The sequence below is a fragment of the Tenrec ecaudatus genome, chromosome 6 (genome assembly GCF_050624435.1).
Source record: "Tenrec ecaudatus isolate mTenEca1 chromosome 6, mTenEca1.hap1, whole genome shotgun sequence".
Taxonomy (NCBI): Eukaryota; Metazoa; Chordata; class Mammalia; order Afrosoricida; family Tenrecidae; genus Tenrec; species Tenrec ecaudatus.
In genome coordinates this window covers 105,767,050-106,049,724 of record NC_134535.1, presented here as the reverse complement: position 1 = coordinate 106,049,724, position 282,675 = coordinate 105,767,050, and the positions used below count along the sequence as shown (strand labels likewise).

The window sequence follows — 282,675 nt, the reverse complement described above, 5'->3', positions numbered from 1 at the left end:
AGGACTGGGACGTCCATTGACACATGCCCATGGGTCCGAGCTACGGAAACAAAGGAGTGGCACACTGCACATGCTCAGAGGTTTAGGTTTCCCGCTGGGTAGGCATGGGTGGGCGCTGCACCTGGATTGGCCCACCTAGGCCAGGTGAATTCAGTTCAGCCAGTGGGGTCGACCAGGGGTCATCCACCACGCCTCCCCATGGAATCCTTGAAAAGGCAGGAGCCCAGAGTCAACACCCAGGACTTTGCGAGACTCTGTGAGCAGCTTCCAGGCAGGCTGCACATTCGGGAGGAGCCCTGCGGGTGCCTATGTAAATCTGAAACTTCTAACGCTCATGAAGCTCACTTGGACCACAGACCAGGCTGTGGCATGAATTCTTTCTCGCGTGGAGCCAAGGACTGAGGTATATCCATCCCCAGGGAGATCTAACCCTTCCTGTGGAAGGGAGCGCCGGTGGCATGGTGGTTATGAGTTGGGTCACTAACCACAAGGTCAGCAGTTCCAAACCACCAGCCACTCGCTCTGTAGTTCACAGGTGAGGATGTCTGCTCTCATAAAGATTGACAGACTCAGAAACCCAGAGGGGCATTTCCACTCAGCCTGTAGGGTCACTATGAGTTGGAATTGACTGAGCATCAGTGGGATTGAGTGTGCTATATAGGGGGGAGGGCACAGAGGCTGAAGTGCTGGGCTGCTCAGCAAAATGGTCGGTGGTTTGGGCCCCTCCCCAGCATCTTTGGGGGAAATGTGACAGACTCCTTCTATAAAGATTCACAGCCTTGGAACCTCTATGAGCAGTTCTCCTATGGCCTCTGGGGTCATTATGAGTTGCAATAGATTCCACAGCAGTGCTATTTTTAGCTCTTTATAAGGAATCCCTGGCTGGCACAGAAGGTTAAAGCACTGGACTATTCGCCAAAGCGTTAGAGATTTGAATCTTCTCAGAGGTACCATAGGAGACCCAGGTCACCTGTCTGTTTCCGAAGGTCTCAGTGCTGGCAAATCTAGGGAGAGGTCCTCTGCACACAGGGTGACCGTGAGTTGGAATCCACCGGACACCAACTCTCCACTGCTTCTCTGTATGCAAGTACACATCCTGGGAGCCCTGGTGCTGCAGTGATTACAGTACAGTTTCCGTCTCGGAAACTCACTGGGGCAGTTCTATCCTGTCCTATCGAGTTGCTATGAATCGGCAATGAGCTTAGTTTTGAGTTTAGGGAGTATACATAAACATTGTACACACACACACACATATACACATGCACACATACACGCGCGCACACACACAATCACACACACACACACACACACACACACACACACACACACACACCACCACCACCCACCCCTCACTGCTATCGAGTCAGTTCCTCCTCATAGCGCCTCTACAGTACAGAGCAGAACCAGCCCCGTGGATTTACTAGACGGCAACCCTTCACACAGGATTAGAAAGCCCCGTCTTCCTCCCACACAGTGGCAGGCGGTTTCCAAAGAGGCATCGGTAAGGCCCCAGGGCTCCTGCAGATTGGTTCATTCCGTTGGCAGTATCTGTGCACACTAGAATCTATGTGCACTAGAACCTTTTTATTTGGTTTGAGGAACTCATCCTCACGGTCTCTGAGAAATCCCAGTTAGCTTTGTTTAAAACCCATTGCTGCGATACCCTCTAAACCTTAAACCGAAAACATCTCCCTAAGTCTTCTTCAAACCAAGTCATAGTTTAGATTCGTTCGTGAAAATAAAAACCCTTGCCTTGAGCATTGTACTCTTTAAGGATTAGTTTTATGGGAGCAAACGGACAGGAGCAACTGGATAAATTTGAAACCTCTGGAGAGAGTGGCTTTACGTTAATGGTGGAATAACAGCTCAGAAAGGGAGGTGAGAACAGTCACACAACTCAAGCAATGTCATCAGTGCCACTAATAGCTACATACATGTATGGGGGAAAACAATAACGTAAATCGGTTGCTGTGAAGTTAATGTTGACTCATCTGTGTCAGAGGAGAACTGTGCTCCATAGAATCTCTTTCTTTCTTCCTTTGTTTTTTATAAATCATTTTATTGGGGCTCTTACAGATCTTATAACAATCCATACATCAATTGTATCAGGTACATTTGTACATATGTTGCCATCATCATTTCCAAAACATTTTTTTCTACTTGGGCTCTTAGTATCAGCTCTTTTTTCCCCTCCCTCCCCAACCTTCCTACCCTATGACTCCTTGATAAATTATAAATTATTATTTTCATATCTTACAGTTTGCTCTCTCCATTCACCCACATTTCCAACGGCTAATTTTTCTTTCAGCAGATCACTAGGCCTTTCTTTTGAGGTGCTTCTGGGTAGATTCAAACGCATCACCTTTAGGTAATAGCCTTGTGTTGAACCCTAATTTCAGACTCCCGATTTTGTTTCGCTGAGTTCAAACTAGAGTGCGTCTCGGTGAATGGCGGTTTAAACTAACAACACAAAAGGTGCCGGAACCGATACTGCCAGAGCCATGCCTCATACGTTCAAGGACTGATCATCGAAAAATATTAATCGACAAATTGTTTTTGGCACAGACTTTAATCTTTAACAACTCATTCCTGAAATTCAGTTGTCGGTGTATATAATACTAGGCAGATGACAATAATATCTGAATTCGGTTTAATCTTGCTTTAAAAAGAGGAATGATGTCTTTTCTTTTCAACATGCCTTGCAGTGTGTTATAGGTTGTAAACACTCAATAAATATTTAATGTTTGACGGATGATGCAATTTCTCTAAGTCCCAATTGCAAGTCACAGGCTTGATTTTTGTTGCTAATAGGCAAGTGCAAAGGGACCGAACCACATGAGCACAAAAGACAAAGTCAAAGTGCTGTCAGCAACCTCTAGGCCTGTTCCTATTAAATAAATGCAAACAAACATTTATGGCATATGCATGCATAAAATCCATGGTAGGATTTTTTTGTTTTGTTTTGTTCACAAGTACAATAAACAAGCTTGGCGAGAACAAGGGCCACATTTTAGCCTGTGTTTTTCCTTCTCAGGAGCCTGAATCGTTTGATGCTTCATGTTTTCAAAAAGATGTTTTCATTTCCTCTGAGATTTTTATGAGTTCTCAGTGGGGAAACACTGCTGCCTCCCGTGACACACAGGGCTTCGAAGCTGCTTGTGGATTTTGGCCCCAGGGATGTAGGTGTCGATTGTGTATGTCTACGATGATTTTTCAGGGACATGTAACTTGCTTATAAAAATATGTCTGTGGGTTGAATCTTGGCAGTCAGCGTTTTAGTAATAGAATATATTTAGTAATATTTGAATATCTAAAAGAGAAACAAACAGGTGAGTTCTTTTAAAAATCTAGATGGGTGATAAAAGACACAGGCTGTCATTGTCACCTTTTGAATGGGTTTAGCTCTAACTGAATGCTTTAAAATTTATTTTTTTAATTTGGCCATTTGATTGAGGCAGAAGAGTCTCTTCAGTAGATGGTGCTGGGAAAATTGAATTTTCATATGCAGAGATCTTAGAGGATCCTTGCCTCACACAATACACCAAAACAACTTCAAAATGGGTTAAGGACCAACCTGAATGTTCAATCTAAAACCATACTATTCTTAGAAAACAACCATGACTAGGTTTCAATAATGTACCATCTAATGCACAAAATGTGACATAATAAATGGGCTTTCACAAAAATACAAACTTTGTCCAAAAGAGTCTACCAAAAAAGAGTGAAAGGATAAGCTAAGAACTGGGAAAATATGAGGGGCCTATACAAATGTGTAGGAAAATGGCAACCAAAAAAAGGCATGGGATTTTTCCATCAACGTATGAAGCTCCCTCATAGTTTTGAGAAGCATATATCTGAGAAGGATGTAATAACCAAAATATATTTTAAAAACTCTGATAACTTAGCAACAAAAAGACAAATAACACCATCATAAATTGAGCAAAGGACTTAAAACATGCATTTTACTAAGAATACATTCAAATGGCCATGCATGAAAAGATGCCCAGCATCATTAGCCACCAGAGATGCAAATCAAAACCACAATCAGATACCATCATACTTCTGCTAGTATGGCTAAAGGGAGCCCCGGTTACTCATTAGGCTGTTACTGGCAAAGTCAGCCATTCAAAACCACCAGCCACTCCTTGAGCTTTCTACTCCTATAAAGAGTTACAGCCTCAGAAACTCACAGGGCCAGTTCTACCCTGTCCTACAGGGTCGCTATGAGTTGGCATATAGCCATTTGGGGAAACACTGTCAGTTTCTAACAAGTCTAAACTTAGAAATTACATATGCCCCAGATATTTCACTCTTTGGTATTCCCCCCCCACCAAAGACTGGAAATCAGAGACTCAAAAAGAGTCTTGTTCACCAACAATCTTTGAGGACAATTCACAATAGCCAAAGGTGGACACAAACTAAATGCCTATAAATAGATAAGCAAAACGTATTACTGACACACAATACAATACTACTCAGACAGCAGAGCAAATGAAGCCTGATACCTGGTACAGTCTGGATGGAGCCTGAAGACATTATGCTGAGTGAAATAAGGACAAAGGACAAATATTATATAGCCTCACTCATATAAAAAAGACAGAAACCAGCAAAAGTATAGAGATCAAAGCTAATCGGTGGTTACCAGGAGTGGAAGGAAGGGAGACCAAAGGGAGGGCTGAGTGGGAGGGCAGAAGGGAAGCGAATCAATGCCGTAGTGAACACTTCTATTGACTCAGTGTATGTTCAGTTGAATGAATTATTTAATATGGCTTTTCTAGCCATAGCCTTTGTGACTCCCAACAAATGACCTGTTCTTGATGGGGAAGAGATTGATTTTATGATACGATTCAGCTGTGAGTGATTGTTAACAGGGTTAATTGTGATTGTCATCCTGCTGCGTATAAGATAAACCCTCTGAGACGTAGGTGGAGCGATCTCATTACCAGAAATTACCATGAGTGGAGTACATCCTCTGGACCCGAGATTCCTGCCCAGCGAAACTCTTGGATCCAAAAGGCAGCTGTGATGTTAGAGCAGCACCCGGGAAGCCAGGAGCCAGAGCCTGGAACAGACTGGTGGACTTCCCAACTCATGGAGCCAGTAAAGTTGAGTGCTTTTGTGCAGGAGGCAGGCTTGCTGAATGGGGTGCCCTCTGGCACTTAATTGGAGAAGTTGGGCTTGCTGACCCATGGAAATGGAGCTGAGTGCCTTTGGGCTTGAGGCTTACTGGACTGAGGTGCCTCTGGGCACTTAGCTCAGGAAGTTGGGCTGGCTGGCCCATGGAAGTGGAGCTGCGTGCCTTCAGGTTGAGGCTCACAGCAGGGTGGTATGCCCTTTCGGGTATTAATCAGCAGATAAGAAAGAATTTTGTAACATGTCCTGATGAATAGTTCAACTGTGAGCATTTCTCACTGGTACTACCACTTATTAATTTCCTTAATAAACTCTTTAGTTATGAATTTTGTCTGTGAGCTCTGTGTGGCCATTGCAATGGATATTAGAATCTTGAGAGGTAAAACAGAGAGCATTAACTAAAACAGCTCAATTATATTAGTGGCTAACTCTAGGGGAGTTAGTCAGGGCTACTAGGGGCTAGCAAGTCAGTAGAACTCCTGAGTAAGATTTGTCCCGTGGATAAGTCCAGGCAGCAAAGAAAGGCCTTATCTTTACACTTAGCTAAGACCTCAGTGAGCGGTTGGCTGTGGACAATTTAAGAGAGGAAATGGGGATAGTAATTTGTATGAGATGAAGCTTGGTTTTGAAAAGAGGGTGTTTTCTGACTTCTCTAAGGCCTCCTCCCCGCCCCCACCCCACCCCGGCCAGGACCTCACTGGCAGTATAGTGAGTTACGTGTTGAAGTGCTAATCCGAAGGGCAGCAGTTCAAAATCATCTGTCACTGGGTCGCAGTCTTTGCAATCCAGTAGAGAAGTTCTAGTCTGTTCTCTGGGATTTTATGCTTCAGAACTGCTCAGCAGGCAGTGAGAGGACCCCAAGGCCTCTGGACCGTAGTTCTCAACCTTCCTAATGCCGTGACCCTTTCATACAGTTCCTCATGTTGTGGTGACCCCCAACCATAAAATTATTTTTGTTGCTACTTCATCACTGTCATTTTGCTACTGTTATGAATTGGGTGACCCCTGTGAAAGGGTTGTTTGACCCCCCCAAGGGGTTGGGACCCACAGGTTAAGAACAGCTGCTCTAGATGCTAAAGCGGCACATGGTCCTCCAAGTCACATTCTAGGTGCTACCATTGTTGCAGTGTTTGATAAATTAGTTGGCTTGTTATTCAGTTAATAAGTATTGCCAAACATCTTCTATGTATAAACACCATAGCTACCTTGTAGGACAGAGTACAATTGCCCCTGTGGGTTTCTGAGACTGTAAAGTTGCAAGGAATAGAAAGTGGAATCTTCCTCCCACGCAGGGACTGATGGTTTCCACTATCAGTTGCAATGGACTCCATGACTGTCAATTTGGTTTTGGGGGTTGTTGTTTTATTTTTTTGCCTTTCTATGTTAATGCCATAAATGTAGATTCTAAATGAAAAGAGAGACAAAAATGAACAAACTGATTCCCAACTCATGGATTTTTCTAAATAACAAAAAAGACTTTTGCCTGACACTTAGGTCATTTTCTCCTAAAGATAATACCGTGACGCAATCCTTTTAGTTGAATTTCATATTTGCACATTAAGAAACATTTCCTTGGGATACATTTTCGGAAAGAAATTTGTAAGGTGACAATTTAATGATCTCAGAATTTATGATAAAATAAACAGATAAATATGAACCTATCCAGATTTTCTTTCTAAATGTGCTACAGTATGTGTAACAAAATTTTTGCCTTGCCGGTAACTTTTAAGGGCACCATTCAGTGGCGTTGCTAACGTTCAACATGCTGTGCAACCTTTAATCCGTTACCTGCTTTGAAACATGTTTCATTCCTCAAACTGACACCACCCTGTCAGCAATAACTTCATCCCCCCATCCACCCCAGCCCCCAGCACTGAGAAACGTTTGTCTACATGCAATTGCCTATTTTAAATTCTTCATATATGTGAGACCATTCACTGTGGCTTTATGTGTCTGACTTCACTCAGAATAGTGGTCTCAAGTCTCATTCATGTTGTAGTATATAACAGAACTTCATTCTCTTTTTAGTTAAGTCTTTTCCACCGTATATATAGACCATCTTTTGCGTAGCCATTCATCTATCGATAGACACATAGAGCGTTCCTCTTTTGTTTATTCTGAAGAATGCTCCTGTAGACATTTATGTACCGCCTATTAAAATCAACAGCAAACGCTCCATAGAATCAATTCTTAATCGATAGGACAGAATAGAGTTGGTTATACATTTTTACTGAAGCAGAGTAACTTCTTTTCGAGGTGGAATGGCTTGTAGACTTGAATTGCTGCATTTTTGGTTAGCAGCCACTACACCCGTCCCCTCTACCCCCGGGATACTGGATCCAGCCTTGTGGTTGTTGTTTGGTGCCATTGAGGTACTTGTGACTAGTGTACAGCAGAGCAAAGCACTGCCTGGCCCTGACCCTTCGTGACAATTGTTCTTATGTTTGAGCCCACTGTCGTAAGTCACCGTGTCAATCCATCTTGTTGCGAGTCTTCCTCTTTTTCACTGCCCTTTACCAAGCTTGATGTCCTTCTGCAGAGACTGGTCTCTGACCACATGCCCAAAGCACATGAGATAAAGTCTCACCATCCCTGCCTCTAGGAGAATTCTGGCTGTACTTCTTCCAGGACAGATTTGATTGTTCTTTTGGGAGCCTATGGGACTTTCCACACTCTTCTCCCACACCACAATTCACATGCATCAATTCTTCTTCAGGCTTCTTTCTTCACTGCCCCGTGGGTTGCGTTAATGAGGGGTCAATGACTGAGAAGGAAGGTGAAAACAGGCTTGAATAATTCAACCAGCGACACTCAGTCTCCTATAGAGACTGTGGCACAGGCTGTGCTCTAGGCCTTCTCAACAAAATAGAACTTCCAGGGAAAAAGGGTTTGTGATCGAGCCATCATAGGAAAGAGTTTTAAAGATCCAGAGTATGTGAAGTGGAGAAAACTGAGGAGAAATATCTGAACACACTGGTTTGACTAAATTTGGCCTAGAAATGCCAGAGTGCTTCCGATAAATTGCATCTTCTCCTTTAATGCAAATAAAGCTTTAAAATAAATTCTTCAGCTAGTTTATTAAATCTGAGGCTTTCTGATAGAGGAAATGAGAATCTGTGAATTATATGCTAAACAGACTCCTCCCCAGCCTCTACCCCACCCCCATCTTTGCCAATTAGAGTGCAGAAAAAGAATTAGTTTTAACTACAGCAAGATTATAGATATGCATTGGAAAAATATTTAGATATAAGATTCCATTATAGAAATAATATATTACTTTTCTGAAACGAAAAAAATCTAAAATACATGGAACGTGTTCCTTCTTGGTAGTAGAGCTGGTTTTAACAGGTGCTGATTAAACTCCTGGGTGAGAGCAGAGGGAAAGGAAGAGAAGGGAGGGTATGTGCTCTTGGGCTTCGTTGTATTCTAGGCAAAATTATAAAAGACCAAACGTTTCCAAATAGTTCTTCCCACTTCCCGTTCTCACATTGAGACCCCAGGGAACAAGCTCCTCAAGATTTTCACGTTTGTCGTTCTCCTGTGCGCCACGCTGGTTTTGTTGTGGGGCACTGGGGAGTTGGTTCTGCCTATGTGACGCTGTGCACAACAAAACGGAACACTGCCCGGGGCTATTATGCTTGAGTCCATTGCTGCAGCCACGGTGTCAATCCATCTTGTTAGGTCCTTTCTCCTTTCTGCTGCCCTCCACTTTACCAACCATGATGTCCTTCTCCAGGGACTGATCTCTCCTGACAACAGGTCCCAAGTACATAAGACTAACTTTCACCATGCTTACCTCTAAGGAACATTCTGGCTATCCGTTTTCCAAGACAGGTGTGTTGGTTTTTTGAAGCCCACAGTTCTTTCACTATTCTTTGCCAACACCATAATCCAAATGCATGGTACCTTCTGTCTTTCTTATTCAATGTCCAACTTTCACATGCCTATGAAATGATTGAAAATACCATAGCTTGAGTCAGACGAACCTTCGTTACCAAAGTAATGTCCTTGCCTTTCAAAATGTTCTTGTGCAGCGGATTTACCCAATGCAATGCTCATTTGCTCTCTTGAGTGCTGTTCCCATGAGCATCCATTATGGATCCAAGCAAGATGGAATCCTTGCTAATATGATAGTGGTGGTTGGCTCCCAGACATCTGCCAGCTTTCCTCCCTGCTTCAGGGCTTTGGTTTTCATCAGATAAAATCTGCTCATCAGGACAAGAGTACTTATTTTTATTCAAATGGATATCCCCAGGCTGATATTTCCCTTGGCCAAACATCATAGTTGCTTTGTAATCAGATTATCCTGAATGTCTACAACTTTACTTGAAGAAATAACTTTAAAAAAAATTTATTAGGGGCTCAAACAACTCTTATCACAATCCATACATACATAAATTGTGTAAAGCACATTTGTACATTCATTGCCCTCATCATTCTCAAAACATTTGCTCTCCACTTAAGCCCCTGATATCAGGTCCTCATTTTGACCCCTTCCTCCCTGCTCCCCACTCCCTCATGAGCCCTTGATAATTTATAAATTACTATTTTGTCATATCTTGCCCTGTCGAATGTTTCCCTTTACCCACTTTTCTGTTATCCGTCCCCCAGGGAGGAGGTCACATGTAGATCCTTGTAATTGGTTCCCTCTTTCCAAGCCACTCTCCCTCTACCTTCCCAGTATCGCTACTCACACCACTGGTCCTGAAGGGATCATCCGCCCTGGATCCAGTTCCTATCTGTACCAGTGTACATCCTCTGGTCTAGCCAGACTTGCAAGGTAGAATTCAGTTCATGATAGTGGGGGTGGGGTGGTAAAGCATTTAGGAACTAGAGGAAAGTTGTCTTTTTCATCGGTGCTACATCGCACTCTGACTGGCTCGTCTCCTGGCACCCTGACTGGCTAGACCCCTCTGCAAGGGGATCTCCAGGGGTCAACAAATGAGCTTTGGATCTCCACTCTGCACTCCCCCGCTCATGAAGAAATAACTTTAATAGATGTTTTTGGAACCTTGTTAGGTCAAGATTTGGAGGGAGCAATCTGAACACTCCACATTAGATTCATCCAACATTAGATTCATCCATTTGTTCTAGGCATTGTTCTAAGCATGCTGACAGAAAACAAGACATGCAATGACCTTTCAAATGAGAGTGCATTCTTTTAGGAGTTGTTGGGATACAGTACAGCATGATATAGTGATAGTACTACAGGAAAAGACAGCAGGGGATGGGATAAAGACTGCTGAAGCCAGGGTGGGACAAGGAAGAGGTGCTTCTTCTTCCTCTTCTTCTTTTTTTAAAAAAAATAGATTCAGAGGTCTTGGAGTCCTGTCTGAGAAGTTGACATTTTAACTGAGAAATAAATAATATTAATGGGAGCTTTCCCAGTAAATATTTGGTGGTAGAAAGTATCATAGGCAAAACTTCAAATAAGATGCATGCCTTTTTATGCATTCAACCAACGAGTATTGGTAGCCATTATGGAATCAATACTAGTCTCTCAGCTATCCTGAAGTTTCTAGCAAACCATAGGAAACTCAGACCAAATGTAGATTTGATCTTTGCTTCTGTAGACATAAATTATCTAAGACCATTAGAACAGATGTACTCTGTTCATACAAGGGTCTGTCACTCATTCTTTCACGAGTTCTTTAGCATTCATTTAGTAAATATTTATTATGTGTCTACAGCATGCCAGATGATAGAGCTAGGGAACAAACAGATACAAATCTGTATAGATATGGAGTGTGTATTCCAGTGTGAGCGAGACAATGAAGAAAATGCCTCATTTCATCAAGCCTCAGATACACATTTTTTATATATTTCATCATCTTTGAAATTACAGTGGGATTCATACTTGGACTTTGGCAAGGCTTCTTCCCTGTAGTGAATGTTCAATAAACATGTTTACTGAGTAAGTATAATGAAACCTGACTACTGCAAGGCCATGGCAGTGTCTACATAAACGTGTTAAGAAAATTTCATTCAGCAGTGCAGGTCAAATAAAAGTTTTAAGATCCAAAAAATTAATGCAAAATTCCATATCAGGTCAGACAAGATCAATTCCAATAAGGCTCCTCAATCAGAAATAACAGATCCAGACATACACCTCAAAAGGAAAAAAAAATAGATTTTTCCCATATTTTAACAACAATTAGAAATTTAGTGAACCAACCTCTGGCCTTTCAATCTGATCATCTTTCTAGTAGAAACTTGGGGCTTGAGTAATACAATAAAGTCTCCACTTAAACCAAACCCACTGCCATTGAGTCCCTTCCAACTCATAGCAGCCCTGTAGGACAGTCGAGCTGCCCCTGTGTCATTTCTTGAGACTGTAAACTCTTTATGGGAGTAGAAAGCCTTATCTTTCTCCCACTGAATCACTAGTGGTTTGAATTACTGACCTTATGGTTGATAGCCCAGAGCACGACCCACTACACCACTGGGGCTTCTTACAAGTTTCCACTGTACTCTAGAATTTTATCGATGCTTCTTCCCTACTCAAGACTGTCTATAAAAGTATAAAGTCCATATGATAGAAGTGATTTATATCTGGTTGATGTAGGATTATGTATAACCTTTGACTTTTAACATATGAAAAAATATACAAGTACTTAAAGGTTATTTCTCTTGACTTTATTGGAGGTTCTTAGAAGTATGAATGACAAGGAAGGAAAAGTCAGCAAATAGGTTAGGAAGTGCTATTCACATAATGCTGGTGGGAATGCGAACTTTTACATGAAAACTACTTGACTCACATGGGAGAATTTGGTAAAACAAAAAACAAAATATAGGGCGAAGGGAAGAAGAAACTGCCGTGTGACTTACACGACACCATCTTTCACTTGTAATTGCCAGCTGGCTTTCTTTCTTTGATAGCCAAAAGATAATGCATCTTTTCATCAAAACCTCCTTAGAAAAAAATAAAATATTACAAATAATTATAAAATAATTTAAATAATTATAAAAGATAAATAATAAAATATTGCAAATAATTCTAAAGTGTAAGTAATTATAGTTTTACAATACTATAGTGATAGTATTTATGAGTAATATAATCACATATTTAGAGAGTGATAAGTGAAAAATAGAAAATTAAGGCAAGGAGGGTGATGGAAAGTGTATGACCTCATTGGGGAGATGAATATTTGTGCCTAGACCTGAGGCTAGTAAGGGAGAAAGTCCTGTGGGTATCTAGGGAAGAGTATCCAACATAGAGAAGGGCAAGTTCAAAGAGCATGCGTTCGGAGCTGGTCAAGAGCTCTTGAAGAACGACGAGGAAGGCTATGTGGCTGCAGCAGAAAGGGAGTGGACTGCTGGAGCCCGTGTGGTCTTTTAGGTCATTATGGGAACGTGCCTTATTTCCAACGAGAGGGAATACTCCTGGATGATCGTGGACAGGGAAGTGAGGCACTCCCAGCAGCTGTTCACTGGAGCATTGACTGTTCTGTGAAGATGAGACCAGTTGGCAGCAAGCAGGGAGGAAAGGAGAGGCTGTCATAAAAGAATCAGGTACAAAGCAGGTGTGGGTTAGACGAAGGTGTTGAGAAGTTGTTGGCTATGTTATAAACTTACAGCCAGGAGAATTTGCTGATGGTGCGGACTTGGGTGAGAGCAGAAGAGAAGACTGCAGGAAGAGGCTATGGTTTGAGCTAGTGAACGAGGAAGGATGGAGCTGCCATTTGTCAAGAAGGATAGCGCCGTGGAAAGTGCTGATGTGTGGTGGAAATATCAAGAACTCAATGTGGCACATGTGGAAATGTCTAGAAGTTAGGTTGCATTTGAATCTGGAATTCCAGAGACATTTCCATCTGCCACTTGGGTTTCTGGTGGTGCTCTGGTTAAGCTTGTGTGCGACCTAAAGGGCCAGTGGTTAGTAACCATCAGCAATTCGGTGGGAGAAAAGACCTAGCGTTATGCTTCCATAGAGACCCGTCTAGGAAACACTGTGGGGCAGTTCCACTCTGTCCCAGACCTTTGAATTGGAATGGAACCCAAAGCCCAAACTGAATGAAGCAAACCCTTTTGGAGAGGGGATGGGGAGTATGGGGGTGGGGTGGGGGGGCAGAGTGAAACCGAAACCTAAACTGAATAAAGAAAATTAAGGGGGGAAAAGTTTTCTGAACACAAATTGAAACAAAATGAAGTGTATTTTTCTATTCCACCATTTCTGGTTCCACAGTAACATTTAAATTGTAAGCAAGATTATCGGACTATTTATGTTTGATTTACACCTGGCAGGTAAGGGCAGAGTTCATTGCTTTGGCACATGATGCTGCACAGCCGTAGCCATAGGTGATGACTGCTGTTACATAAGATGATCTGTAGACTAAGCAGCGTTTGCTCATTCTACTCTGAATTTGGTCTGTCTCACACTGATGTGAGCCACGCCTACCCAGACTATGAGAAATGCTCAGTGAATGAGAACACATAGAGTCAGAAACCAGAAAAACTAGTTAAATTATACCAGTTTCTGCATAGAGATTCATGTATAGATTCATATGTATAGAATTTTTCTAGGTGAGGGTAAAGATTTTAAATATACATGATACACATTTTTAAGTGTGATAAAGTTGGAGAAATAGTAGGTAGCATATATTGGTTGATGGTTCATTTCTTGTGTTTAATTTAGACTTACATGAGTGATCACACATTTTTTAACTTATTATTTAAATGCTATATTTACTTCACAAATATAAATGTTAACAAACTAGAAGGGAGAACACGAACACTGTAATTGCAGTGTTTTTTATTTCCCTGACAATAACTTAATAGCATCGCTATGAAATGAGAATTGTCTTCAAAAGTTATTGGATGATGTACAAGAATCCTGTAAAGTGGGACTTTGGATGAAATCAGCAAATGCTACAAATGTAAAATTCAAGTTATTCTGCTTTGTTTTGTTTATCCTGACATACTGATAACACAGGACTAGAAGCATTGCAATGCTACGGGCTCTAAGTCCTACCCACAGTGTACTGATGCATTCTAGTTCTTGATCTTTTCAAAGCCTAAGATTTATTTTAATGAACTACAGTCTTGTACTGCCATATCTGTTTTGACACATAGCAACCCTATTATAGGGCTTCAGAGGCTGTAAATCACTGTGGGAGTAGAGAACCTCAACTTTCTCCTGTGGAGCAACTGGTGTGTTTGAACTGTCAACTTTACTGTTGTGGATTTACTGTTATGTATTAAACAAATTTTAATACATAGTCAACAGTTCCATCAGGGCTCATTGAAATGTAATATAGTGACTATAATATTGGCCCTAAAACTCACTGTGTTAATCTGGGTTGGCTAGAGAAATAAATCCAGAGACACTCATATGTGTAAGAGAGAACGTCAAATCAGGGAGCAATTGTATATTGAGAAACAATCCAGGCCAGTCCAGATAAAGTCCATAAGTCCAACATTAGCCCATCTGTCCAGTCCGTAAATTTCTCTTTAGACTCACGCAGCCATGCAATAATTCCGAATGCAGGAAGATCACAGGCCGGTGGGCGGGAAGTCTTGTAGATCCAGTGGTGGTGGAAAGATCTCAGTACCGGCCTGGGTCTCCATGTGACTCCTCCTGCTCCAGGGCTCTGGCTCCATAAGTGTGCCTCCACATGGCTTGTCAATAGGAATGTCTCACAGGGAGTGTATCTTTGCGCTGCCTCTAGAACCTTTGCCTCTATTTATCCCTGCAGTACCTCCAAATTAGGTAATTAATTTGCGACCTGATTGACAAGCTAAACTCCATCCTTTCACTCTTAATAGTTTCAAATTGACACCAGATTATATTATTACCATACTCACTATATGAATAAATACAATGAAGTGCAATATAAGAAGACAAAGATGGAAGAAGTGTTGAATGCATTCAAAATAAACAACATGATGACATTAGAAGTGTTTGTTCCAGAATATCTTAGGCGAAATCACATAAATAACCAACAATTTGAACGTTGGATTTATTATTATTAATGATTGTGCAGTTAATTGAATATATTCATTTTTCCATAACATTTAAATCTAATGATTACTTCAATTGGTCAAAATTCTCTAGTAAACTCAGAGACTATCAGGGAAATGATACTTCATTTGCCCTTAAAATTTACCTTCAAAAATTAGCAGTAATCTGGACAACTGTTTATTCATTTTTAAAATAAATAGATTAAAAGGATTGATTCAGCCAGTTTTAGGAACTAATCCTTAGTTCTTGCAAGACACTAAGAGACAGCTGTTGATACTGGGAATGAAAGACTTACGGGGAAGACACCAGTCTGTACATAAAGCAAAGGGACTCCATCAAACTTTGGAGAACACAATTGATTTACAACAGATTTACTCTGCAACCACAGATGATGGCTCTAACAGGATTTGATTCACTGATTTTCTCAGAAATGGTAGTGAACTTGAGAGGCAAATGTCAGGGCAAAGGGACAATTCAGAAGACCGACTCTGTGCTCTCCAGTTTGCAGACATGAGCCATCACAAAGTGTGGTGAAAGTGAGTGTTTATTAGAAAATATATTTGGGATAAATTGTGCTTCACACATACTTTACATAGTTATTAACTGGAAGAATGTTGGGGAAATTGTTATGAACTCATTTGAATACTTCATATTCCAGTACTATCAACCAAGATTTTGGAAAATAAATTCAAAAATCTTATACTGGATAACATGGTATATGCACCAGTGGGAAATCTTACTAGGTTTGAAACATCACTGCAATGTGCTCACTGTGAATAATATGAAATCTTACTTCTGAGTCACAACTTGCTATAATATTGAACTTCGTCTTCTTGAACTGCCCTTTGAAATTCTCTGTTCAGCTCTTTTACTTTATCATTTCTTCCACTCACGTTAGCTTCTCTACAGTAAAGGGTAACTTTCAGTCTCATCTGACATCAGTTGTAGTGCGTTCTTCCTTTTCTGTCTTTTAAAAGACTTTGCTTTCTTGGTATGTGATGAAGGCTGGAACTCATCTGGTCTCCAGTTAGTGTTCAATGTGCCAAATCTGTTCCTGAGATGATCTGTAGATTCAGGTGGAATATACTCACAGCTGGATCTTGGCTCTCATGGACTGGATTTAATCTTCTTCAGCTTCCATCTCAAGTTGCATAGCAGCAGCTGATGGTTTTCCACCTTCAACTACTGGCCTTGTTGTGCCTGATGTCATTGAGTTTCTCTAGTATTATTTCTTTTCTGCAGATACGGTAGATTTGATACATGTGTATTTCATCTGGGCGGTCCACAAGTATAGTCGGCATTTATGTTGTTGAAAAGGAGTGTTTGCAATAAAGAAATAATTGGTCTTGCAAAACTATAGCATACGATCTCCAGTATCTTATCACCAAGGTCCTATTTTCTGACTACCGATCCTTTGTCTTTGTGAATCCTTTCACATTCCCGTCGCCAGTAATTACGAATGCATCTTGATTGCATTGAACCCTCTCCTATAACAGCTTTATGCTTCAAGACAGATCTTTGATGATGAGTACAACACAGCCCTCTTGAGTTTGTCATTCCCGTACAGAAAACCATATTCTATCTAATTCAAAATAGCCCATCATACTCCATTTCAGCTCACTAGGACCTATTTATCTGTAGGCATTTTGTTTTTGACAATTTTCAGTTTCGCTAGATTCATTCTTGGTACAGTTCATGTTCTAATTATTAAGTGATGCTTACAGCTGGTCATTACTTTGTATCGTGCCCCATCAACAAATTAAATGCCACAAGCTCTCTTCTGTCCACTTTATGAGGATTGATTCTACTTAGAGGAGGCAGCTCTGCCCCAGCCATGTTTTGAGAGTCATCAAATATTTTAGCTCATTTCCAGGCATGGGATCAGACAGTGTTCCACTGTTATTCATAGGGTTTTCTGTAGCTACTGTTTCAGAAGTAGTTCCTCCTTTCTAGTCTGTCCTAGTCTGCTAGTTTTATTGAAACCTGCCCACCATGAGTAGCCCTGCTGATATTTGAAATCCCAGTGGTTTAACTTGTAGCCTGACAGCAACACGAAAGCCACCAGAGTGTTCCCCAGTGCCTCAGGAGATCTCCTAGGAAACCACTGCTTTGATTGGACCTTTTCTCCCCCAAAAGCACTCTCATGAGACAAAGACAAATGTATTAATGAGAGAGCTTGTTTGCAGTCACCCACTAATCTCAGATACATGTTTGAACACCTTTTGTTTGGAATAAACCTGTGCCTGATTGAACTGAAGTCCTAATAGCAATCTATGTATGTGTATATATATATATATATATATATATATATATATAATGTGTGTAGGGAAGTCTAAGGAACTTAAACAACAACAATTTTTAAGGGAGTGGATGTTGTTGACGTTAGGTGCTGCCAAGTGCATTTAGATCCATATGTGACCGAGCAGCTCTGCTCCACAAGGTATTTGGGCTGTAATTTTTATGGAAGAAGATGACCAGGTTCTTCGTCCACAGAGCTGAATCTCTCGCCTTTCCGCTAGTGGCCAGGCACTTCCTCCTTAGCACCCTCCGGCTCTCAGTAGGGAGCTGGCCACCAGCAGGCTCCTGCTGCGAAAGGCATCAGCCATGGTGAGATGACGGTTAAGACTGAAGAGTACAGTGCACCGGAGCACTTTTGTTCAGTTGGATGAGGCTCAGTGTACTATGGGAAGACCGACTCTCAGGATTCCCCCCAAACTTGTCACTACTTAGGATGATTTAATTTCTTGAGGGTCAGTATGCATCTGAATCGTCTCAATGGCAGTGAGTTGGATTGTGGTTTAGAGATTCCAATGTGACAATTACAGCTGATGAATGCGGGTGATTTCAAATAGACCTTTGAAATAGAATGCTCTTTTAGTAATATCAAAGTTTCCCTTTTTTACTTTTCCACAACCAGAAATGTGAATATGAATATCCGATGCTAACCCAAGATTGGCCAGCCACAACAGAAACGGCTATTATAGCCATTGTGTAAGCCAAGCCCGAATTACAGTTTCAATGAGTAAATTATCTCTATTCAGGTCTTTTTGTAAAGGTGCAAAAATAGAAATGTCTTGGATGAAGAACATCAGTTCTATTTTCCTCAGGGACTAAAATCCCACACAATTTTTTTTTCACACAATTATTTTTATTGTCTCCTTGCAGTGTTTACATTCTGTGGCACCTGGAAGCAAAGTGTCCAATTGGATCCAGTTCCTATGTATGATAACTTCATACGCTGTCTCACAGCGATGTTTCTCTCCTGAGTTTTCAGGTAGAGCTCCAGGCTCCCTCAATGCTTACCGAATGCTTACTTATCTAAGTTCTTGGGGTGGAAGATTTGTTAAGATCACCTTATCTTTAGGATATTGTAAATTCTCTTTGCTCCATTTTCAGTCACGGGGTTCTCTGTGAGTTTTGCTCCCAGTAGTGGTTCTCAACCTTCCTAATGTAGCGACCCTTTAATATAGTTCCTCATGTTGTGGTGACCCCCCCCCCCGAACCACAAAATTTTTTTCATTGCTACTTCATAACTGTAATTTTGCTACTGCTATGAATTGGGCGATCCCTGTGAAAGTGTCGTGCGACCCCCAAAGGGGTGGCAACTCACAGGTTGAGAACTGCTGTCAGAGGGTCACCACTTGATGCTCAGTGAGACAAAAGAAAAGCCATAAGAACAAATCTAGCCATATCTTGAACATCTAGAAGTAGTCAGTACTGAGTGTTGCTGACATTCATGGGGTTTTCAGTATCTGACAACTTCCCACTGCTATTCATAAGGCTTTCTGGAGTTAATTCCTCAGGAGTGTCCCCCACTATCCCCTTACTCTCTCCTCGTAGACTGCTCCTAGTTCAGAGACCTGATCACTTTGGGTTACCCTCCTGGAAAATGAAAGACCAGTGAGAGAGCCGCGAGGGTCCCAGCAATATGCCAGCCTCTACAGTGTGACCAACTGGCAGAAAAGAGGTGGACGGAGAGGAGAGCACTCTTTGCAATGCCTAGATTATTCTCTCACAAGTAATGCCAGACAATAGTTGTGGAAAATACTGACAGTTTTTATTTCAAACAATAGTTAATTCAATAAGGTTGAATTAGGGTGAAATTTAAAAAATAGTTTTATTGGCATATATTTCACATATCAAACAATTCAATCATTCAGCCATATAAAGAATTGTGCAATCAGCACACTAATCAATACTTTTTATTTTTGTCCTCACTGTTACCTGCTCCCCATTTCGCTTAAGCTCACCTGCTGTGCCTCTAAATAATTATTAATACAGTTACAGTCTCCATAGACTTATTTATCCTGGATTTTTTTATACAGAAAATAATAGGAAGCTCAAACAGGAAGTGAACAACAACAAAAACCCAACAACAATGACTAGACAAAACAGAAAATGATGATCAAAATGTCTGAAAATACTAAAAATGGCAACAAATTTCAAAAGGGCCAACAGGAAGATCAAATGATAAAGTGTTACATTTTAACCTAACTACATCTGCCAGAATCAACTTTACAATGAACTCTGTCTGATTGTAAGGCAACTCGTATACCTCCACTATGGTCAGAGGGGCCTCACCAGGGACGTAATCCTATGGTCCGAGGGGCCTCACCAGGGACGTAATCCATGTGGGGACCTTGTAAATGGAGTGGGGCTTCTACTGTCATCCGTAGCTTTATGCCAGCTGGATGTTCTTAATTTAAACTCTGATAACCATTCCCTCCTTCAGATTTGGATTTTATCATTTATAATCCTTGGATCACATAGGCTGGTGTGCTTCTTCATCCATGTGGATTTAGTTGATGCTTCACTTAGATGACTGCTTGTTTTAAGACAAAGCCTTAAAAATGAAGGTGAGATTTTAAAGAAAAATGTTTACATTTTGATATCCTGACCTACTCACTAAGAAATATAATTTCCATTTCAATGGGAAAGAATTAATGGCAGTAGTTGCCTAAAATAAAGCAGCACCTATTTTCAAGCTAAGTTTGTAGTCATCTTTCATAGTTTCCACTGAAAAGTGGCAGTTTAATGTTCAAATTCCTATGTTTCCTGTTACTTCCTTGTAAACAGCACCTTCAGCACACATGCTGGTGTATGTGTGTGTGTGTGTGTTCTCACAAGTGTTTTCACAGATGTGCCTTTTCAAGTGAATTGAAGAGCTGAAGAGGACAGAGGCAATTACAATTTTGTTACTACACTTGTAGATAAGACATATGCTAAGTAGACGCGTGAAGGCCCTGGGGTTCTTGAACTAAATGAACAAGACGTTTTGTGTATATTTCTCTGCATCTTGATTGAATTAGATTGAGTGCGTAGAGATCAGGGACCTGATCGTACTTATCTTTATCAGCAACGCGTAAGTATACAGGGGTCTGACAAATAATTCTTGAAACTGGACATTCAAGCAGGCCCTAGAGACAGCTGGACTATGGCTAAGTAAGAATGTGAATGACATTAACTAATATCCGCATATTAATATTTCCCTAACATTAGATCACTATGTCCTGGGAGGTGGAAATTAATGCAATCCCACACAGCAATTGCATTTTTTGAGTAAACTAGTTTGGGAGTAGATTTTCCTTCTGGCTGTGATTTTTCTTGGTTGCTGTTATTTCTAGTGTCTACAATTAAGTGAACTGAGCTGCCACATCTAACGGTTTTCAGAGCTTATTGTCTATTTAAAGCCAAATATAGCAAGAATTTTCAGGGCTTCATTTCTCACTCCAAACAGCTGTGTCCATGTGAATCTGCCTTTCCACAGGATTCCTTATCTGCACAAAGGGGAACACTTGGAAAGGAATTCACAGGAGGTCTGGATTTAGCCCGTTTGACAAACTAAAAGTAGGAAAACAAAAATGAGCCCTCCCCCGCCCCCACCCCTTTTTTTTTTTTTTTTGATAAACCAGTCCTTACTTCGTTTTCCAAACACTGGATCTTTAATCGTTAACTTTTGAGAGTTGTCTTTCCCTGTAAATAAGTAGCATGCGGAGGAAGTAATAAAATCATCTACTTCATGCAAAGCTTGTTGGTCACACACAGGATGCATGTGTGCTGACGTCATTTAGCAGGTCTCACTTGAATCTGCTGGCCTCGCTCCACGCTGTGTGTCCAGAGGGCAAGCCGGGGTGTGAGGAAGCTAAGAGAAGGCACTTTTCAAAACAGCCCCTTTTTCTCTCCGTTAATCAAGCAAGGCTCTGACGATTTGCTGTGTGCTGAGTGCTAGCCCCTGCGTGATGATAGCTATGAACAGCTGCTGTGACCTTGGCCTCAACTCAAAGGGAGGCCAGGCAGAATGGGGGGAAACTGCCCGGATTGGGTGAAGATCCGCTCGTGTACCAGGTACTGCTCTCAGGGAACAGTGGAAGCATCACACGTTCCAGAAGCAATAGAAAGCTACTCTTTCTGCTCGGACAGAGTGGGCACGGCGTCAGAGGTGGCCACTGAGCTGGGTGACCGAGCTGCTGGGGTGGGGAAGTTGGAAAGAGAAGAATTGGAATAAGGCCCTCCGGTTCAGCCAGGGCGGAGCCACAGAAGTAGGCCTCCTCGTGCTCGGGAAGGGATGAGGACTTTTGAAGGGACATCGTAAATTGCACGGAGATTCTGGATCGCCTAAAGAAGAATAAAGTGAACTTGATTCTGTAGATGCCTGCCTCCAACCGCAGTGACCGTGCCCGCCCTGAGGGCATGCGAAGCTGCAGGAGAAATGGAGCACAGCTTCCTCGTCCTATGCCCCTGGGTCTCTTCTGGCCGAGTGACCCCATGCGTCAGTGTACAACGCTCCATAGGTTTTTCTAGGTTGGGGACTTGACAAAGGTCACCCACCGAGTCTTTCTCGCATGGAACCCCTGGCTGGGTTTGTCTTGCCAGTCTCCCAGTTCGCAGCCGAGTGCCAGCAGATTGCTGGAGCCCCGGTTTAATGTGAAACTTTGACATATCACTTTTATGCAAAAGTAAACATGTCTAGATTGCACACTAGAAAGCCAAAGTTTATGTTGGGCTAGATTCCGGGAGAGTCCCTCTCCTTCCATCTTTGCGAGAAAGTCACCTGGGGTCCCTGTGGGGTGCACACGGATCAGAGATGGGCTGTAGATGTTGATGTTCATGCGAGGTGCCAGCAAGCCAGTCTTGACCGTCAACCCTGTGCACATGCAATGATATGCCACGGGAATGGGAAGCCTCGTCTTTCCATTCTTCTCTCCTTTAAGACTTTTATTTATTTTTGAATAGGTGTGACAGCCTCCAGTGGGAGGCTTCCACTGTGGCACCATTACTGGGCTGCTGCATGACAAATACTTCATATGTACTGTGACCTGGGACTCCCTCTCCCATGCGAGTCATTATGCTTGTTTTACGTGTGAGACAGCTGACACCTCCAGTTGCAGAAGTTGGAAACGAAGCATGAGGTTTCTCTGACAGCAAAGCCCCTTTCGTAGGTGCTTTCCTTTCTACTGGCAAGCCCGGGTGGCGTGGTACTTCCACGCTGGGCTGCGATCGGCATGGTTGGCAGTTGGAAACCACCAGCAGCTCCGTGGAACAGAGCCTGGTCTTTCTGCTCCTGTCGAGTGACAGTCTAGGCAACCCACCGGGGTCACTGTGAGTCAGCACGACTCTATGGTGGTGAGGATTTTTGGTGGTGATGGTTTGGTTTTCCTTTCTGGGCGTTGGGATGGGGGGAATTGAACTCAGCCATTTCTGGGGTTAGATAAGGTTCTGGTCTCCAAGACACCTGACTTGTGCTTGATGTCCTCTAACTCCATGTAGACAAAGTCATGCCTTCAGTCAATCTAGTACACACCTGGCACTGTCAGAATCTCTATCCTGGCTGCCAGGCTTCTCTCAGAGTCACTGGACTTGTCCTATAAGTTCTCAGGACCTGGAATCCACTGGATGGCAGTGATGTTTTGATATGAAGTATAAATATAAAGGTTAAGAATGCTGCTGCCCACTGAAGCAAAAGTCACCATCATACATGAGAACGGGCAAAGATTCCATGTCATGTCTGCACGGTTCCCACTCTTCTCTGGTAACATGCTACATTTCCGGCTTTGGGTCGGGCCTGTGGCTCCCATGCTAAGAACTCATGCACAGGTCTGTTGAGAAAGTTTGGGGATATGTCTCATCAGAGAGGTATTTGCTGTCTTCCCACGATAAGATAAGAATCTCAGCCCTGAAAGGTGGTGTGACAGTTGTAGACTGCCCTGAAGAGTCCCACTTGCTCCACAGAAGTCACCAAATTTGTGCAGAGAGGAAGGAGGGACCATATTTGAAGAGCACTTTGAGTCCCAGGCAAGGAGCTATATTAGGCTTTTCACATATACAATCTCCTTGAATTTCATCCAAACCTAACAATTACTTTACATTTTAGGGATGGGGTAATTGGAACCCAGAGATGGTAAACAACCCCTCCTCTTCACCGTGTCACACAACTAGTAAGTAGTAAATCCAAGTTTCCTACAAAAGTCTTGTCTGACTTTAAAGTCTAGAATACTTTGAGTCTGTGAGAAAACTTCAGCAAGATTGCATAAGGCGTAAAAGAGAATCTTCAGATGTTACAACCTCCTTGGGGGTTCAATGAAGTACTGGAGGGGGCACCTGACAGCAGAGAAATGATGGGGAAATGTGTGTGCCAGGAAGGGTTTTAAGGTCTTGTACATGATAGAGGTGCTTTGAGTCAGAGTTCGCTCTATGGCACTGAGCCTTTGAGTTCTGAAGCATATAAGGCCCCTGGATGGGGAAGATGGTTTGTGCTTGCCCACTAACCCAAAGGTTGGCAGTTCAAGCCTACTTACTTAACAGCAGCCTAGAGATCTATTTCCATAACGTTTACCATGAGACAACTCTAGAGAGTAGTTCTACTCTGTAACACATGGCCTCCCCGTGTGTTGAGAGCAATAGTCATGGGCTGGCTTGCTTGTGTTTTAGGTGTATTTTTTTATTTTAAAAGACAACTTGCATCTGTACAGCAGAAGGAAGGAAGAAGTGTCTACGCAGCTGGCTTCTAAACAAAAGTCTACATTCAACATCAGCAGCTTAAATTAAAAATGGATGATGATAAAATGAGTGCTTTTTTAATGAAGAGCAATATTCTAGATCAACTTATATCTATCCAGTACTGTATTTAGAAAATACTATACAACTGTGATTGATAGAGAACTCAATAAAATAGGAAGAATTTTCCCAGGTGGTTTCAACTGAAATAATTCTTTAAAACATTATAGTAGATAAGAGAAGAGAAGACCCATTACATATGTGCAGTACCAAAAAGCATTACCAGACAGAATCAATTGGCATCTCTGGCTTTGTCAAATTGGCACCCCACCCCAACCTGTTTCCCCCCTTCAGAGCATGTGGTGGTATCTATAATTTCCTTAATTTATATGTCTGTTTGGTTTCTTATCTGTACCTGGACCACCCCTGTTGTAATGTAGTAGTAGTGTCTGAAGTCTTCTAACATCAGGAGAAGGAATGAGAGCATCACCATCAGCCCAGAGCTGGTCCCTATGAGGTGGGGCTCAGACAGACCTCCACTTTCCAGCCTTTCACTGGTTCTGACACCAGTTATCTTCTCCACACCAGTCTCTCTATTTCCCTGCTGGGTTTGATAATTTGTTACAGTGACCACCCTGAGCAGAGTCAGTGTTCTGGAGTTTATTATTAGGGAAGCAACAGGTTACAACTCAGGACTAGGGTTCATTTGGAAGTAGCAGGAACAATTCCAGAGACAAGATACACTTTGTCATTTAGGTTGGCTTTGCACCAAGACAATTCTCATCTGTCTCTGGTCTGGCCCCATGGGAGTGCTCTTCTGTCCAGCCTACTGCTGCCAGGCTCTGTCGCGGCTCAGCTACTTCTCACCACTTTGTAGTGCCTTGCAGGATTTCTTGCCAGTTTCAGTATCCCAGCCTCTTCTTTTTTCTGTCTCTTTCTTCAACGCTCCATTGGGCTGGCTGCTCATGTAAGTAAGTCAAGCAATCGATCGAGTGGTTTTATGCACCCTATTTGCATAGGAGAATGACCAATCTCTGCCAAGATTTATGTACCTTACTTGCATAATGAATTGTCCAACCCCTGGAAGGTAAATAAAACAGAGCAATCACAGAGCAGACTATGGCCTAAGTAATTACTTTTTGGCAGAACTACAAATTCAGGGCCACAACGGCCACATATAACGAGAAACATGGTACATGACACCTGGATACACAGTGCCTGCATCTGTGCCTGGCATGTTATGTTGTAGGAGTTTGTTGTAAATGTGTTGGAAATATGAATGAGTAAGAAAGTAAAGACAATTACATTGGCTTATAATTTAGATCTGGTAGGTAGAAGAAGAAGAGCTGCTTCTGCGGAAAATTATCTTACTATATGCATTTTCAATTTCCACCCTATCCTTTTTACACAAGTGTTTCAGGGGAAAAATGTATGAGGCCAGTACTTTTTAAAAATTATTAATTAATTAATTTAAGTACCTTGTTATAGATGAAACAGGAGGTGTAAGGTAATGTACCAATTTTTCCAGCAAGGATATGGGAGAAGTGAGATTCATACCTTTGCTGTCTGATCCCACAGTCTGTGTGATCTCAGTCACTGAAGTTCATTCACTCTCTCTTAATTATATAGTAATGTGACATATGGGCATGCTAGGATTTGCACAAATACCTTAGAGAAAAAAATAGGGTTATTTTTGTTCTGTTATGGTCCTTGCATTTGGTGTAAACATTGGCTTTAGTCACAAGGAGGAAAACAAGAATTTAACCAGGTAATTAGATTTAAGGAGATAATGAAAATATGTGTGGACTGCCTTATGGCGGGCTTATGTCATGAGAACTTGAATCTAATGATAGTGGAAAGATATTCCACAAAACAACCATGTAGAAAACAAAATGACTAGTGTCATGGATATCAATTATGGTTTAGATGAAAATAATGTAGCAGTATTGAATGTCCTCATTTTGATAGCTGTCTTGACCACCCTTGTTCTTAAAACTAACGCATAACTCTTTGAGGAGTAGGAACCCTGGTGGCATAGTGGTTACTTGTTGGGCTTCTAACCACAAGGTCAGCGGTTTGAATCCATCAGCCCCTGGAAGGGAGAAAGACAGGCTATCTACTCTAATAAAGAGTTACAGTCTCCACTGACCGAAAGGCCACTGTGAGTCAGAATTGACTCAATGGCAGTGATTGAGACTCTTTTCAAGAAAAGCAGTCACCATGATAAGGTCCTTGGCTCCCCTGCTCCTGTTCCTGACTCTCTGCTGTTCATTCTTGCCAAGGAACAAGTAGTTAAGGAAGCCACCCTGCCGCCATGACATTTAAGGCCATCGGAAAGATGCGGCGCCTGTGGAGCCAGAGGTGGCCATTCTCGGGTTTAGAATGGCTCCCACCAGCCTCAACGTCAAGTCCCTGGAAAAGGTGAGGAGGTGCTGACTTGTTCAGAGGCCGAAAGGAGCTCCTGAAAGTGAACAGACCGCTTAGGATGCCTGAGAATCACAACCGGGAAAACTCCTTGTGGTGAAGGCCCTGGGATTGTGTCCACAGGAGAGGGACTGTGATCATCTCATCGACTTGCACAGTTCCTCTGAGAGAGGTAAGTGGAGTGCTTCCGTGAGCATTGAGCCTGCAGTAGAGACTCAAGTCACCATGGCAGATGCTTAAATCAACTATTTCAAGCAACGCTAAAATGATTATCTCTTGGTAAAACACACATACATACACACATGTGTATTCTCAAGTGGCTCAAAAATAACACCAAATAACCCCCACTCACCCCAAACCAAATCAATGTTCTGAGACGGTTCTGACTCATCATGACCCTGTCATGACCCAGCTTTGAATTACTCCGCAGGGTTTCGGAGAGTAAATTGTTACCAAACCAAGCAGCCTCTTCTTTCTCTGGTAGATTGACTGGTGGGGTTGAAACCTCAGCCTTGCAATTATCAGTCCAATACTCCACACTCTGTGACATCGGGGCTTCTTTCAAAAAAGAGTAGAGAAACTGAAAAATCATGTTGTAAATATTTTAAAACAGCAGAGCTGCATAAATTGCATAAAGAAGTTCTTTATATTATTTTTCAACATTTCTCTAAATCTGAAAATATTTCAAAATAGAAATTTTAAACTCCTAAAAGGAAAAGTTACATATGCTTTTTTAAAGTATAGGTATTTTAAGGAAGCATTTTGCTTTATTGCTTGCCTTGGTTCAGTATCTTATCCAAACTAGGATATAGGTACAGTGATAGTACAAATTTGAGTTGTTGGGTTTCTATTTTTTTAATCATTTTATTGGACACTCATACAGCTCTTAACATAATACATACATGCATCCATTGTGTTGAGCACATTTGTAGATTTGTTGCCATGAGCATTTTATTTTTTTTTTAATTTTAATTTTTTAAAACAATTTATTGGGGCTCATATAACTCTTATCACAGTTCATACATATAAATACATCAATTGTATAAAGCACATCTGTACAGTCTTTGCCCTAATCATTTTTTTTCTCCTCTTTTCTTTTTTTACATTTTATTAGGGACTCATACAACTCTTATCACAATCCATACATATACATACATCAATTGTATAAAGCACATCCATACATTCCCTGCCCCAATCATTCTCAAAGCATTTGCTCTCCACTTAAGCCCCTTGCATCAGGTCCTCTTTTTTTTTCCCTCCCTCCCCGCTCCCCCCTCCTTCATGTGCCCTTGGTAATTTATACATCGTTATTTTGTCATATCTTGCCCTATCCGGAATCTCCCTTCCCCTCCTTCTCTGCTGTCCCTCTCCCAGGGAAGAGGTCACATGTGGATCCTTGTAATCAGTTCCCCCTTTCCAACCCACTCACCCTCCACTCTCCCAGCATCGCCCCTCACACCCTTGGTCCTAAAGGTATCATCCACCCTGGATTCCCTGTACCTCCAGCCCTCATATGTACCAGTGTACAGCCTCTGCCCTATCCAGCCCTGCAAGGTAGAATTCAGATCATGGTAGTTGGGGGGAGGAAACATCCAGGATCTGGGGGAAAGCTGTGTTCTTCATCGGTACTACCTCGCACCCTAATTAACCCATCTCCTCTCCTAAACCCCTCTATGAGGGGATCTCCATTGGCCGACACTTGGGCCTTGGGTCTCTACTCTGCACTTCCCCCTTCATTTAATATGGTGTATATATACATATATGTATACATATACATACACACACACATATATATATATACATACACACACTTATATCTTTTTTTGTGTGTGCATGATGCCTTATACTTGGTCCCTTGGCACCTCGTGATCACACTGGCCGGTGTGCTTCTTCCATGTGAGCTTATTTGCTTCTGAGCTAGATGGCCGCTTGTTCACCTTCAAGCCTTTAAGACCCCAGACACTATCTCTTTTGATAGCCGGGCACCATCAGCTTTCTTCACCACATTTGCTTATGCACCCATTTGTCTTCAGCGATCCTATCATGGAGGTGTGCAGTCAATGATATTATTTTTTGTTCTTTGATGCCTGGTAACTGATCCCTTCGGGACCACTCGATCACACAGGCTGGTGTGTTCTTCCATGTGGACTTTGTTGCTTCTGAGCTAGATGGCTGCTTGTTTATCTTCAAGCCTTTAAGACCCCAGTCACTATCTCTTTTGATAGCTGGGCACCATCAGCCCTCTTCACCACATTTACTTGTTCACCCCCTTTGGCTCCAGCAGTTGTGTCGGGAGAGTAAGCATCATAGAGTTCCAATTTAATAAAAGAAGGTATTCATGCAGCCATGATCATTTTCAAAACATTTTCTTTTTACTTGGTATCAGCTTCTCATGTTTTCCCCTCCTTCCCTCATGCACCCTTGATAATTTATAAATTATTATTTTTTCTTGTCTTATACTGACTGATGTCTCCCTTCACCCACTTTTCTGTTGTCTGTCCCCCTGAGAGATAGTTATATGTAGATCACGTGATAGGTTTCCCCTTTCTCCATCCACCTTGCCCTTCCCCTCCTGGTATTGCCACTACTCTCATTATTGGTGCTGAGGGGTTTATCTGTCCTGGATTCCCTGTGTTTCCAGCTCTGTTCTGTACCCATGTCCATGCTCTGGTCTCGCCGAGTTGTTGGGTTTCTAGTAGGCGTTCTTCCTCTTAGGACCAAGAGAAAACCTGAGTTTCCTAGGAAAACTGGAGGAAGAGCCACAGCCCTGGGTCTGGGGTTAAATTTCCAATCTGATTTTTGGCAGAGGACATCATTCAGAAAGAATGTTCCAAAGATATCCTTCAGATAAGATTCTGAGAGGATTTTCTCATGGCTGACAAATCCCTTCAGATTGGATTGGCTATGTAGCATGCCCTCGTGGAAGAGATAATTAAATTAATTGCCTAGAATTTAAAATTGTTATCCACTTTTGTCCGACTTCCATCATTCCACATAGATTTTTATATGTAAAAACTTTAAGTATCTGTCCTCATATAGCCCTTAGCCAGGAAGTCAGTTCTAACTCACACGTGTGCCTGCTGCATCAGGGTTCTATGGCTGTCGCTTCTTACAAAAGCAGACTCCCCCATCTTGCTCTGCTGAAGTGGCTAGTGGCTTCACACTTTCAAGGTTTGAAATGTTCAATGTTCAGCCTACTGTATCACCTAGGCATATGTACACATGCATACACGTAGAGGCTTTAAAGAGTTTATGGAAGAATTCTAGGATCTTCTGATTCCATCTGGATGAACTTTGAAAGCCCTCTCACGTGTACAGACAGGAATGAGCCCTGGTGACATAGTGAGTTAAGCATTGGACTGCTCACTGCCAGGTTGGTGGTCCAAGCTCACCAGCTACTCTGAGAAAGATGAGGCTGTCTGCTCTTTGAAAGATTGACAGCCTCTAAGACTCTATGGGGGCAATTCTGCTCTTTCCTACAGGGTCGCTATGAATTGAAATCTACCCACGAGAATGGAGTGTACACACACACACACACACACACTTAATGCTCTTAAGTTGATTCTGACTCATAGCGACCCTATGCACTCTTAGCGCAAAACACTGCGAGGTCCTGCACCATCTTCATAATTGTTCTTATGTTTGAGCCCATTGTTCCGACCACTGTGTCAGTCCATCTCATCGAGAGTCTTCCTCCTTTGTGCTCACTGTTTACCTGCCTAGGCATGCTGTCTCTCTCCAAAGATTGGTTTCGCCCTGATAACATGTTCAAAGTACGTAAGATGAAATCTCACGGTCCTCCTCTCCACGCAGCCCGCTGGCTATCCTTATTCCAACAGCACTGTGTTCTGAAGCGGCCGGTGGTCCTTTCCGTATCCTGCATTCTTCTCCAGGCTTCCTCATTCAGTGCTGTGCTTTCGCTTGCATATGAGGTGAGATGCCTCTGAAATACCATGGACAGGCACACCCTAGTCCTCAAAGTGACACCTTTGTACTTCACTTCAAGGTGATCTTTTGCAGCAGCTTTGTGCAATGCGGTACATCATTTGATGTCCTAATTTCTGTTTCAGTGAGCATTGCTTGTGGGTCTAAGCAATTAAATTAAATCCTTGACAACTTCAGTCTTTTCTGTGTTTATCATGATGCTATCTATTGGTCAAATTGTAAGGATTTTTTGTTTGTTTTTTTGTTTGCATTGAGTTGCCATCTATACTGAAGGCTTCAGTTGTTTATCTTCATCAGCGAGTACTTTAATTCCTCCTGGCTTTCAAGGAGCCAGGTTATGTCTTCTGCATAGTGAATGCCAAAATGAGTCTTCCTCTGACCCTGAGTCTCTCTTCTTCTTTAGGTAGTCTAGCTTCTCAGAGTACTAGTAGCTCAGTAGATGGATTGAATAAGCTGGGGAAAGGATACAACCCTTACACACAACTTTCCCAATGTAAACCATGATATGTCTCCTGGTTCTGTTTCAAAGTTCGCCTCTAGGTCTGTGTACAGATTCCACATGAGCACCATGAAGTGTTCTGAGACTCTCATTCTTCTCAATTTTATCTATAGTTTGTTAATATCAACACCATACGTTTCTAAACTTTTTTCCCTCTGCCCTGTTTCAGAAAAAAAAATTACTCAGCAAGCCCTGGCAATGAAAAACATTGCCCTATAGCCCATAATCCAGGCTAAAGTGTAGGCATTTCTTTGCAGCCCCCTTGGAGCATCCCAGAATGAACCAGAGCTGGTTTCACCCACTTAGGGAAACACTGATCCACTCATGCAAATATCTCTGCATTGTCACTGAATCATAGGTAAACATCTTCCACCCAGACCTACTCTGACAGAGACAGGCACACATGTTTTAAGATTCAAAATGAGATGAATATTTCAGTGTTTTGTCATGTTTTAAAATTACCTACAGGACTTCTTAATATAAAATTTCCAAAATGATACCTAGTGAGTCTTCTTATTTCATCTTCAAACCCTTGCATCCTTTTATTCTACACTGAACCAGTGAAGTAGACAGAGGTGATGGCTCATGACTTTGGGTCTGGTGCCTCATTGCCTTTGATTACTGACTTAAGGAGAATCCAGGTATCATAGCATGGATATTTAAGCAGCCGTAAACAGAGATCTATGTAGACAGCAATTGACCTCCTGTCAATAGCCATTGTCATCTTGCCAACCCCATGGTAGAGCCACTTTAGCTAAGTCCAGACTTTAAATAACAAACAAGCAAAGGAACAAACAGACCAACCCTTTTCTCTCCAGCAGATGCAGACCCATGTGGTTTCAACCTCACATGACATCCAACGAGGTCAGCTGAGAATTTGGAACCCAACATTCTCAACCAAGCCTCCCCCACATTTCTGATGCTGTAGATACTATGAGATATAATCCGTGTTTATGTTTGTTTTCAGCTACTAAAATTTGGTGTCATGTGTTGTTACACAGTAATGACTCACCAAGACATCAACTAATAAGAAAAATAAAATTTAACAAATATACTTGGCAAGCATTATAGTAACTTTTCCTTCTGAAATACCAAGTCAATTTTAAGATGCCAAAGTCTACCGCCTTACCACAATTAGAATATGTTTTTTGGTTCCTTCTTCCTGTTGAGTCTACTATTTTGGAAAGGACATCACTTTATGGCACTTTGTCTCTAATAATTAAATATTTGTTTTCAACAAATAAGATTTTCATTGCAAAGAGAACTAGGAATATTTTTTGGTTATTATTGCAATTTTTTTTAGCAATAGTGAAGGTTCAAGTAAGAATTGAGGTCACTGGCAATAGAATACAAAGCCATCTGCCCACCCTACACAACAAGTTTACCTCTAACGTCTGAACAGGCCTGAACCTTAAAAAGCTCATTTAACAAAAGCGCGGTTGTTCATGTATTTTAGAACTTTTGTTGTTTGCTTTCACTAAGTCACTGGGGGAGAAAATGCAAGCTACTGAATTATTTTTAGTCATGCAAACGCCCTGTTAATTGCTTAAGGAAGGGGCTTTGGAACCGCTCATGCTAATATTTGCTTTCCTGTGCACCAACTGTCCTTTCGCTCCAGGTTCTGAGGATGCAAAGGAAGACTTTCAAAAATTTCCATGGAGGAAGAAAAGGAAGGACCCATTTGGTAGACTTATTCTTAAAAAATCAAATTAATCTAGGCCTTCTAAGAAGGGTAACAATGAATTGCCCTAATTTAAAGACTAAAATTAGAGAACTCAATGTGAGTGAATATGAAAATGCAGTACTTTTATTTAAACAAAAATATTCCCCCTAACTTAAAAATCATTGTCCTTTAGAAAGCAGATGAGTAGTTTTCTTGGGCCAGGAGCAAAGGGGATAGAGAATGTGGCTGATGGGGCAAGAAGCTTCCTGTTGGGGTGAAAAAATGTTCCCAATTTGTGTCTAGTTGATGTTTTAAAAGGGAATGGATTGCACACTTTAAATGATTAAATTTATGGTTTGTAAATTATATCCCCAATGACGGTTGTACAATCACTGAAACTGATGACTCTGAAAATATTCAACAAACGGTTTTGCCAACATTGTTTTCCTTTCTCCTTCTAAGGAGTTCCATGGGCACAGCTAAAGCTGAAATCGAGCTGTAGCGTGCTCCAGTGGTACGTTTCATATGTTCTCTTGTCAGAAGCACAAGCACAGCGGCTTTTTCAAGTGGAAAGGTATGTTTCGCCCCATGCTCAGACAATAAATCGGATAGACATTGACAAATATCGATGTTATATATCTGGTAAATTTGAGACATTTGAGGGCAGACCTTTGAAATTGGAAAGCCTATCTTTTCATGCTTGTTTCTATTCCCACTATAATCTGAGTTACTTGAAGAAAGGGGAGATGGGATATGTGTCTATTAAATTTTAATATCTACTGTATCTATTGTAATATAGTACAGATAGCAAAAGCTCATATATTATTGTATGTGGACAAAATTCCTGCATTAATACTCCTTGTTAAAAGTTAGAAGCTTTTATAACTAAAACAAAATTTTATCCTAAAGAAAAATATTTCTGGGGGCACATTTGTATTAAAATTTATAAGACTCTTATCCCTAATCAAAAATACAATGAATTTGTAATTTATCACTGGAAGTGGAGATCGTTCTGTGTTTTAAAATGATAAATGCAAAAAATGATAAATGCAAAAATACTTCCACTTATCATGCAAGGTTCAGAGGCATAACTTGTTTAAATTCAAATGAATATAAGATTACGTTTGATTGTGCCGGTGATGGATTTTGTAGATTGGCGATCAGCATTCATTCTATCATTCTCCTAATGTGCCTGCCATAGCAGAGGCTGGAAAGCTCCCAGACTCCTTGCAGCTGTGTCTCAGAATTTACTCAGGACAAGTTGCTCAGATACACCTTGGTGAGAGCAAACCATCCTCTGTTGCCATTGCTAGCAAGCACAGCTGTGGTTAAGTGTTTGGCTTTCTGGGATAACCCATTGGGTAGTAACTAGCTTCTTGGATATCAGAGTCAGGGGGTGAGGGGTGGGAGAGGATCCAGTTTGCTGGTATGGATCATAATGAACATGAACTTGTTCTGAAGCAGTACTTCTGACAATAAATTTCTGATTATGAATGACCGTGTGGTTCTGAAACATGCAGCTTCCTGATTGTAAAAGGAAGTCTAACTCCTTCAATGGTCCAGTTCCCTGATATGGCTTTGAGTTGCCCTTAAAATTTCAGTCATTTCACCTGCTCCTAAGCCATTTAAGACCCCGTAAGAATTGTTTCTTGCTTAAACTAGCTTCAGTAGATTTTATTCTCCACAATAAATCCTGAAAATACAGAAATGAAATGTATTCTAGTCCTTTATGTATAAAAATTAAATGGACAGCAGCACAGTATTGTTGATCAATATAATGATCAGCATAATGCAGGAGCAAGGCTAAAAGGAATGGATTTTCATTCTTGGTGAAAGGAGTTACTTTATGTGACCTTTGGCTTATTTGCAAAGTTATCTGAGAGATTTCCCCCTAAATCCTGAGGAGTTACCTTTGCTATGGTTTTCTATCTCAGAGAGTTTGTTTCTTTTGTCCACATTAATGGATATTTCCTCTGTAAGCTAAAGTACGTTTTGTCTAGTCTGGCCTGCAGCTTGCCCTTGAAGGAATTGGTCAATAGACTATGCAAATGAAGTGTCTGTGGTTTGCAGAAAGGGGATTGGTCACTTCATGGCCCTGGTGGGAGGACCATGCCTTGCAATTGACAAGGAATTACCATATATACTCTTGTATAAGTCGAGTTTTTCAGCACAAAAAATGTGCTGAAAACTGGGGTTCGGCTTATACACGGGTCAGTGGTACCCCAGCGAAGTGTAACATCTCACAGGTGATTGCCTTTCGCGCCACTGTTCATTCAAAGCCCTGCTGACATTGCCGGGCTTTGAATGTTTGTTTACTCACTTCTAACCAATCAGAGCTGTCCTATGACGTGGACGGCTCCAATTCGCAGAAGCACCCGTAATGATTCACTTACGTTGGCAGCTGAACTGATAAGGATGTGTCTGTGGCTGTGCTCTGTCTCTCCCCTCTGGTCTCTGTGTTAATTCGCATCCTGCATTTTCCACCCTAGGCTTATACTCGAGTCAATCAGTTTTTCTGGTTTCCCAGGTAATAATTATGTTGGCTTATATTCGAGTATATACGGTATATATGTAAACCGTCAACTCCACAAAAAGTTTTGAGCCCAATAAAGGCAGGATGAGAAATAAGCAGGAAGGAGCAAAGTAAATAAAGAAAAGAGGAAAAAAGAGTGCCCCTAAAAGAGCTGCAACCCTTGTCAAGGCCACTAACCCTGAAGACGGTGCCAGGCTGGGCACAGCATCCGCGGAAGACCAGGGCAGCAGGTCTAAGCGAAGGCTGTCCTGGGAAACTGAGAGGAGACTCTCCCCAGGATGCTGAAAAGAAGCATGCATGGTTGACAGGGGCTGAGAGAGCATCTTTCACTAAAGAAAGGAGTCTTTATCCCTGAACTTCCTAATCCTGATTCTGAATTTTGCTTTGTCACTCCCTGGATAGACTACTTACCTGTGGGTGTGGTCTGGAGCTTCTGTGAGCCCATTTTAACAGATTATCAAACCTGAAAGAGAAGTAGAGAGTGTGTTGGGAAGGAGGGTTGGCATTAGAGTGTGTATATATGTAAGCTATATGGGTATGGACATATATCTAGTCTTCACCTAATGAGAGTCACTTTTGGGGTTTAGCCTGATTATGATTTCCTATAATACTATTCTTACCCCTACTTAGAGTTTATAACATTGTCTATTTTGATGAACACTCATTGTTCATTTTTAATTAATGAACTACAATGAAAAGGCTAAACATTGCCTGAAAATATTACCCTAAATAAGAACATATTGGTCAGTACTTATACATTTATAGTCGTCTTTTTTTTATGAAAGTAATCAAGTGTGCTATTAGACATGATTGTGTGGAACTGACTGGAAAAGATAGAGTGACTGCGAGTTAGGGAAAATTCTTTCTGTAGCGACGCTTTCTTTTCAGTTTTTAACAGCTTTATTAGCACGTCACCCACAGGGTATACAATTCAATAATTCAGTCACATCAAGAAGAGTTGAACAGTTGCCACCATGTTCAATTCTAGAACATTTTCTTGTTCCTCTTAGACATTTGTAATTCATGTAATTGTTATTATTTTCCAATTGTGGCACAAATATACACAACAGAACATTCACAACTCCTACTCGCATAATTCAGTGACATTGATTCTACTGTTCGTGTTGTAGAACTATTATTGATGCCTTTTCCCAATCATTCTGCCACCACGGACATAAATGGGACGCCCCCAGTGCAACGACTCTTTCCGCTTCACCCATGGTCACCATTGGTCAGGCTTGCTTGCTTGCTTTCTTGTTATTACCCCGTGGTTTTTCTTGATATAGCATTCATGTATCCTACACTTCCATGGTTAAATTGCTTTTACAATGAGTTGTGTATATATCATCACAATCTCTTAAGTGCTCCCTCCCTTCCCCCACATTCATTGTTTACTCCCCCAATGCCCTCACCCGCCCCATCTTCCCCCCACCCCGACCTCCCCTAGAGACCATGGCATCATTTATTATCTCTATGCATATACTCCTTCTGTGCTTCACAAACCGACAACCCAACAGAAACAATAAGAAACAAAATAAGGTGGTAAAGATAAAATCACAATAATGATCATATAAAGATAAATATACAAATAAGGAGTAAGAAGGAATCCAACAAAGAAAAAACACCCCAAACCAAAACCAAATACACAAAGGCAGAAAAATAAAAACCCAAGAAATGAAAAGGAAAAACATTGTCAGTCATCCCTCTGGGGCACAAGGAGCTGGCATTGAGACCATCAGCACTTTCCCACAGGACACAGAACTCCAGACACTGCCTGTACGAGAAGTCTACGCGAGTACAGTTCCACCGTGAGCCCTAACCCAGGAGTGGTTGCCCTGCACAGTTTGAGCTCCCAATGGATTGCGCTCTGTTTACCTTAAGCATGGGGATTGGTGCCAGGGGGAAACTTCTTCTGGTACCAATTCTTCCAAGTGCAGATCCCTGCCCAACAGATCAAAACCTGTCATACCAAGGCAAGGGGGGGGGCATTGAGGTACTAACTACATGGCGATTCTAAGTCCCTTTCCATTGGACACCCATCAAGCCAGGGTTTCCCCCCAAGGTCAAAAGACCACCACTTCCACAACCCCAGGGCAGCTACTTTCTGCCTTCTCTCCCATCAGATTACCCCAGTCCTTAGTCCAAAGGTACAGGCAGCTTCAAGGCAGGGCTCAGTTCATTCAGCCGGACTGTGTGTTGAGTCCTTCTGGTGTAGGCCCTCGAAGATGCCACGCTGCCTGCATTGCCAGTGTCCGAGGTCATCGCGGTGCTTAGTCATGGGACGGTTGGGGAGAAACATATTTGTAGTGCCCACCTACAAACATAAAATCTGGTCCATTGTCCCCTAGGTTCCCTACAAGCATTGTTTAGCATCCTTCCCGATGGGAGGTTGCTTTTCCCCCATCACCCACCACAGTGACAAATAGAAACACCAGCATTTCCTCCAACACGTAGAGGCTCCCCTCCCCTAGTCTTAACTTGATTTTCAGAAACTTTTCTAATAGATACTAATAATATGAGAATTAGCTGATTTCACTTAGTCACGAGGAGTCTTATTTCATAACTTTAGTGCTTGAAATCCTCCCAAAAAAGGGGTACTCCAGAGAACAAATGGGGAAAGTGGACGAAATGGGGAGTCCCTAACATGGTTTTCTTGGGTGTCTACAGTTATACACAGGAAGTATGCAAACATGTGCTCATCGAGACTATATAATTAAATGATTATTTAGCACTAGACCTCTTATTGCTAAGGATTTTGAACTTAGAAGGAAAAATAGAAACAGCCTTGACATTTAAAACATGGAGATAATAATCTGTTTGTGAAGGATGCTCTCTCTGAATGTAGTGAGATCCCAAACAACTTTCAAGATGTGTTCACTTAAAAGAGTTCACTGGAAGTTCTCACAATACCACCTCAGAGCTCCAGCCTAGGTCCCTGTGGACGTGCCTGTAACACCGAACTTTGTTTCTAAGCGAGATGACCGGATCCGGTGCATAGTGACTGAAACACACAATAAGTATCTCTAGGGTTGATTAGACCCATGGTAGAAACTCATATCCATTCTGTGGTCCCATATGTTTACAAGAATGTGAAGAAACGAGAAAGGGTACAAACCTTAGCACAAAGAATAACTAAAGAGTTAGAAAATAGGGCATAAACATAGCCAGGGAGCTAGTTTTATTTAGCCATAAGAAGGCTAAATGAATGGTCTTACTGTGTGACTAAATATCATTGGCTATAAAAATACATACAAATTATTTCTAGAAGTACACTACACAGAGAATATCAACACAGAATTAAATAAATAGGAACATAAAATTTACAATAACAGTCATTTAAGTGAGAACGCGTTCTACCTTTTTAATTCCTAAGTGGCGAGCCACTTTGGCTGAGAGAATGCAATCAATGTGAAAACACCATGAAGAATGGTACACGGGCTTGCCTGTAGAAGTTCTGTGGTGTCTGTGGACTGCTGAATTAATATTTAAATATCACTATAGAAAGACATACATCAACTATTATTTATAGTGTGGAAAACCATTAATAGGGAGACCAGAATGCTGTCCCAGTTGCAGGCATTTCAGTAGGCTCATTCATTCACACAGCCATCCAACTAGCTGTATTAGCAAGTTGCAGCAAGTTTTATGAATAATTGGATGGGACATACTTAACATGTGCTGACATATTTGAATCTCCAGTAGTAGCATGCATTATTTTTAGCCAGGCTGCATGCCAATGGGGAAAGAAAAGAAAGCTCCTGGCTCTTGTATCCATGTCACCTTTTGGTCAGGTATCTGCTACATTCTCAGTGTTTTAAAGGATAATTTTGGCCATCAGGAGATGGCCAAGGAGAAAACACACGAAACGGAAAAATAACAAAATGCCACACAATACTTATTTGAAAAATTCTTTAAAATACTTTGATGGTAAAACAAGGGCCTTCAGTTAGGGAGCAAAATAAACCATGACTGATTCTCAGAAGTACACCTTAGATATACTTTGACGATCATGTGATGACCACTTTGATGATCATGTGTTCTAAGAGACAGGCTCCGTGTTTTTCTTTAGATAAATGTTCTGGGTCATAACCTGTGGGCAAGAGAGCGGAAGCTATTAAAGTGTTGCTAGAGACATTCTGGATGCGTTTTTGAGTTAGATCTAACCCTGATTATATAATTCTACTGTTTAAAAGAACGTAGAATTCCCAGTAAAAGTTCTATAAAAAAAGAACCTCTAGGAAATGTCTTTTTAGTTCAAATGAAGAGTAAAATGCACACTTAACCCATGATCTTAAATTACTTCCAGGGTTCTGGGTGGATACACAGACAAAACGAGGATTTCATGTCTGTGACTTTTTTTGCTACCCTGTTAGCCTTCATTTGGGCAATTGCTTCCTTCCCCAACACCATGGTGTTCTCATTGTCTGCCAACCAGAAAGTTTTGCCTCCTCTGGTATAGGCCTGGGCAACCGCAGTCCCAGTAGATAGTCCAGGGGTGGCTATGTGTCCAGGTAGGTGTCTTAGTTACACAGTGCAGCTGTAACAGACAATGCCACAAATGGGTGCCTTTAACAAAGCACAGCAATACTAGAGGAAAGCGTTCATTCTCTGTTGGCTCTGGGAGGCAGGGCTTTGTCTCCTGCAGGGCCTGTGCTCCTTGGAGATTTCTTGGCATCAGTTTTCTCCTGGGTCTAGAAATCAATCAGATGATTGATTTATTTTTATTTTAAAACTTTGCTGACTTAGATCTCTGCTGTCTGCCACCAAAAGTGTTTTGACGAATACACTTTTGTTTGTCCAGACCGAAGACGAAAAGGACAAAGGTTGTTAAAATCTACAGAAAACTAGACATGAGAAAAATCCATCAAAAGTTCCCTGGCTCGTAAACAATTGGGTATTTGCAGATACAAGTATGCACTGAATCACGAGTTGGTTCGTTGAGACACAAATATTTGGAATTTGTGAAGGACATGGGCGTTTGTGTCAGACAGCCCAGGGCTTTCAGTCCGTGGACACTTATTGGCCGTGAGGTTAAAGTGCAAACACGAGGAAGGGCACTGACCTCTGTAGGTGTCAGTTTTCTTATCTGTAAAAAGAAACAATAGTCGTCCCTAGCTCATACATGTCTTGTAAGGATGAAATTCAATAGTGTATGGAATCTGCTGTTTGCCAACTCTACATAAATCGAGGAGTAGGTGGCTCATAATAGGGCTTCAATAGATTCACTCTGTTTTTCTGTAAAGAATAAACACGAACATTATAACAAAGACCCAAAGAAAAGAAAGGGGGAAGCTAAACAAAGCAAAAATTTTTTTTTGCACATTTCAAAGCATTCAGTTCCTTCCCCCTCTGTGTTAATAGCTACTTCGAAGTTACCAAGCAGTTCTAAATATTAAAAATGTTCTTTGAAAATAAAATCTATTAACCCCTAAATAGATACACAGAGTGATACCACAAGGAGGGGGTTTTCAGAAAGTCAATACTTCAGATGATTCTTATGCTTATTTTTTCTCCCCACTTCCCGATTTTCTAATCTCAGGTGGGACACTACCTTCCAGTCTCCAACCCAAGCAAAATATCAGGGAGGAGTTTTGACTTATTCATCTACCTGTTCATGCTTCACATCTGTCTTCTGACCTTCCCTACCCTGATCATCTTGTAGGGAGCTAGACGTGTCAAACCACATTCTGCAGGCACATGTGCCAACTGGGCCTGAGCTAGGGTCGGCTTATGGGAGAGAGACAGGGGCAAGAAAAAAGCGAGGGTCTTGCTTCCCCTTGGTTTGTTTCAGTGACGTCCTGAAGTGACTGCCTCTCTCCCAGGATCCAGCTCCTAGGCATCCCCCCCACCCTTGTCCTCCCCACTGTTGGGATAATAGGCCTGCCTTGCTCATCTCAGAGTTTCCTGCCCGCTTCTGATTTCCCCGTACCATTTCTCTCCCTTCTGTAGGATAATTCTCCATAATGACTTTCTTCTAGTACATTTGGTGGCATGAGTTCTACTTTCCTGCGGAGACACCGACACAGGTCTCTACCTCACTCAGTTATCAAACCATCATCCTCTTCATCCCATGATCGCTACCCTCTCGCAGACCATTATTTTGCAGATGGATTAATAAAATATTCCAATTTTTAAATTTCCTTGGCCTTCAATCTTCTTCTTAAAGACTTTTCCCTTGTCAGAGCCAAGAGAAAGCTTTTTAAAATGCAGTCACCTAATTGTGCCCTTCTCTCCTCTCCCCCCTTCCCTCCCCTCTGTGATTCGGTGACTCTTAGTTTGATGCCCTGGTGACATAGTTGTGCTGCTTACCCCAAGGTCAGCCATTCTAAACTTCCAGCTGCTCCGGCGGAGAAGATGAAGTTTTCTACTCCAGTAAAAGAGTTCCTCTCAGTTCGACCCTGTCCTACAGGCTCGCCATGAGTCAGCATCCAATCTATGGCAGTGTGTGTGAGCTTGGAAGCGCCTTAGCCTGGCAGACAGTGCTTCCACCGCCTCCCTCTTTACCCCTGCCAGCTGCACGTCTGCTTCTCCATGTTCTTGACAGCACATGCTTACTACTGTCACTCACATACTGTTCTCCAAGCCTGCCTTTTGTTACATTGTTTCGCTCCCCATCTATTTACTTCTGGCTAATGGTAACTGTCCTTCAAACCTCAGCCAAGGATGGCTGCTCTACATAGGGTCTGGAAACCCAGGATGCGCTTCTGGGCCTGCAGAGCATCTTGTACACCCTTCTCTGATTGCATTAATCAGATTTTATTAACATACCCTGTGTTTGAATCCCTTTCACCTGCATGGAAGACTCGAGAGCTCCAACTCGGTCTCCTCTTTCTCTCAGCAGTATCGCAATATCGCAAGAGATATTGGTTGACGTGTACTGAATGAACTCTTTCTGTATGTGCCCAGAAAGCCCAAATGAGGGGCCAGGGAAACAGCTTTAAGTTTCTTCTCCTTTGTCTATACATCAAATCAATCAACATCCTTCTTTTAGCATTGAATTTCTTGCTATTTTAATTATTTTCTCCTACCCCTTAGCCACTGCCCCTAATCTTGCGCATCGGTGGCTTTTGACCATGACCTGTGCAATATATTCTCCATAGTGAGCCAGGATAGTCTTTCTGTAGTTTAAAATTTTAATCAAGCCACTTCGTGGAAGATCAAATAATTTTCAAAATGCAACCAAGAGGGGGAATTCACTCAATACTTAAATGAAACCATTTCTTATTCTTTTTTCCCTTCCTCTTATTTTTTATGTCATAAGCTCTTAAGGCCTTCAGCATTCCCCCCCACCCCAGGTTATCTACAAGATGATGGTGCCTTCGGATGATGATCCTCCGGAGGATGACATCTCAGTGTGGTTAAATCAGATAATAGCCGTGGAGCAGTTGGAACAGAAGGTAGCAAGAACAATACGTTTGCATCCCCTTTCCCTTTCACCCATCTTAGTGCCTTACTACTTAACCTGGGAGGACTCAATACATGGGTGCTAACTTCCAATCTATACCTTAATACCCAGTATCTTATAGGTATATTTATATTGGATATTAATAATGCCCCTTGTCAATATCACAGTGACCCTAAAGGACAGGGTAGAACTGCCCTGTGAGTTTCCGAGACTGTAACTCTCTATAGGAGGAAAAGCCCCTTCTTTCTCTCCTGGAGGGACTGGTGTATTTGAACTTCTCACCTTATGGATAGCAGCCCAAGATGTAAATGGTTGGAATTGACTGGATGGCAGTGAGCACGTCAATCTAGTGCAGTTATACTTTACAAAGCATTTCTGAAGATACATCGATCCTGACAACATGCTCAGAGGTGGGACAGATTGGAGGGCCCAGAGGGGTTATGCCATTAAGTAAGGTCACACCAAAAACCAAAACCAAACTCACTGCCATTGGGTTCATTTTCACTCCTGGTGACCGTATATGACAGGGTAGAACTGGCCCTATGAGTTTCTAAGATGGGTGTAGAAAGCCTTCCCAAGCTCAAATCCAGATGTGTCTACAAATCAGCTGCCTCTTGTTTCTTGTGTGCAGGGCTCACCCTGACCACCAGCGTCTCGCAGCCATCCAACTGCCAGTGGAGCCTGGCCTGGGCTTAGAGGGTGCCATGGCCCATGTGAATTTCCAATTTACATTTCTGTGTCTGTAGTCTGCCTTCCTCTAGTTGAAGTCCCACCTCTTCAAAAACAATATGAAAAAGTTCCTTTCTGGCGATAGGGTCTCCCCTAAAAGTTCTAAGGATGCATATTTCACCCCAAAAAACAACAAACCAATCAGAGAATCAATAAACAGTTGACAAGAGAGTGTCAAACAAAACTCAAAAGCAGATCAAGGGTTTAGAAGCCCAGCCGTAGTGACGCAGCAGGGCTCAGGAACCACTTTCAGGCATTAGGTCAGGGCGGATCTGATTCCTTTCCTCGTGAACCCCCATCTAGTGTTGTAGTTCTCAAAATTTCCTTCTCTACAACGCAACTGAGAAATAAAGAACAGTATCATCAATAGCATGGGCTCTTTGTGGTTATAATTTCCAGTTCAAAAAGTACTGAGAGTAGAAGGGTTATTGAGCTGCCTACCTGAATGGGAGGCACAGTACAGTAAGTCAGAAGACACGGAGTGTGCAGTGTGTAGGCACTGTGATGGGGAAGCACAGGTCTTGGAGCAAGCTGGAGATGCTGGTGGAGGTCAAGGACAACTTTCTGGAGGGAATGACATTCAGTGAGAACTGAAAGGGCAGCAGGAGCTGTTAGTCACGAGATGGAGCACCACAGCACAAGGGTTCCTGAATAGCCTTTGTGGAATCCCGGAGATCAAGGGAAGTGCCTGGGCCACTCTTGAGCGACTGTGTCACCCAGGCCCTACCGCCATTAGGAGGGAAATGGGAAGTTGGGAGGGCAGTGACTGACAAGGCTTTAGGGACAGTGGACAGGACACTAAGGAGTCCTGGCAGTGCAGTGGTTCAGCCTTTGGCTGCTGCAGGAAAGGCGAGCAGCAGCTTTGCTGGAGAGAAGACCTGATCATGTGTTCCCATAAAGATGATCCCTCAGGAAACTCTATGAGGCGATTCTGCTCTGTCCTATGAGATCACTCTGAGTTGGCACTGATTCAACTGCACACAAGAACAGCCCCAAACCGACGGCTGTCAAGTGGATTCTAACGCACAGTGACCTTACAGGACAGAGTCGAAGTGCTCCACAGGGTTTTGGAGGCTGCAGAATTTAAGAAAGCACAGTCTCAACTCTCTCCTGTGGAGTGGCTGGTGGGTTTGAACTACCCACTTTTTGGTCAGCAGCCCAAAGCTTACTCACTGTATCATCAGGGCTCCTTCAGCCCCAGAAGGAGGGAACAAATGGCCTGAATCATGGAAGAAGTTGGCTATTAGTTACTCGAATATCCGCTGAGGCACCTAATTTTTCCATAAAAAGGTGCTGAAAAACTAAGCTTATACTGAAGTATATATGGTAGATAGATCGAGGACTGGTAGTGTGGAAATGGCATGGGGCCATGTCTGGTCTCCTTTGGTTTCATACAGAGGGAGGAGAAACCAACTTCCCCTAAGCCCACTGCTTCTTGAGCCTATCCTGATCCATCCCTCCCACAGTGCTCTACTTTGTTGCGTTTGATCATCCATTGCGATGGCCACATAGAACTCACGGACAATATTGATGATTATTGGCCTTATGAGGGGAGCAAACAGGTTACAAAATGTTAAGGATAGAGTGCTTTTGTCTGCAGAGCCTCATCTGAACCATGTTGGCAGGCTCATCTCTCTCAGGTCTTTGGCCTCTGTGTCACGGTGCCCTGGCCTCTGGCCTGCTTGGCCAAGTGCTGGTAAATGCTCAGTGGGAGCCCACACTGAAAGTCGGCCTTGGACCCAAAGTCTCTCAGCGTCACTCATTCGGTGGACTGGGAAGCCTGGGACTGTGTTTCATGGTTTCTGCTGCTACTGCTTCTCCACACAGGGATCCTGCACTCGCTCTGTATGTGACCTTTTCCCCTGCTGGTGTGGGATCCTCCCTTCCTGCTTCTGAGCTAGCTCACTCTCTTCCAGTAGAATGGCAAAGGTGTCCAAATCCTTGAGTTGGGTGGAGTCCTCTACCTCTTTGCAGGCTCCCGCCTAGTCGTGTGATGCGAATTGTAAAGATGATGGATAGAAGAGCCATACCAAGTGATTTCACTTTACCTCTGTGATGTACTTGATGGCCTCATAGGGCCCTTCTAGCACCTGCACTCTTGTAAATCCTAGCCTTTAGGCCTGTGTTTCTAATCCCATTTTGGAGGGAGTTTTTCAGTTCTAGGATTAAGATGGGATAGATTCTGAATCTCCACCTAACTAGAGGGTATTACTCAAGTCATATGTATTTGTTCTTCCTCGTGAGTGGGTCTGCTGAAAGACAAAAACAAACAACTTAGTGGAAAAGGAGCCAGCTCAGAAACAGGACCACACGGAGACACCCCAGGACCATCGGGAGAAGAACCACTAGTGGAGTACACGTGCAGTCTCTACCTGTCGTGCGAGATGCTGAAACCAAAGGCACTCCTAGAGGCTGCTGCAAGTAGATCGTGGGGCCGAACAAGGAATCCCAACAGAGGCTGAGTCAAGGAGACCCCGAGCCGAGCCGAGAGTATGAGCCTGTGAGGCAAAGCAAGGGGTGGGCTTCCTGGCCCACAAAAGTAGAAACCAAGGTGCCATCTAATTGAGAGGCTACGGGTGATATAGAGAGACTTGGCTGTTGCCTGGGGAGAGGTGCTGCTGTGCTCCAAATACTGCATCCTTAGGGTTTTATGATGCTTAACTTGGGGCACCCCTTACTTGGGGTAACTCCCCTAGTAAAACCCCATCTTTGTGAGTATTATCTGTGCATTCTGATTGATCATTGCAATGAATTACCGAACCCAAGAGAGAAGCAGAGTGTCACTGGAGAAACCAGTTGGTGTCAGAATAGGTAAAGAAGGAAGGAGGGTGGAGGGCATGCCTGACCTCTGCCTTATGGCTATCTGGCCTTAGGCTTTTGTGGATTCTTCCTCTCTCTTGGGTAGCCAGAGGAGGTCAGAGGTCAGAGGAGGTCAGATATGGCCTCCTCAATCACAGATAGCCACGCTGTGATCAGAAAATACAAAATTGGAGCAAACCTTTTTCTCAAAAAGTGTAAGAGTGTTAAGGAACAAGTAATTTGAATTTGAGGTGTCCAAGTGGGATCTCCTGCACACCATCAGATAATAGGTCTAGAGCTCAGAAAAGACACCTGGGTAAACAAAAGAAGCAGTGAGTGGTAACAAAGGCTACTGCATGAGTAAAACCACCCAAGGAGAGTGTGTTGAGTGAAGATACTAGGCCTAATGCGAAACTTTGAGAAACACGAGCATGTAAAGGACTATACCAGGAAACTGAGGAATATATATATATATATATATATATATATATATACACATATATGGCAGATAAACTTCTATTTTTCAGATAAGGAGACTGGGTCTTGGAAAGACTCCACAGCTTGCTGAAGGCCATCTCACAGGAATGGGACAGAGGTGAGCCTCAGCCTCTATCGGTCTGGTTTCCAAGTCACTCTTTCCTGTAAGACTCAACTGTGACTGTACAAATAGGTACAACTTCCTGTTAACCTTTTCCTGGTTTGAATTACCCTTCCCAGATGCTAGTCACAATCTTCCTTAACGATCAGTAGTTTTTCTTCCTTGTCTCTCTCCTTTAGATGTTAGTAATCAGAGGACATGGCGACCTAAGAAAAAAGCAAAGCAAAGATAGGACTCATCTGAATTTGATTTAGGTTATCTGTTGTTTTCATTTTGAACATCTTACCCCTAACTTACATGGTAAATCTCTCAGTTTATAAAGGGGTGCCTTTATGTTTAATGAGTTTATTAAGGGGCTCCTTTATGTTTAATGAAATCAAAGAATTGTTGGCGTTGAATTATGGTGCTGGTGAAGAATATAGAATAGACCACGGACTGTCAGAAGGTACACAACTGTGTTGGAGGAAGTGCAGCCTGCATGCTCTTTAGCACCAAAGAGGATGCTATTTCCTCATATTTTGATTTGTTATCAGGTAGCACCAGACCCTGGAAGGACATCATACTTGATGAAGGGTCAGTGAGAAGAAGATGGACTGTCACAAGGGCTGCAACATGGGTTTCAAACATGGCAACGGCTGATGATGGCACATGACCAGGTACTATTTTGTTTTATTGCGCAGGGGGTTTCTATGAGTACGGCCCTGCTCAATGACCCCTAACCGAAACAACACCATGCTTCACGGGACAGTGGGATCTACCATTCACCCATATGTTCTGAACTAGAACTGCAGTGTCTTAAGTGTCATTACTAAAGGGCTCTATAAGGGTAGAAATATTAGGCAATAAGAAAATTAGCTTGCATACTTTGGGTTTTCTCACCGGTCTCTATTATGAGGGTATTCTCACCATGTTTAAGCAGAACAAGATTTGCAGTAGCTGACAGGATGGCAGGAATAAATGAATCGATAATGTCCCAGAATTGTGGACACCAAGAATTTGGTACCTGAAGAAGCCATTGCCTTCCTGGTCTAATGTGAAGCGAACCTGGAAGGTTCCTTGACCAGTCAACGCACCTCCTTTATTGAGATAGTTTATAAGAGAGGTTCAAAGTGCAGGCTCTGGAGTCAAGACACACTGTATTCACGTTTGATTAGCTGCTAGGATACTTTCTCTGAACGTGTTTCCTTATCGGGTAAGTGGATTAAGTAGTACTCATTTCCTTCAACTATTGTGAAAATTAAATGAGAAAAATGTCTGAAAAGAGCATTCAGCATGTTGCCTAACACATTCAAAACCAAACCCGCTGCATGGCGTTGACCCCGCCTCATTGTGACCAGAGAGGGCAGGGTAGACCTGCCTCACAGGGTCTACAAGGTTCTTTCCTTGAGAGGAGCGCTGTATGTACCTTTCTCTGCACAGGACGGCGGAATGAACCGAGGACCCCAGGGTAGTGCTTAACTGCTGAGCCAGAAAGAAACCCAGCATATATCATTAGCCGTCAGAACCACCTTTTTGCGTGTTGTTTTGCCCAGTAGTAGGGTGGAGCAGGACCACTTGCGAAAGTTACAGTACCGAACCCATTGAAGTGGAATGGATTCCGATTTTTAGCAACCCTAAAGGGCAGAGTAGAACTGGAGCAAAGGGTTTCCAAAGTTCTCATCTGTGTGGAAGCAGATGGGCACATTTTCCTCTAGGTTCAAAGTGCCCACCTTTAGCGCTTGACCACTAAGCTACCACGGGTCCCTGGTAATGACCGTGAATCGGGACGCGGAAGCGCAGTGGCTATCTGAGTGTGTCCTCAACAGGTTCTAGGAGTTTCCTAATAGGCAGTGGCCTCTTCCTCACACTTGCCGGTAGATTTCTTTGGGGACAGTGGCAAGGCCTAACGGGCTGGGTTCTTGGCGAAGAGCAAGCTCGTTGTAACCACATCTAGAATCGGTATTGAGAAATGAGATCCCCGAAGGTGTTGAGAAATCATCCCGACCTCCAATGCTGGGATGTCGACCCGTTCACCACCTGTTTCCTTGGGGTTGACTGCGCTCGAATGAAATCCAGCACAGCGGCCGAGCACGGTGGGGCTCCCCACTCCCTTGTGGAATCTAGGAAATCCATCCAAGCATCCAAAGGAGCTATCTTCGAACGGAGTGAAGACCTCAGTATGTGGCTGCTTGTGGGTGGGGCTCAGGGCACCCAGTCCAGGAGTTCTCGGCGTTCCTCCGGGGCAGCCTCCGCCCCGCTGTGTGAAACTCCTCCACGCCGCTCCCTGGGTGCAGATCGCGGGACTGCACAGCGCCCAGGGTGCACAGCTCCAGGGAACCTGCGGTCGGGCCTGGGGGAGCCTTTGCCGGGAGGGTTGTTTGGGAGAAGAAACCCACCCGGTGGGGATTGGGTCTCTCCGGTGCTGTGACGTAATGCGCTTCCTGCTTTCACATTGCAGTGTGCATGTCTGTAGTTGGGGAGTCTGAAGATCAACCACTGCATGCCAAGATAATCACTGCTACTATCTAGCAATTTATTTTCCCTGAACCCACTGCCACGGGTCCAATCACCCCGCCCCCGGTTCCAGGGTTCCAGGCCTTCTGGCATTTCAGGCGGTATTGTTCTCCCCTCCCCCCAGGAAGGCCGCCTCTGCGCACCGCCAGCCCAGCTTCAGGAAACCGCAGCGGCTTGCGGCTCAAATTAGCGCTTGGGTGGTGTCGCTGCATACCTTCTGCTCCCCAGCTTGTTTGAATTTCCAACCCCCCGGCTTTGTGTGAAGCAAAAGCAATGTCCCAGCGGCAGCGCTTTCGCCCCTTCTCCAGCCATCGAGCTAGGAAGTGAGTGAAAATCGCCCTGAAACACGAATGCACGTCCTGCCCGTGCCCAATACCCCACCAAGCCCCCCACCCCAGGGTCATAACGAGCGAGCGGCGGCCACCGCGCCACACTAACTGCAGCTTCGCGGGCACCGCCGCACCGCCGCCGCCCAGCGGAGCCCGGGGAGACTCCCATGGGCTCTTTAAATACGATCTATAAATACTACGAGCGCTTGGCGCCTGCGTCACGCCAGCACAGGCCTCCGATTGGTTGTCGTAGCCCCGCTTATTTGCATAGCCGGATTGCACAACTGGGCAGCGACCTCCGCCCCTCGAGCTCGTGGCCTCGCGCCCCTCCCCCTCAGCGGGGCCGCGGGCGGGGCCAGACGGGTGCCGGGCTTGGAGCGGTCGCTGCGTCCAGAGTCCCTTGAACTGGGGGAACCTTGTTAGTGTGGAGCCGGGCGCCCGCCGCAACTGGGACAACCTCCCAGGAGGATGGAGTTTGGCAAGCTGGGAGCGCGCACATTTTCGACCGTGTGCTTGTGCTTTCGGCAAAAGGACAAGGCCGAAAGTTGGGAGGGCTCCTCCCAACAAACGCTTCTAGGTGGCTGGCCCAGGTTGACTGTGAACCACGTGAGGCCTGGACACGCACCTGGCCAATGACCTGCGACTTAGGGTGTTCAAAAAACAACAACAACACGTTTTCTGCAGGATCACGCAAGAAATACATACACGAGTAAACTCGCTGCTATCGAGTCTGTTCTGACCCAATCGATATCACTAGCTAGCTTGAAAACGAAACGAAATGGATGAGGGGAAATGCCACCGCAAGACTAGTTTGAAACGGAGTGGCACCCGGCAGCCCGTGTGCAGTGGTCGGCAAAAACTCCCTACTGCAGATTTGGGACAAAAATCCCCACTGCAATTGAAAATGAATAGCTACTCAACTCTGCTGGGAGTTGGTTAGACTGATCTGGATCCGTGTTGGAGATCAGAAAGTTTCAAGGGACGCCTGCCATTGATCGCGTGAGAGAAATACGCAGCTATTATACCATGGAGGCTTCACATTGTTCCTGGATAAACGGAATTTAAAGATCATGGGATTTCCCCCTCCCTCGTGCATTCATTTTAGGATGTTATGAAGCCATTGATGTCATTGACACGTACACAGAACAGGGCCTATTTCTGTCATATACTGAAAAAACTTTGTGGTTGCATCTATAGCCTAATGAACTCTTTACTTCTGAAGAGAGTAAGGATAACTTTTAATTCCTTCGTTTTGTTTAAAAATGTTTTTCTGGCTGCAATGTGCACAGCATATTCTCAGGTCTCAAGCCTTCCTGTAGCCATATCCTACGACGACTGCTCTGGGATGACTGCTAAGATGTATGTATTGGTGTCTTGTATATACTTGGCTCACAGTTCATATTAGGGGAACGAAATAGGTACCTTTATTGAGAAAAATGTAAGCATGTGCTGAAAAAAATCGTATTAAATTATATTTTATAAATATTCTGACATCCACCCGCAGTAATGCTCAAAGAGCAAATGGATTCGTTATTTGAAGAGAATTCTACAACTACCATGTAAAGTAATAAACAGTATATATATAGTATCTATACTTTTAACTCTACATATCGATATGTATAGCTATACACCCAAACTCACGGCCATCAAATCTATTTCAACTGACAGCGACCCCTACACACACTAAAGGGTAACAAGAAGAAAAGAAACCAAGGGATTTTAACATAAGAGCTCCCCCTGCTGTCCAATTGTTTGTGGGCAACGCTCCTGAAAACTTTAAATCATCTGAGGTACATTATGAGTGTGTACTTTAGGATAGCTTTCATTGAGAATATTCCTTAAGCTATTTTGTAATTGTAAGCTTTCTACTCATCGGTGCTCAGCAAGTGTGATCATTCTGATATATGACTGGCAGTGAAATATACCTCAAATAACTTTTTTATTTTCGTAGTAATATAGACCAGTTTAATCTTTTCATCCAGTCGCCATTATCTTATAAAAGATGTAACAGCCATTATTTATGCTTTAAAAGAGGCCAGTATAAGAAAACATTTAATTACAGAAATATATCTCCCAAGAAGTTTAATACTGTGGGCTATGAATCGTCAGTGAGCTGATTTGAACCCAGACTAATTGTAATGGTCTCACACCAGCTGCTTCCCGCTCAGAGGTCTGCCTTTGTCTTAGTCACTGCTTCTCATCCCCAAGCGATGAAAAAATGCACCATAACCTCTGTGTTCTAGGGAATCATTTCTCCCATATAAAGCCTGCCAGTTTTACTGTATGTTGATATTTCTTACATTTATCCATGGTTTTCATTTTCCCTTACAGCCCCCCCCCCCCCCAAGGGAAAGCGCGAACGCAGTCTCCACTACCACAAATCATACAGTCGAGTTTCCCACATTTGGGGAAATCGCAGGGGTTGGCACATCTGCAGAGCAATGGATAAGCCTCGCCCTGGGAAAACCACCTTCATGATCATGTCATCTCCCCTGCCAGGTAAGTATCCCCTTAAAGTTTAAAACAATTTTATTGTGGTGAAGTATACATGACAGACATTTTGATGTTGTAACCATTTTTATGTGTGCACTTCAGTGACATTAATGACATTTGCCATGTTGTATAACTACCACCTTTATCTATTTCCAAGGTTTTTATCACTCCAAACAAACTCTGTACCACTAATCCTCCCTCCCTGTATCCCCTGGTAGCCACCAGTAATACTTTGTCTATAAATATGCCTGTGCTAGATATTTCATATGTGGAATCAAAATATTTGTCCTTTATACCTGACACATTTTCAAGGTTAATCCATATTGTAGACTGCATTTGAACTGTGTGTCCCTCTAAGTCTGAATACTATCCCATTGTATGTATGGAAAAGCTTTAAAGAAAGCTAGAGCCTGGGTAAACAGAAATCTGTCAGAGAAGGAACACTCAAATTCTTTCTAGCAGAACAGGAGATGGGAAAGCGCTAAGACTGTGTTCTGCCAAAGATAATTGGTGAGATGTGGACAGTCGATGAAGTTCCGGCATTCACAGATTTCACTTGTATGTATCTATTTCTTGACGGGCACTTGGGTTGTTTCTGTCTTTTGACTGCAATGAATCATTCTGCAATAAACCATGTTGATCTCTTTGAATCCCTGCTCTCAAGTCTCATGGGTCTAGACCTAGGAGTAGAATTGCTGGGTCATATGATAATTCTGTGGTTAGCTTTTTGAGTCGGTAAAATGCTGGACCATATTCTATATCCTCCAGCAAAGCATGAGGTTCCCATTTCTCCACATCTTATTCGTGTGCATTCTGACAATATTCGTGGGAGTCTTGGTGGTGCCATGGTTCAGCACTGAGCAGCTAACGGAAAGGTCAGTGGCTGCATGAGCCCGAGATGTGACGGACAGTCTGCTTCTGAGAGGATTTACAGTTGTGGGAACCCTGTAGAGGCAGCCCTTCCCTGTCTTCTCAGGTCATTATGAGTCAGAACGGACTCGGCAGCACTGGGATGTGGAACATAGTTCAGTGTGCCCCCGTAAGGTTTGAAAACTTATTGCACTTCCTTTGCACATCCATTTCTTTATTGTCCTTATGAATATGCTTAGGTGAGGATAGATTTAAAAAAGACGTCTCAAGTAACTATACACAAATTCTACATCTCGGCTGTCACTTCCAAGGAGCCCGGCAGCACAGTGGGTGACCCTTGGGGTGCTAATCCCATTCTTCCAGCTGCTTTCTGGTGACGCACTGAAGGAACTCTGTTGCTTCTGCCATGGCTTTTTTTTTTTCTGACAGGGAGATTGCATGTGATGTGCTTAGGGGGTGTGTACATTCACTTTTGGCAAAAATACTGTATGAAGGGTGTGCAAGTGGTGTCTGACCTCCTCTACTTTCAGAAAAGGAAGGAGACCCAATCAAACCCAACAACAGCCCGAGGCTGAGTCCTGTCCAGTCAAACATGCCTCCTCCCTCCTCCCTTCTTGACTAATTCTGACACCAAAGCATGTGTCCTAGGGCACTCCCCTTCTCTGTAGAGTCCCATACTTCATTGCTGTGGCCCCATGGAAGTCACCGACTAGACTCACGATTAGGAGATTTATTTGGGGAGGTAACAGGCTACTTACAGTACAGGATCAGGTATGCTTAGTGGCTCCTGATCAGTTCTTCAGTCAGGAGAGCCGTCTCCCCGCCACAGTCCCAGGCATGCCTCTCTCTGACCCTAGGCTTCTCTGCCATGCCATAGCATTGGCCTCTGCCCTGCTCAGACAAGTGTTACAACACTCCCTTGTTATTATTAGGTGGGATCGAGTCAGCTCTGACCTATAGCAGCAACTCCATGCACAATAGAATGAAACCCTGCACAGTCCTGTGTTATTCTCCAATTTTCCCTATTCCTGAGCCTATTGATGCAGCCAATGTGTCGATCCATTTCGTTGAGGGCCATCCTCTTTTCAGCTGCCCCTCCACTTTCCCAATCATGTCCTTGCAGCCCCCCGACAATATGTGCCAAGTATGTAAGATGAAGTCTTGCTATCCTTCCTTCTAAGGAGCACTTTGGCTATACTTCTTCCAATACAGGTCACTTTGTTCTTTCAGTAGTCCATGGTACTTTCAATATTCTTGCGATAGTTTATTGTGCCAGCCTGGCCGATAAGCACAAGTAGGATTAATTGGAGGGCGGAGAGATAAATGGCTCAGTGAGCCTCGCCTTGCTCGTCTCTCACTCTTTAATCATCGGACCTGCGTGCAGCTGCCTTGCTTGTTCTGTGCCTCAGTTTAAAGGGGTACACTACCTGTGGGAGACCTAGCCTGTGGACTGTGTTGCTGTAAATTAAGGTCCTTTAAGCCCACACGATTGGAATGTTCATCTGTGGAGCTGGGGACCGACAGTTGGTGACCTGCCTTGCTGCTTGCTGCCTGGGTATATCTAACCCTGTTCGTGCTACAGAATGGGACTAGCGACTGGCGGCTCTCAAGGCTTGAAGGACTGCTAGTGTCTCACTGCTTTATAATTTAACTGTTAATTTCTTGTATTATCTATCTGTATATAATTTAATGGTTCCTTTCTTGTGTTATATATCTATCTTTATAAATATATTTATATATAATTACTAGCAATCTGGTTTTGTCTCTCTAGAGAACCCTGTCCAACACAATTCTACTCTAGAACCACAATTCAAATGCATTGATCCTTCTACAGCCTGCCTTATTCAATGTCCAACGATCACATGCCTTTGATGCAATGGAGAATACCATGGCTTGGGTCAGTGGCTCCTTAGTCCTCAAAGAAACATCCTTGTTCTTCAATTCTCTAAGGAGAATTCTGCATATTTACCCATTGCAATATGTCTTTTGATGTCATGATTGCTGCTTCCACGAGCATTGATTGTGGGGCCACGTAAAATATAATCCTTGACAACTTCAATCTTTTCTCTATTTACCATGATGTTAACGATTGGTCCAGTTGTGAGGATGTTGGTCTTCCTTACATTGAGCTGTAATCCATCCTGAAGGCTATGGTCCTTGATCTTCATCAGCTAGGGCTTCAATGCCTCTTAACTGCCATCAAGCAAGATTGTGTCAATCTGCACGCTGCAGGTTGTTAGGAAGATTTCCTGCAATCCTGATGTTTCACTCTTCCTCATAGAATCCAGCTTCTCTGATGATTTGCTCAACATGCAGATTGAGCTAGTATGATCCGAGTATAGAACCCTGATGTACACCTTTCCTGATTTTAAACTATTTGATATTCCCATGTTCTGTTCACATAACTGCCTCTTTAACCCTGTACAAGTTTTGAATGAGCACAATGAAGTGTTCCGGAATTCCCATTCTTCTCAAGGTCATCTACATGGTTATGGCTCACACAGACCAATGCCTTTGCATAGTCAGTGAAACACAAGAAAACATTTTTCTGGTATTGTCTGCTTCGAGCCAACATCCACCTGACATCAGTAATGATATTCCTTGTTCCACGTCCTCTTCTGAATCCACCCTGAACATCTGGCCACCCCCTGTCAATGTACTCCCTGCAGCCATTGTAGGATGATATTGTTCAAGATAGTTAAGCATTCTGTTGAATCATCTTTCTCTGGGATGGTTACAAATATGGATCTCTTCCAATCAGTTGGCCAAGTAGCTGTCTTCCAAATTTCCTGCCACAGACAAGTGAGGACTTAAGTGCGTCATCAGCTTGTTGAAACATTTCAATGGGAATTCCATCAATTCATGGAGCCTTTTTCCTTTTTGGGCTAATCCTTTCAGTGCAGCTTGAATTTCTTCTTCCTTTGGTTCTTGTATTGGGTCCTTGTTTTAGCTGAACCAATATGCTGTCTCCTGAAATGAAGCCATGTCAAAGGCTTCTTTTTGGTGTAGTGAGTCTGTGTATTCTTTCCATCTTCTTTTGATGCTTCGGCATCATTTAATATTTTGCCTATAGGGTTTTTCAAGATTGTAACTTGAGGCCTGGATTTTTTGTGTTTTTTCCATTTGAGATATGCTGAGCATATTGTTCCCTTTTGGTATTTTAAGTCTATGTTTTTTCACACTTTACTATAATGTTTAGCTTTGTCTTCCAGAGCTTCCCTGCAAAATTTAGTCTATTCAGCTCTTTGAGTTCTTCCTATCTTCAATTTGCTTTAGCTGCTCCACAATTTAAAGCACGTTTCAGAGTTTCTTCTAACATCCACTTTAATCTTTTCTTTCTTTCCCATCTTCTGTTTTCTTCATGAATGATGTTCTTGATGTCCTCCCACAAGCCATCAAGTCTTCTGGTATTAGTGTTCAATGCATCAAATCTGTTCTTGAGGAGTTTTTGAAATCCAGGCGGGGTAGACTCAAGGTCATATTTTAGCTCTTGTGGGCTTGTTTTCATTTTCTTCAGCTTTATCCTGAATTTACACATGAGCAATTGATGGTCTGCTCCACAGTCAGCCCTTGGCCTGGTTTTAGCAGCTGATACTGAGCGTCTCCATTGTGTCTTTTCACAGATGTAGTCAAGTTGATTCCTTTGTATTCCATCTTGGGAAGTTGAAGTATATAGTCACCGTTTGTGTTGTTGAAAAAAAGCATATGCTATGAACAAGTTGTTGGTTTTGCAAAATTCTATCATGTGATCTCCAACTTGGTTTCTAACACCAATTCATATTCTGCAGCTACTGTTGCTTCCTCTTTGTTTCCAACTTTTACATTTCAATTGTCAATAGTAATCAATGCATTGTGATTGCATGTTTTATTAATTTCAGACTGAAGTGGTAGGTAGAGTTCTTTAATTTCTTAATCACTAGCTTTCGTGGTTGGTGCATAAATTTGAATAACAATTCAATTGATTAGATTTCCTTTAAGGTAGATAGATATAATTCTATCCCAGACAGCACTGTGCTCCATAATTGATTTTGCAATGTTCTTTTTTGACAATGAATGTCATGTCATTCTTCATGAAAATGTTATTGCTGACATAGTAAATCATATGATTTTCTGATTCTAAATGGCGATTACCAGTTCATTTCAGCTCACTAATGCCTAGGATATCTATCTTTATGTGTTTCATTTCAATTTTCATCACGTCCAATCTTCCTTGATTCATACTTCACACATTCCAAGTTACAACCCTTAGCAGGTTTTTGCAGTGGTCCCTTGAGTCTCGCCCGATCATCAAAGAACGATCCTGGAGGCTCCACTCCCACGGGATTTACCCAACTCTGGTCAAAGTTGCCAGCTCCATTCCAGAAATCAGCTCCTCTCCAATCACGTTTGAGTGCCCTCTAGGGCCCATCTTCTGACGCCGCTCTGCCCCCTTCAGGAGGCGTTCAGTATCTGCCCTGTTTCCAATCTCTATATAAGGCTTTTCAGCAGCTCCTCCATTTTAAGAGGAAGCTCAGTTTTTCTTGGTTGTCTGTTCTTAGTCTGGACGCTCCACTGAAACCTGTCACTGTGGGTGACCCTGCTGACATCAGAATGACCAGTGACACAGCGTCCAGCATCACAGCAACCCGCAAACTATCACGGTGCAGCACACTGGCAGACCAGTGGTGGTCAGTGCGATAGTTGGGTTTTATGTCAAGTTGGCTGGCCAGGATTTTCCCATGATATGATCTCACATAATGGGGTCAAATCCAGGAAGGTGTCTTTTTGGAAATAGCTAATCAGTTGTGGGAGAATAGATCTTACATTGGTCAAAGCATTGATATACTGTATACACTCGAGTATAAGCGGAGGCACCTAATTTTACCACAAAACTGCATTAAATGTGTGCTGAAAAAGCTCAGTTTATATATGAGTATATACGGTAATTGAGGGACTTTCCTTTAAGGGTGTGGCCTACTCTTTGTAAACATTGATGGTGTGTGGAAGCTAGCTTACTCCCATTGCTGTATTTGGATCCTGCATCTGGTTCCTTGACCCCCTCTTGTGTCGCCTGCCCATCCCAGTCAGCACACTGCCAGCCTTGAATTCATTATGCCAATCTCTGATTCATTTCGTTTAGCATCCACCAGCCTGTGGTCTTCCTGCTTCATCTTACTGCATTCTGTTCTTTAGCCCCTGCAGTTACAGGAGACAAGACATTTTCAGTAGACATCTAACCCATGGACTTCAGTCAAACTGGACTTATCCAATTCTACAATGGATATCCATTTCTTGATATAAATCTATTTCTAAATACATACAAGTGTCAAACTGACATTGATTTTGCTTCTTTGGAGAACTCAACCTAATACATCTAGGAAACTATGGATATATGTCAGGGCTTTAAAATGTTTTTTGGGGAAAAAAAGAGTGTATGGAAAAATTCCACTGTTTTTCCATTCCATTTCCATGCCATTTTTGAAGCAACTTCATATATTGTACATTATTTTAAGTTTAAACTATAGTGAAAGGCAATTTGGCATATAAACCAAATGAAAACCCACCTCAAGTTGATTCTGACACATAGTGACTCTGTAGGATCAAATAGAGTCACCCCCATAGGCTTCCTAGACTTTAAATCTTCATGGGAGCAGAAAGCCTCATTTTTTTTCCATACAGAAAAGCTGGTAGTGTGAACTGCTGACTTTGTGGTTAGCAACCAACTTATAACCAAGTATTGCTTTTTTTCTTATAAAATAGGAAAAAGTTCGTTCCCTGATACTTCTGTCTGAATTTGTTATTTGCAAATAATTTTAGACTTACAGGAAATTTTCACAAATAATAGAGTTCCTGTATACCTTTCATTTGGGCTTCCCCTAATGCAATAATTTAATCATCATATGATAATCAAGAGCAGGAAACTGCCATTGTTCTAAGACTATGAGCTAAACTCACTCAAATTTCATTCCTGAGCTCCATCCCCCCTTTGTGGTCCTGGGATTCCATACTATATTTAGTTTGTACGTCTTCATAGTCTTTTCCAGTCAATGACCATACATTTTCCCAGGCCCTCCCCCGACTCCATTAATGACCTGACACTTCTCATGAGAGTTGGACAGTATTTTGTGGCATGTTTCTCAATTGGGGTTTGTATCCTATTTTCTCCTGATTAGATTGAGGTTTTGAAGTTTTACAAGAATACCCTTGCAATGACATTATGTCTTTTTCCTTTCATGGGGCATATGATGCCAATGTGTCTTAGTACTGGTGCTCTTACCCTGTATCACTTGGGAAAGTTGTACGTGCTGTCTCCACTATAAAACTACTATTTTCCCCACTGTAAGTAATTATCTTGACACAGATGGTCTCTGACTCTTGATTGACTTGCGCTGCTTTAAAATAGGTAGGGGAAGGAAGAAACTTCCAATTATGCAAATTTATGCATACTTTAATGTTTATAATGTACTCTTTGAGGCAACTGTATGTTGAAGAAGAGGCTAAGTCAATCTTTCTTCTTCTTCTTCTTTGTAGTTTAAATGATTTGGTCAAGGCTGCAGAACTAAACTTGTATTCTTTTTCTTTGAAGAAATGTTGGATTTTCTGTCACTTCAGAGGGATTTACAAATATCCTTGCTCCTCATTTTTTGACTTGGTTAAGCTCCAAAGACAAGGTCCTTATGCCAAAATAGAGGATGAGCACATCAGATCACAGAATGGAGGCTAGCTGCCTCATTATTTAGCTACCAATGAACATCATTACATAATTTCCAAACCACATCATTGCATACCTTCCAAATCCCATCATTAAATAATTGCCGAACCACTAGAATAATGGCCCAGGCAAGTAGATACATAACCTCAACCATCAAAGCCAGTGTTAATTCTTGCCTGTGTCTGTGTTTGTGACTGCCAGGCATATGTGGCCTGAAAACTATTGTCATAAATGTGAAATGTCAGATAATGGGAGAACCGAGAAACTGGGAGTAGGTGTATAACCATATCATTGTGACAATGGAATCCAAATTAAATTTTGTTTAATATTGACCATTTAACTTAGTTTTCAAGTGCCTGCAATGTGTTAGAATTTATACAGTTTTAAAAATTAAGCTCCCTCTGAAATGCTAATTGAAATTCATGGCCCATCTTCAAAACTCATTTAAGGAACCAAGTGGTTAATTAAACCTTATTTAGATTGAGTGCTCTTTTATAGATGTGGAATTGACTTGTTGGCTGTGTGTCTGAGTTTGGTTTGTAGAGGCAGTTTGGTTCTGACAAAAGTGATAGAGGAACACTCTTTGAAAATAGATTGCCATGCTTGAAGGTAAACAAGTAACCATTTAGCTCAGAAGCAACAAAGCCCACATGGAAGAAGCACACAAGCCTGCATGATCACGAGGTGCCAAGGGATCAATTATCAGGCATCAAAGAACAAAAAATCATTTCGTTGTGTGCTCACCTCCCTGATACGATCACTGAAGACAAATGGGTGCATAAGTAAATGTGACGAAGAAAGCTGATGGTACCTAGCTATCAAAAGATATAGAATCTGGGGTATTAAAGGCCTGAAGGTAAACAAGCAGCCATCTAGCCCAGAAGCAACAAACCCCACATGGAAGAAGCACACCAGCCTGTGTGATCACAAGGTGTCAAAGAGATCAAGTAACAGGCATCATCAGAACAACAACAAAAAAAATCTTATCATAGTGAATGAGGAGGGGATTGCAGAGTGGAGACCGAAATCCCATTTGTAGGCCATTGGACATCCCCTTACAGAAGGGTCTTGGAGAGGAGATGAGCCAGTCAGGGTGCGATGTAGCAATGATGAAACATACAACTTTCCTCTAGTTCCTAAATGCTTCCTCTTCCCCTGCTATCATGATCCCAATTCTACCTTACAAATCTGGCTAGACCAGGGGATGTACACTGGTAAAGATAGGAACTGGAAACACAGGGAATCCAGGGTGGATGATCCCTTCAGGACCAGTGGTGTGAATGGCGATACTGGGAAGGGAGAGGGAGGATGGGTTGGAAAGGGGGAACAGATTACAAGGATCTACATATAACCTCCTCCCTGGGGGACAGACAACAAAAAAGTGGGTGAAAGGAGACATTGGACAGGGCAAGATATAGCCAAATAATAATTTATAAATTATTGGGGGTTCATGAGGGATGGGGGAATGGGGAGGGAGGGGAAAATGAGGAGCTGATGCCAGGGGCTTAGGTGGAGAGCAAATGTTTTGAGAATGATGAAGCAATAAATGTACAAATATGTTTTCCACAATTGATATATGTATGGATTGTGATAAGAGTTGAATGAGCCCCTAATAAAACAAGTAAAAAAAAGTAAAACAGATACACACAAAATAAAATTAAATTAAATATTTTGCCATGATTCTCATGGTTAATGCAAAGATCATGTACTAAGCCACTCTGGCAGGGGCAAGAGAGGCACCACTTAATAACTCCCAGTTAATGGAGGAAATCCAGCTTCTCTGTGGACAATGAAGAGTAGAGTCTCCTAGTTACTTCTGGGCAGGGCTTGTTAGTTCTCGTCTCTACTGACTCGGTGGTGGTTTGACTTCATTACTGATGGATGATAGTGAAAATTCTCCCCCAAAATAAACCCAAATGAATAAAATGAATGACTATCATGATGGCAGCACTTTTTGAACTATTTAAGATACGACTCTGCCAATGAAGTCATTGTGAGTAGCTTCTAAATAGACAGTAATTTGAGTGAAGGTGGAAAATAGTGCACTATCTAAAATATATCATTATTGGCATAAGTAATTGTGTAATATTACCCTTAATGACTATGATTCAGAGGGTCAAATAGATTTAAGTATTATATATGTGAGTAATAATTATATATGTGAGTAATAATTACCTTCAATGACAAGGTATTTTTAATAAAATTTAAATTTTCTTAAAATGTACATAAAATTAAATTTTAAATTCTCTCTGCTGAGGTTCCTTGGATCTTTGCTGGTACTTCTATGTTTCACCTGGTTTTAAACACTTTCATAACAGCTCGTTTTCATCACGGTTGCTTTTAAACTCTTGTTCGCTAATTCCAACATTGTTGTCCTTTTGTTGTTGGGGCCGTTTGGTCATCTTCCTTCATTCCAGTTGAACTCATCTGGTGCTTGTTGTAACTAGTGGTTACAGTTGAGGCCTGAGCATGTTTTGGTGGTATGTTACGAGGCTCTGGACATTACTTAAGCCTTCTGTTTTACCTGTTTTCTCAGACACCACTTTGGCAGGAGAAAGGGAGACACCACTTCATTACTGCCAGGTGAAATTAAAATTCCAGGTTTTCTCTTGACTGCCAGGGGGAGGGTCTCTTGGTTCTTTCTGGGCAGGGGTTGGAGTCCTGGGTTCCAATGACACATAAGTATGGGTGACCTCATTTCTGATGACTGCTGATCCAAGACCTCCCCAAAGGAGAGACCTAAAGATGCCCCAAGACACTTCAGAATTAAAGTTTTGAAAGCGAAAGACAAGGGACAAACCTTGAACAGCAATGAGAGAAAAACACTTACTGTATGTACTCGAGTATAAGTGACCTGACTATCAGCCGAGGCACCTAATTTTACCACAAAAACTGAATTAAAAATGTGCTGAAAAACTCTGCTTATATACAGTACCCATAGGAGAAAAACAATTTGAATGACAGCTGATTTCTTGTTAGAACCATGGAGTCAAAAAGGAGATTATGGTATATATGGAGTACTGAAAGAAAAGCACGTCCAACCATGAATTCTATGACTAGCAAAAATATCTTTCAGAAGCGATGGAAAAAAGAAAATTGCAGGTGAGAAAAAGGTAAAAGAACTTGCCATGCACAGACTTGCCCTAAAAGAATGGACATAACAATCTCTCTGAAAAGAAAGGAAATGATCAAAGAAGACACTTTTAAATATCAAGGAAGGAGAAATATGATTTAAAAATTAGGTAAAATTCTACAGGCTTTTCTCAAACTTTCTAAATTGTGTTTGAATATTGAAGTAAAAGTCACAACTATCTAATATGATTTTAAATGTCTATAGAAATGTATTTATGACAATGATGGAAAGAGAATGTATATCAAGGAAATACATTTTCTTTAATCCTTTTATTGGGAGCGCTTACAACTCTTAACACAATCCATCCATCCATTGTGTAAAGCACATTTGTACATACATTGCCATCATCATTCTCAAAACATTTTCTTTCTACTTGAGTCCTTGGTATCAGCTCCTCATGTTTTTCCCTCCACACCCCACCCTCCTTCCCTCATGAACCCTTGGTGATTTGTAAATTATTTTTTTTCTCATATTAATCACTGTCTCCCTTCACCAACTTTTCTGTTGTTTGTCCACCTAGGGTTCAGGGAGTTATATGTAAATCATTGTGATCGGTTCCCTCCACTTTCCCCTTCCCCTCCTGGTATTGCTACTCTCATTCTTGGTCCTGAGGGGTTTATCTGTCCTGGATTCCCTATGTTGTGAGCTCTTATTTGTGCTCTTGTGTAGCTGGATATGTAAGGCAGAATTTGGGTCATGATAGTGGTGGGGAGGAACCATTAAAGAACTAGAGGAAAGTTGTACGTTTTATTGGTGCTATACTGCACGCTGACTCCTTGTGACCCTTCTGTGAGCGGCTGATCAATCGGGGAGATAAATTTTCTCACTTAACTGGAACTAAATTAACTAAAACATCTAGTTAAAGAGGTAAACTCAAAAGCACTATCACTATCTATGAATAAGAACTAAATTCTAAATAATACTCATAGGAAATAATACTCAAGTAATTCATAGGAAGTCAGTACAAGAAAATAAGGAAAAACCTGAAAACAAAAAATGGAGAATTTCAGTCTTAACATATTAATAATTATAGCAAATGTGAATGGGCTAAATTTACCAACTTACAGGCAGATATTAGAAGAGTGGATTAAAAACGATGACCAAATTATATGCTGTCTAGAAGAAACTCTCTTCAACTATAACAATATGGATTAGTCAAAAAAGTTTCATGTAAAATTAATCAACATAAATTATTTTTGTTGTTAGGTGGCATCATGTGGTTGTGACCCACAGTGACCTTATACACAACAGAAGGGAACACTGCCTGTCCTGGGCCAGCCTCACCATTGTTCCTAAGCTTGATCCCATTGCTGTAGCCTCTGTGTCAACCCTTCTTTTTGAGGACCCCCGCCTCCTTCACTGCCCCTCCACTTTACCAAGCATGCTGTCCTTCAGGGCCTAGTGTTTCCCCACAACATGTCCAAAGTATGTCAGACGAAGTCTCACCATGCTTGCCTCTAAGGAGCACTCTGGCCTTACTTCATCCAAGATGGATTTGTCTTGTTAGCAGTGCATGGTATGTTCAATGTTCTTCTCCAGCACCACAAATCACCAGAAATTAGGGGTAGCTATATGGCTATAGGGACATTATATAATGACCTAAAGTCCATCTAGCAAGAAGACATAGACATCTTACATATGTATACAGGTAGTCCCTGATCGGACACTCTGCGTTCTGTTGTCAGCTGGTTCTAGCATCGGTGTTTGTTTGTTTCAATCATTTTGTGGGGTTCTTACAGCTCTTATAACAATCCATATATCAATTGTATCAAGCACATTTGTACATACGTTTCCATCATCATTTTCTAAACATTCTCTTTCTTTTTGAGCTCCTGTTTTTCCCCTCCTTTCCCCAACCTCCACTCTCATGAACCCTTGATAAATGATAAATTATTGTTATTTTCATATCTTACACTGCCTACTGTCTCCTTTCACCCATGTTTCTGTTGTTCATCTCCTTTGGTGGGGTTATCCATCCCCCTTTTTTTCCTCCCCCCCTTTCTCCTCCTCTTGGTATCGCTACTCCCATTTCTGTACCTGAAGGGCTTATCTGTCCTGGATTCTGTGTGTTGAGAGCTCTTGTCTGTACCAGAATACATGCTCTGGTGTAGCTGGATTTGTAATGTAGAGCTGGGGCCATGATATTGGGGGTGAGGAAGCCTTGAGGAACCAGAGGAATATTGTGTGTTTCATAGGTGCTAAACTGCACCCTGGCTGACTTGTCCCATCCTTGAGACCCTTCTGTGAGAAGCTGTCCAGTTGCCTACAGATGGGTTTGGGTCTCCATTCTAACCTCCCTTATTCTCAACAATATGATTATTTGTTTGGGGTCTTCTAATGCCTTTTACCTGATCCTGTCGGCACCTCATGATCACACATGCTGGCTTGCTTCTTCCATGTGGGCTTGTTGCTTCTCTGCTAGATGGCTGCTTATTTAACTTCAAGCCTTTAAGATCCCAGACACAATATCTTTTGATAGCTGGACACCAGCAGTTTGGCATCAGCTTTTATAGCTTGCTAAGTAGCAGTGCTTTGAACAGGTAAATTATAACATTGAACAATTGTGAATGAGCATCTGTTCATCATAACTGGTCTATGTTGTGAGTCATGGACTACCTGGACCTCCAACAACAGAGCTGGGAAATACGTGAAGTAGTAACGGAAAGGAAATATAGGCAAATCCACAGGTATAGCCAAAGATTCCAACACTTGACAGAACGAGGCAGAAATTTAACAAGGTTAGAGAACTCAGTAACATCATCAACCAACATAATCTAATCAATATATGCAGAACACTTTATTCCACAACAGTACAATAAACATTCATTTTCAAGCACAAGTTCCAGAGAACATATACTAAGAATATGACTTCCTGGGTCATAAAACAAACCTCAACAAATTTAAAAGAATTGAAATCACCTAGGTTTTTGTTATTAGACCAAAATAGCATCAGACTAGAAAGGAATAGCAGCAGGAACATTTCCAAACACACTCGAAAACTCAGCAAAATGAAGGAAAAAGTCGTTAAAACAATTTATTTCAAAAGACTAAAATTGGATGAGGGAGGGAGGAGTGTATCAGTGTACCCAGTTCCCATATTCACATAGTTACATGAATCAACACGAGTAGTATTAATGGGGTGAGAGAACTGCAGACCAATACAACAGAAAACAGCCCCCCAAAGCAGACCCACACAAATAGGCCCAATTGATTTTTGACCAAGGTACAAAAATCCAATGGAGGGAAAATACCTCTATTGTCAGAGGAAAATAAATGATGTTTGAGCCATTAGGCATCCAGTAGACAAAATGTGAATTTTGACCAGTCTTGTAACTTATAAAAAATTAACTAAAAAACAACTCAAAGCAGATAATTGAGTTAAATAAAAGTATAAAGATATAAAACTTAAAAACAAAACAATGGATTGTCATAAGATTTGTAAGAGCATCCCAATGAAATGCTGAATTTCGAGTAAATAAATAAAAAAATTAAGTTTTTAAAAAGAAAGAAAACAAGTCTTTGGGACCTAAACCAAACCAAACTCATGGCCCATGAATCAATGCCGGCTCCTATCAAGCCAGTAGGACAGTCTGCAGAGGCAGACTGCCACAGCTCGCTCCTGAGTAGTGGCTGGGGGATTAGAAATGCAAACCTTTCCGTTAGCAGACTCTCATTTCAACTGCTGTACCACTAGCGTTCTGCTTTAAGACCTAAGGCTAAACAGGGAGTTCTTAGACGTGACACCCAAACCTCGATCCATAAAAGGAACATTGATAACATTGGCCTTTATCACAATTAAAATTTTGCTCTGCAAAATACCCTAAAGGGATTAAAAAGAAGAGGCAGGGTGGGACAACCTATCTGTACCCCATTCACCTCAAATGGGCCAGTCTCTGAAATATATAAGGAAAATTCCAGCTCACTAGGGAAAAACAATTGGAAAATGTGGAAAAGACAGGAAACAGTGTTTCACTGTCGAGGATACACCTCATCCCAAACCACAGCAAACCCACTGCCACGGGGTTGATTCCTTCAGGAGAGCGTAGAAACGCCTGCGAGGGTTTGCGCGGCGGCTATGGAAGCTGATGGAGTAGACTGCCGCCTTTTTCTTCAGTGCAGTGACTTGTGTGTTTGAACAGCGGACTCTCTCCATTAGCAGGGAAGCCTTTTAGCCACTGAACCCAGTGGCTCAGTGAAAAGGGTATAGAGCTGCCGAGAAAGACGTGGAAATAAAACCACACTGACCTAGAGCTACATGTCTTTCAGAATAAAATAAGAGCACTTTATTTCCATACTAAAAATAAGTGTGTTTTAACTTATAAAATCTACAGGTATGATTGCAAATAAAAAAAAGCCCTAAAAACGAGGGGAACACAGACTAGATAATGCATGTGTTGCTCGTGGGACTGTGAAATGCGATTGACAACTGGATGACTAACTCGTTGCTAGGGGGAATGGAAAATGGCCCACATCCTGGAAAACAAGTCTGGCAGGTTCTTTACAAATTAATATGCAGTGCTTAACTACTGCACCACCAGGGCTGATAGCCATTGTTGTTCTCTCGAGCCTTTATTTCAGATAAGTTCCCATGGCCTTTAGACCATGAGATCTATATTGGTCTGAAATGCTCTCCTTTCCCATTTAACACGTCCCAGACAACTTCCCGTGTCGCCATCTATCGCTCTCTTTCCCATGACGACTGCAGAGTAGTGCATGGGAGGGCTAGAGAAGTCCATTGCTCGATTGATGGATTTTTGTGTTCTAAAAGTTTGCAGTGAAAATCCTTCTACATGATCACACATCCTTTGCACCCACATGATTAGTTCTGCAAGTTTTATTCAATGCATGAATCATAGTGTATGTAAATTATATTTGTTAGTAGTAACTTCACAATTACCTTTGTTGGCATTGTTTTAATATGTGAAATGAGAAATTTGATCTTTTTAGGCTATTGGCAATGCATTGCTAGGAAGCAACTTTCCCACAGAGCAGTTATTGTGCAGCCTATATATTTTCACTTCAATTTAGCTTAAATGGGGTGTTACGGTTGTCTGTCATCACCGATATATGCTCACTATAGCTTTGTACGACTTTTTGGATTTAATAGCAAGGCAGAAAGCAGAGAACCTTCATGCTGACCCTGAGCCAGGGCTGGTCCTAATTTCAGTTAGAATGAGCAGACACCAGGAGTGTTTGGGGCAGCACAGGACCAGTACTGGTGCCCTGAAAGGTCAGGCGTCTCCTAGTCAAGGTTGGCTACCTTTGCTTAAGCACTTGACTATCAGCTTCCAAGTAGGCAGTTTGAGGACTTCAGAAGATAGGCCTTTGACTGGTTTCTAAAGGTCAGAGCCTTGAGGAACAAATGGAGTGGTTCTGGGTGCCTGCACGGGGCCTTGCTGAGTTGGAATGGACTCCACAAGGACTCTTCCCTCCCCTCACCTTTTGGTCTCTTCCCTCTCACAGCTGCCAAAATTTGTTCTCCGTCGACTCACAGTCATGGAGTCGATGCCGACTCAGACCGACCATCTAGGACAGGGTAAAACTGTCCCTGTGCATTTCTGTGACTGTCACCATTTCCAGGATTAAAAAGCACAGCCTGCCTCCCAAAGAGCGGCTGGTGGTTTCAACCCGCTGACCTTGCAGATTGACACGGAATCATTATGTCACCAGGGTGCCCTTGTCTTCTGAAAAGATTATCTTTGATGCTTAGTTTGATTGATTCATATCCCTCGGGGATCCGTGTTGTAAATCTTAACCTCCGTGTCTGTGGTTATAGTCATATTTAGGAACAGTTCTCTTTGCTATTTATGTTAATAAGGCAGGATTAGACTAGAATGCATTTTGATCCAATCTCCTTACAGAAAGGGAGTTGACGCAAGTGAGCATGGGAGAGATGGGTATGTAAAAATTAAGTAAGATAGATACCAAGGCGTGTGGAACCAGAAAGAAAAGGTTAAGAGCCCAAGCCCTTTCTTGTGCTGGCAGAGAGTAAAAGCACCCCTCAGCCAGCAGCCTGCAGCCTTCTAAACTGTGGGCGCTAGGTTAGAAGAGCAGCAGGAGAACGGAGATAGCCATCACCTCTCACCCTTTCATAGGGACTCAGCCAAGTGAGCTGTTCCTTCCGTGACATTTGCTATTTTGATTGTGCATGGCGGACATGAATGAGCAGACACCAGGAGTGTTTGGGGCAGCACAGGACCAGTACTGGTGCCCTGAAAGGTCAGGCGTCTCCTACACAAGGTTAGCTCAGCGTCTCCCTTTGCTTTAACTCTGTTCTTCCCATTCTCCCATTGTTTCCATCTTCCCATGAACTCCATGAACTCTTTCTGATCCGTTAGGCTGTGCACATGCATGATGTACTTGTGGGCATGATCTGGTCATTGGGGTCATGTGAACTCCCCACTCTCCCCAGAACAACTAGCCAGAAAAAGAAAGACGATACCAATTCAATAGAAGAACTGAGCAGGACACTCACATCTTAGAGAATGTTATGTCCATTCTGCTGCCTGTTTCCTTTAGAAACATACGAGACAACGCTCACAGCTTGTGTTGGGAGAACATTCTTGGAGGTTGTGTTATGAAAAGATGTTGAAGCCCAAACTTTTGGGGCTCCTTTGAGTCTCATCCCTTCTTCTTGCAAGCCTGTGGCATGCAGGGCTGCCTGCTGCAGACCACCTAAACTACCAACGTAGTGAGGGTCACGTTGAGCTTGAAGTGAAGCTAACGTCCAGCTGCTCCCCTGCTGTCATGCGTTCCCTTGTCGCCGTCATTTCCCCCTTTAAGTTTGGGTGTCTGCTATTAAAGCAATCATGAGCCCAGATACCTATGCTTTGCAAACAGAACTGTTCTTGGAAACCACGGTTCCCATGTCTCCGTATTAAAGAGTGGCACACGTGCGTGTTCCAGGCCCCGAGTACGCACTGCTCACCGTTCTGTTAGCTGTTTTGAAGGAAACTATGGAAGAAAAAGGATGGGCTGTTTTGAATGGGGGTGAACTGTGGTCGCTGCCTTTTCCTCCCCATTTGCCCTGCACGTACCTTGGGAAGGAAAATGCAGAAACCCTCTTTCGACTGCCCTCTTGAGGAGAAAGTGGCCCCTTAGGCTCAGAATGACTCCGGACAAGCAGGATCTCCGTGTGTAGCAGGAGTGGGTGTGGAGGAGAACAGGATGTTTAAAAAGACGCTGGGAACAAGGGCTGTCCTCAGAAAGCAAAGCTGGGCCTGTGCTTTGAGTGTCTCTAAAAGCAAGCTGTTGACCAAGGGAAAGGATAGTAGAAATGTACCCGGAACGGGCCTTGTTTGAATCTCTAAATCTGACTGCAGTTTCTAAGGTGAACAACTTATGTAAATAAAACCGAAAATACCTCTTAAGTTTCCATACGCCATATTTTTGCCTTCATTTTTTATTTTTTGCCCGTGGTTGACATTCTAGTTTAGGTAAAGCTTGTACCAAGTGTGTAGATGGTAAAGATTTGATGAGTGGACCTGGGCTTTTATGTCCCCAGTTTAAAATACCTTGTGAAAACTAGTCTTAATTAAAAAAACCAAATTGGACTGGGGGAACCGATCGCAATAATTAACATATTAACTCTCCCCATCCCACCTCACCCCTGGAGGGACGAGCAACAGTGGTTGAAGGGAGACAGCAGATGGTGCGAGAAAATATTAAAATAAAAATAATTTGTAAATTATCAAAGGTTCACGAGGGCAGGAGAGGGAGGGAGGGGAAACAAGAGGAGCTGATACAAAGAGCTCGAGTAGAAAGAAAAGGCTGCATATGTACAAAGCTGCTTGACACAATGGATGGATGGATTGTTCTGAGAGCTGGAAGAGCCCAAATAAAATGTTTAAATAAAAAAATAAAACAACAAATAGGAATTTTGATATTAAAAAAAAGAAACTGGTCCCATGAAACACTGGACTTTATTTGTCCTAATATTATTTTATATTATCCTAATATTATTTATCCATTTCTAACCCTTGTCATGACTTAGACTGATATAGTCTGTCTAAATCCAAATTTATTATGCCCCTTTTCCTTTGATAGCTCACCAAATTTGTTCATTTTCTGAAGAGAGACTAAGTTCTTTCTTTTTGTCAGGCACTGGGAGAAGTGCCAGGACTGCAGTGGTAAGTAAGAGAGATATAGTTCCAGTTCTTAAGGAGCTTACATTCTAACAGAAGGGACTATATATCATACAATAATTTACTTGGTGATTATGGACTTGTAATTGAGACAACTGCCATGAAGGAGAAGTGCTATGCATGGGCATAACTGAGCAAACTGATCTGATTTGAATAGTCAGGAAAACTTCGTTGGTGAAGTAGAATCTGAGATGAACTCTTATGGGATGTGTGGGGTCTGCCAAGGGGTGTCTATAGCCTGTAGAAAGGACCTGAATTGGATGATGTGGGAATGTTAAAGAAACCACTAAACACCTGGGGTGGCTGAACCCAAAGTGTCGTTTGGTGAAGTAGGTAAACTTAGAGTAGGCAGGCATATAGGGTCATTATGAGATGGAATCCACTCGATGGCAGTAAGTTTTGAGTCTGTAGCTGAGAATAACTACAAAATAAAGTGAAATACAGCTAAGAGATGGAGAGAAAGACGGATTCCTGAATAAATTAGGTAAACTCTTAGGTCTAATCAAGTCGAGTTCACTCCTTCTTGGCATGTACTCCAGTGAATATGACACACCCACCACCACCACCCCTGCCATCACCATTATTTTTGCAAATTTTGTTTGAATTGAATCTGTCATTTGTCACCAGAGCCAAGAACAATACTGGCCATACAAGTGGCTGCAAGGAGACGGATTTGGAAGGCTATTGTAATGATACGGGTGAGGGATGATATGGTGCTGCTCACACCTTCAGTTTCCTTGCTGGTTCACATTCTAGTTGTTCAATTCATATTAAACAGAGTATAGAAGTTTTCAAACGATGATTACTGAACTATCTTTTTCTTCCTTCAATTCTGTAAGAGTTTTTCTTTGGGTATTTTGGGGCATCCTTTTCAAGCAGATATATATTTACAATTGTTATATGTTTATGGGGGATTGATGCTTCATCATGATGACATCTTCATTTCTCTCTACTAGCAATTTTTTAAGATGCCTATAACTCAATTGGATTACTGTTTGCATGGTATATTCTCCTTTTTGGTTCTGAGGAGGCTGACTGAGATCATGAGGATTTGGAAATGATCCTATGAAAGTTATGAATATTTAGGTTGAAAATAAAAAAAAACATGGTAACCATAATTTAAAAGTTTAATTTTAAGTAACAGATGAGCATGTAATAAAATTATGTAGTAAGACAAAATCAGATAGTACGAAGTGAAAGGTTAGAGTTTGCCCCACCAAAAACTCTGCTCTCCTTCCTCAGAGCAGCCACTTTCAGTTGTTTATAAAATGTATGTTTGCACAATTATGATACTCATAGCTACATGTTTCCAGAACTACTCAGAACATATTCAATACATTTCATTAAAGACACATACACTTCTTTGGTTGTCCAAATAGAAATATTTAAATTCAATACGTTTTCGTCTTTTTAAAATATTTCCATATTGTTTTGTTTTTTTTAATCATTTTATTGGGAGCTTGTACAACTCATCACAATCCATCCATCCATCCATCCATCCATTGTGTCAAGCACATTTGTACATTCGTTGCCCTCATCATTCTCAAAACATTTGCTTTCTACTTGAGCCCTTGGTATCAGCTCCTCATTCTCCCCTCTCTCTCCCTGCTCTTTCCACGTTTTCATCTTAACAGTATTTTATGAATACTATTCCATGTTGGTAAAGATTGAACTTATTCTTTTGGGAGTAGTTGGATTTTTTTTTAACTTAGGTAGGCATTTCCATTTCAAATCCTTAACTTTGCATTCCACAGTCTAAACTACTAATCACTCCCTCCAACAGCTTACTCCTCCCCCACTCCTTGATTTTCCTTCTCCTGCCTGGGGATCACACCACCTTCACTTCACTCAAGTCAACACCCATCAGTGATATAGCCCAATGCTTTTTCTTCCTCCCTTGCTCTCCCCTTGTTAGAAATAATCCAATTAAAAAGTAGGCAGAGGACAGGGAACAGTTAATCAAAGATGACATGCAAATAACTAACAAACATGAAGAGATGCTTATTATAGCTAGTCAAATCAAAGAAAAGACTCCACCTTACCCAGATAATGACAGTAAAGTTAAAAAAAAACATAAAATAACAAATTCTGGAGAGACTTCCAAGTTTAATAATCTCATATGTCTAGTAGGGCTGTAGATATGTATTATCAATGTAGAAAAATGATATGGTGCTACCTCAACAACAGGGAATAGAAATTCCATAGGACTCAACAATTTCTGTTGGCTCTCTATCCTAAAAAATTAAGTCATAACATGAACAGATGTACCATGTTCATAGCAGCACTGTTCACAACAGCAAGAAGATGGAAACAACTTAAATGCCCATTAACAGAAGAATGGAGAAAGACACTTTGGTACATACCTACAATGGAATATTATGCATCACTGAAAAACAATGAAAAAAACGTGAAGCACCCCATAATGCAGAATATTATGTTGAGTTAAATTAGCCAATCACTAAAGGACAAATATTATGAGACCGGTGCTATAAGGGAAAAATATAAGATCAAAACTTTTATATTAAATACCAGACTTTGAAAGTATTCTTTTAAAATGCTTCGCTCATATTCCATTTGACTCAAACAGAATATGATAGGCTACATATTGCCATAAAATTACTTCTGATATTTAAATGCCTTACTCTTTAATTTCTTAAGAAGTGAAGCTGTCACCTTGAGGACTCAGGTGAATCTGATCCCAGCCATGGTATTTTCAATCACCTCACATGCATACAAATGCTGGGCACTGGAAAAGGACGAGTGAAGAAGAATTCACGTACTTGAATGAGATGTTGGCCAAGAATGTTGAGTCTACTAAGTCTAGCCAGAAGAACAAACAAATCTGTATGGGAAAAAGTACAGCCAGACTGCTTCTTAGACGTAAGGAGGGTAAGAATACCTCGCATGTTTTAGACAGGTTTGTCAGGGATCCCTGGAGAAGGATATCATGTTTGGGGAAGTGAGGGTTGGTAATCAACAGAAAGACCCTCAATGAGATGGACTGACATTGTACATTGTGAGGATGGTGCAGAAGTGGGCAGTGTTTTGCTCTGTTATACACAGGGATGACATGCACCAGAGCCAACTCGATAGCGCCTAACAACAACACTTCCTTCAGCTGGCTGTGGATCTGCTGACTCTCTGGACAACTGTCCATCTTGTGGTGGCTCCAAAAGGGTGAACCTATTGTTTCAGCACGTGACCATATGATTTCTGCTAAAGGACAGGCAAGCGTGCTGATGGAGGCTGATCAGCTTTTCCCTGTTGGGCTTAGAAGTGATACTAGTCATGTTCTATCACAGGCCACTGACAGTCACCTGGCCTACAGTCAATGCAAAAGAAGAGTATAAATGTAGAGAAGACATGGAGTATTTAGAGAACATCACCAGTCTCTAATATAAACACCATTTTACAGGTGAACAACAATTTATTTAATCATCTTTTTAGTTGATTACTATTTTAGTTATTTTCTAAATATTCTTACTATACATAATGGTGCAAAATACATTACTGTGTACTTGTAATAGATAACTGAAAGCCTACAGAATATTTTTTTCCAGTTTCTACATATAAATCTAGAGGGCGTAACTTGCACCCATGGGTGAATATACTTTAGGTGAATATATAGGAAAACAAGTCTTGACTCAATATGAGGGGAAAAAAACGTAATAAACTAGCTATTAGTAAATTAATGAAAAAACCCATAGCATTCTGTCAACTTAAATGTAATTTATAGAATACAAACATTTCCCCCAACCATTTTTCTCTTCCCTCTTCGAAGGACCAAATTTTAAAAGTTCTTCTGAGGGAGATTGTGGGGACTGACGTGTCTGAAATCTATAGCGCAGGCCAGCAAGCTATTTAAAATTATTTGAACTTCACCTCCCTCATTTGTAAATACTAATACTAATGCTAATAAGTTGCTCACAGAGTTGTTATTGTAATGAAACAAAAGAGCATCTGTAGAGAAAATGGTAGTTATTAAATTGCTACACAAGTCCTAGTTATTTTTCTCAACTAAAACAGTAACAGATACCATTATCCTCACCTTCAAAAATGTTGGAAATGAAAGTCCACAATGATTGAACGTCTTAGGCAGAGTTGTGGTAGCCACGTGTCAGTACTCAAATAAGAACACAGGTCTTTGAATTGCTGTTTCCACAGCATGGCATTGCAAGAGCTGTATACATTCTGTTTATAAAAGTAGCGTATAAGTTATTCTAGGGGACATATGAAAAGCCACACTGTGAAAAAACAAAAACGAAAATCTCTATTTCTCACTTATCCTGGAAGCTTGGAAAGAGCTTATTTTCTGGTCACGCTGGGAAACAAGCAATAGCTTTTGATTTTTATCCTCTAGACATTCTATGGGACACTTTGAAACATTGTTTTTTGGGGTTGGAAAAAACATTATATCATTTTTCAAACCCTTAGGTGGTTAGCAGTTTCGGATCTTATTTCCTGTTCTGCCCTCCAATTGTAGTTGTAATTTTTGATATATAGCATTTATAATTCATTCTACTGAAGAAGGGGTTTCATTTCACAGCAATAAATATGTATGGTGATTGGACCAGGTAAAAGAAAGTGGGTTGTAAACACTGTCAACAATCACAAAGGCTTTGAGAGTGATTAGGGCAAAGAATGTATGGATGTGCTTTATACAATTGATGTATGTATATGAATGGATTGTGACAAGAGTTGTATGAGCCCCTAATAAAATGTTTTTAAAAAAAGGGAAAATACATTTGTTGAATTCCTCTATATTTGCTTTTAGAATACTAAGGTCTGGGTCTCAGCTCACAGAATTTTCCCAGACCGTGAATAAAATATCTCACAACCTCTAAAAAAAAAAAAAGAGAGAATCACAGGGCAGAGAAAAGTAAAATAGAATATGGGGATTATACCATTCAGAACCTTTGTGTAAACTCAACGTGCACGATTGAGAAGGAAACGGGGATTATTTTCTGATTAAAGTCATGATGGAAACATCTCTAAAAGACTCTTTGAAATAGATAGGAAGATTTAAAGGACACAGTGTATTGTACTTGGAAGAACACTATCCCTTCGGGGAGAGCTGGGTAAACAGATTTGAGATTTTGGTCCCCGTTCAAGATACCCTGACTCACTAGGTGGTTTGAGCAGCGATTTGAAAGTACTATCTTTATAAAGTAGAAGAATGATAATTCGCAGCATCGTACTAGGCACGTAATCATATTAATGGCTAGTATTTATTGTATGCGTACTATGTGCCAGACACTATTACTGGCTATGACTAATTGATTCTCCTCCATAGTTTGGGAATTAAGCATTAGTTGTTTTTTATCTGTTTAATTCCTAAGGAAGTTGGTAGTAATCTTTCAGTGTTTTATAGTAATTTTTTTACATATTTTTCTGTTTTTCTCGACTTGAATTTTGGAAGGTTGGAGTTGAATTCTTATAGCATCAGTCTCATATGATATGCAGACACTCAAAAAATATGATCTAATCCGTGCTTCAGGAAGCCAGCCACTGGGCATAGAGAAAAAAACAATCAAAGGAGGTGAAGAAATAATTGAGATTCTTTTAAATTTCGGTGCAAGACTAACCAAGGGCTTAAATTTGGATGTGGAAAGTATGCAAGTAAATGGGGAGAAAAATAGAATTTAATCAGCAAGCTTAAATGAAAAACAGAATTGAAAGCTATCTCTAAAAGATATTGAGGATTCTGTTGATGGGTTAAAGAATATCCACATTAAGAAATATTTAATTTAGTTGTAGAAGTTTGAGAGGTGACTTGAAGAGGATTGACAACAGCAGTAGGGTGATATAAATTTCATTAGGAAATTCCTGGTGTGCCCAGAACTTGACGTCATCCTAATCTGCACCCATGACAGTCATCACTGTTCATGTCCACACTCTTCCTCTATGATTCTGGACTTCTTGGTCTCAGAATCCTTCTCAGCTCAGTGCCGAGCCCTGCAAACAGTAGATTGAAGTTGGCACACAAGTTGAAAGCCATCTGCTCTTCCAGGTTGATTGTATGGCTCTCCTCAGGCTCAAATATAAGAAAGAGATCATGGAGTGTGAGAAATAGCAAATATGTGGTCATATACTATGCCACACGATATTCTTTTAAGTATTTTATTTTTTGTTTTGTTTTTTTATTTTAATAAATAATTTTATTGGGGGATCTTACAGCATTTATAACAATCCTACATCAGTTGTATCAAGCACATTTGTACACATGTTGTCATCATCATTTCCAAAACATCGTTTCCAAATGTTTTCTTTCTATTTGAGCCCTTGGTGTCAGCTCCTCTTTCCCTCCTCCTTCCCCTACCCACCCACCCTTGTGAGCCCTTGATAATTTATAAATTATTTTTATTTTCATATTTCACACCATCCACTGTCTCCCTTCACCCACATTTCCATTGTGAACGATTGCCCCTTTCACCCCCTTCTCTCCCACCTTCCCCCTGCCTATCACTACTCTTATGATCGGTCCTGAGGGCATTATCTGTCCTGGATTCCGTGTGTCCAGAGCTCTTATTTGTACCACTGTACATACTCTGGTCTAGCCAGATTTGTAAAATAGAACTGGGTCATGATAGAAAAGGGGAGGAAGCATTAAAGAACTATTAAAGAAACACTGTGTGTTTCATCAGTGATATACTGCATCCTGACTGGCTCATCCCTTCCTTGTGACCCTTCTGTGAGGAGATATCCAATTATCTATTGCTGGGCTTTGGGTTTCCATTCCGACCCCCCAGTTCACATCAAAATTGTTGTTTGTTTGGGGTCTTCTGATGCCTGATCCCATCAACACCTTGTGATCACACAGGTTGGTGTACTATTTTCATGTGGGCTTTGTTGCTTCCCTGCTAGATTGACACTTGTTTAACTCAAAGCCTTGAAGACCCCAGACACTATATCTTGTAATAGCCAGGCACCATCAACTTTCTTCACCACATTAGCCTATGTACCCCTTTTGTCTTCAACAATTGTGTTGGGAAGGTGAGCATCACTGAATGCCAGGTTATTCGAGCAAAGTGTTCTTGCATTGAGGAAGGACTTGATTAGAGGCCCAATGCCCATCTGCTACCTTAATACTTAGCCTATAAATATATGTACCTAAAACCTATAACCCTATCATATATTAGTATATTTACAGATGTATATGCCTATGTTTGTGCCTCTATAAATATCTTTTGTCTACTAGTTCTTTTCTCTATTTTCTTTTACTTTCCTCCTGTCCCACGATCATATTCGATCTTTATTCAGCTCTCCGTGCTTGCTTTCAGCTACATTGCCCTTGAACAAACCCCACCAGGCATTCTACGCCCTCTTCGACATTGATTTTAGATTTCTTGTTGTTCCCTTGTCCCTGGGTTTGTTGACTCTCCACTCCCTTTCCCCCACCTCTTCCTCTCCCTTGTCACCATAGAAGCATTGGACCCATTGTTTTCTCCTCTGGATTGTTTATCCTGCTTATCTATATAGATGAACATGGGGGAGGTGGGAGGAGCAAAGAAGTAGCCTATGAATAGTTCCAGGTCTGTCTGCTGACCCTTATGAATATTTTCTGATTGGGTCTGATGCAGTGCCAAGCCCTGCCCTTGAGCCCAAAGTCTATTTTCAGAATTTGTCGGGGGCCTTTGTTGCTTTGCTCCCCTTGCTTCTCTGTTGTGCTCCTGAGTGTTATGCCTGGTGTGGGGTAGTCAGACCAGGTGTAATTCCCACACTGTGCCTCCAGTGCTGCCCACCATAGTGCCGTGGGTCAGTAAGGGTACATGATGTCTCGTCGTGGGACCTGTCCTACGGTCCTCTCTGTGCATTGGCTGCTGTGAGCGGGAATGGCATCCTCGAAGGTTGATGGTCCAGGATGCTGTTCTTTCTCTCTCTTTCTTAGTCTGTTCCTGTGTTGGTCTGGGCAGACCTGCCACTCTCCCCAGGCTGTATCTTCAGTGTTGTCCTCTGTAGTGCATTCTTCTGGGGAGGGGTCAATGTAGCTGAGATAGGGGCTGGCCCCGCAGACCTCTCTATTAGTTCACTGCTTCATGCCGGTATATTGCCCTCAAGACTTGGCACATCCAGTTGAGGTCTGGTCCCTCTCTTAGTTTCTTGTGGAGACATAAACAGTACCTTCTGGTGGTGGATTAGTGCCCCGTTCCCCCAATGCCTTTGTCTTTCCCCCTTTTTGTGACCCACCCCCACCCTTCTTTCCCCTTCTTTGTGTAGGTATGCTGTATGTTTCATTGGGCTTGGTCTGTCCCTGCCTGTGTGCCTTTCCGTCAAACCGTAAATTATGTATTAAATAGTTTTTCCTCCTGTTTCCACTGTGTTGATTGTACCTACCTCAATGGACTCATCTTGTACTTGTCCTTAGCATAATTTCCTCCAACTCTTCCCATGAGACAATTCACTTCATGTGTTCATGACTGTTTTTTTTGGGATGTGTAGTATGCCATTGTGTGTAGTGCCCGAGTTTTCTAATCCACTCATCTTTCGATGGAAATTTAGGTTGTTTCCAGATCTTTACAATGTGCTTCAATAAACATTGGGGTGCAGATAGTCTGGTCTTACTTCTTCTGGGTGTATGCCCAATAGGGGGTTGCTGGGTTGTGAGGTAGCTGAATTTCCATTTATTTTAGATATCGCCAGATCGCTTTCCACAGTGGCTGTACATCTCTACAAGACCACCAGCAGTGGATGAGAATTCCTACCTCTCCACATCCCCTCCAGTATTTGTTGCTCTCTGATTTTTTTGAACTGGGCTATCCTCGGGGGTATTAGGTGATATCTCATACTTGTTTTAATTTGCATTTGTCTTATGGCTAATGATCGTGAACATTTTCTCATATTTTTATCAGCTATTTATGTTTCCTCGCTGGTGAAATGTCTCTTCAGGTCCATTGCCACCTCGTCAGAGGGCACTCTGCTTTTTGTCTTGTTGCAGGCTATTAGGGAATCATATATTTTAGTAATAAGCCCTTTGTCTGATGTGTCATTGCTAAAGATTTTGTCCCAGTCTCTAGGTTCTCTTATTAAGCTCTTGGCGAAGTCTTTTGATACCCACCGGTGTTTTATCCTTAGTATATCCCATTTGTCAATCTCAGCTTCTCTGTATGTGTCCTTCCCTATTTCGGTTAGCCTATGTATTCCCTGTGCCAAGGTTCTCAGGTTTGTCCAGATTCCTTCATTGATGGCTCTAATAGTCTATGGTTTCACTTTGAGGTCTGTGATCCATCTTAAGTGTGTTCTTGTGCATGGGGGAGTAAAGATCTTGCTTCATCTTTCTGCATGTAGATATCCATTTTTTCCAGCATACTTGTTGAAGAAGGCATCTATTTCCCATTGTGATTTTTTTGGGGCCCTTATAGATGATCAGTTGTCTGTATGTTGCTGGTTTTATTTCCGTTCCCTTCCATTGGTCTGAGCATCTGTCATTATACCTGTACATGCTGCTTTGACCACTGTGGCTGTGTAGTATGTTTTAAAGTCTTGTAAAGCAAGCCCTCTGACTTTGTCTTTCTACTTGAGGAGTTCTCTGCCAATTCTGGGCTTCTTCATTCTCCATATGAAGTTGGTAGCCGATTTTTCCATTTCTTTGAAGAAGGTTGTTGGTATTTATATCTGTATAGTGTTAAACTTATATAGTGCCTTGGGTAGGATTGACATTTCTACCATACTGAGTCTTCCACTCCAAGATCATGGGATATTCTTCCATCTGTGAAGGTTTCTTTTGGTTTCTTATGTAGTATTCTGTAGTTTTCCTTGTACAAATCTTTTGGGGTTTTTTTTTGGTTAGGTATATCCCTAGGTATTTCAATTTTTGCTTGGCTATTGTGAAGGGCCCTGACTACTTCATCTCCTCTTCTGTAGTCTTGTCTGATGTATATAGCAATCCCATATATTTCTGTGTGTTGATCTTATTCTAGCCACATTTTCATATCCCCCTATTGCTGCCAGTACTCCTATTGTGGAGCTTTTGGGGTTTTCAGTATATAGAATCATGTCATCTGCAAATACTGATAATTTCACCCCTTCCTCCCCGAGATGAATGTCTCTAATACCCTTTCATTGCCTTATGTTGTGAGCTAGAATCTCCAGTATGATGTTCAATAGATGAGACAAGGGACATCCTTCTCTGGTCCCCTTTTTCAGTGGGATTGTTTTTGTCTTTTCTCCATTGACCATGACACTGGCTGTTGGTTTTCATAGAAAGCTTGTATTAACTTGAGGAATTTCCCCCTTCTCTGCCTATCTTCTTGAGTGTCTTAATTAGGAATGGGTGTTTGATGCTGTCAAATACATTTTCTGTGTTTATTGATATTAATATATGGTTCTTATCCATTTTCTTCTCAATGTGATGGATGATGTTGATGGAATTTTGGTTGTTGAACCATCCCTGCATCCCTGGAATTAATACCACCTGGTCTTGATGGATGATTTGTTTTAATACACTTTTTTTATTCTATTGGCCACTATTTTGTTAAGGATTTTTGCATCAATGCTCATTAGTGATATCGGTCTGTAGTTCTCGATTCTTATGGGATCCTTGCCTGGTTTGGGTATTAGTGTTATACTAGCTTCATAGAATGAGTTTGGGTGTTTACCGTCTTTTTCTATAGTTTGTGCAGGATTGGTGTCAGCTCTTCCCTAAATGCTTGGTAGAATTCTGTGAAGCTGTCTGGCACGAGAGTTTTTTTCATTGGTTGATTCTTGATAATCATATCTATTTCTTCTATTGCTATGAGTCTATTGAGGTTCTTAACTTCTATCCGGGATATTCTAGGGAGGGATTGTTTTTCCAAGTGTTTGTCCAGGTCTTTCGGGTTTTTAAATCCTTTAGAATACAGGAATACAGATTTTCATAGTTTATAATTATGCTTTTAATCTCATTAGGAGCTGTTGTGATTTCCCCTGATTCATCTCTCATCCTGGGTATTGATGTTTGCTCCTGCCTATCCTTGGTTAGGTTTCCCAGTGGTGTTTCAAATCTGTTAATCCTTTGAAAGATTTTTTTGCTGTGTTGATTTTTTGCATTATTCTTCTGTCTCCCCACTCTTTTATTTTGGCCCTGATTTTTATTATTTCTTTGGCTGTTGTAGGAATTGTTCTGCTGACTCTATTCTAGTTGCTGAAGATTTTGTGATAGCATAGCAACCACAAGTCTCTCTTCCTTTTTCATATGTGCCTTAAGTGCTATCAACCTCTGATAACTGCTTTTGCTGTGTCCCATACATTTTGGTATGTCGAGTTCTCATTCTCATTAGTTTCTAAAAACTTTCTAATTTCCTCTCTACTTTGGGTCAATACCCACTCATTCTGCAGAATATCTTAATTCATCCTCCAGTTGTTTGCCCTTGTTTTTCTGGTTGTCCTTTTGTTATCTCCAGGTTTGTGGTGTGGTGGCCCAAGAGGGACATCTGAGTGATCTCTATATGCTTGAATTTACTCAGGCTCAATATGTGCCCCAGCATGTGGTCTATTTTTGAATAAGAGCAATATGCACTTGAAAAGAAGGTGATTTTTTTTTTTTTTTTTGCATTTGGTTGGAGAGCTCTATAAATGTCTGTCAGGTCAAGTTGACTAATTGTGGTGGTTAGCTGGGTAGCTTCCTGCCTGAGTTTCTTTCCTGATGGCCTATCTTTCTCTGGTAGCAGTGTATTGAAGCCACTTACTATGATTGTTGAGTCTGTGATTTCTATTCATTTTTAAAAGAATTTGTTGGACAAATTTCACAAGTCTCTTGTTAGACACTTATATATTTATCATGCTCACTGGTTCTTGATCTACTGATCCTTTTAGCATTATATAGTGACCAGCCTTATCTTTTGTTGTGATTTGTACCTTGAGATTGATTTTGTCCGAGATTAAATTGCAACCCCTGCCTTTTGTTGTTGTTGCTGTTTGCTTGGTATATTTTTGGCCAGCATTTTATTCTTACCCTATTTTTGTCTTTTAGCTGAAGGTGGATCTCTTGCAGGTAACAGATTGTTCGGTTATGTTTTCTGAGCCAATCTGTAAGCCTTTGTCTTTTATTTTTTTATATGCCTACCCCCCCCCCCCAATCCACCTTTGTCTTTTAATGGGTGAATTCAGACTGTTGACATTCAGAGTTATTGCCACCAACTGTGGACACATGGTTGTCATCCCGTACATTTTGTGTTGGGTGCTTTCATATCTCTTTTCACCCTTGAGCCAATGTTATCATGGTGGTTGTTTTCGGCATATTGGCTTACAGGTGGAGTAGCACGATGTGGTGGTCTCCTATTTATACTTGGTGAATGTTGATCTTCTGACCACAGTGAGTCAGCAAGGATTTGTCACAAGATGGGGTGTCTTGTAATGTATTCTTTGAGTTTTTCCTTGTCTGGGATGACACTTACATCTCCATCTATCTTGATAGACAGTTTGGTGGGATAGAGGATTCTTGGATTGGCTTTGCTCTCTTTCAACTTTCAGAAGATATTACTCCACTCTCCTCCTCTTCATGGTATCTGCTGATTGAAGCATATTCTTACCTTTGTACCACTGTATGTGACGGCCTTTTTTTCTCTAGCTGTTCTCGTTCCTTTTCTTCAAAGTTGGATCATTTAACTATGATGTGTCTTGGTGATTTCTTCCTGGGGGTTAGTCTAATTGGTGTCCTGTCTGCTTGCCGTATGATTATATGATTCTCATTCTTTAAGTTGGGGAAGATTTCTTCCATTGTTGACTCCTTCACTGTGTCTCATTCGGTATTCCTATTATTTGAGTATTGTTCCTCTTCATAGCATCCCTCGTTGATTTTGGGTTTTCTTCTGCCTCTAATTGTCTTCGTGATCACTCGTATGATTCTCCACCTCATCTAGTCTGTTGGTGAGGACTCTTATCTTTTTTGTTTCTGTTACCTCGCTGTTTAACCTGTATTTACTTTTGGTGTGTGGACTTTATCCCATCTGTGAGAATTTTGTCTCCTCAATCATTGTATCATTATTCTGTATTACTCCCATTATATTCTGTCTGACTCCAAGAATTATTCTGAGGATTTATTTTTGTAGTAGATCCATGTCTGCTTCTTCTATGACAGTCATTATGTTTGAGGCTACCTCTGACATTGCATTTGGTTTCTCTTGTTTTCTTGTTGAGAGTGTTGAGGAAGGTTGCTCTTTGCATGTCATTTTTGTGGCGCTTGGCTCCATATTCCTGAAAGACATGGAGACCTTGAGCTTTCTCCTTGTGGGGCTGGTAAGAGTGATTTTAGGGCCTGCTGTAGCTTGCTGCATTTGGGTATCGGGCTACTCTGTAAGGAAGCTGCCTCAGCAGTGTGGTTGGCAGCAGTGGGGATGCCTGGAAGGGGGCCTGTGGCACATGTAGGTATGATTTCAGACCATCCAGGTATGCCTATGATGTTTCCCCAGGACTGGTCTGGGCTGGCCAGGATACTGCTGGGATGGGTGGTGCACAAATCTGGGCCAGAAGCCGTGGGTTTACAGAGATACCATGGGTAATCCCCAGGGTCAGTCGCTGCCTGGCAGAGTCCACAGTTCCATGGCACTACTGCAAGACTGCCCTGGTATTGGGGGTGGGCCAGCAGAGAAACTGCTCTGTTGTGGTATTACCATGTTTAGGCTCAGGGCTGGAAGAGACCCAGTGGAGAAGCTGTGGGACTACAGCTGCTGCGAGGGAATAATTCAGGACTGGAGATGGCCCATCAGGAAGCCACTAGTCTGGGAAAGACTCCCCAGAGGGCTGCAGTGTCCAGGATGGCCCTGTGGGACAATCTGCCGAGGACCCCGGATGGGTTCTGACTGCAGCTAAGAGCTGCAGTCACTCATTGTAGAGGGATCCTGCTGCAGGCTAATGGGTCACTGTTGGACACCATGTAGATATTGAAGTGTTCTGTTCATGGCTCTGGGAGCCCTGCACAGATGGCTGGTTGGCTCCTACTGCAGTTGGTATTACAAAAACTCAGCTGCAGGCACCTGAGCTACATGTGGGGGACAGCAGTAGGGGTGGGTTCCGATTGGGACGGGTATGGTCATGGACTGGCAGTGTGTGTAGGTTCGTTCACTGCAGGGCTTGCCTCAGGTGGACTGTGTACAGGGAACAGCCGCTGCTGCTGGAGCTGCGGACTGGGGCACCGTGTGCGGAGAAGAGGGCTGCTTGCAGTGGTGAGTGTCATGGGCAAACTTAGGGCAGAGCCTAGGGGATGTGGGGCATGGCTAACTTGGCAGGGGGATGGTCAGCTCCCTGGCCTAGGGCGTACTCTGGCTTGCTATAGGAGTTAATTCACTTAGCTGAATCCCCCACTCGGTCTCCTATTTGGTGAATTTACGGATCGCCGTGGAGCTCTTGATTCAAGCTGTTTACCTGGGTGCCATCTTGCTGGAAGTCCTCTTCTTTTCTCTTGGTATGATTTTAAACATTCAGAAAAATTGAAAAAATGCTATAAAATGTGTATGTATTTTGGTGAAATGAGACAGTGGTCAGTGTAAAACATGAAAAAATATATAAATTATTAAGGGGACATGGGGGATGGTGGGGAAGGGAGAGGGGAAAATTGAGTAGAAAGAAAATGATTTGAAAAAGATGATGACAACATGTGTACAGAAGTGTTTGACACAATGGATATAGGTATGTATTGTGATAAGAGCTGTAAGAGCCCCCACTAAAATAAAATAAAAATAAAATTCATCACAATAATGTTTATGGTAAAGAAAAAATTACTAGAATCTAATAATCTATGAAGGTCAATTGGTTACATAATTTTAGTGAATCCATACATGTACTTTTTATTTATATAGATTGATATTCATTAATGTGAAAAGTATTTTTGTTATAAGGAAAGCTTGAGAACAGTATACATTAGATGATAAGCTTCCATGATAAAAAAAACACATGTTTATGTATCTACAATGGAATACTAAACATCCCTCAAAAGCAGTGGTGAACGTACAAAGCACATTGTTGCATGGGAAGAGTTGGAGGAAATTATACTAAGTGAAGTAAGACAAGCACAAAAGGACAAATACAACATGAGTCCACCGAGGTAAGCTTAAAAAGCACAAGGGGCCGGGCCTAGAGGAATTGCTACTACCTACGCAAATTCCCAGGGTAATGTCCATGCACTCTGGCAGGAGTCAGACAACCCAGGGATACAGATGGGAGCTACCAAACTCTTTCTCTTTCAAAAAGCTATTCTTCTTATTAAATTTACCAACAGTATAATTGATCTTCCATAAATGTCTGTACAATTCAGTGACTTTAAGTACCTGTGTAAACCCATGAAAATCCTATGGAGTAGTTCTGCTTGCAGCACAAGAGATTGCCATGGATTGAAGTCAACGTCACATCCATGGATTATCAAGCCAGGCACCTTTTTCTGTGCAGTCCGGACGCTGGAAAGTTACATCTCACCCAAACTCCCTCATGCTAGACTTTTAGTTCAATCTCTTCACTATTTTGTCTATCGTTTATTTAAAGAAGAATGTCTACATTTCTAACTATAAATTGTGGATTTGTACATATCATTTCTTCTTTCAGTTATATTAGTCTTAGCTTCATATATTTTGAGATTGTTTTTAGATTGCTACATATTTAAGGTTGTTATGCCTTCTTAGTGCATTTTCCCCATTACCATTGTGTAATGGGTAATTTTTCTCACTTGAGTCTTTTTTGTCTTATATTGATTATGTTGCTTAAATTTGCTTTTAATTATTGCTTACATGTTTTATCTTTTCTCAACATTTTAATTTTGAGTTACCTATGCCATTATATTTCATTTTCTTTCTTATTTATTTATTTTTAATGCATTGAGTCAGTTCTTCTTTTTTATATATCCAGTCTTATAACTTGTCTTTTAATTGATGAGTTTAAGTCATTTACATTTAATATAATAATTGTCAGGTTTGGATTTATGTCTACTATTTTATTATTTGTTGTTTTGCTTATTTCCTCTTTTTATTCTTCTGTTTCCTATTGTATGATTTCTTTTGGAAGATTTTAATGTTTTTAGTATAATTTTAATGTATGTAAAAGATTTTCAGGGTGTCTTGTTTGAAGATTTAAAATTTTTTTTAATTTTTAGAGACTATAAATGATAAACTATTCATAGAGTTAATATTTCCTTTCTTCAAATGGAATGTAGAATCCTTACCTCACCTTCTTGTCCTCTCCTTTAGTACTTTGGTACCACTAGTGATTTTTTTCGTTTTTTAAAAAAATTATTATTAAAAGATTATTTTATTGGGGGCTCTTAACAACTCTTATAACAATTCATACATCAATGATATCAAGCATTTTTGTACATATGTTACCATCATTATTTTTTAGATATTTACTTTCTATTTTTAAAAATAATTTCATTTGGGGGTTTTACAGCTCTTATCACAATCTATCCATCCAGCCATTGTGTCAAGCACATTTATACAAATGTTGCCATCATCATTTTCAAAACATTTTCATTCTACTTGAGTCCTTGCTATCAGCTCCTCATTGTTTCCTCCCTCTCGCACCCTCCCTCCCTCATGAACCCTTGATAATTTATAAATATTTTTCATGTCTTTACACTGACTACTGTCTCCTTTTACCCACTTTTCTGTTGTTCATCCCCCTGGGGGGAGGGAGTTATATGTCAATTGTGATCAGTTCCCCCTTTCTCTCCCCACCGTCCCCAACCCTCCTGATATCACTATTCTCATTATTGTCCTTGAGGGGTTTATCTGTTCTGGATTCCCTGTGTTGTGAGCTCTTATCTGTACCAGGGTACATACTCTGGTATACCTGGATTTGTAAGATACAATTGGGGTCATGATAATGGGTGGAGGGAGGAAGCATTAAAGAACTAGAGGAAAGTTGTATGTTTTCTCGGTGCTATACTGCACCCTGACTGGCTTGTCTCTTTCTTGTGACCCTTCAGTGAGGGGATGTCCACTTGTCTATAGATGGATTTTGGGTCTCCACTCTGTTCTCCCCCTCATTCACATCGATATGTTTTTTGTTGTTGTTGTTCTGGGTCTTTGATGCTTGATACCTGATCCTATCAATATCTCGTGATTACACAGGCTGGTGTACTTCTTCCATGTGAACTTTGTTGTTTCTCAGATAGATGGCCACTTATCTATCTTCAAGTCTCTTTTTTCTTCTTTTTTTTCTATAACCTTGCTCTGTAGGTATTATAGAGCAAGGCCTCAAACCACTTCAAAGCTGCTCTTGCAAGCACTGAAGGAATGCACAGGGTTACTCCAAACCCAGGCACGCCGAAGGCTTGCAATCTATCTTCAAGTCTTTAAGACCCCAGATGCTATATCGTTTGATAGCTGGGTGCCATCAGCTTTCTTCATCACATTTGCTTATGCACACGTTTGTCTTCAACGATGGTGTCAGGAAGGTGAGCATCACAGGATGACGGAGTACCACTAGTTTTGCGGTTCCATGTATTAGTCCCTCATTTTATTAAGTTTTTCATTTCATGTAGGGGAAAAGTTGGGTAGAATCTGCCTTCTTATTTTAATTTGAACACAAAGAATGCTCATTTTCTCTTAAATACTAAATATACACAGTATCAATTTTTATGGTCATTTAGGTGGGGTTTACATTTCACATCATCAGCTTTGTCTTCAACAACTGAAATTTATCACCTCTGCCCAATACCTTACCCTTCACCTACTCCTTGATTTCTTTTCTCCCTCTTGTAGACTACTATCTTTCATTATCCCCACTGCATCTCTACATTGAAAACTGTCATTGACTATCATAAGTTTCACTTTCCACAGCCTTAAACATTGAAAGCACTGAAAGTAGAAAAAGTAGTCTTATTTTACTATTTCTCTTGATCTTCCTTTTTCTTGTGATTTCATCTTTCCCATTCTTATACTTTCCTTTTTGTCTGGCAAAAAACCCTCATTGTTTTTGTTGTATTTTTTAAGCAGGTTTGTTGGTTACATTTTTTCAGCTTTTCTTTATCTGAGAATGCTTTTATTTTGCCTACATTCCTGTAGGATATTTCACTGGATATAGAATTCTGAATTGAAATTTAATTTTTTGGCAATTGAAAAATGTTTCATGGGAGCCTTCTGCCTCTCATGGTTTCTGAGTAGTAATAGGACATTGTTTGAATTATTTTTCTTTGGTTATCTCTTTGCCTTTAGTTTCTAGCAGTTTGATTGTGATATTATCTTTACTTGTACTTCTTCAGGTTTATTCCCTGAATTTCTTTCATTTGCTGAGCTTCTTGAATCTGAGGGTGTACATCATTTGCAAAATTTGGAAATTTTAAGCCTTTATTTCTTGCTTCTGGGGGGAAAGATATATTTTCTGGTCTCTTTTTGAGATAGCAAGGGCATGAATATTAAATGTTTTGCTTTTTTCCCATAGATTTTTTTTAGACTCTCTTTGTTCATTAAAAAAAATCACTCTTCATATTGAGTAATTTCCATTGATCTGTTTTCAAATTAGGAGCCCTGGTGGTATAGTGGTTATGCATTGGGCTGCTAACCACAAAGTCAGTGGTTTGAAAATCACCAGATTTATTGGTTCTCTCCTTTATAATTTCTTTTTATTTAGTGAGCACATGTCATACATTTTTCATTTTGCTGTTGTATTCTTCAGTACTAAATTTTCCTTTTGATTCTGTTTTATAATCTCTCTTTTTTATTAATAAATCATTTTAGGGGGGCTCTTGCATATATTACAATAGCCCATACACCCATTATATTAAGCAGATATGTACAAATATTCCCATCACCAATTTAAAAACATTATCTTTTTCTTGAGCCCCTTGATATCAGTTTTTCTTTCTTCTTCTTTTCTTTTGCTGAGACTTTACTCTTTCTATTTGTTTCAAATGTTTTCACAGTTATTTATTGGACTGCAATTATGATAACTACTTTGAAGTCTTTGTTTTCATTTATTTTCTGTTTTGACCTATATTTAATTTCATTTAGTTTTTATTATTTTAAGCTTTTTTAATTGATATTTTATCTATCTTACTTTGTTATTATTGTTGATTTAAAAAATTATTTCCTTTATATGAAATCCAGGGCAGGTAAACCTCTACAGACAATAAGTAGATTGGTAATTTCTTAGGACTGTGGCAGGAGAGGTTGAGGGGAATGTGGAGCTAAAAATAATGAGTGCAAAGATGGGAAATGCTCTGAAATGCATTGTGATGATGGCTACACAGCTCTTGAATTGTAGGCTCCAACTATAGAAATGTTTAAATAAAAATTAAAAAGTCCTTGGTAATTCCCTTTATCTGTGAAATCAGCATTCATTCCCCCTAACTTTTAAAAAAATTAATCATTTAACTGGGGGTTCTTAGAAACCTTATAACAGTCCATGATTCAGGCGCATGAAGCACACAGCATTCATGGTTGTGACTATCACTGTCTTTGTGAGATATCAGTATTTTACTAGTTCTTTGTGATTTGGATTTATACTGGGCATTTTGAATATTGTGTTATGGAACATTCGACTTTATTTATATTCCTTGGAAAATGTTCCAGTTGTTTATTTCTGCAGACAATTGAGCTAGTTATGTTTAAATTGGACATTTCTATCTTCATTGGCTGTGGTTCCAATGTCAATGCAGTTTTTAAAGACTTTACAGTATCATTGGGATTTTTCCTTTGTGCAAGTCACCCACTACCTTTCTCAAAGCCAAACTTTCTTTTTTTACTCTTTGTTTATTATTATTATTATTATTGTTGTTTTTAAAAGATCATTTTATTGGGGCTCTTACAGTTCTCATAGTAATCCATACATTAATTGTACGAAGCATATTTGTGTATATGTTGTCATCATTGTTTTATAAATATTTACTTTCTATTTGAGTCCATGTTATCAGCTCTTCCTTTTTCCCTCCTTCCTACCCTTGTGATCCATTGGTAATTATAAAGTATTATTATTTTCATATCTTAACACTGACTGCTGTCTCCCTTTAGCCACAGTTTCTGTTGTTTGTCCCCCACCCCACTCCCCGGGGGCTGCAGGGGGAAGGTGTGGTTATGTGTGGCTTATTGTGACCAGTTCCCCCTTCCTTCCCTCCTCCCCCCACCTCCCTCTATCCACCTGGTATTGCTATTCCTATTTATGTTCCTGAGGGGTTTATCTGGCCTGGATTCCATGTGTGGAGTTTGAGAGCTCTTATCAGTTTACATACTCCAGTCTAGCCAGAACTGAAAGGTAGGACTGGGGTCATAATAGTGGGCAGGGAGGAAGCCTCAAAGCTCCATTAGCACTACACTGCACCCTGGTTGATTCATCCCTTCCCTGTGACCCTTTGTGAGGGGAAGTCCTATTGTGTACAGATGGGTTTGGGGTCTCTGCTTTGATCCCCCTTCATTTTCAGCAATATGTTTATTTGTTTGTTGGTTTTGGGTCTTCTGATGCCTGTTACTTGATCCCACTGACACCTCATGGTCTCACAGGTTGGTGAGCTTCTTCCATGTGGGCTTGTTGCTTCTCTGCTAGATGGCTGCTTGTTTAACTTCAAGCCTTTAAGACTCCACACACTATGTCTTTTGATAGTCAGACACCATCCACTTTCTTCATCACATTTGCTTGTGCACCTCTTTTTTCTTTAGCGATTGTGCTGGTAGGGTGAAAACTACAGAATGTCAGGCTGTTAGAACAGTCAGGCTGTTGAGGGAGGGCTTGAGCAGAGGCCCAAAGTCCACCCACTACCTCATTGTATTGCCATACAAATATATGTACATAAGCTAATACCTCTATTTTTATGAATTAATATATGTACATATGTATACACCTATGTTTACACCTCTATCCATAGCTTTGGTTCCTAGATCTTTCCTCTGTTTCCTTTTACCTTCTTCTTGCCCCACCTTCACATTTGCCCTTCTTCTGCCTCTTAGTAATTCCTCTCAGCTAGAGTGCTGTTGCTCCAGCACCACCAGGATCTCTATGTCCACCTCTTGAGAAATTCCCCCAGGGAAATGCTCCTGCTCTCAGGGACCTCTTTTCTGGTGTTGTGATTAGATAACAACAACTTTAGCTTCCCTGTTCTTTTGTGTACTTCCTGAAACTGTGTTGACCTACAGAACCAAGTGGTAGGATTACAAGGAGAGAAAAAGCCACAGGGATTCCCCGCACTCTTGCATCCATAGTGGTCAGAGGGAAGGGGTCCCCTCCTCCTAAATCTTAGATATCTGCACAGCTCTTGTTATCTCTGTTCCACTGTGGAATTGCTTGGGGTTGGGGCAAGGGAGAAGAATGAGGCCCAGGGAATTTTCCTCACTCCCTCTGACCAATCCTGGACCAGATGAGGGGCATTATCCTGGTGCTCTAGGGCAGCGCCTGTCATGCACTTCCAGGCTGTGAGTTCAGCTCTGGAAGGTAACAGATTGAAAAAGAAGAAAAGGAAATACATTCCTACTTGGTTTTTACAGCTCAGTATCCTTTCCCAATGTACATGCTGCCATTCACCCTTTAAAGTGCCCACTGCTCTGTACATTTCCCCCAAAACTCTTCAGTGCATTTAGGGAAAAACTGCTTTCTTCACTTTAAATTGGGACATAGAGTGCTCATTTGCTTTGAAATACTCAATACCCGCCCCCCCCATTTTTATTGTAAATTAGGTGGGGTTTTACATCTCCTGCCATCAGCATTGTATTCACCGTTCACACTGTTCATTAAACACTCGATAGTTTACCCTTCACCCGCTCCTTGCTTGCGCCTTCTCTCCTGTGGACGGTTACCTTCCATTTCCCTCAAGTTAACAGCCACCCATCCACTTCCGGCTCATTGCTTTAGCTTCTCTTCCTTACCCTCCCTAGTTGGCAGTTTCCAGAGCCTGCTTTCTTTGATGTAAAAGCCTTTATCTTGGTTTAAAAAATATTTATTCCTTATAACAGTGGTCTCATATACATATTTGTCCTTTGGTGATTGACTAATCCCACTCAGCGTGATGCTCTCCAGGTCTATCCATGTCACGGAGAGCTTTGTGGCTTTGCTCTTTCTCTTGCGTGGCGCATCGTACGCCATGGTGCGTCTGTGGCCGACTTTCTTTATCCATTCTCCCACTGAGGGCATCGAGGTCGCTTCCTTCTCCTCGCTAATGTGAGCAGGGCTGCTGGGAACATGGGGTCAGCCCATCAGTATTTAACTTTATGGGAACATGAAGTACTCATTTACTCTTAACTACTTAGTATTTTGTTTAAATAACTACTTAGTATTTCATAAAATGTTTGCAAAGATGAAGGATGGTCTTCTACATGGCCACAAATAATTATCAAAAAATAAAGCAACTTAGTATTCTTATCATTCCATTTTATAATTCACTGTTGATATTCAAATTTCATCAGTTGTACCAATAATTTCCTTTATATTATTATTTTGTTTTCCTGGTAAAAGATCTATTTCAGGATCACATATTAGATTCAATTGTAATTTCTCCTTTAATCTGATACAGCCCTTTGGCATTTCTTTGTCTCCCTTGACCTTTCTAATGAGTACAAGCTAATAACTTTGCAGACTATCCTTCAATCTGGGTTTGTCTGATGTTTCCTCATGATTCGATTCAGGTTGTTTCTTTGGCAGAACTACTGCACAGGGGATGCTGTGTTCTGTTCAGACGCTCACACCAGGGAGTACACGCCGTCCGTTTGCCCCACTACGGGGGATGTTAACTTTAACTGCTTAGTTTACATGTGGCCTGAGTTTTTTTCTACTGCTAAGTTACTATTTATGTGAGTCTTTTTTATGGAGTTTGGATATTATGAGGAGGTTATGGGAAAACTCTAGACTAATGTTCTCATGTGAAATGTATGATGTTAATGGGATGTTCTGTTCACTGCTGTCCAATATGGCAGACATAGCCACATGTGGTTTATGAGTTGAATTGTGACTAATGTCATGGAGGACATTTATTGGGCATTTGGAATCAACTCAGTGGCATTGAGAATACATCTTGAATTTGAAAACTTTCAGAGACCATCCTTCACTAACATTTCTTAATGTGTGTTTTTCACAATGCTGGTTCTGAGGGGAAAAACGTTTCCGTGGTCAAATAAGTTAGGAATCATAGTGGGAAACATACTTTAGGACACATCATACTTACTATGTGCTTTCCTTGTGAGATCTATATATATTTTTTACTTTCTTATTTGATCTAGTGCCAGGTATAGGTAAAATTGTCAACCATTTGCTTTGAGTCTCTGGACACTTCCCTAGCTGATTTGCCTAAATGATTTATTGAGCAATCCACCCAAGTCCTTGGGAATGTTGGGTTGACACACAGGCCAGTCATTTGACTCCCAAAGCGGAGGTATTTATGTTAAATCAGAACTAGTCATGGAAAAAATGATATCCAAATTCAGATAGCCTCATTAAACTGAGTCTACGCTGGGAAAACAACAGTTCTCCCAGCACAGAGTAGTGCGCATTTGGATTCCACGTTAGTAACACAGAGCCAGGAAATGTTGATCCTTCCTAGAGTGTGGCCGTCTCAGTCTTGTGCAAAGAGGATTAAGATGGATACTGATGGCCCATGTCAATTCTCAGCATACCTATTTAAAGACGTGCTTCTTTTTAGAAAATAGTTCTAGTGACATACAATTCGTGTACTATACTAATTAATGCTTTAAATATATTAAAAATAAATGTGCATTCATCACCACGGTAAATTTTAGAACATTTTCTTCATTCTTGTACTCATTATTAGCCTTCCATTATCCCCCAGCCTCCCCTGCCATAATGCGCCCCCCCCCAAAAAAAAACCCCAAACTAACTGCCATTGAGTCAATTTTGACTCATATTGCCTCTCTAGTGCAGGGCAGGTCTGCCCTGTGAGTCTCCTAGCTTGTCATTCTGTACAGGAGCAGAATGCCTGGTGCTTCTCCCTCAGAGCTTGCTGGTGGTTTTGAGCATCCGACCTTGCATTTAGCAGCCCAGTGTGTTACCACTGTACCACAGGACTGCTGTCATAACCCTAAGGAATGGTATTAATCTCATTACTGTATAGCTTCACCTATCCTAGATCAAATATAAAGAAAATCATACAAGAACCCTAACAGCATCAAGATAAAACAGAAAAACCTCAATCCAAGAGAAAGCAGAAGGATAATAGAAATTAGAACAAAAATTTAAAAATGGATTAAAAAGGAAAACAAATTGTAATAGGTTAAATTTTAACCTAACTACATGTACAGTATCCATTTTCCAAAACCACCCTGTCTGAAGGCAAGGCTGTTCATACTCCTGGCCAGTAGTCTGGGGATTCAATGGAGACTGAGTTTGTATGGGGACTCTACAGATGGACTTTGGGCTTTCATTGCCATACATAGGAGCTTTGGTCTTATACCAATTACATATTGGGCTGTTAACTGCAAGGTTGGCACTTCAAATCCACCAGTCACTCTGCAGGTGAACGATAAGACTTTCTACTCCCATAAAGACATATAGCCTTGGAAACTCACAGAGGCAGTTCTACCCTGTCCTATAGGGTTGCTATGAGCCAGTACCAACTTGATGCCAGAGAGTGTGAGTGACTGTCATCTATTGCCATCAGTAAACAGGGTGCTGAGAATGACAGTTCTAATCCAATTCCCTCCTCTGGTCTTGGATTTTATTATTTATAACCTTTGGGTCACATAGGCTGGTGTGCTCCTCCCATACGACCTTACCTAACATGTCCCTCAGATGATGTTTAAGACCAGCTTTTAAGATAGTAGGAACTATTCTTTCTGATCAGGAGGACATCATCTGATTTCTTCACCACCCTTTGATATAGCACCCATACTTCAGTGATCACTTCATGAGGGCAAGTATTGAGAAGGACCATGAAGATGAGTTTCTTTCCAGAGAGATGATATTCCTGGCACAGAATAGTAATACCCTTAATCAAAGGGATTCAGGTAAAAGGCTTTCATACAACTATAGTTGTGTTAGGCTTTGGGTGGACTAGAGAAGCAAATCCATGGACACACATGTGTATAAGAAAGAGATTTATATATATAAAAAGAGAGATTTATATACAAGAGCAATTGAACATTGAGAGAACATCCCAGCCCAGTCCAGATCAAGTCCATAAGTCCGATATTAGCTCATACGTCCGATACCAATCTATAAAGTCCTCCTCAGACTCACGAAACACATGCAATCATGCTGAATGTAGATCACAGGCCAGTGGGTAGAAAGTCTCTGGATCCAGTGGCATTGGAAATATCTCAGTGCTAGCAGGGGTCTCTGCAGGGCTTCTCCAGCACCCAGGGCTGCATCAGGGTGGGCCCAGGTGTCTTGTCAGCTGCTATGTCTCCCAGGGTGTGAGCAGAGAGTCTCCCACCTCCAAGGAGGAAATACCAGGTTTCCCAGAATTCTCAGGAGAAGGCCATGCCCACACAGAAGCCTCATTGGCTGTGATCTGATTGACAGGCTAGACTCCACCCACCCCTACACTCTTAATCCTTAAGAGAACAATTATATAACTGCCACACTAGTTTTGACAAGGAGGTCTAGGTGTCTCAGAATCACACAGATATTCATTTACTGAAGGGACTACAAGGTTGTTTGAATCTACGAGGAAGATGCTAGGAAAGGACAGAAAGGAAGAACAGTCTCCAGAGACAGCAATTGGTGGGTTTGAATGATCGGTGAGAGAGCTGTGAAAAGTGTCTTCTTGCTTTTTGTAACTTCAGCTATAGTTCCTTTGGGAAGCTCCTTGCTGGGCTGGGGTTAGAGAGACTTTATTCCTGTACCTGTAACGGTTGTTTTGATTGGCTTACACCAGCAGCTGAGAGCAGTGATTTGAAGAATTCTCAAGCCAAATGACTCTATCTGGTTGGTGAATTCACGATTCTGATAAGATCTTGAAAGTGATAACAAGAGTTATTATTGTCTGAAGTTATAATTTCTGCAGGTAGCTGGAGCTAGAAGCACAAGGATTTGAAACACTGATTTCGTCCTCAGGAACATAGATCTTATTTTCTTTTAAGGTACTAGTAGAAGTTGTGACCCAAAAATGCCCTCATAAGGCATGACAGATGGTTATTTTCCTGTGCTGTTTGGCATGTGTTCAGGAAAACCACAGGGAAAATTGGCGTTGGAATATTGTGCTTTAAGGTGTACGCTGTGATACTTTATAAAAGTTTAATTTCTTGCCAAACATAACATTAAGTTACCAATTGGAAGTGTAAAAGTTCATATTTTCATGAAAATCTTAGCAACGAGTTTAACAGACCTGGTTAATATTGAGTCATTTTTTCCATCGTTCCGTGCCTACTTCATTTGCCACTAGAGGGCGCTGTAGGCAGCGATATCAAGAGAGTGCAACTAAGTGTTGAGATTCGTTTTCTATTTTCATTTTAGCTAGTGAATCACAACATATATTCAAAGCTACGTTATCTCATATTTTTCTAAGAGATTTTTATGGTAACACATAACTTTTAGACTTTTTTTGGTGAATTAATTTAATACAAGATAAATCACTGTAAAATTTCACCCTGGTTTACCAACCAGTTTTTAATCTAGAATCTGCCAAAAATGTCTTGCCTCCTCCCTACCACTCCCTGTAGTGTTATGCACTTTTACACATTCAACTTTAAAATATTGTTGAAGACTTGGAGACTCATTCTTTTATTATTTTCCAGATACTGGAATAATCCTATTTTGCAAAGCACATCTTTCCTGATATTTGTCAGAGGACCTCTGGGTGGGCAGGGACTTTCTGGGTTATCTCAACTCAACCCACTGCCATTGAGTAGATGGAAACTCATAGCACCCCTACAGGGCAGGGTAGAACTGCCGCCGGTGGGTTTCTGAGATTGTAATTGTTTATGGGAGCAGAAAGAACCATCTGTCTTCTGGGGCGCCTGGTGGATTTGAACTGCTGACCTTTGGGTTAGCTGCAGGGTTCCTCTGGTAATCTAGTTAGACCATTTAAAATGAACAGAAACTTTTTTTATGCACTGCCGAGGGCTGTCTCAACCTGAAAATGATGAAAGAACTCTTTCTATTTTGAGACAACTCTATTATTTATTAGAAAGTTCTTCATGTGAAGACAAAACTTGGCCTCTTTGGAATTTATTATATTAGATAAGATTTGTTGGTTGCAGGCAATAGGAATCAAGGAAGGCCTGTCTAATCAGGGAGGGATGGACACTGTCAGGAAACAGAGGTCTCGGGGATGTGGCCCACGTGAGAAGGAGAAGCAGCATCTGTAAGGGTATTATGTTCTTGAGTCTTTCTCTAGTACACGTGTCATTTCTCTGTTACCACTTCATTCCCTTTTCTCCGGGTACCAAAGGTCTTTTTGCTCCCTACGAGCAGGCCATTTTGGAGTTCTGTGAGACTTGCTGCTTCCGGTTGGTACTATTTGTGATATACCAAGTGGTGGGGCCCACTCCCCTACCACCTGTCCTAGGCAGTAACATCTGAACTGCCCTGCCCTCGCTGGGCAGGGTCTCATGGAGCAATGCCACATCGTGGGAGTCTCCAGACCTAGAGATGAGACTTTCTCCTAGTCTTTGGGAATTCTGCTGACTAGGAAAACCCATAAAGCATGTATTTTGCAGAAATGTGTTAGAGTGTGTTAACGTATGATAAAACATTTCTCATGAATGAATAATGAGATTGGTCTCCTTGAGAACTTCTGAGAAATCTCCTGAGCAAGTGTACATGCATGTCCTTCTCCCAGACAGAAAGGTCCTTTGTGTGGTTTGAAGGCTGCATGACCATTATCTGTGGAGTGGGAAAGTACTGGGCTCAGAGGTGCTAGGCAACTGCTATGTTCTAGAGCAGTGGTTCTCAACCTGTGGTCATGACCCCTTTGGGGGTCAAACGACCCTTTCACAGGGGTCGCCCACTTAATCACAGTAGCAAAATGACAGTGATGAATAATTCTATGGTTGGGGTGGGTGGTCACCCCAACACGAGGAACTGTGCTAAGGGGTCGCGGCTTAGGAAGGTTGAGAACCACTGATTTAGAGCATGAGTGTATGCTCCCTAGTCCTATGAAGGCAAGTGGCCATTCTCAACATGCCAGACAAAAGCCCCACACTATTGCGTGTCTGGACCAAAGTTTATTTATAAATTTTTTCACTGATGGAACACACGGTTGTTTCCATCTTCTTGCTATTGTGAATAGTGCTACAATGAGCATGGTGAAACTCTTGTTTCTCTAGGGTGTGTACCAAGTCGATGGAATTCTAGGTCTGATGATATATTTCTACTTCCAACTTTTTGAGGAAACGCCATACCGCATTCTATAGAAGTGGCACCACGTTACAGTCCATTGGTAGTGCATGGCTGCTCCAGCTTCTTCACACCCTTGTCAATTTTTGTTGTAGTTTTGAGCTTTGCTCTCAATATTGGAGTGAAGTGATAGCTCCTTATTGTTTGGATTTGCATCTCTCTAATGGCTAATGATCATGAGCATTTCTTCATATATTTGTTGGCTGCCTGAATGTCTTCTTTGTTGAAGTGGCTGTTCCTGCCTCTACCCATTTTTAAATTGGATGGTCTTTTTCTTGTGGAGGTATTGAAGTTTTCTATACATCTTAGAGATTAGGCCTATGTCTAGGATATCATTGACAAAAATGTTTTCCCAGTTTGTAGGTTCACTTTTAATAAAATTGTTTAATGCAAACAAGTATCAAATTTTTAGTGGGCTTCATTCAGCCTTCTAGTTTATCTTTTTGCGGTTTGTGTTTTTTCAGTTGTTTGATAGTGTATTTATGTCGAGCATCAGTGACTCTGTTTTTCTCTATTTTCATTCATGTTTTTATAGTTCTAAGTTTTACATTTAGGTCTTTGATTCATCTTGAGTTTGTTTTTCTATATGGTGTGAGATATAGTACCTGTTTCATTCTTCTACAAATGGATATCCTGTGTATGGATTGTGATAAGAGTTGTACGAGCCCCCCATACAATGACTTATTTAAAAAGAATGGATATCCTGTTTTGCCAGTACTCTTTATTAAAGAGATTATTTCCTCCCCATTTAATTTGTTTCCTTCCTTTGTCAAAGATCAGTTGTCAGCAGTTAGATGGATTTATGTCTGGGTTCAAACTCCGTTGCAATGACTTGTGTGCCTGTCATTATACCAATGCCATGCTGTTTTGACAGTCATGACTGTAGTAGACTTTGAGATAGAGGAGGGACAGGTTCCTACTTAGTTCTTCTTTAGTAGTGCTCTGCTTTTCCTGGGTCACTTTCTTTTCTACATAAAGTAGATGATTATCTTCTCCATTTCTTTAAACCATTATGTAGGATTTGGATCAGTATTGCATTGTATTTGTAGACCTTTGAATAGCTCTAGCATTTTCATAATACTAACCCTTCCTGTCCATATTCCTCAATGGGCAAAATATCCAAAACCAAGATTCTAAGGATTAATGGAATATTAATTTAAATGTTCGAACAAGCTGATGAAGCATTAAAAGCATCTGGGAAATTTGGACCACAACTACTTGGCCAACTGACTGGAAAAAAATCCATATTTGTGCCTATCCCAAAGAAAGGTGACTCAACAGAATACTCAAACTATAGACAATATCATTGATAATGCACACAAATGACATTTTGCTGGCAATGATCCAACAATGATTGCAGCAGCACATTGACAGGGAGCTGCCAGATGTTCAGGCTGGATTAGGAAGAGGACTTGAAAAAGGGGATCTCATTGATGTCAGATGGCTCTTGGCTCTAAGCAGAGAATACCAGAAGAATTTTTACTTGTGTTTCATTGATCCTGCAAAGAAATCTGAATATGTGGACTACAATAAACCATGGACAACCTTGAGAACAAAGGGAATTCCAGAACACTTCATTATGACCGTATGAAACTTGTATATGGACCAGAGGCAGTTGTGGGAATAGAATAAGGAATACATGGCTTAAAATCAGGAGAGGATTAAACAAAAATCAGGAGAGGTATGAGTCAGGGTTATATCCTGTCACCATACTTGCTCAATCTATGTTTTGAGCAAATCATCAGAGAATTTGGATTATATGAAGAAGAATGTGGCATTCAGATGGGAGAAAGGCTTACTAACAACCTGCAATATGCAGATGACGCGCCCTTGCTTGCTGAAAGTTAAGAGGACTTGAAGTACTTGCAGATGAAGATTAAGGATGGCAGCCTTCAGTGTAGATTACAACTCCATGTAAGGAAGACCAAAATCCTCACAACTGGACCAAAAGGTAACATCATGATAAATGAAGAAAAGGTTGAATTGTCAAGCATTTCATTCCCGTTTGGGGCGTATTCCCCTTTAGCCTGAAGAACTTCAATTAGTATTTATTTATTTTGTAGTGAACTGTTCTTCTTCTTCTTTTTAAAATCACTTTATTGAGGGCTCTCACAGCTCTTATCACAATCTGTAAATCCATCCATCCATCCATCGTGTCAAGCACATTTGTACATATGCATTTGGTATTATATAGTACAGATACGCTGCTTAGACATCCTTCAAATTTCATATATTTGTTAATCCCTTTGTTTTATCTTCAAGACTGACAAGGTATTTTCAGTGGGTTAAAACTTCTAGGTTGTGGCATCTTGTGATGCTCACCCTCCGAACATGATCACTGAAGACAAAATGGGTGTGTAACCAAATGTGGTGAAGAAAGCTGATGGTGCCCGGCTATCAAAAGATACAGTGTCTGGGGTCTTAAAGGCTTGAAGGTAAACAAGTGGCCATGTAACAGAGAAGCAACAAGCCCACGTGGAAGAAGCACATCAGCCTTTGTGATCAGGAGGTGTTGACAATATCAGGTAACAGGCCTCAGAAGACCCTAAACAAACAAACAAACAAACAAACAAAATATTGTTGAGAATGAAGTGGATCAGAGCAGAGACCCAAAACCCATCTGTAGACAATAGAACATCTCACAGCAGTCACAGGGAAGGAATGAGTCAACCAGGGTGCAGTATAGCACTGATGAAACATACAATATTCCTCTGGTTCTTTGAGGCTTCCTCACCCCACACTATCTTGACTCCAGTTCTGCCTTTGGTTCTGGCTAGACTGAAGCGTGTACACTGGTACAGATAAGAGCTCATGACACACAGAATCCAGGTCAGGTAAACTCCTCAGGAACAGAAATAGGAGTAGCGATACCAGGAGGGTAGGGGAAGGGGGACGCGGGGAGGAAGATGAGACTGATTACAATGATCGACACATTAATGACCCTTCCCTCCAGAGGGATGAACAACAGAAACCGTGGGGGAAGGGAGATAGCAGTTGGTGTAAGCTATGACAATAATAATAAGGTGTCACGAGGGCGGGGGAGGGGGAGGGGAAAAAGAGGAGCTGATACCAAGGGCTCAATATACAGTAAATGTCTAGAAAAGAATGATCTCAACATATATAAAATTGTGCTTGATACAATTGATGAATGGATTGTTATAAGAATTGTAAGAGCCGCCAACAAAATGATCATTTAATAAAAAGTTAACCAATTAAAAAATAGAAAGCAAAACTTTAGAAAACGATGATGGCAGCATATATAGGAGTATGCTTGATACAATTGATGTGTGTATGGATTATTGTAAGAGCTGTAAAAGCCCCCAATAAAGTGATCGTTAAAAAACAGTTCTCGGTTGGCTATTATTTTTCTTTTCAGCTGCTTTAATCATGCCCTTTTTATCTTCCACCAGTCTCATCCTTGTTTTCCTAATGATGTAATTTTTGGCTCTGCTTTAACATTTTTTTCCTTAGCTGCGGGCAGTGCACTGTGATGCCTTTTTGTGTTGTTTTCTTTGTACTGATCCCATTTGGGCTTCACCGAGCTTCATAAGTTTATGGGGTGTTACCTTTCACCAATTTTGGAAAATGCACAGGCATCCACTCAAATATTATTTTTACCCTAAGTTTTCTTCCCTCTTCTTCAAGCCTTCCAATCACACATATGTGAAGCATTTGAAAATACTTTGTTTTTTCTCACAGCCCACCCTCCATTCCATTATATCTCCCTGCTTCATTCAAGTAATTTATTTACTGTTAATCTTGAATTCATGGATTTACTCCCTGGGCAAGATGTGACCAAATAAATTATCAAGGGCTCATGAGGGAGGGGGGAGCGGGGAGGGAGGGGAAAAAAGAGGACTTGATGCAAAGGACGTAAGTGGAGAGCAAATGCTTTGAAAATGATTAGGGCAAAGAATATACAGATGTGCTTTATGCAATTGATGTATGTATATGTATGGATTGTGATAAGAGTTGTATGAGTCCCTAATAAAATGGAAAAAAAAACAAAACAAAAGAATTTAAAAAAATTAATTTTATATGATACATTTTATCTAACTCTAGAAAGTTCATTGTTTATTTTTTATATATTAATTTTTTCTGCTTAATTTTCATACATTTTAGTACTCTTTAATGAGTATCTTAATGTGTGAGTTAATTCCAAGCGCTGAGCCTTCTACAGGTCTGTTCTTGGTTATGAGTTACAGAACAACCCCCCCCCCCATGTTTGAAATGAACTTGTGTGTAAGGAAAGACCCCAAGTCTACCTCAGTTCTACTTTTCCTTTTTTTTTTAAACTCAGACCAACATTTAGATCACAGGGGTAAGGGATCTAGAGGGTTTTATTTCAATTTTTTCATGGAACAATTTTTATTTATAGAAAATTGTTTCTCTGTTAAACCATATATCCCCACTCCACCCCATCCTGCCACTCTATATCTGTAGTCATGAAAATCTTGTCTATTGCTGTGTCAATCATATTTCTTCTTTATCTTTCCTTATAACAATGGTGACATTAAATATTTATCTTTGTGAGATTGACAGATTTGCTAAGCATAATGTTCTTTAGTTTTGTCTCTGTTTGAGGTGTTTATTTTTAAATCATTTTATTGGGGGCTCATACAATTCTTATCACAATCTGTACATACATCCATTGTGTCAAGCACATATGTACATTTGTTGCCATCATCATTCTCAAAACATTTGCTTTCTACTTGAAGCCTTAATATCGGCTGCTCATTTCCCCCCCCCTCCCCACTCCCATCTACCTCAGGAACCCTGTATGATGTCTCCCCTGCCCTCTTCTCTGCTGTCCAGCCCCCAGGAAGGAGGCTATATGTAGATTCTTGTAATCAGTTCACCCTTTCTACCCCATATTCCCTGCACCCTCCAGGCATCGCTACTCTCACCACTGGTCCTGAAGGAGTCATCTGTCTTGGATTCCCTGTGTTTCCATTTGCTATCTGTACCAATGTACATCCTCTGGTCTAGCCAGATTTATAAGATAGAATTGGGATCATGATAGTAGGGGTGAGGAAGCATTTAAGAACTAGAGGAAAGTTATATGTTTCATCGTTGCTACCCTGCACCCCGACTGCCTTATCTCCTCCCCCCACAACCCTTCAGTAAGGGGGTGTCTGATTGGTTACCAATGAACTTTGAGTCTCCACTTTGTACTCACCCACATTTTCAATGATAGGATTTTTTGTTCCTTGATGCTTGATACCTGATTCCTTCGACAGCTTGTGGTCACACAGGCTGATGTGCTTCTTCCTGTGGGCTTTGTTGCTTCTGAGCTAGATGGCCACTTGTTTATCTTCAAGCCTTTAAGACTCCAGGAGCTATATCTTTTGATAGCTGGGCACCATCAGCTTTCTTCACCACGTTTGCTTATGCACACGTTTGTCTTCAGTGATTGTATCAGGAAGGTGGGCACCCACTGACATGATTTTTAGTTATTTGATGTCTGATAACTGGTCCCTTCTGCACCTCGTGGTCAGACAGGCTGGTGTGCTTCTTCCATGTGGGCTTTGATGCTTCTCAGCTAGATGGCCTCTTGTTTATCTTCAAGCCTTAAAGACCCCAGACTCTGTATCTTTTGATAGCCGGGTGCCATCAGGTTTCTTCACCACATTTGCTTATGCACACATTTTTCTTCAGCAATTATGCCAATTTAATAGAACATGTTCTTGAATTGAGTAAGTGCTTGAGTGGAGGCCCAATGTCCATCTGCGACCTCTATAAATACCCTTTGTACCCTAGTTCTTTCCTCTATTTCCTTTTACTTTCCTTTTGTCCCACTATCATGCTCAGCTTTCATTTGGGTTTCACTAATTTCTCTTGGTTACCTTGCCCTTGCTGAATCCCTACCAGGCCTCTTACACCCTCCTTGCCACTGATTTTGGATCACTTGTTGTCCCCCTGTCCCTGGGTTGGTCAGCACCATCTCCTTACCCCTGCCACCCCCTCTCCATGTCCCCCCGGAACCATTGGTCCCGTTGTTTTCTCCTCCAGACTATTTATCCAGTCTATCTTATCTAAATAGATCTGTACAGATAATAATATGCATCGAGAATCAAGCCATAGCAAGATAGGCAATGAGTGAGTACACATTGATGATAACAAAAGGAAACCAATTACCCATAGAAGGATAAATTAATTAGAAGAAAATAATTTAAAAAGAAAGAAAAACCTGTAAATAAATCAAGGTCTGATTTTTGATATCTAGGCGTGTCCTTCTATCAGGTCCAATGGGGGACCATTCTCTGGCCCCAGAGACTGTCCTTTGCACTCCCTCAGGGGCGTTATTATTGTTTTTTGCTGTTGTATGCAGTTCCATAGTATAAATGCATCAGAGCTTGTTCATCCTTTCCTCTATAGTTGAAGTTTTTTGGTTGTTTCTGTTTTTGCTATTGTTGGAATTGCTGCAATAAATATAGGTGTATATATATCTGTGTTATATTCTTAATTTATTTAGGGTATATACCCAGTAGAGAGATTGCTAGATCACAAGGTGCTTGGATTTGCATTTGTTTAAAGATGCACCATACTGGTTGTACAATTCCACAGACCCACTTAGCCATGTAAAAGTGTTCCTATCTCTCCACATCCCCTCCAGTATTTATGTTTTGTTTCATTGAATTTTTCCAAAAGTGTCCATGTGAGGTGTTGTTGTTGTTTTAATTTGTAATTTTCTTTTTTAAGAAAATCATTTTTTGGGAGCTCTTACAACTCTTATCACAATCCATACATACATCTATTGTGTCAAGCACATTTGTACATTTGTTACTATCATTATTCTCAAAACATTTGATTTCTGCTTGAGCCCTTGTATCAGCTCCTCATTTTTTCCCTCCCTCCCCATTCCCCCCTCCTTCATGAACCCTTGATAATTTATAAATTATCATTATTTTGTCAAATTATTATTATTAATAATATTATAAACTATTATTAATTTGTATTTTTCTTATTGCTAATGAGCAGGAGTATTGCTTCATATGGTTGTTGGCCACCACTATGCCATCTTTGATAAATTGTCTATTCATGTGTTATGTCCATTTTTTATTGGATTATTTTTATTTTTTTTGTTAAGATGTTATAGTTTTCTGTAGATTGTGCAGATTAGCCCTTTTTCTGAAGTATTATTACTGCATTTTTCTCTATTATGTTCAATAGTTTGTTTATACCTTGAATTAGGGTCCTTAAGTTCATTCCTCGTTTTTCATTCATTAATAATTGTATGATTTATATTTAGGGCTTTGACCCATTTTGGTTTTTTTTGTACATAGTGTCAGGGATAGGTCTTGTTTCTTTCTTTTGCAGGTGAAGATTCAGTTTTTCCAGCACTATTTGTGGAAAAGGCTGTCTCTTGCCCATTTAATATGTGTTTATCAAAAATTCAGTGTCTATAGGTACTTGTTTCTATTTCTGAGTCTTCAGTTCTAATCCATTGATTTTCATATCTGTTGTTGTACTAGTACCAGGCTGTATTTATTATTCTAGCTTTATAATAGGTTTTAAGTCTGGAAGTGAAAAGTCTCTTTTTTTAAATAGTGTTTTATTAAACTAGGTTTCTTTTCTTTCCATGTAAAGTAGGTAATTAGTTTTTCATTTCTTTGAAAATTTGTGGTGGGATTTGGATTAGAATTGCATTGAATTTATAGAGTAATTTTGGTATTGTTGACATTTTTACAATATTTGATTTGCCTATCCAAGAACATGATAACTTGTTCCATTTGTGTAAATTCCTTTTGGTTTCTTAAAGGAGTATTTTGTGGTTTTCTTTGTATAAATCTTTTGCTTCTCCGATATTCATTGTAAATGTTATTATTCTTTTGATACCTTATTTTGGTATTATCCTTAATGTACACGGATCCAAGTGATTTTTGTAAGTTGATCTGATAGCCTGCTATACTGCCAAAATTTTCAGTTAATTATAGCAATTTAAAAATTAAATCTTTGGGGTTTTCTATATATGGGATTATGTTACCTGCAAACAAAGAGGTTTTTTTATTCTATGTGTATGGGGGTGATTTTAATTTCTTTTTGGTATTTTATGGTTCTAGTTATAACTTCCAAATTATATTTTAAAAAAGTAGTGAAATAGGCCAACTTTGCCTAGTTCCTGTTCAAAGAGGAAAAATTTCCATTTCTCTCCATTCTGTGAGATGCAGGTTATTTGTTTTGGATATATGGCTTTTGTTGTGTTGATAAATTTCCCTTGCAAACCTATTTTGTTGAGTGTTTTTTATCAGAAAGGAGGTCGAACTTTATCAGTGCCCTTTCTGCATGGTTTTCTATGATCTTTTATTGTGTTTATGTAATGAATTGCATTGATAGTTTTTCTAATATTAAACTATCCTTGTATATTTGGTATAAATAAATAAAACTGCTTCTTTGAATGTCTTGTCATTTTTTATGGTGCATATTGTGGGAATCTAATCGTTAAGAAGATTTCTTTCTGTCTTTTCAATCTAGTATTCCTACTGCAAATGTTTTCTAAAACTCATCAAACTATTGTGGGAGAAACTTGATGGGTTTTGAGGCTCAGCTATGCGTTTGTGGGGTCTTCTGCCAACAAAGATAGTTCTATTTCTTCTGTACATATGTGGATACTTTAAATTTCTTTTTGATGTCTTATGGCTCTAGTTAGAACTTCCAGACTATACATCTATACTATTATACATCTTTATACATAATACAACTATATTAGAATATATCACTTATGCTTATATTGGTATTGTAGGTTCTGTTGAATTCTGTTTTTTTTTCAGAAGAAGAATCTTTACCTTATGGTGAACCCAATCATTTATACATTCCCAAGTCTGTCTAGGACTTAGTGCCTTTAGATGTCTTTTTAGTTTATTTATTTAAAAAATCTAATTGTTACAGTGAAAGCCATGGCCTGATACATGGCAACTTAAGACAAAATGGAGTTTATTTCTAATTGTGGAATGAAGATGTTTGCATATTAAAATATTTATTTTACAGATGAAGGTGAAGCGTAGAGGGGTCCATTTATCTAAGATAGTCCCACCTGTATGCAACAGAATAAGAATTTCAATGCAGGGTAAACTTCATATGTCTCCAGAACATCTGTCCACTTTCCTGCCGCAACTTGCCCTATTCATTCTTACTGTATCTTGAACAGAATGAAATGGCGTAAGATGATTCTGAAAGAACAAAAAAGTTTTGTGGTCAAATCTAAGAAATACTGTAAGCTATTTCTATTTTCAGATTCTTAATATCTGTCCACATGTTAAAAGTCATACAGTAGAAACTTTTAAAATTATGTTTATTATAGTGTTTCCTAAAGTTGTTTAACCTCGGGAATTTTGTTCACCTCACCAACTAGTATCTAACCCTACACATAACTAGTGTTCTCTGGAGTACATTTTGCAAAAAGCGACAGGGCATTATTGCCCATATTCTGCTGGCTGTGCATCCTAGAAAGCCATCTCTGGATTTTTTTACAGCAAACCCCAAATGCACGTGACAAAGAGGTGACAGTGGGAACATGTAGTATTCCCAATAGAGGACGCCAATCTATTGCAAAAAGCCTTATTAAAGTGTTAAAAAACAAAGATGACTTTGAACATGAACGTTTACCTGGCCTATGCCATAGTACTTTGCCTTGCTTCCAAAGCTGGACAGTGAATAAGGAAGATGGAGGAAGAATTGATGCCTCTGGATGATGGTTCTAGTGAAGAATATTGACTATAGCAGATAAGCAGCAACTTTATCTTGCAATAAGTGCAGGCAGACAAGAATGGTGAGACTTCATTTCACATGCTTTGGACATGTTAGCTGGAGAAGGACATCCTGGTTGGAGGAGTAGAGGTTACACCAACAAGAGGAAGACCTTCAACAAGATGAACTGACACAGTGGCTGCAACAATAGGCTCACTCATAACAACGATCATGAAGATGGTTCAGAGCAGGGACGTGTCTCCCTCTGCTATAAGGAGAGTGACCAGATAGTGCCTAACAACAACACACAGAGAAAGCACACATTTAAGAATTTTAGCATCCATATTTGTATGAATCTACTTTAGGCCATGACTTTTTCCTTTTAAAAATAATGTAAATCTATATTAAATATAGTATAGATTTTACTAGACCATGTATAGCTTTATTTAAAACCTATCTTCTTACTTAAATTATGAAGCATTTATTTTCTCTATCCAGCATAGCACTGAGTTATTTTATACTATATAAAAATGTTACTTTACAAGCATGTTGTATCAAAAGGACAACGAGGCTCAATAAGTGTGAAACTTCTAGATGTCCTAAGGTGATAAAGAAGAAATGCATCCTTCACATAAGTATGTATGTATTTATATGTATGACACCAGTAAAAGTTAGGAAAACAAAAAAAAAAGCTTGTTGCCAACAAGCCATTTCTAACTCACAACAACCCACGCATTACAGGTGGAACTGCTTTGCAGGGTTTTCTTGGCTGTTATCCTTATAGAAGCAGATTTCTGATCCTTTCTTCCTCAGTGTTGTTGGGGGTGTGTGTGTTTGAACCACCAACTTTTATGTTAGTAGAAGGCATAGGTGCAAACCACTTTGTGCCACTTAAGGACAGTTCTTGAAGTAATGTTTCCATCTGGATTTGATTGCAAAGTTAAAGTAAAACCTACAGAATATTTATTTAGCTGGAATGTGTTAGCATGTGTTAACATGTGACATAAATTTTATGATAAATTAATATTCAAATTGGCCTCTCAAATTGAAATTCCACAGCAAATGAAAATCTATTGCCCTCATTTCAGAAACACTGAAGAGATGGGTGCTATAGTAAAATATGGTGAAGAAATTACATGGTGCCTAGCTATCAGAGGGAATAATGTCTGGGGTCAAGCTGATGGTGCCCGGCTCTCAACAGATATAGCATCTGGGGTCTTAAAGGCTTGAAGGTAAACAAGCGGCCTTCTAGCTCAGAAGCAACAAAGCCCATATGGAAAAAGCACACCAGCCTGTGTGACCACGAAGTGTCAAAGGGATCAGGTATCAGGCATCAAAGAACAAAAAAATCATATCATTGTGAATGAGGGGGAGTGTGGAGTGGAGACCCAAAGCCAATCTGTAGGCAATTGGACATCCCTTTAGGGAAGAGTTGCAGGGAAGAGACAAACCAGTGTGTAGTGTAGCAACAATGAAATGTACAACTTTCCTCTAGTTCCTAAATGCTTCCTCCACCCCCACCCCCCAAATATTGTGATCCCAATTCTACCTTACAAATCAGGCTGGACCAGAGGATGTACACTGGTATAGAAAGGAACTGGGAACACAGGGAATCCAGGACATATGATCCCTTCAGGACCAGCAGTGTGAGTGGTGATACTGGGCGGGTGGAAGGAGGGTAAGGTGGAAAGGGGGAACCGATTACAAGGATCTACATATAACCTCCTCCCTGGGGGATGAACAACAGAAAAGTGGGTGAAAGGAGATGTTGAACCGTGCAAGTTATGACAAAATAATAATTTATAAATTATCAAGGGTTCATGAGGGAGGGAGGGAGGGGGGAATGAGGAGCTGATGCCAGGGGTGTAAGTGGAGAGCAAATGTTTTGAGAATGATGAGGGCAATGAATGTACAAATGCGCTTTACACAATTGATGTATGTATGGATTGTGATGAGTTGTATGGGCCCCTAATCAAATGATTTAGAAAACATGATGAAACACCAAAAAAAAGGGAAAAAGAAAAGAAAGAAAGGAATGATGTCTGGAGTCTTAAACTTTTGTTTTCAAACCAGCAGTCATCTAAGTGAGATGTCAACTAAATCCACATGGAAGGAGCACACCAACATCCTTGACCCAAGGATTGTAAATGATATAATCCAAAGTCAGAGGATGAAACAGTAGCAGAACCTAACTGGTGAGACTCTGGTTCGTATGGATGACAGTGGAAGCCCGAGATATATTTATGATATCCAAGCAGGAAATACGCCTCTGGTGATTTCCCTCTGTCCATAATTGAGGGTTGGGAATAAACTGGTTTCCAAACAGAGCGTTTTGGAGAGATGACTATAGGGGACTTGAATGGTTAAAACCTTGTTTCAGTATATGAAACCCAGGAATGGTGAAACTATAGAGACATTAAGTAGAATAAGGGGCACAGTGATGGAGGTTGGTGGGGGTGGGGGTAAAGGGGAGCTGATAACAAGGAGTTCAAGAAGAAAGAAAATGTTTTGAAACTAATTGTGACAATAATTGTATAATACTGTGTCAAGTGATTGAGCTATGGAATGGTATGAGATCTGTATTAGCTCCCAGTAAAATGATTTTTCTTTTGTTTTAATAAAAAGAATATGAAAACCTCTCCCCTTCTTTGAGAAGGAAAAAGCCCCTTGTCTGGTTTGAAAGCAGCCTGGTCACTATCTGTTGAGGGAAAGCACTGGACCCAGTGCGCTAGGCCTTGGCTGTGTTCACTGTTACTGGGGTAGCTCTCTTCTAGGCTCTCTTAGCTGCATATGTAACCGTACATAGATATACTTGCATTAAGCTAACCATGAGTTCTAACTGATATCTCCAACTTTGAATCGTTCCCATATAAATATTTCTATTCCTTTCCTCTTGTTTGTCTGAAACTTCTGAATCCAGCAATTACAATCCTGGCTCCTGCCATCCACCACTCATTTACTTAACGATGTAATTCTAATTTACCCAGAGGTTCAAGCCAGATTCAGAAGAGGATGTGGAACAAGGGAAATCATTGTTGATGTCAGATGGATGTTGGCTCAAAGCAGAGAAGACAAGAAAGTTGTTTACTTGTGTTTTATTGACTGTACGAAGGCATTTGTCCTTCAGAAGAATGGGACTTCCAGAACACTTGATTGTGCTCATGTAGAACTTGTACGTGAACCAAGAGGCATTTGTGCAAATGGAACAAGGGAATACTGTGAGGTTGAAATCAGGAAAGGTGTGCATCAGGGTTGTATCCTGTCACCATACTTATTCAACCTGTATGCTTTCCAGATCCTCAGGGAAGCTATCTTATATGAAGAAGAGTGTAGCATCAGGATTGGAGGAAGGCTTACTAACCAACTGAGATTTGCAGATGACACAAGCTTGCTAGCTGAAAGCGAGGAAGCATTTTGTCTTGTTTATATCCACGTTCAATGCTCATGGAAACAACAGTCGAGCTGTCAACAGACAAGCTGCATGAGGTCAATCTGCTGCACAAGCTAGAGTACTGAAAAGCAAGATCATGACTTTGAGGACTAAGGTGTACCTGATCCAAGCCATGGTATTTTCAATGACCTCATATGTATGTTTAATTTGGACATTGAAGAATGAAGACCAAAACCAATCTATGCATTTGGATTACGGTACTGGGGAAGAAAACACCATGGACTGCTATAAGAGCAAACCAATCTGTCTTGTAAGAAATATGGCCAGATTACTCTTTAGAGGCAAGGCTAGCAAGTCTTCCTCTTGTCTACTACAGACATGTTGTTAGGAGAGACCAGTCCCCGAAGGATATCGTGTTTCGTCAAATAGAGGGGCAGCAAAAAAGAGGAGGGGCCTCAGCAAGATGGATTGAACCATGGCTGAACCACGGGATCCCAGAGAGGAGCACCTGTGAGGATGGACTGGACTGGGCAGGGTTTGTTCTGCTGTGCCCAGGGTCAACTGACTTGATGACCCCTGACAGCTACAGCAACAAGGTACTTGGATAATGGTTTCACAGTTCCTGCTGCATAGCGTCTTGTCGTTAGGTGCTGTTCAGTTGCCTCTGATTCATGGCAACCTTACGTCAAACGGAATGAAACCCTTCTTGATCCTGTGCCTTGCTCACCATGACTACAACGGGTCCCATGTTGCGGCCACTGTGTCAACCCCTCTCATTGAGAGTCTTTTTCTCTCTGGCCCTCTAGTTTTCCAAGAATATAATCCTTCTCAGGGATGGCTTCCACCTGATGATAACATGTCAAAAGCATCTGAGATGAAGTCTTGCCATTTGTGTTTCCTTAGGAATATTCTGGCTGTACTTCTTCTCAGATGGACTTGTTCATTCTTTACTCAACTCTTCATCCAAAGACACCAGTTCCTCTTCAGTCATCCATACGATTGCTCAGCCTTTGAAGCTCTTGAAACAATTGAAATGCCAGGGCGTGGGTCGGGCAAATTTCAGTCTTCCAGGTGACATCTGTGTTTTTAACACCGTAAAGAGGTTTTTAATTTTATTTTAAATTGGTAACTGGTATTTTATTGGTTGTTTTGAGGGTCAGTCGAGAGAAAATATAGATACTTTGTACATAATTCTCTCTGTTTCTCTCTTTTTGTCCAGAGTCACCTGGCTGTATTTCTGATGCTTGGGCTTGGAAGGGGATGTGAGGACGGGCAGTGTGGCCACGTTGCTGCCATCAGCTGAGGGTGTCCTCGGACACTGACTTATCTCAGTCTCCACAGACTCAAGAGACGACAGAGCTCTGCTCTGGGTCTTTGGCCTTCTCTGGATCTCCAGCCAGCAGCCACATTCTCATCAGGTTGGCAGGGTAATGGGGTTAGGGGAACAGCATCGCTGCAGGTAGCGATTCAGGGTCTTACAAGATAGTGTACTTTTCTTGCTAATTGGGTTGGCGGGCTTTGGGGACGTCTTGGAAGAGTCCAGGTCTTGTTTGGAGAGCCGGGAGAGGAAGCGTAGAAGGTGGGTGGGGGGCAATTCGGTGCCATCTTCCTGGAAGCCGTCCTCTATTCTTGCTGTGTGGTTGTCTATGTCACAGTCGTTTTGATTTCTTGAATGTTGCTTCTGTGTTGAGTATAGATCTAAATAAAATGAGATCTTCTGTAACTTCAATCTCTTCTCTGATTTATCAAGATGCTGTTCCTTGGTCCAGTTGTAAGAATTTTTAATTGCTGTATGTTGAGGTGTAATCCATTCTGAATGCTGTTGTCTTGACAAGGTTCTGTCAGCCCCACATCACAGGTTGTTGATGCGTCTTCCTTCAGTCCTGATGCTACATATGCTTTCATATAGTCCCGATTCTTAGATGATTTACTTAACATACAGATTGAATAAATGTGGTTAAAGGATCAATTCTGATGCATTGGAAGCAACTTTCGTCAGCTAGAATCTAGTGCTGGCGTACAAGTCCTTTTGCCTCTGGTCTGACAGATTTCACTCATTTCCAAAGTTTCTTAGGTCAGCATTTTATATTCTCACCCTTCTTAGATTTTTCAAAATCCTAGACAAAAGCAAATAATAGCAAACAAATGGAAACATCCACAATACTATTTCAACTCTCCCAATTAACAGAAGCATCCACCTTGTTTGGGGATCTACAAGGATATAGATCTCCTAAAAGAGAGAGGCAAGCCTACTTAATTAGCAGCCCCCCTATGCTCCAAAGGGAGGAGCCATGATCGCTGCCTTGGGAAGAAAAACGTTATTTTTCTGGCTGGAGTTTCTTGGATTCATTTGCACCAGATGAATGGCCAACGGACCACTTAATTTTTTTTTTAACTCTGACTCAGACAAAAATCTTGGCTGAAGAGAAAGAACTGCACATCTGACCTTTCCAAACCAAGAGTGTTCCAGATGTTGTCTCAGAGCACTGTACTTTCCCCCACCCCCACCCCCACCCTTTGGATGCCAGCCCCTGCACCTCAGGGGCTGGAAGCCTGTGAATTAGATTTCCCAACTTCCCTTGCCAGCAGAGTGCTGGACTCAATTTAAGTAATGCTAATGAGATGCATTCATGCAAAAGGTAGAAAAAGGTAAAGAAACCTTATCAGCAGCAGGTATATATGCTTTCGCTGACACAAGTTTTTCCAGTCTCCTACTACGCTGCCAGATACCTTTTTCTCCAGGGCTGCAGGACAGCTGCAACTTTCAGCAGGGGTGTCTTAGTTTCCTGACCAGTGGGCAGCACCAGGAACTTCCCGACTTTCTGAACAGGACTGCAATTGGCTGGGATTGACTCAGTCAATGGCTAGTGACCCTCCTTCACCGTGTCTGCCCGCCTCTCTATTATTTGCTCTGTGATCTTCCAAAGACTTTGAAAGCATGTAATTCTATGTGTTAGTCCTATTCAGCTTGAATTACACAGAGTGGGTCCTACCTTTCGGACTGAATACTGACTGATCAAAAAAAGTTGTAACCAAAGAGTGTTTGTGTCAGAAATATTAATGGTAGAATCAGTTTATTGCTCTGAGGGTAAGGAAAGTGGAAAGAGACAAAGGAAGTTGTAAAGCAGGAAAAAAAGCAAAGTCACTTAACTATTCATATTTTTTCATTTTGATTTGTCTCCTTTTTTCACCTGAAAGATAAAACCAAGTCCACTGTAGTCCTCACCCTCAAAACCATTCTGTGTTAGTCTAGGTAGACTAGAGAAACAAAATTCATAGACACTCATGTGTATAAGAGAGAGCTTTACATACAAGAGCAATTGAGTGTTGAGAAAACATCCCAGCCCTGTCCAGATCAAGTCCATAAGTCCAATATTAGCCCATGTGTCCAATACCAATCTATAAAGTCCTCTTCAGACTCACGAAACACATACAATGATGCCAAATGCAGTAGGTGGATAGTCTTGCGGATCCAGTGGTAGTGGAAGCTTCTCAGTGCTGGTGTGGGTCTCCACGTGGCTCCTCCACGTCCAGGGCTTTCTCTGCCATCAGCATAGCCCCATGTGTCTTGTCAGTGGAGAACCTCTCAGGGAGTGAGCATGTGTCCCATCTCTGGTGAGTTATTTATCTCCTTAGCGCCTCCAAATGAGGTCATCAAGCTGCGATCTGGTTGACAGATTAAACTCCACCCCATCACTCTTATACCTTAAATTGACACCAGATTATCTAATTACCACACATCCCCCATAACCGATCCTCTACTCTGAGCAACCACTCTATTTTGAGGTAATTGATATTCTTCCAGTCCTTAGTGTACACATTAGTACATGGTAATGTTTTGTGTGCTTTAAAATAGCATTGTATAAATATTCTCCATCTTGCTTTTCCCATTCAGCATTATATTTTTGAGGTCCACATACATAGCTCTAGTGCATGGATTCCCAAGGTAGGTATACTGCCCCCCTTGGGTGGGGCACTGGAATGAACCGGTGGGTTTTGAAAGCAGATGCCCACACTATACCTACCATATAGCTATCATGGATTATAAGCTATATACAAAAACTTATAATTGACAGGGTGGTATGGAGTAACTTTTTCTGAAAAGGAGGTGGTTTGCCAAATAAATTTTGGAATTTATAAATTCTAGCACAATTGTGCTAGTAAATTCTAGCACAATTTATTACTAACTACATTAGTAGTAAATGTAAAACTATAATATAATGAATTTCTGTTCCTTATAATGCTGCCTGAGTATTGACTCTTAAGGAAGTTGACATCTATATTTTAAAAAATACCCTTTGCTCTTTTTTTCCCAGAACACTCCCTTGAAAAGGACATGGCCCATGAACTCTAACACCTGAGAACCATCGTGATTGTCAATGATCAAGTGCCAGGGCTAATTTAGATGCAAAGACTTTTCTGGAATCGTCCATCCATTCTGGTATAGTTATAGAGACAAGAAGGGATCCTAACTAGGTTGAAAATTATTCACAGGGCTTTGCCTTTTACATAGTATCATTAAAGCATTTATTTCATGAGGCTTTCTTAAGTTATGAAGCTTAACCCCATGGATTTTTTGTGTAGGTTCAGTGTCACATTATTACTCCCTCACAAAGTTTTGGTGGACGGCAGTCAGTGTTGGAGCAAAGTATCTCACAAGAGTGACAATGAGTCTTGAAGACGGGCTTTACGCAGATGCCTCTGCTTTTGCAGAGATGCAGCTCTAGAAGGGCTGAAAATGAGTCAGCGCAGTCGATTAGGATATGGCGGTGATGAGTCACTGGAACCAAAACATTTTGCACAGTGCTTGGCCGATGGCCAAATGCTTTGACATGACGCCTAAGCTATGACATTTGGGGAAATGGGAAGAGAACTGTCAAAGCTTACTGTCTCCTCGTGGGAAATGTTTGTCAGAGGCTTAGAGGAATATTTTCATTTTGAACACCCACTCACTCAATCACCACCGCCCTCTGACTGGCAAATTTCTTTGACTCATTGTTCGAGACCCGTCACACCTCCACAGCTCTCCCTGAAACACAGTTACTCACGCCTCTCACTGAGCCCCGGATCTACTTACTGCTACTGCCTTAGGGCCATTTGCCATGCTGTGACGTTGTTTATATGTTCCCATGCAAGTATTTATCCGTGTCGTTTCTGGGGCTGTGTCTATGGCATGGGAACCCTGGTGGCGTCCTGGGTTATGCACGGTACTGCTAACCAGTGTCATCGGTTCAAAACTACTCCCTAAAGAGTGAGGGTCCTAGACCCGCCTCGGGGCAGTTCTACCTGGTCCTACAGGGTCGCTCTGCGTTGGCTTTGACTTCATGGCAGAGAGTGAGATCTAGTGAATGATGTTACCACCCCTTTCATTAAGGGGGTATACTTTCTTGCTGTTTTGCATGTGAAGCAATTGCTCTTTGATATTGAATATTCATTTAAGTATTCTTGATGTGTTTCCTCCAGGTTCATTAGGCACTTGGGCATAGTTGATTCTTTGGAGACTTTCTTTTAAGCTTGTCTAGGGGGAGTGAGTAGCCTTGTGAATCCTCGGGTGGTAACGATGTTGAAACTGCTCTGTTGCTAAAATTGAAAAGTTGCCCTTTTGGTCCACCCAGATGTACCTCAGAAGAGAAGCCTGGCAATCTCCTTCTAAAAATCCAACCATCTCTTTCTGAAAAATCGACCCCTAGAAAGCACAGTTGTGCTCTTACACACATCAGGCTGCCGTGATTTGGAGCAGACTCAATGGTAACTGGTCTTCCTGGCTTACTAAGAGAGTTCTGCTTTCTATTTTAGATCCATGGCTATGCCTATGATGAAGTCTTTCATCTCTGACTGATGGGAACACAAACCATTCTCAGTCCTATAGGAGTAACAGGGACCATAATTAAGGTTGTCATTTCATTGGTTTTCAATGGCTCCTTCACATGAATGCCTTGATTAGTATTCAGTGGAAAAAGGACCCCTGTCACCTGCAGAGTTTTTCCTGTGCTGTGTCCTCCTGGTTCCGGTAAGTACACCAACAGGGGTCCTCAAACTTTTAAAACAGGGGTCCAGTTCACTGTCCCTCAGACCTGTTGGAGGGCCGGACTATAGTTTTTTTTAAAAAGCTATGAACAAATTCCTATGCACACTGCACATATCTTATTTTGAAGTAAAAACAAAATGGGGCAAGAACACCGGATGGCCTGGATAAATATCCTCGGTGGGCTACATGTGGCCCGCGGGCTGAAGTTTGCGGACCCCTGCTAGGGGCCCAGGGGAAATGTAAGCTCTTGCGATTGCTTTGGGTGTGCTGAGGCGGCCACCTGACATCGATGGAGGGTGGGACTGTCCACGTGCTCTCTATAGATGCATCGTACATAATCCTAACAATACATTGACCCAGGCTTAATATAAAATCTTACAGCAAACGACGGCAGCAAGAACAAGAACCAAATCAGGCTAATGCTTATGCTTTGGAGATTAGGGAGCAGAGCGCTGCTTGCTCAGAGTGCACCTGTCTGCCCAATTCTGTTTATAACTTCAAAGGTGAACACCTGGGCGTTCGTGACAGACTTTGTCTCTCAGGTTTTTACCTGCTGGGTCTCGTCTAGTGGTGTATGCTGTTATTGTGCAGACTCCCCTTTGTACACACCTTCCACTGTGTCCCACCTGCAGCTGCCTCTCCCTACCTGTCAGTGCAAGGCCACATGCCTGCTTCACTCCACCCAGCAACAGATTCAAGGGGCCCAGGAGGAAGGTGTGGTCAGGAAGAAAGAAGGCAGGTACTTGAAAGTGTGCTTGCCAATCCTTTGAAAATTCTGGTTGTTTAAGGACACAGTGAGTTTAAGAAACTGATTCATGTAATAGCTGGAGGCTGGCAAATCCCTAATCAGTAGGTCATGTGATAGGAAGAGTCAAGGGTGAGGGAATTCTTGCAAAATGTCTCCTTGCAGTCTAGAGGCAGAACACACCCTAGCAACGCTCCCTTTGTGCTCTTGAGACATTCAGCTGATTGGTTAGGCCCCTCCGCACTGGGGAACAGTATCTGCCAACTGATGGGATCACTAGCAATTCTTTCACAGGGAAGTGTGGGTATGCAGTGGGTTAAGCGTTAGACCCATCACCATCCCTGCCCAGCTGCCCAAAGTATCCCATTCAGAGCAAGATGAGACAGTCTGTGCCCGGAAAGACTTACAGCCTCTGGACGCCTATGCAGCAGTTCTCCTCTGTCCTGTAGGGACACTGTGAACTGGAATTGCTTTGACAGCCATGGGTAACTACTTCAAGTTAGCAACAAGAGCAATGTGGGACCTGGTCTCAAGTGGCTGAAGCGTTGAGTTGTTAGCAGGAGGCTGCTAACCAACATACCCTCAATGGTGGCAGTCTTCAAAGCTGCCCTACTGGGCAGTTCTACTGTATCAAACTGGGTTTGTCCGAGTTCGAATTGACTCAGGGGCAGTGAGTTTGCTTTGGATCAAGAGTTCCATGTTGTTTTAGGTAGGTGCCCTCAAGTCAGTTGCGAACTGTAGCGACCTTATGTGCAAGAGAACAAAGCCCGGCCTGGTCCTGCGCCATCCTCACAATTGTTCCTGTGCTTGAGCACATTGTTGAAGCCGCTGTGTCAGTCCATCTTGCTGAGGGCCTTCCTCTTTTTCACTGCTCCTCTATCAAGCATGATGCCTGTTGCCATGTGTCTGTCACTTTGTCATCCTGTGGAGGCTGGTGTGTTGCTGGAAGTTAGGTATTTGGTGTTTAAAAAGCCAGCAGGACACCCAAAGGGAGAAGGTTTCACCAGAGCTTACAGACTAGGAAGAAGGACTTGGCTGCCCACTCGGGAGGAAGTCGTCACTGCAATTCGTGTGCGTAGCCTGGGAGCACTGGCCCTCTGTACAACAGAAGGAAACCGTGCTCTGTCCTGCGTCATCCTCACCGTGGTCCTTGTGTTTGGGCCCATCGATGCAGCCTCTGTGCCAATCCATCTTGTTGAAGGTCTTCTTCTTTTCTGCTGCCCTGCTACTTTACCAAGCATCTGTCTTCCCCAGGGACTGGTCTTGCCCTGATAACATGTACAAGGTACAAAAAATCCCATACTGGGGGTTAAAATTTTGAAATGAAGCAAAGAGCAGTGGTCTGGTTGAGTTGGAGAGGTAGAATTAGAAAGAAAGAACTAGAGCTTCTGGGGGTGGGAAGAGGGAATAAAGGAAGACGTCTTGGTAACGTTCAGGAGAAAGGCTGGGCTTTCTACCCCTCTAAAGAGTTACGGTCTCAGAAATGCACAGGGCAGATCTACCTTGTCCTATAAGGTCACTATGGGCTGACACTGATGGCAGTGAATTTGGTTTGTTGGTAAAATGTATGTCCTGATATATAGAGTGATAAAGATATAATATACTACAAACATGTAAATACCAGGAATGTGACTGAATGAACAAAAATTACTCCAGTGGGAGGAGGAAAGGGAGGGAAAAAAAGGAGCTGATACCAAGGGCTCAAATAGAAAGTGTTTAGAAAAAGATGATGGCAATTTATGTATGGAATGTTACAAGAGCTGTAAAGGCCTCCAATGAAATGATTTTTTAAATTGCTCAAATATAGTATGATTTCTGTCTATAGTTTATTCACCCAGAAAAATCCTAGTTTTAGACATATTAAATAGTCATTTGGCTGCACCAAAAGTTAATTTTTATTTCAAAGGAGGATTTTAGATGGATCTGAACCTTTCTATAGACGACTAAATATCACAGCTTCCTGCGAGTTGATAACCTTGGTTGTTTTGTTGGGTAAAGGTTGATCTCAGTTTGACTTTAGACTGATCAGAATGGGCTTTCTTAAGGGAATGAGGCAGAGTATCCCACTACCGACACCCATTGGGCAGTCTTGGAATAACACAAGCAGGACACCCAATTCTGTCCTTATCATTTGCACACCATTTCCACAATCACCGAAAGCAGGCATTTGCTTACATGTATTCTCTCGTTCAATCCCAATAACATTATAAGGGAGGTGTTAGTCAGCTCTGTGACTTCCGGCAAGTTATTTTACTCTGGTGAATCCTGTCTCTCAAATGGATGCAGTCTCAGAACCACCTCACAGAGAGTCTTGTGCAAAGTAAGTGACTTACTCAAGGTAAAATACTCAGCCCAATTGCTAGTACCGATTAGCTGCTAGCACAGAGCTTCTAAAAAGCTGCATTTTTATTCCTAGCTGTCTAAGGAATATTAAAACCAGGAAAATTTAATAGCACTCAAAACGTGGAGCATGTCCCCATTGTGCTTTCATTGGACTTAGGTCAGCGCAGGAGTCATGCCTGGTACGGCTGCCTCCAGCTCTCAGGCCACACACGTACATGCGGTTCTTCCAGGAGGTCCTCAGTAGGCAGAGACAGTAGTGCAGTGGCTGAGGGGGGACTGTTGAGCCAGACTGCCTGTATCCTAATCTCAATCCTGCCATTGAGTAACCTTGGGTAATTTGTTTAACTTCGCTAAATCTCAGTGACCTCCCCCGTAGAGGGGGCATTAGCAGCACCTAATTCAGAGGGAGGTATAGTAAATGGCATGTGGGGAATGTGGCATCTCATCTCCATTGGCTTCCCTATTGCCAGGAGGCCAGGGTCAGACATGCCTCCAGGTTCCATCTTTTACCCTCCTTTGATACCAACAGTTCCTCTCCCGGCACTCTACTTCTAGGCTGGGCTTGATAATTCATGGCAGTGGCCCCTTAGACTTCAGACAAAATTCATCATTAGGAGGGATTATTGTTTCTTGTTCAGTGCCGTTGAGTCGGTTCCAACCCATAGTGATCTTACCCACAAGAGAGCAAACCACTGCCCTGTCCTGTGCCACCCTCACAATGGTTCTTCTGCCCGAGCCCATTGTTGCAACCACGCTGCCCATCCATCTCCTCGAGGGCCTCCCTCTCCTTCATTGCCTCTCACCCGACCTAACTAGCATGATGTCCTTCCCAGGGACTGACTGCTCCTGACAATGTGTCCTCAGTATGTAAGGGAACATCTTGTCATCCTCCGTTCTAAGGACTACTTTAGCCATATTTCTTTCAAGACAGATTGGTTGGTCTTGAAGTGCCTTTTAATTTATTTATTAAATTTAATAAATCATTTTATTGGGGCTCATACAACTCTTATCACAATCCATACATACATCAATTTAGTAAAGCACCCTTATACATTCGTTGCCCTCTTCATTCTCAAAATTCACCTTCTGCTTGGGTTCCTGGAATCAGCTCATTTTCCTTTTTTTCCCTCCCCCTCGTCCTCCCTTCCCGCTCCCCGCTTCCCCCTCACCCCGCCCCATGAACCCTTAATAGTTTATAAATTATTATTTTATCTTATCTTACACTGCCCGGCATCTCTCCTCACCCACCTTCCCGTTGCCCATCCCCCAGAAAGGAGGTTACACATAGATCCCCGAGATCGGTTCTCCCTTTCTACACCCCCTTCCTTCCCGGTGTCTCCACTCTCACCGCTGGTCCTGAGGGGTTCATCCATCCTAGATTCCCTGTGTTTCCAGATCTCTACTGCACTGCTGTGCATCCTCTGGTCTAACCAGGTCCGCAAGGCAGAATTGGGATCATGATAATTGGGGGGTAGGAAGCATTCAAGAACTAGAGGAAGGTTTTGAGTTTCATTGTTGCTACACTGAACCCTGAGTGACTCATCTCCTCCCCACTACCCCTCTGCAAGGGATGTCCAGCTGTCTACAGATGGGCATTGGGTCCCCATCACGCACTCCCCTCATTCACGGTGATGTGATTTCCCCACTCCCACCCCCGCCTTTGTTGTTTGAAACCTGGTCCCCTCAGCCCTTTATGATCACACATGCTGGTGTGCTGCTTCCATGTGGGCTTTGTTGCTTCTGGGCTAGATGGCCACTTGTTTACTTTCAAGCCTTTAAGTCCCTGGACGCTATATCTCTCAATAGCCGGGAACCATCAGCCTTTTTCACACTTGCTTATGCACACTTTCGTCTTCAGCATTTATGTGAGGAAGGTGATCACACAATGATGTTTGTTGTTCCTTGGTTTCTGCTACCTGGTCCGTTCAACACCTTGTATTCACTTAGACTGTGTGCTTCTTCTCTGTGGGCTTTGTTGCTTCCGAGCTAGATGGCCGCTTGTTTGCCTTCAAGCCTTTAAGACCCCAGATGCTATATCTTTTTGATAGCCAGGCACCATCAGCTTTCTTGAAGTGCCTTTTAATCACATCATAATACTTTCAATATTCTCCTCCAGCACCCCAATGCAAAGACATCCATTTGTTTCCAGTCTTCCTTATTCAGTGTACAGCTTTCACATGCATATGAGGCGATGAAATACCCTGCTTTGGATCAGGTGCACCTTAGTGCTCAAAGTAATAGTCTAACACCAAGGAGGTCTGGTGCAGCAGATTTACCTAGTGCAATACGCTTTTGATCTCTCGATTGCTGCTTCCAAGAGCATTGACTGTAGATCCAAGCAAGACAAAACCTTTGACAACTTCAACCTTTTCTCCAGTTATCAGGGGGCTTATTAGGGAAGTGAATAGGTTATCACAAGTCAGGATCTGCAAACAGTAAGGAAGCAGTCATTGGTCTCTTCACCCAGCAGCCAAGTCCCTCTCTGTTCCCAGCCTCTTCGCTCTGTGGTCCGCTGGCCTCTGCCTCCATGGGTCAGGAAGCCAGCTGGTCACTCTTCCTCACAGCCCCCATGATCTCAGCACTGCCCTTCTTGCTCTGTCTCACAGTCTTCCTGCCACAGCCGCTGGTGCCTTTGGTCTCAGCCTCTGCCACAATTCTGAACCATGCTCTTCGAATGGTCCTGGACTTCTTTCTCTCTCTATCCAAGATGGCCCTTATACCAAGGCATGGCTTTGATGGAAGTGTGGGTTTTGTATTAGCTGACCATACCTGTAAAAATAATGAAGGTGTCTTAAGTCACACCTTCTAGTCAAGTCATCTTAAAGATACACCCCACCCTAATTTTGTAACAGAGAACGCCCTCCAGTATGAGATTATAGGTACAGAAAGGAAGTCCAGAATTATAATGCATCGCATCGGAATTATGACGAGAAGGACTCTATTAATTGACTACATCTCAGGTGGTCATGAAGATCGAAGGAGACAAAGCTTATATATAAGGTGTGCCTGGCGTATAGTGGGCTATCACCCCATAATGAATGGCATTTAAATAAAGGAGAATTTGAAAATAGCCCAAGTAAAAAAAATGCTAACAATGATTTAGACTGGGAATACCCACCACTATCATGTGGTGCAGTGAGTTACCAATTAGGCTGCTAATCACAAGACCAAGAGTTCAAAACCAGCAGCCACCACAGGAGAAAGATGAGGCTTTCTACTGCCATCAAGAGTTGCAGTCTCAGAAACCCACAGGAGTAATCCTACCCTCCTATGGGGTCACGATCAATGACGATGGACTTGATGGCAGTGAGTATGGTTTCTTTGTTTGTTTGTGGTTTCATTTCGTGTTTTAATTTTGAGATCATGTGGTGGATGAACTCTCTGCTAAGAGTGGGTTTTAAATTTGGAGTTTGGGTGCTTAAATAACTAACATGTATGGCGTGCTATGTGAAAGGCCCCGAGCAAAGTATTTTACTTTTTACATTTATTTTAATAAAAATTTTATTAAAAGATCATTTTATTGGGGGTTCTTACAGCTCTTATAGCGATCCATACATCAATTGTATCAAGCATATTTGTACATATGCTGCCATCATTATTTTCTAAATATTTACTTTCTATTTGAGCCCTTGGTATCAGCTCTTCTTTTTTTTGTCTCCCTCCCATCCTAGTGACCCCTTGATAAATGATAAATTATTATTATTTTCATATCTTACACCAACCGCTGTCACCCTTCCCCATAGTTTCTGTTGTTCATCCCCCTGGAGGAGGGGGCGGGGTGTGATTATGTGTTGATCATTGTGATAGGTTCCTCCTTCCTCCCCTCCTCTCCTTCCTTCACCTTACTCTCCTGGAATCGCTACACCCATTCCCCTTCCTAGATTCCGTGTGTGTAGTGAGCTGTTATCTCTATCTGTACCTGTGTACATGTAAGCAAAATATTTAACCTGTTTTCATTTGCTTAAGTAAGGAGTCCTGGTGGCATACTGGTTACTCATTGGCCTGTGGTCCACAAGGTAAGTGGTTTGAAACTACCAGCTACTCTGAGGGAGAAAGATGGGGCTTTTTACTCCTGTAAAGAGTAGAAAGAAACTCACAAAGGCAATCCCACCTGTCCTATAGGGTCACTTTGAGTTGGCATCAATTAGATGGCTGTGAGTTTGGTTTTGGCAGCCTTAGCAGAAAGACTTGGTAGTCTACTTCCAAAAATCACAGATGTTGGAAACCCCACGTAGCATGGTTCTACTGTGAAAGACATGTATCCCTATCAGTCAGAATGGACTTAATGACTTGATGGTAACTGTTTTTGTTTTTTAAATGTCTTTATAGACTGCCAGTGAGATAGACATTGTCCTTCCCATTTTATAGACATGGAAACTGAGACACAGCATCTATCACTCAGGACTTACTGTATTGAAAAGCCACTTGCATGGGGTGTGGATACAGAGCTCACCCAACCAGGGCATTTACGTGCCAAATGCTGGAGGCTCTGTCCTGGTCTGGGAGGGGATGGGCGCAGTGCGGGCCTGCAGGGCAGCCTCCTTAGGTCTTTCCTTTCTGTCTTCAGAAAGCTAGAGGCTACCTCTGTGAACCTGTTGGGAAAAGAGCCCCTGGAGGAAGGTTTTGCAAACGTTGGCTTCCTGCCATTAGAGAGACCTGGAGCAGAGCTGACCCAGGAAGTAGCAAGCAGACAACACTAGGGGCAGCCAGGATGGCTCCTGTCTACTCCTAATGAACCGTGCAGCTCTTGTCTGCAAAGATCTCTGCTCTCTGAACGCTCGTTCACAGAGGGAAGGGACAGGTTAAGCTGTCCTCAGGTGCACTGCGGACCCCGTAGTCCCATAAACAAGATGCTTCGTGAGTGTTTGCTAAAGAAGGTCATCTAGCTGAACTCCGGGAAGGGAAAGCAAACAGGAAGCGAAAGGGTGAGTGTGGTTGGCGAACAACTAAGTGGTCGGGGAGGGACACAAGTACTTATGCACCCAAGAATGTGAGCGGCAAGGCCATGGCGCTACCTGCTCCCGCCGTCTTGTACGCAGGCCTTGGGGACAACATTCTGGACCCTGGGGCATGTTTGTGGTGGAGTGCTGATCCTGGGAGAAAGCATACAGGAGGATTGTCTCTTTCGTCTTCGAAAACACTTTACTTTCGAGTCAGCAGCTGCCTCATTGCAATTGAAGTGCCCATCCGTCAACTAGACATTAAGTGGCTTCTTGTGTAAATACTTACAGAGTTGGACTTTTTCAGGGTCTCTGAAAAGCGTTCTAGTCCTTATAAGTTCTTTGAAGTCTTCTTCGGGCGCCAAGTATGTTCTGATGTATATCCAGATATAGCGATTGTCCCTTGCAAATTTATTAATTTCAACAGCCACCCATGTCATGATAAATAATAACGCTCAAGGTGCATTGACTGAGAAGTCCCATGAAGGGCCATTACCACGGAGTGTGATGTGAAATGTCTTTTGCTGTTAATTGTTGTCCTCACTTAGGGTAGAAAATTCACTCAATGTTTCTCTTGACTCTAAACTATTGATGACAGATAATTTGAAATATATGGATAAATGAATTGGAGAAATGAAAAAATCACTTGTAATTATAATGCTTAGAGAATAACTTCCATTAGCAGTTTTTCTTTAGAAGTTTCATGTCTCTTTGTTTTATTGTTTTATACCAGTCTGTTATGGCTACCATAATATCTTAAGATGTTAACCAAATTTCATGTTAAAATTTAAGTATAATATATAAATAGAAAAGTGTACAATTCAGAAGTATACTCAATCCCACCTCCCAATATATATTTTTATGAATGAACACACCTGTATGCCAACCACTGAGTTCAAGCCACAGATTACTACTATAACTCTTTCAGTTCCTTAGACCCCAGGCCTGTTCTCCACTCCACAGAGCTAGAAAACGCTTCATGCCTTGGAAAACAGAGGAAAATGAATTTACTTCTTGGCTGATATCCAGGGACAAGACATGAGAGTGAGGTGGTTTTTCTATAAGTCACAATCAACTCGATGGCTGTATTTTTTTGGTAGGGGAGAAGCCAATTTGTATATCTAGATAACGGACTAGTGAATGGAGGAAGGGAGAAGAAAGTGAGGTACTGTAGTAAAGACCGATGGGCCCTCAACCTCGTATGCCCTTGGTGTTGCAGGAGAAAGAGGATACATGGTTACACGAGGGTGTTGTCCACAGTGACGGGCCCGAGAAAGCCACAGAAGGCAGGGAACATACTGAAGTCATCACACCTGTGGAGACTGGCCGTGGTGCTGAAATCCATTTGGACCAAGCATGGGCTAGCTCCATGGCTGTCAGCAGGGACTCATAACGACCAGACTCCTCCCCAGTATCTGAGCCTTTTGCATGTTACTGTGAATTAGTTGACAGCTTCAGAGCAATTCATATGTTTTATATCTAACAATTAATATACATTTTGTTTCAACTCACCCGTTGCACTTACCTCTATGTAGCCCCGCTTAACGTACACCCTCCCTGTGTGACCTGTGTCCTCACCGCCTTTTGTAACTCTCTGAACTTTGTCCTTGAGTAAACGTTGCCATTTTGATCTCAAATGGTTGATTAACACGGGGAAGGGCGGGCGGTAGTTCAGTGCTAGACTAGAAGGGTGACTAAGGGCCATATCTTGGGGATCCTACCAGTCTCTGTATAAGCAGAAAGCCTCTTCTCCTTTATGATTTTCAGTTTGGGCCCATATTTTTCTCTCATTTTCTCCTAGACCTTAAAATGTGGTTCTTTTCAGGGCAGTTGGGAGGGCTGGTGTGTTAGTCTGGGTAGATTAGAGAAACAAATCCATGGAGACACACGTGTGTAAGAAAGAGATTTCTATACAAGAGCAATTGAACATTGAGAAAGCATCCCAGCCCAGTCCAGATCAAGTCCATAAGTCTGATATTCGCCCATGTGTCTGACAGGAATCCATAACGTCCTCTTCAGACTCATGAAACACAAGCAATGATGCCAAATGCAGGATGATCACAGGCCAGTGGGTAGAAAGTCTTTGGGTCCAGTGGCTTTGTAAGCATCTCAGTGCTGGCTGGGGTCTCTCTGTGGCTTCTCAAGCTTCAGAGGTCTGTTTGTGTCCATGTGCCTTGTCTTCTGCAATGTCTCCCAGGGAGTAACAGGGAGAGAGAGAGGTATCTTCCGCCTCTAAGAAGGAAGTACCAGATTCCCCAGAATTCTCAGGAGAAGGCCGGGCTCATTGGCTATCTCCAGATTGACAGCCTAGACTCCAGCCCTACACTCTTAATCCTTAAATTGACACCAGATGAGGTGACTGCTACAGCTGGTCAGGAACCATTAGTTCTGGTCTTGGGGTCATGGAGACTGATGTTTGCATGGGCTATTTGTCGCTGAGACTGGTTGTGTTCATATGTCTTTACATTTTTATCATTATCCTCTGCATGGGGAGGCACCAATAATTGAACCTTAGATGACTACTCGGGAGCTTTAAAGACCTCAGGGTTGAAACCCCTAGAACATTGTTTTTGTGAAACATGTTATAACATTTTATCTTGGTGTCCTCTGAGACAATGATTCGCAGCCCGCTAGTCGCATGTCTTTCACCTAGGCAGGTTACAGGGCACAAATCGCTTCCTGCCCTATACCTCTTTGTGATGAAACTGTGGTATTTCTCCCACCAAGAGTCGATTTCTCCACTTTCTGAATATGATGCAGCAGAGGCTTGAAAGGAATTTTTGCTTTATTGGGGTGCAAGCTACTGTGAAGAATCCAGTTGGATTCCCAGCTAACCAATTGGAAGTAGGAGACAAATGACCCAGTGGCCATCAAAGTATGGTCAGCACCAACCCCTGGACAGATGAGTGTAGATGTCTGAGGGCAACGAGGACAGCCTGCAGCTAACTACAACCACTGGTTTCCAGTGTCCATACATATCATTGTTTTAAGCCTTTTTGTTTTTCAAAGTAGAAAATCCCATTTTATCCATTTCCATAAAAAAAGACCGGTACTTTTCTCTCTATTTTGCTTTCTTACAATCTTGGGCTATCATATTTTTGTAGTTTTAGGATTATTTGTCTTCTAGAAGAAAATTGTTTTACAAATCATTATGACCATATCAGAGTTGTTTAATCAGCTGATTTATTGCTATTTTAATCAACTTTCTGTTTTGAGAAATTTAAAATGTACATAAATGATTTAAAAAGGCCAATGAGTTTTTGAACACTAATATGTTTGCTACACTATCCTCTTCCCTGCTCCTTCTCTCCTCTGCCCCTTCCAGCCTTCTCTCTCTCTCTTCATTCCCCCACCTCCCAAAACACTTACAGGAAATTGTAGTTATCATGAGACTTCGCCTCCGCGCTTCTAAGAATAAGAACGTTGGCTTACATCAGTGGTGTGTTTCTAGGGCTATTTTGCCCCCCCAGGGGACAATTGACAATGTTTGGAGACATTTTTGGTTGTCACAGTTGTACAGGGCAGAGAAGTGTGACTGGCTTCTAGTAGGTAGAGAGCAGGGATGATTCTAAGCATCATAAACACATAGGACTACCCCCTACAACAACAGATTATTTGGCCCAAAACATAAATCAAAACCCTAAGCCGAGCCCACTGTTATTGAGTGGATGCTGACGCATGGGCTCGCTATGTATATGTGGCTTCTGAGGCTGCAGATCTTCAGGGAAGCAGCTGCCTCATCTTTCTTGAAAGGAGTGCTGGTGGTTTTGAATCAACAGCTTTGCAGTTAGAAGTCGAGTGACCCCTTGCCGTGCCACCAGGGCTGCTTCTATGACCACAGCTAAGGACATTTGCAATGACTCTTCCAATATCATGATAGCCAATCCATATTCATATTCCATAAATATTCCTAAAATTAATGATTTTAAGCCAGGAACCAAGCATTGTTTATACATTGCATGTACCATATATACTCGTGTATAAGCCAAGTGTTTCAGCACAAAAAATGTGCTGGAAAACTGGGGTTCGGCTTATACATGGGTCAGTGGTACCCCAGCGAGGTGTAACATCTCGTGGGTGATTGCCGTTCCTGCGTTGCTCAAAGCCCCGCTGACACTGCAGGGCTTTGAATGTTTGTTTACTCACATCTAACCAATCAGAGCCGTCCTGTGATGTGGACGGCTTCAAGTCGCAGAAGCACCCATAGTGATTCACTTACGCCTGCAGCTGAACTGGTAAGGATGTGTCTGTGGCTGCGCTCCGTCTCTCCCCTCTAGTCTCTGTGTAATTCACATCCTGCATTTCTCACTCTAGGTTTATACTCAAGTCAATCAGTTTTTCTGGTTTCCCAGGTAATAATTAGGTGCCTCGGCTTATACTCGGGTCGGCTTATATTCAAGTATATACGGTATTTATCATTATGTTTTCTAGTTAATTTTACCCCATCTAACATAGCATGCTGCATCATCTTATTTTCTGTTTTAGAATTGTGCAGACCAGGCTACTTGCAGAATGTCCAGTTTTGCATTCATCTGCTTGTTCCTTCATGATGCCCTGCCCCTATATTTCATATAAACTGAAAATTAGGATAAAGTGTATGGTTTACGTTGGGTTACACTTAGGGGTTATGATCATTGTACTTTCCCAATATCTTTTCATTTTTGCTTGTCAAGTGTTCTTCAAACCAGGTTAAAATTAACTGACACCACAAGGTTAACACCTTCATTCAGATCTCTAATTCTTTAAGGAGAATTGTGTTTCCTCTTTTCTTCACCTCTCCTCTGAGACAGTCCTCGCCATCTGGTCTGGGTTAGCCATACCCATAACTATTGTCAATAGGTCAGTGCATTTGGGTTTGGAAATGAGTTGTATGAAGAACAAGACAAATAGGGAAAAGAGTTCTTAAATGTACAGCACCATACTAAAGCTATCTTCTTGTTGTTACTGTTAGGTGCCATCAAATTGGTTCCGCCCCATAGCGACCATATGTACAACAGAACAAACCACTGCCTCATCCTGCACCATCCTCACAATTGTTCCTATGCTCCAGTACATTGTTGCAGCCCCTGTGTTGGTCCATTATGTTAAGGGCCCTCCTCTTTTATACTCTGCCCCTCCACTTTGCCAAGCATGATGTCCTTCTCCAGTGACTCATCTCTCCCAATGACCTGTCCAAAGTATGTGAGACAAAGTCTCACCATACTTGTTCCTAAGGGACACTGTCCGTATTTCTTCCAAGACAGATACATTGACCTTTGGTTCTTTCAGGGATTATCTCACAATCGGCTATAATCTGCTTAAGTGTTCTGAGACAAAGAACTGAAGTTGAAACATTATGATTATGGATGCCAGTTCCAATGTGAAGAACAGCCTACAGTGGAAAGTGAGCGAGGGTGTATCTCTGCACTGTGTGTCTGGTGCAGAGCGGCAGCCACTGAAACTTTGCTGAGTAAATAAAACTGTCATGGTGCCACATCTAATTGACCAGAAGTGGCTATTTTGAGCCCTGTATCAACAAGACATCTGGGAGCAGGTGTGGGCCCAGCAGGACAGTGTCATGCATTCTGGAAGTGGAGTAGAATGAGGAAGGGGCATGTTGACTTTGCTGGTGTAGTCAATCACTTTGACTTAAGGTTTTCATCTTTCCCAGTGTAAATCCTCCATCTAAGAGCAGGAAAAACAAACAACCCCCCCCCCCGAAGAGTTGAGAAATATAAAAATTGTGCATATGGATTTTGACCCTCATAGAGACATTTCTAGATCCAATAGTGGCCTGGATTCAGTGCAGCAAATGCTCGTTCAGTTCTTCTTCCATGCTCCGTTGGGAGTGTCACCTTCCGTGCCCCTATGTGTACATCACAGACGTTCTGTCTGATGCAGATGGTCCTTAGCCTTCACTGGCATGGATAGAGGCTTTTGTCTGGCTTCTAAACTTAATTATGCATCAGAATTTCCTGGGGATCTTTAAAAATATACAGTCCAGGACCTGTTACTATTATTATTTATTAATAAGTCATTTTCTTGGGGGCTCTTACAGCTCTTATACCAGTCCATACATCAGTTGTATCAAACACATTTGCACATATGTTGCCATCATCATTTTAAAAACATTTTCTTTCTGCTTGAGTCCTTGGTATCAGCTCCTCTTTTTCCCTCCCTTCCCCACCCTCCACCCTCCTGAACCCCCAATAAGTTATAAATTATGATTATCTTCATATATTATACCGCAGGAACTGTTATTGAATTTAATTAGGCCCCATAATCAGAACATTAACACAGTCCTCAAATGAATGGCATCAAAACAACCTGGCATACATTGGAGGGTGAGAGGTGGAATGCCAGTCTTGAGGTTGCCTGTGAACCGCATCACTTTAGAGGACAAAGACTCAGTGTAGTGATTCACAGAGTTCGTGAGGGCTCAGGTGATAAAGTTCCTTTTATTCCATCTTTCAACCAGATGAATCCCTGTCTAGCTACATGTGTTTGAATAAAAGATTCCAAAGTCAACACATCTGCAAGCCACTCTACCAACCATATTGAATGCTGTTATTCATTGGACAACAGAGGGATGGATGTGAGGATAGAGTGTTCCAGGGAAGAGCCTATAAGCGGAAGTCCTCTCCCTATTTCCTGAGGAAGGACCAGTGAAGATGTGACATGGCTGGTCTGGCCCTTATAGCTCAGTGCCAAAGTCTGCTGGCCTCTTGAGACTCCTGAGAGATGTTGGCATGAATTAGATTATGGCCTTTAGATAAGAAGGTCCCTTGGGCTGGCTATGGAGGCTTTTAAAGCTCTATTCTCAATGATTAAAAGCATAGCAAAGATGAGAACATTTAAAAGTAAAAAAAAGGCATTTAAAAGCCATGTGCTACAACAGATTAATTTTTATTTTTAACCCATCTAGATGAGCTGATCTAAAGTGAGAGCTCAAAGTGCAATAACCCATTAGGATAATGTAGGAGCAATTGATCCACCACATCTAGAATATGTACTGCTATCACCAACAGCTGTCAACCATTAGTGACTGGGCAACCTTCATGCCAAGTGTTTCCTCTGACTTGGATGAAAGTGCAGTGAGGCTCTGTGGCTGTCAGTGGGGGCCAATGGGAAGAAGAAGAAGGAACAGGACCGAGATCACCCTCGAATTTGATGCGATACTGGCAAAGTTGCAGAGCATCAAAGGGAATGTGTGGGGTCCAGGCGATCTGCACCCCAAATAGGGGAATATATAAAATATCCAAACAAACATAAAGCGGAGAAGAGGTTGTCCTTCTTTTATTCCACATTCTCGTGTTGGCCACAGCGTAAGGTGTATTTGGGGAGGAATTGACAGGAAACTCACAATCAGGTGTTTTCTTGTTTTGTTTTAAAATTTGATTTGATCAAGGTCAGCTTTTTTATTAATGATATTATGTACATAAAGTACAAAATCAGAAGTAAGTGAAGAGCTAGGGCACTTTTTTTTAACAAGGTGAACATATTATTTGGACAGAGCGAGCTAAAGATGAAGGACTAGCAGTTCGTTAGAAGCCATATCTCACCCTCCTTACAACCATGGCTGTTCCCAAAGGAAATCCTTATCTTCTCTACTAGCACCAGGGATTCCCTGTACTTATCTTTGATCTTGACAGTTATGGACTCATGGAGGTATTCTTTTTGGATCTGACTTCTTTTACCCTATTGGATGTCTGTGGTGCTCATTTGGATGTTTCTATGTAGCGGGTTGTTTGTATTTGGTAACAGTGTTCTTGTGAACACCATCACTTTTCAGTCCTGTTTGAGTTATTTCCACATTGTCACCATTACTAACAGTGCTGCTATAGACTTGCTTGTGTGCTTTAAAAAATGACTTTATTAGTCTAAAACCCAACTATTTGTAAATTAAGAGAAAAAAATGAGTGGACTATATAGCAAAATATCTCCTTGGGATCGAAAATTATACTTAAATACTACCATTTTCTCTTTAAAGAACAACACGCTATTAGCATGCACATGATCAAGAATCTTCATCCCAGCCTCCTTTTCTACTTCCTGAACAGTGGGAGAAGACAACAGACCCAAGATGAGAGGATTGGGAAATTACTACGTATCATAAAAAGCACATTTATGGCTGTGACCAGAAATACAGAATGCTGTTTCCTTTGCATTTTTTAGTAGTCTGAAATTTGAGTGATATTCTACAACAAAAATCCTTTGACCAACTTATTATAGCTTATAACCTTATATTAAAGGTTTATTCAAAACTCTTGCATCCCTATAAAGACTTTATAATTCAGGTCTTGGTCTTGATCAAGCATCCTGGATGAGTATTTTTTAAAATATATTTTATCTACCACTCTACCTGTCTATTATCTTCTGGATTAATATTGATGCATTGCCATATGCAGGCTACCTCTGTCCATTAGGAAAAAGTTCAGTTCCACAATTCAAAATAATAATATGTGTGGAAGTTACATAATCTGTTGTCAATTTTGAGGCTGAAGTGTGAAGGGGTGGAGTTTAGCCTGTCCATCAGGTCGCAACTTGATGACCTCATTTGGAGACACTAAGGAGATAAATAGCTCACTGGAGACAGGAAGCAGGTTCACTACCTGTGAGACATACTTGCTGACAAGACACTTGCAGCTACGCTAGAGCCGTGAAGCTGAAGGAGCCACAGGGAGACCCCTGCCAGCACTGAGATGTCTCTACTGCCTCTGGATCCACAAGACTTTCCACCCACTGGCCTGTGGGCTTCCTGCATTTGGCATTATTGCCTGGCTGTGTGAGACTAAAGAGGAATTTATGGACTAGTATTGGACATATAGGCTAATATTGGACGTAGGGATTTGATCTGGACTGGGCTGGGATATTTTCTTAATGTACAATTACTCTTTATATAAAGTTCTTTCCTATACACATATGATTTATATATCATATAAATGAAGTGTCTATGAAGTTCTTTCTCTAGTTTACCCAGACTAACACAATATGAAACAAAACAACAGTGGTTTAAATAAGATGGAAATGGGCAGTCTCAGGATATGATTTATTTAAAGATGAAAAATGCAAAAGGAAGACAAAGAAGAAGTGATGCATTTGAATTGTAAGGTTGGCAAAGAATATTGGATATCCCATGAACTGCCAGAAAAAGAGATAAATCAGTCCTATAGCCAGAATGCTCCTTAGAATTGAGTTTGCTGAGACTTTGGCTCAAGCACTTTTTGCCTACCATCAGGAATGACCAGGAGTCACAAGAAAGGACATGGAGATTGGTCAAGTAGAGGGACAGTGAAGACTACAGAGACTCTCAGTGAGGTGGAGTAACACATGAGCCACAATGGACCCAAACATGAAGCTGGTACAGGACCAGACTATGAGTTGGGTGCTGCTTCTATAACCACTATCAACAACAAAAATTACATCTGTGGTCTAAGCTTTTATCTTTCATCCTTCATACAAGTCTTCTTATTATCACTCCATGGTCCAATATGGCAGCTAGTGTTCCACCTGACATTATATCCATGTCTTAGGTCACTCACATACACTTTTACTGACAAGAAAAAGCTTCTATTTATATCTTCCTGGTCAACATATCGAGGGGAATCATAGTCCTTTAACTGATCCTATTGCTGCCTCATATAAAGTGAGACTGTTAAGAACTCACTTCCCTTGAGTCAATTCGGACCTTCATAGTGACTCTATAGGACAAGGCAAAACTGCTCGTGAAACGAGTTGTAAACCTCATCTTTCTCCCTGGGGCTGACTGTGGTTTTTAAGTACTGATCTCCTGGTTAGTAGCCCAATAGATAACCACTATGCCATCCTGATGGCAGAATAAATATTGGAGTGGAAGTGAGTCACTACTACCTTTGCTGCACCCTTCACTCACCTAGACAAATCCAGGACTTTGCTAAGGGGCGGTGATCCAATGCTGCGTGACAATATGCTATATACCAGAGAAAGACGAAGAGACCTTTTTCAGCAATGTCAGCCATGGAATCTGGCAAAAGGAACTCCAGAGAAGTCTGAGAAACACCTTACTTATAGCACACTTTTTCAGAACATCAAAGTAAAGGGGAAAGAAATCCCTTAGCTGTAGCAAAAGCAGAAAAGAGAGCTGCCTTTTGTTTCTTGCGTAGGTTTGATTTACCAGTGAGGCAAAGGAAGCTAAAAGGCCCTCCTCTGGAGTGCCTTCATTTAAGAAGCAACAAAATGTCTGAAAAGCTGGTGAAGAGTGTGGTCTTGTGGCACTGCAGAAGAAAGGCCTGGTGATTGCTTCTGTAGAAAGATTGAAGCCAAGAAAATCCTCGGGAGCAGTTTTACTCTGGGCGTTGTTAGGAGTCGCTGTTGACTTGACGGCCACAGGTTTGCATTTTGTTTGCTTACAGGATGAACTAGACGCCACTGTAAAGGAAGTTTGAAACTGGTAGCTAGAAATAACTCAAAATGTAAACCCCTCCTTCTACATGCTATGTTGTATTTCTCATATTTTATATCATCATCATCCTAGCATTTTAAATACTGTTTTTGGTTTGTTCCACAGTTTAGATTTGTTCGGGATACATGTGTGTCCAGCAGCCTTTCTGAGTACACTTTCCAAAGGGACTTAGAGCCAGGACTGTGAGTGAGCTTTGTAACATTTGTAACAATGATAATAGTTACATTATGAGTTGGATTGACAAAATAACAAAAAAGGAAAAGGCAAAACATGTCCGTCTAATATGACCATTTCTATCAAATGGGCTTTCTAGGCCAGGAACTCTCAAAGATCATGAGACGGTGTTTTTCACTCTGGCTTGCGGTTAGGCAGGGATCCCATTGGGGAGTCAGCTGCCTGGGAGTACTTGATGCCATGTGGCATCGTTCTCAGGAAAGACAGTTACCAGGCAAATGTAATGTGGCTAACCAAGTGCACATGGGCTTCTTTTGTGAGAGTGCTACTCAAAATAATGTTATTTACTAAAAAATAAATCTAAGAAAATGATAATATTGTTTTCTATTCCACAATATGAACGGGCAGCCGGTTTTGCTCGGGCGTCTGGAACCCGAGTGACAGAGTGCTTCATTGCACCGAGCATCCCTCAGGCACCGGTTCTAGGCAGCAATGCACACTTTGGAAGCCCTCCAGAATAAAAGTTGTGATGTGGTATTCTGAGAAGGTTGCAAGAGTGGGGCCCTTGAACTGGAGTTCTTATTGTAGATGCTAGTAATTGGCGCATTGAGGGCTTACCGGATGAGTCATGTTTATAGGAAGCACCCCACGGAGCGCTATGTGCGCTTGTTTCTCAGTCAAAGTAATGTTTAGCATAACTCAGTGGGATGGCGGTGCTTGATGCTGTGTGCCATTGGATTATTTGTTTATTTTTGACTCACAGTGACCTCATGGGTCAGAGTAGGGTTTTCTTAGCTATAATCTTCACTGCCATTCAAATTCAGCAGCTTCTCTGTGGAGGGAAAAGATGAAACAGTCTCTGTCCATGAAGATTTACAGTCTCAGAAACCGATGGAGCATCTGTATTCTGTTTATGTGTCACAATCAAGTGTAGGACAGTGGCCTTATCTTTATGGGAGGTAAACCAGGTGTTTCTCCCAAGAAACCACTGGGTGGATTTTGATTGCCCATTTTTTGGTTTGCAGGCAAGTGTTAGCCATTATGATACCAGGGCTCATTAGGTATGTGTACTTGCTCTATTTACAGACAAACCAAGGAAGACAGAGGCTAAAAGCCAGCCCAGTGTTGCACGGATGCAATGGCGTGAACAGGTAGAATAAAGGGCCACGCTGTGGTTAGGTGCCATCGTGTTGGCTCCGATCCATTGCAGATCCTCTGCACAACAGAATGAAGCACTGCACAGTCCTGTGCCGTCCTCACAATTGTTCCTGTGCCTGAGCCCATTGATGCAGCCATGGTGTCAATCCATCTCAAGGGCCTTCCTCTTTTTTGCTGCCCTTCCACTTTAGCAAACACGATGACCTTATCAAGGGACTGCTCTCTCCTACATGTCCAAAGTAGGTCAGATGAAGTCTGGCCATCCTTGCATCTAAGGAACACTGTGAGCTTACTTCTTCCACCACAGATCAGTTTGTCCTCTTAGCAGTTCATGGATATTTGAATATTCTTCTCCAGCACCACAGTTCAAATCTATCAATTGTTCTACAGTCTTCCTTCTTCAGTGTCCAAATTCCACATGCACATGATGCAATAGACAATACCTTGGCTTGGGTGAGGTGCACCTTAGTCTTCACAGTAACACCTTTGCTCTTCAATACTCTAAAGAAGCACCTCATGTAAATAAAAGAGCTATATAAAGTATGATTTATAAGATTTCTTCCAGTTCTGGCCTCTTGGATTCTACATTTTGTTTAGGTGGATATTGAAATCTTTCTGGAAGTTAATTTCTGAGCCTCACAAACATGCCAGACAGCATTTCTAACTGACTAAAGACCCAAACACAAATCTCTGGATAACTGAGTAATGGAATATAGTGTTCCTGCTGCCGGACCGATTGATAGGAATGCTTTTCTGGAATCTCCAAGGATTTCCTTGGTCAACCAGTAAGCAGCAGTCAAGGTGAAGCTGCTACCTGGAGTCAGTGCTGTCCTCACAACACCAAGGTGAGGAGTCTCGAGTCCGTATAGCTTCTTTCCCCTGTGTTCCCCTCAGAAATGGTTCACATTGCCCTGAAGCCCACCCTATGCCAGTGTGGCAGCACGTGTGGGTGAGGGTCCACAGGTGGACAGGAATAATTTTCAGAGGGGGCATGCATAGCATCTGTCTGGAAAAGGACCACCTTACTTTGTTTCTAGACGTCTGGCAGCACAGGGAAAGTGATAAGGGAAAGATATCTTGAAGCAGACGTGGGACTGATGCATAGGAAGATTACGTTATTTTTTCCCCCAGGAACTTGGCAGTGAAGAAAAAGTGATATGGGAAAGGGAAGTGAGGCTAATGGGATGTTTATTTTAATGTATGTGGGAGCCTGGAGAAGCATTAACTTCCGAGGAAGGAGGTAAGAGGCCTGGGTGGGGGAATCTGAAAACAGAGAGGAAAATAGCCAACAGAGGGCTGTTAGTAGAGATTCAAACTCACCACCATCGAGCTGACGCTGACTCATAAGGAAGCCGTAAGACAGAGTAGAATTGACCCTTTGTGTTTCCAAGATGTTCAATCTTTACAGGAATAGCTGTATTCGTTTTTCTCCTGCCCAGCTACTAGTGAGTTTGAACTGCTGCCCTTGTGGTTAGCAGTTCAGTGTGTATCACACTGTGCCACATGGAGAGAATAAAACCAAGAAGGAGAGGAGGAGGAAAATACAGGATTATGAGTTGAAAAGAAAGAAGGTCAAAGGTCAGCTAATGGCTGAGAGGAAAAGGTCATGAGTGAGATCAGGGACAGGGTAGAGTAGATGAGGTTGAGAAAAGACGTCTGAGAGAATGTAATCAGCCCTGAGGCTCAGCTGGGATGGGAGCGCCTGGGTTTCTATGAATGCATTCACGAGATTTCCCCAGCTGTTTTAGAAAAGAATTCATGCCTGGCCTTATTCAGGCCTCCTCCTGCACGCACAGCTGCCACACCTGGCTGTGTGCAGCGCAGTGCACAGCTGGAAGGGTGCTGGCTCGTCGTGGACACAGTGCATTTGCATGTGATCAGATTTTCTGACAGATGCAGTCAAGCATCTTGTTATCACTGAATCCGTAGCTCCAATTTTACAAAAGATGGAAGAAAAGCATCTTAAAGAAAAGGAGTCTGTCTTGGATTGGCAGGAAAGTGCTAGAGCAGCCCTGGGTTTAGGGTTAGTGGGGGGAAAGAAGTGGGGGCGGGGGTAGGATGCATTCAGGAGCCACTGCTGCTACCTCAAAGGTCCCCTCTCTGTCTGCTGAGTAGACCTGGGCTTGGATTTCTGCCTTAGCTAATGTGGAAGTATGTTAATGCAGACCTGTGCCTCCCCTTTCCAAACACCAGGGATCACTGAAAACCTAGATTCATTCTCACGTCCTCCTCAAATTCTTTTCCAATGTATTCCTGTCTGATCAATACACACACACACACACACACACACACACACACACATGCGCGCATATACTGACTTGCTGAGAATACATACAACAGAATACACACCAATCCAACATTTTCTAGATGTATAATTCGGTGACATTGATGGTATTCCTCAAGTTGTATACCTGATTTTATCCTCTGCTGAAGTCTATTGACTTCACCTTTTTCACCGTCACCAACACTGCCCTGTTTTACTATATCATCACTTGTGTGTGTCTTTTATCCTCTAAGTGGTTTGAAATACACAGATAATAGTAGTTGCCTGCTCCACTAGGCTGCTATGGGTCCATGTCTATTGATCGTGAACTAAACAACCCATACCGTAGAGGTGGACCTGTCTACCTTGCAGACCCAGAGATCCATTGTGGTTGGAACACTCTTGAAAATCAAGAATCTTAGGCACCAGGGACTTTGTTCTAAAGTATCTATAAGGGAGGATTCACTCCTTTCTTCTCCCACTCTCCTCCCGCACTAACCAGTATTTTCCTTCTGTCTGTCCCTCAGACAGCAGGCATATCTCTGTATGCTGAATGCACATGACTTCCCACATCTTTTCTGTGTTAAGTATTAGATGAAATGTCACCTTCTGTATGATACCTTCCTTGTCTATCTTATTTAAAGATGCAAAATACCCACTCAAGCATGCCCTTGTCATTTCTCTCTGCTTTATTTTACAGTGTAACACTGTGTTGTCTTAATAAATGTTCCCTAGTTTACTTCTCTGGATTCTAATATACATTGCATTGGCTAAAGAAAACTCATGGACAAAATTCATGATTAGAGGGTTTGTTAAGGAAGTTAATAAGTTGTAATGGCAATGAGAGATACTCAGGAGATCATGCCCTACCAGACCTCTTACACCCTCCTTACCACTGATTTGGATCACTTGTTGTTCCCTTGTCCCTGACTTTATTAACACAACTTCCTTTCTCTCACCTCCCCTCTCCCATGTCCCCCTGGAACCGTCGGTCCGTTGATTTCTCCTCCAGAATGTAGCCAAGAGGAATTAATGAAACCCAAATGAAGGCTGAGCATGATAGCGGGACAAGAGGAAAGTAAAAGGTAATAGAGGAAAGAACTAGGAGTCAAAGGGCATTTATAGAGGTCTAAATACAGCCATGAACACATGTAAATCTATTTATATATGACAATGGGGAAGTATATCTATGTGCATGTATTTACTGGTTTAGTATTAAGGTAGCAAGTGGACATTGGGCCTCCACTCAAGTGCTCCCTAAATACAATAACACTTTGTTCTATTAAACTGGCATTCCATGATGCTCACCTTCCAGACATGATCATTGAAGACAAAGCGGGTACATAAGCAAATGTGGTGAAGAAAGCTGATCAAAAGATATAGCATCTGGGGTCTTAAAGGCTTGAAGGTAAACAAGCGGTCATCTAGCTGAGAAGCAAAAAAGCCCACACAGAAGAAGCAACCAACCTGTGTGATCACGAGGTGTTGATGGGATCAGGTATCAGGCATCAAAGAACAACAAAAAAATCATTATTGTGAATGAGGGGAAATGCAGAGTGGGGACCCAAAGCCCATCTGTAGGTAACTGAACATCCCCTTACAGAAGGGTCTTGAGGAGGAGATGAGCCAGTCAGGGTGCAGTGTAGCACCAATGAAACATACAACTTTCCTCTAGTTCTTTAATGCTTCCTCCCTGCCCCCACTATCTAAATCCCAGTTCTACCTTACAAATCCGGCTAGACCAGAGGATGTACACTGGTACATATAGGAACTAGAAAAACAGCGAATCCAGGACAGATGAGCCCCTCAGGACCAGTGGTAAGAGTGGCAATACCGGGAGGGTGGAGGAAAGGTGGGGTAGAAAGGGGAAACAGATTACAAGGATCTACATATAACCTCCTCCCTGGGGGACGGACAACAAAAAAGTGGGTGAAGGAAGATGTCGGACAGTGTAAGACCTGACAAAATAATTGATAAATTATCAAGGGTTAATGAGTTGGGGGCGGGGCGAGAGGGGAAAATGAGGAACTGATATCAGGGGCTCAAGTAGAAAGCAAATGTTTTGAGAATGAGGATGGTGACAAATGTACAAATGTGCTTGACACAATGGATGGATGGATTGTGATAAGACTTGTACGAGCTCTCAACAAAATAATTTAAAAAAATTAAAAAAGAAATTCTCAGGAGAATTGTTAATCAGGACATATTACAAAGTTCTTTCAGGTCTGCTAATAAATGTCCAAGGGACCATATCACTTCACTGAAAACCTCCACCTGAAGGCTTTTAGCTCAAGTTCTGTGGGTCAGCAACCCCGCTCCCTGAATGAAGCGCCAAGAGGATCTCCACTGTAGCAATCTTTAGCCTAAAGGCACTCAGCTCTGCTCCCAGGGGACAGCAAGCTCAGCTTCTCAGTGAAGTGCGCAGAGGCACGCTACTGCACCAGCCAGCCTCCTGCACAGGAGCACTCAGCTTTCCTTGCTCTGAGGATTGGCAAGTCCACCGCTCTGTCCTGTGCTCCAGCTCCTGGATCTATTGCTGCTGCTGCTGCTGCTGCTGTTATGGTTATCTTCTGGATCTGGAACCTTCACTGTGCAGTGATGATGAAGGCCCTCCATCATTCTTTGTTGAACATACTGTCTGCAATAGCTTTATGTCGTACACTTTTAGGTAATCTGTCCAATGACCAAAGTATTCCTTCCTAAATCAAACCATGTATCCCTGTGATAAATGACTATAGTTGAGTTTGGGGCCTTAGATCACAACTCTCTCACTGCCATCAAGGTGATGCTGACTCATAGCATAGTTCTATAGAAGTGAAATCATTTGGACAACAGGTCAGAATAAGTATGAGAATAAAACAGAAAAAGAGAAATTCCCTTTAGAGTCCAGGCTATGGATGGCTATTCCCAACATGTACATACATGACAATTATGCAGCAAACTGATTAATTGGCTGAGTTTGATTAGAATCAACAGATGACAACTTAACACCGCATATTGACCTCAGACCACATCAGTCGTCCTCATCTTCCTTATCTTTAATTTTACACTTTTTAATCATTATAATTTCTTAATTAATAATTAATAAATAATTAATCCTGAAGTGAATCTATTTTCAGGAAGTAAAATGTATTACATCTGAGATTTAGTACCAATATAAGTACCAGAATAAACAATGACTAATACCTAATTGTCAACCCAGTCTGCTTTTTCACAATTATGTTGAAGTGGTGCAGTGGTTAGACATTGGGCTGCTAATCACAAGGTCAGTAATTTGAAGCCACTAGCATCTCTGGGGAGAAATATAAGACTTTCTTTTCCCGTAGAGCTACAACCTCAGAAACTCACAGGGAAAGTTCTACCCTGTTCTGCAGGGTTGCTATGAGTTGGTATTGACTCCTTCACAGTGAGTTTGGTTTGATCTGCTGAAGAGTCCCTGAGAAGTTACCAAACAATGAAGTGCTCAGCTACTCAACAAAAGGCTGGCCATTGCAATCCACCTAGAAACAATTTGGAAGAAGGACCTCTTGATCTCCTTCCAAAAAGTCACAGCCATTGACAACTTTATGGAGCACAGTTCTCTGGCACACATAGGACCCCACGCACCAGAATCGAGTCAGTGGCAGCTGGGTTTCATTCATTTGTTCATTTCCCCTCTTAAATCAATTACACTTTGGATAGATTGGTGAACATTTTGGATGTGCCCATGTGAAAATCAGTATTAAATTTCAATTCATGGAGACAAGTGGCTTCTCCTAGAACCAAGAAATAGGAATTAAGATGTATCTATTTCATTCTCAACTTTTTCCAGGAGACACGCCTCATGGTCTCCAGGGCAAGCAGTGTGTCTGCCCAACTTGCATCTCTGATTGTGTGGATGGGGCACCGAGAGGGTGTGCAGCCTCACCCTTTAAGGGACACAGGCTTTGGAACCAGCTGTTTACAACCGAGTTTTGCTCATTTGTCCAAAGCATCTGAGACACAGGAACTCTGTGTGGACAGAAAAAAATATTTCAAAGCTAGAGAGCACTCAGGAATGGGTGTCCAGGTACAGTCCCCATGTAATTTAGTAAACTCTCTTTAAGATTAAGGTTCTCGGAAATCCAACTTTAGAACTTTACTCATTATTTGTTTAAGGTCCCCCACCCCAGCCCCACCCCCACTGCACCCTGCCCAGGTTTGGGGCACATTACTTATAAATGAAGGACAAACAGCAGAGAGAACACAAATGGCATCAGAAAAATTAGTGTGGTATTCTAAGAATGAATATTTAAGTCCTGCTGCTAAAGTTCCTTGGGGGATAATTACTAGTCTCTCCATTTAGTTTTCAACTAAATTTTTCTCAACTCCACCAAAAATATGAATTAGAATTCTTTTTTTAATCATTTTATTAGGGGCTCATACAACTCTTTATCACAATCCATACATACATCAATTGTGTAAAGCACATCTGTACATTTATTGCCCTCATCATTCTCAAAACATTTGCTCTCTACCTAAGCCCCTGGCATCAGTTATGAATTAGAAATCTAAACATTCAAATCCTTGTGTTAAAACACTGGTTGTGTGTGTGTGTGTGTGTGTGTGTTTTGTGTGTTTGGCCAGCACAAATAGTCTGAGAGCTACGTGGGACTTAGAGTTTTGAGAACTGTAACAGGTTTAAGGTTGTGTCTTTTTGTGCCAAGTTCAATCTCCTTCAAACTAGTCAGGTAATTGGGGAGGTGGCGGGTGAAGCAAAGTGTTTTAGTTACCTGGGAAGTTGCTTTGTGGGTTTTACTTCTGGAAATTTATCATTAATATTTTTAAATCATTTTATTAGGGGCTCATACAACTTTTATCACAATCCATACATACATCAATTGTGTCCAGCACATTCATACATATGTTGCCATAATCATTCTCAAAACACCTGCTTTCTACTTGAGCCCTTGGTATCAGCTCCTCATTTTCTTCATCCCTCCCCACTTCTCCCTCCCCCCCGAACCCTTGATAATTTATAAATTATTATTATTTTGTCATGTCTTACATAATTTGGTCTTCTTCACCCACTTCTCCATTGTCCATCCCCCAGGGAGGAGGTTATATGTAGACCTTGTAATCTGTTCCCCCCTTTCTCTCTTCCCTTCCCAATATTGCCACTCTCACCACTGGTCCTGAGGGGTTCCCCTGTCCTGGATTCCCTGTGTTTCCATTTCGTATCTGTGCCAGTGTACATCCTCCGGTCCAGCCAGATATATAAGGTAGAATTGGGATCATGATAGTAAGGGGCGGGGGGAGGAAGCATTCAAGAACTAGAGGAAAATTATATATTTCATTGTTGCTACACTGCAACCTGACTGTCTCATCTCTTCCCTGAAACTTCTGCAAGGGGATGTCCAATTTCCCACAGATGGGCCCTAGATCTCCACTCCTTACTCCCCCATTCACAATGCTATGATTTTTTTTTATCTTTGATGCCTGATACCTGATCCCTTCAATGCCTTATGATCTTACAGGCTGGTGTGCTTCTTCCATGTGGACTTTGTTGTTTCTCAGTTAGATGGCCCCTTGTTTATCTTCCAGCCTAGAGGAACCCAGATTCTATATATTTTGACAGCTGGGCACCGTCCACTTTCTTTGCTGCATTTGCTTATGTACCCACTTTGTCCTCAGCGATCGAGTCGGGACAGGCTGGTGTGCTTCTTCCATGTGGGTTTTGTTGTCTCTCAGCTAGATGGCTGCTTGTTTATCTTCAGGTCTTTAAGACTTCAGATGCTATATCTTTTGGTAGCTGGGCACCATCAGCTTTCTTCACTACATTTGCTTGTGCACCGATCATGCCAGGAAGGTGAGCATCTCACACTGCTGAATTGTTAGAAGAAAGTGTTCTTGTGTTGAGGTAGTACTTGTGCAGGGGCCCACTGTCCATCTATTTTCTTAATACTCAACCTATAAATATATGTACATAGATCTATTTCCCCCTCATCATATATAAATATATTCGCATATTTATATGCCTGTATTTAAATTTCTATGACTACCCTTTGCCTCCTACTTTCCCCCTCTATTTCTTTGTACCTTCCTCTTGTCCCACTATCATGTTCTGCCTTCATTTGGGTTTTAGGAATTCCATGCATATTTTTTAATTTAAAAAAATCTTCACCTTAAAAAGCAAGCCATCAGACTTAGAAAACATTGTGGGTTTGATAGCTGCTGTGAGTTGGCCTCTCTCAGGATGACCCAAACAAAGTTCAGTGGAACAGAAATGCTGCCTGTTCCTGCACCATCCCCAGGGTCAGTTATAGATCCCACGACTGTGACTCACAGGGTTTTCAGTGGCTGATTTTTGGAAATAGATCTCTAGGCCTTTCTTCCCAGTCTGTCTTTTTTGGGAAAATTCCACGGAAACTTGTTCAACGTCATAGTAACAGGTAAGCCTCTGCTGACAGGTCGTGGCTATGCATGAGAGGCCCTGGATGGGAATTAGATCTTGGCTTCCCACATGGGGGTGAGGATTTTACCACAGAGTAACGATGGCCCCAGAAAATACCGATACCTTCCACCTGGTGTTCAACTAAAACTCCTCTCTAAATTATTTGTGCTTTTCAAATGAAAATAGTGATTAGAATTTTAGACATCAAATAAAAAACCCTTACAGCAAAACAATATGCATGAATGTCTTTCTTGAAAAAATGTTTACAATAGGAAACATTTTCGAGGTAATTTGTTGTTCGATGAGTGAAAAAAATCATAGGTTTGACCTGGTATGGCACAAACATACTGTTTATTGCTCAGTGTTTTTTACAAAATATTAAAAGTTTTGTTGATATATAATCTACATATCATACAATTCAAAACTTCAATCACATCAGAAGGAGTTCTGCAATCATCACCACTTTGGGACTTTTCTTCTTTCTTGTCAACTGTCAATGTTTTTATACTTGCTGTTTTGACAAATCTTCTGTTTCAGCTACAACACGTGGCAATTAGTATTTTTATATCAATATCAGTAACTTTTTTGAGAATGAAGTAGTAATTAAAGGAAATAAAATTGAAAAGGCCTCTTCTTAGTTACCAATAATATGGTAATTCAATGTAGAAACCTTAAAAAAGCTTGATTTTATGAGGACTTGGGAGACGGGTAAAACCATGAAAATTATTTTTGGAGTTTTATTAATAACTTGAATTTAGAAGCAAAGCCCATCTTGTGGTTCATATTTATGTATGCTAAGAAATATTTCATTGAAACAATTTACAGCTGTAGTTTTCATGCTATTCTATGATTGAAATGAATAATAAACATTGCTAAATGAATAATAAACATTGCTAAGGTCCCTGGGGGAGGCTGTGGTAACACTGAATGATACCACAGGGTGACACCAACCCACTGACAACGCTGGTGGGTATCCAGTTCAGTCAAAGTACTATGTTAGAAAGATATTTGATACCAAAGAGATATTCTAAGAACTTAGCTGATAAAATACAAATGAATACAGAAAGTTTAATTTCTTCTTAACTACTTGAGTTTAAGCAGAATCTGGTTCAGCAAATATCCTTTTGAGCAATCTCGACTCACCAACTTCAGATCATTTGTTCAACATTTGAAGATTTGGAAACATAAAGACATGTCTAATTGTATTCGCCCATGTTCTTTTCAAATCCCCCCTTCAAAAGATACAAGTAAGCAAATATACAAGCCTAAAGGAAATAAAGAAATTTTATAGATTGAAGATAAACAAAGACTCCATTTTTCATGTTCAAAGAGAGTTTACTTAAATTCATAAAATTTTCTAGCACAAGTTAAACTTTTAGTACCTCCTTCAAGGGTGTAAGTTCTGAAACAGTTAACATTCACAAATATTAAGAAGGTATAAGTAAACGGAATGGTTTAAATAAAAGAAGTAATTATCTACATAGTCAGAATAAATCCATAACAATTAAAATTGGTCCTTTCTGAAAGCATTTCAGTTGTAGAAAAGGAAGCTTTATTTTATGGGGGCGTGGAAAATATGCAAAACCATACAAATCATCTTTAAAGTTTTATTAGTAGCTGAATTCAGAACCAAAGCCTATCATTTTATATACGACTGCTATTATATTACTGTGCATTTTCTTCCAGGGATATGGTGTCTTCAACATTCCCTTCTTCAGCTGAGCCAGCTGCACTAATTGATTACAGACCATAGTCAACACATATTTATAGACCTTCTCTGAATCTAGCAACATACCTAGTACCGAAGGCTACTGCTTCTCAAACATTAATGTGTACACCAACAGGGATTACATTACACTATGAATTCTAATTAAATAATTATTAATGGGCTTTAAGAGAATGCACTATGAAGTGGCGAGCAAATGCTTTGAGAATGATTGGCGCAGGGAATGTATGGATGTGCTTTATACAATTGATGTGTATATATGTATGGATTGTGATAAGAGTTGTATGAGCCCCTAATAAAACGTTTAAAAAAAAAAAGAAAAAAAAGAGAGAATGCACTATGTATTTCTAACAAATTCCCAGGTGATGTGATATAGCTACTATATGTGGACCAACTTTGAATAGCACTTTTGTCGCATGCCAAAAGGTAAAGTCGCATGCCTAAGGGTGAAATAGAGTAGGCTCACAGTGGACAATCTGCAGCAGAGATGACCACCGTGAACCTAGAACACTGCTGGTTGTACATGAAGCTGTTACTGTGGACTGTTGATGTTGCGGCTCATGGTGGCTTGAGAATGAAATGAGAACATAGTTTAATTGTTTCAAGGTCTCGGTAGCTGATTTTTATATATTCATTTCACTCTTTCTTTATAAAATACATACACATACACAACCACTTAGGGAACATAATCAAATAACATTTCAGCATCTTGACACTGATAAAATCACATACTGATATGAGAATAGGGAAATGAGATAATGCAGTGTGTAAAAGACATTACTTCAGAAATTTGGGATCAGTGTTCTGTTTTTGGAAGCAAAAGACAAAACCAAAAAAATGTAAACCCCTTGATATTATTAACTTTCTGTGCAAAAAGTAACAGGAGGGTCAACAGCCATGGTGGTAAGTGGAGAGTTAGAAGTAGAAGCAGCAGCTGGGGACATCAGACTAAAAGGGGGGACTTAACGGAGCAGCATGCCTTTAGTGGGTAGACGTCCTCGAGAAGTTTCCAGAGATGGGAGCGCACCAGACATTTAAGAGCAGAGATCTCAAACACTGGGGTCCATGGTATTAGCTGAGTTGTGGACTAAGTGACATCATCTTTTCTGTTGCCATTAAGACTATGTGCTGGGCATGTAGAAAGTGCTTTGGGGTGTGAGTGCTCTGGGTGGTGTCCCCTCTCTCGGTGATGAGGTGCTGGGAAAGGGCATCCCTTGTCAAAGGCAAGACACAGAATGGACCCTGGAGAATTCTGCTGGAGAAGGCTCCTGGACGCAGAAGAGGCCAGGAGAGTCGTAACTTGTGGAAGGATTAAGAATCCCCTGAGATACTGGGAGGGATGGTCCATTTTCCATTATGTAGAGAGTAGGGTTACAAGCCAACTTTTTGTTAGAATTTCATTAAGATAAGGTTACAATGTCTTAATTCTCTGGGAACATTACATTACAGAGCACTTAAATTACAGAAAACCAAGGGTCTAATTGATGTAGCAAGTGTGCAAATACGTGTCCAGGCAAGAGACTTCATGTGACCAGCAGTCAATAGCACATTTTAGAATTTACTTTAAATTTCCAACTAGAGCTGGAAAAGACTCCGTATGTGATCTTTAGTTGTAATGTTACAGACTCTGGAAGGTCAGAACTTTCAACCCACAGAAAAGTACCTTCCAAGAAAGACTTGGTAATTTACTTCCCCAAACAGTCGGCCATCGGAACCGGGTCTTTTTTTAAAACATTTTATTGGGAGCTCTTACAGCGACTACAGTTCGTAGTTCCATTCGATCAGGCTTAGTTGTGCAATTGTTGCCATTATCATTTACAACCCATTTTCTTTTTTCTTGAACTCCTTGATAACATCTCCCCTGTATCCCCCTCACCCCCTGAACCCTTAATAGTTTACATGTTATTTTTGCCATACCTTACATCATCCAGTGAATCCATTCACCCGAGAGCAATGATGACTGTTTCGGCGAATGGAAACCCCTGCCTTTTTAAGGACGCACTTCTTTCTTCATGTGTGATGGTCTGATGTCATCCCACGGTGCCATAGGTTGTCAATCATTAGTGTTCAAAGCATCAAATCTGTCCTTGAGATGTTCTGAGCATTTAGATGGGATGTTTTCAGGCTTTGGTTTTGGCTTTTGGGTTCGTGTTCATTTTCTTCAGCTTCAACTTGAACTTACGTAGGAGCAAAGGATGGTCTGTTCCACAGTCTGACCGTGAACTTTCCCTGTGGAACAGAGGGTGGGTTCATACTGCTGACTGTTCAGTTAGCAGTCCACTGCTTAGCCCGCTTTGGGAGACGGGGCAACATGGTTTATTGAACAGGGAACATGCGTTTGATTGCATAGATATGGTTTAACCCTGAACATTTAGGAAAGACAAATCTATCATACCAACTACAACCTTCTTGAGAATTTTATGTGTTCCTTGTGCAAACAATGAACGATAAAGGTGAGAAGACTTAGTAAGAGGCTTATGTTGATCGCAAATCAGACCTTTGCTTTGGAGCCAAGGCTAGCTGTAACCGAACACCGAACACATATTTTTAAAATAACTATGCACTTAGAGAAACGCTCTAATTTATATCTTTTTCTCATTGGGAAGTTTTTATTAAAACAAAATTTACAGGGAATAAATATAGACAAGTGGAGGTTTCTTAGGGAAATGACCATCATATTACCCTTGTAGTGGGACTAATTCTACCCCCAACTTTCTCTAGCCTCTGTATTGCCAAATTCCAAAGGAGATTCTGGAGTTACAGTCCCCTCTCTAATCTATGCGAGCAAGTTCAAAGGCCCAGTCTTGTAACATAACATTCAGGATTTGGCTCCCTCTATCTCTAGCAGCTTCTTCTTCCCTTGCTCCATATTTTAAGCACGCCAATATAAATGATGATTTCTCAAAACCATCCAGGGATATTACACTTCTGTGTTTATGTATGTGCTGAGCAGTCTCTCTTTTTCTCTACCATAACTGGATCGCTCTGATACAGCTCTTCAAACCAGCTCCGAAGTACTCCTTGTTACCCAAAGAACCCAAAGGATTTTGTATTTATTATAGTACGTCTATGGTTCTTTGAGCGATTTTTTGTTTACAAGTATTTATATCTGTAAAGACCTGACTTATGTTATTTTTCTATAGTCCAGTGTATCATGGATCATAGATGCTCAAATCTATTTGATGATTAAGAATATGTCAGGAAAAATAAGCTTGAAAAAATAAACTGTACAACTATTATGTATATCTTTAGCTCATCACGGTAGATTTTAGTGGAGTCAAAGGAAAGAAATTAAGAGTTAACTTGTAAAACCAACTGTGGACTTAGGACAATGCTTTCTTTAAACAAAACTTTTATTGCTTCAGTTCAGCTCACCATATGCCTCAAGTAATGGTAAAGAGGCTGGAGTTACTTTCTGTTCTGTTTTGTTTATTTCAAACATCAGTATTCAGTGGCCCGCCAAATAAACTATGGTTATACTTTATTTTGTAAGGTTGGAGAAAACATTCCCAGGTAGGTTAAAGAGGCAAGGTCCCTTTAAGAAGTAGAACCTGTTTTCTTGGGTTTAAACCGAGGTACTCAACTTCTTCAACACGCTTTCCATAGACAGGTGATGTCTATGTCCCCTCCCTTTGCATCTGGAAGATTCAGGACAAGTAGGACATGCAAGAAAAGACATTAGGTCAAACTGGCAGCTTCCACTTCCTGTTTCCCAAGACCCTTTGCTCTTGGAAGCTAGACGCCATGCTGCATGAAAATCCAAGTTGCCTAGGGAGAGGGCTGTGGAGATAGGAAGAGTCATTCCCAACTTGCTTGGCATGTGAACAAGCCAGCTGGAACATGGACTCTGCCACACATTGAACTTGTCGTTTCTCGCATGTGTTTTTGATGAGAAAGAAAACATGGAACATGAGTCTGGAGAAGAGTTCTTGTGGTACTGCTGCTCATGGTTTCCATGCTCTCCTTTCTAGACATGAACTCAAATTGACAGCTAGTTGAACTACTATAAAAGACCATGCACGAGGCCAGGACGAGGTGTGTCTGTGGGTGTCATGAAGGCAGGACACGGCTGCCTGGCACACACGTTGCCGTCTGTCTAGGACCACAGCATGGACCCTTACAACATCTAGTCTGAACAGATAATGTGGCATTGAAATCCCAGGTTGATACTGTCATAGCATTTATTCAATATACTGACACTGTCCTTAACCTAAAGAAAGGGAGTATCAGATAAATACAACTCTTCTGATTATAAAACCAAACTTTTACGTGTATTTGGTTTGGTCCTAAATTGCATTCCAGCAAATATGAACATACTATGAATAAATTTCTATAATATATTTTATGTCAGTACTTTTATAAACATAGATAATTGAATGGGAACCAGTTACATTAGCTAAACATGATATTGTTATTACAAATTTAAAATATAACTTAAATGATGAGGTTCTAATATTTCCTTTATTTGGACTTGGGAGAAAATGCCAGGAGTAGAAAGAGTTTACTCCCTGAAAAACTCTAGTCCTGATACTGATCTGAACATCTGGATTCTTCTTTAAAGCTCATTGGCGATTAACCAAAAACACTTCATCATCAGAACAGTGCTTACTCTTTTATGATTTCTTCCATCATTTCTTGCCAAAATCATCGTGTGTGTGAGGGGGGGGGAGAAAGAGGGAGAGAGAGAGAGAGAGAATGAGAGAATTAGTTTATATACTGGCAAGGGAAGGTAAAAACCGCACTTCTTTTAGGGCATATCAGTATCCAGTAAAAGTTGGATTTGCTTTTCATTGTAATTCAACTAGCTCATGAATCTGTAGTAATCTCCCCAAACAGTGACTATCATTTTCCAATGCTTAATGAAATAATTCTCATGAGATAATTATAAGCAGAGGTGCTGCTACTAATTTGCAGAGGGAAATAATGAATTGGCAACTTGCTGGAGCAGTAAGATTAAGCTCACCATTATCTAAAGCTGTTACCTAAAGGCCCATCTAAAAATCTTTCATTCACAGAAACATAAGAGAGCAAAATGCCCCACGGCCACATCTGCCTCTTTAACCCCCATCGTGCACAAAGTCTGTGGCGAGAAGGGCTGACGAGGGGCCTACTGGATCGTCGCCCTGAGCATTCTCTCCTCCCTGCAAGGACAAAGGAGGATGTATTTGTCAAGAAGAATGCTTCACAAAGTCAGAAATATACAAATGTGACACACTTGGAGCCACTCGGCGAGGGCAGTTATGTAGAAGAGCTCCGATGGGAGACTGTTTCATGGATGCACTGTGAACGAATCAAGTCTACATTTCCCTGAAACTACGCACGGCTCACGTGTTAGGAAGACACTTTGAGCTGAACTTGTCTGGGATCTAGGGAACCACTGCTCGTGTGAGGAAAGAACTGGATCTCACATAGCGCACACTTCATGCCTTTCTGTTGCACATCTTTGAGGGAATGGCCCGTCAAGGGCGAGAGGGCTCATTGGCCACAGTCCACAGAGCCCTTTGGGTTGTATGTTTATATTCCCAATGTGAATATGATAATCATCACAATGGAATGGAGACAGCTGGAAGAAATCATAAACCATGAAATAAGTTAACTTTTATTATAAACTCTTAAATGCCCTTGCGGTCTTCTCATGACTACGCAGCTTCTCTAACAGCTCTGAACGAGAGGGAAGAGCATGCACAATTTACCTCGCGTGAGTCCAACATCAAGCTTCATGGTGCAGCGTGGCATCAGCGCTGTGGAAGGCTGTCTGAAACCGTCTGTGTCTTTGCACGTGTTTGGCGTGTAAGGAAATCATGCGGTCCACGTGGCCTAGCCAGCAGCAAATATGTATGCATCACCATCCAGAGGAGGTTTCTGTGAACACTTTTTATATAAAATCATGAAGTCTATGACAGATGATTTTGGCAAGCAATGGATGTTTTCTCAGATGCTGCAGACTAGCACATGACTTACTATTTTTTAAAAATTTTAAATCATTTTATTGGGGGCTCATACAATTCTTATCACAATCCATACATACATCCATTGTGTCAAGCACATATGTACATTTGTTGTCATCATCATTCTCAAAGCATTTGCCTTCTACTTGAGCCCTTAATATTGGCTGCTCATTTTCCCCCTCCCTCCTCACTGCCCCCTACCTCATGAACCCTTCGTCATTCATAATTATTATTTTGTCATATGCTACTCTGTCTGATGTCTCTCCCTGCCCTCTTCTCTGCTGTCCCTCCCCCAGGGAGGAGGCTATACATAGATTCTTGCAATCAGTTCCCCCTTTCTACCCCACATTCCCTCCACCCTCCAGGCATCACAACTCTCACCAATGGTCCTGCAGGAGTCATCTGTCCTGGATTCCCTGTGTTCCCAGTTGCTATCTGTACCAATGTACATCCTCTGGTCTAGCCAGATTTGTAAGGTAGAATTGGGATCGTGACAGTAGGGGTGGGGGTGGGGGAGGAAGCATTTAAGAACTAGAGGAAAGTTATGTGTTTCATTGTTGCCACCCTCTTCCCCACAACCCTTCAGTAAGGGGGTGTCTGGTTGCTTACTGATGGGCTTTGAGTCCCCACTCTGCACTCACACATTTACAATGATATGATTTTTTGTTCTTTGATGCTTGATACCTGATCCCTTCGACAGCTCGTGGTCACACAGGCTGGTGTGCTTTTTCCATGTGGCCTTTGTTGCTTCTGAACTAGATGACCACTTGTTTATCTTCAAGCCTTTAACAACCCAGATGCTTTATCTTTTGCTAGCCAGGCTCCATCAGCTTTCTTTACCACATTTGCTTATGCACACATTTGTCTTCAGTGATTGTATCAGGAAGGTGGGCACCCACTGATAAGATTTTTAGTTATTTGATGTCTGATAACTGGTGCGCATGATTTTTAAAAGAAAAGCAATTTTATCTTTTTGTGCTTGGATGTAATAAACTAAAAGATTCACCATGTTTCTATTTGTGGGTACTACTGGGGAATTTTTAGGTTGCACCATTTGTCTTTATTTTGTGAAAAAGGCTATACTGGGAAGAAAATCCTTGTCGTTTGCACTACTCATCATGTGCCCAGGTGGTAAGGACCCCGTCTTCTGGCTGATGCTATATAAACTCATAGTGTTTTGAATTAGTAAGGCAAAAATGTATAGAAATGAATCTGAATCAGATTCCCAGAATTTTGAAGTGGTTACACTTCCTGACTGCTAACCAGCCAGACAGCAATGGAATTAGTCCATTACGTTCTCAGTATCGAATCTCGATAGATACAGAATGAGATAGCTATAAAATAAGGAGTGGCAATGGTTAGAAAACCAAACTCAAAACTCACATAAAAAGAAAGTACCTCCATCAGGTTATTTGCTGAGAACATTCATTCCCCTTGGTTATTTTCTATCTGTGGGATTTCCGACCTCGTGGCATAAACAGAGTGATGATGCTCTATATGCTCGTGATTAGCTGTTGAACAGGAACGTGGTTAGCAGTCAAAGGCTACCAGCAGTGAACTTTGATTGTCTTGTGTTTGTACCTGCTAAACTGGCAATGCTGGAAATAGGGTCTGAATGTCAGCAAACTCTTCCTTTTGTGATATTAAAACATCCTTTTCCAGTTCTGCTTGTGGTGTGTGTGTGTGTGTTTCCTCTCAGTCAAGTTGTGGAGGTGGGGAACAATGAAGACAAAGATGATTTTAGTGTTAAATTAGAAGGTTAATTTGACCTAAGTCTAAGCACTAAGTTCCTCTAAAGAACCGGCACAGTACTGCTAGTCATTAAGAAGCAGAATTCAGCCATACTGAAGGAGACAGATTTTGAAAGTAGACATCATAAGACTCAGAGTTTGGGGCACAAACTGTTTTGGGAATGCCCATCTGCATCAATAGCAGATGTAGACCTAACTGCCGGCCAGGGTTTAAAACAGAAGAAATTAGTGACTGAGGCACTTCATGTGCACAAAACATAGACGGCTGCTTTTGCTTTTGACCAATGCCTTTCCTCTCAATTGCTTAGAAAAACAATGACTTCAGCTTGTCCACAGGCATCATTTCTGTCTTGTTGCTGGCTGCGTCTCCTGTGTGTCGAATGCTGGCTGCCAGATGCTGGGCATTCATGTTCTCTACATATTGGTATTCTTGTCCGAAACCACAACACATAAAATGATCAAATGGAAATCAGATGGGACATATGCTTAAATTGTTATGGCACTATAAATATGTGCAGAGAATTTCCTTCCACATTAATCTTAAGACTAGGGAAAGGTACACTGGTGCTCATGGACTGAGGGTAGTAACAATAAGGAGGACATTATTTTTGAGATGGATAAACTTACTTTTCTGAAAACGTACTTTCCAGAAAAAGAACTATACTTCCCTTCCTCCTGCTTACTCATTGTTGTAACACATGTACTACATTAGGTCATATTTTTATGAGCTGTGATTTATGATATGCAGGACTTTTCCCTTCTTTTTTCCAAAACCATATTATTGGGCGTTATTACAAATGTCATATCATTCCATAGTTCAATCACATCAAGCAGTATTGTACATTTGCTACCACAATCAGTTTCAAACATTCTTTTCCTTGAACTCCTTCATTTCTAAATATCAGGCAGAAACTGTCCTTTGTGATTTCATTAGCAGGTCATAGGGAGCGCTTCCCTCTGGTCTTGAATATGAAGGTTAAAATGACTCTGAGCCAACCAAATCCACACTCATGTCTACGTGTCCACACTGTTCATTTCCTTGGATGTGCGTCTTGAATAATGTCTAGTTCTATGAAGGTAAGTGAAAAATTATTGCTAGCAGAGTTCAAGTTTGTTTGTTTTTCTCAAACAAAATGTTTGTTAGTGTGTCTGAGGGCAGTTGGTGGCTGCTGATCAGTGGAAGGTCAGCTAGCTTACAGAGTGGATCTTTCCATCAATCCTTGAAACAAGATGGGAGCAAATGAAAATTGTTTTATGGATATATATATATATATATATATATATATATATATATATATACACACACACACACACACACTTTTTTGCCAAAGGGAAACATTTTTAAGGTTTTGGCTAATTAAAATTTTTTTTAACAAATTCAGGTCCACATCATCCTAAATCATTGAAGTTTTATAAAAGTTATAGGAATTCTAACCCCACACAGAAGAACAGTTTTTAGATGGGTCAAGCATTTTAAGTTCAGAAGTATTTCCAAGATGAGCCTAGGATGGAAGACCATCAGTTCTGACAAATGAAGAAATCGGGACTGAAAGTAGAAGCTGGCAGAGGAAGATCATAGTATTTGCATTGATGTAATAGTTAAAGACGTTGGAATCTCCCACAGTTCTCAGCTTTCTTTCTATTTTTTATTGGAGTTGATTTATTAGAGAAGCTAACATGTTACAAAAATGGTGAGGATGAAATCATTTATCCACAGTGCCAGTTTGAAGCCATGTTGGTAGGCATGTCCTCTGGCCCTTAGCCTCTCAACAATGCCATTGGCTGTCCCCTGCCTCCATGGGCCAGAAAGCATACTCACTGCTCAGCCTCATGGTCTTGATGCATCCCCTCAGTCCCAGCTGATCTTTTTGGTTCTGAAATTTCAGTTGCCCTTGCCACTTTGGACAGGGATCTTACACACATTTGTGACTTTTCTTTCTGCACGTACTGAATTGACCTGGTCTCTGGACTGAAGCCAATGGCTTTTGCACAGCCTACTGACCCTGGGAGCCACCAGTCATCTGCCATTTCACATTTGCCTCTCTAGTCACCAGCCTGACCTGCTGAGTTTGCATTCATTCACTGCGACCTGGTATCAGCCTGCAGTCATCTTTGGATCTTGGGTTCATAACCCACGGAATTTAGATCGGACATGCCTGCTTCTTTCTGAAAATGCATGAGACATTTTGTTTTTAATCAAAGAAAGAAGTAAACCTATTGGCCTCAGCAAGCTTTGGCTTGATGAGTGCCCAAGGGGTTGTGGGAAGATCTGCTTGCTTAGAGAGCTGATCTTGCCATCAACGCTTTAATCAAAGTACAAGCTAATGAAGATGATTTTATGGAACTAATGGTAGTAGGTGTGAGGCTTGGCTATTCCAATACAGTCAGTCTCGAGAGCAAGATCTACTGAAAACATGGGTTTCTAAGAACGGCTGGGATGCCCAAGGCAAATAGGTCAGCTCAGAAGTAGTGATGAATTTTGAGGATTATAAAGAGGTAATCGTGATAAATTTTATCAAAGGAGAGGGTAATCATGAGGACTAATTAAGGAGAAGTTTTAAGATAGTTGAATAGCCTATAGCAATGCATCTGCTCATTCTTTGAGGGTAGCAAGATCTTTGCTACAAGAGTTTTGTTGGGGACCTTTATCCCATCCATCCTATAGCCTTCTTTTGCCCTTTCAGACTTTCCTGAGTTCCCCAAACTCAAAGGACATTTAAAAGGAAAAGGATTTGAGAGTCTGAGGCTGTTAACACTGCCATTTTGAGGTGGTATAAATAGAAGAGCAAAATGTGAAGCTATTGTTTCTTCATGTATCCTCCCTCTAGGTCTATGGTGTTTCAAGCTCTCAAACTGTTTCTCCAGAGAACTCTATTTATTTTGCAGCAACTTTTAAACTTACTGTACATATTTCCTTTAAATATTGAAAAATGTTGGTGGTTGGTGTAAGATATGAAAATAATAATAATTTATAATTTATCAAGGGGTCATGAGGATGGGAGATGGAGAAGGAGGGGAAAAAGAGGAGCTGATACCAAGGATTCAAATAGAAAGTAAATGTTTAGAAAATGAGGGTAACATATGTACAAATAAGCTTGATAAAATTGATGTATGGATTGTTATGAGTTGTAAGCACCCCCAATAAAATTATCTTTAAAAAATTAAAATAAAATAAAGATGTGCCCTGGACTTAGATCAGATTAAGCACATTAAAATGTAGCAGACTAGACATTTTCCTTTCTATATGTGCATCTGGCAAATGCTTTCCGTAGAACCCTTAGGCCTTGCAGGCATAGTTGGATTCGATACCCCCTGTATGGAAGTGAGACTGGTGACAGACAGACCCACACTTTTCTTTCAGGGTGCCATGCCATTGACCAGCATGCTGAGCATCTGGATTGCAGGTCTTTTTCCTCTTCCCAACCAGCCTGACTGTGACACTGTAAGGTGGACCTGGGAAGACAGTGTCTTGGGTGGCGAACAAAACAAAGGAAGTTATGGAACCAAATAGTCATGAGATTTCCCACTGACCGAAAAACTCTAGAAATCGATACTTCTTTGAAGGCTGAAGGGAGCGATTATTAGGATCTAGACTGAAGGGGGCCTACAGTGAAGGATGGATCGAGACCTCTGAAACGCACTGCCATCCATTCAGGGGCCACTCCTAGAGACGCGATGGGTCGGACAGGGTAGGACTGCCCCTGGGGGCTTGCGAGACTGTAGCTCTTCACAGAAGTAGAAAGCCGTGTTTTCCTCGCCGAACGTCTCGTGGTTTCAAACTGCCGACCATGTGGATTGCATCCTGGCTCATCCTCACTCTGCCCCCAGGGCTCCCTCGGAGAGCTGTGCCATCAGGAAATGTAACGAAAGGAGCTTGAAAAACTCTTTTATCCAAATATGAAGCAGTAGTCCCTCTTTCTGGACTACTGAATACTAACTCCTTACTCAAAAAACCAGGTCCCCGGAGACACTGGTACAGAAAGTTCTTGTCAGAGATCTAAGGAAGAGTCCTTAGGGGACTAGAGGGGCACCCCATGCTTGAGTTATCCAGCTTGGACTTTCAGAACAATAAGAGATGTGTGAACACAGATCAATTCATGGGCATGCTCCATCACCAATACTTTATTGCGTGCCCACTAGATATAAGAACCATTCCAGACTGACAATGTAAGGTACTGTGCATGATATGTTATAAGCCCTATCTCACCCTGAATTTTCTTCTCTGTCCATCTGCATTCCACTGTGTCTGCTAGCAAATTTGAGAGTTCAGATGGCAGGTGGCAGATGACTCGGCCTTTCCAGAATTCACGAAGTCTGTCTTGTGAATCGTTCAGTTTCCACCGGGTTCAGAGGCACCCCCACCTCCACTGCCCATTAGTCCTGCAAGAGAACGCCCACACACTCTGTACAGAGTTCTGAGCAGACAGCTTGGGAGCTGACTCTTGATACACTGCATGTTTTTAATCAGCTGTTGCATAGGAACGGGATTAGCCATCAAATTCCCCTGAGAAGGAAGGTTGATTTGCTTGTGCTTGTCCCAGTCAGCAAATTGGCCATCTGGAAGTACCTGTTTCTGTAGGGTTGATGCTGATTCAGAGCGGCCGTACAGAGCAGCGTAGACTGCATTGCCCCAGAGTAACTCTCTAAGGAATCAGCGTGCCGCAGCTTTCTCCTGCAGAGTGACTGTGGGTTCAAACCACCGACTCTCAGTTAGCAGGTAAGTGCTTGACCACCGCACGACCAGGGATCCTAATGTGGAAAGAGGACCTGAGTATCTTTTGCCACATGGAGCAGCATTAGGGTTCTCATGTTAACTCTACAGCCCAGCATTGCCTTTGCTGGTCACATACCCCAAAGAAATAAGAGGCAGAACACAAGCATGTATGATAGCCCGTGCTCAGTGCACAACAGTTCCAATAGCAGGAAGCTGGGAACAGTTGCCTATCAGCAGAAGCACAGATAAAGCCACGCTGGTACATTGATACAGTGGAATAGTCTGCGTCCCTAAACGCCAGTGATGAAACCAGGCCACACGTCTGATAGGAGGGTGATATGGAAACCATTAGTCTGAGTGAAGTTAAAAATCCTAAAAGGATGTATTTTGTACAAATCCACTGCTGTATGATAAACACCAAGATGAAGGCAGGCCATCGCTCCCAGGGTGCATATTCTTCAAATTTAGTCCCTAAGCAACCAGGCAGAGAGCCTTCTTAGCGTCCATGAAACAGACATCGCCACCCTCTATGTGTACATCTTAAAAGCCACGTTGACAGAGGGGACCACACCTCGGCTGGGGACAGTTTTCCAAGATGTGCAGAGAGGAAGATTATTCAGTTGCTGCGATACAAAATTGTGCTAAGGTCACCCCAATCTGACAGATGCTCTCACTAGGACGATAAGGAACTCTTACTAGAAAGTCAAGTGAAGATGGGGACAGGAGGGTCTGTCTTGGAGAAGGCAATTACCTACCTCTCTGTAGGTAGCAAATGGGAGGAGCCACCTCAGAGGGGGGGGCGGTGTGCTTAATGATACTTCTGTAGAACCCAAGGGGGGGGGGTATGCCTGGTACTAGCTTCTTAATTGGACACTTTTGACCCAGGTTCTATGCAACCCGTGGTAACCCAGTCCATGTGCTATAGACTACTGGAAGTTTAGATCTGTTCTTTCAAGGCACACAACATCCTTCGTAGGAGACATCAGGAGGACTCGGTTTTTGGCAACATCAGTACTCAACATTATCGGATTTCTATTGGAAATGTCGAGAAAATTGGAGCTCAAATTAAATATTGGAATCCGCCCCGACATGTGATTTTTGTAACAAAAGCAGGTCATGTTTTGGTCATTCAGCATTAGTTGGTGTGTTAGTTTGCATCGTTTAAACCTTTTCAGCTGTGTGCCAAGTGTTTTGCTCTACTTAAGTTTTTGTAGCTTTTGTAGTTTTCAGATGGAAAACATGGGTCCTAAGAGTTTTTGGAAAGAATCACCATGATAAGGACCTGGTTAACCGTGTTATGGATATTGTTGACGATAATTTAGTAAACCCTTTAAGGAAACACCAACAGCCGACCACTAGTTGTTTGTTTTTTTTTTTTTTTTTAAGAGAAAGCCAGCGAGGTCCTAGTGAAAAAAGGCAAAGAAGGAAAAACACCTGAAAAGCAGCTACCAGTTGATTTCATGGAAGGGGACTCCCTTTCCAAACAGTGACTCTCTCTGCATGCATCCTCTCCACATCCGTGTCCACAGATCCACATCCTCAGCCGTCTCAAGGTATGGGCCATATTGTAGTTGTTAAACACGTTTTAATGTTGTGTTTCTTATTTAAATTATATTATTTAACTCTGAACTCATTGACTTTGAAATTTCTGTGTAATGTTTTGTATAAAAAGACAAGGTTAGGGTAAAAACTTGGTGGTCAAGAATAGATTAATCAATTTTGTTTTTATGGGAAACATCGATTCAGAGCTTGACTGCATCGCATCTCCACACTCCTTCTAGAATGGATTAGCATCAAGGTTTTTTTTTTGGGGGGGGCGGGTTCTACTCTACCTCTGAAACTCCTTTGAGTGAGAAGAACGAGCCCAAGACCTTTGGTTCCAAACTCTTGCCTTAGGGCACCCAAGGAATGGTGGCTGGGAACGCCCATGGCCTACTATTTTAATACCCTTCTTGATTCATTAGGACATGCATTAATCTAATAGTTGTGGATATGTTGTTGTGGATGGATATTACTGGAAGACTTGTTTGTGTAAATAGTGTTCAGTCACTTAAAAGTAAAATATGTACAAGTCAACAATTAATATATTTCAGGTTCATAGATGGCTTGTACCTTTTGTAATTTCCATTTCTCAAGTGTTTTAAATTGTACACCCTTGGTTAAAGTAATGAGACGATCAGTGTGCAAAGGTTACACTTTGGGCTGCATATGCAAAGTCAGCAGTTCGAAACCAGAAGCCAGATCAACAAGGGAAAGATGAGGCTTTCTACTCCTGTGGAGTTTTGCAGGTTCTGAAATTCACAGGGGCAGTTCTACTCTGTCCTACAGGGTTGCTCTGAGTCAAAATTGAATTGGTGGTCGTGAAAGTGATGCCCCAAGAGGATGATTGAGATATTCTCTAACAAAATGACAATGCTGTCTCGAAAGTGAACCAGAGGCACATGTAAACCATAGATGCGTGAGTGGATTTGGGGCTTACACTTAATTCTAGCCCCAATCTAAGAATAATTAGTTCTTATGACATGACCCTGCTTGATGCTCACCCTTATGAAGAGAGATCACTGAAGATCTAGGTGCTATAGCAAAGTGTGGTAAAGAAAATAGATGGTGCCCAGCTATCAGAAGAATAGCATCTGGGATCTTGTATTCAGACAAGCATCCATCTAGGTGAGGTGTCAAGTAAGTTTACATGAAAGAAGCACACCTGCCTGTGTGATCCAAGAATGGTAAATAATCCATATCCAAAGGCGGGAATGGTAGCAGATCTTAAATTGTGAACACCTGGTTTGCAGAGGCTTTGGTTGACAGTGGAAGCCCAGAATCCATTCACAGGATCCACACATGGAGTAAGTCTCCAGGGAATTCCCTCTGACCATAGTTGAGAGATGTGAGAAGCCCTGTTATCAGACAGGTAGCACTGTCAACTTGATTATGGCAGACACAGGTCAAAATGCAATATCTTGTCATCAGATCGCCCTTTTGGCCTATTTTAAGGATATTTCAGTTATGTAAAAAGAAACAGAGGAAAGATCTAGGAAGCAAAGCTATGGATAGAGGTATAAGCACAGGTCTGTACATATGTAAATACATTAATTCATAAAAATAGAGGTATTGGCTTATGTGCATATATTTTTATGGCAATACACTGAGGTAGTAGATGGACTTCAGACCTGCCCTCAATGCAAGAACACTTTGTTCTAAGAAACTGGAAATCTGTGTTGCTCACCCGCCTGGCACAATTGCTGAAGACAAAATGGGTGCATAAGCAAATGTGGTGTAGAAAGCAGATGGTGCCCAGCTATTAAAAGACATAGCGTCTGGGGTTCTTAATGGCTTGAAGTTAAACAAGCAGCCAGGTAGCAGAGAAGCAACAAGCCCACATGGAAGACGCACACCAGCCTGTGTGATCATGAGGTGTTATCAGAACCGGGTAACAGGCATCAGAAGACCCAAAACAAACCAAAAAAAACATTGTTGAGAACAAGGGGTTCAGAGCAGAGACCCCAAACCCATTTGTAGACAATGCGACATCCCCTCACAGAAGGGTCACAAGGAAGGGATGAGTCAACTAGGGCGCAACTTAGCACCAATGAAACACACGATATTCCTCTGGTTCTTTCAGGTTTCCTCACCCCCCACTATCATGCCCCAGTGCTGCCTTTCATTGTGAGCTAGACCAGAGCATGTGCACAGGTACAGATAAGAGATATGAGACAAGAGATCACAACACACGAAATCCAGGAGTAGGAATGGGAGTAACGATATCAGAAGGGTAGGGGGAAGGTGGGGAGAGGAGGAGAGAAAGGAGGAACCAAATGCAATGATTGACACATAATCATCACACACACACACACACCCCAGGGGGATGAACAACAGAAACTGTGTATGAAGGGAGATACTGGTCGGTGTAAGATATCAAATAATAATAATTTATAATTTATCAAGGGGTCACAAGGGTGGGGGGAGCAAAGGAAAAGAGAGGAGCTGATACCTAGGGCTCACTAGATATTAAATGTCTAGAAAATGATGATGGCAACATATGCACAAATATACTTGATACAACTGATGTATGGTTGTTATAAGAGCTGTAAGAGCCTCCAATAAAATCTTTTGATAAATTAAAAAATTGTTCCAGTTAAAAAAAAAAAGTACAGGGTCAATACATGTGGACTAAGCCCCTGGCGAATCCCCTCTGACCATGGACCAGGGCCGTGAGTAGCTGTGCTTTCGTGCAGAGCGCACTGGAAAATGGGTTGCTGAAAATGCGGATGGGCACAGCGCCATATCATATCCATTTTAAGTGGTTATTGTTAGTTTTTCCAAAAAATGTTCTTCTGTATATGAAATCTAGGATAGGGAAGTCTATAGAGACAGAACTGTATTAATGGTCCTTAGGGGAATGAAAGGGGAGGTTGGGGCAAATCATAACTGAGTACATGGAAGAAAACTCCTGTACAACTCTTCTTGATGTGATAGAGCTATTGAGTTGTATTATATGTGAATCATATGCCAACAAACTGTTGGGGGGAAAATAAGCCATATTGCTGAGGTCCTGCGTTCATCACCATTGTGACTGCCTGCCTTCAGTCTTCTTCTTACATGAATTCACATAAAAGAAGGAAAGCAAAAAAGATTCTCATGGTCCTCAACTCCTCCATTTGTGAAACCCAACCACTGTTTTATAGTTCTGTGTGGTGTTTTTTCCTTTCATTTTCAGTTGTTAATGCTCAGGCGTCAGGATGGCAATTGAGGAAGAAGCTTAGGCAGGGAGTCTAGTCTTCACTCTGCCACTTTCTACGTGACTTTAAGGAAGCCAATCTCTCTGAGCTAAAATGCCTTCAGTCACAAAATGAAGATAATCCCAGACTTGCCTGCCACATAGGTTCAAAAATGATAGCAGGAAGCCTGTGAAATGCGAGAGAAGAGGCTATTGCATTCCATGCTGCTGGGGATGCCCGTGAATACCAGTGATAACTGGACGATGGCCCCTCTCTGAACAATTTCTTGATACCAGCTATGGCATGCGGGGTGGAGCGGACAGCCACAGAGAAGGCCTTCACTGACCGATGGATGGCTCATACCACGCTCAGTCCCTGTGAAGGCTTCCGTTGTATTCTGAGGGCAAACTGCTGGTTTGTCCTAAAGACACCACCAGATGGGGGTGGATGCACTGGAAACAACAGAAATAAGGTGTCTTACAAATCTAAGAACTTTTCAAAACTGAAAAAAACAAACAAACCCCCAAATCAAAAAACTAAGTTGCCAAAGATGCTCCCATGGAGGGGATCTATAGATAAGTTTGTGAGTATATAAGTTTAGCAATATTAGAATTAAGACAGACCAACAAAAACAAAAACCTTTCTCCAAATGGTTATTCAAAATCTAGTAAAAGGGTTCGGAATTTCCTCCCAATCAAAAGAAAACAAGCCCCTTGTTTTTGTACACATTAAAATGTTTTTGTACACATTAAAACAAGCCTCTTGTTTTTGTACACAAGCTCACGTCTTGTGTCCAGCCAGTGAGAGAGAAGCTGAATCCCTCGTGGCAAATGAATGATGGAAGTGCTGGTTGCTGATGCCGATGGCAGATTCCAGCTCTGATCCTTAGTGTTTCCACCTCGCCCTGTCCATAGCTAGATCAGTTGGGGTCAATGGTTCCAGAGTAAACAAAACACTGTGGCCAAGACTAATGGGAGCAGAAATTATATTAGTGGGGCCCGTGGCTGGGCTCTCTAGTTCCCTATATTTAAAAAGCTCTGGTCTTAGTTTTGGCTCTGCAATTCATCGCTCTAAGATGAGGAAACTAAATTAAATCTCTACATTGTCCTGATGTCCTATAATTCTTTACGAAGTGTCTGAGAAGGCAGTGGTAGAGAGACAGGTGTGGCCATCATATTTTTAAGAAGCTATAAAAATGGGGACAGAAGAGTGGCAAAAGATAAGATCTTCAGAAAAATAGATGATGATCAGGGACATTCTAGGCCAGGGAAAACCGAAAGAAATTGGACTGCTGAGTAATTTGAGAAAACCTGAATGTCTGAGAAATTTGACAAAGCAGACAAGGGCAGCTGGAGGCCCAGGGAAGACTAGTCGGCGGTACGGAGCAGGAAAATAAAGTAATTCTATCTGCAGAGTCCAATATATGAAGCAATTAGGGCTTAGATAGGTGTGGTTTGAAGACTAAGGAATGGACCTTATATCGAATCACAGAAAGAGACCCAGAAAACACATCCTTAGTGGATGCAGGAAGCAAATGATAGGAACTGGAGAAAGCCACGTTTGACCCCCAAATCACCTTCTCATCAACTCTTTCAGGAAGAGTTTAGACAACAACCACTTAAAAACAGAGACCTTCCCTTATTGACATCTCTCGCAATCACTTATAATGGATATCTTCATGAAAAAGGTGAGCCAGTCGACAAAGTGGTTAAATGGCACGATAAGCAACTTAATAGCAGAGACTAGAGTTCCAATGCTATTTCACTGTCTTGTCATCACCACTTAAGAATACTCACGTGGTACGCACAGCCCTTGAGGAGTCACAGGTCCACAGGGGTTTATGGTTTGGGCTGTTAACTCCTTCAACCGTTCGAACCCACCAGCCGCTCCTTGGGAGAATGAGGAGGTTGTATGCTTGTGGGAACTTGTACTGTCTCAGAAACTATCAGGGTCAGTAATGCTCCTACCGGGTCCCCCTGGGTTGGAACGGACTGGGGAGCATTTTGCTTTGGTGTGAGTGCAGTCCTGTAACTGGAAGAACTCTTGCTCACAGGAGTCAAAGTGCGGCTGCAGGGATTCGTCAGTGTTGTTTTGAGTGAAGGGCCTCTGCATTTCCCTGACATATTACGCGTCTCTGTACAATAAGGCCAGAATAAAGGGGACACAAAGATATGATACTTCCCTGTTTCCAATCATAGAAAACTCATCATCTAGTGGGAAATTAAAAAAATAAAAAAGGATGGTTCTAGAAGCAACGTAAGTCCCTAACAGACAGTGACTCAGGCATATATCAAAATGCTCCATGCTTGGCGGTGCCAAGAGGCAGTTCTGAACACAAGGTGAGCCTCATGACTCGCCCACGGGAAAAGCAAGTGTGCGCTGTTGGTCTGAACACGTGAAGGTTTGACAGGAGCTGTTCCGTTTTTCTCACTCAGGTAGTCTGCCTTTTAATGGTTTCTTTTTAGGATCGCAGAAAACAAGGAAAAGATGAAAGAGAGACACGGGCAGGACAGCTTAGCCCCAGTGCTCCAAGTGAGGAGTTTTGTTTTTTTTTCCACACGAAAATAAATCCTGGAATGAGGTAACGACAAAAGAGGCTTCTTTATTTGAAGAAGAAATCTAAGTTTTATATCCCATATTTCACTAGGACTGGAGCCAAGTGATTTAAAAATAACAAAGCAAAACAATCACAACATACTTTTGGATTACTTCTAAGTTTTCAGTGAATCCTTAAAAAAGAACATGTTTTCTGATACAGGCAATCAACCTTTTAGAGGGAAAAAATATCCATCTGGAAGATATATTTTTACAAATTGGGGTTTGCAGAGTAATTTTCCCAGCTTGTGAGATTCCTCCGATGCTTGCTTTCGGTGCTTGAAGCCGGAACAATAAAGCGCCTCGCAGGGAGGGTACAGAGGTCTGGCTGCATCTGAGAGAAGGCGCACGGGGATGTGGGGGCCCACAGAGTGCTTGCCCAGCTTGCCACCCTGCTGATGAATGGGGTGTCAAATAAGGCAGCTCCTTCACTTGCAAATAGGAAGGAACTTGAAGTCACTGTTTAGATGTACCAGCAGTTACGCTTTACAAAGCTGGCATATCATGCCGAAACAGTGGTGCATTGAATGGTCCCACGTGCAGAATATTTCTGGACCAGAGATGAGGTGTTATTTGATTCCTGTAAAACGAAAGATAAGCAAAGTGACAGAAATAGTTATACACCGTAGGTCACAATAATACCACATATAACATGTTATAATAAAAATGATGATGATGACAGAGATGTGCTCCTGGGGTGGCGGGCGGGGGCACCTGCAGAGAAAGCGGCTCAGTCATGGCTGTTGTTCTCTTTTCCCTGCAAGACCAGAAGGAAAATAACCAGGGTCGCCAGTATCAGACGGCGAAGAGCTAATGCTCCGAAGCGGACTGACAATGTCCTCTGCAGGGCAGATTAGCAAAGATCCGGGGTTCCCAGTGGGCACCGTGTTTGTGGGAGCCATGGGGAGGGTCCTGAATACAAGGAGCAGGGTGCCATTTGGTATCCCACAGAAACACCTTTCTGACTAGTGAATTAGTGACCTGAGATATTTGTAGTCCAATCAGATCTTCTCATTGCTGGAAGGGGTGACTTTGGTCTAGGAGGAGCTAACTCACCAGCTCGCATCTTCTGGAGGGGAGGGTGTCATTTGTTGGCATTAACCGTGTCTGACAAATATTTTAAGTGCCCCTCCCTGACCGAGTAGTTCAGATAGGACAGTTTTAAGTTGCGCCCTGAAAGTTTGTTCTTGGTTCAGAACTAGAGCCAGATAGGGAACGTTTCTGTCTATGATTTCTTGACATGGATTATCGGGGCTGTCAGCAGAGATGCTGTTTACCTTCCTTGGTGGGGATGACAGTTTTCTTGGCATATTTGAGGCTGAAATATTTAGTTCTAGAATCTATAACAGAATGCTCTATTTACCTAAACTAATATTTTCTACTTGTGATAAAGACTAGATCACTAATAAACTTCATTTAAATAAACGAGGTCACAACCTCTAATAATCAAAGGGAAGTTATAAGTTATAATAATCAAAGGGATATTAAAATGTCTTGAAGCAAAGATACATTCATGAAGTTACCCAGCCAATCAGCTATTAGGACTAATCCCTAGGACTTGATATTTGGCCTTTAAAGAAACTTTTATTTCAGCTGTGAGATAAAACATGTCAGTGGTTCTCACCTCTTCAATGGAAATGTTTATGCAGAAACACAGACACATTACCATTCAAATTTTCTTTAAGTAAGCAACAAAAGAAAAAGTTATTATCTATGAATTTGTGATGGCCTTTTTAACCGAGTCAGTGCACAAGTGATTAAGTTATGATTTTATTATACCTAGAAATTCTGCATCTTTTGCTCCTACTAGTTGATAACAGAAAAATGAATAGAAATCATCGGCATTTTGTGGGGTTTCTTCAAGTAATTATTTCCGTATTCAGTGTGATTGTAAGTGGTTCAAGTAATTGGCCTTTTCTTGTCCACAGGAGAAGGAGCCCATAGCTCTTGAGGCAGCATAGCGGGTGATTGGTTGAGATGCTAACTGCAAACTCAACACTTAGAATCCACCAGCAGATTCATGGGACAAAGAACACTGTCACAGCTTCAATTTTGAATGCTCAAATGCAGAAGGCTATGGATGACAGTGGAGGCTCAAATCCATTTGCAGGGTCCCCACATGGATTAAGCTTTCGGTGCATTCTCTTTTGACCAGAGTCCAGGGATGTGAATAGACTTGCTATCAGGTAGAAAGCGTTGTAAAATCAACTATGGCAGATGTAGTTAGGTCAAATGGTAACACCTGATCATTTGAGCTCCCTTTGGACTCATTTTAAATTATTTCCATTTTTAATATTTCCTGCTTTCCTTTGCATTGAGGCTTTTCTCTTTGGCTTTGGCGTTTTCTGTGTGTGTGTGTGTCTTGCTTTGTATGATTTTCTGCATATGCAGTCCAGGATAGCTGGATCTGTAGGTAACTGGACTAGTAATTACCTAGGGCATGGCAGGGGAGGTTGGGGGAAACAACGTTGAGTATGAGAAAGAACAAAGTGTCCTGAAATTAATGGTGGTAATGATTGCACAAGTCTTCTTAATATAATCAGACTATTAATTGTTTGAAATGTGAATTATATGGCATTAAAAATGATTCACAGCTTTAGAAACCCACAGAGGCAGTCCTACATTGTCATTTAGGGTCACTATGAATCAGAATAGACTTGATAGCAGTGAGCATTTTTGTTTATTCTTTTTTTTAAGTTATTCCACATGATACTTGGGTTTGTTTTAAAATGTTTGCATAGGTGTAACTCTTAAATCTTGAGGTTTGGTTTCAGACCACCACATTAAAGTGGATATCACACTAGAGGGAATTATAAAACTTTTTTGCCTTCTCATTGTAGATAAAAGGTATGTTTACACTGTTGGGTGTGAAATTGCATTATACAAAAGCTTGAAATATTGAGAGTTATCAAAAATTTACCCATTCCACAAAACAAAAGTAACCCCTTTACCATCAAGTTGATTCTGGCTCACATGAACCCTAACTAGAGTTTGTAAATCTTTGCGAGAACAGACAGCCTCATCTTTCTCTGAGGAGCAGCTGGTGGACTTGAAACACTGACTTTGCAATTAGTCATCCAATGCTAACCTGGCAGGGCCACCAGAGCACAACAAAATACGACACAAAGTGGACACATGCCATTAGATCTTATATACTGAGTTACACAATCTCTGGCTAACTTACTGATTATCCAAATAAATACTGTTTGAAGTCATCGAGATGTGACCTTAGACATTCCAAATTCCTAAACCAATTAATTTAAACAATGTAATCCAAGGAAACATCAATAAACAGACCATATAGTAATCTGAAACATACATAAATGAAATACTGCCTTTGAAACCTGTACTTTCCCCTTTGTTACCATTGTGGATTAGAAATACGTTCATGGTTCAAACCTGTACAAGCCACAGTGCTGAGCCCTCAGGAGCAATATAGTCCAGTCTGAACAAAGCAGATATCCATATACATGAACTCGATACAACGGATATTGAAAACGTAAATATTGCATTCCACTATAACAAAGGCTAATTATGTTCTATTTCTATTTCTATGTTAGCAGATTACTGTTTACAGTGTGTTTTTGCAACCCTCAGAAACAAGAAAACATCTTTATGGAAGGCAGGGGCAGTGGTTCTACTATTGCCTGGTGTTGTTGAGTGCATTTTGTCTCTTAGTGACACTGCGTGAAGCAGAATGAAACACTGCCTGTTTCTGTACCTCCCTTATAATCCTTATGCTTGAGCTCAGTGCTGCCAATACATCTCATTGAAGGTCTTCCTCTTTACCAATGGCTCTGTGCCTTACCAGGCATGATGTCGTTCTTCCAGGACTGGTCCCTTCTGAGGGTATGTCCAAAGTATACATGAAAAATTTTACCACCCTTGCTTCTAAAGAGCATTCTGGCTATACTTCTGACACAATTTTTTTCTTTCATTCTTTTGGCAATCCAATAGATACTCAATATTTGTTACCAGCATCATAATTCAAGTGCATCTATAGTTCTTGGATCTTTATTAATGATTCCACTTTCATACAAAAGGAGAGAAATTGAAAATACCATGGGTTGGGTCAAGTGGACCTGAGCCCTGAAAATAACACCTGGACTTTCTAACACTTTGAAGAGGCATTGTGCAGTAGGTTTTCCCATCAAAGAGGCCAGTTGACTTTTTGACTGCTGCTTCCTAAGGCAGTCATTGTGAAGCCAAGGAAAATGAAATCATTCACAATTTCACCCTTTCGTTATCATTATATTGTTTATGTACCAATTGTGAAGATTTTTGTTTTATGTTGAGGTGTGCTGTGAGTCTTTCTTATGTCCAGCAAGCAAGGTTGTGCCATCCGCACACCACAAGCTTTTAATGAGTCTTTCTTCCAATCCTGATGCGGTGTTTTTCTTCCTATAGTCTAACTTCTCGGAATTTTTTCCATCAGCTTACAAATTGAACAAAGATGATGAAAGAGTAGAATCTTTACACACACCTTTCTGGTTTCAAACGGCACAGTAAGTATTCCTTTGTTCTGTTAGAAAACTGTCTTTTGTTCTATATCCAGGTTTTATGAGCACAATTAAGTGCTCTGGAATTCTCATGCTTTACAATGTGGTTCATAATTTCTCATGATACATATAGTCAAATGTCTTTACACACTCAATAAAACACAGGCAAGCCTTGTTCTGACATTCCCTGCTTTCAGACAAAGATTCATGTGGCTTTACCAGTGATACTCCTCGTTCCATTTCCTGTTCTGAGCATAGTTTGAATTTCTGCAGTTCCCTGTGCATATACTGCTGCAACCATTTTTGAATTAACTTCATAAGAATTTTACTTGGGTATGATAGTAATGATATTATTGCTAATGATTTTCACATTCTGATGGATCATCTTTCTTTGGAATGGCCTCTAATGACACTAAATTTCCTACTTAAAAAACTTTTTATTGTGCATTAGGAGCAGATAATCAGTTTTACAGTTTTTTTGTACTCATTTTTTTCAACTCATCCATTGTGAAGCCCTCAATGTAGTATAGCTTACTCTGTTTCCTCTTCTGACCCTCGGCGTTTTGTCATTGGGTAAATGCTGCCCTCTTGCTCTCAGTTGGTTATTTTGCCACAGGGCTGGATAAGGACCTTAGTTTCAGGAGCACTTCCTGTCTCTTTACAACCAGCAAGCCTGGTCTCTTTTATGATTTTGAGTCCCCCACGTTTCTCCTATTCTATGCAGGATCTTCTTAGGGAGACATGGAATCTTTAGCAGTAACAATGTTTTGCGGGCCACATGGCTCAGATAGTATGATCAAGTCTCACAATGTCTTCAACAATATTATTTGTCTCACATTTAACAATCTAGAGATGTGCCATTACCTGAAAATAGGGTGGTTGGTACTGGTCAGCCCAAAATCTGAACATCAGGAAGGCATAAGGCAGATGCTGGGTCCAGAAAACAAGGCCCGCTCTTCTTGTCTCTTGCCAATGATGAGACCCCCCATTCTGCTTCTCTGAGGGCTTATTTTATGTGAAGCAGGATGGCTTTCTGGGAAATCTTGTTCACAATTACTCACTGGGGAATCCTATCAGTATCTTCCCCCACATTATTTTCTTTCTTTTTTATTAATTATAAATCAAGTTATTGGAGGCTCTTGCAGCTCTTAAAACAATCTATACATCAATTGTATCAAGCACATTTGTACACATGTTGCCATCATTATTTTAAAAATATTTTGTATCTGCTTGAGTTCTTGGTATCAGCTCAATTTTTTCCTCCCTCCACTACTCTCTCACCCTTGTGAACCCTTGATAAATTAGAAATTATTATGATTTTCATATCTTATACTATCTGTTGTCTCCTAGACCCACATTTTTGTTGTTCATCCTCCTCTATGGGGAGGGAGCAAGGGGGGTTATACATTGATCATTGTGACTGGTTACCCTTTTGCTCCCCCTTTTCCCTCACCTTCCCCCTACCCTCATGCTATCATTCATTCACATTAATATGGTTGTTTGTTTTGGGTTTTCTGATGCCTGATATGTGATCCTGTTGGTACCATGTGATCACACAGGATGGTGTTCTTCCAATATGGCTTTGTTGCTTCCTTGATAGATGGCTGCTTGTTTAACATCAAGCCAGACACAATATCTTCTAATAGCCTGGTACCAACAGCTTTCTTCACTACATTTACTTATGCACCCATTTTGTCTTCAGTGATTGTTTCAGGAATGTGAGCATCATGGGATGCCAGGTTATTAGAACAAAGTGTTCTTGCACTGAGGGAGGACTTGAGTAGAGACCCAATGTCCATCTGCTACCTTGATACTTAACATATAAATATATGTACATAGAACTATATCCTTATTGTTATATAAGAATACATTTACATAGGCCTTCTGGGAATATGGCAACTGAGTAACACATACCAAAGGGACTCTGCAGAAATCAGCACAGGAGAGTTACTAAGAGGGAAATTCCACACTGCTGGGTCACAAAGATAAGTAGGCACAGATCCACAAGGTTTTGAGGAGCTGGGGGCTTTTGACTTACCACAGTGGAGGCCGCCTAGGGTTTGACCTTAGCCCCGCCACTGTTTCTCCTGGAGCCAGGATAATTTGGTGATGCCTGTAGGAAGGGATGAAATCCCTCCAGCCCCACAGTAAGGGATCGGGGCTCAACTCTATTGTTACTTTTGTTTCCCTCTCTTTGCTGTATGCCCCCATAGTCTCAGTGGGCTTAGGTTTTGTTTTCCTCTTCCCTTTTCTCTCACATTCCACTGCTGACCTCCAGACCCCAAGCCTAGGGCATTTATGCCTGCCCTCCATCCAGCTGGGAGAGCCCACCCTCTGCAGCATAACCTGAGTCTGGGGAAATCCTGTGCATCCTCCACCAATGGCTATCTCACTCACTTTCTTCCTGGGAATATTCCACCCAACTGCCTTCTTCAGAGCTTGATGTGTGGCTGGGGAAATCCTGCCTGCATCCTCCACCAATGGCTAGCTCACCCACCTTCTTCCTGGGGATATTCCACCCAACTGCCTTCTTCAGAGCTTGATGTGTGGCTGGGGAAATCCTGCCTGCATGGCTGAGGGAGCTCTATCCATTCTTTGCGGTCCCACATGACTGAGGGAAGTTTCTCCAACCTGCTGTAGTGCCTCACATGGCCTAAGGCAGCTTGACCAGCACTTTCCAATTCCAAAAGACCAACACAATCCCACTGAAAATGGGGACCAGGCAAGGATGCCCCTTGTCCCCAATCTTATTCAATAGTGTATTAGTTAACAGCATAAGGCTAAAAAAAAAAAGGACATCAAAGGTATTTGCCTGGGGAAGGAAGAGGTGAAACTATTTTTATTTGCAGATGATATTATTTTATATATGGAAAATCCCAAAAGCTCCACAAGGGGAGTACTGGAAGCAATGGAGGAATATGGCAGTATGGCAGGATACAATATTAACAGACAGAAGTCTATAGGACTGCTATATACATTGGATAAGACCACACAAGGGGGAGATTTAAAAGGGAGTACCTTTCACCATAGCCAAGAACAAATTGAAATTCCTAAGGGTATACCTGACTAAAAGAACAAAAAAATCTTTATAAGGAAAACTACAGAACACTATTACAAGAAACCAAGAGTGACCTCAACAAATGGAAGAATATCCCATGCTTGTGGACTGGAAGACTCAATATAGTAAAGATGTCAGTCTGCACAAGGCACTGTATAAGTTTAATGCAATCCTGATACAATTACCCTCATCTTTCTTCAAAGCAATGGAAAAACTGATTACCAATTTCATATGCATAAGGACGAAGCCCCTAATTAGCATAGAACTCCTCAAGAAGAAGGACACGGTGGGAGGGCTTGTTTCACCTGACTTTAGTACATATTATACAGCCACAGTGGTCAAACCACATGGTATTGGTATACTGCCAGATACTCAAACCAATGGAAAAGAACTGAAAACCCAGAAATAAAATCATCAGCATACAGACAACTTATCTTTCATAAGGGCCTCAAAAGTATCAAATGGGAAGCAGATGCCCTCTTCAATAAGTAGTGCTACAAAAAATGGATATCTACCTACAGAAAAGTGAAGCAAGACCCTTATCTCACGCCATGCACAAGAATAAACTCAAGGTTCATCACAGACCTCAAGGTAAACCCCCGAACTATTAGGGCCATCAAAGAGGAAATGGGACCAACTTGAGAACTTTGGCACAGGGAATACATAGGCTATCAGAAATAGGGAAGGACACAAATACAGATGAGTCACAAATTGACAAGTGGGACATGCTGGTGATAAAACAGCTATGTAGATAAAAAGAATTCACCAAGAGAGTAATAAGGGAGCCCATGGACTGGGAAAACATCTTTAGCAATGACACATTAGACAAAGGCTATATTAGTAAAATCTACAAACTCTGCTAGCTTACAAAAAGAAAAAAAAACTTAATTGTCCACTGAAGAGGTGGGGAAAGAACCTGAACAGAAGTTTCACAGAGTCTGAAATCTGAATGGCCAATAAACATGTGAGAAAATGTTCCCAATTATTAGCCATAAGAGAAATGCAAATTAAAATAACTATGAGATACCACCTAACACCCTCAAAGATAGCCCAATTCAAAAATTCAGAAAGCAACCAGTGTTGGAAGGGTTGTAGTGAGATAGGAACTCTCATCCACTGCTGATGGACCTGTAGGTATGTACAGCCACTATGGATATCAATTTGGCAATATCTAAAACAGATGGAAATTGAGTTACCATATGACCCAGAAATCCCCCTACTGGGCATATACCCAGAAGAGGCAAGAAACAAACCAAGGCCAGACATTTGTGCTCCAATGTTCATTGTGGCACAATTCACAATTGAAAGGAGTTGGAAACAACCCAAATTTCCATCAACAGACTGGCATTCCTTGATGCTCACCTTCCCAACATGATTACTGAAGACAAAATGGTTACATAAGCAAATGTGGTGAAGAAAGCTGATAGTGCCTGGCTATCAAAAGATAAAGCATCTGGGGTTTTACAGGCTTGAAGGTTAAAAAGCGGCCATCTAGTTCAGAAGCAACAAAGCCCACATGGAAGAAGCACACCAGCCTGTGTGATCACGAGGTCTTGATGGGATCAGGTATTAGGCATCAAAGAACAAAAAATCATATCATTCTGAATGAGGGGGAGTGTGGAGTGGGGACCCCAAACCCATCTGTAAGCAAGGGGACATTCCCTTACAGAAGGGTCGTGGGGAGGAAACGAGCCAGTCAGTGCAGTGTAGCAACGATGAAACATACAACTTTCCTCTAGTTTGTGAATGTTCCCTTCCCCCCTTCTCCCCCCCAAGTATCATGATCCCAATTCTACCTTACAAATCCGGCTAGACCAGAGGATGTACACTTGTACAGATAGGAACTGGTAAACACAGGGAATCCAGGACAGATGAATCCCTCAGGACCAGTGGTGGGAGTGGCGATACTGCGAGGGTGAAGGGAAGGTGGGGTAGAAAAGGGGAATCAATTACAAGAATCTACATATAACCCCCTCCCTGGGGAATGGACAACAGAAAAGTGGGTGAAGGGAGATGTTGAACAGTTTAAGACATGATAATAATAATTTATAAATTATCAAGGGTTCATGAGGGGGGTGGGTGGGGAGGGAGGGGAAAAATGAGGAACTGATAGCAATGGCTCAAGTAGAAAGCAAATGTTTTGAGAATAAGGATGGCAACAAATGAACAAATGTACTTGATCCAATCGATGAATGTATGGATTGTGATGAGTTGTAATGGCCCCCAATAAAAATTTTAAAAAAGAATATATTTACATATATACATGCCTATATTATTATACCTCTGTAAATATCTTCTGCCTCTTAATTCTTTCCTCTACCTCCTTTTACTTTCCTCCTGTATCACTATAATGTTAAATCTTCATTCTGCTCTCAGTAATTCCTCTCGGCTACATTGCACTTGATCAACAGGCATTCTATATCCTCCTCACTATTAATTTTAGATCTCTTGTTGTGCCCTTGTCCCTGAGACACAGTGTGGGAATTGTGTGTGGTCTGATCCTCACACACTGGGGCGAAACATGAAGGGAGTGAAACAGAGCAGCAAGGGGAGCAAAGCAATGAAGTTCTCAAGGAATCCTGAAAATAGACTTCAGACTCAGAGGGCAGGGCTTAGCACCTCATCAGACTCAATCAGAAACATTCATAAGGGTCAGCAGACATACCTCAAACTATTTATAGGCCCTTTTCTGCTTCTTTTTTCATGTCTATGTAAATTAGTTAAGATAAACCATCTAGTGGAGACAACAATGGTACTGACCATAGTGAGGGGTCAGGGGGTAATGGGAGTTAGAGATATTTTCTAGAAGAGCCACATTAAATAATTTACTGTTCCTGCAGAACCCAGCAGACTCTCCATAGGAGAAAGGCGGGACAGTCTACTCCGTAAAGATAGCAGTTTTGGAAATGCTATGGGATAGGCCTGCCCTTTTTACAGTGTCACTCTGAGTGGGATGGACTCAATGGCATCAACTGTGGTTTGGTTAGGCAGCTCACGGTTATATTTGAGAAGCATAATTGAAAAAAAGGCAATTCTTAGATAAAAGTGTTACATATAATATGTCTCTTTATGAATATCCGAGTAATTCAGCAAACTAGTCTATGTATTTTAGGGAAAAGAATTAAAAACTGAAGACTATATGACAGTAATTAATAAGTTTTGTTTTCGCTCCCCTTTTCTCTGTCAATTCTTGGGTATATACTAATGATAGTGTCACTTGAAGAAAATGCTATGACCAGAAACCTACAGGACCCTAATCTTGTATTTCTTGTGCCAGCCATCGTTCAGTATTTGCTAACTTTCTATCTGAGGTCAGGTCATAGAACATAACTATTGTGAATAATGGGAATTAGTTACATAAATCATTCATTGACTATGGAACAGAACATTGAAAACGCTTTATAAATTCAAATTCAAACCTCTTACTTTACACATGAGCATACTCAGGCATTGAGCTATATGTAATTCTATGAAAATGGATACAGTGTCTGGGGTCCTACAGGCTTGAAGATAAACAAGCGGCCATCTAGGAGGGAAGCAACAAAGCCCACATGGAAGAAGCATGTAATCACACCAGCCTGTGTGATCACAAGGTGTTGACAGGATCAGGTATCAGGCATCAAAAGACCCAAAACAAACAACCCTAGAGATATAAATGAAGGGGGTCAGAGTGGAGACCCAAAGCACATCTATAGATCGTTGGATAGCCCCTCACAGAAGGGTCACAAGGAAAGGAGGAGTTAGCAAGTGTCCAGTGTATCACCAACAAAACACACAACTTTCCTCTTGTTCTTTAATGCCCCTCCCCACCCCACCCCCACTATCATGACCCCAGCTCTACCTTACAAATCTCTCTAGGCTGGAGCATGTGCAGATAAGAGTTCTCAGCACACAGTAGTGAGGACAGATAAAGCCCTCAGGAATAGTAATGTGAGTAGTGTTACCATGAGGGTAGGGAGAAGGTAGGGAGAGAAGGGGGAGAAAGGGGGAGTTGATTGTAATGATATATTCCATTTCCCTGGAGCAGGAGCAATAGAAATGTGGGTGAAGGGAGAGAGTGCACAGTGTAAGATATGAGAATAATAATACTTTAGAATTTACCCAGGGTTCATGAGGGTGGGAGGATGGGAAGGGAGGGGGAAAAAAGCTGATACCAAGGGTTCAAGCAGAAAGAAAATGTTTTGAAAATGATGATGGAAACATATGTACAAATGTGCTTGACACAATGGATGTATGGATTATTATAAGAGCTGTAAGAGCCCCCAATAAAATGATTTATTATAAAAATGAAATACTAAAAAAATAAAGATAGCAACAATAACTAAAAAATCCCTATGAAATGGGATATATTCAGTAATTTACAAAAATTCCCATAAGTCCATTTCTAGAGGGTATTAGCTGTAGGTGTTATTTCTCAATAACGTGCTATCACACCACTATAGTGGTTTTCAAACTCTTTCACATAGAACCCTGTGATCCCATCGAAGTGTGTCAAGGATCCCAGGGAAAGAGGGGGAAGAATAAAAAGACGGCAGTGAGCCCTGAGCTATGCCTTAGGCTGCTAACTACAAGGTCAGCGGTTAGAACCCACCAGCTGCTTCAAGGGAGCATGGTGAGACTTTCTGCTCCTGTAGAGATTCAGTCTCAGAAATCCCCAGGGGCTGTTGTTGTTTGTCCTCTACAGTGGCCCTGTGTCAGAACGGACCCAACGGCAGCGAGTGAGCAGGAGGATTGACTATCCTCTCTTCACATCGGACCTATCTACTTGCATACATTTCATATTTGGGGTTCTAGGAAGATTGCGTTTTCTTCTTTTCCGTTCTTCTTACCTGTTGGAGAGCACTCCTCTGCTAAGGAAGTGTTTGTAAGTCATTGTTTTAGAACGACAGCAAGAGAGAACGACAGTCTAAAGTAGACATTTCCCAGAGCACGAGATTGAGTTCCTCCTTAGCACAGCTCTTCTTAAACGTTATGGGAAGCATCTGATGAGCCTAATAGACTCTCTTCACACACACACACACACACACACACACACACACATATCATATAAACGCCCTTTTGGGGGGCACTACTTGTGGCAGGATTATGTGCTTACTGATATGCATTCACAGGTTGAGGGTTCATAACAGCAGATCTAAAACTTATTTAGAGAACTTTTAAAATAACATCAGTTGGGAAAATGAAAACTTGAGATTAATATTAGAATTTGTTTGAAAATGGTGTTTGTTGCTTTGCTTTTAGTATAGATTTATATGTATTTTCCTGTTTAATGAAAGGCAAAATCTAGTTCTGACTGAACTTCAAGGATTACTTAGAAAAGCCTTTGGGGCCACATTGCTGTCCCTCTTATTCATGGATTCCTTCAACTGATACAAAGAATTAGTTGTGGGAAATAGTGCTTGAGCGCATCTGTAAGTGAGATGGCTTACAGTACTCGCATTCTCAAATCCAGAACCCACTGCCGTCAAACCACTCTGACAATTTCTGAGGATTTGGAGAAATGTTAGTGCAAAGTAAATTTTGCTACACACACACACACACACACACACACACACACACACACACACACACACCGTCCCCACCCTCCCCGGCTCTCCTGTTTGTCTTACCTGGAAATATACCAGGCCAGGCTGAGTGATGTCTACACCCCGTGGCCATGCGGGTCCTAGCGTTGGGTGCTCTGTACAGTTTAGTCAGAGGATTGTAGGGGTGTCCAGGGTTATTAGGAGAGTGACACCAAGGGCTGCGAGTGGGAAAAAGGGTTGGTGGGATTTCTTTTTCCCTGTAAAAAAAACAGAAAAGAAAGAAAACCTAAATTGGATCCCAAAAAGCATTTTCTGCAATCGCATTGCATTACATATGGAAGTACAATTAAAGTGAAAGCATTTTGAGACCATAATATGGCTTTTTCAGACATGGAGGGACAGAATGTTAATTATAACATCACAAGCATTTGCCTCCAAATAAATAATGTAAATCGAGTCCCCCCATCTACAGTAGCTCCCCATCCAGATTCCGCAGAATATGAAGTTTCTAGATGAGAGACTGCACCTTCCACCTCAAACCAGAAAACCAAACTCATTGACATTGAGTTGATACCTGCTAAACACGTGCTAGTAACTTCTCCACAGCCTTATCTCTAATAGCAGTGGTGATGAGAAATTAAAATGGCAAAGGAAGTCACAAGATTATATAACGAATATTAGTAGCCTTTCTTCTACTGCTCTGTTTTTATGCTTCACATATAGGCCCTACTTTAAATCACAGTGCTTAAAAAAACCATTTCAATGGAAGCTCTTACAGATACCACAATCAAGATCTTTTGATATACAAAATTCAAGATAGATAATAAGCCCCTCACGAGTAATGACTCCCTGAGGATAAGGCAAGAGCAAGAGGGAAAGTGGGGAAGAGGGAACTGATAGCAACAATGACTGTATAACCCTACTAGAAGGGAACAAACATCAGAATTTTAGGTAAATGGATATATGGGATGGTGTAAGTTATGGCAAGAAAAACAATTATAATAATACATAATATATAAGTGTTCACGGGGGTGGAGGTAGGGGAGGGGGGGATAAATTGGAGCTGATAGATCAAGGGATTCAAGAGGAAAGAAAATATTGAAAATGATGATGGATTGTAAATCATAGTATCTGGACTTTTTTGATGATCTGTTTTGACTGCTTTTGATTTATCTGTTTATCAATGCCTACTTGCCATTGCCCACAGAACCTTTCAAATGATCCTATAGGTAAAATGTTGAGTGATACAGAAGCCATCAAGAGAAAATGGAAAGAACACAGGAGTCACTGTGCCAGAAAGAACCAGTTGACAGTTCACCATTTCAGGAGGTAGCACCTGAGCAAGAACCAATGGTGCAAAGGAAGTAGTTGAAGCTTCACTGAATGCACTAGTCCAAACGAAGGCTCCAGGAATTGATGGAGCACCCACTGAAATGTTTCACTCAGCTAATTAAGAACTCACCTGTCTATACCAAGAAATTTGGAAGACAGATACCCAGCCAACTGACTGGTAGGGATTTTATTTGTGCCTTTTCCAAAGAAAGAAGACCCAATAGAATGCTCAAATTATAGAACTCTATTACTGCTATCCCACAAAAGTAATATTTTGCTTTAAGACCATCCAATATGGTCGAAGTACTACATTGATAGGGAACTCCTAGAAGTTTAGGTGGGATTCAGAACAAGATGGAACAATGTGGAACAAGGCGATGTCATTGGTGATCTCAGAAAGATCTTAGTTCAAATCAGATAATACCAGTGTGATAGGTAGGTTTATTGTGCCAACCTGGCCAATAGAAACATGTGGGATTAATCAGGTCACAATTTGTTTGGAGGGCAAAGAGATAAATGGTTCAGCAAGGCCCACCCCCTCTCTCTTGCTCACTGCCGGAGCATGAGTGCTGCTGCTGTAGCTAGTTCTCTGCCTCAACCCGTGAGCTACACTACCTGTGGTCCAGGCAACCCCATGGATCATGTCACTAGAGCTTGAGGCTCCTTCAAGACCTGCTTCACTCTGGGGCTGGTGCATACATCACTTGAGCTTGAGGTGGTGGACTCCATCCCCTTGTATTGCTTGTATTCCATATCACATCCAGTCTGCGTTGCTAAGCTCCTGAAGTACTGACTATTGGTGACCCACCCTGCTGCTTGCTGTCTGTGGGCAGACTCTGCTTGCCTTGCCCCAAGAAGACTCTGCTGTCTGCTTCCTTGACATTGGACCTGGCAGCCCATGTGAGTTGAAGGACTTCCAGTACATTAACTCTTCCATGGAAGTAAGTTGAACTGAACCATCTGTACTGTGGTGTGGACTAATTAGCTGTTATATTCCTTCTTGTGATATAAACCTATCCATATATATATATATATTCATAAGTGTCCTGGTTTTATTTCTCCAGAGGAATCTGCCTAACACAACCAGAAAGATGTTTACTTGTGTTTCATGGACTATGCAAAGACATTTGACTGTGTGGACCATAAAAAACTGAAGAGATGGGAATTCCAGAACACTTTATTGTGCTCATGCAGAACTTGCACACGGACCAAGAGGCAGCTGTGTGAACAGAGCAAGATAATATTGCATGGTTGAAAATCAGGAAAGGTGTGCATTAGGGTTGAATCCCCTCACCATAGTTGTTAAACCTATATGGTGGAAAAATCATCAGAGATTCTGGATTATATTAAAAAGAGTGTAGCATCAGAACTGGAGGAAGGCTATTAACAGATGGCGCCATCTTGCTTGCCGAAAGTGAGGAAGAATCGAAACATTTGCTGATGAAGATATGGGATTGCAGCCTTCAGTAAGGATTATGACTCAATATAAAGAAGACCTATTTGTCACAATTGGACCAATAGGTAACATCATGAAAAAAATGGAGAAATGGTCGAAGTTGTCCTGGATTTTGTCTTCATTGGATCCGCAATCAGTGCTAATGGAAGCAGAAGCCAGGAGATCCAAAGATCAAATGTACCTATTGCATTAGGCAAATCTGCTGCATAATACTCTTTAGAGCATTAAAGAGCAAAGCTGCTTCTTTTAGGACTACGGTGCTCCTGAACCAACCCATGATATAGTTCATTGCCTCATGTGCATGTGAAAGTTGGACATTGAATACAAAAGATGAAAAAGAATGAATGCATTTGAATTGTGGTGCGGGTGAAGACTATTGGAAATACCATGAACTGCTAAGAGGACAAACCAATCAGAAGAAGTAAGGCCAGAGTGCTCATTATAGGCAAGGATGGCAAGACTTCATTTGACATATTTTGGGCATATTGTCAGGCAAGACCAGTCTCTGGAGAAGGACCTCATGTTTAGTAAAGTGGAGAGGCAGTGAGAAAGAGGATGGCCCTCTAAAAGATTATTGACCCAGTGGCTGCATCAATCGTGCAGGCGTCGGAACATTTCTGAAGATGGCGCAAGATGGTACAGTGTTCCATTCTGTTGTACATAGGGTTGCTATGGGCAGAGCTGACTCGATGGCCGCTAACTGACAACAATAACAATAAATTGCCATTGAGTAACTGATAACTCACTAACTCAGGGAAAGCCTCACTTAGAAAACAAACAAAAGCTTACCTCTGAAGGACTGGAATGTACTCCACCTGACACGACGAGGTAACTCTCTCGGGATGATCGTGTTTTCCTTTAGGTATTGTGCTTATGGATGTTGGACGGTGGATTGTGCTCCTTTGAGATGCAATTGAGCCTCTGTTAAATTCAATGTCGGTTTCTAATTTCTCCCATGCTTGCTTCCAGTGAATAGGTGTGTACCAGGCAATAGCCTAGGAAAAATGGTTCGCAAATAGTAAATTGTTCGTGTTAGATAGATTTTTGTAAAATGCCATAGGTGCATTGCAATAGCCTTTAAGAAAGCTGTATAAAGCCATTCACAGGGGTACAGTATGAAATCATGACCTTCATTTCCGGGTCTGTGGGACGTCAGGTAGTCACTTGTTGACCCAGACTGTGTCCTCACATATAAAGTTGTATGAGTGCTGATGGAGAATTGATTCAGTTAAGCCATTGAATTTAACTATAAAGAACCATGGGGGCAAAACAATATTCTACATCCTATTTCAGTTAGTAGTGACTGGGGTCTTACAAGCTCACGTGTGACCATCTAAGGTGCAACTATGTCCAGAGTACATGGGGACAATTCGTCCAATGGCTTAATGGACCACAAGAACATTAGTTTCTGTGACTCTCAGACCCAGATAACTAGATGGTGCCCAGTTGCCACTAACAACTGCTCTGAACAGGATAGTCTTAGAAAATTCTAGACGGTGTAGGAAAATGAGGAACAAACCTTAAAACCATAAAAAATACCAGTGTAAGAGTCTGAAAAGTAGGATGCCTGGTGGGGCTTGATCAAGGGAAATATAGCCAAGTGGAATTATTGAAACCTGAATGAAGACTGAACATGATAGTAGGACAAGAGGAAAGTAAAAGAAAATAGAGGAAAGAAATAGGTGGCAAAGGGCGTTTATACAAGTCTAAATATAGGCATGTACATGTCAATATATATATATATAAAACTATTGCAAAATAGAACCATGTACATATATTTATATGTTAGTATTAAGGAAGCAGATGGACATTGGGCCTCTACTCTAATACTCCCTCAACACAAGAACACTCTGTTCTAATAACCTGGCTTTTTGTTAGGCTCACCTTGCTGACACGATTGCTTAAGACAAAGTGGATGCATAAGCAAATGTGGTGAAGAAAGTTGATGGTGCCTGGTTATGAAAAGATATAGTGTTTGGGGTCTTAAAGGTTTGAAGATAAACAAGTAGCCATTTAGCTGAGAAACAACAAAGCCCACATGGAAGAATCACACCAGCATGTGTGATGATGATTTGTCAATGGTATCAGGTATCAGGCTTCAAAGACCCAGAACAAAAAATCATATCAATGTGAATGAAGAGGAGTATGGAGTGGAGACCCAGCCCAACTGTAGACAACTGGACATCCCCTTACAGAAGGGTTGAGGGGAGGAGATGAGCCAGTCAGGGTGAAGTATAGCACCAGTGAAACATACAACTTGCCTCTAGTTCTTTAATGCTTCCTTCCCCTGACTAGCATGACCCAGACCTTACAAATCTGGCTAGATCAGAGCATGTACACTGGTACAGATAAGAGCTGGAAACACAGGGAATCCAGGACAGATAAACCCCTCAGGACCAATAATGAGAGTAGCAATACCAGGAGGGGATAAGAGCTGTATGAGCCCCCAATAAAATGATTTAAAAAAAAGAGCTTGAAAAGGAACTGACCCCCTTGGCTCAGTTTTCAGCCAAACCATCTGACTTCAAATCTGAACCCAAATCTTAATTCAAATCCTAATGTCTTTTCTGACAGTTAATTCATTCTCCTCCTTTCTTGTCTTTTAATGAGCCTCTACTTTCTTCATGTATGATACTTTTGATGTCACACCACAATTCAGGAACAGGAAGGACATCACTTTGAGGACCTAAACCTACCCGTGTCATTTTCAAAGACTCCATATGCCCTGAAACCTCGACAATTTAATAAAGCAGACTGCAGAAAAATTGATGCATTTGGATTATTGTGTTGACAAAGACTATGGAAAGTAAGTGCACTGTCCAAATAACAAACAAATCTGTCTTGGCAGAAGGGCAGCCAGAATGCTCCTAAAAATAAGGTTGACCAAATTTTGTCTCGTATACTTTGCATCTGTTGCCAGGAGAGACCAATCGCTGGAAAAGAGCATAGTGGTTGGTAAAGGAAAGGGTCAATGAAAAAGAACAAATTTCTCAAGGGGATGAATTGTCATGGCGATTGCAACAAGGGGCTTTACCATGAGAAAAATGTAAGGAATAAGTTGTGTTTCATTCTGTTGTACACAGGGTTGCTATCAGTCAAAGCGGACTTGACAGCACCCAACAACAAAACCCGCCTGCAGGCACAGTCAATACAGCGTAAGTTATACAGCAAGCAAGAAAGACATGCAGAGACATCCTGATCAACATATTATAGTCTTAGTCATTCTGCGACAGTAAGCTAGGCTGGAGATAAAATTAAAAGGCAGATATTTAAGGAAATTTTAATGATGGTTTTAAAAAAGGAAAAACTTTTAGAAAGAGATAGCATAAAACCTTACTGATGTAGCTTTGGGTATATTTTTTACAGTAATACTATACACCAAGGTAGAGTTAAAATGTAAAATGTTGACTATGAATTTCTCAAAGTTATTAATGACGCATATTATTTTGTTACATGGAATCTAAAGTAAGATCATTACAAAATAGACCGCAGACTCCTACTAGATTATCAGTCCTTTGAGAAGAGCTGCTGGACCTTAATCTGTTACATTCTGACCAGGTAGCACAGCCCATAGGATAGAGAAAAATAACAAAAATATACTAGGAAATGAATAGAGAAGGCCAGTGTGCAGTGCTATCCTGACTTATGTTGATCTGCAGGCGACATGTCAGAGGTGGAACTAGGGCTCACGTCACCTAGTGCAGTAGATCATGACGTCACCACCCTGCCCCCCACAGATTTTTTCCCATACCACACAATACAGAATACGTAGACATGTTTATTATCAATTTTTCACAGAGAATAATATGCCTTAATATCACTATAAACTGCTTAAATGCAGGATTTCTTGGATTATGTGAGCACTAACAGCAATAATTGTTTGTTGGTCTGTTGGACAGAGAATCAACAGCAGCAGACATAAATAAACCTGAGATCAGCATTCACAACATGACCGCCCAGAAATCAATTCACTTAAAGCAGTATTCTAAATAAAACAAGCGGAGAAGACTGACAATCGGGAATCAGAGATAACAATTCACAATGAAGACAAATGCAAAGAAAATGGAGGGAAAGGGGTAGATCCCAAATATTTGAAGGGAATGGAAGAGAAATAATTTGAAAGGAAGAATAGAGTGTTTTCAATCTGGGAAGAAAGCAATGACAAATAGCAAGGCGCCCTGAGTCAAAACCGGTGCGGAGACTGAAGCCTTCATAAGGTTCTGGCGGGTCTGTAACAAGGTGTGACCAGTGTGGGGGGTAGCAGGCCCTCCCTGAAATAACTGGGAATAGAGGTTCCTTCTACCCCAGTGATCCCTCTGCTGGGTGTAAACCCCAAAGTAGGAAGACCCACAGCACTGAAAAACAAATGCACACTCATGTCCATCACAGCCCTGTTTACAATCGCAGGCAGAAGCAAACAGCCTACATCCCCTTCAGGAGAAGACTGGATTAAGAACCGTGGGTCCAGCAGAGAAAGGAAGTCCCCAGGGAATACAAAAACTAGATTTTGGGGCCAGGGTGTGGCACTCCATCAAGACTCCACTGGAAAACACTCCTAAAGGTCAACAAACAGACCTTGAACTATTTACAGGCTCTTCTTTCTTTGTGTCATTGTTTTTGTTATTGTTGTTGTTTTCTTTTGTTGCTTGGTTCTGCTCTGTCTTGGTTTTGTGTATATTATTATCTCTGCAGGTTTATCTAGATAAGATAGGTGAGATAGACATCTGGAGGAGAAAACGGTAGGACCCATGGTTACATGGAGACATGGGAGAGGGGAAGGTGGGGGAGAAGAAGTGGTGTTAACCAACCCAAGGAAAAAGGACCAAGTGATTCAAAATCAGTGGTGAGGAGGGTGTAAGAGGCCTAGTAGGACTTGATCCAGAACAATGTAACCAAGAGGAATTACTGAAACCCAAGTGAAGGCTGAGCATGATAGAGGGACAAGAGGAAAGTAAAAGGAAATAGATGGAGGAGCTAGGAGGCAAAGGGCATTTATAGAGGTCTAAAGACAGGCATGTAATATGTAAATATATTTCTATGTGATGATGGGGAAATAGATCTATGTGCATATATTTATAGGTTTAGTACTAAGGTAGTAGATGGACATTGGGCCTCTACTCAAGTGTTGTCTCAATGCAAGAACACTGTGTTCTATTAACCTGGCATTCCTTGATGCTCACCTTCCTGACATGATTACTGAAGACAAAGCAGGTGCATAAGATATAGTGTCTGGGTCTTACAGGCTTGAAGGTAAACAAGCGGCCATCTAGCACAGAAGCAACAAAGCCCACATGGAAGGAGCACACCAGCCCGCGTGATCATGAGGGCTTGATGGGATCAGGTATCAGGCATCAAAGAACAAAAAATCATATCATTGTGAATGAGGGGGAGTGTGGAGTGGGGACCCAAAGCCCATTTGCAGGCAACTGGACATCCCCTTACAGAAGGGTCGTGGGGAGGAGATGAGCCAGTCAGGGTGCAGTGTAGCAACAACAAAACATACAACTTTCCTCTAGTTTGTAAATGCTTCTCTCCCCCACTCCCACCACTATCATGATCCCAATTCTACCTTACAAATCTGACTAGACCAGAGGATGTACACTGGTACAGATAGGATCTGGAATCCAGGACAGATGATCCCTTCAGGATCAGTGGTGTTGCCCGGAGGGTGGAGGGAAGGGGGGGAGGAAAGGGGGAAACCTATTACACTGATTTCCATATAACCCCGTCCCTAGGAGATGGATAACAGAAAATTGGGTGAAGGGGTGGAGGGAAGGGGGGGGAGGAAAGGGGGAAACCTATTACACTGATTTCCATATAACCCCGTCCCTAGGAGATGGATAACAGAAAATTGGGTGAAGGGAGACGTCGGATAGTGAAGACATGACAAAATAATAATAATTTATAAATTATCAAGGGTTCATGAGGGAGGGGTGAGTGGGGAGGGAGGGGGAAATGAGGAACTGATAGCAAGGGCTCAAGTAGAAAGCAAATGTTTTGAGAATGATGGCAACAAATGTGCTTGACAGTGGATGTATGTATGGATTGTGATGAGTTTTGTGAGTGTCCAATAAAATAATTTAATTAAAAAAGAAAAAGAAAAGTTTGTCCATACACATAATACTATGCATTGCTAAAGAATTCAGATAAAATTCTGTGAAGCACCTCTTGGCTTGGATGGACCTAGAGAACATAATGCTGTGAAGCTAGTTAATCACAGAAGATTAAGATTTTGGTACCAAAGAAAACAGACTGATGTTCTAAGGTGGCGAGGGCACAGGAAGACAGATGAAGCAATGGGATAGAGAGTAGTGGTGGGCAAACTGTGGGTTTCTGAGTCTATAACTATTAACCAGAGTAGAAAGATCAGCCTTTCTCCTTCTGAAGCTACTGGTGGTTTTGAACTACCAACCATGCAGATTGCAGCTAAATGGTTAACCACTATACCACCAGCTCTCCATTGTTAGCTAGTGGGTAGAGAGGTGGTAACTTAGGTAGAGGGGAAGGTAGTAGTTATCTGCTGGAGGGAGAAGAGAAATCAAGGGAAAGGGGAGGACAGGCCATTGGTGGGTTTCATGTATAGTAACCCCCCATGTGATTCACAATAAAAATATTTTTACATTGTTCTGTAAAGTCTTTCTACATTGAATTACAACATTAGGTACAACATGATTACTATGTGAGGGGAAATCTTTTAAATTTTTTATCCTTTTCCTTTAATTCCAACTTCCTTCTCAAAATAGTTATTGGGGTAGGTTCACAATTAATAATTACTACAGCATTTTAGTTAAAAATCTGGAAAACGTCACAAGATCAGCACATATAAAAACACGAGCTTGTCTCGTGAACAGAGAAGAAAGCAAGTGATTTGAAGTGTGCTTGTCAGGGTAATAATTACAGCCCGCCTGTCTTGCATTAGGAGGTTACAAAAAATCGTTTAGCATAGAGTTTTTAGACCTGTGGATATATTGATACAAGTCATAGGTCTGGCTTACAATAAAGTGTTTTTGTTGATGTAGCGAACTAGAGGTATGTTTTTATAAAATAGCAAATTTGTTTGAATACTGCACAGAAATGTTCTAGAGAGTCATTTTGCTGTCAACCTCTCTGACAGTGTCACCTGGTAATAGTGTGCACCCCCTGCAGTCCCCTAGTGATGTCACTGTCACATATCAAATTAAATAGAAACTTGATTCTGAAATTTGAGCTAGTTTCTTAGGACTAGGGAACATCACAATAATTGTTTCTCCAATTGCACATAACTCTCTGGCACTTGTGACGCTGGAGAGATTGCTTTCGGCAGGTCTGATGTGTTGCTGTGTTTAGTGACAGCTTCATCTAAGCTTTGGTGGATGGAGCCTAACTGAGCGAGGAGATATAAACAGAGCCACTCATTATATTAAAAGCGAGACTTAAGAACCGGACACTGACTTCACCATTGGGCTTGCACAGGATTGTTGTACAATTCGGGCTTGTTATAAACTTGTTTTGCTTCTTCCAAAGAAAGTCTGAGGGAGGCCCATGCTTTGCTTCAGAAGCTGCAGCCCACACCTGTAAGAAAATAGACGATGCTGTTGGAGTTCAGAATAGATTTGTAAATGTCACAGCGTTATTGCAACATAGCATTTGGGGCAGACGAGGTTGTAAAATGTGACCATATCAAGCCATGCAAATCAAATAGCCCCTGGCAGCAGTGGAAAGGGAAGCGCCGAGAAGGCGCAGGAGGTAGGGATCCTTCAGCATCAAAACAAGCAGCTGTCTGCTAAGCACATCTCCATGCTCCTCTTGTAAGAACTGGGTGTGTTCACAATCGTTCATCTTCACAGTTCAGTCAGAAAAACACAGAGTATTGTAGACCCAATTGAAGAGCCCTTGGCAAATTAATTCAGGGTATTAACTGATACTTTGAAGGTGGCCAAAAGAATACAGTTAGCTAACTATACACACAGGAAAAGATCACATTTTCAGAAATGAAGAGTTTCTCCCTCCCTGTACAAGTCTAGTTCATGGTATTTGTATCTTTTACTCACGGTGACAGTGCACTTGGCCGGCATTATAAGATTGGGAGGGAACTGGTACGAAGCAACTTTGTGGTCGTTCAAGTTCTGCTGGAGATAATGATTTCCAATCTCCAATTCTTTGTCTTGGGAAGAGTTCATGAGCCTCACAAATAACCCCCCGTTATGCACATCGGTTATTTTCATATGTCCAAGAGCACTAGAGATTAAAACAAAGCCCCATATAGTTTGTCAGCCACTGTAAGCTCTTTCTTCTGTACTTTTTACGTCATGCTCAAACTACAACCATAAATATTTCTTGCAAGCCCTGTAAAATTAACGCTATTGTGTAATTCACTCGTTACCAACACATGTGATAGTCTTTCTTCTTGTTCATCAAATCCTTACCAAGACTTGAAACTTTCAGACATACCGGTAATTTTTTTCAGTTTGATGGGCATAAAATGATACCTTGCCCTTTCAGTATCCATTTATTTTAATTGTAGGGTTTCCCCTTTTGTGAACTTTCCTCTTTTAATTTGGTCGATTTAAAAAATACTGGTCATTTATATTTTCATAATTGATTGATATATTTTAATATAATATTTAAAGCATACACATATTTTTTCAGAATAAGTTTTTAAAACTTTCTATGACACCTATATGATATCAGAAGTTTATACTTTAAAAAATATGACTGCTGTGAAATGTATTTGTCTCGTTACTGCTTTTTGCGTATAAATTAGGCAACTTTTCCTAACTTTATATTTGTGTGTGGCAGGGGAATAGGGAGGGGTGGGAGGAGAAAGTCTATTGTCCATTGATGTTACATGAGACCAGTCCTCACCCTGGAAAAAAAGAAAAGGATGCTCTCTAATACAGTTAACAAGTAAATTTGTTTTCCACCACCACTAGGGTCTACCTCATGCTTAAACCATAATCATAAATAAATCCACTTTGTGGGTTCTTGTGAAAACTTTTGTGCAATGAATGCTGGTATAGAGGTGCACCTTTGCCTTCCTGCCTTTGCTTCTGGGAACATAGCAAGGCTTAGGTTGCTGGATTATGTGGCAACTTTCTGTTAAATTTTTGAGGACAGCCAAGCTGTTTTCCACCATGGCTGAACAGTTATGCACACCTATCAGCAACCTCAATGAGAGTTTTCGGTATTTTGCAACCTCTCCAACACCTGTTGCTTTCTGTTTTTATTTTTTTAATCACTAACATTCCGGTAAGGGAGAAACAGTATCTCATTGTAATTTTTATTTGTATCTCTCTAATAGCCTGTGACTTTGAACATCTTTTCATATGCTTATTAGCAATTTGAATATCCTCCTTGATGAATATATGTTCAATTTTTTTGTCCATCTTTTGATTTTTTGTTAAGTTGTAAATTAAAAATATATATATTTTTGGATATTAGATGCTTTTTGGATATATGGCCCCTCACATTTTCTTCTAACCTGGAAGTTGTCCTTTCACTTTTTTGATAATGTCCTTTGATGAGCAAGGATATGTAACTTTTATGAGTTCACTTTTGCTGTTTATACGTTTGTCGTCATGTCTGACACTGCATCGTGAAAACGAAGGGCGACCCCTTTGGTCTTTGTCTTAATCTCAGCATTCATTTAGGTCCTTGATCTGCTCTAGATTGGTTCTTGATCATCAATTGTTTCTAATTGCTCAGAACATGAAATGATTATGTATCAATGAATCACTCAGGGTTTTAGATCGAATTAAATGATCTATCAACACATTAGAACTTTATTTCTTACTTATTTATTGTTCCTATCCACAATGGAAGATATTCAATAGTTCAAATGGGATGTGTACCTGGATCTAGCTTGATTGTCTTCAAAAATCGTAGAAAAGTGCTTCCATCTTTTCTCCATGGGGTTTGATGAAGCACATTTGCTTGAGCCACAAAACAAGGATTGGAAATAATCCCTCCCGTCCCCAGTCACAGCTGTCTGAGGAACAAGGGATGAGACTTGTTTCTTTGGAACTCTGAAACTATTGGTTCCTTTCAGAGAAACTGGAGAGAGAAGCAACCAGGCGGGAAATAAGCAACAGGATATTAAAAGAACCCAAATCCATTCACTTTTCTCTCCCTGCATCTACAAAATTATATACATACACACACACACACACACACACACACACACATAAATGTAGATTCACTGTCAAACTTAATGAGATTAGAAGCTTTAAACACAAATCCATAAAACAACACCCAGAAAGTGAATGGTTTAGTGTTACCTAGAACTTAAATTCTGAGCACTAGGTTTGCAGGAAGGTAGGGTTTGCACTGGGAGGCTTACATACATGTTGAGTCTCCCTAGAGCTTCAGCCTCCACAGCGTTCTTTCTGGTCATTGACTGGCAATATGACAAGCTTTGGCTTTAGGCAAAGTAAATTTGCTTCAGTCTCACCCTCCAAGATTTGTCCTAACATATTGATCCCAATCATGGTCCCTCTCTCAATTCCCTAGCCCTCCCTGTGACTTCAGTGAAGTGATCTGCTGGCAATCGTGATTTTGTGACAGTCTCTTTCTAGGCCTGTTTACGTTGGCATGTGTCTGTGACTCCTTTAGGTAGCCTGGCCTCAGGCGGATGGTCTCCTTCATCCACATGACTCAGTTTTGTCTTTGCCTGTGCTTCGTCCTATGTAAGGCTTACTCAGGGTTCTTTATAATATATATTTGAACTTGGGTCCATATTTCTACCTACAACAAATAACATTGAATTCCTAGAGATCACATCAGTCATTGAAGTTTCATTTATATTATCCACAGAAGGACTGTGTGCTGTTGATTATTTAGTAGTACTAGTAGAATTAACATGAAGTGTTGAGTAGGTAAAACATTTGAGTCTCCCCAATTTGGCTATATTACATATACTTATGGCTTTGTTCTACTTTGTATTTGTTATTCTCCCTAAATTGCTGCATATGTAATACATATGTATTAATGCCTCAAATGAGCCTGTTCCTACTAAGATTTAGTGCTTTTTTTAAAGGCAAAGAAAGCATGGTTGTTAGTGGTTATTCATTGGTTGCTACATGCAAGAATCCATCAGCTGCTCCCCGAGAGAAAGACAAGGCTTTCTACGCCTGTAAAAAGTTATGTCTCAGAAACCTATAAATCTTAGAGGCTGCTGAGTCATAATTGACTCAAAGACAGAGAGAGTTTGGTGTTTAGAGTTTAACCAGCTAAAATACTACAGTGCTAAATTAACACTTAATCAAATTCTAATTTGTTTTGAACATTTGGTCTTGTGAGTATCTCATTAGTAACATTCAAATATTTAGTAGGCCTCCTGACTCTTCATAGGACTATGCTGGATAAGTCTAATGAGGTATTTGCAAAGAGAAACACTATGGAGAAGCATTGTGGTGATTGGAGACCAAAATGCCTACTGGATTTAGACAAACCTGATATTCTATGTCACTTCTGCCAATTATTAAGTCAAATTTTCCAAGTTTCAGTTTTCCTGAACTTAAAGCAAAAATAATATAACCTTATGAGAGGAACTGTGAGAAATTAAGATAAAGTACCTAGCACAAAGTCTGGTATTTAGCAAGTATTCAATAAATCATGTTATTGCAGAATAGGGTTTGGCCAATGTGACCGCAGGTCCAACATCATGAAAGATTAACTAAGAGTATTTAGAGGTTGCTTTAGATGCTTATATGTTAAAAAAAATTCACAGCAGGGTGGCCAATAAAAATTAATAAAATTGGAGCTCCTAAGGAAGAGTCCACAAATATTATGCATAGAAAAAATTGTATATAGTTCATCCCCATCTATCAAGTATTTACTTAATATTTAAACCCTTTGAGGAGCCCTGGCAGCATAGTGGTTATGAATTGAGCTGTGATTCACAAGGTCAGCGGTTTGAAACCACCAACCGGAGCTGCCCTGTACCGGAAAGAGCAAAACCATCAGTGGAGTTTCTGCTCCGTGGGAGCAAGATGGGGCTTTTTACTCCTGTACAAAGGGGCGACAGTTCTGGCCTGCCCTCTGAGGTAGCAATGAGTCAGCACTGACTGATGGCAGAGAGCAAACCCTTTGGGAAAGAATAAACAATAACTTTCGTAGGAACACAACCCGAGGGCTGAAAGCTCTTACATTTCGAAAGGGAAAAAGGCACATTAATCGTTGCCTCAGTTGTTTCATCGGAAGCAATAGATCGAATGCACAGAATGCTGCGAGTCTCGGTGCATCGGCCATCTATTTGTGAAAGCAGAATCTACAGCAATGGAAGAAGACTACACCTCAATCCGCCTTTCATCTTGGAAGGGGAAGCCACTGCATGCTGTCCCCCACTTCCCACCATACTAGGAGCCTTCACAGTTTAAGCCAAATACGGCATGTATGTCAAGATGCCAACGGATAAAAAATCTTCCCTCTCTCTGTCTAAGATTTGTGTTTGCAGTTTTAAGAACAAGTCATTGGTAAGAGGCTGATGCAACTTTGGGATGTTGTTTTGAAAATTTTCATAGACATACTGACACTGAAATATAGGACATAGGCCTTTTGTAGCCCTAGAACAGTGGTCTCTGCCTTCCTCATGGCACGACCCTTTAATAAAGTTCCTCATGTTGTAGCAACCCCCAAACATAAAATTATTTTTGTTGCTACTTCATAACTAATTTTGCTACTGTTATGAGTCATAATGTAAATATCTGATGTGCAGGATGTATTTTCATTGTTATAAATTGGACATAATGATAGCGGAGTGATTAATCACCAAAACAATATGTAATTTTATATTGTGAAATACTTATTTCTAATGACAAATGAAATTTTGTCTTGAAGCATGGTGTAGCATGGGTAACAATCTTCACGTCGGGTACTCATATGAGGACAAATTTGCATGTGGGCGGAGCGCCTGGAGACAGAGGAGCTGTGTCTCTGTTCTTAAGACCATTGGAAAGATGTGTTTTCCGATGGTCTTAGGTGACCCCTGTGGAAGAGTCGACCCGCAGGTTGAGAATGGCTGCCCTCGAACAAAACCGCATCTAATGTTTTGTCAGGTTCAGGGAAGTACAAGGGCAAAACGGAACACAGAGCGATGCGACCGGGTTGTAAACGTCCACAGAACGCGAGAGGAAAACGGAGGTACCAGATAGTTATGGGAAGGCTGTTTCTTCCCGTCTTTGCAAGTTGTTTGGTGGCAGGTGCTTGAAATACCCCAAATCCTCCCTTTTCTAAGAGACATCTGTCCTGATTCACAACTAACTTTAATTGAGTACTTACTATGTGCTAGGCTTTATGCTAAATATCCCCAAGGTCAGCGGTTATTTTTAAGAACCATGCGGGAACCTCCTCAAAGTTCTCCCCCCATGATGAGGATGCCCGATAGAGCGAGTGTGATCGTGCTGCTTCTACCACAGGACCCTTCTTATCTTCCCGCCTCTAACTTATCCAATGTCCCCGCCACCCTTTCCTCGTCATCAGTTCCTTACTTAGTTTATTTTTACTTTTTTGTTTTTTGTTGAGAAAAATGAACATTTCTCTGTCCCTTACTAAAGCAGTATGTGTCCCAAAGGCACAAATTATACAAGGCTATGCTGAATCATTCTGGTTGCATGCATAGGAAGAATGGGTATTAGTATCCATTAGAATTTTTAATTTTCTAGCAATTCTAGAATATATTATGAATCAATCCAAGAACTATCATAATAACTCAAGACACATATCCTTCTTTTTTAAGAGATCATCTTATGGGGGGGGGGTTTCTTATAGCTTAAAAAATCATTTTATTGGGGCTGTAAAACTCTTACCACCATCCATACATCAATCCATTGTGTCAAGCACATTTGTACATTTGTTGCCATCATCATTCTCAAACATTTTGTCTTTCTTTCAGCTCATTTCCCCTCCCTCCCTCACAAACCCTTGATAATTTATACATTATTATTTTTTTCATGTCCTATACTGACCACTGTCTCCCTTCACCCACTTTCTGTTGTCCATCCCCCAGGGAGAGGGTTATATGTAGATCATTGTGATTGATTCCCCCTTCTTCCCAACCTTCTCCTTCCCCTCCTGGTATCGCTACTCTCATTATTGATCCTGAGGGGATTATCTGTCCTGGATTCCCTGTGTTTCCAGCTCTGATCTGCACCAGTGTACATGCTCTGATCTAGCTGGATTTGTAAGGTAGAACTGGGATCATGATAGTGGAGGCGGGGAGCGGTAGGAGAGGAAGCATTAAAGAACTAGAAGCAAGTTGTATGTTTCACCGGGGCTGTACCACACCCTGGCTGGTTGTCTCCTCCCCATGACCCCTCTGTAAGGGGATTTCCTGTTGCCTATAGATGGGCTTTGGGTCTCCACTTCACACTCCTCCTCATTCACAATGACATGACTTTTCGGTTCTTTGATGCCTGATAACTCATCCCTTCTACGCCTCGTGATCACACAGGCTGGTATTCTTCTTCCATGAGGGCTTTTTGAGTTTGAGGAGGACTTTGTAGATCCTGTCAGACATATGGGCTAACGTTGGATTTGTGGGCTTGGACTGCACTGGTTGGGACGCTATCTAAATGTACACTTACCCTTTATATAAACTCTCTTATACATATATGAGTGTCTGTGGATTGGCTTTCTCTAGTCTACCCAGACAAACACCACCTATCTTATCTAGATAGACCTGCAAAAATAATAATATGCATAAAAAACAAGACAGAGCAAAACAAAGCAACAAAAGAAAACAACAGCAACAACCAAAAAAATGACACACAAAAAAGAAAAAAAAAGGCTATAACTAGTTGAGTTTGATCTTACAGCTCTTATAACAATCCATGCACCAGTTAGATCAAGGATACTTGTACTATGTTACCATCATCATTTTCTAAACATTTACTTTCTATTTGAGCCTTGTATCAGCTCCTCTTTCCCCCTCCCTCTTCATCCTCCTATCCTCTTGAGCCCTTGAAAAATTATAAACTATTTATATTTTCATATTTTACACTGACTGCTGTCTTTCCTCACCCACATTTTTGTTGTTCTTACCTGGGGGGGGGGGAGGGAGAAAGGGGGTGAGAGGATCATTGCAATCAGCTCCCTCTTCCCTCCAGGTATTGCTGCTCCCATTTCTCTTCCTGAGGGGTATATCTACCTGGATTCCATGTGTCCTGAATGCTTATCTGTACCAGTGCACATGCTCCGGTCTAGCCAGAACTGAAAGGTAGGACTGAGATCATGATAGTGGGGGGTGAGGAAGCCTCAAAGAACCAGAGGAGTATTGTGTGTTTCATTGGTGTTATACTGCACTCTGATTGACTCATTCCTTCCTTGTGACCCTTCTCTGAGGAACTCTTCTCTGATCCGCCTTATTCTCAACAATACACTTTTAAAATTTTGTTTTCTGATGCCTATTTCCTGATCCTGTCAACACATGATCACACAAGCTTGTGTGCTTTTTCCATATGGACTTGTTGCTTCTCAGCTAGATGACTGCTTGTTTTAACTTCCAGCCTTAAAGACCCCAGATACTCCAATTTTTGATAGCTGGGCACCATCAGCTTTCTTCACCACATTTACTTATGCATCCATAGAGACATATATCTTAATCAGAGAACTGATATTTGTAGGCACATGTATTCATGTGCACTAAATATAAGACCACAGGTCTAGGGTCAATGATGACCACAGTCAGGGTAATATATATTTATACACACACACACACACACACACATATATATATATATATAATATATGTACTAGGGGATACTAAAAAACCAATCCCCAAACAGATTTTTCCTCCAAAGCTATGTGTTTAGATCTTTTATTGAAACAAAATAACTGCTCCTCCTCCTTTTCCTTTTCCTCTTCCTCCTCCTCTTCCTCCTCCTCCTCTTCCTCCTCCTCCTGTTCCTCTTCCTCCTCTTCCTCCTCCTCCTGTTCCTCTTCCTCCTCTTTCTCCCCCTGTTCCTCTTCCTCCTCCTCCTCTTCCTCCTTCTCTTCTTCCTCCTCCTGTTCCTCCTCTTCCTCATCCTCCTCCTCCCTTCACCTCTGCCTTCTCCCTCCTCTTCCTCCCTCTTCTTCCTTCTCTCAGTGCACTGTTTAATAATTTTATTAAAAGCGACCCTGGCTTTAAAAAAATGAAACAAAATAACCTTATTACCTTCAAAGTAATTTCCATTAAATTTAATACATCTGTCAAATCTATGATTCTATTCTTGGAAACATTTTTCAAACTCTTCTGTTTGGATGGCTGAAAGAACCTCCCTCATTCTTTACCGTCTATGTCATCAAGTAGCTGTCCTTTCATATCCCTTTTTATTCACGGGCACAAAAAGAAATCACACAGAGTGAGCTCAGGTTACTGGTGCTATAATGCACTCTGATTGACTCATTCCTTCCTTGTAACCTTTCTCATATTTTACACTGACTGCTGTCTTTCCTCACCCACATTTTTGTTGTTCTTACCCGGGGCATACTGTTTTTTTTTTGCCAAAAACTGGCACACCGAGATGACTGCATGAACAGGTGTGTTGTCATGGTGGTAAAACTAGTCCCCTGTCTACTACAAATGAGGCCTTTTTTGGTTGTACACTATTACACAATCTTTTCAGAAACTCAAAATAGAAAGCTTGATTAACAGTCTGAACTGGTTAAATGAATTCCAAATGCACTATCCCTTTCACATTAAAAAAAAAGCATATGTTTTGGGGAGCAGATATCCCCTTGCATATATAACATTAGCAATTAGCATTATAGGTAATACTAAAAATAACCATTCTGGATTCTAGCCACATAACGAATTGATGAAAAGTTTGCTTTAAAAAGTTTTAAAATATTGAAGAGATATTTGCTTACCTGAGCTATTTTCCATTTTGGGGTGGCTCCTTACACTGCATTTAGAAGCTCTTGTTTCACTTGTTGATGCAGTGAGTCCACTTATCCAAGAGCCAGATGAATGGTAATCAAAAGGCAATTCATTGTCTAATGACTGCCGATATGTCAATGGTGTGGAATCAGATAAAAGCCTCCTTGGGGGAAATCGCTGTATTTCTGAGAAGGAAGCTTCTGGTCTCTCTTCTTTTCTGTGTACAAACATTGTTATAACAGGCAGAGTAAGACAGTCGAGCTGAACGGACTGCGAACACAAGAAATACTGACATCAGCATTTCTTTTCAAAGGTGTCATACTTGTAACAGGAGCCCTGCTGGCACTCTAAATTTAGGCATTGGGCTGCTAATCACATGGTTGGCAGTTCAAACCCACAAAACCCTTCAGGGGAGAAATATGAGGTTCTCTGCTCAAGTAAAATTTTACAGTCTTAAAAACCCAGATAGGGTCACTATGAGTTGGAACTGACTCATTGACAATGGGTGGATTTATGCATTTAACAGAAGTCATAGTGGTCTGGCAATTTCAGCATCCAGTGGCTAACTAAAAGATTGGCAGTTGAAACCCACAAACCACTCTTTGTGAGAAAGATATGGAAATCTACCTGGAAGCCCAATGGGGAAAAGTTATTCTGTCTTACAGATCTACTTTGAGTTGTGGACTATACATGCAACACAGGCTCCATGACATCTTGTATTTTTGATTTTAACAAATTAAATAAAAAGTTTGGTGTCATTGCAGTGCATTCTTTTTTTCTTTAAAAATTAATTTCTATTATAGATTTTTTGAAGATGTAAAACAGAAAGGAAAAGGGCAAAAGTACCATTCCACCTATCAGAGATGTCCACTGAATTCTCTGACTTTTCATGCATTTTCTGCTAACAATTGAAGCACTGTAAACTATTTTATATCCAACTTCTTCATTTGTAACTTACTTCCCTTTTCATTGATGTACAGATATAAATCTCACTCAGTACAACATGTTTAGTAATCTTTTTTTCCCTTCAATTCTGACTGCTTACCTAAGGCTTCTATGTTAATATTCTGCAGTTAACTCTGCTTTTATATGACATCTGTAAATTAATATCCATAAGCATAGCATAACTGTGTAGGTTGAAGGGAAAGGTAAGGAGGAACGAGAAGAAAGACCCTATTTCTAAGTTCTATTTTTCAAGTGAATCTTGCCATAGTGGAGGATTTTTCTTTTGAGTTTTTAATAAATATGAAAATGTTTGTTCACTAGTCTGTGATCTTTTGAATGTCCCTAAACTGCTGTGTGATGATTTTACAATTTAAATAAGGTGCACACAGCATAGTCCATGATAGGACTACGGTGATCCACTTTAGAATGAGTTACACAGAGGCTCGTCCAGTGATCGCCGAAACGTGTGTGTGACATACCTGCATACATGTATGCATGTTTTGATGTTTAAGTTATGTTCAGCTCTCAGAATAACTGGAAAAATGGTCAGCTCAACTACCCTCGTTATGGAGAATGTACCTTTTCAGTCTAAGTCAGGGACTAAGTATTTTGTCCAGATCAACCTCTTTCCTTGACAAAAAGTGTTCACAGCCATTTTGTTCTACAGTTTGGATGTTCTTTCATCAGAATTCTTTGATCTGGGGGGCTTTGTATTTTGAAGATAGAAGGCATATTTATCTTGAGGAATTTAAAAATATATATTAAGTGGTATGGGCGTTGAAAATTTCATTACTGTTAACCCAGAGTTTATTTCATGTGTTAATTTAAGCCCATTTGCCTGAAATACTCTGCCCCCCAAAGTGGCAGCATTTATTATTCTTGTCACACCCCAAGCATTGGGGATGTGTGTCAGAAAAGGCTTACTTTATGGGGAAACACTGTGAGTATGAACGTGATGGTAGTGGGAAGGAGACTGCAGAGGCAGATGGTCACATTACAAATACTTCAGCCCTGTCCCAACCAAGACAGGATCACGTGACCTGACTTCTCCCTGACTCTTGTTAGAGCAAGCAGAAAAAGTGCTTTTCTCTTTCAAAGTGCTTCACATCTGGGTTTCATTAAGAACAGATTCACTATATCATTTCAGCATGTTCCTTTTACAGCTCCATATTTTTTTCTACCTCCAGTAAAACAATAGGGTTTTCAAACAAGTTTCATTCCACAAGCGATTCCCTACCAGCTTTTGCACATGTTGCAAGCAAAGCAACCTGACCCACAGGTAGACAGGTTGCTTATTTTCTCAGTGGAGTAAGACTGCCTTCAGCTGCACACACCTTTGAAGAGCTGAAACAGCTCAGGGACCTGGTTTGGGACTTGCCTGATGCAGCCCAGCGTTGGAACCCTGCATTTGTTTGACTAAGACGCTCCTCTGGGAAAATGATATATATTTCCTACTACTTAACTAGCATTTCTGGCAGTGGATAAGATTTTCCAAATTTCTTCTTGGTAGTTTTCTCCCTTTATAACTGTCCAGCACTAGACTAGAGGCAGTTCCGAAAGTCAATTCCATCATTCAGTGTTGGTCTGCAGGATGCTGGAATGATAATACACTGATCTCCCTCCTCCCCGTCAGTTGATTACTAAGAGCAAACACTATAGAATGGACTGAAAAGTAACCACAAGATATCTACGTTCAAAGGTAACAATACATTTAAAATTATGTACATTCAATACTACAAGTCACTTTTTAAGAAAATACAAGAAAAACAAATGTTAATCCTTTAGTTGGCAGAATGATTTATATTAGTGTGAAAACAATGACTTAGAGTTTTGTTTTGTTTTGTTTTGATCATATCCCCACAGACAGTTTCAAGAACATAATTCTCTGGTAACTTTTGCTTCCAGGTTAGTAAAGTCGTTCCAAAGAAATTATCGCTAAGTTGCCATAGCAGGTTAGATTTGGAACATTTATCAGGTCTGATAGGATGGAGGTATGTCTTAGTATATTTTGTATTATATTGAGATTTAAACCTAGCGAAACAGTGGCTGATTATAGTTGACGATATAGTTGATTACGAAAGAGTACATATTATAGTTGGATACTTTTAGAAAACTTTGGAATTTTAATAACTCTATAGGACATTAAAGCTAAACAAGCCCAACTCTCTCAACCCAGATCCCCCTTTCCCACCCTCCATCCTTACTGCTCTTGATTCTCCATGTTTTTCTCCTGCTCAAGGGCTTCTCTTCCTTGGGTTGCTGAAGCTCTTTTGACGGATTGTCTTTTTTCCCATCGTGACTAGAGGAGAAGTATCCGTTCTTTCCTAGGAAAGCAAGTCAAGGCATAAGGAAGACAGTTAGCGTCCAAGCTCGATTTTATTTTTTCAAAGTGACTTCACCTGCTAATACTGGCACCCGTCCGATTTCACAGTTTCTTTACCAAGCCGGTGCCAGACCCAGGGTTCTAATGTGACTATGGGAGTGCCGATAGGCTTCTTGGTATTGGCTACGGATATTAGAACTAGGATGAAGTGTGTGACGTTCATTGGAGGGAACGCAAGCTGCCTTTGTGACCACAACTCTCGTATCTGGGCAATACTGACTCTCGGAATACGACAGGGTCCTGTCTCCATAGTTACAAACTTCCAGTCTCTGAACAACAATTATGTTGATGCTGCTGCACCTGGTTTACAGTTTCCTGAAGGGAGAATGTAACTTCCTTCCCATGCCTTCCACCAGACAGGCTTTGTCATAATTGGGCCATAGGAATAAGGAATCGTATGATCTCTCTGACATGAAAAAACGAGTGTCAAATTTTTACTTTGATAATCTTATTTTAGATTTCGGAAGGCGAAGGCCGGTATACTGATATTGGAGGGATTCAGAATTATGTTCTTTATTTCTCTTTTTCTTTTCTCCTTTCATGAATGCGCTCTGAATCCAGGAAAATAGTTTGGCAGCAGAAATCGTAAATTACATACATTTAAAATGAAAAGAAACCCGAAGTTTGCAATGGTGGCTTTAAAGCCAGGAGACCCACCTCATTCTCTTCGTTCTGCTAGCTGTGTGGGTTAGAAGAAATCACTTAGCATCTTCATAATTTAGGTTCTCTTTCCTAAACCTCTGAACCGGGATGCTGTATGATCGTAGTGGTATGAGAATAAAACTAACCAAATTGAAATTACATGATTCCACACAGCAATAAGACAATGAAGGTGATTACTGAACAGGTGAGCTCACTTAACGAATGTTTAAGAGTCATCTATTAGGTTCCAGGAATTATTAGTGCTACAAATCAACAATTCCTGCATTAAAGAATAACGATAAAATATCCTCTGATCTAGACTTGAACATGGCTTACATCTTGGAATAGAAAACATTATTTAAATTCAAAGGGCAATGAACAAACTGACTGTTTTAATACATCAAAAGAAAAGAGCAAATAGAATACACTTGGTGAGGCACTTAGAAAGGTAATAATTTGACAATAATTTTTTCATGTCAGAGAAGTAATACAATTCCTTATTACTATGGTCCAATTATGAAATACAGCAACAAAAGACTTATACTTTAACACTTATATTTAGACAATAATTAAAAGTGGATGTGTTATTACATACCAGTTTCCAAGTTTCCCTAATTCTTACTCGAATGGCTACTTAGCTGGTGAGAAATTCTGTTCTTCAGCTACATATCGACAGATAGTAATTATGATCTCATGTGTTCTGTCCGAGAGTTTATTCACGGTTTCCAATATTGCTGGAAGAAACAAAAATTTGGTCTGATGAAAACTTTGGGTTTTAAATTTGTGAATTTTCTGTATTAGTTTGTCCTACAGTATATATTTTTCTTTCTTTGCCCAAATTACAACAAATATACAACTAAAACCAATTTCCTCCTGTTTTTCACCACTTAAATGAAACCTCTAGTTTTCAACGGGGGACAAAGTAAATCATACTGCTGTATGGGATTTTGTAAACACAATGGCACATTAATAGTAGTCACAAAAATTGGGGTAAGGTGCTACTGGCGTTTAGTGGACAGGAGTCACAGTTGCTAGACTTTCTTTGATGTGATAGATATACCTACTTGGCTAACAATTTTAAATTGAATAAAGAGACCAAAGAAGGAGGGATGCTTGTGCATAGTGGTGCTGGAGAAGAATATTGAAAGTACACGGGCTGCTAAAAAAGGACAGACAAATCTGTCCTGGAAGATGTATGGCCGCAGTGCTCCTTAAAGGCAAGGATGGCAAGACTTCATCTTATGTATTTTGGACATGTTTTCGGGAGAGACCAGTCTGTGAAGAAGGCCACCATGCTTTATAAATTAGAGGGGTAGTGAGAGAGAGGAAGGCCCTCGTGGAGATGGATTGACAGTGGCTGAAACAATGGGCTCAGCTATAGACACATGTGAGACTGGTACATGACTGGGCAGTGTGTTGTTGTGTTATGCATAAGGTTGCTATGAGTCAGAATCAACTCGATGGCAACAACACACACACATTTTAGTCTTCTAGAGGTATACTCTGAAACATTTGTAGACAGAATAGTATGTCTGAATTTGCTTCAAAACAGTACAGAAGATGAGTAGATAAAGACCTGGATGAACAACTGGCTAGGCCTTGAAAACTGTTGAAGCTGGGTGAAGGGTACACTGGCTTCATTACATACTATGTCTTGTGCCAGAAGTAACTAGTCGACAGTCCACCGTTTCAGGAGGTAGTATATGAGCAAGAACCAATGGTGCTGAAGAAAGAAGTTTAAGCTGACCTGAAAGCATGAGCCAGAGTCAAGGCTCCAGGAATTGACGAAGTACCCATTGAAATGTTTCAGGAAGCTGAAAAGCACTGCACACACTCACTGGTTTATGCCAGGAAATTTGGAAGGCAGATAGATACCTGGCCAACGGACTGGCAGAGATCTTTTTTGTGCCCATCCCAAAGAAAGGTGCCCCAACTGAGTGCTCAAACTATAGAATGATATCATTAATATCATACCTAATTAAATTTTACTTCATTTCATCCAAAGATGGTTACATGCTGACATCAGATGGCTCTTGGGTCAAAGGTGAAAATACCAGAAAGATATTTACTTGTGTTTCACTGATTATGCAAAAGCATTCAGCTCTGTGGAGCATAATAAACTGTGGATCACCTTGAGAAGAATGGGAATTCCAGAACACTTCATTGTGCTCATGAGGAACACCTTCACTTGGATCAAGAGGCAGCTGTACAAACAGAACAAGAGAACACTGCATGTTTTAAAATTAGGAAAAGTGTGTGTTGGGTTGTATACTTTTACCATATTTGTCCCTTTTATATGCTCAGCAAGTCATCAGAGAAGCTGGATTGTAGGAAGAGTGCAGCATCAGGATTGGAGGAAGGCTTATTAACAATGTGCAGATGAGGTAACCTGCTTGCTGGAACTGAGGAGGACTTGAAGCACTTGGTGATGAAGAGCAAGATTTGTAACCTTCAATGGAGTAAACAGAATAATCCTACCAATAGCAAAAGAAAAATGAAAAATGAAGGTGAAGATAAACAAGTGGGAAAATAAGAAAACAATACAAAAATCAATGCAGTAAAAAGCTGGTTCTTGGAAAGGATCAGCAGAATCGACAGACCATTGGAAAACCTAACCAAAGACAGGAAGGAGCAAACATCTATTGCTCGGATGAGGGATGCAACAGGGAAATTATAACAGATCCTAATTAAATTAAAAGGCTAATCACACAGTACTATGAAGGTCTGTATGCCAATGAATTCAACAACTAGGAAAACATGGACAAATATTTGGGAAAGCAATCCCTCCATAGTTTATCCCAGATAGACATCAAGAACCTCAACAGACCCTTGCCGATAGAAGAAACAGACAAGGTTATCAAGGACTTACTAACTAAAAGAAACCCCGGACCAGACGGCTTCACAGGAGAATTCTATCAAATGTTCTGGGAAGAACTGACACCAATCCTTCACAGACTCTTCCAGAGCATAGAAAAGAATGGCAAACTCTCAAACTCTTTTTAGGAAGCTGGTATAATACTGACACTTAAAGTAAGCAAGGATCCAACAAGAATTAAGAACTGTAGACCAATATTGCTAATGAACAATGATTCAAAAATCCTGAACAAAAAATTGGTCAATAGAATACAAAAGTATATAAAATGAATAATTTATTATGTCCAAATGCGATTCATTCCAGAAATGCAGGGATGGTTCAACATCAAAAGTCCATCAGAATTATTCACCACATTGACAATAGGATAAGAACTACAGGATAATATCAACAGACACAGAAAAAGCATTCAACAATATCCAGCACCCATTCCTGTTTAAGACACTCAAGAAGATAGCAATGGAAGGAAAATTCCTCAATATAATAAAGGCTATTTATGAAAAACCAACAGCCAGGGATATAATCAATGGAGAAAAGACAAAAACAATCACACTAAAAAAGGGCACAAACAAGGATACCTCTTGTCCCCATTTGGATTCAACATCTTACTGGAGGTCCTAGTTAATGACATAGGCGAAAGGAAGACATTGAAGGCATTTGGGAGGGAAAAGAATAGGTGAAAGTATTGCTATTTGTAGGTGACAATTCTTTATATTGAAAACTCCAAAAGACCCACAGTAGTAGTGCTGGAAGTGATAGAAGAATATGGTAGAGTGACGGGATTCAACATCAGGATAAGAGCATGGAAGAGGAGATCAAAAAGGTAGTGCCCTTCCCAATAGCCAAACACAAACTGAAATCTCTATGGATATTCCTCACCAAAAAAACCCCAAAAGATTTGTAGGAGGAACACTATTACAAGAAAGCAAAATTGACCTACCAAATGGAAGAATATCCCATGTTTGTGAACTGGGAGACTCAATATAGTAAAGATGTCAATCCTACCCAAGGCACTATGTAAGTTTAATGCTATCCCAATATAAAGACCAACATTTTTCTTCAAAGAATTGGAAAAAGTGACCACCAACTTCATACGGAGAGGGAATTTCAGAATCAGCAGAGAACTCCTCAAGAAAAAGGACAAAGTTGGAGGGCTTGTTTTACCTGACTTTAACTCATATTATACAGCCACAGCTGTCCAAACAGTGTGGTACTGGTATAATGACATACTCAGACCAATGAAAAAACCAGAAAATCCAGAAATAAAATCATCATCATATAGACAACTGATCTCCCATGAGGGCTAAAAAATTAAATAAATAAAAATAAATAAATCCCATCAAATGGGAGTGGGCACCCACTTCAACAAGTAATGCTGGGGGGGAAAAAGGGATGTCTACATGCAGAAAAATGAAGCAAGAACCTTACCTTACGCCATGCACAAGAATAAATTCAAGGTGGATCACAGACCTCAGGGTAAAACCCCAAACCATTAGGGCAATCAACGTGGGAATTGGGAGAAAATTAAGAACCTCAGAACAGGGAATAATTAGCTATGGAAAATAGGGAAGGACACAAACAGAAAAAGGACAAATTGATAAGTGAGATATAAAGATAATAAAACCTGTGTACATCAAACGACTTCACAAAGAGTAATAATAGGAGAGCCCACAGACTGGGAAAACATCTTTACCAATGACTTATCAAAGACCTTATCACTAAAACCTACAATACCCTGCTAGTCTACAATAAGAAAAAACAATTAGCCCATTGAGGAGGTGGGCAAAAGACCTGAACAGAAGTTTCCCAAGGACGGACATCAGAATGGCCTACAAACACATGAGAACATGTTCCTGATCATTAGCCACAAGGAAAATGCAAATTAAAACAACTATGGGATACCACCTAACACCGTCAATGATAGCTCAATTCAAAAAATCAGGAATCAAGTGTTGGAGGGGATGTGCTGAGAAAGGAAGTCTCATTCCCTGCTGATGGTCCTGTAGGTATGTACAGCCACTATGGAAATCGATTTGGTGATATCTAAAACAATTGGAAATTGAGCTCCATATGACTCAGCAACCCCCCTCCTGGATATATACCCAGAAGTAAGAAGAAGTAAGAAACAGACCAACACCGGACATCTGGGCTCCAATGTACATCACAGTGCAGTCCACAATCGCAAAGAACTGGAAACAACCCAAATTTCCATCAATTGATGCCTGGGTTAAAAACCCCTCATATACACACAACGGAGTACTACACATCCTTAAAGAGCAGTGAGGGATATGGCAAGCTTATTATCTCATAGGAAGAGTTGGAGGAAATTAGGTTGTGAAGTTCGCCAAGCACAAAAGGACAAGTACAATATGAATCCCACTGAGGTAAGCCCAAAAAGCACATGGACATAAAGGAAAAGTTATTTAATGCATAATTTCTGGGTAGAGGCCCAGACACAGTGGCAGGGGTCAGCTGTAACCCAGGGATGCATGTGGCATCCAACTAAATGGAGTGAGTGTGTGTGTGTGTGTGTGTGTGTGTGTGTGTGTGTGTCAGAGATAAATAAATAAAATTTAAAAGATGATGGTAATGGGGTAACAGGGCACTGATCCACAGGAAAGGGAGAGAGAGATCAGACCTCATTCTGGTGCAACAACCTTAGGACAACATTCTGGCATGGAACAGTGCATTAACAGAGAGAACTGTGGGGCTGGCCCCAACCCGAGCTATGTTGACCCGTTCCCTGGAAGAATGTATTACAGAGGACAGCACTGAATCTATAGGCTGGGGAGAGCGGCTGTCCTGTCCTAACCACATGGGATCAAACTAAGAGATGTGGGGGATTTTATTTGGGAGGCGGGGAGAGAGATTTGGGGGTGGGAGAGAGAGAGAGTTCATCCTGGTCCACCTAGCCCTGAGGATGATATTCTTGCTAAGAGAAGCCAGTGCACAGAGAGGACCATAGGCCAGCCCCAACACCAGACATGACATCCCCTCACTGGCCCAATGCACTACGGGGGACAACACTGGAGACACAGTGCAGCAAGTGTGTCCGGTCCGACAGCCCCCCTGCCTCCACAACAGGGCAAAACAAGAAGGGAGTACAACAGAGTGTTGCAAAGTCATGAATTCCCTGAGTGATCTTGAAAATGGACTTCTGATTTGGGGGCAGTTCTTGGCACATCATCAGACCTAGTTGGAAGACATTCATAAAAGTCAGATAGACCTGGAACTACATATAGGTCTTTTAAATTTTTATTTTTAAAATATGTCTATCTATATAAGATTGGCAGGATAAACAACACAGAGGAGAAAACAACAGGACTGATGGTTCCAGGGAGACAGGGGCGAGGAGGAGCACGGGGAAAGGGAGTGGAGAGCCAACAAACTCAGTGACAAGGGACCAACAAGGGATCTAAAATCGACTGTGAGAGGGTGTAGAAAACCTAGTGGGGTTTGATCAATTGTAATGTAGCCTAAAGGAATTTCTTAGAGTTAAATGAAGGGTGAACCTGATAGTGGGATAGGAGGAATGTAAAAGGAAATAGAGTAGGAGGCAAAAGGAGGCAAGAGGTAGGAGGCACAATCTATATATAGATGTATAAATATAGGTATGCACATATGTAAATATATTAATATATAATGATAGGGATATTGGTCTATGTAGATATATTTATATGTTAAATATTAAGGTAGCAGACATTTGGGCCTCTACTCAAATCTTCCCTCAGCACAAGAACACTTTGTTCTAATCACCTTGTTTTGTGCAATACTCACCTTCCTGACACAATTGCTGAAGACAAAGCAGGTGCATAAGCAAATGTGGTAAAGAAAGCTGATGGTGTCCAGCTATTAAAAGATACAGTGTCTGGGCTCTTAAAGGCTTGAAGTTAAACAAGTGGCACCATATAGCAGGGAAGCAATAAAGCCCACATGGAAGAATCACACCAGCCTGTGTGATCATGAGGTGTCGAAGGGATCAGGTGTCAGAAAATAAAAAACAAACTATTACATTGATACACAGAATAGAGACCTAAATCCTATCTGTAGACAATTAGGCATTCCTTCACAGAAGGGTCACACGGAAGGGACGATTCACCCAGGGTGCAATATAGCACCAAGGAAACACACAACACTCCTCTAGTTCTTTGATGCTTTCTCCCCCACTATCATGACCCAAGTTCTCCCACACAAATCCAACTAGACCAGAGTATGTGTATTGGTACCGATAAGAGCTTTTGACACATGGAATCCAGGATAGATAAACTCCTCAGAAACAGTAAGAGGGTAGTGATACCATGAGGGTATTGGGAGGATGGGTGAAAAGGGAAGGAAGGAGGACTGTTAGCACAGATGGATTTACACCCCTCCCACACTGCAAGAGGGACAACAGAAAGGTGGGTGAAGGGACACAGTGGACGCTGTAAGATATGAAATAATCATAATAATATTAAATTTATTAAGGGTCCATGAGGGTGGGAGGGTGGGGAAAGGAGGGACAAAAGGGGAGTTGATATCTAAGGGTATAAGTAGAAAGATACTGTTTTGAAAATGAAGATGGCAACATATGTACACGTTTGCTTGATATACTCAATTTATGGATTGTTATAATATCTGTAAGAGCCCCCCAAACTGTGAAAAAGAAAAAGAAGAATTGTAGTATGGATTCAGTATGGATTATAACTCAATGTAAGGAACACAAAAATCCTCCAAAGCACTAGGTAACATAACGTTAAATGGAGAAAAGGAAAGAAGTTGGCAAGGATTTTGTCTTCCTTGGATCCGCACTCAGTGCTCACGGAAACATATGCATGAGTAAATCTGCTGCACAAAACCTCTTTAGAGTATTGTAGAGCAAAGGGTGTTTATTTGAGGACTAAGGTGCTCCTGACTCAAACCATGGTATTCTCCATCGCATCATATGCACATGAAGTTGGACATTGAAGAAAGAGGACCACAAACGAATTCATGCTGTATGTGTGCATGTACTTGAAAAACAAAACAAGAATTGATGCTTTCGAATGTATTGAATTGTGGTCATGGAGAAGAACGTTTTAAAGTACCAGGAACTGACAAGAGAACAAATTGATCTCTATTGGCAGAAATAAGACCAGCGTGCTTCTTAGAGGCAAGGATGGCAAAATGTTGTCTTAGACACTTTAGACACACTGTGCGCTCCACGGAGAGTGACATCACGCTTGGCCCAGTGGAAGGGTGGCGAAGGAAAGAAAGACTCTCAAGATGCCCGGACCCCGTGGCTGCATGGAGGGGCTCAGGCACAGGAGCGATCGTGAGGAGGGTGCCGCACCGGGCTGGGTCTTGTTCCACTGTTCATAGGGTCACTGCGCGTCAAAGCCGATTTGTTGGCACATGGCAGCATCACCAGCAGTGCCGCTGGGCCAGTTGTGACGATTTTGGTTTTGTTTATGTTGAGTTTAATCCATACTGAAGGCTGCAACCCTTGATCTTCATCAGCAGGTATTTTAAGTCCTCCTCAGTTTTAGCAAGCAAGGTTGTTTCTAATTTTTCCTCCAATCCTGATGCCACATTCCTCTTTTTGTAGTCCAGTTCCTCAGATGCCCTGTTCAGCATACAGACTGAATAAGTATGATAAGAAGATACAACCTTGATACACCCCTTTCCAGATCGTGAAACACGCAGTGCTCCCTTGTTCTGTTGGACAACGGCTTCTTGATCCATAAACAAATTCGGTGTGAGACCAACTAAGTGTCCTGGAATTCCCATGCTCCTCACAGATGTTCACAGTCATGGGACACAGTTACATGCCTTTGCAGAGTCAACAAAACACAGTACACTTTTTTTTGTGTGGGGGCACTTTCTGTATTCAGTCAAGATCCAGCCGACATCAGCAATGTCAGCCCTTATTCCACACCCTTCAGAATCTGGCTGGACACTCTGGCACTTTTCTGTCAGTGTATCGCTACAATCATTGTCGCATGATCGTCAGCAAATTTTACTTGTGTGTGATGTTAATGATATTGCTTGATAATTTCTGAACTTCATTGTGTTACCTTTCGTGGGGGGAATGTATACAAACATGAATCTCTTCCAGCTAGTTGATCAGGTAGCTGTTTCCCAAATTTCTTGGAATAGGTGGGTGAGAACTTCCAGTGTTTTATCCACTTGCATACATATTTCAATTGGTATTCCATCCATTCCTGCACCCTTGTTTTTAGCAGATTCTTTCAATGCAGATTGGACGTCTTCCTTCAGTTCCATGGGTTCTTGCTCACCTGTTACTTCTTGAAATGGTTGAATGCCAATTCGTTCTTTTTGGTACAGTGCCTCTAAATATTCTTTCTATCATATTCTTTTGTAAAGATTTATTGTTAATAGTTTATTGGTATATAAACACATACCATAGAATTCACTAGTTAGCCACATTAAAAAGAGCTGTGCTTCCATCACCACAATTGATTTAAAATATATCCTATATTCCTGTACTCATTACCATCAGCTCCTCATTCCCCACACCTCCACCTCCCCTGCCATAACCCTAGGAAACTATCAATCCAGTTACTGTATCTGTAGATTTACCCAGCCTGGATTTCATTCAAAGAAAATATACAAAGTGCACACTCCAACAATAGTGAAATGCAACAGGAAAACCCCCAAATCCAAAAAGAATCAGAAAACAATGAAAACTAGAACAAATTTAAAATATATCAAAAGGGAAAACAAATGACAAAGTGTTAAATTTTAAACTAACTCCATTTGTTTTAATTCACTTTACAATACACCCTGTGTGATAGAAATCTAGTGAGATCTCTCATCACCAGGCAGAGGGGATTCTCAAGAGGCTTAATTCACAAGGGGACACGGCAAATGTGCTTCAGGCTGTCATTGTCATCCATATTCTTAGCAAACTGGGTGCTCAAAATTTAAGCTCTAATATAGTTCCTTCCTTTTAGTCTTGGATTTTGTTTTTTACAACACTTTGATGACACAGGCTGATGTGCTCTTTCCATGCAGATTTAGCTGCACCTCACTTTATGACCCTACACGCTATTCTTTCTGATAGCTGGGAACCATCTGATTTCTTCAGCACACTTTGCCATAGCTTCAGCGATTCCTTCATGAGGGACAGTATTGAGTAGGATCACATCATATAAATGAATTTTTCTTAGATTATGGCTATGATTAAGTGAAAGCTTAAAACCCATTAATATATCTATGTTTTATCCTGTCTCTGGTCCACTTTAGAATATCATCATTTTATTGGGACTATTATAAATTATCCCTTGGGGCATACCTACCATCCCTTTTTGATACTTCCTGCATCATTCAAAATTTTGACTGCAGAATCTTTTAATATTGCAAATGAAGGTTTAAACTTTTCTTCAGAAGGTTTAAGATATTCTGAGCGTGTTATTTTTGGTTTTCTAACTCCGTGTTTCACATTTTACTATAATTTTACTATGACTTCTCAAGGTACCCTTTGAAATTTCCTGTTCAGCTCTTTTACTTTATCATTTTTTCCCATTTGATTTAGCTAATCTATGATCAACAGTTTGAGAGTCTCTTCTGATATCCAATTTGGTGTTTATTTCTCATCTTTTTATTATTTCTTTTGCTTTCTTCAAGTATGATGATTTTCATGTCAGCTCACAGCTTGTCAGATTTTCTGGCATCAGTAATCAATTATTCAAATCTATTTTGGGGACGGCATTGAAATTCCAGTGGGATACACTCAAGGTCACATTTTGGCTCTCGTGCACTTGTTTTTCTTTTCTTTCACTCCAACTTGAACTTATATTTAAGCAATTAATGGTCTGTTTCACACTCAACCCCTGGCCTTATTTTAGCTGCTAATATTGATCATTTCCATTCTTCTCTTCCCACAGGGTAGTCAATTTGATTTCTGTATATTCCATCTGAAGAAGTCCACCTTATATATTTCTGGGGAAAGGTATTAATGATGAAGTCTTAAAAATGTATATGAAGGGATCTCTCTAGCTTGGTTTCTATCACCAAGGCTATATTTTGCAACTCCTATTCCTTGCTCTTTGTTTCTTACTTTCAAATTCAAATGGCCAATGATCAGTGCATCAAGATTGAATATTTGATTATTTCAGACTGAATATGTTGATAGAATCCTTCAGTTTCTTCATCACTAGCTTTATTTGAATAATAATTATATTAATTGGATTGCCTTGTATGCATTGAGATATTTTGTCATAGCACTATTCTTCAAGATAGTTTTTGAACTGTCCTTTTTAAAAAAAAAAACTCATTTTATTGGGGCTTGTACAACTCTTATCACAGCCCATACATCCATCCATTATGTCAAGCACATTTGTACATTTGTTGCCATCATCTTTCCAAAACATTTTATTTCTATTTGGGCCCTTGCTATCAGCTCCTCATTTTTTCCCCTCCTAACCACCCTCCCTCCCTCACAAACTCTTGATAATTTATAAATGATGATTTTTTAATGACTTACACTGTCTGATATATCTCTTCCCCCAATTTTCTGTTATCCGTCCTCCAGGGAAGGGGTTATATAGAGATCATTGTAATCTTTCCCCTTTCTCCCCCACCTTCCTCTTACCCTCCTGGAATTGCTACTCTCATTACTGCTCCTGAAGGAATCATCTGTCCTGGATTCCCTGTGTTTCCAGCTCTGATCTGTACCAGGGTAAATCCCCTGATCTAGCCGGATTTGTAAAGTGGAATTGGGATCATGATAGTGGAGAGGAGTGGGGTGGGGCAGGAAGCATTAAAGAACTAGAGGAAAGTTGTATGTTTCATCGTCGCTACACTGCACCATGACTGGCTCATCTCCTTCCCATGACCCTTCCATAATGGGATGTCCAGTTGCCTACAGATGGTCTTTGGGTCTCCTCTCTGCATTTCCCCTCATTCACAATGATATAATTTTTTTCCTTTGATGCCTTTTACCTCATCCCTTTGACACCTCGTGATTACAGATGCTGGTGTGCTTTTTTAATGTGGACTTTGCTGCTTCTCAGCTAGATGGTCACTTGTTTAGCTTCAAGCCTTTAAGACCCCAGACACTATATCTTTCAATACCTGGGCACCAGCAGCTTTCATCACCACACTTGCTTATGTACCCATTTTGTCTTCAGCAATCGTATCTGGAAGGTGAGCATCATGGAATTCTAGTTTAATAGGACAAAGTGTTCTTGCATTGAGGGAGTACTTGAGTGGAAGCCCAATGTCCATCTGCTACCTTAGCACTAAACCTATAAATAAATATATGCACATAAATCTATTTCCCATTGTCATATATAAATATATTTACATATGCACCTGCCTGTACTTGAACCTCTATAAATGCCCTTTGCCTCCTAGTTCTTTCCTCTATATCCTTTTACTTTCCTCTTGTGCTACCATCATGCTCAGCCTTCATTTGGGTTTCAGTAATTCCTTGCGGTTACATTGCCATACTCTTTTTTTAAGATGAATTCAACACCACTCTTTTTGAATTTGGCATTTCATATGATTTTTTTGCCAAACCATATGATTGTCCAATTCAAAACATCTAATACAAGTCTATTTTAATTCATTAATGTCTAGTAGCTCCGTTTTTATAATTTCCATTTCATTTTTGGTGACTTCCAATTTTCTTAGATTCATGCTTCCTACATGGCAAGTTCCAATTATTAATATGTGTTTATAGCTGTTTGTTCTCTTTGTGATTTATGAAAGCTTTATTCCATCCACAGTGTCATAATTGACTTTTCTTTGAGAAGGCAGCTCTTTCTCAATCACATTTTGAGTGCTTTCCAAACTGAGGAACTTACTTTCCAGGACTATATATCTGACAATATTTTGTTGCTTTTTATGAGGTTTTTAGTGTCTGATAATGTTCTGCTGCTATTCCTAAGTTTTTAGTGGTTAATTCCCTAGAGTGGACAGTCTATTTCTTCTTCATAGTCTGGAAGCTCTGTTCACCTTGGATGACCTTGCTCGCATTTGAAGCATCAGTGACATAATTTCCAGCATCTCAGCAACACCATTGCAGTACAACAAATTGACAGACAAATGGAGGTATTTTTAGTAAATGTTTGAAATCCTCCATTCTTAAAAAGAAACTTAATTATGGGTTGGGCTTCATTTTGATATGATTATACTTCATACAATGATGACACTCATTGCACTCTCATTGATAGAGATTATCAGCAGGCAGATAGGATCAAACAGACCTCAGGGGAAAAATAGTAACACTTATTGCTTATGAAGTATGATCATCTTTGCACATGCTATTTTCTAGGAGTTCTGGAAGATAGAAAATTTCACCATTTTCCAAGTGAGAAAGTACAAATTCACAAAAATTGAATTCTCTTGCCACAGTTATACAGCCAGTAAGTGGCAAAGGCAGAATTTGGTCTTACCTATATTTCTTACAAAGAACCCGTCGGTACACTATCCCTGTTTTTCTGTTTTAATTCCAGTTCAGCATCTTCCAATATGCTCCTGTGTTAATTTCCCACATGTTCACCCAATCATAAGCCAGCTTTGTCTTGATCTTTCCCTCTGCTTTGATCTCAAACCAATTTCCCCCGCCGCGTCCTGTGTGTGCCCCTGCCAGTTCTTCCTTTTGCCTGGACCCTGGTTGGGAAAATAGCAGAATCATACGTGGACGATCGACGCCAAAAAGAATGAATGTAGATTACAGTGTGGTGGTGCGAACAGGATTTCTGTCTTAAGAAATTGTTAAAAGTGGGGAAACATCCTATTTTGTAATAAAAATAGGAAAACTATTTTATGTACACAATTTTGAAAGAGCTGAAAACTACAACGCCCCGGCTTTATGTATTGTGTGTCTCTCCACACATGGAGAACATTTTCATGGCAGGGGAGTTTATTAAACGGGTAGTGTAAGTAAAATGTCTTGTGTGAATGAAATCTGTATATATAAAAGGAATTTTCCTCCCTTTTGGGGCCATGGAAATTTCCAAATTGAGTAATATGCAGGATTGCAATTTGAAACATTATGACATGTTCCATTAGCTGAGATTCAATGTGTTTGTATACATAGGGATACAGTTTCATATTTGCACCCACATACATGTAGAACGAATTCCTATTTAGACTAACATCTTGCAAGTCTAAAAGCTGTACTGGGTCAATTAATTTACTGCATAGAGATCCACATGCAAACAGCACAGCTTCATATACAGATACTGTTATTTCCCCTTAAAGTCTAGGTCACATTAACATCTTCCTGCAAGTGTTCACAGAGAGGCTAAAGAAACCTTTTTGGCTGATTCAGATTTCATATGGTTTATTCAAATAACCATCATAGGCCTTCTCAATTATAGAATGTTACTGCAAAATAACTTTAAGGTCTTAGATGGGCAGTTTTGATGCTAAGTGTCAAGAACTGGTTTGAATCTAAGGGCATTCATATTCATTTCAGCAATGTTTTATAAATTATCTGACCTGTAGGCAACATGTACTTTAGGTTAAAAATCTTTCGATTCATGGTCTTCACGGAAATATAATACTCATTAGTTGATGACAGGACATCTTGGATTTGTTCAGGGCTCAGAGACTCAAAATATGTGATATTATTTAGAGAACATCATGTTCTTTGATGACTACTTTAAAAATACAAATCAATATATTTTAATGTTGAATATATTATATTATTTTTGTATTATATATTTTTTTCTAGCTTAAAATACACAACCCTAGATTATTTGCATGCCATATAAACTCACAACTATGAGTCTGTGTGTCTTAAAACAAATACTCAACAAATTTGTTCAACCAAGAACAAATGGTTTGTCTTGTTTTCCTACTGATATGAATTTGCAATTTCATTTTCTTTGGGTAATTTGAAGCAACTTGTAGCAAAAACAATGTTGCATCTGGGATCCATGGCCTGTCAAAATTCTTGGAGGAAAATTTGATGTGATAAAATTCTATCCATGTCCTTCCACCCCCTCTGTAGACAGGGTAAATGCAGTCGTTAACTCAATGTTCTAGAATGCTCATTCTGTGAGAGCCACTGAGTTCAACAAGTAAGGGAGTGGTTAGAAATCTGAAGATGATCCGATGGAGGGCTTTCAGCCCAAACATATGACTCTATAGACCAGTGGTTCTCAACCCTCATGTTGGGGTGACCCCAACCATAAAATGGTTTTCATTGATACTTCATAACTGTCATTTTGCAATGGTGATGAATCAGGTGACCCCTGTGGAAGGAAGCCACCCAGCTTGAAAGGGGCCCCCACCTGCCTCTCTTCCTTGCAGGACATGCACACAAGCCTGTTAGATCAGAGGTAGCCATTGGTAGCACTCTTCCCTTTTGGTGCTGGTAATAAACCCAACACATCTGTTGCCATCCAGTCCATTCTGTGAATATACAGGGCTTTGAGACGGTGAATCCGCCCAGGAGCAGACAGCCTGCTCTTTCTCCTCATGAGGGGCTGGTGGATTTGAGCTGCCCCCAGGGCAGGTAGTAGCCCAATGCCTAACCCATAATGCTACCAGGACTCCTTTCTTACCGAAAAAACAAGAACCACCACCCCTCTGCCCGCAAGTAACAAACAAACAAAAAGACAATCCACTGCCATTCGGTTGATGCAGAATGATAGTGGCCCCACAGGACAGGGTAGAATTGTCCCTGTGGGTCTCCAGGATTGTAGGAGAGGAAAGCGCTGTGATTTTAAACTGCTGACCTAGCCATTAGCAACCCAACTCAGAACCGCTGAGCATCAGCGCTCAGGCTCCTCCAGGTGGCAATTAATTTACAATTCGCCGAAGGGAGATTACATTCCACGAGACGATCTACGGAGTGAAGCTGTGTCTCCTACTCCGTGACCAACTTGAAGTGTAAACCAATCCCAGTTGGTAAACTGAAGGTTTTATGTGCAAAAGGAAGACTAGAAGTTGGAAAAACGTCTAAGGATTACAGGAACTCTGGGATTTCCGCTATATTTTGTAAGAAAAAGGCACTAACTTTCATAAGAAACACGAGAGACCACTGGGGTGGATACTAGTGCACCCGGCGCTATGCTGTGTTGCTTGTTCGAGACCAGGCGCGTTGGAAATCGGTGAGAAAACAGGTATCTCCGATGGAACGAGGAAATTCATGTAGACCAGGAACCAGCACGTTGCTTGGCCTCGGGACAGTGGAAGAAAGGTAAGCTGGCCATTTGTTTGTACTTGAGATTTCGTGAGTTGTTCTGTTACCCTCAGTGTTGTGTTGTTACAGTGGTTCTGTGCTGGCATTTGTTTTGCCCTGAGTTTTCTGCGTAAATATTCTCATAATTCACAGCCAGGCATAATCAATAGTGAATTCTATTCCTACACCTAGCTATAATTGATCCAGTGTTTTCTATTTGCGAGGGACTAGAGTAAATCTTATCATTGGCGTTTCACACATGAGGAAATTGATTCCTGGAGCAGACAGGTAATTGCTCAGCTTTTACAGAAATGAGGTGGCAGAACTGGAATCAGAGGTCAGTTCTGCCTGGTTTTGGAGCCTGAATTTTAACCACTACATTACACTATTCCTTGTAAAACACCGAGTATTCCAGTTTACAAGGCAATTGGAGTGATGCTTCATAAGATTTAAATATGCCTCAAATATCTTCCTTGACTTATGTTATCTAATCTTTTGATGGAACAGTAGTATCTCTGAATATGAAAAACAAAACAACACCCCCCCAAAAAACAAACAAACAAAACAAAACCCACCACCAGCAAAAAGCCCTAAGCAACTCCAATGCATGTTGGAATTTGATAACCACAGAAGGTGCAGTCTGTTCCGATTTAGCCTCTAAATTTCAGAGGAACTCAGAGACACCATTGCTTTGCTTGTGCACTTAGGAAAGACTTCACAAAAGTGGTGGGAAGTGGGGGTCCCCAAAGGACAGATGGCATTTCAGATGGGAGGGCATTTATTAACTCAGTTTTCCATGCATTCTTTCACTGAACACATTCGTATTCAGTGTCTGCTGTGGCCCAGCCGTATCGCTCCGTCAGGAGCCCTGGTGGTGCGATGGTTAAGCAGTGGGCTGCTAGCAACGAGGCAAGCAGTTTAAAACTGCCGGCGGCTCCGCTAGAGAAAGATGAGGCTTTTTCTGCTCCCTGAGTGTGGAGTACGTCTGGAAATGACTCGTGGAGGGGGTATAAACTAAGAATAGAACACTCTTTTGGACTTTTTACCCATGGCTCATTGCTTCCCTTCTGAGAGATCTTAGAAAGTACTGCAGCCTTCAGACAGTGGAGTCCGAGATGGGAGGAGGTCCAGGCTGTAGCTGCCAGAGGTTTCTGTTCTTCCAGGGAGATGAGAACTCAGCTTCTGGAGTTTCCCCCACCCCCCAAGTTTTGCTTGAAGAGAGTTTCACAGAGCCGCAGATTACGGAGCTGTTTTTTGAGGCTCCAGATATAGATTTTTTGTGACCCGAATTTAAAAAAACATTCTAAGGTACTTATTCCCCATGTTATGATTGCCAGAAGAACAGACAAATCTGCTTTGGAAGAAATACAGGCAGATGGCTCCCTAGAAGTGGGGAGGGTGAGACTGCCTTTTTGGAAGGAAGAACCATCCCTGGGGAGGACATTACGCGCACGGTCAGTAAAGTAGAGGGTCCTCAGGAAAGAGGGGGACCCTTGCTGAGAGGGAGGGAAGCTGAATGCAACAATGGGCTCAAATGACGTGCAACTGTGAGCCCGTGTCCAACCGGCAGTGTTTTGCTCTTTCGGACGGAGGGTTACCACTTGCTAGGACCGACTCAATCGCCACAACAACATTGTCGTCTTCGTGATATTATTTAAGAGTCGTATGGTGTTTCACCAGTTGTTAGATATATTTTCTGTTATTGTTTCACACTCTAATATATAAAGCACTATGGCATGAATAAATGAAATAATTTTATTACACATTTGTGACTTCTTATAAATTTCCACAAATTAGATTATAAGGCACTCAAAGGGTTTTGAAATTTTAAAGCTCTTCATAAATTGTTCAAGCTGTTTTATCGAAGAGTCCTAACAATTCACACTTCTGTCATCCATGTTTGGGAATACTCATTTTCACAGCTCTTGCTGTCATTTGGATATTTCCAATGAAAATGTGTCCTTCTTTTGATAAACACAAAATGATGTATATAATATTTTAACACTTTTCATAACCAGTGAGATTGGATCATCTCCACACTTCTTCCATTGTAACTTCTCTGCTTATATCTTTGGCCTATTTATCTACTAAGGGCTTGATATTTTCTCTGTTTATTTTAACATCATTACATCTTATATATTGTACAGAGATAAACTCTTTGCTGTATGTGTGTGTGTTTCTACTTTGTCAATTCCCTTCTGGTTTAGGGTTGATTTGTGGTGAAATCTGCCCATAAATTTCTCTCTATCTGGTCATTCTGATTAGGAAATCCTGAAGCTGATAAATACTGAAATCTATTTTCCTTTTTGTTTCTATCTCTTCTCCCTTGTATATTGCTAGTTGATTAAGCTAGCACATGTGCGTGCACATACACAAACCTGAATGGCTAATGATGGCAAGTATGTCTTTACACGTTTCTTGGCTTCCTGGATGTCTTCTTTGGTGAGGTGTCTGTTCATGTTCTCTGCCCATTTTTTAGTTGGATTGTCTTTTTCTTTTGAGCTGTTGAAATCTTCTGTATATTTTAGAACATAGTTCCTTGCTTGATATGTCATTGCCAACAATGTTTTCCTAGTCTGTGGGTTCTCTTTCTACGCTTTCAGTAAAATATTTCGTGCACCTAAGTGTTTACTTTTTAGGAGGTTCAGTCATCTAGTTTATCTTCTGCTCTTTGTATGTTTTTATTATGTTTTATATTGTATTTATAACATATGTTAGAGCTCCTAAGATTGTCCCTATTTTTCCATTTATAGCTCTAGGTTTTACATTTAGGTCTTTGATAGCCCAAATTTCCTTGTTATTACTCCTCTAATAGTATGACTTTATTTCAATTACCCAAACACCATATCTCTTCCTCATCTGTGACAAATATTCGTTTGTCTCCTTTAATAAACCATTTGCCAGACAATCTTATTCTATCTACATAACTCACATTTTTCCTCTATCATCCCGTTCATACGAAATATTCAGTTTTATCTCTCTTGTTAATTGCCATTAATATTCCAACTTGTTAATTGCCATTCAATATTCCAACTGAATTAATCTAGGCAGCATCTTTATACATACCCTTGCTTTTCCACAACCAAATATCTGTTTATTTTTCAATGCTAGTTTAAAAAAATTGGTAAATGAACTCGATGCCTATATTATAGAAGATTAAATAAAATAGTATGAGTGTGCTAGTCAGGGTTCTCTAGAGAAAGGGAACTAGGCACTTATGGAGATATATATATATATTATATATATATAATATATATATGGATGTGTTTATTCAGCGAGAAGGACTATAACAGCTAATCAGTCCACACCGCAGGGCAAGGGGCTCAGTTCAGCTCACTTCCGTGGAACAGTTGCTATATGGTAGTCCTTCACCTCACGTGGGCTGCCGGGAAGCAGACGGCAGAGTCCTCCCTAGGGCAAGGCAAGCAGAGTCTGCAGGGCGGGTCACCAGCAGTCAGCAGTTCGGGAACTTAGCAAAGCTGGGCCGGATGGGATATCAAATGCAAGGAACGCAAGGCAACAGAATCCACCAGCCTCAAGCTCAAGCGATGTACACAACAGCAGCGTGGCGAAGCATGTCTCAAAGGGGCCTCAAACTTTAGCGACGCGGACCACAGATGGGCCTGGCCCACAGGTGGTGTATGTAGCTCACAGGGTGAGGCAGAGAACTAGCTCCAGCAGCATGCACACTCCAGCCCGCTCTGATCACCAGAGCGCCAGAAAAAGGGGGGCTGGCCCGGCAGAGCCACTTATCTCTTTGCCCTCCAATCAAACTGCAACCTTATTAATCCTATTTGCCAGGTGGGCACAATAAACCTAACTATCACACTGAGTAAAGTACTTCATATCGTAGTTGTTATTGTTGTTATTATTAATACCAGTTTCTGCTGTAAACTGTTCTCTGACAATCTGCATGCCAGGAGCGAATCTTTTCTTTCCTAATAGCCACAAGATACATGTTCATGCTTTGCAACCATTGCTTTCTATATTATTTTGCCATAACTTTGGCACATGCCTTACTTATTCATAAGAGAACCTGAGCTTCTTAATAACATGAACAATTTGGGTCCATTTTTGTACTTTCCCCAGTATATGGGATAATTTGTATTTGCAAAAGGGATGAACAAAACTGCGACAGTAGTAATTTAGCTTTATTACAATCTTTATTCACAAATTACATCTTGATGAAATTACAAATTAACAAATCCCATTATACCTCAAATTATATAGTGAGCTGTCATCTGGAGTGTGATTACCTGGCTCACTTTAAGAAGGGTTGGCAAGCTCCAAGAGACAGGCAGGGCGGCAGAAGGCGGGGCTGGTGCTGGCGCTCCGAGGGGTCTTCAACCCCTACAGCCAGAGAGAGCCGGGAGCTGTAAACCTTTTCATCCCAGGTAAACTGTTCAATTCTGATACCAAATGATTTCAATTCTTTTGACTTTCATGTACATCATTATATTATCAGATGTCAAGTTTGAGGGTGGGGCAAGGAAAGACAAGATAAGGTTCTAAGGAGCGGCTGGTATGAAGTGCAGACCCAAGAGACAGGCTACATTCCTTAACATTTGCACTGAAGAAAGAGAAACACAGATCTCCCTTGAAATCTTAAACTTCTACCTATTACTCACGTAGGCTTGAGATCTGAATTTACCTGACTAGTGTGATATAAAATCTCAAGAATTTTTTATCAATCATTTTATTGGGGGTTCATACATCTTATCACAATCCATGCATACATCCATTGTGTGAAGCACATTTGTACATTTGTTGCCATCATCATTCTCAAAACATTTGCTTTCTACTTGAACCCTTGGTATCAGCTCCTCATTTTTCCCCTTCCCTCCCTGCTCCCCCTCCCTCATGAACAATCTCAAGAATTTAATTGAAGTGGTCTCAGGTTGGCCTTAAATAACTATTGGAAATAAAAGATTATATAAGGAATCAAAGCCCATCCTACAGTGATGATATAAAATGCCATTGAATTTAAGATACATTCCAATCTTAGAGATATTAAATTGGGGGAGGGTTAAGCATCACCCTAGAACTGGTGCAATATATTGTTTCTATTAAGTACAGAGTAGGTCTGAAAATGACTCACTGGGGGGTGGTAGAAACTAAGAACAGAACTCTTTTTGACATTTTACCCATGACCCAATTGTCTCTCTTAAGACCAGTTAGAAAGTAAACCCTGCTTTCAGACAACAAAGTCAGAGATGGGAGAATTTCTAGGGCCTCTGTTGGTTCCATTGTCCTGTCCGGCTAAATCCTTCATGGTAGAGTGTTGGGACTGGAGAGGAGATGGTGAGCACAAATTCTAACTGATTCCCCTAGATCTACTCCTACCTACCAATACCTTGGCTTCATCCTAGAGAGAAGCTTATTGACTTGTCCACTGGCTTAGTTGTCCTTTCCCCCATCTCCCAGAGACCTAGGAAGCAGACATTCTACATTGAGAGGCATACATGTGTGCATACACACAGAATCATTTTGGAAGACTGGTCACTTTTCTTCAAATCATTTTATTGGGGGCTTGTACAACTCTTATCACAATCCATCCATCCATCCATTGTGTCAAGCACATTTGTACATTTGTTGCCATCTCATCATTCTCAAAACATTTGCTTTCTACTTGAGCCCTTGGTATCAGCTCCTCATTTTCCCTCTCCCCTCTTCCCTCCCTCACTCCCCCTTGATGATTTATAAATTATTTTTTTTTTTCACGTCTCACTGACTGATGTCTCCCTTCATCCACTTTTCTGTTGTCTGTCCCCCAGGGAGGGGATTATATGTAGATAATTGTGATTAGTTCCCCTTTCTCCTCCACCTTTCCCTTCCCCTCCTGGTATCTCTACTCTCATTATTGGTCCTATGGGGTTGATCTGTTCTGGATTTCCAGTGTTTCCAGTTCCTATCTGTACCAGTGTACTTCCCCTGGTCTCACCGGATTTGTAAGGTAGAATTAGGATCATGATAGTGGCGGGGGTGGGAGGAAGCATTAACGAACTAGAAAGCAGACATTCTACATTGAGCGGCATACATGTGTGTATACAGAATCATTTTGGGAAGACTAGTCATTATGTTTAACCCACTGTGAATAAATGTAAATTCCAAAGACTACGGTGCTGCCACCAGTGGTAGTTTGACTGACTTAAAAAGAGCAGAAGTGATCTGGACAGATGCAAAGGCAGGTTTGAGTAAAACACTGCAGCCATGGTCCTTTGGCTACCAGAGTTAATTTGAAGCCTTCAGGTCACCAAAGTTTGGAAATATGTCAGAAATATACGACTTAATTTTGTAGCTTCTTCCTGGGAGCCCTCTTGATAGAGGTCATCAAAAGTAGAACATGACTTCCACATGATTTGTGATACTGATCATACAATATATGTACAGGTATGTGTCATTTAATGTCCATAATATAGTCTGTGAAATTGGACGTTATGTGATATGGATGTTGTGCAAACACAATATTGAAAACTTATGGGACCCTGCTTCCCATAGGAAGGCCACTGGAACTAGCATGGACTATTGGTGGGACCAGCTCCGTGGCCAGGGCCATGCCTGTTCTCTGCCTCACTTACCCATATCCCATCGATGGCCCAGTGCTCTGAGAGTCTGGGTTTGAGGTCTTTAGAGATTTGGAGAGAACTAATAATCAAAAGAACTACTTTCTATTAAAAACAAACAAATGTTATGATATCTTTAAGAGCTCATAATAAAATGATTAAACAAAAAAATTGTGGACACTGATGTATATGTTTTCCAGCAAATATGTAAGTGGTGGGATGTTGCCAGAACACTGTGCATCAAACTACACATAGCAATATAAGTGAATCAACTTGATTTAACATCATGTAAATGAGAGAATTGTTTAAAAATAGACCGTTCACTGACATGCAGATTCACTACCATTAGTGTGAATTAGTGTAGCTCCAGCCTCTGAACCAGTATTGATCCATTCCCCGTAGCATCATTTGCCAAGGTAATCCTGGAATTTTATATGCAGTTTGTTACTATATAGTAGCATGCAATTTTGGAACTCACTTAAAGCAAAATAATAAAAAACTCTGCTTTTGCAAGTCTAACTCATCTATAAAGCAATTAAGATCTAACCACAGCCTTATTAACATGATGAATTACACAAAAAAGGTAAATTGAGATTATGAATGCATTTAGATATTTATATAAAATAATATATCTATAAATTGAGTCATAAATCATAAAAGTAAATCAAATGAATCTAATTTAGGGATATCTATTCAGCATTCCTATTTTGTTCTTCAGTCAAATGAAAACATACTGGGACAAAGCACCAACCTAATAAATGCTCTTTTCAACCTAGTTTCTCAAGCAAGAGTAATTACATATTTTAGTTTTAAAATGCCTACTCCTTGGGCTGCGAATTATCCACCAAATAAAGTATACATAAAATATCAAATGTTCTAATAAAATACAGTAGTTACTTTCAGCCACCCATTCGATTTTCAGTTGCCTGTTTGACATCTCCGTCCAGGTGTTCTTTGTGACACACTGTGGCTCCTTACCTTGCTCCCTCTGCAGACATACCAGTGAGGCGGTCTCCATCTGCCTACGGTCTCAGTAAAAAGCAGCAAAATGGCTCAAGTCAAGAGCTCTGGACTAATTCTTCATTCTTCCCTCCTCCCCCTTCAAGGTATTCTGTCAGCCCTCTCCTCGTCTTCTTCACCTTGCCAGTACAGGTCCCTATCCTGTCTCTCCCAGAGACTGAAACAGCCTTTAAATGGTCTTCCTCCACCAGTATCACCCAAATTAGCTCAAGCAATGACGCAATCTACCTTAGAAAGACTTTCAGTTCCTGGAGAAAACAATACAAACTCCTTAGCTTAGCTTAGGCCATTCAAGATCTGTCCTCAATGGTTGCCCATCTCCATCTCTGGCCCTTACTCCCACAGCTCTATAACTGCACCACATCAGGTTACTTGATATGCCTCAGGGTCACCCAGCCTTTGTCTCATGAAGCTTTGTCCTGTTCCGCAAATGACCTATTCACTTTCCGCCAACAAATAACTCCCACTTCCAGGTTCACATCATCTGTACTTTATCACTTTGCCTTCCTTATCACATTCCTAGATACCTCTATTTAAGTATTGATTGCGTTTTTAAAGATGGAGTTTACATATAATCAGTATGCACTTCATCTCTATCACTGTATCTAGTCAATGTCTCTTCTGATCGATTGGCATTTTTTAGTGCAGTTATTGAACATTTGACTAGCACCCTGATTATAGATATTATTCCCAGTATGCCTCTACCACAATGCTGAAAGGTCCATGGCAGTGTTGTGTGCCTTATTAATCCGCATAACTCTAGAAACCCTTATAATGGCCGTTTGTAGGACTCTCCATAAATACCTGGTGAAATAATATAGGTAATAAAACTGTATAGCCATTATTTTTAAAACAACATTACTTTTATGTATAAGAAATAACTTTATTTCAAGAAATAACTGGATAGCAAGCAAACATCTCAGCATAAATTAGCTGGTGGGTTCAAAGTTCAGTGGACCCAAGGTAGATGGTAACATGGAAAGACGAGGTTGGATCCCATGGTTTGCAGTCCACAGAGGGCTACTCTTGAAGGCCAGAGTCCCAGAAAGGACAAAGGCAAAGGGCAAGAGACAGCGGAGAAGTTCTTACTGTATCTTTTTGTAGAACAGGCCACACAGGGAGGCATCATCAAGCTGCATCTCGATTGACAATTTGGACTCCAGAATCTAAATAATTACCTTATGAACAATCTGATTTATGCCAACTTGATCCTCAAATACAGAATTATTTTTTCCTGGAAGTTTTAACAACAATTTTCGGAGATACTCTTTGGATTTGATCATTTTAGGGGTCACTTAGAAAAGGTGATGTCTTTTCCTTTTTTGAAACTGGGTGGGAAAAGCCTAGATTTGGGAAATAGTTAATTGAGATAAATTGAGATAACTCCCCTAAAAATTATGCAACTTGATTTTATCTGATCCTCACAATTTCCCAGATGAAGTATTGCTTCCAATTTAAAATGAACTATTAAGAAGAATATGGTATGGCCCTTAAGACTCAAACAAGAAAAAAATATGCCTGGGTTTTCTTTAGGTCTAATATGGCTATGCATCTTCTGATTCTGAGCATGTCTTCCTTAATGTGGTCATTAGGAATATTACTTTTATTGTTACAAGGATCACATGAATTAATATATGTAAAGCACTTCAAACACTGCATAGCATAGGAAAAATTCTAGAAAGCGAATATAAACTAAACAGTTCTTTTGGGAAACAAATCCTTTCTTAAAAGGAACACTGCTTTCCTAAATAAAGAATCTCTGCAGCATTTCTCAAAGCATCCTCATTGCACTATCTGCATTTTTATTGGGATTCTTGTTTTACAAACCAGCTCCTTGGGCTCCATCCAAGACTCGCTGAACAAGAATCTCAGAAAGCCACGTTTTTAACAGTATCCGGGTGTTTCTTTTATACTTCTGGAGGTTGAGGACCACGCTCCAGAAAAGCTATATCTCCAGTGCTAGAATTTATTCCAGGTAACAAGACCATGCCATTGCTTTCCAAATGTTCATTGTGCTCTTGTAAGAACTTTCCAAGTAGCAAAACACCACAAAACTGCTTTGTTGTTAGCCAGACAGTTCCTAGGAAGTCATTTATCAACTTACTCAAAGGTGTAAGTACTTCCATTGATCTATCCGACCTGTGTAGTTTCTAGTTTATAACTGGCTTCTTTAATGAAGAGTGACAAGTGAGCGTCAGCAGCCTCTCATCCCCTAAGGGGCTCGACTCACAGAAACTCACATGACTGGCCCTCGTTAGCCACTGTGAGCATAGCTGCTACCTCCTCAGGCTACTTTGGTTTTTCTGTCTCTTGGATTGACTTGCTGGTGATCTGATCCCAGTTCAGGACACCTTCATTATTTCTAGGAATCACTTTTAAACCTTTTAGATAACGTGAAATTTCTATATGTTCATTTGTGCAATCACTTAATCATTGTCTGCCCTACTAGAAGTTCTATAAGGGTAACATTTTTGTTTGTTTTTAATTATTGATATCTAATATATTTAAGACCACCAAAATGCACTCAACCATACCAATTTTCATGAAAAAGGCACAGTACTGGGCAATATTTCATTCTATTATACATAAACTAACAATGAGTTGGAGCTGATTCCATGGCAACCAACTCAGCAACAATATTTAATAGTGAGAGGCTGAATGCTTTCACCTTAAAATCATGAAGAAGACAAGGATGTCTGCTCCCGACACTTCTATTCCACATTGTACTCAATTTTCTCTCCAGGGAAATAAGACAAGAAAATGAAATAAAAGGCCTGCAAGTTAGAAAGGACGATCAAAAACTATTTCTACTTGCAGGTAATATGACGGCATATACAGAAAATCCCCCAAATATTAGAACTTATAAACGAATTCAAAAAGTTTCAGGATTCAAGCTCAATATTCAAAAATTGATTATATTTCCATGTACTTTTAAAGATGAGGCTATATATGCTCATAAAGAATTACAGTCTCAGAAACTCACTGGGAAAGTTCTATCCTGTCCTATAGGGTCACTTTGAGTCAGAATCTACTTAATGGAAGTGAGTTTGGGAATTATAATTAGCAATCTGAAAATGAAATTAAGTAAACAATTCTATTTGCAATAGTCCCAGGGATGATAAACAACCTAGGAGTAAATTTACCAAAAAAGTATAAAACTTATACTCTAAAGCTACCAAACATTATTGAGAGAAATTAATGCATATCTAAATAAAAAGAAAGATATACCATGTTCATCGATCAGAAGATACAATATTGTTAAGAAGTAATCAGAATGCCAACCTATAGCCATCAAGTCTATTCTGACTTCTAGTGATCCATTAAGATAGAGAAGAACTGCTCTTCTTAATGTAAAGAAGATTCAAATCCTCATAACTGGACTAATAGATGACATCATGATAAATGGAGCAAAGATTGAAGTCAAGAATTTTATCTTGCTTGGATCTACAATCATGGAAGCAGCAACCAAGAGAGGAAAAAAATGTATTGCATTAGGTATATCTGTTGTACAAGCCCTCCTTAGAGTATCGAAAAGCAAGGATGTTACTTTGAGGATGAAGGCGAGCCTGGTAAAAGCTGTGGTTATTTTCCACGGCCTCATGTGCATGTGAAAGCTGGACATTGGATAAAGAAGGCTGAAGAAGAACTGATGCATTAGAATTACAGTGCTGGAGAAGAGTATTGAAAGTGCCACAGAGTCCCCCCAAAACAGACTAATCTGTCTTGAAAGAAGCAAGACTATACGCTCCTGAGAGGGAAGGGTGGCAAGACTTCATCTTACATACGTTAGACATGTTGTCAGGAGAGACCAGATCCTGGAGAAGGACGTCATGTTTGGTGCCATGGAGGGACAGGGACAAAGAGGAAGGGAATGGCTACAGCAAGGGGAACAATTATGTGGATGGTGTGGACCCAGGGAGCACTTTGCATCGTGTGGCTGTGGGTTGGAACTGACTTGATGGCACTTAAAAACAATACGTTGAGTGAAGTTAGGCAAACATAAAAGAACAAATACTGTATAAGACCAGTTATTATACTTCATCCAAGAAAAGAAAGCTGCTTTCATGGTCACCAGCAAGGGATGGGAAAGGAGGGAAGGAGGAGCATTAGGCTGGAGAAGGCCGGCCAGTGATAAAGTGGGTGAAGGGAATATAATGCACCACAAGAGGCGAGGCAAAGTGGGGGAATCCAGTGATGAAAGTCCTCTTGGAGCTGATTCCAGTGTTTTGGAAGTGATGATTACAACATATGTACAAATGTGCTTCGCACAATGGGTGTGTGTATGGATTATGATGAGTTATACAAGCCCCCAATAAAATGATAAAAAATAATAAGAGCAACAGTTACCAAAATAAAAAGCATCAAGGACCTAACAACTAAAGTTATCATCTAACATACCTTAAATCATGTGTCCATCTCGCAGGGAAGCAAAAAAGCCCACGTGGAAGAAGTACACCAGGTGTCAATGGGATTAGGTATCAGGCATCAGAAGACCTCAAACAACCATTTTGATGCAAATGAGGAGGGTTGGAATAGAGACCCAAAGGCTCATCTTTAGACAATTGGATATCCCCCTCACAGAAGAGTCCCAAGGAAGGGATGAGCCAGCCAGGGTGCAGTATAGAATTGATGAACCACATAACATTCCTCTAGTTCTTTAATGCTCCCCCATGCCCACTATCATGACCCCAGTTCTACCTTACAAATCTGGCTAGACCACAGCATGCACACTGCTACAGGTAAGAGGTCTCGACATACAGAATACAGGACGGACAGATCTGAGCAGTGCTACCATGAGGGTAAGGGGTAGGTGGGGGAAGAAGGGAAAGGGGGAACCAATTGCAATCATCAATGTAAAGGCGCACCCCCCGGGGGGGGAACCGCAGAAATATGGGTGAAGGGAGACATCAGATGGTATAAAATATGGAAATAAAATAATTTATAAATTATCAAGGGTTCATAAGGATGGCTGGGGGAAGGGGAGAAGAGGAGCTAACACAAAGGGCTTAAGTTAAAAGAAAACGTTTTGGAAGTGATGATGGCAACATATATACAAGTATGTTTAATACAATTGGATAATGGATTGTTACAAGAGCTGTAAGAGACCCCAATAAAATGGTTTATTAAAAAAATAAATAAGCAAAATAATCCCCTTGCCCCAAAAAGTCCTCTTGGAGCAATACATGAAATATATAGTTATATATAATATATTAATATAATATATAAATATATATAATATATAACTATATATTTCATGTATTGCTCCAAGAAGATATATATATATATTGTGGGAAAATGAAAGTGAAATGAAAAATGGACCCACCCTCTCATGTCAATGCTGGGGGAAAAGTTTCCCTCCAAAGAGGGGAAAGCTGACACAAAGCATAGACTCCCCACATTTGAAGGCTTATCTGACCTCCAGCTAGATCTCCCCACAACTGTGGGCAGTGATACCACTCAGCCATGGCCCTCAGTCACTGAGGGCACACCTGCTGCCTGCAAAGAAAGCATTTCAGCTGGGACCATCGAGAAAAGTGATGTCCTTTCAAACTTCTGTGCTGTCACTGGCCTAGCTGCCCACCACGCCTCCCAGACTCTGAGGGTTGACTGATGCCCTACTAAGCTACCCAGCCTACGCTGGTCAAGCTTTACCAATAGTAAAACCTCCTGTGTGTCAAGCACCATGCAAGGAGGTAAATGCTTATAGGTGGGCAAAGCTAATCTCATGGTGAGAGAAACACCCTCACCACCTCTGACCTAGCTGTCTGTTTGTCAATCAGGCACTGATGACACCCAGGAAAGTCTCCTGCCCCCCACTAAGCAAAGCTGCCAGCAGGTGTGAATATATCAGCTGAGACCTTAAAGAAGGTGCCCACCGCCCCCAAACTTACCTCACAGGTCTACCTTTCCAGATTCAAGCCTCCCAACATAAGGCACATTTGCCATCTGGAAATACCTAGAAATAAAAAACTGAATTTTCCATCAACCTTTTTGTAGCTGCCTACTGTGTGTGCATATATTTAACTTTTTGCAAGTTGCTTTTCCTTGCCTTAGTTTTCTCATTTATGCTATGAGGAAATAATATCTAAATATACATGTACCGATTTTTCTTTTAATTTTGCTCATGGAATGGACATGTTGTTCTTTGAGGTGCGATGTCATGAGGGTAATGGAAAGGTGACATTACTTTCACATTCATTTGCAAACAAAGACTAACTTCAAGGCTGACTCTCATTTTTTTTAGGACAGGCATCCTCTGAGGACTTTATAATACAGTTCTCCTCATTTTCCCCTTAAGATTGAGAAAATGAATTAATATGGTTTGGAGTCTAATGAAGGTGAATACCCCCAAACAAAATCCAATGCCATGGAGTCAATTCTGACACCTACCAAACCTATATTTGAATGTCCAAGTAGACATTCAAAAGAGAAACACTAAGATTTATAACTGGCAACACCTTGACAGAATAAAATGGAAGAATGGAAACAATGGAGCATAAATGAGTGAACTCAAAAACAAATCTCTGCGACCTAAATACAAGGAGGTCACACAGCTGAAGAAAACCTAAGAATTCTATGGAGCCTTTTCAATAGAAACAGCTTACATTTGATAAGCATCACAGACTAGAAAGAGGAAAAATTAACTACTGTGAAAATAATTGAAGTATAAAAAGAACTTCCCTAATATTGTGACAGAAAAGATAATAGTTATCCAAGAAGTCCAGAGAACTCCAAACAGAAGTGATTCCTAAAGAAAATCTCCAGCGCGTATCACAAACTTTCTAGCATCAAAGAAAATGAAAAAATCTTGTGGGCAACCCAGGAAAAAGAATAATCACCTATGAAGGGGAATGAATTAGAATAAACTCAGTTGTTCTCCTATGGACATAATTCAAGCAAAAAAGCAATGGATCGATAAATTCAAAATCATGAAAGAAAAAAACGCCAACAAAGAATCCTATAGCTAGTAAAATTACCCCTCAAATATGATAAAAATAAAATACTGTCAGACAAGAAAGACTAAAGGAATTCGTAAAAAATACTAAAGGGAGTCCTTTAGACAGTGAAAGTAGGTTTAAAATATTGCAACCCCAAATTATAATATGACATTATTATCAGAAATGATCCTACTTGGGTGCAACACAAAATGAAACAAAACCATATGAATCAAAATAGGGAACCACAGATAACATTCCAAATTCAGACAATAGAAAATAATAGTGAGTTGAGTAGATAACAAACAATTGAATGGCAGAAATACTGAATTGTTTTCAAAAGACAACCAACCGTCATAAACTAGGTAAGAAAACATTAAAAAGTAAATCTCAAAGGAAATGTTAAAACATCAACAAAATAAATCAAAGAAAAACCATGAAACCTTGTTAAGCAGTAATATAAAAAGAAAAAATTAAGCAAAGATAAATTCACACACACAAAATCAAAGATCACAAGGAAAGCAGCAGAAAAAGGTATGGTGAACAAGAAACCCACAACCTCATTAAAAATCTATTCAGTGTTGCCAGTCAATGTTGCTAGTATGGTTTTATCTCTTTTTCTTTCCTCTTGTTCCACGTTCATGCTCAGCCTTCATTTGGATTTCTGTAATTCTTCTCAGTTACATTGCCCTTGGTCAAGCCCTACCAAGCTTCCTCAGAGTGTGACTTTCTTATAAGCAAGGGAAACTGGGAAACTTCCTTGCTCTCTCTCTCTCTCTCTCTCTCTCTCTCTCTCTCTCTCTCTCTCTCTCTCTCTCTCTCTCTCTCTCTCTCTCTCTCTCTCTCTCTTTCATCCTTTGCTTTCCTGTTTTCTGGGACTCTGCTGCTCTTCCTGAGAGCCCTCAGAGCTCTGTTAACATTTCCACTGACTTTGGATTCACTTGATGCTGCACCCACCAACCGGGGTGATCTTCCTGTTTCCCAGTTTATCTTTCCGTATCACTGGCCTGTGTCTATGTGAGTCTGAAGAAGGATTTATGGACTGAGTTGGACTGGGCTGGGATGCCTCCTTGATCTATAATTACTTCTTGAAATAAATCTCTTTCCTATACATAGATGAGTGTCACTGGATTTGTTCTCTAGACAATCTGGCCTAACACAGCTAGTTATTGTATATGGTATTATTTTAAAATTTCCTTTTCCAAGTTATCTTCCTTAATATGCAATAATTCAGTTGATCCTTTACATGGATTTTTATAGCCTGGTACAATTTCCAAGTGTTTCAATTGGTTCCAACAATGTTTTGTGAGACCTTTGGCATTTTCTGTATATTGGATTATGTCATTTGTAAATAAAGTTTTGCTGCTTCATCCAAATTTGGGTACCTTTAATATCTTTAATTTTTTACCCATTTAGTTGACATATAAGTCACATATAATACAATTCACTGGTATAAATATTTAAAAAGAGTTGTACAAACATCACTTCAATTTTAGAACTATATTTTTCTTTCTTTAACTCATTATTAGTACTTTCCCATTTCCACATAACATCCCCAGCCATAACGCTAAGAAACTATTAGTCCAGTTACCATCTCTACAGATCTGCCTATCCTGATTTCATATCAAGAAAGTCATGTTTAAAACAACAAAGCCCTACAACTATTAAAAAACAGAGAAATATCTCTATTGAAAAGAAAGCAGAAAATCATACAAATGAACAAAATAAAAATAGGTCAACAAAGAGAACAGATGATAAAATTAAACCTTAACCTAACTCCATCTGCATTAGTCTCTTTTCTAACTCACTCTGTGTGACAGCAAAGCTGTTCTCATGCCTGATGAGTCTTCCGAGGGAATACACTGGAGGCTTAATAAGTGTGAGGATCCTGTGAATGGATTTGAGCATTCACTGGCAGGCACTGTCTTCTGCAGAGGTGGTTCAGAATTTAAGCCCTAACATTGTTCCCTCCTCCAGTCATGGATTTCATTATTTCTAATCTTGGATCACAAAGACTGCCTTTAATAATTTTTTGATGTCTTATAGCTCTAATATTTCTAGGACTAAATTAAATAAGAGAAATGATAAAGGGCAACCTTGTCTGTTTCCTGTTTGAAAGTGGAATGCTTTCAATTTCTCTCTAATAAGCTAATAAACGGATGTGACTCACTGGTTTTATATATATGGTCTTTTTTATGTTGATGAATTTCCTTTCTATTCCTATTTTATTGTGTGTTTTTGTCAAGAATGAAAGTTGAATTTTGTCAAATGTCTTTTCTGCATCAATTGATATAATTACAAGATTCTTTTCCTCTTTGGGTTTATATGGTGGATTATTAGGATTGTTTTTCTAATATTGAACAATCATTGTAGGTGATGTGTTTATTTTCTTTCTTCCTTAAGGATGAGTGTACTGATTGATATAAATTGCCTTCCGGGCACTGCTTTTGCTTTGTCCCAGAGCTTTGGGTATGTTGTATTTTTCTAATTTGTTTTAGAGAATTTTAAAATTGTGCTCTGTGGTCGTTAAATGATTTCACGTCAACTGGTCATTCCTGTCTAGGAGTGGAGTCAGGCCTGTCAGTCAGGTCTAGGCCTGGTGGTGCTTCTGTGAGGGTGTGGCGTTCTCATAAGGAGGACCTGAGGAACTTCCTTCCCTCTCTGCACTTCACCTGATTGCTTGCTGGTCGCTCTGAGAGCTGGCCCTGCCATATTTCCACTGACCTTGACTCAATAGGACTCTGCGCCTCCCATTCTGTGATCTTTCTGCATCATTGCATGTGGCTGCATGAATCTGAAGAGAGACTTATGGACTACTAGAGGACTTAAGGGCTCGAGTTGGACTGGCCTGGGATACTTTCTTGATATATAATCACATATCAATATAAAGCCCTTTCTTATAAATATGTGAACCCGACCTAACACATGTTCATTATTTCTTTAATTGAACAGTGGCTTTTTTGATGTATAAAATCATTTAGTCTACAAATAATGATAGTTCTGCCTCTTCCTTCCCCAGATGAATACCTCGATGTCTTTTCTTTGTCTTATGTTATTAGCTAGAACCTCAAGTATGATGTAAAATTGGGGTAGGGACAAGGGCCATCCTTGTCTGGTCCCCTTTTTCAGTGGAATTGTTTTAGTCTTTTCTCCATTGATTACCACATTGGCTGTTGGTTTTTCATATATGGCTTGAACAGCATCTTTTAAATAAAGTGATGTTCAATTTCTGTGTAATTATTTTGTTTGTTTGATTGATTGCCCTGTGGTTGATTGCTAGCTTAATAACATTGTGATTTTTAAAACAAAATGGTTAAAAGTGCCTCAAAGTTTTCAAATGTAGTGATGCTTTCTTCATGGCCTTACATACGACTTATCTTGGAGCATATTCCATGGGCACTAGAAAAAATGTATATTGTGGGATTTTTGTTGGTTGAAGTGTTCTGTGTATATCTACGAAGAGATCAAGTTGATTAATTGTGTTGTTTATTTCTTCTGGCTCTTTGTTGATTTACTTTCTACTTGATCTGTCTTTGCTCAAAATCTCCTAGTTTAATCATATTAGGATCTATTTGTTTCTACAATTCTATAAACATATGATTAATATATTTTTGAGAGTCTTTAGTTGGGTGCACAGATATTTGTTATGGATACGTTTTCTTGTTTAATTGTGCCTTTCTTCATAAATAATAGCTCTCTTTGTCACTCAAGATGATTTTTACTTTGATGTCTAATTTCGCAGAAACTAATACTGTTACCCCCACTTTCTTTTGACTAACATTAGCTTGTTACGTTTTTTCCATCCTTTGTACTTCAGTCTGTTTTTGCCTTTATATCTGTAATGTAGTTCTTATGAGCAGCATATTGTGTTTTCTTTTTTTTTCTTTCTGTTGAATACACTTCTGCCTGAACAGCTTTATTGATTGCTAATGTAATTTAGAACTTTTCTGGGATCTTCTGACAAGATTTTCATCTCCATCAAAAATGCTTTGTCTCTTCAGTGAAGCCATCTTTGGAGCTCTTCACTACTCTCCATTTGTCACCATGACTCTTCCAATGGGAGCGGCCTCTTCTTTTGGTCCAGACTCTCAGATTTACAGAGTAGCTTCTAAAGTTAAGGAACGGTCATTATTCCACAGTTCAGTTCTCTGAAAACCTTCTATCTCCCACTGAAAGTCACAGTCCAGGAGGAAAGCAATCAAATGCTAGAACGTCAGGGTCAATTGGAAAGTCATTGTGAACATTTGCAATGGTCGGTCTTATTTATCCCACAAGCCTGCAAATGCACAGCCCTGGACAAGGGACCTCTCTGTGCACACATGTAACTTTTAAGAAGAGGAGGACATTATGAAGGGGCTGAGGTTGGATCATCAAAAGTCAGCACAGTGAGAAAACACTACTGAACACTGAGCACTAGGATTTGAAATGCCAGATGTTTGCAAGAGAGGCGCCAGTTTTCAATTCGGTTTTGAACACCACATTACAAAAGAACTATTTTTTAAAATAAAAAAGGAGTAAGGGAAAAGAAAAAAATTAAAAGCATATCTAAACTGTTGAATGACCCCCTGTTTGTTCCTGATAAACTTCAATCACATCTTCTTCCTCCATTCCCAATTCTTTTGGTGTGTGATTATCAGCAATTCTCTGACCTTCAAAGAGAAACCTGAGTGAATTCATTGGAACTCCCTGTCCAATGACTTTGAGTTTGAGGTATTCGCCTTCTTTCTTATCCCCCAAGTCGTCAGTTGAAGGTTTTGCCTCCTGGTCAGACATGGTGATGCTGGCCTTGCCCCGGGGGTCTCTGCACTGCAGCGACCTTGACCCAGCAGACTCTTGCTCCGGGGTTTACAAACCCGTCAGGCTCCCCCACAGCACCACACCGCGACGGAAGGCATATTGTGTTTTCTTAACCATGCTTTTTATCTCTGTCTTTTAACTGGTGAATATAATCCCTTTACATTCAATGTAAACAACATCATTACAAAGAGTTGTACGAACCTCCAATAAAATGATTTTAAAAAGAAGAAGAAAGCCACACTTTCAAGGAGGGATCATAAGGCTGTGATCTTTTGCCCAATCTTTTGCCATCTTCACAATTAGCGCTCTGCCTAAACCCCCTGTGTCAACAGTTCCTGTGTCACTCCATCTCATTGCGGATGCTACTCATTAAATAAAGAAAGGAAACTATGGATCTCTCCTTTCTACACTTGTGTCTTCATATTACTAAGAGATAGCAGACTTTACGGATCCTTCATGTCTGAGGAGGTACCCCAAAAAACTGGAAATTTTTTTTCAAAGCTATGTATTTTAAATTTTTTTATAAGCAACATCTTCACCTTCACAGTACCCTCCATTACACTTAATACCTTTGTTCAATCTGCAATTCCACACTTGGAAACATTTTTCAAACTCATCTGTTTGGATGGCTGACAGCACCTCTCTCATTTTTTTCTTCACCTCTTCTCCATCCTCAAATCGCTGTCCTTCCATGTTCCGCATTTGTGGAAACAAACGGAAGTCAAACAGCAAGATCAGGTGAGTAAAGTGTGTCGGGCAAGAGAAGCGTGTTGCTTTCTGCCAAAAACTGGCGCACTGAGATGGCAGTGTGAGCAGGTGCACTGTCGTGGTGGCAAAACTAGTCCCCTGTCTGCCACAAAGCAGGCCTTTTTTTGTTGCATACTGGCAATCTTTTCAGAACCTCGAAATAGAAAGCTTGATTAACGGTCTGACCTGGTGGAATGAACTCCAAAAGCACTATCCCCCTCACATAAATAAAAGAAACATGTGAGCATCATCTTGATCTTGGATTTCTTGATGAACTCTTCTTGGGTGAGGTGACAATGGCGTCTTCCACCGGCTTGATTGATGCTTGTTTTCAGGGTTGCAAGAATAGTACCATGTCTTATTACCAGTAATGACTTTGGGAAAAAAGTCTGGGTCACTTCAGAGCTGTTCTTTTGAAGCACAGCATGTCTCCACTTGACACTCCTTTTCCCAGTCAATCAGAACCAGAGGCACCAATTTCACAGTGACCCTTCTCATTCCCTTATTATCTTCCATTAGAATTCACTGAACCAAGCTCCAAGATAGTCCAGATAACTTCCCCATCTCCTCAATGGTCCATCGTTGGTCTTTGAGCACAAGTGCATGGATTTTGTTGACATTTTTGACCATTTGGGAAGTTGACACAAAGAGGTGTGTCATCAATCAACATTTCACCTTTTTTGAAATGAGAAAACCACTCGCACAGTTGAGTGTTTCCCATAGTGATGTCCTTGTAAGCTGTGCTCAATGTCAAACAGTTTCTTGGCATTTTTCCTGAGTAGGAAACAAAATTTCACAGCTGCATGCTGTTCTCTTAAATTGGCCATCACAAAAAACGAGGTTCAAGTGAAACTGCTTTTAGGAATAAAATTCACTGTGACAAAGAGAACCTTCCCAGGTGATGCCACTGAGTGCACTGAGTCAAAGTGAGTTGCTTGAAAGCTTGTCTAGCAGGAAAAATGCATACTATGAAAGCTCCACCCAGTGAAGCTTCTTTTTCATCTTTTTTTTGGGGGGGTACCCCTTTGTATATTGTGTGTAGGTATAATATGTATATATAATTAGAGCATGCTAACGTAATTTTCTGCATCTATTATTTCACTTAATAGATCTTGATTATTATAGTATGTATAGAGCTGCTTCCCTCTTTGAAATGATTACATATAATATTGTATAAAATTTATTTTACTTAATTTACAGTTAAGTTACATTCAGAATGTTTCCCGGCTTTTGCCTACCAGAAAAATCTAGTAGTAGATATGCTTTAGTTTTCTACATGCCCCATTTGTTATATATGTAATACAATTTCCTAGAATTAGAATTACTATATCAAGGGTATATAAAGCTTTAATTTTTAATAAAAGATCATTTTATTGGGACTTTTAAAACTCTTATCACAATCCATACATCGATTGCATAAGGCATGTTTGTACATATGTTACCTTCATTCTTTACTAGACATTTCCTTTTGAAAAAATTTTACTGGGGGCTTGTACAAATCTTATCACAATCCATACATCCATCCATTGTGTAAAGCACATTTGTCCATTTGCTGCCATCATCTGTCTCAAAACATTTTTTTTACTTGAGTCCTTGGTATCAGTTCTTCATTTTTCCCCTCCCTCCCTGCTCCCCACCTCATGAACTCTTGATAATTTATAAGTTATTATTGTTTTGTTATGTCTTACACTGTCCTTCACCCACTTTTCTGTTGTCCACCCCCCAGGGAAGAGTGTTATATACATCCTTGTAATTGGTTCCCCCTTTCTACCCCACTTTCCCTCCACCCTCCTGATATCACCACTCTTGCCACTGGTCCTAAGGGTTTAATCTGCCCTGGATTCCCTGTATTTCCAGATCTGATCTGTACCAGTGTACATGCTCTGGTCTAGCTGGATCTGTAAGGTAGAATTGGGATCATGATAGTGGTGGACTGGTGTAGAGAGGAAGCATTAAAGAACTAGAGGCAAATTGTATGTTTGACCAATGCCACTCTGCACCCTGACTGGTTCATCTCCTCCCCGCGACCCTTCTGTAAGGAGAGGTACAGTTGCCTACAGATCGGCTTTGGGTCTCCACTCTGAACTCCCCCTCATTCATATTGATATGATGTTTTGTTCTTTGATGCCTGATACCTGATACTACCAAGACCTCATGATCACACAGGCTGTTGTGCTTCTTCCATGTGGGCTTTGTTGCTTCTCATCTAGATGGCTGCTTATATATTTCAAACCTTTAAGACCCCTGATGCTGTATCTTTCAATAGCCAGGCACCATCAGCTTTCTTCACCACATTTGCTTATGCACCTTCTTTGTCTTCAGCAATCATGTTGGGAAGGTAAACATCATGGAATGTCAGGTTAATAGGACAAAGTATTCTTGTGTTGAGGGAGTACTTGAGTAGAGGCCCAAAGTCCATCTGCTACCTTAATACTAAGCCTACAAATATATGCACATAGATCTATTTCTCCATCATCATATGTAAATTTTTTACATATGTACATGCCTGTATTTAGATAAATGCCCTTTGTCTCCTAGTTCTTTCCTCTATTTCCTTTTACTTTCCTCTTGTCCCACTATCATACTCAGCCTTCATTTTGGTTTCAGTAATTCCTCTCAGTTACATGCCCTTGATCAAGCTCTACCCATCCTCTTACACTCTCCTTGTCACCGATTTTGGATCACTTGTAGACATTTACTTCCTATTGAGATCTTAGTATCAGCTTCTCATTTTTCCCCTCCCCTCCTCATTACCCCTTGATAGATCATTAATTATTATTATTTTCATATCTCACATTGACTGCTGTCTCCCTTCCCCCATTTTTCTGTTGTTCTTCCCCCTGGAGAGGGGTGTATGGCTATGTGTCAATCACTACGATCGGGTCCCCCTTTCTCCCTTATTCACCCCCTATTCCCTATACCTGTCTGGTATTGCTATTCCCAAACCTGTTCCTGGATTCCATGTGTTGTGAACCTCTGTGTCTTATCTATACTTGTGTACATGCTCTGGTCTAGTCTCAATTAAGAAGCAGCACTGGGGTAACGGTAGTGGGGGTGAGGAAACCTCAAGGAACCAGAGGAATATTGTGTGTTTGATCGATGCTTTACTGCACCCTGGCAATTCATCCCTTCCCTGTGGCCCCTCTGTGGGGGGATTATTCCATTGTCTACAGATGGGCTTTGGATCTCTGCTCCAGCCCCACTTCCTTCTCAACAATATGCTTTTGTTTGTTATGAGTATTCTGATGCCTATTACCCAGTCCCTGTGACTCATGATTGCACCAGCGATGTGCTGCTTCCATGTGGACTTGTTGCTTCTCTGCTGAATGGCTTCTTGTTTAACCTCAAGCCTTTAAGACCCAAGGCACTATATCTTTTAATAGTCAGGCACCATCTCCCTTCTTCACCATATTTGCTTATACACCCATTTTGTCTTCAGCGATTGTGTCGGGAGGGTGAACATCTCAGACTACTAATTTGTTAGAAAAAAGTGTTCTTGTATTGAGGGAGGTTATGAGCAGAGGCCCAAAATCTGTGCACTACAGACTTTCGTATTGTCATATAACAATTTTGATTGACGGATTATTCTCAGTGGCGGTTGTAGTAATTTATCCTTCTACCAGCAATGTTTGGAGTGTCAGTTTTCCTATAATTCTGTCAATATAGAATTCAATTAAACTTTGTCTACATTCTTTGAGTGTTCCACAGGGCACATAGCAAACAAACTGGGAGTTGTCTTTTATATTTTATTAAGTTATTTGTCAATGATGGCCATGGGGGAAAAAATTAGTAGAAAGTGCCTAAACCAACATATATAAGAGGAGGAGGAGAAGAACTATTCATGTTGTTCTTCCATTTAATTTATAGTAAGGACGTATAAAATTGCTATACTGATCAGTTGTGTCTATGTTTAATTGTAAGGTTAAGTATAATACATTTGGGGTGCTATACATAAGAGCTAAGTTTAGAGCTTTCTAGAGTGAGAACAAAGGTGTGCCACAAAGCAGTTTATTAGTCTGTCATTTAATTAGCCATTTGTTTATACTTACCTCAGGAACCTATGAAAATCATTAAAATTAATTTTGAGTACTTTCCTTTAATACAATGTAATGGTTATTTAGAACATGAGTGGCAGCGTTAAATTGTATTTCAGAATCATTTCTAGCTAATGGCTTTACTTTGAATTCATGTATTACGCTAACAATATAAAGTTGAATATGTGCACAAGTGAATTATAAAACGCTCCATGTTTAACACAATGAACATACTTTTCAAACTATTTTTGAGCAGTGACGAAGCACTGTTGGTGGTGGCGTTTCTGGGGCATTGATGTGATTTAAATTCTCAGTGGGGCCTCTGCGACAGAGAACTGTCTCACTGGCGTTAGTTAGCGTCTGTCATCTCTGCGAGACCAAGTCTTCCCCCTGCTCAAAGGCTGGGTCAGTCAGACCTCCAGCATTTCAGGTAGTAGCTAAGGACTTAACCCTTGCAACACCAGGATTCCAACTAACTTCTCTAGAAAGGCAAATACATTTGTTGTGTTGAATGCTTCCAAGCCAAACCAAAGCAATGCCACCAGATTGACTCTGACTTGCAGCAAGCGTATGGAAGAGTGTAGAATTGCTCCTTAGGGCTTTCAAAACCATACATTTTTACCAGCATAGATAGCTTCAGTTTTCTCATGAAGAACGGCTGGTGGATTTGAACCACCAACCGTTGGATTAGTAGCGTACAGGTTAACTCATTGTGTTTGTTACCAGGGCTTCTTTGTGTTCAATGTTTATATGAGTTAATTTAGTAATAAGGAGATCAGCAATCTGAATAATCTATGGAAACATGAAACTATGTCTGTTAAGAATGGGTTTTTATAGTGCTATAATTTGATGAGTGCATACGGCATATTGGTGTGTCAGTTTGTCTTACTGTGGTGACTTGTTTGTTGCTATGATGCGAGAAGCTATGCTGTTGGTATTTCACATGCCAGTAGGTTCATTTATAGAGGATATGTGTCAGTAGAGCCAGACTGACAGATATTAGTAAGAGGGAAGAGTGTGTCCACTTCTGAAAAGAAAAGCCAATAAAAACCTTATGCTCGGTACATGGTTAAAACATTTTAAATACCATTTAAATAAACATTTGACATCCTTATGACTAGCAGTGTAAATTTTCTGATATGTTGCTAGAAACTGAGCCTCTGAAGGTGAAGCCACTCAGAATCATACTGGAGTAGAGCTGCCTTCTCAAAGTAGAGTGGATTTAATGATACGAATAAACTAAAGCTTTGAGGACATTAACTTGATGCTGTAGCATGACCGAACATGAGAACAAACCAATATCCATTAATAATCAGAACATAGAATATATAAAGTATGAATCTAGGAAAAGGAAAAGTCATAAAAATGAAATTATATGCTTGAAGATTGATGTCCTAAGCATTAGTGAGCTGAAATGGACTGGCGTTAGCCATTTTGAATTGGACAATCACATGGCTCATTATTCCAGGAATGGTAAGTTGGACAGGAATGTCACTGTATTCATGATCAAAAACTACCTTTCTAGGTCTGTCTTGAAGTACAATAGTGCCTATGATAGGATAATATTTCGAGCCTACAAGGAAAACCAGTCATTATACACATTTATGTACCAAGAGTTAAAGCTAATGATGAAGAAATTGAAGAATTTAACCAATGTATGCAAACTGAAATCCATCAAATTTGCAATTAGGGTGCATTGATAATTCTCGGCAACTGGAACATGCTCGGCATTTCTCCAACTGAAAGAACTGAAGTAACACTTTAAAACTTCAGTTGAAAAGTCTGAAGTTCTCGATGAGCAAGGTACTGAACACTGCAGGAGGCTTCAAAAGATGATGGGAGGAACCTAGAGTTACTGTGCTAAAAAGACATGTTCAGTCACGTCAAATGGCAGCAGATGATCTCGAACCTATAGTATTGAGCAAAGAAGCCCATGCTGCACTGAGAGCGTTGCTGAAAACAGAGTCCCAGGAATTGGTGAAAGACAAATTGCAGTGTCTCCACAGACGGATGAAGCACTGGAACCACTCACTAGCCATGCCAAGAAATTTGAAAGACAGCTCCTTGGCCAACTGACTGGAAGAGATTTATATTTGTGCCCATTCCAAAGCAAGTCACCCTTTTATATCCCATATCTGGGAAAGTTATTGAACAATACTTTTAATATCACATGCAAGTAGAATTCTGTTGAAGACTATCAAAATTGGTTGCAGCAGCGTATCAGCAAGAAGCTGCTAAAAATTCAAGTCAGCTTCAGAGGAAGATAGGGATCAATCCTGATGTCAGGTGTTTACGTGCGTTTTGCTTAGATTGGTGGGATTTCCAAATTAAGATAATTTGAATGCAACAGAAGTAAAATGACATCTAGATATTATTCAAAACAACGTGCTACAACAGAGGGCATTCACCAAGCCTCTGGGCGTGAGATGCCATCGGAGTGCCAAGTGAAAAGGAGACACTGAAGGTTTCCTACATGCTTTAAAATCCACAGTGCAATAGCTTACCTGGTTTATACAGATTACTCAAGATTCACGGGTGTTCCCATGTTCATTGCATATTCATGATTTCTCTTAAATGTGACCCGTCAGATATTCAGAAGAGGTCATTATTGAAGGTATTCTCATTTGCGTGAATCCTCCCCACCTTGGAAAATACAGTTGATAAAGCAACACTTTGAAACACTTGCTATATGCTGTTTGGTTTCTATCCTGTGTATTTTCTTTCAGGTTTTCAAAAAGATGTGAGCTAAACCCAAACTTTCCAACACCACCTATGCATTTTTTTAATGTTTTTATTTCCCCTAGTGAATCTTCTCATATTTCTTCAAAATGCTGAGAAAGAACCAAAGAATTTATTTTATTCTTTATATAATAAGGACTTTCTCCACTGGGAGTTCTTATATGTTTTCTGAAACATGAGAAAGAACTAAAGACATCATATATACTCAAGGATAAGCTGACCCAAATATCAGCTGAGGCACCTAATTTTACCACAAAAACTGCATTAAAATGTGCTGGAAAAACTCAGTTTATACACGAATATATATGGTACATTAATTACATTCATATTTTTGATGTTGGGGGCCATCAATTGAGTTGGCTCTGACTCACAGTGATCTTAGGTCCAAAGAAAGAGACACTGCTCAGTCCTGCTCCATCCTCAAAATTGTTGTTATGTGAGGTAGTTAGTTTATTGTGCCGATCTGGTTGATAAACACATGTGAGTTAATTGAAGGGTGGAGTGAAAAATGGCTCAGTGAGCCTCGCCTTTCTTGTTCTTGGGTCGCTTGCTTTCTGATGGTCGAACCAGGTTGCAGTTGCTTTAGCCAGTTCCCTGCTTCAGCTTACAAGGCTCACTTCATGCAAGACATGCCTGAAGAGAAGCCACATGGACCTACCCTGATGTATCCCTGGGTGCTGGAGCAGCCGTGTGGAGACCCCTGCCAGCGCTGAAATGCTTACACATTCAGTGACTTGGCTTTCCTCCTGCAGTCAACATCATTGCATCTGTTTTGTGAGATGGAGGAGGACTTTGTGGATTGGTATTGGACATATGGGTTAATGGGTTAATGTTGGACTTGTGGGCTTGGGCAGCACTGGGTTGGGATGTTTTCTTGATGTGCACTTAACCTTTATATGAAGCTCTCTCTTATAAATGAGTTTTGGTGGTTTTGTTTCTCTAAAGTACTAAGACTGACACATTATGCTTCAGCCTATTAGTGCAGCCTGGTGTCAGTCCATCTCCGTATGGGTCCTCCTCTGGATGTCGTTCTCCAGAAACTAGTCTCTGCTGATCATGATCCCCGTATTTGAGACAGTCCTGTCATCCTTGCTCTTAAGGAGAGATCTGGCTGTACTTTCAGAATAGATTTGTTTGATATTCTGCTGGTACATGGTACACTGAACATTCTTCACCAGTATCATAACTCAAAACGCCAATTCTTCTGTAGTCTTCTTTCTAAACTGCCCACCTTTCATGTGCATTGTGCGGCAATTGAAAATACCATGTCTCAGGTCAGGCACATCTCAGCCCTCCAAGTGACATCTTTGTGCTTCGACACTTTAAAGAGCTCTTGTGCATGGGCAGCAGATTTGTCCAGTGCAACGTGTCATTCCATTTCCTGACTGCTGCGTCCATGGGCATTCATCGTAAGTTCATGTAACTATGGTTGGAGCAGTACATTGACAGGGAGCTGCTAGAGGTTCAGGCCAGATTCAGAAGAGGACGTGGAAAAGGATATCACTACTGATGTCAGACAGATCTTGGCTCAAAGAAAGAATGGCAGCAGGATGCTCACCTGTGTTTTGTTGACTGTTTAAAAGCATTCTTTGCATCATAGCAAACTATGGACGGTACAGGACAGGACAGTGCTGTACATCAAGTGGCTGAGGCACCACCAACTAGAAGGGAGCTAACAATGACAAGTAGATGTAACATATCCATGAACTTTCTCACTTCATGGGTGTGATAGGTAGGATTACTGTGCCAACCTGGCCAACAGGAACATGTGGGATTAATAAGGTTGCAGTTTGATTGAGGGCAAAGAGATAAATGGCTCAGCAAGACTCGTCCCTTTTTCTTCTTACTCTTTGGGGATCAGACCAGTGTGCAGCTGGTTTAGTTTATTCTCTGCCTCAACTTGTGAACTACACTCCATGTGAGTCATCCAACCCATGGATTTTGTCTCCAAAGCTTGAGGTTCCTCCGAGACCTGCATTGCCATGCTGCTGGTGTATACATTGCTTGAGCTTGAGGCTGTCAGATCCTGTTGGCTTGCATCGTTTGAGTTCAATATCCCTATGGTTCTGCTTCGCTAAACTACTGAGTTGCTGACTGTTGGTGACCTTCCCTGCTGTTTGCTGCCTGTGACCTGACTGGCTGCACTGTCCTAGGCAAGACTCGCCTGCTTGCTTCTCGTCAGTTGAAGGACTTCCAGGATATTAACGGTTCCATGGAAGTGAGTTGAACTGAGCCTTCTATACTGCTGTGTGGACTAGTCTGCTGTTATGTTTTTTTGTTCTCTCTCTCTCTCTCAAATTGGAATTTATATATGGAGTTTAAATATATAAAATCATATGTGTCCTGGTTTTGTTTCACTAGAGAACCCCATCTAACACAATGAGCAATTGAAATAACAGGAAATTACCTCTGAGTGAGGCTTACCAAGTTGCCCAATGCTATTTTTCTGGGAAGGGACTCACTTGGATTTGAGTATTGCGCATTCATTGACTACCAAGCTTGTTTTCATCACATCATGTAGGTTAGTTAGTCCGGGTAGACTTGAGAAACAAATTCATAGATACATATATGTGTGTAACCCATCACATCAGGGTAAACACTAAGGGCATTCAACGGAGCAGCAAGGAGAGCAAAACAATAAAACCCCCGGGGAATACCAAAAATTGACTTTAGGGCCAGGGTATGGCAGCCCATCAGACTCAACTGGAAAACACTTTTAACAACAGACCTGGAACTATTTATAGACTTTTTCTTGTTTCTCTCTCATTGGTTGTTTTGTGTGTGTGTGCTTATTGATGTCTCTGCATGTTTAATTAGATAAGATAGGTGGGTGTAAACAATATGGAGGAGAAAACAACAGGAACAATGTTTCAGGGAGACATGGGAGAGAGGGAGGTGGGGGAACCATCCCAGGGAAAAATGAACAACAAATGATCTAAAATTGGTGGTGAGGAGGGTACAAGATGCCTGGTGGGGCTTGATCAAGGGAAATGTAGCTGAGAGGAATTACTGAAACCTGAATGAAGAATGAACATGGTAGTGGGACAAGGGGAAAGTAAAAGGAAATAGAGGAAAGAACTAGGAAGCAAAGAACATTTATAAAGGTCTAAATACAGGCATGTACATATGTAAATATATTTGTACATATGTAAATATATTTATATATAACAATAGCAAAATAGATCTATATACACATAATTATATGTTAACCATTAAGGTAGCAGACGGATATTGGGCCTATACTCAAGTCCTCCCTCAATGCAAGAACACTTTGTTCTCATAACCCGGAATTCTGTGATGCTCATCTTCGAGATACGATCACTGAAGACAAAAGGGGTACATAAGCAAATGTGGTGAAGAAGTTGATGGTGCCTGGCTATCAAAAAAATATAGCATCTGGGGTCTTAAAGGCTTCAGGATAAACAAGTGGCCATCTAGCTGAGAAGCAACAAAGCCTACATGGAAGAAGCACAACAGCCTATGTCATCGTGAGGTGTCAGTAGGATCAGGTTTCAGACATCAAAAAACAAGAACAAAAAATCATATCAATGTGAATGAGAGGGAGCATGGAGTAGAGACCCAAACCCCATCTTTAGACAATTGGCCATCCCCTTACAGAAGGGTCAAAAGGAAGATATGAGCCAGTTGGGGTACAGTATAGCACCGATGAAACATATAACTTTCCTCTAGTTCTTTAATCGCCACCAACTTTCATGACCCCAATTCTACCTTACAAATCCAACCAGACTAGAGCATGTACACTGGTACAGATAAGAGCTGGAAACACAGGGAATCCAGGACGGATACACACCTCTGGACTAGTAATGAGAGTAGTGATACTAAGAGGGTATGGGTAAGGTGGGGGCGGGCAGGGAGAAAGGAAGAACTGATCACAATGATCTACATATAACCCCTCCCAGGGGGACAGACAACAGAAAAGCGGGTGAAGGGAGATATCAGTCAGTGTAAGATATGGAAAGTAATTAAATTATTAAGGGTTCATGTGGAAGAGAAGGTGGCATAGACGGAAAATTAGCTGATACCAAGTGCTCAAATAGAAAGAAAATTTTGGAAAATAATGATTGCAACCTATGTAGCAAATGTGCTTGACACAATGGATGTAGGTATGGATCGTGATAAGACTGAGCCCCAATAAAATGATTTTTTAAACACAGAGAAAACTGTATATCAAGAAGTAATTATGCATCAACAAAACATGCTGGCCTAGTCCAGATCAAGTACATAAGTCCAATATTAGCCCATAAGTCCAATATTAGCCCATGACTTCCTCGTCAGACTCATGCAGCACATGTAATGATGTCAAATGTAGGAAGATCACAGGCCAGTGGTGGATCCAATGGTGGCGGAAGCATCTCAGGCCTGGTGTGGGTCTCCACATGGCTCCTCCAGCTCCAGGGCTCTGGTTGACATCATTGTGGCTCCATGTGGCTTATCAACAGGAAAGTGTAGCAGAGAGAGAGTGTGTCCTACCTCTGAGAGAGGAAAATTCCCAGAATCCTCCTGATGGGTGTTACGTTAGTGACCTGATTGACAGGTTAAACTCCATCCCTTTACTCTAAATATCCACACGTTAACATGGCATTATGTAACTACCACAATAGTGGCTTCGGACACACATCACGAGTTTTTGATCATTGTTTAGACTTTCAAGAAGTACCTTCCACTTCCTAGATTACGTAACTTTAAACTATTTTATAGATCTAATCAAGTGTCCAGTGAAACCTGGTGGCACAGTCATCTAACTGTTGTTCCTCCTGGCTGCTCCTCAGGAGGGTATGTAGGCTGTCTGCTCCCTAAAGGTTTACAGACTTAGAGCCTCGAGGAGCAGCTATGCTGTTGGAAAGGGTTGCTATGAGTTGCAAATGAGTTGATGGCAGTGGGTGTATCTGTTTTGGTTTTCATCAGGGATCCATTCAGTATGTGTTGGCTGTAATCTAGTGGTGTTGGCTGTAATTCAGAATATTGGGTCCCAGGAATTTACCTAAAGATAATGCTTTCACCAACAATAAAGAAACTTGAACTTAAAGTCTGGTTTGTTGTATGTGAAGTTTAATCTAAAAATAAAATGACAGTGTTGAAGTGATTGAGGGACCGAGGAAAATAAAACTCTAGCTTCAAAGTTGATTATATCATCATCATCTTATTTGCATTTGTTTTCTTTGGATCTATTAGAAAAATATAGTCTTTCATCATGGAATAGGATCTAATACTTTCTCAATAAGGAATATTTTTCTTTGAATGATTAATGCAAATTAAGTGCTAGATATTAGTTCTTACCTTTCTATCAGATTTCCAAACTTTGTTGTTTTTTAAAAAAATACCAGTGGAAACACTTTTCAAGTAGAATGGATTATGCCTGCTGAAAGCATTACTGGTCTCATTTAATTTGAGTTGCTGAGTGTTAAAGAGTCTGACCTTGAGGGGAGTTGCCAATTGGCACAGAGCACAATGGAGACGAATAGAGAGACGGGGGCCAGAGTAACCACCTGACTCTCCCAAGGGTCCCGGGGACTCTTTTGTGCATTTGTAAGGCATTCAGGGTCTTGAATGTGAACATGCCTTCCAAAAAGTTAATGCTCAGCAAACTCCCTACTCTTCTGAATTCACCTGTATTAATTTTTATTTTTTAAAGCAAAATCTGGCAGCATCCTTGGGCCCTGATTCTTATGACTTGCATACAACTATGGATTTAGGTTCTAACCTTGAGCTGAATTTGGATATAGGAAATTAGCCATTACAAAGTGTTCTTTCTGCTAAAAGTCACATGCTGCCACCATCAGTTTGCTCTATGCTAAGCAGGCCATCTTAATCTTTTGTAATAGCCTGCCGCATATAGGCTTAAATGCATAATAGGAAAAGGAATTCTTGTCCCCACTCCAAGGTAAAACTTTTTAGAGTCATTTTGAAAGGCACTTGGCATCACCTACCTCTTCACGACGTTGAAAGACAAAGAGGGCACTTGGCCAAGCCACGGGGTTTTCAGTGGCCCCCTCTGCAGGCGAAAGTTGGGCACTGAATAAGGATGACCGAAGAAAAATCGATGCTTTTACATGATGGTGCAGGTGAGGAATATTGACAGTACCCCAAACTGCCCCCCAAAACTCAAATCTTAGAAGAAGTACAGCTTGGGTGATCCTTAGGTGCAAGAAGGAAGAGACTTCTCACATACTGAGGACATGTCAGGAGAGCTCCGTCCCTGGGGAAGGGCATCCTGTTTGGTAGAAGGGAGGCAGTGGGAAAGGAGGTCCTTGACAAGATGGCTGGATTCAGTGGCTGCAATAATGGCTCCAGTACAAGAAGGAGCACGAGGCTGGTGACAACCTGGGCAGTTCCATCCTGTTGAAAATAAGGTGGCTGTGCGTCAAACTGACTCGATGGCACTTCACACCCAAAACAGCAGCCCGCCATTATAATCGGCTACCTGGGAAATTCACTACAATTTTAATACCAGCAGACCTCCCTAAACTAGATTTCCAATAGCTAAGTGATAAGCAATTGAACAAAATTAGGTAGGAAATTATATTTACTTTCACTTTAAAAGATTGCCTCAATGACTTCTTTTCCATTGGCCAGCAAAGGGTGGCTGAAGTGACAGTAGGGTGATGACTTTGATGCTGTTCAGTAGGATGGATAATCAATTTGATTAGTGAATCAAATAATTCTAAAGCTGGAAGAAACCTCAGACGACAGCTAGTCCCACTTTCTTCTTTTCCAGTTGGGGAAGTGAAGATCCAGGCATGGACTCATTTGCCCTGGGCCATTTGTCTGGGAGGTTTTCCTATCACACTCTCTTAAGGAACAAGAAAGGCCCAGTATCTGATGCCATTGAGATGCTGGCAGTGCCCCACCTGCTTTTAAATAAATCCAAGTATTTGTAGGAGGCAGTGAGGAAAGGGTGTCGTCAGAGGCAAAAATAGCTTGTACAGTAAAAATACTACTTTGAGTTTTCTCTTGTTTTCTTTTTGTCCTGCCCTGCCCCCCTCTCTCATTCTCCCACCCTCACAGTGGAGAAGCAGGAGAAATACGGGGTTTTCTACACCTATAAACAGCTATAGTCTTGGAAACTGTGGTAGTTATATAATTGTCAATTTGAGAGGATTATGAGTGTCGGGGTGGAGTCTAGTCTGTCAATCAGATCATAGCCAATGAGGCTTCTATATGGGCATTGCCTTCTCCTGAGAGTTCTGGGAAATCTGGTATTTCCCCCTTGGAGGTGGGAGACTCCTGATTCACATCCTGTGAGACATAGCAGCTTACAAAAGCCATGGACCCACCCTGATGCAGAGACCCCTGCCAGCGCTGAGATGTTTCCAATGACACTGGGTCCAAGGACTTTCTACCTACTGGCCCACACATACACATATGTGTGTCCATGGATTTGTTTCTCTAGTCTACCCAGACTAACACACAAACTCACAGGGGCGGTTCTACCTCTAGAGTCCTACAGAGTCCCTATGAGTTGACTCGATGGCAGTGAGGTGGGCTTTTGTGGGTTTTGGTGGTGGTGGTGGTTTTTATAGTGGTGAAAAGGTGCTTAGTCACTCAAGCCAGAAACCAGTATGTATCACCAACTAGAACACCCACTGTGTTTCTAAATCACTCTCAAGTCTAACTGTCATGCTGTGCCCTTATAGACAGGGCCTTTCTGTAGTCCTTACTATCTTTAATAATAATAGTCCTTATTATCTTTAGTTCTGTAGTTCTTATTATGTTTAATACTCCCATAGTCTTACTGGAGACTGTTGTACCCAATGTCTTATTTCTGAGCGACAAAAATGACCATCTGCCCTCCGCTTCCTTTCCACCCCCCCTTCGTTCTTTTTAGTACACCTCTTATTATTCTGCGGCTGGGTGTGATCATATGACTAGGTTCTGGTCAAGGAGAGGTAGGTACAAATGTCATGTGGCAGGTTCTGGTGATCTTAAGAAGCAGTTGACAGGCACATTTTTGCTTTCTTTTTCTTTGATCCTACTTAAATTTGCTTTCTCAAACCCTCTATCTTAGTCACTTGATTAGGGGGTCACTTGAGAGGAGCAATATAGAGACTGAGTTTTTGATCTCATGGAGCCTTTAGGGCAGTGGTTCTCACCCTGTGGGTCGAGACCCTTTTGAGGCTTGAATGACCCTTTCACAGGGGTCGCCTGATTCATAACAGCAAAATGACAGTTATGAAGTAGCAATGAAAATACTTTTATGGTTGTGGGGTCACCACAACATGAGGAACTGTATTAAAGGGTCACGGCATTAGGAAGGTTGAGAACCACTGCTTTAGGGTGATGCTAGACCTAAACTGGGCTTCTGGGCTAACTTTTTAAAGCAGTGTTATTTTGGGATCCCAATCCGTACTACACAGTTGTCATTCTAAACGCCAGAGCAACTTGAAGATCACGTTTCTAAAACACAGATTTGACCAAATCCCTCTTCTGAACGGCTCACACAGTAAAGTTCGAACTCCTCCTCCGACTAACTCTCTCGGGAGTCTTGTCTCCTCTCAGCTTCCTCTGAAGCTTCAAGTTGCAACTGTACTGAGCTACATATAGTTCACCAAACTCATCGTAACCCCTAGACCTTTGTCCATCTTGTTTACCTTGGCTGTGAAATTTCCTTTCATCCTTTGAAAATCAGTTTGAATGTTTTCCCTAGCACCCTGAACTTTAGCACCCTGAGAATTAGCCACTCCCTCAGCTCAGCTCACTGCCATCAAGTCGAAGGTGACTCACGGAGACCCTGCAGGACAGAGTAGAACTGCTCCTGTGAGTTTCTGAGGCCGTAGCTCGTTACTCTAGTAGAAAGCCCCTCTTTCTGCTGCAGAGCAGCTGGTGGTTTCGAACTGCTGACCTTGCAGTTAGCAGCCTAGCATGTAATCACTGCAGTATCGAGACTCCCTTATACTGTATAGTAACTATAGACGATTACACACACACACACACAGCACTTGGTACAAACGCAGTGCTATAAAATCATAGAAACATTTATCAAATAAAAATATCAAAATAAGTTATGTTTTCCACATATTCTCATCTTCTGAAGGAAATGTTTCCACATATCTAACTCTTCACAGACGAATGTGTGCTCTTTGGTTTACATTATGTTAAAATGGCTACTTGGGCATTATTGAGAGACCCAAATAATTATATATTTATTTAGTTTAGTTATTTTTTACATTTTATTAGGGGCTCATACAACTCTTATCACAATCCATACATATACATATACATATACATACATCAATTGTATAAAACACATCTGTACATTCTTTGCCCTAATCATTTTCAAAGCATTTGCTCCATGAGGCTTCAATCTCTATGCTGAGGAAGCAGTCAGGGAAGTTGGATTATATGAAGAAGAATGCAGCATCAGGAGATTGGAGGAAAGCTTACTAACAACGTATAACAGGCAGATAACACAACCTTGCTTGTTGAATGTGAGAAGGACTTGAAACACTTGCTGAAGTAGATCAAGAATTGCAACCTTCACAATGGATTACAACTCAATGTAAAGAAAACCCAAAGACTAGTTGTTACAATGATCATGTTATGAACAGGCAATATCATGATAAAGACGAGACTGGAGTTGCCAACGATTTTGTCTTGCTTGGATACACAACCAGTGCTTATAGAAGCAGCAGTCCAGAGATAAAATGATGTATTGTACTGGGTAAATCTGATGCATAAAACCTCTTTAAATTGTTCAAAAGCAAGGATGTTACTTTGAGGACCAAGTGCACCGGACCCAAGGCATAGTTTTTCCAATTGCCTCGCATATATGTGAAAGCTAAGCACTGAATAAAAGGAAGACTGAAAAAGAATCAATGTGTTTGCATTACGATGCTGGTGAAGAGTACTGAACATACCATGGACTACCAAGAGAACAATTGACTCTGTTTTGGAAGAAGAGAAGCCAGAATATCTCTTAAAGACAAGTATGGGGGGACTTCATTTCATGTACTTTGAACATATCAGAATAATAAATTCCCTGGGAAGGGGTTATATGTAGATCATTGTGATTGGTTCCCCCTAACTCCCCCACCTTCTCCTTCCCCTCCTGGCAGTGATACTTTCAATATTGGTTCTGTGGGGTTTATCTGTCCTGAATTCCCTGTGTTGAGAGCTCTTATCTGTACCAGTGTACATGCTCTGGTCTAGCCAGATTTGTAAGGCAGAATTGAGGTCATGATAGTTGGCGGGGAGGAAGTATTAAAGAACTAGAGGAGAGTTTTATGCTTCATTGGTGCTGTACTGCACCCTGACTGACTCATCTCTTTCTGTGACCCTTCTGTAAGGGGATGTCCAATTGTCTACAGATGGGCTTTGGGTCTACACTCCACAATCCCTCTCATTCACATTGATATGATTTTTTGTTCTGGGTCTTTGATGCCTGATACCTGATCCCATCTACCCCTCATGATCACACAGGCTGGTGCACTTCTTCCACTTTGTTGCTTCTCAGCTAGATGGCTGCTTGTTTATCTCAAGCCTTTAAGATGCCAGATGCTATATCTTTTGATAGCTGGGAACCATCAACTTCTTCACCACATTTTGCTTATGCACCCATTTTGTCTTCAGTGATTGTGTCAGGAAGGTGAGCATCATAGAATGCTGGGTTATTAGAACAGTGTTCTTGCCTTGAGGGAGTACTTGAGTAGAGGCCCAATGTCCGTCTGCTACCTTAATACTTAAAATATAACTATATGTACATAGATTTATTTTGCCATCACTATATGTAAATATATTTACATAAGTATGTACCTGTATTTAGAGCTCTATAAATATCCTTTGCCTCCTAGTTCTTTCCTTTATTTCCATTTACAATGTTTTTAAATATATGATATATTGCATATTATAACTTTCAATATCAAAAACAAAGAATCTGATTGTTGGACTACCCATGTGCTGTTAAGTTTCTAGAAAAAGATTATGAGGCTTCTGAGTTATGGGACAGGAATATTTTCCACAATTACTATTTATAAAAATACTTTCTAGTCAACAAGTTAAGATACAGTGATTATATATATGGTTTAAAATTTGGCTGGTAAGCCAAATATGAAGCCATCTAGTGATCTGCTCCCCCAAAGATCACAATCCAGAAAACCCCGTGCATAGTTCTGTTCTGTCACAAGTGACCACTGTGAGTTGAAATCAACTTGACAGCAATTAGCAAAGGGTACAAACTAGGTGTAGGTAATTGTAAATGGTGTAAGTCAACCCTTCTTCAAGCAGATGCCCCACGCTTGCTTATCCCGTGAGTCTCTGCTTCGGTATAAGTGGTATGCACCAAAGCCGAGTCTGAAGCAGACACCAACTTGCCTATTCCATTACTATAGCACATCAGTATGTTTGTGGGGACTAAAACCCCAGCCAGAGAAATGCAATTCTCCAGCAAAACAAAATTAATGTCTTTGGAACACAAGGTATGCTTGGTAAGAAAAGAAAATCAATACTTAATCATCCTCATGCTTCATCCTTGCTGAAAACCAAATTAATCCTTTTTCTGAATATTCCTCAACATCGTGATGGCTACCTTACAATATTGTTAAGAAAGCATGTGTTAGGTAGTGAAGAAAGAAAGCACGATGTCAAAGGGACAAATAGGGTATGTGTCCACTGCTGTAGGGACAAGCAGCAGGATGGGCACAAGCTCAGGCTTGCATAGCATCCAGTCTGCTGGCCAGGGGGGCCTACAGCCTGGTGGAGAGCCTGCCTGGGCCAATGAACTGCACACCATCCTCTCTAGGAGGGTACATTGAAATTTTGCTGAGATCAAATTGTTAAGGGAGGAGATGTTGACTACTGAGTGGTGGCCATGCAAAGCTATGACAAGGTCCTTCTGGACAGGTGGACAGCCCTATCAAAGGGATGAGGGATACTGGTGGGAAAGTCAAGTCAGGAGATGGGAAAGAGAGCAAACATGTCAGGGGGGTACAAATGCTATGGCTGTTGGTAGGAAAGTGGGAGGACTAAGCTCCAGGTTGGGGAAGAATGACTGAAGATGCTTTTGGGGACCCTATGCGGGGAGTGCCCCCGGTGGTGTGCATTGAAGGGGCCACATTGTTGGGGTTTCTCGGTGCACCTGGGGACCCAGGCAGGGTGCTGTGGACCACTGGGGCATTGAATCTGCAGGGTACACGCACGCTCCAGGGTCTGCAACAGTGAGAGCCGATGCAAAAGTCCACCCGGTGAACGGAACTTTCCCTCAGACCCTCCTGTAACCTGAGGACTTAGGACGGAACATTGAGGTTGTCTGTGGAAGCTGAAGACAGCTGCCTCAAGATTGTTGAACTGTTGGTAGACGGACAAACAGGGGCTTGCTACGTCAATGCCCTGTGTGCCGTCTTAAGATAGATATTATTCCAGCAAACCTGTGACTGAAATTCTCAGTGAATATTATTGTAAAATTTCCCTGGTGATCAATTCCCATTGTTTGTGTAAAAAATGTCCAGTCAGGAAAGGATTGATTTTTCAGAAGTGAATAATTCAGGTACTGAGATATGTAGGTAGCCCAATATCCCTCTCTCAACAAGGCTTTAAAAAATTACTACCAGGGCTAATCAAAGACAATATTAACAGAAGATAGTTATGCCCCAGGAGGATGATCTATAAGGCTCTCTACCAAAAAAATAACAAGGAGATTTTGAAAGGAACTCAAAGGCAGAAAAATACAAAAACAAAACATAGATCCAAGAATGCATTTGGGGCTCACACCAAATCCTAGCTCCAATTTATACAATTAATTCTTACTTCATAGTCCAGCCTGAGACTCGCCCTCAGGAATGGACCACAGAAGATATGGGTTCTAGGGAAAAGTATGGTGATGATATTAGATGGTGCTTGGCTTCTCAGATAAAATAGCATCCGGGGTCTTGAAAGCTAGTTTCCAAAAAAGCAGCCAACTAAGTCCACATGAAGGAAGCACAGCAACCTCAGTGACCAAAGGATTGGAAATTATATAATCTGAAGCCGAAGGAGGGAATAGTATCAGGGCCTAAATTGTGAGGATCTGGTTTATAGAAGGCTCTGGGTGACAGTGGGAGCCCGCGGTCCATTTGTGCGGTCCACGTGGGGATGAGCCTGCGGTGATTTCCCGATATCCATAATGGGGGTCTGGGAAGGAACTGGTTACCGAACAGCGTGCATTGGAAAGATGGCTATAGGAGATTAAAGAGATAAACTTGACTTAGACAGTTAAAACCTGTCAGTTGATCCCTCTCTGATGCACATTAGGCTTGAACTGTTTTTCCAACATTTTCTGTATTTTTGGGGGGGTTTGTTTATGTTAGGATTTTTCTCAGATGTGTTATGTCATGGGTGGGGGCGGTCACCTTCTTGAATTGTATGTTTTTCAGCATATGAAACCCAGGATTAATGAACCTATAGGGACAGCAAGTAGAATAAGGATTTATGGGGAATACAGTGGTGTGGCGGGGGGTGGTCTGGGGGGCAATAATAGTCATCTGATATCAAGAAGTTCATGAAGGAAAAGGATGTTTTGAAACTGATTGTGATAGAATTGTACAATCCTGCTTGAAGTGACTGAATTATGGAAAGATATATTGGTATTAACTCCCAATAAAATGGTTCTGGTAAAAAGAGAACGATAAAAGAGGTACACAAAGCTAAAAATTATGTGTTGATTTTAACTATACCCCTTTACATTTAAAAATTGACTTTAAGAGCGATTAAAAAGAACGAGGGCTGTGGGGCCATCCTAAGTTTGATCTCATTTGCTTTCTTCATAAATCTGTCAGATAAGTATCGCACCAGCCCTGTAATTGGGCAGCCTGACTCTGGCTATAACTTATTATTGTACAATTTTCTCTTTTAGGGCAAAGATCCAACTGGAAAAACAGTCCACAACCTCCCTGCTGGCAGGCCTTGTCCCACATCCTGCTGCCTGCTCTCCTTTAGGCAGAGAGGGGGGGGGGGGGAAAACTGTAGAAGACAGGGGCAAGGTGGCAGAAAGCACAGTATTTCCCAGAGGAAAACTGCTGATTTCTGCTCATTCCTGAGGGGTCAATATCACCAGAGCCGCAGGACTTCCTCCTCTGACAGCCTATTACCTCAGACTCTTATGACAGAGCTTTCTTTTTCTTTTTCCCCTAAAAAGTTTTTCATTGCTGACAATAGATTCAGATGATTTCCTAAGAAGCAAAGTCAAAAAAAATCAATCATTCTCACTCGACTTGATCAACCTCTGTCAGAGTCTAACCTATTTAGATTTATTTAGAGGCCAGAGGCATGTCTTTGAAATGGTAATGTGAGGGAAAACATCTTACTCTCTCCCTGTGGCCCAGTAGAGCTGTGGCCCACAGGTCTCCCTGGCTGTGACCTTTCCCAGCCACTCACCACGCCTTCCCCCCAGGTGCCTTTTGGTGAGTTCTAACCACTCACCCTTTCTGGTAACAGCTGAGTGCTTGGCTAATTGCACCCCTCTAGAATCCCAATGTCGTGTGTCACTTGCGAAATGGACGCAGCTGGCAAGAGGACTGGGGAAGAAATCCGCTGAGACACAGAGCCCTAGCTTCTTTAGTGTGCATCACTCGGGATTTACTCCTTGTCCTAGCGCCTCTAGTCATACAGGCTTTCCTCTGAATTTTGACCAATCCATGTTTCCATGAATTCATGCTGAGAAACATCTGGACGCTTGGCAGGAAATTGCCGAATGTAAATCTGCACCAATGGAGATGTTCTGTGTTTAGAGTAGGAAGAAAGGGTAAAGATAAATTGGTGGTAAAAACTTCTGACGTATCAAAGTGAGATGTTCTCCCTCTTAAGTCTTGCCAGAGTTCACTGTTGACTTTTTTGATGTTCTTAATTATACTACCTTTAACTTTGTGGAGCTCTGATTTAGTGTAAGTTAATTTCATATAAACATAACCAGATGTACACTTCTTTCAGTGTTCAAAATTCTATGAAGAACACGTGTTGACCTTCTCAGTAGGAATGTTCCAAAAGTTCTTGAGAGAGAAAATATCTACCTTTCAAAACCAGATTTCTAAAACTTCCTTTCCACGTCAGCTTGGCATCAGTGTATTGGAGCTGATATTTTTGTAGGCAATGTGAGGTTGAGGATTCTCTGTATCATGAAATGCTTCAGTAAATTCTAGGTTCATAGATTCTTTTGTTAAGTTAGGAGAGGACCTTAAAGATCATTAATCTATCGGTTCGTTCTGAAAATGGAAAGATAAATAGTTGAATGAATAAAGAAAATGATTTCAGTGTTAGGTCTGTGGTAGCAAGGTAAATTTATGTCAACTTGATCCATCAAAGTGTAGGAGTGGCATCCAACCTGTCAGTCAGGTCACAGCCTGATGGGGCCTCCTTGTGGGCGTGGTCTTCTCTCATGGAGGGTCCTGGGAACCTTCTCTCCTCTCGGCTTTCATTTACCTGCTTTTTGGGCACCCCGAGAGCTGTTGGTTCCCTGCCATGCTTCCACCTACCAGGGATTCACATGTCTCTGCCCCCACTGGCCTGTGATCTTCCTGCATTCTGTAACGTTGCCTGTGGCTACATAAGCCTGAAGAGGGACTTATGGACTGGACTGAGCTGGGATAGGCTGGGATGCTTTCCTGATACATAACTACTCCTTGATATAAATCTTTTTCTTATATATATATGAGTGTCACAGGATTCGCCCTCCTCCTCCCCCCCTCCCCCCCCTCAAACCACCCTAACACAAGGTATAAGGAATAAGTCTGCTAACCACAAGGCCACCAGTTCAAATCTAGCAATTGCTCTTTGGGAGACCATTGAATCTATTTGCTCCTGTAAAGATTTATGATCCTATTTGGATCACTAGGATATAAAATCGACTTGGTGACAGTGGCTCTATAGGGAACAGCACTCGGCTAATAACACAAAGATCAGCTGTTCAAGGCTGCCGCAGTTCCGTGGGAGAAAGAGCTCACGATCCTTAAAGATTGTCGCCGTGGGGCGCCATTGAGTTGGTTCCAACCCATCAAGCGCCTAAGAACAACCGAAGGAAACACTGCGGGGTGCTGCGCCATCCCCACCGTGGGTTTTGCGTTTGAGCTCCTCATAACGGCTGTGCCCGTCCATGTTATTGGGGTCTTCCTCATTGCCACTGGCCTGCCTTCGGCTTGCTCAAACATCATGGCTTTTCCCAGCTGCTGGCCTCTCCTGACAACATGTCCAAAGGACCTGAGACAAAGTGCTTCCATCCTTGCGTCTAGGGTGCATTATGACTGTCCTGCTGGCACTCCCCCAGGCCTCCACGCTTCTTGTCAACACCGTCATCAAAGGCATCGGTTCGTCAGTGGGCTTCTGTAGTCATTATCCGATTCGCACAGTTGAGAAAGACAGTAGCCTAAAAACCTCTCTGGGGCAGTTCTATGCCACTTGGGGGGTTGAAAAATCAACATGTGCACACAGCAACAACAGGAGGGTAAAGGAGGGGAGAAATGAGCTGATACCAAGGGCTCAAGTAAAAACAAAATTGTTTTGAGAATGATGATGGCAACAAATGTACAAATGGGCTTGACACAATGGATGGATGGATGGATTGTGATAAGAGTTGTATGAGCCCCCAATAAAATGATTCAAAACAAAACTAAGCAGTAAATACACTGAAGACAGACCAAAACAAAAAGCAAGACCACATTCCTCAAAGGCATCAAGTTTAAATGAAAACCCTTGGTAATCTCCTGTATTTTGAAAGGATTTGTCCCCAAATTTTCAGTTCTATATTTTTCTAATATTGAACGAAATTTGTTTTTCTTGCATCTTACCCATTTTATTCTCTTTCTAGCCCCTGTGTCCACAAAGAACAATAAAAACTGTCATTCTTCCAAATGGCAGTTCTTCAAATATCGAAGTCAGTTATCATTGTATCATTCCTCGTAGGTCCTAGTTAGCTTCCCTTTAACCACATGACACAACATGGTGATGGACCTTTGCTTGCTCTGGCCCCTGGACTCTGACCGAGTTCTGTGTTTCTTGGTGGCGGCGGTGGTGTTGCTGCTCAGGTGCTACTGAGTCAGTTCTGATGCACAGCAACGCCCGGTCCCATAGAAGACACAGCCCCTGCAACATCGGCATGGTTGTTCGTGTGCTTGAGCCCATGGTTGCAGTCACTGTGTCAGTGCCTCTCGTCCACGGCCTTTCTCCGTGTGCTGCTTTACCAACCCTGATATCCTTCTTCGGGGACCGGTCTCTTCTGATGCCACATCTAAACATGTGAGACACAGACTCTCCACCCCGACCTCTAAGGAGCACTCTAGCTGTACCGCGCAGACAGGTTTGGTTGTTCTTCTGGCAGCCCGTGGGGCTTTCTGTATCCTTCACCAGCACCATCGTTCAAGTGCACTTACTCTTTTTTTGTCTTTCTTCTTCGATGTCCGATTTTCACGTGCCTCTGAGGCCATTAAAGATACGATGCCTTGGGTCAGGTGCACCCGAGTCTTCAAAGTGACATCCTTGCTTTTGAATACTCTACCTGCGGCTTCTGTGAACACGGATTGGGGATCTAAGCAAGATTAAATCCTTGACAATGCCAATCGCTTCTCCGTTTATCATGATCTTACCTACTGGTCCCGTTGTGAGATTTTTGGCTTTTTGTACATTGAGTTGTCCTTACTGTAGCGGCAACCTCTGATCTTCATAGGCCCAGTATTTCAAGTCTTCCTTACTTTCAGCAAGCAAGGTTTTGTCATCTGCATGCCTCAGGTTGTTAATCAGCCTTCCTCCAATCCTGAAAACAGTCGTCTGCATCTACTGTCATCTTCTTCATAAAATCTATTAGGAAACTCGGATAATTACTGAGGAAAAAGACAACGGGAGGCTGAATTCGGGTCGTGAGAGTGCGAATGGAACGGAGAGGATGCACAGTGTATAGGAAAGCAGACTCCAGGGGTTTGGCATCTTTTGATGGAAAAGCCCCAGAAACTGGCAAGGTTCTTAGTCTGCACTGGGAACAAAGTGGTCGCAGTCAGATGAAAGGAAGTGTCAAGGTGCAACCGACTTCAGGGGAAGCCCATTGCTTTGGTTTGCTGCAGGACGTTTGTGGCAGCAGCAAAGGCTCAGGCTGAAGAAAAATCGAGATAGCTCCTGTCTTTAACAGCTGAAACCGTGTGAGCGGTTAAGATCCTGGAAGTAACATCTTTAAGGAAAGTAGAGAACCTTGGGAAACACCCACAGGTTTGCAGGACAGAAGCAGGAGCACTGAAGGGCGGAGTGAACTAGGATAATTCAGGTCCCAGGACATCAAGAGGCAGTAAGTTTTATTGTCACATGCTGAGAAGTCAAGGGGAATGGAAACGGAGGCCTTTAAATTTGGTGATTAAGAAGGTATAGTAGCAATATACTATATTGGAATACTAGAGACAGACGTCCTAACTTTAGGTATTAGATATGGGTGGGTAGTGAGAAGGAGAGACAAGGATATTGAGTTAAAAACGTTGTCAGACAAGTTAAGGAGAAGATTAACAGGATCAGTAGAAGCAGTTCACATACTTGGATAGTGGGAGCTGGGGGTTGTTTTGTTTAAAACAGAAAGACTTGGCTACATCTGTGAGAGACAGCAGAGACAGAGACGAAGCGAACATTTGCACAGTGGAACCCATGACTATGTGGGAGTTAAGTTAGTTAAGTCTAAATCCACCCAGTAACTAAAACACAATGGTATTGCTTTAACTTTCAAATATTACATTTCATAACACTTTAGCATATTACCTTAAGGGGAAATGTTTACTGAAACCTCTCAAAATCTAACTGAGAAATAAAGGACTGCCTTTCTCTCTCTCTGTTTCTCTGTCTCTCTGTCTCTCTCTCTCTCACACACACACACACACACAGAGTCATGAGAAAATCCCAAATATTTCTCTGATCCTAGGTTTCTGGGCAAGTGGTTTGATAAGCCACTCATTAACCACAAAACTACCTCCCCTGGGCAGGTAAATTGAGTAGGATGTGAGCATTTTCTGTGACAGAGCCTGACTCCAGTTCCCGGGGGAGCAAGAGCTTTACATTTAAAAATTAGATTACAAGACAATTTATTTATGACAAACTGGTTTTATACTTAAATGGTTCTTCCTACATTGAGATATCTCTTGCTCGCCATTTCTGATTTCCTAACATTTTTGGCCTTTCTCCCTTTATTAATGTGTGCCTGCACTAAAGAGTAACCTATCGGTGCAAGCATTTTTTCTTGAAACAGCAAAACTTCAACCCAGGGACAGAGAATGCTTATTAAGCAAGTTTTACTATTTCAGGCCTTAACATAAATACCTACTCAATGGTTTCTGTGTTCAGTGTGGTAGACATTTTCTTTCTACTGATAACTAGAAAAGTAAAAATATGGTGGCATTTGAGGAAAATAGAGTAAAATTAGACCTTTTTAGAATAACTAAACAAATTTTGTTAAACAAATGAATTATTTCATATAATTATTTCAATAATTTCATATAATTATTTCATATAATTAACCAGTTTATCTGGTGTCTCTCAGACGTCTCTGTCACCAGTAATGAACTACTCATAATGCCTGGAATGTACCCTGATTTTCACACTTTTTGACTTTGGACAGTGTTTGTCCATTTGCCAATAATACTTGGATGTTCGCCCAACAAATTCCTATTTAAGCAATTCCATGTCTATGAAACCTTTACTGAATCACTCAGGTAAGATAACTTCTAAATACTCCTTACACACTTTCCACTCCTTTCCACCCTTGTTTTGGCATCTAATTCACATATAATGCAACTCAACAGTTCAACCATATCTCGAAGAGTTGTGCAGTCACCACCACAATCAATTTTAGGACATTTAGTTCTTTCTTGAATTCCTTTCAGCAAGCATGGTGTCTGGCACACCAAAGAGCTCCTCAGTGTTCAATGAAAGAATCACACACTGAGGAACCTGTCTGTAGCAGGAGATATAGCGAAGAAGTCTGGGGACTGGAAAGGCCTTATAAAAATTGTTGTAAACATCCTAAGTAAAAAAATTATAAATTTTTATGTAAGTGAAAGTTGTTTGACCCCATTTGGTGGCTGCTTGGAAGAAAGATCTGGTTATCTGCTCTTGTAAAGATAACAGACTAAAGGGCTGTAAGAAGCACTTCGACTCTGGCACCCAGCAACAACATATGTGATAGGCTGAACAATGGTCCCCAAAGAGATTCAGATCCTAAACTTTGGAAACCTGTTGTGTTAGTCTGGGTTGACTACAGAAACAAAATCCAGAGACACTCATGTGTGTAAGAGAGAGCTTTATATCAAAGAGCAATTGTACATTAAGAAAACATCCCAGCCCTGTCCAGATCAAGTCCATAAGTCCGAAATTACCGCATATGTCAATACTAGTCTATAAATTCCTCTTTAGACTCACACAATGATGCCGAATGTAGGAAGATCACAGGCCAGTGGGTGGAAAGTCTTGTGGATCCAGTGGTGGAGGAAGCTTCTCAGCGCTGGCAGTGGTCTCCGCGTGGCCCCTCTAGTTCCAGAGCTCTGGCTGCATCAGTGTAGCTCCATGTGGCTTATCAGCAAGAAGACAAAGCAGAGTGTCTCTTGCCTCCAGGGAAGGATACAGGAGTTCCCAGAGTCTTCAGGAGAAGGTCATGACCACAAAAACCATATTGGCTATGGCCTAATTGACAGGCTAACCTCTGCTCCTTTACAAGTTGACAGATTACGTAACGGTCACACCTGTGGATATGTTGCCTCATATGACAAAAGTCACTTTGAACGTGCGATTTTGTTAAGGATTTTGATGAGGAGATTGTCTCGGGTGATGGGGGCCTATGGTGCTTTCATTAAAGGAGGCCCAGGAAGACGTACGCATCAGGAAGAAGACAGCCCCACAGTGGGGACACGGGGCATGGGGCTATAAGACAAGGATGGAGAGAACCTCCAGACGACTATTAAAGGTATTCTTTTCTATGGTTGTGAAGGCTCTGTGTCGATTTAGCTTGTGTCAACTTGGCTGGGCCAGTCTTCCCAGTGGCTTGGCAATGAAGACCTAGGAATCCCACATGGTGTGAGCTAATACAACAGTCACCTCTACAAGGAGATCCATGATGAGCTGCCAATAGTTGGTATAAGTTTCGGATGGGATTCAAAGCCTTCAGATCACAACCCTGATCTCATCAATTGAAAGGAAATGTCCTTGGGCGAGGGCCTGCTTGCAATGTGTGGTAATTACATAATTTGGTGTCAACTTGCAAAGGGGTGGGATCTAGCCTGTCAATCAGGTCGCAGCTTGAAGACCTCTTTTAGAGTTGCTATGAAGATAAGTAGCTAACTGGAGGCAGTGTGTTAGACAGGGTTCCCTAGAGAAACAAAACCAGGACACTAATAATTATATATATTTAATAAACAGTTTACTAACCTATAAAGCTGTACAAATGGCTTAGTGCGACTCACTTCTGTGAGACAGCTAATACACTGGCAGTCCTTCAAGCCTTGAGGGCCGCTGGGTAGTCCTCTGTGGAACAATTCAGGCTATCCGGCCACAGACAGCAAACAGCAAGGCAGGTCACCAACAGTCAGTCAGACGCCAGGGTCCAATAGTCCCCAGCTCAAGAGATGTACATTCCAGTAGTGTGGAGAAGCAGGTCTTGACGGAACCTCAAGTTATAGCAACATAGTGCACGGGTTAGGTGTCCCACAGGTAGCGTAGCTTGCAAATTCAGGCACAGACAAGCAAGGCAGCCACACACTGGTTATCCACGAGCAAGCAAGAGAGAGGTGAGGATCGCTGAGGCATTTATCTCTCCCCTCTTCAATTAATCTCACATGTGTTCATTGGCCATGTTGGCTCAACAAACCTAGTTATCACAGCGGGACACACACAGACTTCTGGCAAGACATTGCTGACAACAAACCTGCTGGAGCTACGCTGAGGCAGCCAGAACTCTGGAGTTGAGTGGCCACGTGCAGACCAACACCAGCGCTGAGATGCTTCTACTGCAACTGCATCCACAAGACTTCCCACCCACCGGCCTGTGATCTTCCTGCACTCGGCATCATTGCGTGGTTGCGTGAGTCTGAAGAGGGTTTTATAGAATCTTATCGGACATAAGGGCTAATATTGAAGTTATGGACTTGATCTGGACTGGGCTGGGTTGTTTTCTCAATATTCAATTGCTCTTGTATATAAAACTTTTTTATACACATATGAGTCTACCTGGATTTGTTCATCTAATCTACCCAGACTAACACACAATATAAGTAGAGAAATAACCTTGCTTTCTTTTTGTTGGATATGGATCCTGTATCTGGCTCATATCCTGACCTCAGGTTCTTTCGAATGGAACCACTAGCCTGCCAAATTGCCTGCCTATCAGAGAGCCTGCCATCTTATCTGGGAGGAATCCCTGTCCTGTCTTTTCCCTGTCCATCTTGGGTTCATCAGCTCCCACGGCTACATTAGTGAGGAGAATACGCTAACTTAATATCTGACTTGTGGCTTGGGACTTGCCTCCTGCAACCATGTGAGCTCTTTTATAGATATACATTTCTCTCTCTCTCTCTCTCTCTCTCTCTCTCTCTCTCTCTCTCTCTCTCTCTCTATATATATATATATATATATATATATATATATATATATATATATATATGATGTTGTCAAATCTTTAGAAGAATTCAAAATATGCTTGCTAAATAGGAAAAGTAGTCAAAACCAGAATAAATCCCAGAAGGGGGAAATTTAGGTAGCAAAGCACACTGCTCACCAAATGAGAAGTTCAAGTTTGGCACAGCAAATTCCTGAGGTCATTGTGGGTCACGTGCTGGCCACAAGTCAGCAATGTAGCTCTGTGAAACACGTAAGCACGAGTCCTGGATATATAAATAGGACTGCTGCAGTAGAACGCGTGGGGCCATCCAGCAATTACGAACGCTTTGTGGTGACCCGAAATACAGTCCCTCTTTCAAGTCGAAACTCCAAACCAAAGATGGATGTGAAGATTTGGGACAAGATTCAGAAGAGTATCCCATAGGAGTCATGAAATATAGAAAGTAATAATCAAGGAGGATTTTATCCCAAGACTATGGCCATTAGCCATCCTTTAATCTGGGACTGAGCTCAGCATTGTGATTCCATTTTCAGTCAGATACTATAGACAGGTGTGTTAGTCTGGGTAGAGAATCAAATCCAGAGACACTCATATGTGTGTAAGAGAGATCTTTTTACCAAAGAGCAATTGTACATTAAGTAAACATTCCAGATCAGTCCAGATCAAGTCCATAAGTCCGATATTATCCCATATGGCGACACTGGTCCACAAATTCCTCTTCAGTCTCATGCAGTGATGCAATAATGATAAAGGCCAGTGAGTGGAAAGTCTTGTGGATCCAGTAATGGTGGAAGCATCTCTGAACCGGCGTGGGTCTCCATGTGGCTCCTCCAGCTCCCAGGCTCTGGTTCTATCAACTTGGCTCCATGTACTTTGTCAGCAGGAATGAGTAGCAGAGAGTGTGTCTGACCTCCAGGGAACTATTTATCTCCTTTGTGCCTCCAAATGAGGTCATCTAGCTGCGACCTGATCGACAGACTAGACTCCACTCCTTAGTAAGTTGACAGGAATTATGGAACTGCCACAACAGATCTGTAGGGAAATAATAACACAAGGGTTTGTAGGCACACCTTGGACTAATCACCCATTTGAGATCAAAAGGGCAGCACTCACCCCAGCGCAGCAGGATTAGGAAAGAAGAAGGAAGGAGAACTTGGAAACACAGGGAAGAAGTGGGATAAATGATGTTACGTTGTGGGGATTGCAGACAATGACAGGAAACAAAATGTATGTAAATTGTTGAATGGAAAATTTATTTGCTCTGTAAACCTTCTCTCAATTCACAATAAAAATTTAGAAATTAATGAAGAAAAAACCCCCCAAAGATGTGAAAGATACTAAGATTTATCAGCCTGAAACAAGGAGGCTAAGAAGCAAGTTGTTAGTGCTCTTTAACTCAATAAATATCTCTTAGAAAATAGTTCAATCAAGAAATTAGAGACAGAAAGGAATGAGACCTAGGTTTGTCGTAAATTATATAGCGAGTAAACTGGAATAAATTACTGAGCAGGGCTTTGCAAATTAACACATTTTAAATTATTAAAATGATTTTGGCATGATTTTACCTAAGATTGTAAGTATAGGGAATATAAGCATTAACTTATTAATTAATTCATCATTTATTCAACAAATATTTACTGACAGCCAACTATAGGTTGGGCATCATTCAGACCCAGCAGTTAACCAAAGTTTAGATTTCAGTAGGACAGGCAGGCTAACTCTCCAGTGCCAGTTCTACCCATCCGTACACACATACATATATTGATACATACATATATTGATAATACTAAGTAATGCTAAACTCTGTGATGAAAATAAATAAGGCATGATCAGGGACTAGAGTGTAGCATCGATGATATCAATTTGAATAGGGTGGAAGGGAAGCCTCTCTAACAGAAACAATAGCTAATATTTGAGGAGCACTTAGTAGATGAGAGATGTTGTGTTAAGCTCTATATTATTTAATCCTTATAATAATTTGTTTTTTGAATAATAAGATGTAGGTTCAAGGAGGTGAAATAATTTGTTCAGAGCCACACATTTAGTAAGGCTTACAAACCCTGGCTGAATCTTGCTTTTTCATTAGCTCTGAACATACATATTAAGCCTCAATATTAATCCCAATCTATTAAAGTTGAAAGCCTGCTGAGTGCAAGCTTGTTATTCATTACCTGATCGTATCGTAGGTGAAGTTTACAGAATGCCAGGTCCCTGTGCAGTTTGGAGGACCATTTGCCTCTTGGTTACAAGTCATTTTCAAGACCAAAGCACCCACTACGTTTAGTGAAGCCCAGAAGGCAGGTCTGAGACCACAACAGTTTTTGGTCCTTTAGCATGAGCAACCTCTTAACAGCTGCCTGATCATGTCTGCAGCTGGGAAAGAGGACCGTGCAGCCTGAGGCAGCACGTTAGCAGAGCATCCTGCACTGAGAGGCAGAGTGCCAGGGCCGCCCTCCTGGTCCATGCAGCGGCACTCACCATGACATTGGAGCACCTTTTGTGCTTGGAATGAAATCTAAACTTTGTTCAGAGGCTGTCCTGTTCACATACGTGCATGCCCTAGATATTTATAAATGTCTTCCTTGGGCTCATTATATTTTAATAAAGGTTTCATTTAAATGAGGATGGAGAGACTTCATGGGCATCATTCCTATTGTTTTATTCTTTTATCCAAAACTATTTCCAATATAACTACATTTACACTTAGGCCTTAGGTTGGAGGTTGCGTGTTCTTCACACATAACTCTTCAATTGAAGCCTCACCATAAATTTGACGATTCTTGACAAATTCTCAGTGCTTCTCTGACTAAAATGTGTGATGTTAGTTAATGGATAAACGTTCTATCTCATCTCCCTAGAGATCTTTGCTATGACACGGAAAGACAACCATTTGAGTGTCTTAGTGAAAGAAAGCATTTTCTCTGTTCATCTAGCTCCTCCCCAGTAATTATGTTGCAGATTTCTCATTCTCTGATACTCTTTGCAGCAGAGCCCTGATGGTGTGTGGGGTAAGCGTTGGGCTGCCATCCACAAGGTTAGCAGTTCCAAACCAGCAGGTCATCCACGAGAGAAAAATGAGGCTTCGACTGTAAAGACTGATCGTCCTGGCAATCCAGAGGGGCCGTTCTCCCCTCTCCTAAGGATTGCCACGAGCCAGAATGGACTCAATGGCGGGGCGGTTTCTTTTCTGGCTTGGGTTTCATAATACTTCCATGATTAGGGAAACATTGATGCCCCAATAGAAGAGATTGTCCACATCATTTTCAAACTGCCTAGTTTGCTAGATAGCAAAGGTCCCCATAATGTTCACTGCTAACTTTTGTTTTAATAGATTATATTAAATGACCTAAGACACTGAGTTGTAATTTTTCTTGAATGGTGGTCATGACTTGGGCTTTTATGTAATTGCTCCCCCTCTGACCCACCCTGGCCCAGCACTGCCTTTTTACCCAATTCATAGTGAAACTAGTAAGTGCAAAAAATAGAGGCGCCTCCCTGCCTGGCCCCTGGCACCAGTCATGGCTGTGCCTTCCCTGTGGCTATGTTTGCTACCCGGCTGCTCTGATCCCTTGCAGCGCTGGTGACCCGCCCCTGCTCCCCCTGCCACTCAGCAGGGGGAAGAAAAGCTGTTGCCATTTCTGGAAGAACCTTGCCCAGCAGATCAGGCAAGAAGTGCAGCAGGAGGTGGATCAGTGGGTGGCATGGAGCAACAAATGGCCGCACCTGAGCGTGGTCCTGGTCCGCGAGAACCCTGCCAGTCGCTCCTATGTCCTCAACCAAACCAGGGTCGCTGCAGGTGTGGGAATGAGCCGTGAGATGATACTGAAGCCAGCTTCGATTTTCAGAGGAAGAACTGTTGGATTTCGTCAATAAAGTGAACAACAGTGACAATGTAGATGATGTCCTTGTCCAGCTTCCTCTTCCGTAGAACACAGGTAGCGGAAGGTCTGCAATGCTGTTTCTCCAGGCAAGGATGTCTGTGGCTTCTACATACTCAATGAGGGCCAATGTGTTTGGACCAGTATTCCAGGTTAGCTGCTACCTCATAGGGGCTGTTGGCAATAATTAAACGAACAGAATCCCAACTGTAGGGAAGGAGGTGGTTGGGGCTGGAAAGTCTAAGAACGTTGGCCTGCCCATTGCGATGTTTCTGCACACCGGGGCCATGACGGCCCTGGGGCTAATGCCCTTGGTACAATATCTCATCAACACACTCCCAAAGAGCAGGGAATCAACATACCATTCTTGCAGGTAGTGTGTCCGCTGCAGACATTCCAAATCGGGTTACAGCAAATATGATCCAAGAAGGAGTAGCTATCATTGAAGTGGTAATGGAGTTCAAGAGTTAGGAGGAAAGCTAGTAGATCAGTCTGGTCCAGGCAGGGGTGGAAGAGGGTGGGTGGCCACATGACAGCGGGATGCTGATGAAGAATCCCATCATCTACCCAAACAGCAGCTGAGGCCTGAGGAGGGGGAAGTGAAGTCAAAAGAGGATGAAGTAGCATCCAATTAATGGCTGTAGCTTCTGTGCCACTAACAGTGCTCCAAGCCAGCTCAAGAGGCAAAAGAGGCCAACAGTCAAGGCAATAGCCATTATTTATTATACGGAGATGGTGCGAGGCAATGCTGTGCATTTACCGAGAGCTTCAGGGGGTGGGTGTTTGCACAGACAATGGCAGCATCTTACCAAGAGGCGCTCTAGCATCAGGCTGGGTCTTAAGATCCAGCCAAGTCAGCCATTAACCAAGTGATTCACTAGGGAACACGGTCTCATGGAGAATGGGCGGTTAATTTTACCAAGCCACATCAGTTGTTAACACTGGCCTTTTCTAGCCGTGCACTTCCCAAGTGCTACTACAATCTGAGGTGATACTTCAGGCTTCCAACCTGTTGAATTCAACTGTCAAACCAAAGGAAAACTGCTGATAGAGAAAATTGGGAAAAGATATAAAAGGAAGACATGTTAGGCATTGGGTGATTTTTTAAGTGTCCTGATTTATGCATGTATGAATGGATAACCAGGTTTATTGGAATCCAATGGAATGTTGCAGGAAAGCATCGTATCCCGAAGCTTTCCTCTTGTGGATTAACGGTAGTCACTGGGAAAATGTTCGTGGTTGTCCTCGTGATTACAGCTCTGGTTTTATGTATGGCCCTATTCAGTGCGGTCTCCCATTTTAGTTTTCCAGAGCTTGCAAAACCTATTATTTTATAAATTATTCATATGTGCGGTCTATTTGGCTTTTGCTTTATCTTTAAATGTTGTTAATTTTTGTTCTACTAAAGGGTATCTATGTAGTTTCCTGGTTTATCTTGAAACCCTTTTTTGAAAAAAACAAAACTGATATAGAGCTGGGCATGATAATTACACAGTTTATATCCTAAGTATTAAACTTATCTTTCTACTAAAGAATTGTCAGTAGCTGCCTGATTTTTTCTTTTGTATCTGTTGGCTTACCAGAAAGGTTTTTAAGAGCTTGAGTTAATAATTGGATTTAAGCAGATTATGACGAAAGCACTTCCTTTATTATTATTTTGAATGAAAAACCTTCTGTTTGGTATGTAAAAGAATACTACAGTAAATGATATTGTCTCTTTGTAAGCCTTCATATAACAATACAGGGAACTCTTCAAAATATAACCCAAAAAAATGAGGAGCTGATAACAAGGGCTCAAGTAGAAGATGTTTCAAAAATGATGATGGCAACAAATGTACAAATGTGCTCAATACAATAGATGGATTGTGTGATAAGAGTTGTAAAAGCCCCCAATAAAATGATTTTAAAAAGTTGTAAGAGCCCCCAATAAAATGATCTTAATATCTATATAACCAAAACATTTCTCTTTCTGAACTTAAAAGACAACAAAGTTAGAAGATAGTGTTTGAAATTTATATCACGAACATCATTATGTACACATTCAATAGTCTTCCAGCTTCTGGAAACAGTTCCAAACTAAGAAGAGGAATGCAAGACAATAATGTAGGCTTCATTTTCAGTGAAATTTGATAAAAAGGACAAAACAATTCATTTCTGCAGGAGTCAGAAAGCAGGAAGCAGTAGGTTTCAGAAGTTGCCTTAAGGAATGACAGATAAATAGCAACAGCAAAACTTCTTGCAGTTGAAGAACAGACCAATAAAGGGCATAAGCCCTTGGTTATGAGAAATGCCATATAGGAATGTAGGTAATGCAGAGTGGAGGCAGAGACCTCCTTTGATCCTGAATAGGGTCAAAGAAGTAGAGACAGTGGATGTACATGAAGAATCATAGACAGACCTATTTGCAGGAAACAGACTGGCTTTGTGGTAGACAACCTTGGCTTTGAAGCAATCGGCAAACCAGGCATGTTGACACTGAAACTCTAGCAAAGAGCTCAACTTGTTAAGATTCTTTAGTTTCTTCATCTTTTGCATTAGTAGCTGGTGTGTGGATTTGAATAGTAGATGTATAAACTGGACTTCCTTGTAGGTCTATGGATATTATTCTGTTACTGACAGCATTGTACTTCAGGACAGATCTTGAAATATTCTTTTTAATAACGAATATGATGCCATTCATGTTAACTTTGTTATTCCTGGCATTGTAGCCCATATGAATGTCAAAATGGCCAGTGCCCATCCAAATCAGTAATACTCATGATATTGATCTTTCTGCATTCCATGTCATTTTGGATGACTTATAATTTTCCTACTTTCCAGCTTCATACATTCCATGTTCTGATTGTTCATGGATACATGTAGCTCTTTCTTCTCATTGCTGTCCAGGCCACATCTGCACATGAAGGTGCGGCGAGCTTTGTGGCAGCTCTTCCTCGTGGCTAGTTTGAATCCCTTTCAAAGGCAGGGACTCCTCTGCGGGCACTCCGACAGACAGTGCTTCCAGATCCTGCTTCTGTCTGCTCTAGTCTGAATGCTTGTGGAAGGAAAGAGGACTTACTGATGAAGAGCAAAGACAGCAGCCTTCGGTCTGGATTGGACCCCAACATAAAGGAGACAGAATTCTTCGCAACTGGGCCAATAAACAACATCAGCACCAAACGAGAAAAGATTATAGTTTTCAAAGATTTTATTTCATTTGGATCTACAGTCAACACCAGTGGACACAGCCATCAGGAAATCAAAGTGTGTATTACACTGGGTGAATGTGCTGCAAAAGATATCTTTAAAGTGTTAAAAAGAAAAGCTGTTACCTAGAAGACTGAGGTGTGCTTTACCGAAACAATGGTCATTTCAGTTGCCTCATATGAACATGAAAGTTGGACAATGAATAAGAAAGACAACAAAAGAATTAATGTACTTGAATCATGGTGTTAGTGAAGAATACTAAATATGTCCTGGACTTTCAGAACAAACTCTCTGTCTTGGAAGAAGTATAGTAAGAATTCTCATGTGCTTTGGACACATTACCAGAAGGGACCAGTCTCTGTAGAAGGACATCATATTTGGTAAAAAGCCCACAAAAAATGAGACAGGCCCTCAATAAGGTGGAATGACACGGTCGATGCAAGAACGGGCGCAGACATGAAATGATTATGAGGATGGCAATGTTTCCCTCTGTTGTACACAGCTTTGCTATGTATCAGAACCACCTGATAGCACATAAGGACAATTTTAAAAAGCAGCAAGAGTTGATGGAAAAAATGTCCAATTAAAATAACTAAAACTGGCCTAGAACTTAAACAAAAAGGATCATATATAAAAATGCAATAACTTAAGGAAGTGATGATGAACCAGCCAGAGTAGCTAACGTATGAGCTGGGAAATTTCATGAAAAAGAAGAAATAAAACATTTAAAGGGAGCCCCAAAAGAACAACAGCTCCTCCCGCCAAAAACAAACAAGAAAAAAAAAAAAACCCTCAATGGTATCAAGTCAATTCTGACTTATGGTAAAATGACAGGACAGGGTAGAATGGGAGTACAAAACCTCATTCTTCTCCTGTGGATCCACTGGTGGTATCGAATTGCTAACCTTGCAGTTAGCAGTATCAACATGCAATCACTATGTCATCAGGGCTCTTAGCAAAGTGAACATTGTGGAAAATATATTAAGAAACATATAAAATAAAAATGATAAAGCAAACAAAACAAGATGGAAATAAAGAGTTTTGAGGGAAATTAATAGATATAGATGTTAAGGTAAGGAGGTAAAACATAGGCAAAATTAGAGTCTTCTTTAAAATATATATAAATATATATATTCTATCCCATGTATTTGACATTGGTTGAAAGAAGACTCCAATTATATACATTCATGATGTATATATCAATAATTTCTGGGTTGAAATTCTATAACAGAGAAAATAGAGCTAGAATGGTTAATAATGAAACATATCCTAGTAAAGTTATTGATCTTTAAATATTTGAAGAATTTTATTCTGGAAGGCAGGTATACATTTGAGGTTTATTTAAAGGGAAAAATACCATTCTGCTTCATATTTTTCCTCAGCAATGATTAATGCCATTGTTAATGCCACAAGACACAGTCGAGTAATATGTATTGTAATCTTAATCCTCTCAGTCATTTACTTACAAATATCTACTGTCTGCCTCCTTGTGTCCGTCACTGTTTAGGAATCAGTAATGTTGGCCTAAGGAAAAATTAGATGAAGAACCTGTATTTCATAGAATTTACCCTGTACAAAGAGGACACAGACAAAGAAACCCAAGATCTCAAAGGGTGACATGTAGTATGAAAAATAAAATAATTTCAAGGAAAAGGATACAGCATACAGATAGTTGTGGTTGCTGCTGGGAGCAATAGTCAAAGATGCTCACACTGAGAAGCTGACATTTGGATGAAGTCCGGAAGGAGGTAGCACCATGGGTTATAGACCTGGATCAGAGGAGCCGTGGAATAGCAGTCGGCCTGGTGCATGGAAGGAACTCCAAGGAGGTCAGCGTGCCCTCAGCAGTGATCAAGGGGTGGAGTAAGGAGCCAAGGTCAGAACGGTAACCCTCGCAGGCCACTGTATCGAGTCGGGCTTATTTTGTAATTGAGAAGGAAGTCGCAGGGAGATGCTGAGAAGAAGGGTGATATCTAAGTTTTAAAAGAGTGGCACTGGTTTCTATTTGGAGGATGGACTCAGAAAGGCAGTCGGGGAGTTAAGCGCAGAAGGTATCGTAATCATACAAAACGCGACTAATGGTGACCAGGATGGTGTTAGTGACTGTAAAGTAAGGTATGAGACAGAGATGGGCTGCATAATGTGGTGAGTCAAATAAAAGAAAAGATATAGAAGACTTAAGGATGACCCTAATTGGGAAAGGAAATCAGGAATTTAGTCTTAACAACATAAAGGTCAATAAGTCTATTATATATTTGTGTTAGTCATCTAGTGCTTCTATAACACAACACCACAAGCTTTAAGGAAAAGGAATCTATTTTCTCCTATTCTGGAGACTGAATGTCCAAATCAGTGTCTCAGCCATGTGAATTCATTCTTTATCAAGGCCCTTATGCATTCTTTAGCTCCATAGCTTTTCTTGGCTTACAGACAGTGCTCACCTGGTGCCTGTTCCCTTCCAGTGTGTGTACATTTCGGTGTCTTTCCTGATCTTTCTATAACTGAGATATTATTAGGTTTAAGATCCATCCTACGTTGGTATGGCCTCAATGAGTTGGTTGATTATATTACATTGCATTGCACTCTACTGCATTACACTGCTCTATGCTGTATTCCAGTATATTACATTGGGTAATATGCTTTACTTACTGCCAAATGATTTATTACAAGGACCGACTCCCTGATAACAAACTTACCAGTGAAGTTGAAAGCCTGGGTGGGTGTGCTCAAGAGAAAATGGAGGAGAGGAATTAGGAGACCGAGAGCACAGCCAGCATTTGTAAGAATTTCGCTGTAAAGATGAGAATGAATGTTTCAGAAGCTGAGGATAGATGTAGAATAGATACATATTTCTTTAGTATATAGTAAATGGTCTTGTTTGCATGCTGAAAGAAATGATCAAGAAAGTAGAAATTTAGAATATAGTGAAGAGAAGAGGGACTTACATGGATGGAAAGGAAGGGATATAATGGACAAGGGGAGGGGTGGTCTTCATTTGGGAATGGACAGTTGCTCCACGGAAAAGAAGGAGGACAGGGATAGGGACACAGATCAGGTGCTAGGTGGAGGTGGTGGTGATAGTTTGTGGAAAAACTCTTCTTATGACTTCAATTTTTATAACTGATAATGAGGGGGAGTGATTTAAACATCTTTAAAAAATAAGAACTGATGCACATGCCCTTAATGTGATCAAAGAATCTTCTTTGGTTCTAAAGTAATCCTCTTTCTTAACAGGGGAGGTAGACAATGAAGTCGGTTTGTTTGACAATGAAGTTTATCAACCCTAATGCCCAAAGGCAAAAGAGCAAATAATCTAAATCCTAGTGTGTGGAACTGGAGAAGGGAGTGATTTATTCTTCCTTTAAGAGTCAAAGGAGGCTTTACAGAATAGGTGAAATTTAAAGCAGCATTTAAAAGATACAGGGCGAAAATGATAATGAAAATGATGATGGCAACAAATGTACAAATGTGCTTTTCACAATAGATGTATGTATGGATTTTGATAAGAGTTGTATGATCCCCCAATAAAATGATTTTTAAAAGAAAATAAATAAATAAGGAATTAAAAAAAAAACCCAAACCCAAAAATTGTCCGCTGGGTGGAGCTTTCATAGTATACCACCCCACCCCAACCCCACTAGACAAGCATCAAGCAACTTGCTCTTAGTACACCCAGTAGCATCACCTGGGAAAGTTCCCCCTGGTCACAGTGAATTTTTTCATACAAGTGGTTTCACTCAAATTTTGTTTTTTTTCTGATGGCTAATTTAAGAGAACAGCATGCAGCTGTGAAATTTTGTTTCTTGGGGAAAATGCTGCAGAAACCATTGTGATGTTGAGCACAGCTTACAGGGACAGCACTATCTCAAGTGTATGAGTGCTTTTCTCCTTTCAACAAGGTCAAATGTCCATTGATGACAAACCTCGTTCTGTATGCCCATCAACTTCCTAAATGGACAAAAATGTCAACAAAATTTATTCACTTGTTCTCAAAGACTGACAACAGACCATAGAAGAGATGAGGAAATTATCTGGACTATCTTGGAGCTCAGGTTAGTGAATTTTAATAGAAGATCTGGGAATGAGAAGGGTCGCTGTGAAAATTGTGCTTTGGGTTCTGACTGATCAGGAAAAAGAGTGTCGAATGGAAACATGCCATGCTTTGAAAGAACAGCTCCAAAGTGACCCAGACATTTTCCCCAAGGTCATTACTGGTGTCAAGACATGTTGCTATTCTGATGACCCCAAAGCAAATATCAATCAAGATAGTGGAAGATGCCATTGTCACCTCACCCCCCCAAAACTCGTCAAGTGAAATCAAAGATCAAGACGATGTTTTTTGTTGTGAGGGGGATAGTGCATTTGGAGTTTGTTCCACCAGGTCAGACTGTTAATCAAGCTTTCCATTTTGAGGTTCTGAAAACACTGCATAACAGTGTGCAATAAAATAAGACCCGATTTGTGGCAGACGAGGGACTGGTTTTGCCACCACAATGTTCCTGCTCATGCAGTGATCTCACTCAGTACACTAGTTTTTGGCAAAAAACAACAACAACCCAGCATGCCTCTCTTGGCCCTTGCATCTTACTCACCTGACCTCACCCTGTGTGACTTCTTTTTGTTTCTCAAATGCAGATGGACATGAAAAGACTATGATTTGATGAATTAGAAGAGGTGTAGAAAAAAAAAATAAACAAGGGAGGTGCTGTCAGCCAACCAAACAGATGGGTTTGAAAACTGTTTCCAAGAATGGAATCACAGATTTGAGAAATGTATTAAGTGTAATGGGGAGTACTTTGAAGGTGCTAAGGTTGTTTCATAAGAAAAATTTAAATACGTATTTTTAATCTGTTCTTTTGGGGGGTACCCCTCGTATACGGATAATAGCCAAGGACTGCTGTAAACATCTACTCTTCACACGGTCCCCAGGAGATGATGCCCGCACTTTACCGACAAAGAACGAGGCACGTGCACACAGAGCTACTTTGCGTGGCACAGACCCAACCTTGCGGAGCCCACTTCCAGGGCTTAGGCTCGCGATTGCTTCTTCAATCTTATGTTTTTCAGATTGAAACCATCTCAAAATTTTAAACCGCCTTCTTCATTTATCTGTCCTTCGGTGGTCTCTGCCTTGTTTATGCGTCAGATGCTGGTGGGGTGTTACTTCTACAGATAGAAGTTTTGATTGGTTTCACCCTAGCCTAGAGTCATCAGGGAGCTTTTCGAATACTCCAAGTCCCAGGCTGCGTCTTCGGGGAGTCTGATTTAATTGCTCTTGATTGGAGCTAGGCATGCATGTTTTTAACTCATTCCTCTGCGGGTTCTCATGTGCAGCTGGGTTTGAGAGCCACTGACATTAGTGAAAGAGGAGTTCTGAGGGATAGAGATTTGATATTTTCAATTCCATTAGTTATTCATGGCTTTGGCTTAAGCATTTTCTTTTTTTTTTAATTTTAACAATTTATTGGGGCTCATACAATTCTTTTCACAGTTCATATATATACATACATCAATTGTATAAAGCACATCTGTACAG

The 282,675-nt window shown here is 41.2% G+C and overlaps 2 protein-coding genes, 2 non-coding genes and 1 pseudogene across 4 annotated transcripts; 1 reads left to right on the top strand and 4 right to left on the bottom strand.

Moving 5' to 3' along the window:
* Nucleotides 1-39,156: 39,156 nt before the first annotated feature.
* On the bottom strand, nucleotides 39,157-192,317 carry LMNTD1 (lamin tail domain containing 1). The gene is made up of 6 exons (XM_075553320.1): nucleotides 192,295-192,317; nucleotides 191,920-192,106; nucleotides 191,321-191,440; nucleotides 184,679-184,884; nucleotides 181,186-181,358; nucleotides 39,157-39,239 (listed from the first exon to the last, which is right to left on the bottom strand). Exons 1-6 carry the CDS (start codon nucleotides 192,315-192,317, stop codon nucleotides 39,157-39,159), a joined length of 792 nt encoding a protein of 263 aa, XP_075409435.1.
* Nucleotides 51,848-52,009, bottom strand: LOC142451907 (U1 spliceosomal RNA). Its single transcript, XR_012785012.1, has one exon. It is a non-coding gene; the product is annotated as a U1 spliceosomal RNA (small nuclear RNA).
* Nucleotides 87,942-88,072, bottom strand: LOC142452212 (small nucleolar RNA SNORA9). Its single transcript, XR_012785241.1, has one exon. It is a non-coding gene; the product is annotated as a small nucleolar RNA SNORA9 (small nucleolar RNA).
* Nucleotides 192,318-239,368: 47,051 nt separating the features above from the next.
* LOC142451132 (small ubiquitin-related modifier 1-like) lies at nucleotides 239,369-240,007 on the bottom strand. The gene has a single exon (XM_075553048.1). The coding sequence runs from the start codon at nucleotides 239,977-239,979 to the stop codon at nucleotides 239,752-239,754; it is 228 nt and encodes a 75-aa protein (XP_075409163.1). The 5' UTR covers nucleotides 239,980-240,007; the 3' UTR covers nucleotides 239,369-239,751.
* Nucleotides 240,008-273,616: 33,609 nt separating this feature from the next.
* LOC142451131 (bifunctional methylenetetrahydrofolate dehydrogenase/cyclohydrolase, mitochondrial pseudogene) lies at nucleotides 273,617-274,588 on the top strand (annotated as a pseudogene).
* The last annotated feature ends 8,087 nt before the right edge of the window (nucleotides 274,589-282,675 follow it).

Coding starts and splice junctions, on each gene's coding strand:
- LMNTD1 (XM_075553320.1), bottom strand. CDS start 192,317: ATGTCTGAAAGTTTCAAGTCTTG. Junction 191,441..191,919: donor CGGCCAAGTGCACTGTCACC/GTGAGTAAAAGA, acceptor ATTTTCTTACAG/GTGTGGGCTGCAGCTTCTGA. Junction 39,240..181,185: donor CTGGCCTGGTATATTTCCAG/GTAAGACAAACA, acceptor TCTTGCCCACAG/GTTATGACCCAGAACATTTA.
- LOC142451132 (XM_075553048.1), bottom strand. CDS start 239,979: ATGTCTGACCAGGAGGCAAAACCTTCAACTGACGACTTGGGGGATAAG.